The sequence below is a fragment of the Lemur catta genome, chromosome 12, assembly GCF_020740605.2.
Source record: "Lemur catta isolate mLemCat1 chromosome 12, mLemCat1.pri, whole genome shotgun sequence".
Taxonomy (NCBI): Eukaryota; Metazoa; Chordata; class Mammalia; order Primates; family Lemuridae; genus Lemur; species Lemur catta.
The window spans coordinates 83,227,480-83,459,260 of NC_059139.1; the positions used below are offsets into that span (position 1 = coordinate 83,227,480).

Genomic DNA, 231,781 nt, shown 5'->3' on the forward strand with positions numbered 1-231,781 from the left:
TATTCATGCTTTCTGTTACTTCTGCCAATATACAACCTTTAAACAGAGAATTAAACTTGGTTTTCATCAGTCTTATGAGTGAAATTTTGCAATCACAATTATCTTGACTCCATAGTTGTGAAGGAGTAAATGTGAAACAAAGTAGACTCACCACTGAGTAATAAAGCAATATTGTATTTCTTAAAGAAAGTGTTTATTTCACTATTAGATTCTTTAGTCATCTTAAAATCAAGTTTGGGGCCGGGCGAGGTGACTCACGCCTGTAATCCTAGCACTCTGGGAGGCCGAGGCGGGCAGATTGCTTGAGCTCAGGAGTTCAAGGCCAGCCTGAGCAAGAGCAAGACCCCATCTCTACTAGAAATAGAAAGAAATTATATGGACAACTAAAAATATATAGAAAAAATTAGCCAGGCATGGCGGCACATGCCTCTAGTCTCAGCTACCCAGGAGGCTGAGGCAGGAGGATCGCTTGAGCCCAGGAGTTTGAGGTTGCTGTGAGCTAGCTGACGCCACGGCACTCTAGCCCAGGCAACAGAGTGAAACTCTGTCTCAAAAAAAAAAAAAAATCAACTTTGTGTGTAGAATATTACAAAGCTATTATTTTCAACTATCCTGCATTCTTTTCCCCTGGAAACAGCATCCCCCTTTTCTTTTGGAGTACCCTAAGGGATAGAAAAAGACTGAAACACCCATCTGGTGATGGATATATGGTGGCAGAAAGAACTGGCACTTATGCCTTTTGGGGGATAAACCAAACCCAGAAACTGGTCTACTGGGCATATTAAGTCCAATATTTCTTTATTCATTTTCCGTATGATCAGTTCAATGCTGAAAGTGAAGTGTTGAGGTCTCCAATGATTCTTGTATGGAATCTATTTCTCTCTTTAGCTCTGATAGTATTTGCTTTATATATCTGGGTGCTCCAGTGTTGAGTACATATATATTTAGGGTTGTTATATCCTCTTGTTGAATTGACCCCTTTATCACTACATAATGACCTCTTTGTCTCTATTTACAGTTTGTGTCTTGAAATCTATTTTATCTGATAGAAGTATAGCTACTCCTGCTCTTTTTTGGTTTCCATTCACATGGATTATCTTTTTCCATCCCTTTATTTTCAGTCTATGAGTACCTTTATAGGTGAAGTGGGTTTCTTGCAGACAACATATATTTGGCTCTTGTTTTTTTTTTTTATCCATTCAGCCGCTCTGTGTCTTTTAATTGGAGAGGTTAGTCCATTTACAGTCAATGTAATTATTGATCTGTAAGGACATACTACTGACATGTTGTTATTTGATTTCTGGTTGTTTTTTGGTCCTCTCTTCCTTCCTTCCTTCCTTCCTGTCTTCCTTTGTTAAGAGTGATTTTCTCTGGTAATGTGTTTTCATTTCTTGCTTCCTATTTTTTGTATATCTATCGTAGGTTTTTCAATTTGAGGTTACCATGAAGATTGCAGAAAACATTTTATAACCAATTATTTTAAACACATGACAACTCTGCCTGCTTACAAACAAATAAATAAACAAGCAAAGAGAAATCTAACAGAAATTCTACCATTTAACTCCATCCCCACATGCACACTTTTTAACTTTTTGTTGTTTCCATCCATTTCTTTTTATACTATCTCTCAAAAAGTTGTAGTTATTTCTGACAGGTTTGTCTCTTAGTCTTCCTATTCAACATATAAATGGTTTACACACTGCAGTTATAGCAATAGAGTGTTCTGTATTTATGTACTTACTGTTACCAGTGAGTTGTATACTTTCAGATGATTTCCCATTGTTCTTTAATGTCCTTTTATTTCAGATTGAAGAATTCCTTTTAGCATTTCTTGTAAGACAGGTCTGGTGTTGATGAAATCCCTCAGCTTTTGTTTGTCTGGGAAAGTCTTTATTTCTCCTTCATGTCTGATTTATGCAGGATATCATATTCTAGGGTTAAGGTTTTTTTCCTTCAGCACTTTGAATATGTCATGTCACTCTCTCCTGTGACGTTTCCACTGAGAAGTCTGCCAGAAGATGTACTGGAGCTCCTTTATATGTTATTTTTTTCTTTTTTCTTGCTTCCCTTAGGACCTTTTCTTTATCTGTGACCTTTGGGAGCTTGAGTATTAAATGCCTTGAGGTAGTCTTGTTTGGGTTAAATCTGCTTGGTGTTCTGTGACCTTCTTGTACCTGAATGTTGATATCTTCTGTAGGTTTAGAAAGTTCTCTCTCATTATTTCTTTGAATAAATTTCTACCCCAATCTCTCCCTCTACCTCCTCTTTAGGGCCAATCTCTTAGATTTGCCCCTTTGAGGCTATTTTCTAGATCTTGTAGGCATGCTTCATTCTTATTTTTTCTTTTTTCTCTTCTGATTGTGTATTTTCAAATAGCCGGTCTTCAAGCTCACTAATTCTTTCTTCCACTTGGTCAAGTCTGCCGTTGAGAGACTCTGATGCATTTCTCAGTTTGTCAGCTGAATTCTTAAGCACCAGAATTTCTGCTTGATTTTTTTTTTAATTTCAATCTCTTTGTTACATTTCTCTGATAGGCTTCTGAATTCCTTCTCTGTGTTGTTTTGAAGTTCACTGAGCTTCTTCAGCACAGCTATTTTGAATTCTGTGTCTCAAAGGTCACATATCTCCATCACTCCAGGATTGGTCACTGGTACCTTATTTAGTTCGTTTGATGAGGTCATGTCTTCCTGGATGTTCTTGATGCTTGTGGATGTTCGTCGATGTCTGGGCATTGAAAAGTTAGATATTTATTTTATTGTAATCTTCACAGTCTGGGCTTGTTTGAACTTGTCCTTCTTGAGAAAGCTTTCCAGATATTCAAAGGGAATTGAGTGTTGTGGTCTAAGTCTTTGACCATATCAGCACTAGGAGTGCCTCAAGCCCAGTGATGCTGTGACTCTTGCAGACTCCTGGTGGTCTCACCTTGGTGGACTTGGGTAAGATATGGGAGAATTCCCTGGATTACCAGGCAAAGTCTCTCACTGTCTTCCCTCACTCTCTGTGCTGGGCTGCTGGAGTGGGGGGAGGAGTGATGTGGGCCCTCCGTCTCGGCCACCAGCACCAGTCTCACCCAGACCCTGTGAGAGCCAGAGTCTCACACCTGAAGCCAGTCCAGTCTCACCCAGAGTCCGTGTTGACTGTTGCCTACCCACCTCTCATGTTTGTTCAAAACCCCAAGGCTCTTTAGTCAACAGGTGGTGAATCCTGCCAGGACTGTGTCCTTCCCTTCAGGGCAGCATGTTTCCTTCTGGCCCAGAGTGGGTCCAGAAATGCCATCTAGGAACTAAGGTCTGGACTTAGGTGTTTCAGGAGTCTTCTTGGGACTTTATTTTACTGTAGCTGAACTGGTACCCAAGTTGCAAAACAGAGTCCTCTGTGCCCTTCCCTTTCCTTTCCCCAAGTGGAAGAAGACTCTCCCTGAGCCACACTGCCCGTAGTTGGGATGGAAGTGACACAGGCATTGGTTTGGCCTCCACTGCTGGGGTCTCACTGGGTTGGGTGTACCCCAAGTCCACCAGTTCTGAGCCAGCACAGCTGCAAGAGTTGCCCAAGAACTGCAGCCTTTGTGGCTCAAGTGCCTTATGAATTTTGTCCAGGCCCCAGGTTGCTTTTTGTCAGCGGGTGGTTAGGCTAGCCAGAACTCAGGTTTCAGGGCAGAGGATTTGCTGTGGCCTGGCTGATCTGCATGCTCCCTCAGTGGGCACCAGGAGAATTCTGCCCTGTGCTGTGTTCCCCTGTGCCAGGGTGGCCACCGAGTTTCCATGCAAAGTCCCACAATCACTTCACTCTCCCTTCCCCAGCCACACAATTCTCTCTCCATTCAGCATGCTGGTGAGGCACTGGAGGGGTAGGCAATGCAAGACTGTCTTTTCTGCCCTCTTAAGTGCCTCTTTTCCTTAATATAATGTTAAAACCAAGTAGTATGGTCACTCATCTGATTTTGGGTTCTTCTGAAGGTGCTAGGTTGTGTGGATGGTTGTTGGCTGTTGAATTTGGTGTTTGGCAGACCAATTGCTGGAGATTTCTGTTTGGCCATCTTACTCTACCCCCTCTCCATGAAATGTTCTCTTAAGTCATTCGAGGTACCTGGGGACTCCCAACTGTATGATGTGAGAGAGCAGATGAGTTGTGACAAGTGAGGAAAAACTTTTGATTTGAGGAATATGAGCAGTCTCAGTCTCACTCTCCCTTAAGCTAAAAATAATTACCTCTTGAAACCACATGCTATGTGGGCTCTAGACTAAATGACACCAAGTAGCCATAAAATGCCATACACCCTATACTTCAACTAAGTATAGCCAGTCACTAACCAATGTTATTTCTGTAAACCAATGAAAATTCCTGACAAACATCTTTTGTAATCACTCCGTCTTGATTCGTCATCCTTTTTCCTTTAAAAAGTTGAGCATGTCCTTTGTTCTCCAGAGTACTCACCAAGGCAATCTAGAGGTGTGTCCCAGGCTGCAGTGTTCAACCTTGGCCTAAATAAACTATATTAATTTTGCCTTAGCTTCTTCCTTTTAGGTCGACACAAGCCTAGCTATCTTTAGCTTTCCTTTTAACACCCCATATCAGATCAATGGCTTTACCCTTCAAAGTATTCAAAATCCAATCATTTATCTCTCTTATTACTCCCGCGCTTTTCAGGCCCCCCTCATCTCTTGCATAGAGTATTCCCAAAGCCACGTAAGTAGTATTCTGCCCCATCTTTGCTCCCCTGTGAAGAAAAGCCTCTGCCAGTCCATTCTCTGGTCAGAGGCTGACCAGAATCAAAGAAAACTCCCATCCAGGAGGGATACAGTCAGAGTTGGAGAAAGGAGCATCATTTTCCCTTATGAGAAGCAGGAAATTCACCCAGTATCCAGGTTTATAAACTCTGACCTTGAGAAGCCTGAGGAAACATATGTGTGAGGTTACCAGCTTGGGGTAGACCCAGGTATCAGAATAAAGACCATTGGTGACCCAACTTCCAGGAAATGCCAAGACACCAGAAAAGGGAGTGAAATATCCTTTAAGGGATACAACCAACTTACTAGAGGCAAGATAATTTATTGAGATATTAATTTATTTCCTATCTCCAAGTAGAAAACCAAGTAGAAATCTTTTTTTATGTGAATCAGTAGTGAGTCCAATATAAACAATTATATTTAATGCAAGTTCCTCAAGTAAATCTGTCATGATTATTTTCACATAAATTGTTCTTAAATGACTTGGTTGATGATAGAGAAGTGGTCTTCTCTCCCTCCAACCCCCAGGTCCCTGGGCACTTTGCTGTTCCCCCTAACTCGAGTGAAGGGGTTGAGATTCTTTTTCTCAGGGCAGGGCCTTCCTTCACAGATTCACGCCTTTCATGCAACTTGTCACTGAGCTCTCCTGCACTATTTATTCACTAGTTACACTGTTGGCATAATGTTTGTCTTTTTCTTTAAGTTTCCTGACACCAGCTCTATATGGAAAGTCTTTGTTTTTCTGCCTGATTTTCCTCAAGGATCTACTCTAATTTTTACATTTCCTGGCTATGCAGTTTTATGTTTATATTTTTTTAAACTCCTAGGTTAATGAATTTGGAACTTTATTATCCCTTATTCACACATATAACTTTGATCTTCTGCCCACAGGATTATTATCACTATAATTATATTTTTTTTAGAGACAGGCTGGACTTGATCTCCTCATATCCAGTGATCTGCCCGCCTCAGCCTCACTCACTAGTAGCTGGGACTACAGGTGGCGGCCACCCCACCCAACAAGGGATTATTTTTTTTTTAAGCACCTTGTTTTCTTGATTTGTTTCACCAATTAATTTTATAATAGGAGTCACTTGTTTTTACATTTTGAATTAAATATCCGCATTGGGAGATAAATAATTTTTTATTTTTATTTATTTATTTTTTGGAGGACAGAGTCTTCCTCTGTCGCCCTGGCTAGAGTGCCATGGCTAAGAGACTGAGTCTCGCTCTTGCTCAGGCTGGTCTCGAAATCCTGAACTCAAGTGATCCTCCTGCCTTGGCCTCCCAGAGTGCTAGGATTACAGGCCTGAGCCACCGTGCCTGGCCTGAATTTAAAACTCCAATTCAGATAAATCACAAATTTTTTAATTTAGCTCTTTGAATGAAACAAAAATTAATTCTACTACTAGAAACATCTCATTTTAGAGCAGGAGGGGAACTTAAAGATTGTCTAGCACAGTACTTCTCCAGCTTGGCTTACACTGGAATCACCTGAGGAACCATTCACCCAGCCAATTAAATCAGAACCTGGGGGGGCACCTGCAAGTATCAGTTCTTCTGGGAATTCTATCTTGCAGCTGAGTTGAAAGCCACTGATCTAATCTAAGATTTTACTTTTACAGATGAGAAAGCTCAGCCTCAGAGAAGAAACTAGCCAGGTAGAAAATTCAAGCCTCCTGACTTCAAACCTACTGAGTTTTCCACTCCACAGGTTGTTCTCAGTCTTTGGGGTGTTTGGAATCCTCTGTAGAGCATTCATAATTATTTGATAAAGTCCTAGGTTCTACCGCAGACCTAATGAAACAGACTGTGTCACTACTTAGGTAATCCAGACGAGCACCAAAGTTGAGAACCATTGCAGTTTACCTAAAGTAATGTTTTTTTCACACAAAAAGAATATAACTGAGATTTCTCTCCTCCATTTTTTAAATTGATTGCTCTTTGTTTTTGTTAGATTATATTGTTGTTTTTAATGTACCATAATCCAATTTAATAATTCATTAGTAGTTTAATTAGTCTTAAGAAGAAGCGCATTTATTGAAAACGCTCCATTACTCAGGTACTATACTAAGCTTGTTATATGTACTATCTCATATAATCTTAGCATTAATCCATAAGGAAATATTATGATTACAAAGAAAGAACTGAGTCAGATTAAGTAACATGGTCAAGGTCACACAGTAACTCTGAGAATTTATAAATTGGAATCATTGACAAAGATGTCCAGTGCCAAAGTACTTGTCTGTCTCCTTACACAAAGCACTGAGTAGATATAAATATATAAGTCAGCAATATCGGGTACAAAGAAGACCAGCATAGACAGCACTGAGCTGCTTTCAAATCCTGTATTTTACATTAACTCCATTTATCAAGAGTACTGGCTCTGCTGGTCATTTTTCTGGAAATTTTAATTTCAAAATTTGATACAGGAAACATAATAAAAGATCTGAATAGGCTAGTATCATGAAAAATTGGTCAAGGAATTGCCTCCAGTACATTCTAGGTTCAAATGATTCTGTGACTATATAATTTCAAGCATTCAAAGAATGGATTATTTCTATGATTAAAACTGTCATGGAAACATGGAATGCTGTTCAGTCATTTTATGAAGTTAGCAAAATCCTAAAGCCTAAAACTTGACAAAGATAGTACACAAAAGACCATTTATATTTATCATTATACTAAAAATATTAGCAAACTGCCTTTAGTAGCAATTAATTGAATCAACATGATAGAGTAGAATTTATCAGGAAAATGGGAGAATTGTCTTATATTAGGAAATCTATACATAAAATGCATTATACAATAGGTCTAATAAGAAAATAATTTTCATAGTTTTAAAAAATGCATTAGAGAAAATAAACAGCCATTACTATTTTAGATAGAACAGTTCTTTTTAAAATTAAAAAAAAAATCTTAGCTAGAAGTAGAAGGATTTGATTTGTATCTACCTATCTTGATCTTAAAAGATGATAAAGGAAACATTACCAACAGACAATCTCAAACCTAGAAGTGAAACACCCCCTTCCATTTAAATAAAGCTAAAGCCAGACTCCAACTGTCACCATTATTATTTAATACTATTTCCTAATTTTCTAGCAAATGCAATTAAGTATCAAAGAAACCAAGTGTAGCATTTCAAACAACAGAAACTACACTTTGTATATGATTTGGATTAATTCACAGGAGACTGGTAAATTTATTTACAGTTTGAGCAAATTCTGTTTCTGTTGACATTTTACAAATGAAAAAACACAGTTTTCTATAACATACATGTTTCACAAGCTTTGAAGTCACCGAATTTATTGCTATGATCCTGGGAGATTAACTTAAAAACTCTGTAGTTGAACAATTGATTATCACTGAGATACTCTTCCTCAATTTAAAGAAACATTAAAAACAAAAGAATTATGAAAACAAGAAAAAGAACATATATGTAAATGTAAATAAGAGAAAGTCCCTGATATAAAATGGCATAGTATTGACATATAACCTATGCACATCCTCCCATATACTTTAATCATTCCAAATTATTTTTAATATCAAATACAATGTAAATGTTATATAAATAGTTCTTATACTTTATTGTTTAGGGAACAATGATAAGGAAGAATGTCTGTACATGTTCCATAGGCACTGTACTCTTGTTAATAAAGTTGTTTCCTGAAAGAATATAGGTTAAGGCTGGGCACAGTGGCTCATGCCTGTATCCAAGCACTCCGGGAGGCTGAAGTAGGAGGATTCCTTGAGGCCAGGAGTTCAAGACCAGTCTAGGCAACATATGGAGACCTCATCTCTCCAAAAAAAATTTAAAAATTAGCCAAGCATGGTGGTACATGCCTATAGTCCCAGGTACTGGGGAGGCTAAGGTGGAAGGATCACTTGAGCCCAGGAGTTCAAAGTTGCAGTGAGCTATGATTGTACCCCTGTACTCCACCTAGGTGACACAGCAAGATTGTCTCTTTTAAAAAAAAGATAATTTAAAAAAATAAATAAAATTATTCTAAAAAATATGTTTTTAAAAAAGACAATTGCAAACAGTTAAAACATAAACTAAAAAGGGTTCCCTTTCATAATAGAAAGATGAAATACCTAAGGCTAACACTAATAGGAAATGAGCAAGTCCTATAAGATGAAAAGAAAGAAAACATCACTGGGTGATATGAAACATTTTAATAACTAAAGATGTATAGCATTTGTCTTTATAGAAAACTGAATATTGCTAACATGTTACTTCCCAAACTATATAATGTTAATGCAAACCTAAATGGGGCTTATTCACAGCTGCTGAAAATGTAAAATGGTAAAACTAATATGGCAGTTTCTTAAAAGTTAAATATACAGTTACTTTTGGACCTAGCCCTTTTACTCCTCCCCAAAAGAAATGAAAACATATATTCATACAAAGACTTGTATTTGAATGTTCATAGTAATTTTATTCACAATATTTCCTATCTTAGTATAGGCTACTATAACAAAAATATCATAGACTGGATGGCTCATAAGCAACAGAAGTGTATTTCTCACAGTTCTGGAGGCTGGGAAGTCCAAGATCAAGGCACAGGCAGATTTTCAGTTATTGGTGAAGGCCCACTTCCTGGCTGTCTTTTCTTTGTTACTTCCCATGGAAGAAGGGCAGAGGTACTCCCTGGGGCCTTTTTTATAAGGACACTACTCCTATTCATGAGGGTTCCACCCTCATGATCTAATCATCTTCCAAAGGCCTCACCTCCAAACACCATCATATTGGGGATTAGTTTTCAACATATGAATTTTGGGGAGACACAAACATTCTGTCCATAGCAATCTCAAAACTGGAGGAAAAAACACAAATTTCATCAGTAGATCAAAGGATAAACAAATGTGATATATTCATACTAATGAAATAATACACAACAAAAAAAGAGGAATGAACTGCTAATACATGCAACAATGTGGTTGAATCTCAAAGTCATTAATGCTGAGTGAAAGAAGCCAGACACCCCATATGATTCCACACATAAAATTCTAGAAAATGCAAACTAATATATACTGACAGAGAACAGATCAATGGTTGTGTGGGGCCAAGGGCAGAAGGGGGGTTATATGCAATGTGGTTCAAGGAAACATTTACAAGTGATAGAAATGTTTATATATTGATTGTAGTAAAAGTTTCATAGGGATTATACATCTGTCAAATGTCATCATTTTACCTTGCAAATGGATACAATAAATGTATGTAAATTTTACTCAATAAAGTTTTTAAAAAAAAATCAGGTTGGGGCCAGATATGACAAAATAATTTTTTCTTATATGAGAATAGCAAAGAAAAATTTGATAATAAATGGTAATGAGTAGGTCCTGTCAAATAAAAAACAAATCTAGACTTAGTAAGGAGTTTAAGTCCTTTGTTGGAAGAATTACTGCAAGGAGGGAAAGGGCCTCTTGCAACAGGGGAAGGGAAGTTACTGCAATAGTGAGAATTCTCTCACTATAATATCTGTAGGCTTCTCAAGGGTTAAGTAAAAAGAGTTTTCTTTTATACAGAGAAGTAAACAAGGCTAGAAAGAATTGGCTTTGGGGAAGTGGAATAAGAGAGTGGGACTGGAGAATGTATCACCCTGAGACCAGCCCATTTTCTGGAGCTGCTGTTCAAGAGGGGTTATATGTTGGCTCAGGCTGAGAATGGGCCAAGGTTCGGGGGCCTGCAGGATGGACAGAATCTTAACCAAAGTTTGATTAACAAGCATTTTGTTCCCATTGATCAGTGGTACAAACCAGTTCAGTTCATTAGATATGAGGCAAAGAATGGGAATTTGGGGTCTGTGTCCAGCCTTGTCATAGGTAAATAAGGGGGGCATATGCGAGTCTTATCTAAATTAGATGGGAAAGGGTGCTTTTTTGCAGCAAGCCCTTTCTGAAACACAAAAGGATGGGGGGGGGAGGCGGGATTCTTAACCTTTGCTCTTTTCCAGGAGTACAGGACTTAGGTAAAATTTAACACTGTCAATGTCTAGGCAAGGCTGCCATGCTGCACAATTCTGAGGACATTTTATTCTGTTTCTATTAATAGATAATAATGCATGTGAAGCTATGATAATTAAGACTAATCAATGGAACAGAACAGATAACTCTTGAAAAGAATTTATTACAATATATAGAACCTAAAACATGATAAAGAATATAATAGCAATCAATGAAAAAATCAGACATTATTCAAAATATAATGTTGGGAAAACTTAATCTTTGGATAAAAAGCAAGTTAGAGCTGGGCATGGTGGTGCACACCTGTAGCCCCAGCTACTCAGGAAGCTGAGGTGGGAGGATCACTTGAGCCCAGGAGTTTGAGGCTACAGTGAGCTATGACTGAACCACCACACTCCAGCCTGGACAACAGAGCCAGACTCCATCTCTATTATTTTTTTTTTTAAAGAAAAGAAAAGAAAAGAAAAGGAAAGAAAGAAAGAGAGAGAGAGAGAGAGAGAGAGAGAGAGAGAGAAAGAAAGAAAGAAAGAAAGAAAGAAAAGCATTAGAACTGCACATGTTATCAAAAACTAAAACAGGTAGCAAATAAAAAGTTGAATTTTAAAGTGATATCATCTTTAGTAAACTCAGAAAATATGCCTTAATATTTTGCAGATATTTATACAGGGAAGGTCTTTATCAGCATAAAGGCAATGCATCAAAGACATAAAGGAAAAACATTTATTTAATTACATAAAACTATAAAACATTTGTATGCCAAAACCAACATAAACAAAATTTTTAAACATCTAATAAAATTCACTACTACCTTCCCACCCATAAAGAAGACCAGAAACAGTCACTTGCCTTTGACTTGGAAGTGGTTACTGATACGGGGAAAGGAAAGATTTGGAGGGGTTATATCACGGGACCATTGAGCACACATCTAAAAATCAGCCAATGTCCACAGATATGATCATAACCATTATTAAAATGCTAATTTATAATATCTCCTGCCTGGAGCCCTCCTTTCCCTTGTCTTGATGCAGCAACCAAAAAGGTAAGCTTAGCGCAGCAGGAGGCCTCTAGAACCCTGATCCAGCCCTGTTATTTGCATCCATTCTGATTGGTTCAATCTAATGTGGTACTAACTGTTAAGTATTTGTAATATCACCCTTGATTGTATAGATATCACCCCAGAGAATTTTCAGTACCAATAGGAAGAACCATCTCTTCCTTCCCTTCTTTCCTCCCTGTCCTGCTGACGTAGAAATATGTTAAATAAGTTTACTTTTGCAATTACCTAGAGGGATGATGAAAGATTATTACCTGAAAGTGTTCAACATAAGGAGATTAGGATAGTACCCAATAAAATAACTATCTGTAATGCTAAATAAAACACTTGTCAATAAGGGTGGGAAGTGAGGAGAGGATGGGAGAAAAGCAAACTTCAAAGACAATGGATGGAGAGGCTCCAAAAAGAGATGATGAAGAATAGGCCCATCCCCACTACCCCTCAGCAGGGATTCCAAAGCTAACACCAATGGTCTAGGCTATAGATATTGTTCCATATGTCAAATAATCTAAGGGGACAAAAATCTCACCTTTGAAATTCCTTGAGGAACATCCTCTCCTGAAAGCTTTGAACCCCAAGAAGCAGTTGGGTCTAACATGTCATCTGTTGGCATCTCTTCATTTGAGCCAATAACTAAAAGTCATAAGCCCTGACCCTGTTTCTCCTTTTGAATTATTCTGTGTTTTGGATTGAAGTGTAGAGGTAAGTATAACTTCATTTAAAAGCATCCTGGAAGTTTACCTATTGCTCTTCAATCCTTAAATATCCTTGAGGGAAAATGTTGCAAAATAGTTATTAGTAATTATTCCAGTTCAAGTTATATATTTAGTATATGGAGTCAAGATCCTTGAGCAGAGAAAGCTTCACTTTTGTTCATCTGCTTCCTCCAAAGCAATAACCCTGTATGTGAGCACCGATAGTAGCCTGCAAAGACCTTGAGGTCAAGAACTGTGTTTCATCACCCCACCCTTTATGTACTGAACCCAGCTCTTAACAAGGAGCCTCAGAATGGTGCTAGAAATTCAGCCTAAGACTGAAATATGGGAGAACAAACTATCCTCATATAACTATGAAATTCTAGAACCACTGGGCTTGTCAGGGATAATCTTCTATATCCTTATAGCTAAGAAAACTAAGGACTAGACAAGTTACTAATGAAAGATTTGACAGCAGTGCAGTGCTAGATAGAGCCAAGTCCCCACTTCCTTTTATGTATTTTCATAAAGGTACCACATAAATAATTAGGAGAAGTGAGACTGTAGTAGTGCTACCTATGAACCAATCATTCCATGCTAGGTACAACATAGTACCTATGCTGGTTCTGTAGATTTAGCATAGCTAAAAGTGAATATCTTTTATTTAGACAATTGTAGAAATCTAACGTCTGTAGATTAAATATCAGTATTATATCAATGTTAATTTCCTTATTTTAAAATTGTGGTTGTATAAAAGAATGTCCTTGTATTTGGGAATTAAATAATGAAGTGTTTCAAGACAATGAAGCATTGTGTCTGCAACTTAAGTGGCTAAAAAAAGGTGTATGTCCTCATTAGTATAGTGGTGAGTATAAAAAAAAAAGCGTGTGTGTATGTGTGCGTGTGTGCACGCGTGCGTGTGTGTGTGTGTGCGTGTGTGTGTGTGTGTGTGTGTGTGTATGAAGAGAGAATGATACAGATACTGCTTTGTACTAAGGTGATAAGAGAGAGATGGAAAGAAATGCACAGATTAATCTGTGTAATATGTGTAATATGTGTTTTAGGCATAAAGTCAAAAGATTGGCTGGTGGTTTAAATATGTAGGCTAAATGAAAAAAAGAATCAGGGGAAACACAGATTTTTGGCTGGAGTACCTGAGTGATAATGGTATCATCAAATGAGAAAAAAAATACTGGGGTAGTCAAAGTAGGGGAGAAAGGTGGCAAAAATAGATTACCAAGATCTCTGTTTGTCCATGCTATGTTTGAAGTACCAATGTTGAAATTAAATGGAGATATTAAGTGTGCATTTGATAGAAGAGTCTGGAATATTAGGAAAAGGTCAAGGATGAAAAAACAGATTTTAGGCCCTTTTGTTACAACAGGGGGTCCATTCGTTGTCTGTGGTGCACGTATCATGCCCTTGCTGTATAAACCTGTGTTTTGCTCTTGCTCTGTAAACCTTTCTTGTCTTTCCTCAATAAACTTGATGTCAGGCTTGCCTTGCAAAAGAAAAAAGAAAAAGAAAAAACAGATTTTAAATCAATGCTTGGTATTATTGAACATGCTTTTAATTTAAAAATAAACAGGAATTCAACTGTACCCTAGATATACTTAGTGTTTGCCTGATTTCAGAAGGGGCAGCAAATAAAATGAGCCATCACTGTTCTATATACAGCTTTTACTATAGCTAGAATAGCTCCATGAAACCTTTTCAAATCCCTCTGATTGTACTGTAGACTTCTAAGAGATCTATAACTGGTTCTTCTATAAACATCTGTTTTTAGTTCACTGTTTGTGGAGGTGGGAATTGGTGGTGAAAGGAATGAGGAATGAAGAAAAATTTGATAATTCTCAAAATAAAGGTAAATCATTGAAATAGCATATGTACGATGTAACAGAAATAGAACTCTAAAATAAACATCCTTTGAATTTCATCATAATACAAACCTAGAAATTCCTACAAAGATGAACATGATATAGCCTTGCCACTGACATATCCCTTTGAACAGTCTGAAACAGAGCAGCATTATACTGAATTCCATGCTACAGCAGATGGTCCCATAGCAAAGCCCTAGTGTTATTTCTGAAAGTATAACTTACATTTATATAGCATTTTACAATCTATAAAGTCCTTTTACCAACCATATTTAATTTTATTCTTCCCTACAGCCTTACAAGGTAAATAAGATATATACTATCATTTATATTTGACAGATGAGGAAAAATGACAGCCTCTGAAAAATGAAGTGGCTTGTCTAAATTAACAGGGCTATTTTAAGTCATAAGACCGTGCTTAGTCTGGGAGGCCAAGGTGGGAGGGTCACTTGAGGTCAGGAGTTTGAGACCAGCCTGAACAAGAGCAAGACCCTATCTCTACCAAAAATAGAAAAACTTAGCCGGGTTTGGTGGCACATGCCTGTTGTCCTAGCTACTGGGGAAGCTGAGGCAGGAGGATCACTTGAGCCCAGGAGTTTGAGGTTGCAGTAGGCTCTGATGGTGCCACTGCACTCTACCCAGGGCAACAGAGTGAGACTCTGTCTCAAAAAAAAAAAAAAAGACTAAGCTTAGAAGCCGGCTCTTCTAACTAACTCCTGGCCTGTTTTTCTTTCTGTAATATCTTGAAGACTCTTTCTTCCCACACTGAGTGGTTATTTATTAAAAGTTTCCTCAATTTTATAAGGCATAAAATCAAGGTAACAGAGTGGCTTGACATCATGAAATTACATGAGGAGCTAAGATTAGAAATTTCCTGAGTCGCTGTTTCTTAACAAATCCATTAAACATTTACTGATGATTCAGCTAGAGATATTTACCATTGTTTCTTCTAGCAGTAACTATATAAATACGAAACTAAAACTTATGGGGGATGGGAATGCACCATGTTGTATAAATATTTAAAAAAAAAAATTAAAACCTATGATGGAAATATACCTGGCGTAAATTCTCTTAAGAATGCTTATAATTCAATTTCTCACTACTTATTACTATCTTTTTTTCAAGTTTCCAAAGAAATAATGGTTATATTATATAAGCAGCATACATGTTTTTAAAACCTTTTGCAGAAGGAAGTTCTAAAAAAATCACAAAATTGCTGAAGCAGATGTGGCAATTACCAAAAAAAAAAAAAAAGAGGAAGTTTAAATATAAACTAAATATACAAATAATGTTAGAATATCAGATGTTGGAACGCATGAGTAGACTTACTGTGGCAGTCACACATGGGAAATCTTAGATGTTGTATTTTGGAGACATGTTATCCACAAAGCCCCTATTCATTGAAAATGCTACTATATGAGCATATGATGGATTATTTGTTTTATTTATTTTAGAAGAGGTATGAGTGCAGTTTAAGAATAGCCCAGAGAATAGCAAGTTGAAATGTTTGTTCTCCAGTATCATGTTCCTCTTATAAAATCTTTTCTTTATAAAAAAAAAATTGTTGAGGGGATGGAGAAGAAAAACATTTAAAAAAATAAATAATTGTTCATTCTTGCATTCAAATAATAATTTTTGAAGGCAAGCTTCAGAATTAGAATTCAATATGGTAACATATCAGCTGACAGAAATGAGTTTTTGCCCAAGGCACCTAGTCATAGTCTCAATTGACTTATTACTTGCCCCTAGAAAGTCACTCCTATACTAATAACATATATGGTGGACTGCAACTCTCACATAAAACAGGCCTGTAGTTGAAGATTGAACTCTTCTATACATATATTCAACCAAATAGGAATTGCTCTAAGACAATATAATCCATGATGTAGAAGATCAATAGTATACATAATCCAAAATCGTCTATGACCCCCTAAAGAGGAAGTCAGGACATGCAATACAGTAAGATATGAATATTTGACATCTAGATAGTTTTATAACTCTAAAAAAATTAAACTATATTATGAATACTGAAGATCTAACTAGGAGTTAGCTTTTATATTCTGCTTCCTAACTACAATATTTTCAAACCAAAAATCATGATAGTAAGAAATAATCTCAAATACTCTGAAATCAGTTCTGCTCTAGATTATTCATGTAGCCTGGCCATCCCATTTCTAGCTCCTACCCCAGTGTCCTGCCCTCATACCCCGGAGTCCTCTTCCCTAGATAGAAGCTCTTGATTCCCTACCTGGCCCCAACCTTTGGAAACAGTCTTGCCTTCCCTCAGGTAGGACAGTCCAAAAGTTTCTTTTTTATTATGCTTTTCTTCATTTTCTAAATTTTCTATAATAAGCAATTCAAAAATCAGTTTTTAAGAAGTAATAAAAAATATCTTTAAGGGATTTAAGGATCACTAGTTCAACATGCAAGTGATGCAGTAAAAAGTGGTATCTGGTCTTGTCATTTGTTGCATCCTTGTTCTGGTTTCGCATAATGATTACCAGACTCATAACCCAGGCCCTTCCTGGTTGAAAATTCTGTCTTGTTCCCTCTGCTACCACAGAGGACTTGGAGCCCTTCACTGAGCCCTGCCTCCTGCCACTCTGATCCATGAAACTGGGACCCTGGTAACTGCTAGTTTACTTGTTCCATACTGCTTGCCATATCAACATTCACTCTCAGGTCCTCCTGTTACACCTGGTTGAACCTTCCTAATATTGACCACTTTTCTGGCTTACCACTATTACCTGTTGTTGTATTACCTAGAGACCAAATTCTGTCTCTGGGAAGTTAAAAACTGATGGCCCACAGGGAAAATTTAGCTACTAACATATTTAGTTAGACATACTCCATGTTTGAGATATATAAATTTGAATGTCTTTAGGCCAGACATATGTTTCTCAGTTTGCCACAATCTCCAGCACCCCCTACCATAACATATCTGCCTATTTATTAATTTGCTTACCTACCTGGAACTTGAAGTCCTTTGAGTTAGACTCTTAGAAAGAGAGCCCCTCTACTATCCCAGCAGAGCTCATCATCTCAGCTGGGTTCTACTTACCTGTACCTCAGGAGAATGTCTAATTCTGAGTCTCAATTTCACCTAGTCATTCTGGCTCCATTGATGTCAGCAAGTCCATTGTGTGAAATGGCAACACCATCTCAGATGCTAAGAAAGGGAGTTGGGAGGGTGGTAGATATTTGGATGCTACTCTAGAATTACTGACTTATTTACTACATCCCTCCAAATTATAGCTGCTCTCTGAAGAAATCTGAAAAGAAGAAACTCACCAGAAGAGTGAAGCAAAGAACAGCTCAGATTTGCATGAAGATGCAGCTCTGATGGCTACTGATGTGAGCATTAACTGCACTTGTAACGAGTTTGAAACAACTATCACAAGGATGGATGTCCGTTGCCCAACCTCTCCATGTATAGTAGGTCAAGGGCCCCTCCAGAAAGTGCACCTTGCCCCATGCCCACATCCACTGAGGATTCAATCCTTTATTCCCTGCTGCTTATTAGGAATTTGTGGAATTTGGAAAAACTAGAAAAGCATGTCATATTAGTTTGGGGAAGATCTGGAGGAGAAAAGAGTCCACATAGATGGAACAAGGAAGGAGAAGTCAGAATGGGATAAGAAGCAAGCAAGCAAGCATGAGTGGAAGGAAGGTGGAAGGAAGAAAGGAGGAAGGGAGGCAGGGGAGCAGGAAGGCACACTAACGATTTATTCGCCATGTACAAGTATATACTCAATCCTTTTATATACATCATCTCATTTAATACTCACATCTTACTAAAGGTCCCAGGTGCTCAAAACAACAAAGTTGGAATGTAAAGTCAAATCTGTGATGCAAACATCCATACCCTTTTCATGATACCCCAACTCTCTCAAAGGTGTTTTATTTTAATCTGTACAGCAAACACTTACATAAGAGCTAACCCAATAGTGCTTCACACATGAGTTGAATGAAAGGATAAATTTAACTTTCAAAACCATCCTGTGAGGTAAGTAAGTATACTTGGCCCTCCTTATTCATGGGTTCCACATTAGCAGATTCAAACAACCGTGATCAAAAATATTCAGGAAGAAATCCAATAAAAAATAATACAAATTTTAAAAAATACAGAATATAGGCCAGGCGCGGTGGCTCACGCCTGTAATCCTAGCACTCTGGGAGGCCAAGGCAGGTGGATCATTTGAGCTCAGGAGTTCGAGACCAGCCTGAGCAAGAGCAAGACCCCCGTCTCTACTAAAAATAGAAAGAAATTAACCAGACAACTAAAAATATGTAGAAAAAATTACCTGGGCATGGTGGCGCATGCCTGTAGTCCCAGCTACTCAGGAGGCTGAGGCACTAGGATTGCTTGAGCCCAGGAGTTTGAGGTTGCTGTGAGCTAGGAGGACGCCACGGCACTCTAGCCTGGGCAACAGAGTGAGACTCTGTCTCAAAAAACAAACAAAAAAAAAAAAAACAGAATAACAACTATTTGCACAGCATTAACATTGTATTAGGTATTATAAGTAATCTAGAGATGATTTAAGGTATACAGGAGAATGTACCTAGGATATATGCAAATACTACACCATTTTACATGAGGGACTTAAATGTCCATGGATTTTGGTATCTGTAGGAGTTCTGGAACCAATCCTTCCCCCCAGATGAGGGATGGCTGTATTGTGTTTTCCTTTTTCACAGATGCAGAAACTAAGGAACAAAAAAGTAAAATATCATACCACAAGCCAATGGCTCTTGCCAACATCTGCACTGTCACCTGGTGTATGTCACAGGCAGAAGGGTTCCCCATTCTCTGGGCATCTTGAAAAAAGGTGAGCTAGGTAAGGCCAGGGTGCAACTGGATGCATAATAGGGCTATGTTTCAAGAGAGGGATCCACCCTTGTCCCTCTTTCCTTTGCAGGGCAAGGTGAGAGTGGACTTACAAACAAGAGACATTAAGTCTGGTCTGGGGCACTAAAAGGTCTGAGTTTAGGTGTCAGTTGTCTGGCAACACCACTTGTTAGCTCTTGTGGGAAATTGGTTTTGGGCACAGCTCTTTCCATTGAGGAGAAAGGGGACAGCTGTTTCCATGAGAGGTTGTTTCAGACACAGCCCCTTTCACTGGCAAGGGGAGCGGAGTGCCCAGCCCCAGCTAGTTCATCCAGACAACCTAGAGAGAACTTCTAGGGTCATTTACTGGATAATCCATCTGGTCTTTAACCATTCACCAAAAATAGTGACAGAACCAAGACTTGAATCCAAGTCTTTTTATCTCAGAACCCAGGTAGGCATTGGAGCTATAGCAAATTCAGGGTTGTTTCACATCACTTATTTGGGAGTTCAGTTGTTCAAATGGCAGGTGATAGTCAAACGGGTAAATGGTTCCAGGTGAAGGATCCATTCATAACAACCCAGATACAGCTAGGGACTTGAGGAGGAAGATGTCTCTAAGTGGGAGGGAAAGAGTACTTCAGAGACTGACAAAGGAATCACTCAATTTTCAGCCTTTTTAATCAAACTCATCGTCTGATCACATAGCAAAAGGGACTTTAAAAGAATTTTTTAAAAACCTCATTGTTTGAATTAAAGGACAACTTCATAAATAACTGTGCTCAATATTCTTCTCCAAAATGGCTCTTTATGAAGAAAATTTCTGTATAAACAAATATAAGAGATCAAAGAGCATTACTACTCTAAGAGGCTTGGATCTCTCTCAATAATTTATGATGACATTTTTGTTTGTAAAATGAAGTTGACTAAATAGTCCTATTGTGAATACCTACCCCAAAATTATTTTAATTTTCCAATTAATTTTTAAACCCTAATTGATTTTTAAATACATATTTTGTATACTAGGTTTACGGATTTCACTATTACTTTTGCATTTCATCTCAGCAGTATATTTCGAGAGAAGACTTGCATTTTTCTTTATTCTTTAAAAGGCTGAGATGTTTTGTTATATTATGTGAAGAACTGTTCTTATTAAACTGGTACTCAATGGAGAATACTGCTGTTTTTATTTCTTTCTATCCTCAAATTGAACAAAAGATGACAGGCAAAAAATAAGAAGTTTATTTTTAAGCAATTTTTTTTTCACAAATAGCTCATTTGATGAAGTAATATTACCTCCTTTTTGCCTGAGATCAAAATTAGAGCTTCAGTGTTCATTTATTCCTACATTTGATCCCTAGAGACATGAATCTGTGGACCAAATGACACATTGCTAATGTTTGTGATTCACAAAGGCCATTTAAAGATAGAACATTCACCTCATATTTTTTCTCTCTTCCTATTTCCTTCCCTCTTCCTTCCTTGATTTCTTCCCTTTTTTCTTTCTTCCTTTAGCTGTATTCCCTATGATTTAAGTCATAAATATTAAATAAAATTATTATTAATAGTAAAGTTCTATTTTATGTTTATAAAACATAAAATGTTTATAAAATTCTTTTATTTTATAAAAGAATGGAGTGTTAAAATGTAAGTATGAGAAAGTAAAATTTTTATTACTGAATTTGTACTATATTTAACTTTCTACAAATAGAAAGTACATATAGTATATACATATAGCTTACTATATTATTATTGTAATATTATGCCTTAAACCTGTATATTGGTAGTTTTTATAAAACCATTTCTTGATTCTTGGGATCAGTGGGAATGTGACTTGCACTGAGTTTCCTCAGAAGCATATCCTGAGATAAGGATTTGAGTATAGGTAGTTTACTTGGGAAGTGAGTACCAGAAGCACCAGTAGAGAAATGGAGAAGTAATATAGGGAATGGAAAAAAGAAAAACAATAAAGTTACTGTTATCAAGCAGATTGCAGCTATGGGCAACTGAGACTCAAGTAGGATAACTAACTCTAGCAGATAGGTAAAATTTATAGTTAAGTAATCCCACTGAGAGGCAGGGCTCACCCTGAGGAAGAAGAGAAATACAAATATGGAATGAGGGAGGACAATAAAGACCCTGTGACATTTGGTTGCAATTATTGGTAGTTGTATGAGCTCAAACATTTTTAAGTGTGTGTGTGTATGTGTGTGCAATACAGCAATAAGCATATCTTGCAGGAGATTGAGGGGTTTTTCCTACATTTAGGTGTAAGTTTTTAAATGAAGGAGCTATCTCTGAAGGAGCTGAGATAGGTGGTAGTGGCCTGAAACTATGTGAGAAATCCCCAAAGGAGAAACCTAGAGGTAAAAGGTTTTCTCTTCCTTTGTGGACAATATCTTTCTTGAGCTCTTTTATACACTAAACTGGAAATATTTTGCATTTGGATTTAATAAGGAAGTCACCTCAGAAATTACTTTTTTCTTAATCATTTCAAGAAAGCAGAATAACATTTGCCACAAAATAAGCTTTTCTTCACTTTTATAACATAAACATAAGAGAATAACTCTGCAAACTCAATATTTGATAAATGAGAAGGTTGTAGGAGGAGGTATATCATTATGTAAGAGATTTTATCCTTAGTTTAAAAAATAGAGTGAGGATATCTGATTCTAATAGTGGCAGACAAGGTGCGATAGTTTAAATGTGCCCCCAAAGTTCATGTGTTGGAAACTTAATTCCCAATGCAACAGTGTTGGGAGGTGGGGCCTAAGGAGAGGTATTTAGGTCATGAGGGTGTCAACCTAAAAAAAAGACACTAGGGTTGGGTTTACTCAGAAATAGAAATAAGGATTATAATATGGAATACATTAAATAGCAAACCACCAGTGTATTTGGTGAGGGAAGGGTATGGGAGCTTTTATTAGCAAAAAAAGAGATTTATATAAGCTGCTTAGAAATGGAGTTCATTGATTCCAGAAGTTCAAAGCCAAAGTTGTCAGCATTGGCGGAGATGCTATTACTGGGCAAATGTTCTTCCAAGAACTTCTTACCTGAATTACTGCAGTCCTAAAGAATGTCTAGTGATAAACTTTATCAAAACAGAAGATGTGTGAAGCATATGAAAGTGTTTTTAGAAAGTCCTTGGAAAAAGTTCTTATTTCAGACAAGTAAGCATGAGCCTTACTTTGAGTCTGACAAGAGTGATTTCATCCTGGTATCTACAAGGGCTCCCCCTCATGAATTGATTAATGCCAATTATAAAAGGGTTTGAGACTACAAGTTCAATCTCTTCCTTTCTCTCCCAACCTCTCTTTCCCTTCTGCATTACATCAAGGGTGACACAGTAAGAAGGCACTCACCAAATTCCAATGCCATGCCCTTGGACTTTCCAGCCTCCAGAACTGCGAGCCAATACATTTCTGTTCTTTATAAATTACCCAGTCTCAGGTATTCTATTGTAGCAGCACAAACAGACTAAGACACAAGGTGATTTGTATGACATTCTCACTGAGGACAACTACAGCTCTGCAAGAAATATGAAACATCTGATTCTGGCCAGGTACAGTGGCTCATGCCTAAAATCCCAGTGCTTTGGGAAGCCAAGGTGGGAGGATCACTTGAGGCCAGGAGTTCAATACCAGCCTGGGCAACATAGCAAGACCTTGTCTGTACAAAAATTTTTAAAAATTAGCCAGATATGGTGGCATGTACCTAGCTACTTGTAGTCCTAACCATTTGGGAGACTGTGGCAGGAAAGCTGCTTGAGCCCAGGAGTTTGAGGCTGCAGTGAGCTAAGATTGATCATGCCACTGCACTGAAGCCTGAGCAACAGAGCAAACCCCTGTTTCTATTAATAATAATAAAAAAATCTGATCATGAGCATGAGCGAGCTAACAAGATACATACTAAAATGGGACTCTAGAAAATGAACCTGAAATTTGGAACCACTCCTACTCCAGTTATGTTTATCAGTTCCTGAAGAGGTAGGTGAGAATCTGAACAGCCCTTTTGATAACTTTGCAGTGCTAAGTATTCAAAAGGTAAAGGCCAAAGTGGCAGAAAGGGGTCTGAGAAACCATCACATTTTGGGGAACCTGAAGGGCTGCATTGTGGGATAATGGATGAACCAGAATTAGACTAAAAGTAAATTGATAGATTCATTTGAGATATAAGCTAAACTGCAGGCTGGCAAATTTTCCAGAGAGAGGGGAAAAGGTAGCTTGAAAGAGTCTTTGTGGGATCAGAAAAAAACTTAAATACTGACATCAGGTACTATCTCTTCAAAGGAGCATTACATTTGATTAAAATTGTTGGTGGAGCTATTTATGCACCCCAGGCATTGTTAGAGCAATAGAGGTATTAACTGGCAGTTAGTAGAGTTTAACAGCTGAAAGTGGTCAGGGAAAGAGACAGAAAGCCCTGCCAAAACCTGTATATTCACCAGGTGACTGTGGTTAAACCCAAGGCTGTGCCCCTAAGAGCAAAATCAGAGAACTAAACAAGCAAATAACTATAAACAAAGCCCAAGGGGATAGAGTTAGCGGAGAACACTAGTAACCAGAATTACTATATTACCTACAATGTCCAGTTTCCAATAAAAAAAAATACAAGACATGCAAAGAAACAGGGAATTACAATGTATAAACTGGGGGAAAACACAGGCAATAAAAACTGCCTATGAGAGCAACCAAATATCACATTTAACAGACAAAGACTTCAGAGTAGTCATTATAAACATAATCAAAGAACTAAAGGAAGCCGTTTTTAAAGAAGTAATATATAATGACAATGTCACATCAGAGAATCCAATAAAGTGATAGAAAATATTCAAAAGAACCAAATGTAAATTCTGGAGTGGAAAAGCACAATAACCAAAAAAATCACTGGGGGGCTCAACCATAGATTTCAACTGGCAGAAGAGTTAACAAACTTGAAGATCAGTAGATAGAGGTAATTCAGTCCAAAGACTAGAGAGAAAAAAAAGAATGAAGAAAAATGACAAAAGTCTCAGAGAAATGTAGGTCACCATTAGGCATATCAATATGCATAATTTGAATACCAGAGGAGAGGAGATTAAAGGGAAAATATTCAAAGAAATAATGACTGAACACTTTCCAAATTTATTGAAAAGTATTAACACATCCAGGAAAGTCAATAAACTCCAAGTGGGATATACAAAAAGATATCCACAAATAGTAACAACATAGTAAAATTACTGAGAGCTAAAGACAAGGAGAAAATCTTTAAACAAGCAAGAGAAAAACAACTTACTACTTTCAAGAGAACTCCACCAATAACATTAACAGCTAACTTCTATCGGAGGTTATAATGTAGTGGGACAACAAAAAGTGCTCAAAGAAAAATACTGTTAAACAAGAATTCTATATTGATTGGTTAATGGGTACAGGTCAAAGAATACAAAGTTTCAGTTACAAAATAAATAGGTTCTGGAGAGCTAATGTACAGGATGATGATTCCAGCTAATAATATTGTATTGCTTACTTGAAATTTGTTAAAAGAGTAGATCTTAAGTGTCCTCACCACATATATACACACAAGGGTATATGTGCGTGTGTTGATAAATGTGTTGATTAATTTGATGTGGTAGTCATTTCACAATGTGTGTATATATCAAATCATCACATTGTACACCTTGAATATATATAATTTTTATCAATTATATTGCAATAAAGCTGAAAAAAAGAACCCTATATCCAGCAAATATATCTTTCAAAATGGAGAGAACTTTTGCTGGCAGATCCACGTTACAAAAAATACTAATGGAAGTTCTTCAGGCTGAAAAACAAGTGACCCCATATACTAATTCAAATCCACACTGAAAACAAACAAAAAAGCTTGGGTAAATGGAATTATGTAATTATAAAAGACAATGTAAATGTATATTTATTCTCCTTTCTTCTCTTAACTGATTTAAAGAATATCAATTGTATGTAAAGAAATCATGATATGTGTGTGTATGTATATACACATATAAAACATAACATTATTCAGCCTTATAACAGAAGGAGATCCTACCATTTGCAGCACCATGGAGGACATTATGCTGAGTGATACAAGCCAGATATGGAAAGAAAAATACTGCATGATCTCACTTATATATGGAATCTAAAAAAGTCAAATTTATAGAAACAGGGAATAGAATAGTGGTTACATGGGGCAGGGAATGGATGGAAATGGGGAGAGGTAGGTCAAAGGGTACAAAGTTGCAGTTATGTAGGATGAATAAGTATAGAGATCTAACATACAGCATGCAGACTGTAGTTAATAATATTGTATTTCCTAGCACTCTCCAGAAGGCCAAGGCAGGAAGACAGCTTGAGCTCAGGAGTTTGAGACCAGCCTGAGCAAGAGTGAGACCCCGTCTGTACTAAAAATAGAAAAAATTAGCCGGGTGGGGTGGCGCATGCCTGTAGTCCCAGCTATTTGGGAGGCTGAGGCAGGAGGATTGCTTGAGCCCAGGAGTTTGAGGTTGCTGTGAACTAGACTGATGCCACGGCTCTCACCCAAACAACAGAATGAGACTCTGTCTCCAAAAAAATAAAAAATAATAATAACAATAGTATTGTATACTGGAAATTTGCTAGGAGAATAGATTTCAGGTGTTCTTACCACATATACACACAAAGCTAACAATGTGAGGAGACGCATATGTTAATTTGCTTGACTGTAGTAATCATTTCACTCTATATATGTATATTAAAATATTGTGTTATACACCTTAAATATATACAATAAAAAAATTAGGCCAGGACTGGTGGCTTACACTTGTAATCCCAGCACTTTATGAAGCTGAGGACAGTAGTTCAAGACCACTCTGAGCAACATAGCAAGGCCTTATTTCTGGAAATTTTTTTTTTAAAGTTAGCCAGGTATGGTGGGGTGTGCCTGTAGTCCTAACTACTTGAGAGGCTGAAACAAGAGGATCCCTTGAGCTCGGGAGTTTTAGATTACAGTGAGCTATGATGACGTCACTGAACTCTAACCTAGGAAGCAGAATAAGACCCCGACTCCCCCCAAAAAATTTTTTAATAAAATTAAATAGGCCAGGTGCAGTGGCTTACGCCTGCAATCCTAGCACTCTTGGAGGCTGAGGCAGGAGGATAGCCTGAGGTTAGGAGTTTGAGACCAGCCTGAGCAAGAGTGAGACCCCATCTCTACTAAAAATAGAAAAATTAGCCAGGTGTGGTGGCAGCATGCCTGTAGTCCCAGCTACTCTGGATGCTGAGGTAGGAGGATCACTTGAGCCCACGAGTTTGAGGTTGCTATGAGTTAGGCTGACACCACGGCACTCTAGCCGAGGCAACAGAGCAAGACTCTGTCTCAAAAAAAAATTAAAATTAATAAATAAATTAAATACACATATATAAAAAACAGCAATTATTTAAAACAATAAGTATATAAATATATTATTGAACCTATAACATATAGAAATGTAATGTATTTGCCAATAATAGCACAAAAGCTAAGCAAGTAACTCCAGGTGGTAACTCAAATGCACCACACAAATAAAGAAAATCAGAATTGATAATTAAGAAAAGTAATATAGCAAAAGCTATAAATATATACTTGCTTTCCTTTCTTCTATCAGCTTCCTTAAAAGACATAAAATTATATAAAGTAATAACTATAACAATGTATTTTTGGGTTCCTAACACTTACAGATGTTATAGATGCAATATATTTAATAATACCACAAAAAATGAATAGATGATAGATGGGAGTAATAGATCTATATAGTATTAATGTTTCTGTATCTCACCAAATTTAAGTAGTATAAATCTGAAGCTGATGCTGATAAGTTAAGATGTATATAAGCCCTAGAATAATCACTGAGGAAATAACCAAAAAAATGAAAAAAATTATTAATGAAATTAAAATCTATATTAGAAAGTCCTATCATTTGAATATATCCCCTCCAACATTCACCTTGAAACTTGATCTCCACTGTGGTGATCTTAAGAGATGAGGCTTTTGAGGAATGGATTAGTGCCTTATAAAAGGGCTGGAGGGAACTAGCTTAAGTCTTTTTTGCCCTTCAAATGAGGACACAGTGTGCCATGCTGAAGATGCATCAACAAAGCGCCATCTTGGAAGCAGAGACCAGACTTTCATCAGGCACTCAATCTGCTGGTGCCTTGCTCTTGGACTTCCCAAACTCCAGAACTGTGAAAAATAAGTTTCTATTGTTTATAAATGACCCAGTCTCAGATATTTTGTTACAGCAACACAAACAGACAAAGGGAAATTATTCACTTAATGCAAACAAAAGCAATAAGGAAAAGTAGAGGAAGAAAAAGTCATGAAAAATACAGAAAACAAAAATTAAAATGGCAGATGTAAATCTGACCATATCAGCAATTACATTAAATATGAATAAATGAAATGATCAAAGGCAGAGATTGTCAAACTGTATATTTTATTTTATTTTAGAGACAGGGTCTCACTCTGTTACCCAGGCTGGAGTGCAGTGGCACATCATTGCTCACTATAGGCTCAAACTCCTGGGCTCCAGGGATCCTCCTGTGTCAGCCTCCAGGGTATCTAGGACTGCAGGCATGCACCACCATGCCTGGCTAATTTTTTTTTTTTTTTTTTAATAGAGAGGAGGTCTCACTATGTTGCCCAGGCTGTCAAACTGGGTTTTTTTTTTTTTTTTTTGAGACAGAGTCTCACTTTGTCGCCCGGGCTAGAGTGAGTGCCATGGCGTCAGCCTAGCTCACAGCAACCTCAAACTCCTGGACTTAAGTGATCCTACTGCCTCAGCCTCCCGAGTAGCTGGGACTACAGGCATGCGCCACCATGCCCGGCTAATTTTTTCTGTATAGATTTTTAGTTGTCCAGATAATTTATTTCTATTTTTAGTAGAGACGGGGTCTCGCTCAGGCTGGTCTCGAACTCCTGACCTCCAGCGATCCACCCGCCTCGGCCTCCCAGAGGGCTAGGATTACAGGCGTGAGCCACCACGCCTGGCCTGGATTTTTTTTTTTTAAAAAGTCCAATTACATGATGTCTACAGGAGAAACACTTTAAATTCAAAAACATGAATACAATTGAAAGAAAAAGGACATAAAAAGATACATTGTACAAACAACAACTTTAAGAAACCTGGAATAGCTATACTAATGTCAGACAAAATAGACTTTAAAACAAAAAAAAAAATTATCAAACACAACTAGATCATTAAACATCTTTACCTATATTCAAAATGATTCTCAAAACTCATCTAAGTTCCCTAAAAAAACTTTGAACATTTTCCTTTGCCTATGGAAATCCTGGTCATTCTCCAGGTTTTAGTTTAAATTCAACCTCCTCTGTAAAGACTTCTCTAATTATTCCCACAGACTTCTCCGCTGCTTCTGAACACCTCTAGTCAACACAGTCTATACTATTTTTAGTAAAAGGAGTATTTCCAATCCGTAAATTAGGGCCTACAAACGAACAAATCAGCTTCGTTTTTTCTGCTGCTCTGCCCAGATCTCCTGAGACCACTCTTTACTGTTTCTGTGCACCACTCCCCTTCTCCCTTAAATAATGTTTTCAACTGGCCAGCACCTGCAGCACCTTTACCTCAATTTCTACCGGATAAACCTCCTGCAGGCAAATCTCTGTCTCTGAGTCTATTTCCCAATAGACCTACAAAAAGCATTGCATGGTTGGTGTATGTATCACCTTCCCAAGGCTGCCATAATGAAGTACCACAAACTGAGTGACTTAAAGAACAGAAATGTATTGCCTCACACTTCTGGAGCTAGATGTCTAAGATCAAGGTGTCAGCAGGTCCAAGCTTCCTCTGAAGGTGTTAGGGAAAGACCTGTTCCAGTCCTCCTTCCTAGCTTGATAGTTCCTTGGCTTATGGCAGCGTGACTCCAGTCTCCACATGGTATTCCCTCTGTGTCTCTGTCTCGTGTCCAAGTTTCCCCTTTTTATAAAAAGTCATATTGGATTAGGGCCCACCCTAATGACCTCACCTTGATCACCTGCAAAGACCCTATAAATAAAGTCACATTCACAGATACTAGGGGTTAGGACTTCAGCATCTTTTGGGGGGACACAATTCAACCCATAGCAGCATATTACAAGAATTAACTTATGTAAAACATTCTCTTTTTATCAATGGTCCTTTTAAAAACATAAAACAAGTCAGGCACTAGTGGTGCGCATCTGTAATCCCAACTACTCGGGAGGCTGAGGTGGGAAGATCACTTGAGCTCAGGAGTTTAAGATCAGCCTGGGCAACATAGCAAGTCCCCTTCTTTACAGAAAATTTCAAAATTAGTCATGTGTGGTGGTGCATGCCTGTCATCCCAGCCACTTGGGAGGCTGAGGCAAGAGGATCATTTGAGCCCAGGAGCTTGAGGTTATAGTGAGATACAATTGCATCACCGCACTCCTGGGTGACAGAGCAACAAGACCCTATCTCAAAAAAAAAATTGATATTGGACTAGGTAAAATATATGTATATAAAAATAATAAGTCCTATTTTGTGATAGGGCAAGAGCTTCCACTACTGCCACCTACTTCTCTCTCTTCCTCAAGAATGTTTTGGCTATTCTTAGACCTTTGCTCCTTTATATTATTCATATATACACATAAAATCACCTTTTAGTTACAAGAAAAAGGTTATATTGAAGTTCTGATGGAAATGTCATTGGATCTATTGAGTTTTTCAGATACTGAATCTTCTTGCTGTGTGGGAAATTACCCTTATGCAATGGCAACCTCCAAGTATACTTACCAGGCAAGCTATCTCAGAGGTCATAGAACAGCAAGATTTAAAGCTAAATTAAAATGCTCAAATTACATGGCTTATTAAATCACTTTAAAACACACAATGACAAGCAAGGGGAAAGAGAGGGATAAAAGTTAACACACTTAGGATAGGGTCCAAGCAGGGTAGAAGGACCACATTACCTGCCGCCTGTTCTCTCTCTCTACCACATGAGCCTTCCCTACTGTCTTAATCCATTTTGTGTTCCTATAACATAATACCACAGTCTAGGTAATTTATAAAGAAAAGAAATTTATTTCTTATAGTTTTGGAGGCTAGGAAGTCCAAGATCAAGAGGCCCACATCTGGCAAGGGCCTTTCATCACATGATAGAAGGCAGAAGGGCAAGAGAACACAAGAAAGCAAGAGCCAGTGAGCAAGAAAAGGCTGAACTTGCTTTTATAACAACCCCTTCCTGTAATAACAAACCCACTCCCACAATAATGGGCATTGTCCATTAATCCATCCATGAAGGCAAAGCCCTCATGGGCTAATCACCTCTAAACAGTCACATCACAATGGTACTTAATACCATCATAATGGTACTTAAATTTCAACATGAGTTTTGGAGGGGACATTCCAACCATAGCACTCACTGATAGGGTGGTCACAAGGAACACAGCTAAGGTTACAGTATGGAAGCCCACAGGCAGGAGATGCCCTGAACCAATGATACATACTTGATCTATTAGAGGGACTCAGTGGCAAGTATACCTGGCCACAGCTGTAGCTTTTCAATTACCCTATTGATCATCTTGAGTTTTATTTGTGGCTTATTGGTAGAGAACACATGGGACCAGAATGAGTGTCACCAATGGATGGTTGAATTAAGATTTCATGAATATTCAGTGCTTTCGCATACTAAGTATACTTAGTACATACTGAATATCAAGAGCCTCTTGTATATTTAGCACAGCATGAACATTTAAGTGTTTTTAGTGCTTCATGAATATTATGTATCTCTTGGTCCTTCCAAAACTTTCTGTTTGTTAACACACACATGCGACACATTAACTACTTATACATATTTAACACATCTAAAAAGAGTTTCAACCATCTCATTTTTTTTGAGATGGGTCATGCTATGTTGCCTAAGCTAGCCTCAAAATTCTGAGCTCAAGCAATCTCCCACCTCAACCTCCTGAACAGCTGGGACTACAGGCACACAGCACCACATCTGGCTAATCCCACTTGTTTTCTTTTCTTTTATAGCAGCGTTGAATATTCTCAAACAATACAACAAATGCACATTACACTATCAGGAACACTGTATATTTCTTCATTTATTTTATTAAAATCTCTTTCAATATCTTTCAACAGTTTTTCTGTCTCCTTAAATAATTTATACAACAGTTCCTAACAATTTATTCCTAAGTACCTTTTATGTTTTGTTGATATCGTAAAGGGATCTTTTAAATCTTTAATACTTTTACTAATATGCTCTCACTTTATTCAGGCAATGCATTATAGGTGAACAAGCATGATCTTTAAAGTTAGATAAAGATAAACCCAGGTAGTCTACTTACTAGCTATGTAATCTTGGGCTTCTCAACCTCTCTGAAAATCAGTTTTCTCATTTACAAAATGAAAGTAGTAATACGCAACCTACAGCATTACTATAAAATGTGAATGAGATAATTGTTGTGTGGAGCTGTCCTGTGCATTGTCAGATGTTCAGCAGCATCCCTGGCCTTATCCACTGATACCAGTAGCCAAAACTCCCACCTCCAATTTAAAAAAAATTGAATGAGAAGATGTATATAATGTACATAGAACTAATAAGTTCTCAAATATTGACACTTATTAGTGAGCTATTCTGGACTCTGGGCATAACTGGGTTTTTACATTTTTATGAACATGGAATCTCTTATTTTAATCAAACTTGACAAAAATCTTTCCAATATGTATTAAATAACTGCTTCCAAACAGAAAATAGGGAGTAACATTTAACATTTTATTGATGACTCAGAATTATCACTATGAATTATTATAACTTCAATAAAGGGGAAAAGAAATATACACTCATTGAATGCATACAGTATTATGGGCAATTTATATCCATCACAGGATTCAATCCTCATAATAGCTCTTAGAGGTAGGCACTGCTATCCCCATTTTATAAATGAGGAACTTGAATTGCAGAGAAGCTAATTTCTCTAAGATTTAGTCACTGCTAAGTGACCAGGCCTGTCTGATTCCAAAGCCCATGTCTTATTTGCCACATAATAAACCAGGTAGCCGCATAATAAATCTCTCAGAAGGAATAACATATGTGGGACTATTTGCCCCTACATGAAATGGCCCAGGCCACTGTGCTTTTTGAGTTTGTGTGTCCGGTAGCGCTCCACTATAGACTTGTGTGGCAGACATTACTGGTTGCCTAGCAACAGCCATTCTTCCATACAGCCCATTCACCAACTTTGTTCCTTACTAAGAGAACACCTGTTTGCTCAGGTCTCTGGTAGCCTTGTGATATAAGGGAGGCTGCACCTCTCCCAGGCCAGTGATCTTGACTAGTGCCACTTATAATCATTCCATTCCCCTTGCCAATAATCGGTTTAGGCATAAGCATGTGAAGCAATTTTGACCAATGAGTTATGACAGGAGGTCTGCTCAGGGCATCCAGCAGAAGTTTCTCCTAACTGATAAAAATAGATGCACAGAAAAAAAGACCTTTTCTTCAATTTGATGACATAGCATCTTATATCATCTTGTAGTCAGTCATAAGGGAAGAAGCCTCAGAGCAAGAACCAACATGCTGAAAATGACAGAGTGAAAAATAGAAAAAGCCTGAGCCATTAAAATGATACCAGTAAAATGAATACATTGTACATTCCTAGAAGGTACAGCCTGAGGCACACGGTTGGTATTTTTGTTCGTTTTGTTTTGGTCTCCTATACTCCATCTAAGGTGCTGAACATCATGTAATACTTTACATGCCATCTTTCTAACAGGTGAAAAACATTTGAAAAATAAAATCAAAGTTAAGCAGTTTACAAAATGATTTAGGGAACCCTGTGTACTTTTCTTTGTTTTTGCCCTGTAGAGTTATTTAGGAAATAGTCCTATCTCAAGACTATTCAACTCTTTAAAAAATAAATGTTAGGGCTGACTGCTTCATTACTATGGGAAAAGCATGAAGGAATGAGATAAAATGCCAGATGTTTGCTATTATGTCAGTTTTTCATAACACTGGAAAACCATTCTTACCATTCTTTTGTCTCAAAGGGCTATGTCCCACAGGATGCAGGTGGCCAAAATGTTTATCATGTCTCTGAATCTTCCCTTCAGGTCTGCCTGTGAGGCACCACCACATCAAGCCTGGTAGCCAACCTGTTTCATGCATTTTAGGTACAGTGTAACTGTTTAGCACCACTGGTAATATTATTTTTGCTTTTATTAATACTTCATATTATTTTCCCCTTCCCTTGGAGGCCTTTGCCTATACATTAATTAGGTAGGACAGTGTGAGAGTTTTTGTCCCAGCTGCAATGGTTTGGGATCTACTCATTTACGTGAAGTAGAAGGACCTGTCGATTCTTAAAGCCTACTCAGGCTGTGCCTCCTTTGTAAGTTGGAATACACTGGACACTCAAAAAAGTATCATATCAATGAATAAATTGATGCTATGTAAAATAAATGTAAATAAATTTTGACTAACATATTCATTCATTCATTCTCCTTGCTGATGAAAAGTTTATTATACAATCATGACAAAGGAAATCAATAATTACAATAAGGAATTATAGGTGTTATGCTAGAGACATACCCAGGGTGCTATGGGAGAACAGAAGAATGACTTCTTATTTTTTTTTATTTTTTTCTAGATAATGTACTTGATAAAGTTTTTCTTGTTTGTTTTGTTTTGTTTTGAGGCAGAGTCTCGCTCTGTTGCCCTGGCTAGAGTTCAGCGGCATCATCACAGCTCCCTGCAACCTCAAACTCCTGGGCTCAAGCAATCCTCCTGCCTCAGCCTCCCAAGTAGCTGAGACAACAGGCATGCCCCATCATGCTGGCTAATTTTTCTATTTTTAGCAGAGATGGGGTTTTGCTCTTGCTCAGGCTGATCTGGAACTCCTAAGCTCAAGCGGCAGTCCTCCCGCCTTGGCCTCTCAGGGTGCTAGGATTATAGGCACGAGCTACCACGCCCAGCCAAGAGTGACTTCTTAAAACTGTACATTTGAAACAGAGGAAACAGCATATTCAAAGGGACAGGGAATCATATATCACCTATCATGGCTGGAGTGAAGAGCTAATGTTGGCCTATTCATGCCTGCCCTCTCCTTCCAACGTTATTTCCAGAACCATTATCCTGGTTATGTTAATCTTTGTGCCTTTCAAGCCTACATTAGGCAATTTAGCTCTGGAAGCAAAACTGTAACGATCATGAGGTAGAAAGAGTACCGATGGACAATAATGAGCCATGAACAAGCTGAAATGTTGACTTAATCCTTGAAGTAAAAATACAGAGGTGTGAGACAAAGTAGCAAACATAAGAAGCCATGTTTGTTCATTCTGCTTCCCATCAGAATTTCACAAAATCCCTTGCCAGCAGAATTTCACAAAGCCCCTGACTGAGTGCAGCCCTCCAGAAGAATGCCCTGAACACAATAAACAAGAGAGAATACAGGTTCCCACATCTTTTCCCTGAATCATAACAATTCTTAGAAAAAATAAGTTCACTGATTCTAGTCCTGGCCTTTTCCTGTACATAAGATAATGTCTGACAGGAGTAGTGATTATACCTCTGTGGTCTACAACAAGATGTACCCTCACGCAAAAACTTTGATGATATTTTACTCGAATGTAACTTCTGGGCACATTTGATGTAACTTCTGAGCACATACAGAACCGCTACTACCTATATATAAACCATGGTTAAAACACTACTTTGGAGCAGTCTGACAAAAACTCTCTAAAAGACTCCTGATTATAATCTCCAGTAAGACTTCTGAATAAAACTAACTTTAATTCTTTAAAAGCCTGATTTTTTCTTTAGTTGACAGGGACATAAAAGAATAAAAAATATGGGACCCAATTGGTAATTGGAGGGAAAGCAAATAGACACTCTAAAATAGACTTTAAAAAAGTAGTAGAGGCATATTAACAGGGAGCCTAGACTTGGATTCCTATAGTATCATCCTTTTCCTTACTGATAATTTCCTTCTTAATACAGATGGCCTAAATGAGTTTCTGTTCATCACAACTCAAGCAGCCTAATGAAAACCAGCCCCTCCAATATGCACTCTCTGTTCCTGTTGAGCAGGATTCTTTCTTCATTTTCCCACAAATATACCATTTGTTGCTGTTGTTGTTGTTGTTGTTTTTAGTTGAAAAATATTAATAGTCATCCAGGACCATTTTTTCATTTCTACCTTTATTCCATCTTTTATGTCATTTATCTTAGATGGAGTTCCTTTTCCTCTCTCTAACTAGTCATTAAGCTGATATTTTGAGCCTGAACAAAGTGCCAGATACTTTGCCAGATGCTGAGGATACAGAGATGACTCACACTTGGTTCTTGCATTCAAAGTTGGAAACAAACTAAATGTCCAGCAGAGGAGACACAGTTAAAGTCATTATGATATGCCTGAAAAAGAGACCATTATACAGCCCTTAAAATCCTTTTACAAAGTACACCTAATGACATGAGGGAATTTACACAATCTAATGGAAAATGGCAAAAGCAAGTCAGGGTAATGGTAGGGAATACAGGCTTTATGCTTCATAGAGTGATCAGACTAGTTCTAGAGTTGGCTCAGACACTTCTTAAATGTATGACCATGAGCAAGTTATTAAATTTTTCTGAGCCTCAGTTTCCTTATCTATAAAATAAAGATAGTAATAGTACTTACTTTCATAGGGTACTGATGATGATTAAATGAGGTGATGTATGCAAAGCACTTGGCCTGGTGCCAGCTCATATTAAGTGATCAGCAAATGCTACCCATTATTAGTATGTTATAGTATACTAACAAAATTAAAATATGCACTAAATATATGCATAGAAACTGGAAGGAAATATTGTAAAACGTAAATGGTGATACCCCACTGTCTCTAAATGGAGAGGAAAAAACAAATAAATAATAAATAGTGATATATATGAGTTACATGACTACAGGTGATTTTTATTTTTCTTCCTTATACCTTTATGTATTTTCTATAGTTTCTACAATGGCAATGTTTTAACTTTATAATAATAAAAAAAGCTATTTGAAACAATCGATAAAGTTCTTTAAAACAGGTTAAATATTTTCCAGTTTGCTTTTTTAAAAAAAGTCAATTATTACACATTTTTAATTAGAAAAGTTAAAATTAGATTCTAATTCAATGCTATGTGTGAAAACTAATAAAACAAAATTGGTTCTATTTTAGCTTAAATTAGTATATTATTTAAAATACATGCTTAAATGTTTCAATCCTGTTTCACAATTTAACAAATACTAGAACATCAGAAAGAACACTGAGCTACCTTTAGAAAATAAAATATACCAATATGTGCTTAGATACAAAGTTCAGCTTTAAATGAACCGTTTTAAATTTAAATTTGCTAAGATTATGGGGCATATGCATGTGTGTGTGTGTGTGTGTGTGTGTGTGTGTGTGTGTGTGTCCAGTGGATAACTTATTACCATAGCAACAGAATTTGACTTAGTATAAAATAAAATCAGTATTGCAAACACTGTGGGTAAAGAGTTGGAAGAAAAGCATTGCTAGTTCCTTGAGCAGATGACAAAACTCACACCAATATTTGCATAGAAGGAACATATTCCACCTATTCAAAACTGAATCATGGACTCAAAGAGAAAAAGATACAGCCTCAGAAAATGTGGAAAACCCTTTAAGGTATGAATTTCTTACTCACTTAAATAAAAGAAACTCAATATGAATTTTTAGTTAACTGACTTTTGCTATTATTATGGTATGATACAGGAAGCTTCCTTAAAGATTTACACTTTTTAAAAAATAAATGACGACTATATGCTATTTTTCAGTAGGATGAATATTACAGGAAATGTGTATACAAAGTAAGAAACAGAAAGTAGGAATGGTTACCAATGGCTTTAATTTTGCCCCTTACTTCCCACGGACAAAAACACCTGCAGAGAGCTTCAAATACTAAGCATGTGCTGATGATTCCCAAATTTACATCTTCTGAAAAGTCTTTTGTCTGCCTCCCCCACCTCGTTCTATTTGTTCTTTAGATTTTAGCCTAAATGTCAAGCCCAGAGAAACTCTTTCTTGAGTCCAAGACTAGGTCAGTTTTAAGACAGGAGTGTTCAATCCTTTTGACTTTGACCCACAGTAAGAAATATATTTGTATCATGATCTGGTACACATACATGCAAATATGCATTCTTGAACAAATAACTATCCCTATGTGCCTATAACTATTATAAAGCACTAGGGATACAAAATGAATAAATCAGACAAAAACTCTTGCCTTCATGGAGCTTACATTCTGGTGATCATGTTTCTGCCTTTGTCTCCCTTAAAACTATTCTCAGAGTCAAAGCAAAGGCCGCACTACAAACTACAAGTCCTTACATGATCTGGCCCTGCAACTGGCCCTTACTTCATCACCTGGTATTCCTCCCCTTCACTCCAATTTAGTCACACTGGCCTTGCTTTTCTTCAAACAGGCCAGGCACACTCAGAGCCTTTGCACTGGCTACTCCTTCTGCCTGGAATGTTCCTCCTCCAAATATCCATATGTCTCATTCTCTCACTTCTTTGAGGTCTTTAACCAAAAGGCTCCTTCCCACAGAGGTCTTCCCTGACTACCCTTTGTAAAATTTTAACCCCTGCCCCTGACATTTTATATACTCCTCCTCCTTACCTTTGGTTTTTCAGTTTGTTGTCACCTAATATACTCTGTATTTTACTAAGTTATCATGTCTCTTATCTGTCTTTCCACTAGGAAACATACTCCTTAAGGACTTGGATTTTTATGTTTATTCACTGATAATACAAACTGAAATAAAAGTTTCACAAAAGAATACTTACCCTTAGTGTGATTTACTTTAATATTTTCTATTATTTCTTTTGTTAAAAATACTGATTGATTTCATGACCCACTTGTGGATCATGATCCACAGTTTAAATTATACTGCCTTGTCTGGGTGCGGTAGCTCTTGCTTGTAATCCTAGCACTCTGGGAGGCTGAGGCAGGAGGACTGCTTGAGGCTAGGAGTTTGAGAGCAGCCTGAACAAAAGGGAAACATCGTCTCTACTAAAAATAGAAAAATTAGCCAGGCATGGTGGTGCACACCTACAGTCCCATCTACTCATCTACTGGGAAGGCTGAGGCGGGAAGATCACTTGAGCACAGGAGTTTGAAGTTGCAGTGAACTGTGATGACACCACTGCACTCCAACAGAGTGAGACTCTGTCTCCAAAAAAAAAAAATTTACTGCCTTAATGTAAGCTTTCATTGTATCTTATACATTTGTTTCATAGCATATCATGGTTCCGTGTGTGTGTGTGTGTGTGTGTGTGTGTGTGTGTGTGTGTGTGTGTCTACTTGTTTATTCCTTGCCAGACTGTGAGTCCCACGAGGGAATGAGGAGTCAGGACTCTCTTACTCACAGCTATGTTTCCAGCACCTACCATAGCACTGCAACAAATCCAAGTCATGTGCCAGCAGAAGTTAAAAGGGAGCAGAAACTGTAAGCGGAAGTTAGCTACCAGCAGATAATGAACAGAAACACAGTGGGAAGTAGAAACTATGACCCATTAGAAAGAGACAAAGCTGTAGTTCTAATTCTAAGTCCTTAAGGTTCTTTTGTTACGGCAAGTGTTACAGCGAGTGGTCCCGAGGACAAACCGAGCGGCACACGGAGAGTCAGAGAATCAGCGTTTATTCGCCGGCGGGCTCAGAGGGGTCTCGCCACCAAATTCTGAGCACCGTCTACCCAATTTTTCCCATTTTTATTAAGTTGGGGTGATCCAAGGGGAGGGGTCTCAGGTGACTAATGCCCGCCAGGTAATAAGTTTAGTGTTTGCACTAGGCAATAGGATTAGTGTTAGGCTGATGTGCCGGATGTTAGGTTAGTGATATGTTAATGTCCTAGGTGTTAGGTTAGTGTCTTGCACCAGGTAATTAGGTTTAGTGTTATGCTAATGTGCTAGATGTTAGGTTAGTCATATGCTAATGTGGGTCTTCCGTGAGGGGTGGGGGTCTGAGGTGGCTGCTGTGCTAAGTAATAGATGGGGGTTTTCCTTATCACTTTATCTCCTTTCTTTTAGGGTGAGTTTTTGTTTTTTGAAATTAATGCTACAAAAATAGCAGATGAATTGAACATCTTGATCAATCAGAGCAAACAATTCAAAAACTTTAGTAAATAGATATTAGTCGTTTCCTAAATTTTCGGAAGGTGTCTTCCGGTGAATGGAGGGACTAACGTTACAGTCTGGAGATGGAGAAGGCAGCTTTGCTTTGTCAGCACCCATTTCCCTTTACCACCTAGCCGCCCTGCCTTGCTCTGCTGCTTCGCTCTGCCCCACAGGAAGACTCCTGCCTGGCCCCGTGCCCAATAGGAGGAAAGATGATCTGCAATGTCTTGGGAAGATGCTCTCAAAGGTAAATAGAACTCACAGGAGTACTCTCTCTCTCCCTGTCTCTGGGTGTCCTCTGTTCTAGGAGGCTTAGGTAAAACATGCCTGATCCCACCGCAGGGAAGTGTCTAGGTTAGTAATTCAGGCCAGCTCAAGTTTAGGTACTCTGTCTTGCTTTTTTCCATTCTAGCACATTTCATTGCTCCAGACTTCATTTTACATAAGAATTACAAAAATATGAGGTTCAAGTCTGACCATTTAGATAAGCCAGTCTAACTCACTAGATTCTACATTTCAGATGGCAGACAAAACCCCTGATAGAAATAAAGTGTTCCTATGGCTGTGCTGTTTTTGGTTTCATATATATATATATATATGTATATCTATGCATATATATATACACACACACATATATATATATGAGACCACACACACACACATCCCTCCCACACACAGATACTGTATTTATATATAAATTATTTTACATATATAAACTTCCTTAGCAGTGACAGACTTAACTATGAAGATAACAAACATTAAGCTTCAGTGCTTCTCATTTCCTTGAGTCCCTTCTAAGAAATGAACCTAAGTTTGTCCATTATTTTTAAGAGGGCCTCCAAAACTGTATGGTCTTTGTACCCTATAAAATCTTGATCTACCCATGCCTTCAGGAATGTTATTGATTGTATTGGCTGATTAAGACTAGAGTAGGGATTTCAGCAACTCAGCTGACCAGAGTTACAGCTGTGGCATTGAAAGAAAGAAAGAAAAAGAGATGAAGCAACTTTTATTTTCCTCTTCTTAGCCATTGAAAGTGATAAATCATGACTTACAGGAAAATATAAAAGGAGATGAAAAACCATGGCTTAGCAAGTGAGTATAGAAGTAAGTGCCAATAACCAAGAAAATTCTGAGTAAAAAATATAATATATGCTTTATACTTTTTCTTTTTCTTTTTTTTAGAGATAGGGTCTCGCTCTGTTGCCCAGGCTACAGTGGTACAGTCATAGCTCACTGTAACCTCAGACGCCTGGGCTCAAGGGATCCTCCTGCCTCAGCCTCCTGAGTAGCTGGGACTACAGACATGTGCCAACATACCTGGCTATTCCCTTTCCTTCTCTTCTTTTTCTTTCCCTTCCCTTCTCCCTTTCCCTTCTTCCCCTCCCTTTCCTTCATCCCTTCCCTTCCCATTTCTTCCCTTCCCTTCTTCCTTTCCTTTCTTCCATTCCCTTCCCTTCCCTTCTTCCCTTCTCTCCTCCTCCCCTCCCCTCCCCGCCCCTCCCCGCCCCTCCCGTCCTTCCTTTTTAGAGACAGGGTCTCACTATGTCCATCAGGCTGGTCTCAAACTCCTGGCCTCAAGCAGTGCTCCCACCTCAACCTCCCAAAGTGAGCCTCCATGCCTGGCCTGGCTTACTACATCTAAGTACCTATTAATCTATAAGCCTATGTCTCTCTTTTTGAAAGCAAAAATTGGGGTATAATATAGGGTTACTATTTGTCTCATGAATAGAAGACTTAGGGGGGAAAAAAAGAAAATCCTTGCCCTTCTCAGGACTAGAACTGTTGTGTTCATTAGTTCACTTCTAGTCACTGCAACTCTAAAATCTTTGCAGACCACCTGCAGAGAGCAGCCCAGAAGAAGGCTTGGTACCATATATGAGACTCCATCTATGATTGTAAACTGACTTGAATGGTAACTGCAGAGTCATTTTTTTCCAGCCAGTAAAGCATAAACAGTGAGGTCTTACACTGTTTTACCTCCATGAGACAGCAGCAGAACTGCTCTCAGGCTTAACCTGGGGTCACCTGGGAACCCAGCAGCCTCTTAGAATCATCCATATCTGAACATCAAACGGAACTTTCTCGTACACACTCAGCCTTCTAAAGTAGTATTAGATACCTCCAAGTAACACATCTAGGCCTAACATGTGCTGCAGGGCTTTGTATTTCTCTCTGGCCATGGTTCAAACAAATGTGTCAGGCACTATGCTACATACTTTTGCTTATATTGATACATTTAACATCATTCTTGCCATTTGTGAGAACCCTAATGTGATTTGGTTCTAAGTTATGACTGTGCCTTATACTCTAAGAAACTTTGAGATTTATTGACATTCTTATAAATAAAATTATTCAGCTTTCTCCAGTGAAATTCCAATTATTTGAATCTCAAATACCTTATGTAGATACTCTACCCGCAAGGAGGGGGAACTTAACTTCCAACTTCATAAGTGTGATCTGTGCATAGTGACTTCTTTCCAAAGCGTATGGAATAAGAAGGAGGGAAAAAGAATAATTTTTCAGTGAAGAAACCTCACAAACACTGGGTCAGCCAGTTAATCAAGATCAACAGGACCAGTGATAAAATAGTTGATAAATGTGGCCTGAATATGATGTGATGAATATGGCACTTTGCCTCTGTGGTCTGCTTCCAAAATCCTATAGCTTCAGTACAATCATGAGGAAAAAAAAAAATCAGACAAATCTCAACAGAGGGATATGCTACAAACTATTATACTTGACCAGTACTCCTCAAAACTGCCAAAGTCATCAAAAACAAAGAAATATCTGGGAAAGTGTCCTAGAGGAACACTATAAGGGAAATCTAAAGACACAATAACTGAAGGTAATGTGATATGTTTAATAAAATCCTGGGACAGAAGAAGGACTGAGAAAAACTAAAAAAACTAAGAAATATGAATAAACCATGGACTTTAGTAAATAGTAATGTATTATTATTGGTTCATTAATTTTAACAAATGTACCATATTAATGTAAGAAGTCAATAGAGGAAACTGGGTATCGGGTATACAGGAACTATGTACTATCTAATCAATTTTTCTATAAATCTAAAACTGTTCTTAAAAAGTCCATTATTTTTAAAAAGTTTCCAGTTATAATAAAAGCATATCATTTACACATTGAATCATACTTTTTGTTTAGCTGAAATCGTTTTAGGATGCTAACATTTGTTAATCTTAAAAAATTTATGCAGCACATAGGTTTAATTCTACTTAACCAAAGTGGAATAAGGAACTGATTTAATTACCTTAATTTATTTAGGCTCTGAATACTGTGTGAGTTTTTAAACTTAATTAGGACAAAATTTAAAATTAAATACAATACTGAATGTTTCTTTCAATTTATTTAACCCAATAACCAGAGGCATACAGAAGCTGTAAAACTTGTCAATGAAACATTTCACATGGAAGGGAGGTAGGGTTTTCATTCTCCACATAAAAAGGTTATTCCAGAATTCATCTATAATAAAATTAAAACATCTTTTGAAGTTTTATAACACTATATGTTCAAATAGATTCTTTAACCTTGTAATCTTCTAGCACCTTTTATCTGTGCATTCAAGTATGGTACATTTATAGTGACACTTCCTAAATGGGAGAAGCAAATGAGTCAAATGACTTATACCAGATTCTTCATGAGTCAGAGGTACAACTGTTCCATTGAGTCATTACCCATCAGTCCTAAAGCAATTGTCAGGAAAATTATTTAAACATAAACTTCTGAAATTATAGAAAGAAAATTTTTACAAATATCCATTTTCCTATGAATTTTCAATAACAGGTTGTTTGAGACCAGATTTGGAGGGCTTCAAATACCTGACAACACTGCTAAAATGCAGTGCAAAAATATAGTTCTTACCTTTAAAAAAATACACTGATGTCTGTTGCATTTATGCTAATCTTAGAGATAAATAGTAGCAGCCTAAGCCACTTAAAGCTTAAGTCCTATATCAAGATCCTTTCTTTCTGTTTTTGTGCCCATATGGGAATTATATTAGTTTTCTATGAATTCTGTCTTTACTATTTTGCTATCCTCGCTTATGAGATAATCACCTTATAGGTAAACAAATGTTAACAACATTGTGGCAGTAAATATAATTATGAAATTATTAAATGTCACAAACCAAGAACACCTGACCAAAGAATTTTTGCTGCTCTTTCCTTTAGTAGTTTCTTATGAGAAGATATACCAAAATTAAAGCATTAATATTTTGAATACAATTCTAAATTTTCATAAAAATTAATTCTCACGTATATTCAAAAATAGGTTGGGCCCACATTACCTTGTTTTCAACTTATAAAATACAAGATAGTGCTAGTAAGAGGCTACTTCAGGCAACTCATTTAAAGCAGTGTGATTTTTAAAAATGAGTAATAAGTAAAAAAGTACTTGATCTGAAGCACACTGTAGAAAAAATTCATTAATACATGCTATCCAATAATTCTAGAAATGCATGACATTGTCACAGGAATCTCTAACCTTGTTTGGTGGAGGCCTGGAGAGCAGTAAGAATTGTGTGTCAAGCAAACAACAGATTCTAATCAAAGTCCTGGTTGCCTGGTTACAGTACTTGATAATGAAAAATGAAAACACTGTTTTTATTAGTGTATACTCTGTTCACATAAATTTATAGTGACAGAACTAATAAAACCCTGGGACCTTGCCCTAAGAGTGTACATAGTTTAGCATCAGGTAAGACCTATTGAATCCAGCAAAGTGGGATTAACAGTAAGAAATACACAAAAGCCCTCATTAGAAAGGTGTCTTATTGTGTTCCTTCAGAGTAGAGGAGGGGGGAAAAAAAAGGAAAGAAAGGCATCTTATTGCAGACACATAGTATGTACCCTGAGGAGAATACCTTACTTATAGCTTCACTATAGCACCCCTCACAGGGCCCCAGTAGGGAACTCATTATGGGGCGGCCCATGTACATTCCTTCATGATTACCTCATAAATAGTTTCTTCCTATGAAGTCAAAGACAGACCTGCATCATCAAGGAAAGTCCAATATCACTAAATGTCTCTTAAGTTTCTGTTTAATGAACCAATTTCCATATGCAAGGAAATGACTCATTAATAGTATTCAAAGAAAAACCTTAGACAAATTAAAGCTAACAGAGTTTGAGCAAAGAACGATTTGAGAATCAGGCAGACCCCCAAACCAGAATAGGTTCAGAGAGATTCTGATACTGCTGTGTAAGTGAAGAGGATTTATGGACAGAAAAAGGAGAGTGACGTACAGAAAATGGAAGTGATTTACAGAAAAGGCTAAATTGATTACAGCTCAACATTTACCTTATTTGTTTTTTTGGTGTTTTTGAGACAGGGTCTCGCTGTGCTGCCCAGGCTAGAGTGTCATGGTGTCAGCCTAGCTCCCAGCAACCTCAGACTCCTGGGCTCAGTGGGCTCAATCAATCCTCTGGCCTCAGCCTCTCAAGTAGCTGTAACTACAGGCATGCTCCATCATGCACAGCTAATTTTTTCTATTTTTAGTTGTCTGGCTAATTTCTTTCTATTTTTAGTAGAGATAGGGTCTCACTCTTGCTCAGGCTGGTCTTGAACTCCCGCGCTCAAGCAATCATCCCGCCTTGGCCTCACCAGAGTGCTAGGATTACAGAAGTGCGCCACCGTGCCCGGCCTCATTTGCCTTATTTGAACAGAGTTTTAACAGTTGGCCACCTGGGATTGGCCAAAACTTGGTCATTGGCACAAGAGTAGGTTATACAGCCTGTTTACACATCCAGTTAGGTTATAGTTCACTATATGCAAAGAAACCTTTAGGCCAAACTTAAAATATGTAAGGAGGCAGCTTTAGGCTAAACTTAACAATAGTAAGACAGGTGATAGAGTTCAACAAATTGTACTGAATGAAAAGCACCATATACAAGTTTTGTTCCCAAACACCAGTATATCCAACATGACTATTCTAGAATTAATTCTTTATGCTGTAACCTAGCATGCTGTAACATGCTAGGACCTTGATGGACTAAAGAAAGAGAAGAACAGAGAAACGAGGCAAACATGGATAGACCCACTGCACAACTCTAAAAAAGTGTAAAACTCAAATGTTGGCAGGATAGAGGAACTAGGCTAAGGAAAAGTTTATTGCTAAAAAAGTGCAGGAAGATGTAGAGATAAAAGTAAGTGTACTGTGCAATTGGATTTGAAACCTAATTTGAAATGAATCATGTCCTACACGACAAGATTAAAACAACAACAATGAATAATTTTCCCTCCTCAAAAAACCAACTAATTCCTGAATATAAGTCATCCTCTTTACTGACAAAGCCAAGAAGATATTTGCTTTATTTTTTTAAGTTGCCATCTAGACTCCATAGTAATTGATTTTCTTTTAAACTTTATTTAAATTAAGCCAAACAATTTTAACAATCTACCAAGTTTGTTCAAATGAGAGTTCATTTATACTGAATTTTTCCATTTTGTAAATCAATTTATGGCAAATGGCTAGTGGGGAGAAATGACTCTTCTAGGGAATAACTGAATCTGATTTTTAGGGCCCAAGCCAAATGTCTGGTTAGATGTGTCAAAAATCAGTATGAAAATATGTCTACAAAAATATCCCAAACATAATGGTTACCTCCAAGAACTGGATGGCTAGAAGACAAGGGCAGGAGAGAGACATCTAATTATATACCCTTTTGTATCTTTTGAATGTTAAACCAAATGACTACACTATCTATTCAAAGACAGAAATATAATTTTTTGAAAGTTAAATTAGCCAGGTGTGGTGGCTCATGCCTGTAATCCCAGCACTTTGGGAGGCCAATGTAGGAGTATTACTTGAGCCCAGGAGTTCAAGACCACTCTCGGCAACATAGTAAGACCCCCTCTCTACAAAAAGTTAAAAAAACAAAATTAGGCAGGTATGTTGGTGCACACCTGTAGTCCTAGCTGCTCAGAAGGCTAACGCAGGAGGACTGCTTGAGACCAGAAGCTTGTGACTGCAGTGAGCTATGATTGTGTCACTGCACTCCAGCCTGAGCAACAGAGCTAGACCCTGTCTCAAAAACAAAAAAAAAAAAAAAAGAAAAGAAAAGAAAATTAACAGTTTCTCTTGAAATATTACAAAGACCAACAACAACATAATCTATTGGAAAAACCCTATTCTTAAAACATTAAAATACCTAGCAAATGCCATCCTACCCATCAGGTTAATGAACTGTACTATCTTGTAATGAGAAAAAATACACTCAAGCAGGTGTCTTTTGGACTCAAAGAACAGTACTCCAAAACGCCATATAACAATTGTATTTCATTGTGTGTCATCATACATTATTTAATATACTCCTTAGGGCAAAAAAACAGGTGTAGTTCCAAAACTAAAACTTTCAGCTCCTATGGAAAAAGGGGTAAGTTAACGTACAGAGGGAAAATAATGTTAAGTTTCTTTTCCTTAAGTCTCAGAAGCTTTTATTAATCCCAAGCCTGTCAGAGACACAAAAATCAAACTTTGAAAAAGGAAGATGGACAAGACCACATACAATAGACCTATGAATTATTCGGTGCAGTCTATTTTAAATCCTGCATTAAAAAATATTTCCAGCTGACTGTATTGTCACTACTAATGGGGATTAAAAATAACTGAATTCACTATGACAAAAAAAATTCTTGGAATTCTCTTTAAGGCTAATATCATAAAGAAATTAGACAGAGACACAAAACTGCAGGCAACTGGTAGATATGTAAGAGTTGGGAGAATATAATGGCAATAATGTTTTTCTAGGCCCACTTCTCTGACACTAACTCTAGCTCCGTACTAACACATCTTTCCTCCCTCTCTTTCTCCCTCCCTCCCTTCCTTCCTATACTTCATCCCAGGCAGCAAGAGTTCTAGGAGCTATCTTTTGGACAGGTACACAAAAAACCAAACAAATAGCACACAGTTAATAAATGATAAATACCATAAACAAAGAGCTATGGACACACACAGAGCTGTAGATGGTTATATTTTGACCCGGTCACTTTCTATGCCATGAGTCCCGGTGTTGCCACAGCAACATCCTTGATCCACTGCAAATGAAGACAAAGTTCAGATTAAGGGCTATAATAGAGGAAAGCAAATTTAATAAACAACTTATTGTAAGTACCATATATGAGTAGATAAACACAACTCTGCTTCCCATTGGAAACTAATGGCAATTTTTTTTGCTAAAATCTTTTGTTAATTTATTATTACAATTTTAAAAATTATTTTTCTCTTTAGATGATGGATGGCAGTGCTTTGAATATTTGAGAGCAATGCATAATGTAAAACTTCTATTTTGCTTTGGAATGCATTTGAGGAAGAGTAGAGCTAAAGGTTTACCTTCCTTATTACATTTTGCTTGAGTTAATATTAAAATTAATTTTAATCTATTAAGACAATAATGAGGTTTAAACAGAGTAAATTGGGTGAGGGAAAATGCTAACTACAATTTTGCCAGATTTAGCCCATAGAGAAGGTAATTCAAATTCCACCACATATGCAAGGCATTTAAAGCTAAGAAAATATAGCCTATTCTTTTCCTATTACTCTAAAAAAATGATTTCCCAAACCTTCCATACTTTCTCAATGTTCACTCTAAGGCCAACTGGCTATGGCTTCTTTCAGCTGCTTTTAACAGATTCAGATCAAGACTAGATTAGATATAACAGGACCTAGTGATGGCATAAACAACCACCCTCAGCTAAACTGACCTGAAACAATAAGGTAAAACAAACAAAAAATCTTGGATACTGAGCTGTGAGGTTCACAGAGGAAAGTTAAACATTCAGTATACCCACAGAGGCATTCATTTAACAATATTTAGATGAGTATCTACTATAGACCAGGCATAGGATTGTTCTAGGATTATTAATATATGTCTAAATCTACAATGAGAAGCCCTAATTCTGACCACATTTAAATTTGCAATAATGACAGTTAAAACTAGGAATCTCAGAAGCAGCTTATATGCCTTGTTATTTTATTTAAAATAAGTGACAACCATTAACATTTATTATTAACATAATATTAAGTATTTACTGTTTATCAGAAACAGCTAATCATTTTACTTGCATTATCTTATGTAAATCTCTCTCATCTAAACAATTCCATGAAGAAAGTACTCTTTTTAACCATTTTACAGATGGAGGAACCAAGGCAAAGACACATGGTAAATGTCATGGCTGACTTAAAAGCCCATGTACTTGTCCTCCGTTGCTATACAAACTTTGGGAATTTTAGTGTTGAGGAGGAAATAATTGGTGTTATTTATATGACTATGAAGTGATACTCATTGATATCTTAATGATAACTCTTCATAAATTATTTTAATTTAAGCCAACATTATCCATCAATTTCTACCTTTCGGGTGAACCACATTCCAGTTAGTTATACAGTTTTGGCTGTAGAACTCATAGCTAATATTAGCCTTTTGCCTCGCTGCACTCCTGAAAGCAGGACTGGTCACCAGCAGCTCTACTGGAGCCACCAATGAAAATTCCACCAGGGTTTTCACTCTTGTCGCATATGCTCAAACCAGCATGGTCTGATCCAGAAATATCACAAAGGACATCAGTTTCACTAAGTTGGACTAAGTGGTCTTGAACAGATTATCCAAGGTGGCCCACTCACTGAAAGAAACCATGATAGCTCTTTGTATATAAAATAAAATTTTAAAAAAACCTTAAAAAAAAATCTAATAGCTAATATTAATTGAGCCTTTTGTATGGTCCAGGTGCTGGTCTAATTCATGAGGTAGGTATTATTTTTGTTATCCCTACTAAAGCCCTGAGGGGTTAAAGTTACACTGTTAAGGAGCTCCAGAGTCAAGATTCAAACACAGGTACTGACTTATGAAGTAAGTTGGCTGGTCTGAAGGTAATGAGTTATCTCACTTGGTTATTCACAGTGAGTTACGGATTGAACTCCTTGTTCTACTCTTTATCCCCTTCTCACTACTGCACTTGACTAGTCTTAAAAAAAAAAAAAAAACAAGAAAAAGTAAGAGTCAAAGCGAAATGCATAAGAGGAGCCAGGAGTTCCACCACTTTTACAAAATAACATTTCTTCCTTTGCTGCTAACCTTGTGGGGGAGCTAAGTTTTATGGCAGTATTAGGCATTGAAAGGAAGAGGAATGGCCATAGTTATTCAAATAACCTAGAGACCTGCAATATCAACTCACACTGAAGATCGGGTCATTAGTACCTCTCACTTTCTAATGGAGCAGGTGATAAAGTTCACTGAGGACTTGCTATTTACTACTCAGGAATAAACATGAAATTCTTCACAGATGAATTTCTTCTCTAATTGTCCATCAATTACAGAATACTTGCTCCTCCTGTCACTGTCTTACTGATTCCATAACCCTGGGCAGAGTCAATGCTTTACGTTTGTTCACCTTTGAAATGTTTTATTAATGCCTGAGTGGTAGGAACACTGTAAGTACAAAATGTTAATTATACTTATCTTCAGGATTATAAACATAACTAGAGATTTTAATGAGGTTACATAAATTAACCATTGATTTCGTGCTTTAAGTTTTCACAATCTTATTTGCAAACAATTGCAATGTCATTTTCATTCTTCAGTTGCAGAAACAGAGTCACGGATTGGCAAAGTGATTGCCTAAAGTTACATAGCATAACAGTAGTAGGGACTCCAACCCTGGACTGCTCTTTGTCCAAGCTCAAAGTTCTAACACCACTGACAAGCTACTAACATTAGCAAGAGTGTACTGAGCACTTACCATGTGCCAGACACTGTGCTAATCATCTAGGTGCATACTCCAGTTCTCACAAGAACCCTATGAAGTAGTTATTCCCACTTTACACACGAGAAAATGGACTCTCAGAGAGGTTAAATCATTTGCCCAAGATCATATGTTTACTAAGTGGAACAGAATCAGAATCCAAACCCTGGTCTCTCTGACTCCACAGCATTTCTAGGGTTTCATTTCCATTTAGAGGGAATGGGCGTACACATGTAAAATATTTCTCTTACCTAAAACACAAAACAAATGATGGCTATGTGCCATGACCAACAAGTATGATTATTAGCTTAACCCTCTAAACCTGAGGTCCAAAAATAAAAGAAAATAAGGATGTCTTTGTTTCTGTCCTTAGGTTTTTCATTGCTTATGTTTTGAAAATAATATATCTATACTACTATATTAAATTGTATTTATATTAATATAATAACTACTCAGTAAAAATACTGAGTAAGAGCCTTGAATAGTGGTTCAACTGGTTTACTGTAATACTTCTCTCCATGTACAGTGCTTACCAACAACAATGCTACATAACAATAATTAGAAAACCATCAGATGATAGCATGGAATGTTGGTTTTAGGTCATAAAATGATACTATAAAAATAAAAATGATATATGTGTGTACACACCTAAGATGTACACACAGACACATACAAATGCATATTTGTTAGTCAGGTATGAGGATACAGGTCATGTCTGTAAATGTTCTGAATATCAGAACATGATTACTTTCTAATTGAATAATACCAGTTAAAAGCAAACATGTTTGCATGAATTTATGCTTATCCAAGCTGAGGGTTTAAAAATTTGCAGCGATTACGGTGGGAGAAAGTATATAAATAGAATTGATATACATGGCATAATTCTATTCTTAAAGCTAAGTTTTAGGGCAGTTAAAAGACTATCAGGATCAAGACAGTAATAGTAAAATCAAAAGCTTTTCAGGTAAAACATTCTATGTACTAATAAAGAATTATGCTTTTGCCAAATCCTTTCCTTTCCTCCAAATTTCTTTATTCGAGGCAGGGATCAAGGTTCTACATTAAATGTTTTACCTTTTATTTGTCACCCAACTGCTTCAGCCACACAAAATGTTTTCAGGCCCCTGTACTGGCCAAGCTACTTCATAACATTTGCTTGAGCTGCTTATGCTGACTGCTTGACCTGGAAAGTCCTCCCTTTCCAGAAGAGTTCAGAAGAAACTTCCAGATTCATTACTACTCCCTTTCTCTTAAGAACTGACCATTTCCACCATATGGTGTGGAGTACTTATGTTTTATTGCATTTACTTGCTTACATGCTTCTCCTACTTAGCTGGATTGTGATTGTTGGCACTCAGAAACTGATACCCCAAAAATATGATGCTTTGACATGCTGAACTCAAGAAGCCTCAGGGGCTTTCTGACACCTCCCCTGTCCAAAGCACAGGATGAACTTGAAATTCCTTTACCTGCCTAAGATCCAGATCCACCAAGGAGAACAATTTTTTCTTCTCCTTTCCTGTTTAGAAAAGAAGACCAAGAATATAACCAAGTCTGAACAGACCTTTTCACAAAATAATGTCTGTCTCTTAGGCTTATTCAAATTCCAAAGAGAACAATTTACAAATTAATCTCTATTCCCAGATCCATTCATTCTTTCTGGTAATCCTTTACTGTCCCTCAACAGAATTCCTCTTCCTCCCCCTCCCCTAACCTGTTTTGCCACTATAACCTGTTTTGCCAGGACCCAAGCCCCCATTCTTTCTGTAACCTCAAGATGGTATTTAAGCTTTTAAACTCTACTGGGGGTCAGTAATCACTCTGTGGGTCTCCAAGTGTACATGTTAATAAATTTTGCATGCCTTTTTTCCGACTAAAATGCCTTTTGTGAGTTGATTTTTCAGTGAACCTTCAGAGAGTGAAAGGGAGGTTTTCCCTTGGCCCCTACATGACCTCTGTTGAATGCTGGCATTCTATAGACTCTTTGAACCTCTCCAAATATGTAGTTTTTTGAGGTATCCTGAGGGCTAGGATCTTAGTTGAGTGCCAGAGCATTTGTGTATACACTCCTACTTTTATAATGGCTGTCTCCTTAGAAAATACTAGAATACTCAAAATTCTTTAATTAACTGACCATCCTTAATTGGGCTCCTCCTAAGGTCAAGAACCTTCTTTGTCTCCAGAGCACTTTAACTTCAGGAACTACCCCCAAAACATATCTACTTTCTCTGTAAATGTTAACACTCTAATGTAGCTAACTCTAATCTAATCTAGCTCTAGTGAAAACAGTAAGGTCTGCTGATTTGGGCAAATTTTTTCTCTGGCAAAGGGTTATATTCAAAGGGTGAAGTGAGGTTTTTTTGTTTGTTTTTCAGGGGGTTTTTAACAGTGTATTCTACCCGATATTTTTCTGTTTTAAAGTATGACCCATCAACAAAAAATGTTAAGTCTGGATTTGCTAAAAGGATTTCTAATAAATCTATCTGGGGCAAAGGTATTTCATAAACATATGTTACATAGTCATGAGTTTCCTCTTCAGGTAATGGAAGGAAAATAGTAGGATTTAAAGTATTATAGCAATGATTAGAAATATGTAACAGAGAAGACAATAGGATTTCATAAGTGGTAAGCTTATTTACTAAGAAATGTGGTATATATTCAGTGAGAACCAAAGATTGTCCAGCATGAAGGATCATCAGATACAAGTTGTGGAAGTCTCTACTTGTTTAGCTGCTGTGACCATTGTTAGACAAACCAGAGCAAGAGACTGCTGAAGGACTCATTTTTAACTCATGAAGGTCTATCCATGTTTAGGTTCCCAAAGAAGAGGTTTGTTACCACAGTCTTGGTTAAGTCATGTAGCTGCTTTGAGAAGACACTTTTTGGAGTTCAAAGTATGGGGCTTTGACATGCTAAACTAAAAAAGCAGCCTCAAGATCTCTCTTTGACCTTCCCCCACCTCTTTGTCTCTCTGACCGTTTTTCCCAAAGCACCAAGAAAGTCTCTCCTCTGGAATCTCCTTATCTGACTGAGAAAACTACTTTCCAAAAGAAATGCTATTGTCTTAAGACTCCCTCCCTCAGGAATTTCATCAAATAACCTGGAATGATTAACCATCTGGAGAAGAGAAGAGACTGGGAGTCATCGTACCCAGACAGACTCTTCATCTATTCTTTTGAGGGCAGCTCCCAGAGATTACCTGGGGGACTTTATTTGCATAATGAGACCACCTTTGTGTCTATGTAGTTCTGCCTTTCACCTTCCCATAACTTGTCCCAAGCAGCTTCCAAAGAGAATAATTTACAAAATGTCTGGCCCCATACATCTCTTCCCTATGAAAAGAGTATTATATAAGCCTCAACCATCTGGCTCCTCTTTTAGTCTCATCCTTTCATGTATGCTCCCATATCCATATTCATATTAATAAATTTTATATGCCTTTTTCTCCTATTAATCTGCTTATTTTAAGTTTATTTTCAGTGAACATTTTGAGGTCAGATGGGAAGCTTTCCCTTGGTTCCTACACATTGTTCAAACACATTATTTCGGAACCCATTACCTGAAAAAGCCAGTGCGACCGAGGAGTACTCTTAATTGTGTCTCAGTTACAGGCTTAGCAAAGTTTTGGACAGCCTAAATAGTCTGTCAGAAGGATTTATAATATCTCCTTGGGATACACTATAGTCTGAATGTTTGTGTCCCCACAAACAAATCCTATGTTGAAATCCTAAGCCACAAGGTGATGGTGTTAGAGAGTGGAGCCTTCGAGGTGATTAGGTCATGAGGGCGGAGCCCTCATGAATGGGATTACTGCCTTTATAAAACAGACTCAAGAGAGACCCCTTGCTCCTTCCACCACGTAAGGACACATGGAGAATGCATCATCTATGAATCGGAATGAGGGCCCTCACCAGACACCAAATCTGCCTTAAGCTTGGACTTTCCAGCTCTAGAACTATGAGAAGTACATTTTTGTGGTATATTAGCTATCTACTTTATGATATTTTGTTATAGCAACCAAAGTGACTAAGGCGGGATAAATCATGTCTAGCTAATGAACTTTGATCAAATTATAACTTATCTTTGGAAACATTATGGCCTTTCTGATTTAAAACAGTAAGTAGAGAGATGAAATTAGTTTTAGGATTTACCTTATCATTAGAATACAACAAAAGGTCATCTCCATTTTGGGTTTTGTTTTTGTTTTGTAGACAGTCTCGCTCTGTTGTCCGGGCTAGAATGCAATGGCATTATTGTAGCTCACTGCAACTTCAAACTCCTGGGTTCAAGTGATCCTCCTGCCTCAGTCTCCCAAGCAGCTGGGACTATAGGCGCTCACACCCAAATAATTTTTTTTATTTTTAGTAGAGATGGGGTTTCACTCTTGCTTAGGCTGGTCTCAAACTCCTGAGCTCAAGCGATCCTCCCACCTCGGCCTCTGGAGTGCTAGGATTACAGGCATGAGCCACCTTGCCTGGGCTGTTTTTGTTTTTTTAGAGAAAGGGATCTCACTATGTTACTCGAGCTAGTCTTGAACTCCTGGGCTCAAGCTGGGACTACAGGCACACACCCTGGCTTACGTTTTGAATACAGGTAGAATCACCTAGAAATTTACATTCTTTGAGGTCTTAGTTGAGGACTTGTAAAAAATAGGAGTATGCTTCAGTAAAATTCTGGGCATAATTGTCCAGGAATATTGTTGATTTTCCCTGAAAAAGGCAAACAAATATAAACTCTATTTTTTTTAAGAAAGAGAGTCTCGCTATGTTACCCAGGTTGGACCCTAACTCATGGGCTCAAGCAAGCCTTCTGTCTCAGCCTCTGAGTAGCTGGAACTATAGGTGCACAGCACTGGGCCCAGCTAAAGTCTTGATCTAAAATGTCAGACAATGGAATTTCCTGGGAGAATCATCAATTCTTTAATAGAAGTAATCAAACAAAAATTTATATCCCAAGTCTTATTGTCAAAACCTCAAGGGGGTTCCAGTCTAGGTTCAGTTTCTTGTTGCACAAAGATTCAATTATTGAGATACTGAGGATTGCCAAAGACGAAAAAAATATTTAATACATCAGACATCTTGTTAAAGAGAACAAGAGAAGCTGCCTCAAATCTGTCTTGACTAATGGAGATGATGAGCTTTTTAAAGAGGGGCCACGTCTTGGGGCAGGTTGAGGGGGATAGGGAGTCCTGGCTTCAGGAAATCTGCCCTGGGGCCTTCAGAATCTGCTTGTCTTGCAGAAAATCCATCATTTCTGGGAAACAACTCAAAAGGTCCAACAGTTGGTTAAGGGAGAGGATTATAAAAAACATACTGCGGGTCCTTGACATTTGTTCATGGAGCTGCTTATAGTCTCACCACAAAATCCCCACCTTGCTGTGTCTACCAGTTCTAACCTATAACATCCATTTAATCCATATAATGATATATATCCAATCCTAATTAACACTCCCCACACTGGAAAAGATCTGCCCTAAATAAAACCTTAAAATCTCAGTAAACACTGGTGTCTTTGCTGCCGTAGAAAATAAAAAAACTCAATAAATATCCCAACTTTAACCTTCCCTCTCTTAGACACTGTTAAGACTACTGAGATAGTGTTCTTACGTCAGTACACAATAAACACCTTTGTCTTATCAACAGGCTGCTTAGGTGATTTGGGGGAGCCAGCATTTTACAGTCCCTGGAGATCAGGGATTGTCTTATTTATTTTTGTGTTTTATAACATCTAGTAAAGCATAAGATACCTAGGAAACACTTTAAAATGTTGCAAATCCCAGCCTGGGCAACCATTAGCCAGGCATGGTGGTGTGAGTCTGTAGTCCTAGCTACTTGGGAGGCTGAGGCAGGAGGATCCCTTGAGCCCAAGAATTTGAGGCCATAGTGAGCTATGATCGTGCCATTGCACTCCAGCCTGGATGACAGAGTAGACCTGTCTCTAAAAAATAAAAATAATAAATAAAAGATTTTAAAAATACAATGTTGCAAATCAATATTTGCCGAACAAATGAATGATTGCCATATTTTGAACTCTAGAATGTTCAGCAAGTTGGCAAGGCTCTTTCTGAGAGGCAGTTCTCATGAGGGCTGGTACCACTGTAGGAAGCCTTGGGGTTAGGGTTGCCAGATTTGGCCTATAAAAATACAGGAAGCTGGAACAAAGTGGATTTTTAGTGCAGTGAAACTACTCTGTACGATACTATAGTGGTAGATACATATCATTATATATTTTTCCAAACTCATGGAATGTATAACACTAACAGTGAACCCTAATGTAAACTATGATCTTCAGGTGATAATGATGTATCAAATTTGGAGCAACAGTTGTAACAAATGTACCCCACTGGCTGGGGGCACTGTTAATGGTAGAGGCCATGCCTGTGTGGGAAAAAGAGATATACGGGAAATCTCTGTACTTTCCTCTCGATTCTCCAGTATACCTAAAACTGATCTAAAAAATAAAGTCTATTTTAAAAATACAGGAGCCCTAGTTAAATCTGAATTTCAGACAAAAAACAAATAATATTTTAGTGGAAATATGTCTCATGTAATATTTGGAATAGGCTTACACAAAAATTACCCTCAAATAATCTGAAATTCAAATTTAACTGGGTTTCCTGTAGTTTATCTGGCAATCCTATTTAGGATATGTGTGGGGTATTTTTCGTTGACACATTGTACGATAGGGGTTAGCAGGGTCATGGAATCTGTGTGCACTACGGGCAGCGGACAGGGACACTTAATGTCCTGAAATTATGGGACAGTCCCACACAATGAAGAACTGTTCCACCAAAAATGCCAAAAGCACTCACCACTTGTGAAAACTGACAGACTTGGAAAGGAAAAAATCTTTTCCTCCACCCTCTTTGGTACAGCAATGGGGGACTTTCAATTAAACTGACAAAAGATTAAGAGGAAGAAAAAAAAAGGTTTTCATATGCATAATAAAAGAGCTAAGAAAAGAAATAGCTAGCTCATTAACTGGTTAAAGTTAGAGACTTCTGGCCTCCCAGTGCTTACCACAGGCTGTGTTCTTACACTGCCTGTATAGAAAGAGGAGGCAGAGTAAAGCTACCCCACGTACACCCCAGCCCAGGCCCTGTGCCTGGTCTGTATCGTGAATGGGGGAACATGGAGAAAAAAGAAAAAAAAAAGTTAGAGACTTCTATACCTAGCTTAGTAAGGGAGAGGGAGGGAGGAGAAAAGGCTTCCGAGGCAGAACAAAGGTTTCCTTAGGAAAGATACTTAGAAAGTTTTAAGAAAACAAAGGCCAGATTAAAAGTTTGTGATAATGTTTGTCTATTCTGCTACGTGGTTATTCCCTCTCCTTAGGACATAAAACTCCCCAGAGAGAAAATTTATGGTAGGTTTACTCTTGGCCTCCTTTTTGGGTAAAAGCCACTGCTAAGAGGGGATTTACAGAAGCCACATGTCCCAAAAGCTCCTGCTTTCAGTAAAGGAAGTTTCAAGGAGGTTTCTTTCTGTATCTGTTAAATCACAAATGTCTTCAGCTTAAAATAATCTTCATACCAGCTCTGGCATTCTGAGTGGGTCTCCCACAGACTCTCAACTGTAAACCTACTTTCTCCTTTAATGTCCTTTGTGTACAATATTTAGAAAGTTTCCCCCCCACCCCCAAGACAGGGTCTTGCTCTGTCACCTAGGCTGGAGTACAGTGGCGTGATCATAGCTCACTATAGCCTCAAATTCCTGGCCTCAAGCAATCTTTCTGCCTCCACCTCCTAAAGTGCTACAATTACAGGCATGATGAGCCCACCACACCTCACAAAGGGTCTTTTTTTTTTTTTTTTTTGAGACAGAGTCTCCGGGTAGAGTGCTGTGGTGTCAGCCTAGCTCACAACCTCAAACTCCTGGGCTCAAGCCATCCTCCTGCCTTAGTCCCCCCAAACAGCTGAGGCTACAGGCACTCACCACCATGCCTGGCTAATTTTTTGTTTCTATGTTTAGTTGCCCAGCTAATTTTTTTTTTTTTTAGTAGAGACGGGGTCTCACTTTTGCTCAGGCTGGTCTCGAACTCCTGACCTCAAGCAATCCTCCCTCCTTGGCCTCCCAGATTGCTAGGATTACAGGCATGAGCCACTGTGCCTGGCCAAGAGTATTCTCAATATAAGTAGCATTTGGCAGTGAGTTTTCCTACTTATCTTTTGGGGGAATCAGCCATGATAAAGTAGAAAGAACACAGAAATTGGAGCCTAAAATTTGAATGTGTCTAAATAACTCATTTTTTTATACTGCAGATTCTTATAATAGTGAATATGGTGCTCTTTTAAATCAGTTCTATATTTCCTTTTTTAAAAATAAAAATCCAGCTGGCTGCAGTGGATCACACTAGCATTTTGGGAGGCTGAGGCAGGAAGATCCCTTGAGCCCAGGAGTTGAAGACCAGCCTGGGCAACAAAGTGAGACCTCCTCTCTACCAAAAAATTAAATTAGCAGGGCATGATGACACATGTCTGTAGTCCCACCTACTCAGGAGGCTGAGGCAGGAGGATCACTTGAGTCCAGGAGTTCAAGGCTGCAGTGAGCTATGATCATGCCATTGCACTCCAGCCTGGATGACAGAGTGAAATGCTATTGCTTAAAAAAATGGAAAAAAGAAAAAAATCCAACAGTCAATGTAGTGAAAGTTGTTAAAAAGTCAGAATATGTGAACAATATCTCCATTTATTAGTAAAGTTGAAAAACAAATCATTGTGGTTTCTTTTCTCATTTTGAATAATAAAATACGTACAGAAAACATTGTTTGAGTTTTCAAATTACTAATCAGGAATACACCTTCAAAACATATGATTTGGTCACAGTCTGAATGAAAAACAGTTGTTTGTTTTCCTAAATTCTTTGACTTTTGCAAGGATCCAAGGTGTGAGAATTAGATTATACTCTTCCAATGTTAGTACCTGGCTTCATCCTCTAATAACATAAGATATAATATGAAGGTCTTGACTTAAAATCTCTTTGAGAAGTTTAGAGATGCTATATTTGACCCAATCCAAAAGTAAGATAAAAAGAAACATAAATATCATTATTAGGAGTGGCTGATAGAAACACCAGCTAACTTGTTTGAGATGCAAACACCCTGGCTCTTGGCCCCCTAGGCATCTGAGAGAATTCCAGAAGAGTTAGCCACTGCTACAAGAAATCTGCAGTCCTCCCAAACTCAATGGAATTCAAAACACAAAGCTATCTTAATCAGACTTATTTTCATAACTATGCTCATGTTTTGGCTTTTGAAGTTTTGTTTGCTATTCAAGTTTGATGTTCACATCTCAAATCTTAGTCCTGGGTTTTTAAGCTTCACCTGAATTTAAATTATATCTGTTCCTATCTGAGGTTCCTCAAGCAAATATTTCGTTTTATTATCCTTTTTCCCAGTAAAGAATGTAGCAGACAGTTTGGTAGCCATTTCCAGCACCTTCTTTCCTGCATTTCTTTTTCGAAAGCTAAACAAGCCAGTTATTCATTTCTCCAGCCTCCCTTGAAACTAGGGGCTTGCAATGTGGCTCACTTCTGGCTACTACTGAGATATAATAAGAAGTTTGCTTGGTAGATTCCTAGAAAGATTTTCCTCCCTGATAAAAAAAAAGTAGCAAGTGAGGAGAATGCCTTTTTTATTACCCACCCTTCCTGCTTTCCTGTATGTTGTCTGGTGAGAACAAAACATTTGGTACCTCCATAGCCAGTATGTGCCCATCAGGGGAAAGCCTATACTTTGCTGCCGAACTATTCTGGAAATATCTTTGTTGCATGATATAATCATACGCCTTTATTTTTATTTTTTACCTTCTATTTTTATTTTTGTTTAGAGATGAGGTCTCACTATGTTGCCCAGGCTGGGCTCAAACTCCTGTCCTGGGCTCAAGGGATCCTCCCACCTCAGCCTCCTGCCTAGCTGAGATTATAGACCCAAAACACTGCACCTGGAATTATGTCTTTATTATTTCATATTGGTTGCTTAGTCTGTTATGTACAGTCTAACATATACTGTATAAATATTTGTACACTAGAATATTTAGCATATTTATCATGTTTGCATTTGTTGATTAGTAAACACGGTTATGCTCCATTTTTTTCTTCCCTGGAATGACTGCTAGAAAGTTGAACAGGTTCTGTGGAAATCTTTGGAACAATCTAATATTTCAATGAGAAAGGAAGAGAGGAACATATAGACCACTGCAATCACTCTATAGAAACATCATTAATGAGATCCATAACTAGGAACTGTAATGCTAGTATGAATGTGGCTTTTAAACTCAATATTTTTTTAATTCTATTTCATCTCTTATATTCACTGCTTTTTAAAAACAGCTTTGTTGAGCTATAATTCACATACTGTACAATTCACATTCCCTCTTTGAAAAGGATTTGTATCCTACTTTGTAGAAAGAATGAAGGATATCAAGTTTAACCTTTCTTATTCTACCTCCACTCTCTAGCCAAAATTCTATATCTCTACATTTGCCATTTCCAAATCCACCCCATCATCCCATTCTTTATCTCCTGAATGTTTACTCCACCAAGAATCCTTAATGTCTTCCCATTTGTGTAAGCAGCTAGTTCTTAGACTGGCCTTTCAAAAGAAGACACAGGCAGTAGGGTGTGACATAAATGGGGTTAGCTAAGCAGTGTGGTCAGACAACAAGATTGCTGACTAGACCCATGCAGCAGGGCTTGGCAAGTTTAGGAGACCCAGCAGGCTTTCAATCCTCCTTTAAAGGTAGCAATCAAGGTCAGCGAACCAAACTAATTAGACTCTTTAAAACAGTGGTCCAGAGCCACTGCTAGAAAGGACTTGTTTTCTGATGGAGGCCTGGGAAACCATTGCTTTTTTATCTATTGTACTCTAGATATTCTCCAGTCAGCACCTCTCCCAGTCAGAGCCTTCTAGATATTGGGGCAATTTAAAAACTTTTTTTTTTTTAATGTTTTTTTTTTTTGGAGATAGATTCTCGCTCTGTTGCCCAGGCTAGAGTGCCGTGGTGTCAGCCTAGCTCACAGCAACCTCAAACTCCTGGGCTTAAGCGATCCTACTGCCTCAGCCTCCAGAGTAGCTGGGACTACAAGCATGTGCCACCATGCCCAGCTAATTTTTTCTACATATTTTTAGTTGTCCGGTTAATTTCTTTCTATTTTTAGTAAAGGTGGGGTCTCACTCTTGCTCACGCAGGTCTCAAACTCCTGACCTTGAGCTATCCTCCCGCCTCAGCCACCCAAAGTGCTAGGATTACAGGCATGAGTCACCTACCGCGCCCAGCCTTAAAAACTTCTTAATCCATAAAAACCAACCAACCAAGCAAAAAGATTTCAAAAAGAAAGACAGAAGGATGGAAGGAAAGAAAAAGAAAGATATTGTCTTCATGTATCCAAGAGTTCTTGGTGGGCTGGGCATGGTGGCTCATACCTATAGTCCCAGCTACTCAGGAGGATGAGGCAGGAGGATCACTTGAGCCCAAGAGTTTGAGGTTGCAGTGAGCTATGATGACGCCACTGCACTTAAGTTTGGGCAACAGAGCGAGACTATGTCACAAAAAAAAAAAATTTTTTTTTAGATGTTCAGGTCAGATTCAAGGCTTGGTTAAAGGACTGAGTCCCTCATTATGGGCTAATTCTTCAGAGCCTTATAATTTTCTTCATCATTTTCCTCTTTCAAGACAAGACAATGAAAGTAAGTACAACGGCAAACACAATTTATAGTTACTACGGACAACCAATGTCTCCTTACATCTTCATCATCTAATCTAATATTGACACCCTCCACTTCACCAAAAGGGCATTACTGAAAGTCTCTAATGACTTTCTAAAATCCTAAATCCAGCGCTCTCTTCTTGGACTTTAATTCTTTTTACTCTTTTAGAGCAGCATCCTTTTTCTTTTCCCAAGCATCCAAGCAACACACTTCTTAAAGCTCCTCCAATGGTTCCTCAATGCCCCTCCCATCCACCTGACTACATTAAAGAAGTGGACCCCCTGACCACTACTATTGGTTAGTCACTAAGCTTTAGTTCTTGGTTCTCTACTTTTAGCTTTCTTCACCCTATACCTTGGAAATGACCTCCCTTCCTGAGGTTAAACTCTTGACACTTAACAGATATCACTCAGTTTTGCATTATCAGCTCTGATAGCATTCCAGAGCTCCAATCCCATTCGTCCAACTGTCTTCTACAAGGGATGTCCTATGATTATTTAATACTAAAATTAGTCTTAGCCTTACCTACCCCAAATGACTTAACTTGCTATTTTCTATTTTTACCACATTAGTAAACTACCATTTCCTTAGTCATCCAACCCTGCTAATCAGTGGCTTGTTTCGATTCCAACTCTTCTAAGTGAAACATCTAAAATTTTCTCCCTCTTCTTTTCCAAGATAAAAACTTTCCTTGGAAAAATATTAGTTAAACAAATGTACCATGTCAGACACCAGCCTGCATTATCTATAATAGAACATTAGAAACGTGTAAAAATACCATCGTCCAGTTTTAAAAAAATTCATATATGAAAAATGCAAGCTCAAGGACTAGATTTTTTTCCCATGACAAGAGTGACTTTTTCATTTATAGAAAAATGGTATTTCTTTTTATCTATCTCTAGTTTTTAAGATTTAGAAAGCAAAAGAACCTACTTACCGAAAATCCATTATTGTTTCAGATGGGCTTTAATTAAAGCAATCTGTACAGACTGGAGCTCTCTCTCTATGGATGCTTTTGATCCAGGAACTATAATCAAAAGCCTCTGCACTAAGAATATGCAGTGTTCTTCTAGAACACAGGGAAAAGTATTGTGGCCATTTGAATTTCTAGCAATTTCAGCTACAAAAATAAGGGTTTTTAGAAAGCTGTTTGCTGAATTTCCTTCTTAAAATGTTTCTCTTTTTCTTTGCTCTGCTATCCACAGAAATGAAACTCAGTAGGTTGAAAGATTAAGCAATTTATGCATTCCCCAACTCTGCTGTCTTCTATTTGTTCAAGCACTGTTAGATGTTTTTCTATGGAATTAATTTTCACCTTGTGTCTATGCTTTTATTTTTCTCCCAGCAACTGAATTTAGTTAGGTCAAATTACGCATGAAGCAATTTTCAGGAATGGTATTCTTTCTTTTCTCCAATCTTCAATGCTCTTCTGTCTGCTAATTCACATGCTAATATTTTGTAAAGATGTAGGAAAATTGAAACTGTCTTGTTGGTTTATGTTACCATGTAATAATATTGTGATCCAAAGTGACAGAAACAAAATTCAAGCCAGCTTAAGAAAAAAAAAAGTAGGTGGGGAAGATTTGGAGCTCACATAGTTGGATAGGAGAGACATTAATTAAACAGGACTCCACCAGGGCTCAAGTGAAGTTGTCATGGCTTCCTTTTACTCCCTATCAAAAATACAAGTTCAGCTCTGCTTTTCTCTCTCCACTCTTTTCTACAACACTCAGGCATCATTTATGTTCAGGGACAATGGTCCATTCTTTAAAAAACCCAAGAGTTCCCAGCTAGATGCAGCAGAAAATCTTGGAGAAAGTTTCTGACTGACCCAGCTGGGGTCTATCCCTGAGTTAATTAGAGTGGCCAGGGAACCTGAGATGAGGCAGTATGGCCCTAGTGGTTAAGGACATGTGCTCTATTTCAGTTTCCTTATCTGTAATTTATGGATTACATTATGAAGATTACATTCTACATTACATAGAATGTAATACACAGAACAATCCCTGGTAAGCAAAATAAATTCCATAAATCTCACCGTTTTTTCCCCCAAATACTAAGCCGCATTGGATTTTGAGACAGTCTTGTCCTGTTGCCCTGGCTAGAGTGAAGTGGCATCATCATAGCTCATTGCAACCTCAAACTCCTGGGCTCAAGCGATCCTCCTACCTCAGCCTCCCAAGTAGCTGGGGCTGCAGGAGTGCATCACCATACCTGGTTAATTTTTTCTATTTTTGGTAGAGATAAGTCTCACTCTTGTTCAGGCTGGTCTCGAACTCCTGACCTCAAGCAATCCTCCAGCCTCGGCCTGCCAGAGTGCTAGGATTACAGGTGTGAGCCACCACGCCTGGCCTCACATTGGATTTTAATGGCCTATTAAAAATATGTGATTGTAGAGATGAGGTCTTGCTATGTTGCTCAGGCTCATCTCAAATTCCTGGCCTCAAGCAATCAACCCATCTTGGCCTCCCAAACTGGGCTCTAAAAGTGCTGAGATCATAGGCATGAGCCACCATGCCTAGCCACTCTTCCATCTTTACACATACCTCAGTTTATATTTGCATAATTAAAGGAGCCATTCAACTGAATCTTACCTATACATAGATTGCCTCAGGGGCACTTGCAATATTGTCTTGTCCTAGACAGAGAAGAGGCTGACACTTTCTGGGTTTCTTTTGCTGGAAAGTTTTATGTTCTGCCTCATCAGGCACTCCATAATACATACATGAATGAGTACATCCATAGTTTCTGATAAGCTTTCTGTGTAATCTAATTGGGTATAAAATTATTTTTCCCTGTATACATCTTCTGTTTTCTTTGCTGTCACAGTACATCAGCCTTTTGTAATTACTCCTTCCCAGGCTTGAGAAACATCCCCTAAGTTTCTGCTCATTAACTTACCTCCCCTATCTCTTCTCACCTTTTTAGCTAGGGGAAAGTGATAGGCTCTGATGATTTCCCAAATCATACTTCATGTTCTACATTCCTGTTTGTTGCCCTCAAGTTATTCCTGGCTGAACAAAACTCCCTGCTGCTTTCCTCTCCACCTTCCCTCCTTTCCCTTTCAAAAGTACATCTGATGACTTCCGATTCCCCCTAATGAAAACTCCAATAGATATGAGAAGAGCCACAATCTGATTAAAGCCATGACAGATGTGTGTAACTTATTAGTAGTTCCAAAACTTTCCTAGAAGTACAGTATTTGCTTTTAATAAGTGAATATCTACCTAACTGGCTGAGTATCAGGGAGTTTTTTGGTTGGAGATATTTATTTCACTTTTCTTTCTTTCTTTTTATTTTTAATCCAAATATACTGGATTTTTACTTTATTTTTCCTTTAATTTCAAGTCAGCCTCTTTCTGCAGCAGTGGGCTTCGCTCCAACTTACTCATCAAATCTTTGGTCTCCAACTTTCCTTTCTGCTACTGGGGCCTTCTACTTGTGACTTCTTCCCACATTTCCTGTTTCCACTGAAGCCAGCAGAACCACTCACTCCTCAAGAGAAGGCTCATTAAACAAAACATCTGAAAGGCCCCTGGCAAGTCTCTACTTTCTAATGACAGTCATTATTAGTAGCAAATAATGGAAAACAAACACAGGACAGATGTCTCTCTTGAGTCTTGCTCTGTGCTGGAATACAGGGCAAACAAAAACTCTGCCTGTGTGAAATGCCTACCTTAGTTCAGCTCAATGAATTAATTCTGTACATAGGGTACAAAGGCATTCCCTCCTGTTTGCAATCTAACTACCTGAGGAGAATGCTACATCTTTGTCATAAACCGAAATAGAACACTAGACATTCAGGAGATTTCACAAATGGAGACAACTTTCAAGATAATCCAACAATCTTTCCAGATAAGAAAACTGACACAGCCCAAATGCCTCAGAAAGGGAAGGGAAATATTTTCCTTCCTTTGGCTGGGAAGTAGTACTCTGTATAGTTAGGCCCCCAAATAATCTAAATCTACATGACCACACTGTAAATAGTTCTGCTTTGCATGAAAAAAGACAATGGTACTTCCAAGCTTCTCCTTTGGGTAAAAACTCTTTTAGGTAAAGACTGTGCTAGGAACAATGAAATAGTCAGCACTATTTACTCTCAAAAAACTTTAAATCTAATTGGTACTTGCAATATCCTTAGAGATATTGAGGGGGAAAAAAATGATAAAATGATATGAGAGGAAAAAAAAAAGGGAGGCTTCAAGACTGAGGGAGGCCAGACACAGAGAGATAGCTATTCCCAAGAGACTGGGTAGTGAAGGAAGCCAAAATACTTCACCCCAAAATATGGCTCTGTAGTTTAGTATTTTGAATTAAAGGCCCTTAAAGATCAACAGATGCTGGAAGAGACTTTTCCCCTCTCTACATAAAGACCACACAGACCCTCCACAGAGAACAATTGTTTTTTACTGCCTTTTGCAGAAAAGAAGACTGAAGAAATGTAACCATTACAAAATAATGTCTCTCTCTCAGGCTTATTCAGTTTCCAAAGAGAAGCATTTACAAATTAATCCCTGTTCCCCAACCCATTCATTCTCCCTAGTAATCATATTGCCCCTCAATAGAATTATCTATATTCCTCATCTCCCTCTCTCCTCTGAAAAGAGGCTATGTAAGTATCTGGGTATTTAACCTTTCAACAAAAGCTCGCTTTTATATTAATAATATTACAGTTTAGGGTAGGGCAAGGAAAGGTGAGCTTTCCTTCCATCTTGAAGAAGGGAAGGAGAAAACTGCTTTAAGAAGGTGTTTTTTTTCCTACCAGAGAATCACTGAAGACCCAAATCAGGGAAGCCAACTTAATTTATGGCAGGGGGGTGGGAGGAGTGGTAGGCTCTGATTGTGTAATATTTCCTTAGGATTGAGGGTCTTTGAAGAACACTTAATAGGACTTTGCAGTCTAAGAGATCTGAGTTCAAATCCTTAGGTGGTAATATGACCCAGATCTAATATGACTTTGGGCAAGTTATTCAATCTTGTTGAGTTTAGGTTTCTTAATTTGTAAAACAAAAATATTACCCTTATAGGATTGCTGAGGCTTAAATGTGATACACAAAATACTTATTACAGTGTACAATGAATATTTAGTAAACAGTATCTTCTATAAATAATTGTCTTATAAATGCTTATGGATGGAGAACTCTCCAACTGAGCATATGCGTGTAAGCCACGAGCACTTAGTGGTAATCTTCAAATTTTACAGGTGTTGTAATTAATTTCTCTATAGCAATAATATTATAATATAAATGATGGCTGCAGTCCCAATTAATCGCTCCAGTATCTATTTAATCTATTTAATCTATACTATTCCTGATGAATTTTGTTATGGGCAAGGTTGCTGTTGACAGTAGAGGCAGGTTTCGGGAGCAATCAATGCCTTAGTTGCAGAGAGACCCTCATGTTATTTTTATGAGATAATGAATTCAGAATGCTTGTGTGAAATTCCAACAACACACTCTCCTTGATTCAGCCTTAGTCATGTGATTAAGAACTTCCTGTACTCTTAACTTCCCTCAACTGTTAAGTGTTGGCAATGGGGACTGAAGCCCCTATTGGTGACTCCTGTGGCAGAGACCCTGGGAGGATAGGGACTTAGAGACTGGAAAGTCTAGGGTAGGGGAGGAGGATAATTGCAAGGATTTCAGGAAATCACAGAATGAGGAAGAGGTATGATAACTTCTCAATCTGAGCTAGCTTCCTTTTTCTTTTCAAGGATCTCAGTTTGGCCTATTTGCTTTTCTTTGTACTATCACTACCAATTGACTTCCATAAAAGTCTCCCTCATTTTGAAGACTAGTATTATAGACAGCATAATTTATCTTTGGCCTGCTAGTTGCAGAAATCACTTAGCACTTTGGTCCTTGAAGAGATCTTGCTGCCAATAGTTATGCAAAATATATAGAATTGTATTTTTTTAAAAAGACTTCTTTTTTAGAGCCATGCTTTCTCTTTTATATCTTAGAAACTAAAAGAAAAAAAAACACAAAAACACCTAGCCATGGAGCATTCAAGGACAAAATGATACAATTCAATTACAGTTCAGGGAATAATTAGATTCAATGATTCTGGCCGGGCAGTAATCCTAGCACTTTGTGAGGCTGAGGCGGGAGGATTGCTTGACGCCAGGAGTTTGAGACCAGCCTGAGCAAGAACAACACTACGTCTCTACTAAAAATAGAAAAATTAGGTGGGGTGAGGTGGCTCACGCCTGTAATCCTAGCACTCTGGGAGGCCGAGGCGGGTGGATTGCTTGAGGTCAGGAGTTCGAGACCAGCCTGAGTGAGACCCCGTCTCTACTAAAAATAGAAAGAAATTATCTGGCCAACTAAAAATATATATAGCAAAAAATTAGCTGGGCATGGTGGCGCATGGCTGTAGTCCCAGCTACTTGGGAGGCTGAGGCAGTAGGATTGCTTAAGCCCAGGAGTTTGAGGTTGCTGTGAGCTAGGCTGACACCACGGCACTCACTCTAGCCCGGGCAACAAAGTGACACTCTGTCTCAAAAAAAGAAAAAGAAAAATTAGCCAGGAGTGGTGGTACATGCCCTGTAGTCCCAGCTACTTGGGAGGCTGAGGCAGGAGGATCGCTTGAGCCCAGAAGTTTGAGGTTGCAGTGAGCTATGATCATGCGACTGTACTCTAGCCTGAGCAACAGAGCAAGAACCTGTCTCAAAAAAAAAAAAACCCCAAAACTAAAAAATACTCACACACATAATGAAAACCAAAAAAAGAAGCCCAAAAAACAAACAAACAAAAACGATTCTGGACTTGTTGTGTTAGCAGATGGATTTTTGAGCTTTGGGCAGAAGGGAGATAGAGACTGTGAATAAGTGAGATGGAGGCAGGCAGCACTGCCTTCTAGACCTGTAGGAAGAGGACAGGAAGGAGAGGATGAAGAGAAAACATGTTCAATTTACCTTCACCTCCTCCACCTTCTTACCTTTCTCATCTTCCTCATCTTCTGATGAGGTCAGACTTATGCTAAGGTTGTATAAGAAGTCAGGAATGAATTTAAGATCGGATAGAATCTTATTAAGAGGAACTGTGTGACAATAGGAGATGCTCTATGAGGAACAGCAGCTTGGAGGTAAAGGGATTTTCTATGGTCACCTCTCAGAGACAGTTATTTCAGGGAAACTTTTACATGTATGAAAGTCAGGTCCCATCAATATTCATCCTTGCATTCAACTATTAGTGAGTATCTACCCTGCCATGATAAATGTTGGGGACTCAGGGATAAAACAAATGTACTCAAAGATGCTCATGTAATCATTAACATTAAATGCTTTGCTTATTAAGCTGAGTTGTTATATAGTACAATAATAGTTTTACATAACAAAAACTATTTCATAGATCATAAATCAGTAGAAGATCCTTCCTATAGGTCAGAGGTCAGCAAACCTTTTCTCTAATGACCCAGATAGTAAATATTCTTGGCTTTGCAAGCCATATAGTCTCTGTCAAAACTATTAATACCTAACTGCAGCTGTAGTGTGAAAGCAGCCATAGATAATACAAAAACAACTACACATGGCTGTGTTCTAATAAAATTTTATTTGTGGACATGTGCATTTCATAAATTTTCATGTACCATGAAATTATTCTTCTTCTATTAATCTTTTTCTTTTCTATCTTTTTTTTTTTTTTTTGAGACAGAATCTCACTCTGTTGCCTGGGCTAATTTTTTCTACTCTTAGTAGAGACAGGGTCTCACTCTTGCTGAGGCTGCTCTCAAATAAACTCAAGGGATCCTCCCGCCTTGGCCTCCCAGAGTGCTAGGATTACAAGCATGAGCCACCACACCCAGTCAATCTTTTTCAACTATTTAAAAACATAAAAACCATTCTAAACCAGGTTTGGAAAACCTTAGAAAGACTATGTCAAAAGGTTAGGTTTATTTAGGAATAATAATAGTAATAAAAGCTAACATTTATTGAATGCTTATTATGTGGCAAACATTGTTCTAATTTAATTCTCATAACCATATGAGGAAAGTCTTCTATTATTCCCACTTTATAGAGAAGGAAAGTAAAACACAAAGAAATTAAGTAACCTGTTCAAGTGAGTGGTTATACCAGGATTCAAACTCAGGCAGTCTATCTCAAGAGCTCATACGTATAGGTTGAAGTAATTTAAACAAAAACTAGAGATACACAGAGTTGTAGAAATGACAATGCAAAACAAAATGTTCTTGACAATCAAGTTAAACTTCTTAATTTTACATATGAGGAAAATAAGTCTTAAAAGTTAACAGACTTTTCCAAGGTCACACACAGCTAGTTAATTTGAGAATCAGGAATAGATCTCAGATTTCTGTACTACTAGGTTTCTTAGTTTCTTTTATTCTGCTACATGGCCTGCCCTTCAAAACCAACAACGGGGCAGAAGACACAGTCTGTCCCTCAGAGGCTTACAGTGTGTTAGGGGGAGACATAGAAACAGATGTTTGTCAATTATAATACAAAACCTGTGTCAAAATACACTGAGAGCTGAATCTCACTGCTGGTAGCTGTGACACTGGTCATTCTGGAATTCTTGGGTTGTCAAAACAGACGCTCAAGGTAGGCTTGGTGCGATGTCACTAGTACTATTTCAAAACATATGCTAAGATAAATTTAGTTTTAAGAACTACCACTTTGGTACCTGCCAAATGTTTAAGTCGTTCCAAAATCATCCTAGATATTGGTTTCTCCAGTCGGAAGCGCGCCCGAGTCTGGGAAACCCACCCCCTGCTAACACAGACGCGCCAAGGGTCACTTCTACTTAGCGACACCCGCGGGCGGCCTGGGGAAGCGGTGCACCTTGGGACTTGTAGTCCCGCCAGGACCGAGGGACCCGTGATGCCATTTAGAATGCACTTCTCCCCTTTAAACTTCCCGGCCCAACAGTTAGTAAGCCCTAACCTAAAGTATAACTTCATAAATCTCACCTCGTTCTGGGTTCATGATGCTTCTCCTAGGCCCATGATGTCCAACACTCAAACGGACAGCGTTTTCTTTCACAAGCCTCAAAGATACCGGTCCCTCCTCATTAGGGGGCGGAGCCCTAGGGCCGGAGCTTGGGATTGGCCAGTTTTTGACGCGAGCAGGCGTTTTCACAGCCACTGGCAGATATGTGTACTGTGGTAAAAGAGTGAGTCCTTCACCACGGCACGCCCCTTCGCCGAGGGAAATCTCGCGATATTTCGGCCGAAGCGCCCCAAAGACGCGTAGAGAGCGGCGGAGGACGGCGAGGGTGGCGGGCACCGGAGCCGGGAAGGGACAGGGCAGGCGGCGGGGGGAGACCGCGTGCTGCCTGCGCCACTTGGGCTCAGGCCGGGCCGGCTTCCCGAGGCCCCGAGGAAGTGTGTGGAGAGCGCGGCCCTGCTAGCCCGTGAGTCGGCCCCAGGTCGCGGCCGGTGAGTGGACCCCTGGCTTCACCGGGGCCGGCGCGCGCAGTGACAGGTGCGCGGAGGAGCGCCGCGCTCCGCCCGCCCGCCGGCCCGCCCCCTCCGGGCCTGGCCCGCCGGGCCCTGGACGAGGCGTGGGCCCCAGCCGAGCCACTGGGGCTCTTGGCGCCTGTCGCCGCTGCCGTCGCCGCCGGAGAGCGGCCGCCGCCCCTGAGGAGAGGAGGGAGGGAAGCGGCCGCTGACCCGAGGCATGAGCTGGACGCGGTGTCCGTTGCAGGATTAAGGAGCAGACATGAACCTGCACCAGGTGCTGACTGGGGCCGTGAACCCTGGCGACCACTGCTTCTCCGTGGGCAGCATCGGCGACCAGCGCTTCACGGTGAGTGCGGGAGGCTCCCGTGTCGCCCGTGGCCGTCCGCGCCCTGAGCCAGCCGGACGCGGCCCGGAGTGACGGGAGAGGCCCAAGCGCCTCGCCGCCCCGCGGGGTCCCTGCCGCTGCGGGCCGGCAGCCCCGGCCTTTGGGAACGAAGGAGGCAAAAACATTTCGGTCACAGAGGTGCTGTATGGAGCCTGAACTTAGAGTGTTTTGTGGGATTTTCAAAGTTTTTAGTGTTATTTCCTTGGGCCGGGTTGGTTTGCCAAAGCCATTTGTCTAAAAGCCTTTGTTGAGTAACGAGTTGGGGGCTTTTCATTTCCTCTCCATAGGTCCAAATTGTCAAATTTAGAAATAGTTGGGATTGGTTTCATTTTTTATCCTAAGTTAAGGTCAAGTATCTTTACGTACTTAAAAAGAGTGGGTTCGTAAACCAGTTACTAATTGCTGTCAACTAAAACTGAGTACATATATAATGAAAACAGTGCTTTTCATTTATTTTTTATTTTTTTCGAATTCTTTGAGGTATACCTTTGGAAAGAAAAAGTTTTTCATTAAAAAAATATTTATTGAGTATTTTTCAATAACCTGGTAATTCCAGGTTAAGGTTTACTGAAAGTGACTTTTCATTAGTCTTCCCCTGATACTGGAAGGAAGAGGGCCTCAGACTTCTAGCTACTTACCAGGATAGCAGCATTTTCTCCCTTAACTATAGTTTCTGTAATAATTTCAAACTGTAAGTCAGCATTGCTGCACACGATATCCTTTCTCCGAACACATTTGTAATGCTGATAATTTTTACCACAACTTATGTGGATATCTCTTTAGTTGTGATTAAAAGTAAAACTTAATTTTGTATGTGAAACAAACAGCTTAACAGATGCCTCAGGTTTAGGAGTCTTAAATTTCTAATCTTATTCTATGCGTTTTAACTTTTTTGTAGCCTTCGTCAGTCACGATAAATAATACTCAGCATTTAACATGGTGTAGACATTTAATGCCTGAACTATACTTTTAGAGTTGTGCCAGCAAGCACTTTGTTTTCAAATAGAGGCTGTACCTCCCCAGTAGAGTGACTCAGTGTACACCTTAGTTTGCACTTGACACTAGTACTTCTTGAAATTCTAATTCTAAATGATTGCCTAGCCTGAGTGCTCAGGAGAAGAGTGATCTCTGAGGGTCTCAGTGTCGCTCTTGGTATTTAAATGACGGAAATAAACATCTTCCTTAGGTTTTCCTAGTGAGAGATTACATGATAGTGAAGTTGCATTCTCTGCCATCTCCTAAAGTTATATGAGTGCCTTTTCCAATGTTAATTCTAAGAACTTTTTCTAAGAAGTTTTCAGAAACTGTGTAAGCAGTGGTATGAACTTCAAAACATGCACGATATGATGGCCTGTTTATACACCTGGATGCATCCCTCTATAAAACCTTGGCAAATGCCTCCATATTACTTTTAAGGAGAGGTCAGTTAACGTGCCAAGGATTATATGGTCATCCTATACCATCATGTAGCTTGTTCTCAGTTCTGTTCAATTTTAAAGTTCATTTCCATAGAGCAGGCTTTAATCATCTCCCAACAAACCTACTACACATTTCTACCAGAAGCATTCCAGTAAATAAACTAAAAATAATATTTTTTTGGTTTTGTATATAAGAGATCCCAGCTCTCTTTAACTTTGGTGGAATTTAAAGGTTAACAGTCATGATTTTCCTTTGCAGCCAATCATCCTGGCTCTTGAACATTAAACCCATAGTTTTGTTACAAATTAAGTTTCCTGGACACTTACATACACCTTAAATTTCTCTCTCTTAAAATTGCCCTGTTTTCTTCTCTCATGTTAAAAAGCAGAATCTATTGTTTACTTCGTGAGGTTTTTTTTAACCTCTTTTGATTTTGACTTCTCTTTTCTTTGATAGGAAGATTCTAAACATTAGTGGTAGATGGTATGTAAAGATTAAAAAATTCCTTTCAAATTTGTTTTTCTTGAGATAGGGACATGAGATCTTCCTCTCCCAGTCCCCTTTCAAAAATTCTTTTATACTTTCTGATACTTTATGCCTTCTCTTAGGACAGTCCTGTGTTTATAATTCCTCCCTTTGTATGTTTGCAGATAACTTAACCTGTTCTTGCTTTGAAAGATTATAAGATAGGAGATCCTGTTTTCTGAGTAAAGTCTGACAGGTTTTAAATTGAACTGAAATTAAATGCCAGTTCTCATGTTTTCTAGATTTTAAAATACACAATTACTAATACAGATTAATATATCTATGTGTTTAGATACTTTTTTATTACTTAAACTGGCATCAAACTATTTTGACTTTGTTCTTAGTAAGAAAGCTTTCAGTAGGCAGTGACCACGTGTCCCATACACATAATGCACTTTAATTTGTTTTTTGCTCATCTGTAAAATGGGACTAAAGTAGTACCTACTCATAGGGTTGTTACAAGAAAAAATGCCAACCTCTAAGTTCATAGCTTAGTACATGTAAAAATAAAAATGTCCACTATTATAAAATTAAGGTTATATTCATACTAATGCCTGGTACTAGAAAGTGCATGGTAAATACTGGTTGAATTGATGAATAATGGATATGGAAGCTTTACTGTAATATAATTAATAATAGCTGTGTTTTAAAGTAACTTTAATAATTTAAATTTGAGTTCAAATAAAATATTTCTATTAAAATTTCTTTTTCAAAATCAGTTGTTATGCATTTTATCATAACATAAAGTGAACAACTAAGGGAAACTTCAGGGATACTGACCAAAAATTCTTTATTTTTTCCTTATTTACTAGAATGCTTCTTCCTTTTTTCCTTGTTAATTTCCTACTGATTTTAAAGTTAAAGTATGTAAGAGATCTGTTCTTAATCTTTTGACGACTTTTGCTTTTAGAATAAAAAATATTATGTTTGGCCGGGCGCGGTGGCTCACACCTGTAATCCTAGCACTGTGGGAGGCCCAGGAGGGTGGATTGCTCGAGGTCAGGAGTTCAAGACCAACCTCAGCAAGAGCAAGACCCCGTCTCTAGAAATAGAAAGAAATTATCTGGCCAACTAAAATATATATATAGAAAAAAATTAACTGGGCATGGTGGCGCATGCCTGTAGTCCCAACTACTGGGGAGGCTGAGGCAGTAGGATCGCTTAAGCCCAGGAGTTTGAGGTTGCTGTGAGCTAGGCTGACACCACGGCACTCACTCTAGCCCGGGCCACACAGCGAGACTCTGTCTCAAAAAAATATATATATATTATGTTTATTAAAGACAATAAGTTAAAAAGAGGCATGGTTAATTAGAATCTAGATTTCTAGCTTCTGTGTGCATACTAATGACATACTATAGGGTAGGTTTTTTTCCTTTTCATTTTGTGATTTATTCTTAGTGTTCAAACTGTGTTTTGAATGAAATGGAAAGGGGGAAAATTTCCAAGAGATAGTAAGATTGTGCTGATATTTAGGACTTCCTGTCTCTGATTTGGAGTTTAAACACCTTAGCTATGGGAGGGAAAGCAAATATGTTGTAGCTCCAGGCTCCCTTTAGTATTAAACAATTCATTGTTTCCAGGTAAGGAGACCCAAATTAGAAGTCAAAAGACTGCAGCTATGTGGGTGTTGGTAGAGAAATGGGGGCAGCATGAGCATTCTCCTTCCTCAACTGTTTGTGATACTATGTGCATCCTTTAGTTCAGCTCTGTTTTGTTCACTTTAAGAATTCCTGTTTTTTTGTTGTTTTGTTTTTTTAAGAAACAGGGTCTCACTCTGTTGCCCAGACTGGAGTGCAATAGTGTGATTGTAGCTCACTGCAGCCTTGAACTCCTGGGGTCAAGCAATCCTCCTGCCTCAGCCTCCCAAGTAGCTGGGACTACAGGCACATGCCACCATGCCTGGCTAATTTTTATTCTTTTTTGTAGAGACAAGGTTTCACTGTCTTGCCCAGGTTGGTCTTGAACTCCTGACCTCAAGTGAGCCTACTGTGTCAGCCTCCCAAAGTGCTAGGATTATAGGTGTGAGCTGCCCCACCCAGCCAAGGATACCTTTATTGGTGACAGTGTATGATTGCTATATCGGGAGGATGGGAAGAATTTTTTTTTTTTTTTGGAAGGGATCATGTGAGTCTTTGTGGGTATGGAAAGTGCAGAAGGAGAAGTTGGCTACTATTCACATCTGGAGAAAGAGAAAGATGTTTGTGGTGCTTATAATGCTATTACAAGTACTGATTTGGACTTCTTTTAAAAATATTGACCTATTTTAAAATACAATGTTTTGTAGTATTCAAGTACCGTTAAGATACTAGTTCTCTATATTATGTTTTTTAAAAAAGAGAATAAGCATTACTTACAACATACCAAACCTAAGTCATTTAACTAGGACATATACCAGAAAGAAATTCTTTGGGTTATTTACCTGGTATAGTTGGTTAAACAAGAAAGTCAGTGAAAGGAAATCTAAATGTCTTTTTTTTTGGAGACTCTGTTGCCTGGGCTAGAGTGCAATGGCATTATCATAGCTCCCTGCAAGCTAAACTCCTGGGCTCAAGTGATGCCCCTACCTCAGTCCCCAAGTAGCTGGGACCACAGGTGTGTGCCACCATGCCCTGCTAATTTTATTTTTTGTAGAGACAGAGACTCTATATGTTGCTCAGGCTGGTCTCCAACTCTTGGTCTCAAGTGATCCTCTCACCTTAGCCTCCCAAAGTGCTAGGATTACAAGAGTAAGCCACAATGCCTGGCCTAGAAATCTAATTGTCTTATAGGAATCACAGGGTTGAGTTCTAGTACTAAGACATGACCTTTCTGGGTGTGAATGGGTCCACCTATAGCCCCAGTTACACTAGGTGCTTATGAATGCAGTTCAGTTAACTTCCCCGAACCACCCTATCTTGATCAGATTATTTGTCCAGATGAAGAGGGCATTGAAGGAGCCATTTTTTTGTGGAGTATCATCTCAAAAGTTAGGATTGAAGCCTGCATGTGGGGTATTGGTACAGCAATCAGAGAGCTGCCACTGTATTTTATGGCCAGAGCCGCTCGGTGCTGAATCAGATAATGAAGAGTATCAAGAATTTGAAGAGATGCTGGAATATGCAGAGACTGCACAAATTCCAAATCCTCTTTTTGATCTGGCTGGAATAACATGTGGACACTTTCTGCTATTTTTTTGGACCTTCTTTGGTGCCACCCTGATTGGAAAAGCAATAATTAAAATGCATATCCAGAAAATTGTTGTTATAATAACATTCAGCAAGCACATAGTGGAGCAGTTGGTGGCTTTTGTTGGTGCTGTCCCCGCCATAGGTCCATCTCTGCAGAAGCCATTCCAGGAATACCTGGAGGCTTAGGGGCAAAAGCCTCACCACAAAAGCGAAATGGGCACACCCCAGAGAAAAAACTGGTTATCTTGGATGTTTGAAAAGTTGGTCGTTGTGATGGTGTGTTACTTCATCCTTCTATCATTAACTCCATGGCACAAAGTTATGCCAAAGGAATCCAGCAGCATTTGAACTCAGAGGAGAAAACTAAATATGCAGAGAAAGTTTTTTTTTTGAGACAGAGTCTTGCTCAGTTACCCAGGCTGGAGTGCCATGGCGTCAGCCTAGCTCCAAGCAACCTCAAACTCCTAGGCTCACTTGATTCTACTGACTCAACCTCCTGAGTAGCTGGGATTACAGGTGAGTGCCACCATGCCCAGCTAATTTTTCTATTTTAGTAGCAACTGGGAGTCTCACTCTTGCTCAGGCTAGTCTTGAACTCCTGAGCTCAAGCAATCTTCCCACCTTGGCCTCCCAGAGTGCTAGGATTACAGGCGTGAGCCACTGCACCCACCAAGAGAAAGTTTTTAACTACGGAAATTAGAATGGATGCGTTCTGCCTTAAATTAGGAGAACTCCAAACCAGGAAGGAAAATTCTCTTTTCCAACCTGTATCAATTTTAAAAACTTTTTTCCTGAAAGCAGTTTAGTCCATATTTTGCACTGACATACTTTGTGTGGTAAGGTAAGGTATCCACCCTGAATTCAATCCCCATTGTATTGTATTAGGGTGGAATGTTATGTTCAGCAGCAAACTTAACAGAAACTGGCCTTTTATTTGTTAGTTCTCAAAAGGCCCACATGGTGCAATTAGAGAATTCCTACCACACACAAAAAAGTTCCGAAGTATGTTAAATATGTCAATCTTCTTAGGCTTGTCACAAATGATTGCTTTGTTTTTCTGAGTCATCAAAATGTATATAAATTATCTAGATTGGCTAACAGTCTTGAATGTCTATCATTGTACAATTTCATATGCTGTCCTACCCAACCCTTCCTTTCCCACCCTCAAAAAAGGCCATTTTATGATGCATTGCATACCCTCTGGGGAAACTGATCTTTAGATTTTGAGACAGTATAAGGAAAATCTAGTTGTTATCATAAATGGGCGGACATTGTTTTTTATTCTGTGTACTTAGAATGAAGTCATGAAAAAACTTTATAAAGACATCTTTAGGCCGGGCGTGGTGGCTCATGCCTGTAATCCTAGCACTCTGGGAGGCCCAGGAGGGTGGATCATTTGAGCTCAGGAATTCGAGACCAGCCTGAGCAAGAGCGAGACCCCATCTCTACTAAAAAATAGAAAGAAATTATATGGACAACTAAATATATATGTATATAATTAGCGAAGCATGGTGGTGCATGCCTGTAGTCCCAGCTACTCGGGAGGCTGAGGCAGTAGGATTGCTTGAGCCCAGGAGTTTGAGGTTGCTGTGAGCTAGGCTGATGCCATGGTACTCTAGCCCTGGCAACAGAATGAAACTATGTCTCAAAAAAAAAGGAAAAGAAATAAATCACAGTGTTTCCAAATTTGAATATCAACTGTTACAGCCTTGGATATTTTTTGAACCTTAGAATATTTGAGAAGATTCTCTGACAAAATTTAAAGTTAAAAATCATGTTTTGATTATATGCTTGGTAGCACACCTGCGTCTCCGTTCTTCCTGTGCATCCCGTGTAGTCTCAAAGTTAGTTAACCTTGTGTGTGCCTAATACAGAGTTTTTAATCTGTCAATTTAATTTTTATCTATTAGTAGTAGATTGTTCTGATTACAGATCTTTTGACAGAAACAGCTGCTGTACCAATTGTATTATGTGTGCATCACTTGACAGTTTATTTGATAAGCCAGTGCTGTTCTTATTTTGATAACCTTCTACATTATAGTCAGGATACTTTTTTTTTTTTTTTTTTGGAGACAGGTTCTCACTGTGTCACCCAGGCTGGAGTGCAGTGTGTATGATCATAGCTCACCGCAGCCTCAAACTCCTGGGTTCAAGAAATCCTCTTGCTTCAGCCTCTCAGGTAGCTGGGATTACAGGTGTGCTCCACCATGCCAGGCTAATTTTTCAAAAAATTTTTTTCGTAGAGATGGGGTCTCGCTCTGTTGCCTAGACTGGTCTTGAACTCCTGGACTCAAGTGATCCCTCTGCCTGGGCCTCCCAAAAGTGCTGGGATTACAGGGGTGAGCTACTGTGCCTGGCCAATCAGGGCACTTTGAGATAAATTTTGTGAGTAATTTATTTTAGAAAAATCTATAAAATTAGTTTTAAATTTTGATTTAGAAGTATTATATATTATATTACATCTTAGGGGTTTTTTTTTATTTTTATTTTTTTTTAATTTTTTTATTTTTTGAGACAGAGTCTCACTCTGTTGCCTGGACTAGAGTGCCGTGGCATCAGCCTAGCTCACTGCAACCTCAAACTCCTGGGCTCAAGCGATCCTTCTGTTTCAGCCTCCCGAGTAGTTGGGACTATAGGCATGTGCCACCATGCCCGGCTAATTTTTTCTCTGTATATTTTTAGTTGTCCTTCTAATTTTTTTCTATGTTTAGTAGAGACAGAGTCTTGCTCTTCCTCAGGCTGGTCTCAAACTCCTAACCTCGAGAGATCTTCCTGCCTCAGCCTCCCAGAGTTCTAGGATTACAGGTGTGAGCCACCACGCCCAGCCGACATCTTAGGTTTTTATTTAAAACATATAGATAGATTATTTTTATTTAGGAATTTAGTATTAGATGGATTATTTCAAAATTATCCACAGCCCATTTTATCTTATTTTATTTATTTATTAAGAGATTTTTTTTTTTAGAGACAAAGTTTTGCTGTGTTGCCCAGGCCGCCTTCAAACTCATGGGCTCAAGCAATCCTCTTGCATCGGCCTCCTTAGTATCTGAGATTACAGGCATGCACCACCATGCCCAGCTACACAGTCTGTTTTAAGTTAAAGGCTATTTTCCTTGTTTTATTGGTGCACTTCTATGCTTATCACCCCATCAAGTGGTGTAAGCTGTAGAGGTTGAATTAATTTTAATAATCTATTAGAAATATTTATAAGGGACCAAGTGACTTTTAGATGATACCCAGTTAGTATTTAACCATATGCATCTATCCCTTTATTAGCATAGACTTAATATAAATTTATAGACTCCAAAATACAAAAGGAAAGAAAAACCTGACACTATTCTCAGTTTTATTTTCACAAATTTTATAGAATTAGGGAAAACGTGAAAGTTGGAGATTTAATATGCCTTTTTTTTTTTTTTTAAGAAAGATACCCACTTATTTTGGGCCTAGAACTTGAATTACTTTTCCAGCAGTTGACTCCTCTGTTCTTCTTAACACAAATTTGTGTGAGATATTTATATCAAGGAGTTTGTATTATGTCTGTGTTGCGGAATGAAGATAGCTATATAGAAGTTAGACCTTGAATCTTGGCTTCATTAGCAGTTGTTTAGCATAGTTATTACACATTTTAATTTTATAATGTAGATAATTTGACATGAGTTCATTTAGGAATACTTTGTTGCCAATATCCTTTAACTCTCTTGACCCTTTCTCTTTACACTAGTCTGACCAAATCCCACACACTTGATCAGTTCCATGTTCTTTTTTGTTCCTGCATTACTGACTCTTGAGTACTACTAGACAATGTATTATAAATAAAATCATGTGGAAAATAAAGTCATGTTTGCCAACTTAAGATGGGACCTCAAAGCTCCCCAGGAATCCTTCCACCCATCTGCTCATTATTCCTTTCTCTCATCTTCTGAAACCTACCACCTCAAAATTCTCCAACTCATAAACTTGCCTCCTGGAATCCATCAGATGATAACTCCCTCATTTTCAACTACAAGCTGAAAAATCCGCTTATATCTGCATCCATTTTCTCCTTCTCTCCTCCTGGTGCAGTAAAAATAGGTGTACCCCTATTTCTCCAGGATTAATCCCTCTTCCTTTTTTCTGGATCTTATCTCTTCAGGCTGTTTCTGGAACCTCAGCCCTTCAGTTATTTTCACTTTTTTCCCCCCAGAAGTTCTAAGACATGCTTAGAAATCTCATCTCAAAACAACAAACCAGAAAACCCTTCTTTGACACAGCATCCCACTTTATCTCATACTTCACAGCTATCGTCCTTGAGTTGCCTGTATTTGTTGGTACTTTTGTGTCCTGCTCACTTCTTGACTCACTATGCTTTGACTGCTTTTGTCACCTTAGTTACCAAACAACCACATTGATGCTAACTTGAATCAGTAGGTTGACTCCCCTTCCCTGCCCCCCACCATTACTCATTTTCAATGTTCTTTGCAAGATATCTTTCATGTCTATCCCTTAAATATTGGCAACAATCAGGCCTATCAGGCCTTGGTCCTCTTCTTGTTTCATTCTTCGTGTATTTTCTGGGTGTATTGTCCCTGTCTTGAGCTTCAATCTCATAAATTTAAATATCTCTTGTATTGTTCTACTTGAAGGTGCCACAAATACTCAAATGTAACTTGTTCTACTCTCAGTCAGCTCCCCTACCTTGGTGTACCCTCCAGCCCCCATCCAGTTTGTTCTGTCTGTTCTCCTGTATGCATTATCTCTGTGAGTGATTCCATCATCCAGCTATTTTTCTAAGCCAGAGGCTTGGAGGTATCCTTAACTCCTCTTCCTCCCTGATTACTTTTGTATAATTAGTCAGCCCTGTGGATTCTACCTCCTAAATAATTTTTCAGATATTTTCACTTGTCTTTATCTCTACTGCAGTTACCCTGTTGAAATAGCCCTTTAGCTTGTGTCTCTGTAGTTAATCATGCTTATCTCCAATTTAAACACCTACTTACCCAAGAACTCTGATGGAGATGTACAAAGAGATTAATGTTGTTTATATATGTGTGAACATAACATCCATTCTGCCAGCCCATGAATCAAGGGATAATTTTGACTTTCAAATCTTATTATTTAAGAAATACATTTTGAAAGGCTATAGCTGCCATAGGTAGTGATTCTGCTGATGGATCTGGGCAAAGTAAATGAAAACCTTCTGGAAAGGATTCAGCATTCTAGATGCCATTAAAAGCATCTGTGATTCATGGGGAGGAGGTCAAAATATCAACATTAACAAGAGTTTGGAAAAAGTTGATTCCAGCCCTTATGGGTGACTTTGAGGGAGGGGTTCAAGACTTCAGTGGAGAAAGTAACTACATATGTGGTAGAAATAGCAAGAGAACTAGAATTAGAAGTGGTGCCTGAAGATGGAGCTGACTTGCTTCAAACTCATGGCAAAACTTGAATGGATGAGCAAAGAAAGTGGTTTCTTGAGATGGAATTTACTCCTGGTGAAGATGTTGTGAGCATTTTTTTTTTGGAGAGAGGGTCTCGTTCTGTCACCTAGGCTAGAGTGCAGTGGCATCATCATAGCTCACTGCAACCTCAAACTCCCGGGCTCAAGTGATCCTCCTGCCTCTGCCTCCCGAGTAGAGCATTGTTGACATGTCAAATGGTTTAGAATATTCCTTATACTTGATAAAGCAGTGGTAGGATTTGAGAAGACTGATTTAAATTTTGAAAGAAGTTATACTGTGGGTAAAATGATGCTGCAGAGAAATCTTTCATGAGAGGAAGAGCCCATAGATGTAAGAAACTTCACTGTTGTCTTATTTTAAGAAATTATCAAAGCCACCCTAGCCTTCAGCAGCCACTACCCTGATCAAATAGCAGCCATCAACATTGAGGCAAGACCCTCCACCAACAAAAAGATACAACTTGCTGAAGGCTCAAATGATTCTTATCATTTTTTAGCAGTAATTTGTTTTCTTTTTTTCATATTAGAGGCAGCATCTCACACCATTACCCATGCTGGAGTGCAGTGACATGATCATAGCTCACTGGGACTATAGCTCCTGAGTAGCTAGGACTACAGGTGCATGCTGCCATGCCTATGTAATTTTTTTTTTTATTTTTTGTAGAAACAGGGTCTTGCTATGTTGGCCAGGCTGGTCTCAAACTTAAGGCCTCAAGCAATCCTTCCAGGTCTTGGCTTCCCAAAGTGCTTGGATTACAGACAGGAGCCACTGTGCCTAGCCTAAAAATTCCTTTTTTGGATGTAAAGTAAAGCAACCAGAACTCCCATAATTGCTGATAGAAAGGCATTTTTAAATATGGGAAGCAATTAAAGAAAATTGTTAAATTCATACTAATGTATGTTTACATAAGGCTTTATATGGCAGCATAGCAGAGGGAGTAAAAGCATGATTTTTGGCATTAGATATAACTTGATTTCAGTCTCTGTTGTGCCTCATACTAACGCTGAGACATTGAGCCAATTGCTCTATATCTAAGCTAATACCTCATAGGATTTGTTGTGAGGATTAAACGGGATACCAGTGAAAAGCACTTAGCATTGCCCTACAGCATAATGCTACAGAAAAAAATAGGTTCAGAAGACTAATCAGTGAAAGGTAGAAGAAAGCACAAGAAAGTGACAACATTTTTAAAAAACTTTTTGGATATAATTATTTAGGTGCTAGATGTTTTTATTACATGGAAAATAAATAGTTAATATAGTTATAATTGAAATAGTTTCCTATTTATGAAAAGTTATAAAAATTGTACAAGGAACATCCATGTTCTCTTTATCAAGATTTGCCTTTTGTTAATAATTTATCCCTGTTTTCATTATCATTTGTGTATACTATATGTGTGTCTACATATTTTTTTTTCTCAACTGTTTGAAAATAAGTTACATATGCCATGTTTCCTTATCCTTTTTTTGAGACAGAATCTAGCTCTGTCACCCTGGCTAGAGTGCAGTGGTGCCATCATAGCTCACTACAACCTCAAACTCCTGGGCTCAAGTGATCCTCCTGCCTCAGCCCCCGGAGTAGCTGGGACTACAAGCACACGACTCCTGACTAATTTTTCTTTTTTTAGTAGAAACGGGGTCTTGCTCTTTCTCAGGCTGGTCTTGAACTCCTGAGCTCAAGCGATCCTCCTGCCTCAGCCTCCCAGGGTGCTAAGATTACAGGCATGAGCCACCGTGCACCTGGCCTCTGTTTCTTTTTGTAATGATACACATATATATGTATGTCTTCTTATTTTCCATGTTCCCTACACAAAATGCCAAATATGCCCAAAAGAATCTTTGCTTTTTTTTCACTTAATAATTTCACCTAGAAATCACTTCCATGTCATTTGATCGATATCCTTCTCGTTCTTTTTACAGCTGTATCCCTTGTGGTTATGTATCATAGTTTTTCAACCAATATTCTTAGCAGGATTTTTAAGGAAACATTGACAAATTCTTAAAAATGATTAAGAAATGAAACAAAATACAAATATGGTTTATCATTAGTATATCCTATATTTAATTATATAATCAAATAAACTGTAAAGTTTTAAAGTTTTTACTCAAGAAAATGAGAAGACCTTTATTATAAGCCTCCAGCATAGTATCAACTCATGATGTGTAGCGTTGGTTATATTCTTTTTATTTAATTTTAATTTTTGGGTGCCATCTAACAGTTTATTGCCATCCATTAGTTATTAATATAATAGAGAAGAAAGTGAAGTATGAATGAGGAAAGATATATATTCATCCTCAGTCTTTTATATTCCACATGAAGGTTAGTAATTTGATTTAAAATTTACCAAAACTAGAGCAACAGCTTTGCAACTTCTAGTACCGTCACTGAGAAAAAGTCAAATGACAGTAGTATGATGCAGCAGCAGCAAAAGAATAAGGGTAATTCAGAATTGGATAAGTATTTGAATGATGGAGTGTTAATTGTGTTACAAGGGTTTTTTTGTTGTTTTCTTTTGAGACAAAATCTCACTTTGTTGACGTGAGGCAGTGGCATGATCATAGCTCACTGCAACCTCAAACTCCTGGGGCTCAAGTGATCCTCTTGCCTCAGCCTCCCCCTAGTAGCTGGGACTACTACAGGCACATACCACCAGCCCAGCTAATTTTTAGTAGAGACAGGGGTCTCGCTGTTGCTAAGGCTGGTCTTAAACTCCTGAGCTCAGATGATCCCCTTGCTTCTTCCCCTCAGAGTGCTAGGATTACAGAGGTGAGCCATGGCATCTGGCCTGTGTTATAAGTTACTATCTTCTCTAGTAATGTGTGTTCAATTCTGGGATAACTTTGCATTTCTCAACTCTGCCAATGTAATTCTTGTATTAAACATTAATTTGTGAAGTACTTCAGGATTAATAAAGACTGGATGTGGGAAAAATTTAGAGTCATGTTTGATGAAAATATTTGCAACCTAGTATCTGAAATTAGGTAAATAATTTCAGGTATAATGAAAGAAAGGTGAAGCTATGAGTTTTTTATTCCTATTAATGGAAACTGGAAATTTTGTTTAAACAGTATATCTAAATTGTAAACATGTAAAATTTAACATCATATTTTTGGAAACAGTGACAGTATTTTATCAAAAATTAATATCAAGAAAAATCAGTTTCTAAGACATTTGTGTATTATTAAAGACAACTTCTCTTAAATTTGTCTGTGGAATTTATTCTTGCTAATGGACTTGTGACAAGTCTTATGATCCCATCATGGCTATTTATACAGGGGAGCAGACCATCATGCAATTTTTTTGTTTGTTTGAGTCAATTTTTTCCACTATGTGATACTAGTGGAACCATACTTGATGATTCCTAATTTCTTATAGGAATAATTCCAGGGAAGCCTGTTTAACTAGGGAAGACCCTGGTGGTACCAGGGAAATAGCACTAGAAGAAGAATCAAGAGACCAGGGTTTTAAAACCCACTGTGCTTTTTTTTTTTTTTTTTTTTTTTTTTCAGATGAGGTTTCATTATGTTGCCCAGGCTAGATTCAAACTCCTGTGCTCAAACAATACTCCTCTTACCCTCTGGAGTAGATGGGATTATAGGCACACACCACCATGGCCAGCAATCTTTTCTAATATTTTTGATAACTTTGGATTTGGTAGGAAATAAGGTGACAAAGTATATGAAGTATAATTTTTAAAATATGTGTGTACACACCTATGCAAAAGTGATGAGAAAGAATTGCTAAAACTTTTTGAACCTGTGATGGAAAACAATTTGTGGTGGATGTTTTATTGTTAACATGTAATACTGTGTGCTGGCCTATAATATGTGAATCTTAGGAGGCCAGCTGTGTACTCTGTAATGGAAGAGACCCCTGTGATCAGATGAAGAAAGGAGTAGGGAAAATGACACAAAAAGAGAATTCTAGTTGGAATTCTTCAAAAAGAGGTATAAAATGCTTGCCCTCAAGCCTTGGACCATGTGCTCTTATATTTGTTTGGTTATGGTAGCTGTTTTTGTGATATTAAATACTTCATTTATTCTATAGGTATTTATAAATTACTAGCTGTGAGCCATTCTGTTAGAATTGAGGACTAGAGCAGAGAACAAGATAAATTTGAACCCTACTTTTTTGGGATTTAACTTACAGTAATGGAAATGGACAACAAACAAGACATTTACAAATTATGATATGCTATGAAGAAAATGAACAGTAATGTGATGATGTGATGGAAAGTAATGGGAGACAAAATGGTTAGGAAATGAGACTTGAATGTTGAAAAGAAGCTAGCTAGACAAAGACCAAGCAAACAAAAGGCAGATAAAACACCTTGATATGAGAAAGGGAACAGAAAAAAGAGCAGTATAGGGACAGGAGCCAAATGAGAGAAGGAAAGCATAGCGTGGAATGTGTTTGTAAAAGGACAATCATTTAGGTTATTGACCATGGTAAGGAGTTGAGATTTTATTCCAAGTGCAGTGGGAAACCTTTGAAGAGATTTAAGCAGGGAAAATTACTTGGTGCAATAAACATTTTTAAAAGAAGATCACTTTTGTCTGTTTGTGGAAATGATTTGGAGGCAAGAATGGAAACAAACTATTAACAGTAGTGTAGAAGAGTGATGGAGGTGAGATAGACAAAGGCAATATCATTCAGTGGCGATGAAAGAAGTGGACAGAGTTAATAGATGTTTTTGCAGATAGGACTGACAATTTGCTGAAAGGAGGTAAGAAAACTATGAGAGGTAAGAGAAATAGTTCCAAATTTAGATTTCTTTAAAGAAAAGAACATTTAAAACTGGTGTATTTAAAACATTTAATGCTAGCGTTCAACATGATAAATATTTTCTTGACACTTTCATCATTTTTATTGTATTTAGGCTTATGCATCTGGATGTGACATTGTAATACTGGGAAGTGATTTCGAAAGATTACAGATAATCCCAGGAGCTAAACATGGAAATATTCAAGTCGGATGTGTAGACTGTTCAATGCAACAAGGCAAGGTTTGTAATCTTGTGGTAATATGTGAATTTGTTTTGAATATGGTTTTTGTCAGTATAATTTCTGAAATATGTATTTCCTATTGAAATAGAGACTTGTTTCAAGAACAATGTAGTTATAATTTTTTTTTTTGGCTCTCTAGGATACATTTTAGAAAGTGTCAGGAATTCTGTTCTCAATATATAGCCTAATCTTCTCTATGGGTTGAAAAAAATATAATAACTTACTGCTTATAGAAGGAGTCTAAAGCTTACTTATTTAAACGCTTATTTAAAAGGTGATTGGATTGAGGGAAAGGAATGCCAATAGATCTTCAGTCTTTTTAGAAATAAACTCCTGAAGAAAATCATTTGGTAGACAAGAAAATCATTTACAGACAAGAAAATCATTCCTTGTCTGTAAACAGGTAGTTATAATATCTCTTTGTAACTTCTGGATAAACTTGTAACTGAAATGAAGATAAACTCTTCTAAAGTCTATAATATTTTATTAATTTCTTCCAAGTCTATGAGAAAAATGAAAACTTTGTCTAGACTTCTAGTTGCATATGAAAAGCGAAAAGGTAACCTTGAAAGTACAATAGCAACAATGAAAACAAACAAGGCATACAATTCTTCTAGATCAGGTTAAATACAGTACTATGTAGTACTAGATGGGAATCATACTAGTATTAGTAGAAAGCATAATAAATAGCTTAAAATAGCTCCATATAGGCTTAGATGATCAGGCCTATGTATGATTGTAGCTTGACTGGACTGAACTTTGAAAATTTACTCTTTTTTTTCCTAGGTGTTTAAATATATTTGACTATATGATTCCGCTAAAACATTTTATGTGTGGAATCAAAATAGTCATGAAAGTCTATGGACTCAATTTTTTTTTTAATCTTATCCTTGTTTTTGATAAACCTGCCAGCATGAAAAGTTACTGCTTGGGACATAGTTTAAAGATACTCATTGTAAAAGGAGTTTCTGTTGTTGTAATCTCTACCTATTTGTTGGACTACTGTTCTTTTTGTTACTCAAGACCCTTCTCTTTAATATATTATAGTTACAAGTGTTTCTCTCCTCTCTCTCTCTCTCTCTCTCTCTCTCTCTCTCTCTTGTTTAGGCCTTTTATTATTTATCAGTATACTATAAAAATGATCTTTATTATGGGATGCTAAAAATCCTTGGGACTGGATTTTTTTCCTCATTGTCTTCATGTTTGTTTGCTCTCCTGTCCTGTAGTTCTGTAATCTTTATTGTGTAAAAACTTGCTTAATACCATCTAGGTTCACATGGAGCTCATTAATGTTGAAAACGTAATTTAATAATTTTCAGTGAGAGCTATTTTTTTTGTGATAGACTAGACTATATGAAAGTTCATGTTAGAACAAATAAGTTTGGTTCTGTAATCATTCTGTAAAGGGCAAATTTTCTTTTTTTACAAATACCGGTATTATCAAAGTGTTCCTTAAAATATCAGAAAGAAAATTTATAGGTCCAGTACCTGGGTGCTTTTCACTGCTTTTAAGAAGGAAATGCTACTTGACACCATAGGCACCAGTATTTTATCATTGCCATTTTTTCTTCATACTTACTTACTTCATACTTACCACTAATTAATTCTCCTGAGAAAATTCATCTGGGCTTAGTGCAGTGGCATCATCAAACTCCCAGGCTCAAGTGATCATCCTGCCCCAGTCTTCTAAGTAGCTGGGACTCTGGGACTGCAGGCACACACCACCATGCCCGACTAATTTTTCTATTTTTTGTAGAGACAGGGTCTCACTCTTGCTCAGGCTGGTCTCAAACTCCTGGCCTGAAGCAATCCTCCCTCCTGGGCCTCCCAAAGTGCTAAAATTGCAGGCATGAGCCACTGTTCCCAGGCTTTTTAAAATTTTTTTAAAGTAGGGACAGAGTCTCACTGTGTTGTCCAGGCTGGTCGTGAACTTCTGGCCTCAAGTGATCTCCCACCTGGGCCTCCCAAAGTGCTGGGATTAGAGAAATTACAGATGTGAATTACTGTGCCCAGCCATCTTGTTATTCATCAGCTTCAAAACATGCTTTGGCCAGGCGTGGTGGCTCACGCCTGTAATCCTAGCCCTCTGGGAGGCCGAGGCGGGTGGATCGCTCGAGGTCAGGAGTTCGAGACCAGCCTGAGCGATACCCCGTCTCTGCTAAAAATAGAAATAAAAATTATCTGAACAACTAAAAATATATATAGAAAAAATTAGCTGGGCATGGTGGCGCATGCCTGTAGTCCCAGCTACTCGGGAGGCTGAGGCAGGAGGATCGCTCGAGCCCAGGAGTTTGAGGTTGCTGTGAGCGAGGCTGACGCCACGGCACTCACTCTAGCCCGGGCAACAAAGTGAGACTCTGTCTCAAAAAAAAAAGAAAACATGCTTAGCTTCTGATTACCCTGGAAAAGTTCAAATTGTTCACCTTGGCACGAGGCCTTATACAACCTGGCTCACCCCTGTCTTTCTTAGTTTCGTGTCCATTATTCTGTCATAAGGAACACTCTCTTCTAGCTGAGCTGGTAGTCATTCACCTCTGAACATACATTGCCTATTTAAATCGTTATACCTGTCTTCATACTGTGCCCTATTTGTGAAATTGAATACTCACTGCCCTTTGAAATCCCACCCATACTTAAAGGCCCAGAGGAAATATTCTCTGCCACATCAGCTTAGTACACAGGTGATTTGTATATCCTAAGAACTCAGAACAACACTTAAAATTTCCATTGAGTTATTTTTTTCCTTAGGTATTTTATGTCCTCATTTCTTACTCTACTAGATCATATGTTCTTCTTTTCTATCCCCAATTCATTCATTTAATCTTGTCTATCTGTTTGATTTCTCATAATTTTGATGTTCTTTATATGGGACTCACTCAAGATACAGTGGTAGCTACCTTATGAAACAGGGCCAGGAAAGATTATGTTCTATTGATTTTTAAAAGATAAACAAAATAGAATATTTAAAAAAATGTACTCAGGGAGTTCACAAAAGAGTAGACCTAAGTTTTATTTTTAAAAAGTTAAGTATACACTGACAGAATTGTGAGTTTTGAGGATGTATAACCAGAATTAACATTTACTATTCATGTTGTATATCATTTATTATATGTTAGGTGTTTTTCAAATGTTATTTCAATCTTCAAATAATTCTGTTAGAAAGATGGCATTTTACATATTATAAACACATACAGGGAACGTAGGTTTAAAGAGATTAACTTGCTAGTTACATGGTAAGTTGTGCTAGGATTCTAACCCAGATATGATGGTCTTCAAAATTGGCATTCTCGGGGATCAAAAAATGTAATTGTATGTATGGGCATATTTAAAGTTATATTGTTCGTTTCTTACATTTTTGATCCCTAAGTAAGTTAACATATCCATAATAAATTTTCTTTCTTTTTTCTTTTCAAAAGATTGCAGCATCCTATGGAAATGTTATCTCTGTTTTTGAACCAGTTAACCTACCGAAAAAAAAGAAAAATTTGGTTAGTAATTTATCATTTTTCTTTCAGGAATTGAGATGTCTTAAGTATTAAAAGAGTATAAAATTAGAATGATCATCAAATAAATCAGTATAAATTATATGTTATAATTGAAGATGCATATTAAATCTCACTTCCATATTAAAAACACATTTAAATCTTTCATTGGAATAGAATTAAACTAAATTGTGCCTATGAATTGCCTTGAAATGCTTTACTTTTTTCCTTCTGACACTTTATTTTATAATAAATATTTGAACAGTCAATAACCTAAAGTTTGTCAGTTACTTTATTGCTAGTATAAAACACCATTGTCCAGCCATATGTGGCACTTTATTTTTTGTTTTTATGGTCTACCTTCATACAGTTTTTCTGGCTTTTCTTTTCATATGTATATTGTTCTTAAAGTTATTTAATACATATTTTACTTGCAGAATGTTAACATACTTTCAAGACTTTGTTGCATTTATTAGATCATGTAATACAACTATTAATAGGTTAATGAATGTTTTTCTTTGTAAGGAAGCTATAGTCAGAAATAGTTCTGAAAGCTAGTTAACCAAAAGCTCATAAATATTGGGACTATGTAGTAGATTTCATAGGTGCTTTAATGATCCTAAATATAACAAATGGATCACATTATTTTCCCCATTTCTGCTGTAGACTAAACTAGTGATTAAAACCTTATGAAAATGGATCAGCATAATATAGTTGAAAGACCATTGTATCGGGGATCATAGGCCTTGTTTCTATTTCTGTTGCCTTCTAGCTATTTGATTCTAAGTAAGTCAGCCTTGTGAGGTTCTTTGCTCAACTCTGATATTGATTAATATTCATACTTTTTTTTTAAGATAAGGTCTCACTCGGTCGATCTGACTGAAGTGCAGTGGCATCCCTATAGCTCACTGAAACCTCAAATTCCTGGCCTCAAGTGATCCTCCTGCCTTGGCCTCCCATATTGCTGGGATTACAGGTCTGAGCCACCATGCCCAGCCTCATATCTATTCATTCTTGATTTGGGTATAAGGATGACATGAAGTAAAAGACTGTGTACAAATGTATTAATTATAATAATTAAACTGTTTAATAGTAGACATACCTTTATATATCTTTTGATAGTTTTCATCTTATAGATTACTTCTGACCTATTTGGGCAGCTATTATTTCTTTTTTGTACAAATAAGACAATACACTAGGCTCAAAGGTGACTTGACTGATGAAACAGCTATTAAGCCACAGAACTAAGAATAAAACCAGCTTCATTGATTCCTAGGTGTGAGCACTTTTTCCCTACTTTGCGTTAATGAGAAATATTTTCTCATTGTTAATTAATGTCCATTTTTAAATTTCATGAAAGGAGTATCCACAAATCTCCGATTTCTGTTTGTGCTTATAGATTACCTCGTGAATCCAATATTAGAGGCTCTGAAAGCCTTATGAATTAATAATTGGCAGTCCTAAAGTAGATTGTAAAGGTGGTCCTCCCACCCAGAACAATATATTTCAATACTCAATAAATATTTGTTGAATGAAATAAGTGACTTAAAAAATCAGTATGTTATGTTAAAATACCTGTATTAGTAAGAGTACAATAAAGAATTTCAATTTTTGCTCATTTACTCTTTTACTAATTATAACTGATGAATATAATGTAAAAAACTCAACAAGAGGAGGCTGGTTTATTGGTAGGCAGTACTGACTTTGCAGAGAGGGTAAAAAAACTTGAAGAGTAGATCAAATGTAGAAATCATAGACTTGGAAGATGCACAAAATGTGTAATTCTGGAATATAGTCTCAAAGAATCTTCAGGTCCTCATAAAAAAATATTCCCCTTTCTTTGTACATTCTGGGATATTCTTTTAAGATTATGATTCTTCATGAGAGGTGTACTTCAGAACTATTGGATACATGTGTCCAATCTGGATAATGTGTCCAGATCTTACCTTTGGAATTTCTAAATATGTAGATATGGGGTTGTGCCTATGCACTTCTATGTCTTGTTCTAGAGGTTCTGATGTGCACTGTGATTGAGAGCCATTCCTACAAGACAGTGTTTCATAAAGCATGTTCTGCAGACTACTTATATCAAAATCACCTGGAATATTGGTTTAAAGTACAAGTTCCTGTGCCTCATCCTGGACCTTTTGGGAATGGGTCTTGGAAATTCGAGTTTTTAATAAACATCTCAGGCTGTTCTTTGTTGTACTAAAGTTTGAGAACCACTTCATTAAGATAGTGTTTATATAATGTCTTCAATTTTGGACTTGGAAAAAAAATAAGAGAGTGTTTCTGAATCTCAATCTGTTAGTGGGCAGTAAAATCTACTTAGTAGGTCCCAACCTGAAAATGAAATAGAATAAAAAATGTCAGAGTATATCACGTGTAGTAAAGGTAAATTTGGGTTGCATTTATGTATGTATGTATATGTGTTCTTGGTCACAGTGCAGCATGCATTTCCTAATGATTTGCAGACCAAAACATTTGAAAAATACTGCTTTAAGAAATGGAAAGGGCCAGGCACGGTGGCTCACACCTGTAATCCTAGCACTCTGGGAGGCCAAGAAGGGTCGATTGCTCAAGGTCAGGAGTTTGAGACCAGCCTGAGCAAGAGCGAGACCCCGTCTCTACTAAAAATAGAAAGAAATTATCTGGCCAACTAAAAAATATATATAGAAAAAATTAGCCGGGCATGGTGGCGCATGCCTGTAGTCCCAGCTACTGGGGAGGCTGAGGCAGTAGGATCGTCTAAGCCCAGGAGTTTGAGGTTGCTGTGAGCTAGGCTGATGCCACAGCACTCACTTTAGCCCAGGCAACAGAGCGAGACTCTGTCAAAAAAAAAAAAAAGAAATGGAAAGAACTTAAATTACATAATACTATGGAGGTATTACATCTTTTATTCTGAATTTTCCTACATAGCATGGTAATCTCAGGTAAGGATGAAACATTAAAAGATATGAAACCTTTCAGGGTGCAGTGGCTCATGCCTGTAATCTCAGCACTTTGGGTGGCCTAGGTGGGAGGATCACTTGAGGCCAGGAGTTTGAGATTTGCCTGGGCAACATAGTGAGATGCTGTCTCTACAAAAAATTAAAAAATTAGCCAGGTGTGGTGGTGCTTGCCTGTGGTCCTAGCTACTTGGGAAGCTGAGACAGGAGGGTTACTTCAGCCCAGGAGTTCAAGGTTCCAGTGAGCTATGATAGGGCCACTGCATTCTAGTCTGGGTGAGAAAGTGAGACTCTGTCTCTAAAAAAAAAAATAGAAGGAAATCTGGAAACTTAAAATAGCTGAGCCACAGACACACATTTAAAATTAAACTTTTCACTATAACTATAATCAAGTAATTAAATCAGAGTTTAATAAGACTGTTATCCAAGATGGCATATGGTTATTTATAGTAAAGATAGAGTTTTGAACCTCCAGTAATGGAGTCTTTCACTAATATCCTCCATCATACATTCCCTGTTTTTCTTGACTGAATTGAACATTTTGTTTTCCTTAAAAATGACTACATGTATTATTATAAGAATAATAATCATGAACATATACATTTGACAGAGAAAAGATGTCAATTATGATTGGCTAAATGACTTTTTTTTTATTTTAGGAATTATATACTCAGTGGCAGAAAAGTGGTCAATTTTTTCTGGAATCAATAGCACACAATATAACTTGGGATCCCACAGGTAAGAAAATAAAAGCAGTATTAACTGAAATGAAAATGACACTTGCCTAGGCTATTGCTTTTATTATTCTCATGTATTTCAGTTCTGCTCCTTGCGAGGCTGTGGAGAATATAAAAGTGAGAACACAGATTATGTCCTTTTAGAGTTTATACTGAAATGAAAACAAATATGCACTGTAATAAATGATAAAACCTGGTAAATGCCATTATGTAAATTTTTTTAAAATACAAATTGTTTTCGGAAAGAGACCTTAATTCTCTCTGGAGAATCAAGGTTTCGTTGAAGAGGAGCCTTTTGACTTGGGAGTAGTTTTTAACAATGAGGGTGGGGTTGATGGAGGAGGAAAAAGTGGATTATAAGAGATGATTAATCAGTTACCTATTTCTGTGTTAAAAAAAAAAAACATCCCATGTGCTCATTTTGCTGGCACAAATGTAATAATACTAAAAAGAAAAAACAATCCCAAAACTTAGTGGCTTAAGACATCGATCATTTTATTGCTTTTGATTCCATGGGTCAAGAATTATTACAGGGCTGGGCGCAATGGCTCACACCTATAATCCTAGCACTCTGGGAGGCCGAGGTGGGAGGATTACTTGAGCTCAGGAATTCAAGACCAGCCTGAGCAAGAGCAAAACCTCATCTCTACTAAAAATAGAAGGAAATTAGCCCAGCGTGGTGGCATGTGCCTGTGGTCCCAGCTCCTTGGGAGGCTGAGGGAGGAGGATTGCTTGAACCCAGGAGTTTGAGGTTGCTGTGAGCTAAGCTGAGGCCATGGCACTCTAGCTGGGGTGACAGAGCCAGACTCTGTCTTAAAAAAATTACAGGGCTTTGTGGGAATGGCTCGCCTCTTGTTCAATGTGGTATTGGCTAAAGCAGCTTGTCTGCAGTTAGATGATCCAAGCCAGAGTCCAAGCAAGGCTTTGTTCACATCTCTGGGCCTTGGTGCTTTCTGTCTGCTGGAATGCCTTTGTTCTCCTCCACATAACCTTTTATTGTGTGACCTCTCTAGCAGAGTAGCCTGGATTTTACATGGTGGCTAGATTCTGAGAGTAAAGCAGAAGCTACAAGGATTTTTAAAGCCTGGACTTGGATGTCCCAGAATGTTATTCCTGCCACATTATATGGTCAAAGCAAGTCACACGTCCAGCTGATATTCAAGGATGGGAGAAATAGACTCCACCTCTTAATGAAAAATATGATGAAGTCATATTGCAAGGGAGCATGGACACAGAGAAACATGATTTCTTGGGAGCCATTTTCACCATTCTACCACAGAGAGCAAAGGCACAGAGAAAGAAAGCACAAGATATATTCTAATAAAGATTATTTCTTCATTGGGCTGGAGTGAGTCCCAGTAAATGGTGGTAAGGAGAAAAGACGATAGTGTATTATGGAAGGCCTTTAAAGTCATGCTAAGGAATTTGAATTGAATTCTTTTTAATTGTCTAAAATTATTATAGGCTTTTGAAGGAGGCTAGTAATGTACTAAGATTTATGGTTTTGCAAGATTTGTCTGCTAGCAGTGAGTTAGAAGGGTCAGTGGCAGGAGGAATAGGAGGCAGAGTGACCTTTGGGGAAGACGCATTGACAGTAGTCAAGAAATAAGAATTTGTTTCAGTGCCTTTTCCAAAGTAGGTACTCAATATTAAATGAATTAATGAATAATGGAAGGAGTACATGATATGAAATGCATTTAGGCAATAGAATTGACATTACTTAACACCTGGATTTGAGATTACTTTGAGAAAATCTATGATCACAAGAAGAGTGTGACATGTATGAATGTATGAGATGTAGTGGAACATAGATATTGTTTGGATATATAGAGTTTGGAAAGCTTGCATACCATCAAGCAATAGATAGAAATTTGAATCTAGAACATAAGAAGTCCTTGGAATATAAGAAATCATCAGTTTTTTTGGTTTTTGTTAGTTTTTTTTGAGACAGAGTCTCACTCTCTTGCCCTGAGTAGAGTGCCATGGCATCAGCCTAGCTCACAGGAATCTCAAACTCCTGGGCTCAAGCAATCCTCCTGCCTCAGCCTTCCGAGTAGCTGGGACTACAGGCATGTGCCATGACACCCGGCTAATTTTTCTATTTTTAGTAGAAAAGGAGTCTCACTCCTGCTCAGGCTGGTATGGAACTCCTGAGCTCAAGCGATCCTCCTGCCTCGGCCTCATAGAGTGCTAGGATTACAGGCATGAGCCACCATGCCCGGCCGAAATCATCAGTTTAGATGGAGATTTAGTTTCCATAATATAGTAGATGAAATGGCTGAGGAAAATGTTGATTTAGGACATAAAATTTAGAACCTTTGGAAATTGTTTTAGAAGATAAAAGATACAAGTATACTTGTAGAATTTTTTTAATCATACAGTGTTTTAAAATGTTTCTTCTCATGAGATTGTAAGATTGATGAGTACCAGCTGGTAACCTAACTATATTTTGTATGCGTACAGTAAAAAGTCAGACCAGGGTTCAAATTTGGCATTTAGTACAGCACTTTGTTCATAACTGTACAACAGGTAGAGTGACTTATATCCTAGTTTATGCCTATTGTCCTCATATGATTATTAATAGTGTAGCCTTTTACTCTCACAAGTATTCCCTATTTGAGTGATTTTTTTTTTTTTTTTTTTTTTTTGAGACAGGGTCTCGCTCTGTTGCCCAGGTTAGAGTATAGTGGTGTCATCATAGCTCGCTGCAACCTCAAACTCCTTGGCTCAAGTGATCCTCCTAGCTCAGCATCCTGAGTAGCTAGAACTACAAGCCCATGTAACCATGCCTAGCTAATTTTTCCTTTGTTGGTTTGTTTGTTTTTTTAGAGACAGGATCTTACTATGTTGCCCAGGCTGGTCTCAAACTCCTGGCCTCAAACTATCCTCCCACCTCAGCCTCCCAAAGTGCTGAGATTACAGGCAAGCCATGATGCCTGTCCTTTTCTATTTTTTTGTAGAGACAGGGTGTCACCATGTTGCTCAGGCTAGTCTCAAACTCCTGGCCTCAAGGGATTCCCCCCCCAAAGTGCTAGGATTACAGGTATAAGCCACTGAGCCCAGCCTGAATGATAATTTTATAGCTATTCTATTATAGCACTACAGTCTGTTGTATTTATTTGTTTACATGCTGTTTGATTTTTTATTAGACATGGGCAGAGATTCTATTTTGTTCCACATTTTATTTATCTTTAGGTTCCCAGCAAATATTATGCTCTCAATAAATGTTCACATTATTTGACTACTAATTCTGTGATTATGAGCCAGGGTACTTAACAGATCAAGAATGGTTAACCAATTTGGAAACTAAGATAGTATCTATTTCACAAAATTGTTTTTTAATGCTGAGAAATGACAATATTTATGAAAGTACTTGTTAAATGATAGAGTCCTATAAAAATATTGTTAATCAGCAACTGGCTATCTACTTGAAGTATCATATTAATAACTGCAATGAAAACATTTAATATTTGAGTTGAGTGATATTTCTTATTTTATTTTGTTTATTTTAAGAGACAAGATCTTGCTCTGTCACCCAGACTGGAGTACAGTGGTGTGATCATAGTTCATTGTAACCTTGAATTCCTGGGCTTAAGCAATCCTCCTGCCTCAGCTTCCTGATTAGCTAGGACTACAGGCATCCACCACCGTACTTGGTTAATTTTTAAGTTTTTGGTAAAGATGAAGTCTCGCTGTGTTGCCCAGGCTGGTCTTGAACTCCTGGCATCAAGTGATCCTCCTTCCCTGGCCTCCCAAAGTGCTGGGATTGCAAGCATGAGCTACCATACCCAGCCTGTTTTACTATTATTATTATTTTTTTTTTTTTTTAACTATGACCAACAAAAAAATTTCTTTAAGCTTGGAATTTTTGTATCTGTGGTGTGTCAGTACTGTTGTTTCAGAGGCTAGTATTAATGTTAAATTTCTTTAAAATTATGTTTACAGAGTTGCATTACAAGATAATTACTTATTTTCTTAGCATATCTAGTAGTGGCTTGACAACAGCTTATGATTATTCATTATCTTGATTATCTTTTTCATCTTGATGGGCTTAAAATTCACATTTAATTATTTATTATTTTTCTATTTAGTGGTTTTTGAGAAATATGCTATTTACTATAATAAATATTTGGGAACTATGAGTATATTATTACTTTTACAAGTGAACTTTGTAATTATTAATGTTTATAAACAGATTTAAACATTTTAGGTGAAATAGTAATATTTTGGTTTTGCTTAATATTTACTTACTATAATATGCCAGATATTATGATATAAAAAGAATTTTTAGATGGTATTAGTAAACTGTAGTGCTTTTATGTTGTGTCCACATTCACTATTGTATGTTACCTACATCATGAGATATTCTGTTTTAGACTTTTTATGCTTTTTTCCTACTTTAATATTCATGCCTCTGTCCTTTGTGTTTTAAATCAATATATCATACCATGCCTTACATACGTTTATTCCATTCCATACCTGGGATTAATTATTTTGTTTTGTATATTAGTCTTAATCCTTCATGGGATACCTTAATTTTATCTTCAGTTCATGTTAAACAAAAGAAAACTTGTGCTTGTTGGTCAATTCAAAAGTGGAATAATAAGCATATTTAAATGGAATATATTTATACTTTTTGTGCTTTTATTTTTCTATGTAACTTTCTACCTGTTGCTCTACTGTTTATTGAGTTTCTGCTAACTGCCTGACCTGTGCTAGAGACTTCATGCATATGATAACTAATCTTTACAGCTCTATACAAACTTCCAATTTTTTAAATTATTTTTTAATTTTTGTTTTCTTCCACTCCCTCCTCCCCCTCCATACCTCGAATTTTATAGATCAGAAAATTGAGGCTTGGAGGTTGTCCAACTAGATAAAATCCACATGGCTAATTAAGTGGCTTACTTGGGATTTAGACACAGGGATTTCTGACCTAAAGTGTATGCTTTTGCCACAGGCTTACTTTCCTTTTGATATAAGAAAGTGATCATTCCAGAAGGACACAAATCCATAGTCCTTAATTGCCAAAGTGAAATAAATGTATTTATTGTCAGCTTTTTTGCCAAAATTGCCTGTACTCCTTTGCCTTCTTGGTATGGATGAGGGTATAATTCTCAAGTCATAAAGTTGGAATCTGATTTTGAAACCTCTTATTTTTCCCCTGCTTTTAGTTGTTGTCAAGTCATGACAATTCTGCTTTTTGAAATGGTGTAAAAATCTTTGGTTTAATATTTGGTTGACATCCTCATGATTTATTTGCCATCTGAATTATTATAGTTAATTAACCAGGTTTCCCTGGTTCTTATGTTTTCCTAATCTTGTGTCTTTAGAGTTATTTTCTAAAAAGGACTTTTAACCTTTGTGTATTAGAGTCTTTGAAAGTATGATGAAAGTATGGATTATCTACAGAAAAATACCCATCTTATATACAACTTTTGTGTATTATCTCAATAGAGGGAGGTTCACAGGCCTTTTCAAGTCCATCTGTTTTCTGTCCCCCTCCCCAGTTAAGACCCCTTGTTCTAAAATACAGATTCTATTAGGTAGCCCCCTCCCCACTTAAAAATTTTTGTACTCTCAACTACCTATAGCAAAGTCCAAATAAATACCTTATGAACTTGAGAAATGCTTCACAATCTCACCCTGGCATTTTTTTCCAACCTTATTTCTTTTTCCAGCCTTACTATGTACTTTATTATTTAACCGTACCAGGTTATGAGGCATTCTTGGGAAAATATATGAACTCACATATGAACTCACTTCCTGTCTTTGTTCATTAATGGTCTTCTTCCTGAAATACCTGCCTCTTTTACAGTTTATTCATCCACTAAGGGCCAGGTTGCATTTCATCACTTTCCCTGACACTTTCGCTAAAGCTACACATTAATTTCTCCTTCCTGTGGGTTTCCATACAACTTTGCACACATTTTTATCATGTATGATACTTTTACATTGTGTCATAATATTTCTGTCTCTCTACCAAAATGTGAACTCATCGTGAAAAAAGACAGTGTTTTATTTGCCATCATATCACCAGCACCTAGCACAGTGCCTGGTACAAAGAAGATGCTCATTAAATGTTTGTTGAATGAGAGTTTACAAGATCTGTTCCCTTCTTTCCGAAGCTATTTCAACAAAATTAAAACACATCCTTGTCCCCCTTCTCCAAATACCTTTTTGTTATTTGACTTTTTTAAGATATTATATTATCTTTATAGTATTATATGAAGCTCTTTAGTGTTTAACTGAACTGACTATTAAATACCTAAATAGTAAATGTTGAATGGTATTTTTTTAGGCAGTCGTCTTTTAACTGGTTCCAACTATTTGCAACTCTGGTCCAATACTAACTTGGAGAAGCCAGCTGAAGATGAAAATCCAGATAAAACAGATCTTAACTTTGGGGATTGGAGATGCATTTGGCATTGCAAGTAAGTAATTAGTAAGGGAATTAAACTGATAAACCTGTTTTATGTGGTTTTATTATATTATAAATGTATTTTAGGTTGTGTAAAACCACAGTAACATAAAAAGTGTTGATTTTTTTAGGCTGTGATTTGCCTTTTCTTGTACACAAGAAAGTGGAATTCACTACTTCCCTTGTTGTACAGATCCATTTTTTAAAAAGTCAAATAGAATAACTAGGAAGAAACATAAGAAATAGGTAAGGCTTATATGGAAATCATTAAATAATAAACTTGCTAAATTATACGAAAGGAAAAAGAGACACCTTTCATCCTTTTGAATGGAAAGCTTCCTATTGTGAAGACATGTATTTTTCCCACATTTATCTATATATTGAACATAATCCTTTTTTTTTTTTTTTTGAGGTAGAATCTCACTCTGTTGCCCAGACTAGGGTGCTGTGGCACCAGCCTAGCTCACAGCAACCTCAAACTCCTGGGCTTAAGCAATCCTGCTGCTTCAGCCTCCCAGGTGGCTGGGACTACAGAAGCATGCCACAATGCCCAGCTAATTTTTTCTATAATAGAGACGGGGTCGTGCTCTTGCTAAGGCTAGTCTCGAACTCCTGAGTTCAAACTATGCTCCTGCCTTGGCCTCCCAGAGTGCTAGGATTACAGGCGTGAGCCATTGCTCCTGGCCACCAGTCACATTTTAAAAAGTAAAAATAAATATGTAAAATTATACTATTTAACCCGATATATGGAATATATCATTTCAGCATGTAATCAATTTTTTAACTGTTACAGATATTTTATATTCTTTTTTTCATGTTAAGTTTTAAAAATCCAGTGTATATTTTACTGTACATCTCAATTTGGACAAGCCACATTTCAAGTTCAATAGTGACATATGGTTAGTGGCTATCATACTGGACAATGTAGCTCTAAAATATAAAACTTCACCTATATTTTCTTCTAATATTTTTGTTATATAGAAACTCAATTTTTTCTTCCATCTGACATTTGTTTTGGTATGAGTTATAAAACAGACCTTAACTTCATTTTCCCTCCACAGAGCTGGCTAGTTTGCTCCACTGTAAAATGTTATATACTAAATCTCCATGCATAACTGAGTCTAATCTTGGACCCTAATCTGTCTGCTCCCACATCAATAACAAAATGCTTTATCAGCTGTAGCTTTACAATTCATTTTACTATACTGTATATCTTTATTCCTCTTGTCTTTTAGAGTTTCCCTGATTTTCCCATATTTGTCCTTTCAAGTAAAGTTTAGAACTATGGTCAAAGGTAAAAATTCTAATGGGATTTTGACTAATAGGAAATTTAAAATTACATGTTTGGTTAACATTTGTCATTTTTGTTATATTGCTATTGGACAAGAAGTGCTGCCTTAGAGTGAGGGAAGGAGTTTCTAAGAGTGACACCAAAACTAGAAACTGAAAGGGAAAGTTAATAGTTTTGACTGTATCAATAAAACATTTCTATAAAGCAAAAGACCACAAGGAAAGAAACAAAAACACGAGGAGAAATATGTCCAATTTGGGTTAATGCCTTTTTAAAAGGCGATCTTAAAAATATAACTAGAAAAGAACAGGTATGACAATAGTAAACAACAGTGAGCAATGTAGAGAAAATTCTAAAAAGATGTAGAACAAGGCCGGACGCGGTGGCTCATGCCTGTAATCCTAGCACTCTGGGAGGCCGAGGCAGGCGGATTGTTTGAGCTCAGGAGTTCAAGACCAGCCTGAGCAAGAGCGAGACCCTGTCTCTGCTAGAAATAGAAAGAAATTATCTGGACAACTAAAAATATATATAGGAAAAATTAGCTGGGCATGGTGGCACATGCCTATAATCCCAGCTACTTGGGAGGCTGAGGCAGGAGGATCGCTTGAGCCCAGGAGTTTGAGGTTGTTGTGAGCTAGGTTGATCCCATGGCACTCTAGGCTGGGCAACAGAGTGAGACTCTGTCTCAAAAAAAAAAAAAAAAGAAGAAGTAGAACATAATAATGAGCATATTTAAGAGGTGATTGACCTCATTTGAAATCAAGAAATGTGAAATCTTCAGAAAGAAAAGGATGAGTGATATCTATTAATAATATTTAGAGAAACAGATACTCTTATAAACTGTAAATAAGGGAGTGCAATTGATATTATCTTACTATAGAGAATTTTGGAAGTACGAATCAACAGGTTTAATTTTTTTCATATCCTTTTAGATAGCAATTCCAGGTTTCATTCATTTATTCAACAAATATTTGTGGAGTGCTGATTGTGTTCCAGGCAGCTGTAAAAGTGCTTGGAATATTGCAGTGAACAGATAGGGAGAGAGAGAAAAGAAACCAGTAAACTAGCATAATGTGATATTAAACGAAATCCTTTCTAAGTCTTACGTGAAGCAGTAGTAGCGTAGATATCAGATGCCAAAGTGAGAGTAAAGAAGACCTATATAGAGAACTTGTAGGGGAGACTTCAAAGGAGCTGATTCTATGTATTTTCCACCCTCAGCTAGATCATGGATAGAAAAAAGGGTTAACATGTAGAGAAGGAATAGGATTTTGCATAAATAATTTCTTTAGAAAGAGTTGTAGCTTTGCTTTCAAATCTTTCATATAAGGGCTGGAAGGGAGGAGCAGCAAAGTGTTACATTGCCTTTATCACAGTTCTATTGAGAGACTTCCCTTGGATGAATTGAGCTCTTGAAATTTTATGTTTTATGCAGTTTTATGCCATTGTGAGAGAGGAGGAAAGAAAGTTAAATTAAGTTCAGAGTATACAGGCAGGCGCGGTGGCTCACGCCTGTAATCCTAGCACTCTGGGAGGCCGAGGTGGGAGGATCACTTGAGCCCAGGGATTTGAGGTTGCTGTGAGCCAAGCTGGTGCCCCGGCACTCTAATCTGGGCAACAGAGCGAGACTCTGTCTCAAAAAAAAAAAAAAAAAAGAGTTCAGAGTAAGCAGTAGTAACTTGGAATTAACATACTAATTATTTATTTGAAATGGTTTGTTATTTAAATAAGCAGAAAAGCTGTGAGACTAGAAACTATGCAAGTTTTGATTCAGGATCAGCTAAAGATTACACTCATTGAAATACATTTAAAAGTTGCGTTTTGATCACATTCCATTTGTGGTGCATTTAAGACACTGGTTCCACATGTTAGATGAAGATAAGCACGATAGAAGAAAAGTAGATAGGGTAAAGGAAAGAAAAGTAGGGGTGACATTGAAGCATTGACCTGAGAGAAATGAATAATTAGGCCATGAGTTCATGTCTCTGGGAGCAAACATTATAGACAGGGAATATCGTGTGCAAAGACCCTGAGGTAAGAATGTGCTTTAAGGCCAGATGTGGTGGCTCATGCCTATAATCCTACCACTTTGAGAGGTGGGGTGGGAGGATCACTTAAGGCCTGTCTCTACAAAACATACAAACAAAATTTTTTAATAACAGAGTGTGCTTAACTTGTGGCTGGAGTGAAGTGAGCAAGTGAGGTGGGACAGGAGGTATGATCAGAATCAGGAATCAGTTTATAGGTCATTGTGTGAGGCTTTTTTGCCTTTTAATGTGAATGAGTTGGGAAGCTCATAGGGGTTTTGAGCAGAGAGAGTACTGAGATCTGCCTTCCTTTTAGACTGACTGCTGTGGCTGCTGTTTTTAGGAGAGGTGATAGGTGGAAACAAGATCACAATCATGGATACCTGGCATTTTTATTATATGTTCTGCTGAAGTGAGCAAACAGACGAGGCATTTCTAATAATTTGTTTTAAGGATATTCTTAGGATTAACCAGAGGGTACAAAAATATGAATGCAGGAATGCTCATTGAACATTTTTTTTTTGGCACAGCAAAAATTAGAAAACAGTAATGAACTATTTATTTATACTCTGTTGCCCTGAGTAGAGTGCTATGGCATCAGCCTAGCTCACAGCAACCTCAAACTCCTGGGCTCAAGCAATCCTTCTGCCTCAGCCTCCTGAGTAGCTGGGACTACAGGCACGCGCCACCCAGATAATTTTTTCTATATGTACTTTTAGATGTCTAGCTAATTGCTTTCTATTTTTTTTTTTTTTTTTTTAGTAGAGACGGGGTCTCGCTCTTGCTCGGGCTGGTCTCGAACTCCTGAGCTCAAACGATCCACCTGCCTTGGCCTCCCTGAGTGGTAGGATTACAGGCATGAGACACCGCGCCCGCCCAGCAATGAACTATTAAATAATTTTAACTCATGGTGTGCATATATACACAATGGAATACCATAAGCCAATAAAATAATGATATAGGTCTATATACCTGTACCTATATACACATCTTTTGCTTTTATATCCAAATATGTTCATGACATATTTTTAAATGAGATTACAAAGCAAACTGTAAATGACATCAGTTTCTAACCCTTCCTCCTTCATACTCTGCTGCAGAAAGTAGAGGAAAGCAGAGAGAAGGGTCTGGAAGTCTGTGTATTAAAATGTTAACAGTGGTTTTGCTTGGAAAAGGATGTTGTGGTATTGGTTAAACTATAGATTATTTCCTTTTCTTCTTTTCATCCATCTGTATCAATTTTTTCCATTATGTATTTGTTACACTTAACATCAGAAAGAAAATTTATTTGTATTTGAAATGAAATATGACAGAATTCCTCTGGCCTACTTTGCAGATAAGTTTAGTGTTGATCTCTAAACGTGAATTTGGGCAAAGAAAATGAAGGCAGTGGTAATGGTGGGTGTCTTGATAAGTGTATGTGGGTAGCCAGAAGAAAAGGCAATGGAGGGAAATGAGCCAAAGTTCCTTTGAGAAGAAAAGGCAAGTAATATATTAATACCAAGTATATAGGTGAAGCTAGCAGGCTGAATCCATGATTGCTGCAGGTCCTCTATTAGCCCACACATAACCTTTAATTAGGTAAATGCTACCCTAAGGCAAAATTTATTATAAAATATTGGCTCATTGTCAACGAAAATGTATGTTGGAATATAGAAATCCATGGTTCTGGAAATTATATTTCCAGATTAAAAAATGAAACCATTCTCTTTCATTCTAAGGGAATGAGAGCTATGACTCTTTTATTTTAGGCTTTAAAGGTTTTGACAAGTCATTCATTGCATCATTCTTATTTGTGAATATTTTTATATTTAAGTTTATCTTACTAACTTTGTTGGATTGGCAATTTAGTTCTGGGTTTTTGGTGTTCTCTTGGCCCAAAGAGTAACCAGACACACCAAAACAAGATAAGCATGCAAACAAGGTTTGAGAAAGAGCAAGATACATTTGCTACAGATGACAGTGGGCCGCCTGTTGTAACAAGAGGCTCTGCTTATAGTCTGGGGTCCTGTTTTATACTGTCTGGATTGGGCCCTCCTGGTGGTTCAGATATCACCATGGAACCACTTTGATGGACAGTTAGTGGAAAGATAGTTAGCCTTTAGTTACTCTAGGTTACTTTCCAGATTCTATTATGCCTGGGCTGCTTGGCCCCCTGGCTCTGAGGTGGGGGATTCCCTGCATTCTTTTGCAGATTAGCAGGGTAAAATCCTCCTTTCCCCAGGTGTGGTAATTGCATGGGGCAGAATTAAGGTAGGGCAGCACCAAGACAGGGTGGCTGCCCTAGTCCTCCTTCCCCAGGTGGGGCAGTTGCTCAGGCAGCACCAAGGTGAGGTGTCAAGGCGAGGTGCCCACCTTTGTCCCTGGGATAGCCTAGGTCCCTTGCTATCTACCTAACAATTTGTTCATTTTTGAGGTGCACTTAAAAGTGAATGTGAAACTGTTATCACAGAATTTTCTATTTGAAGCAATTGCTGAAGTATAATTTTGAGAATATTGCATTTTTTACATGTTTAATTCTTCTTGCAATTATTTCCTTGCCTGTTTAATTTACAGAACTGCTTCCCAAGTTCATTTAATGAAATTTTCACCAGATGGAGAATTTTTTGCCACTGCTGGGAAGGTAAATTGTGAAAATGCTATTGCCAAATTGTATGTTTATAGTTTACTTTGAAACTTTAAAAACATTAACTGGCTTCATTCTTTTATTTATTTACTTTGGAAATACTATTTTCTATAAAAAAATATTAAATAGCAAAAATTGATTATTATGGCATTAAAAGGCAGTGTGATATAATCGAAATAACACAGAGACAGATGTGGGTATAAATCTGGCATTCACCAGCTTTATCATCTTGGGCAAGTTAGTTAATCTTGAGTCTTCCTTTTCTCATGTGTAATGTGAGGATAACAACATCTATGTCATAGGTCATTAATCGTGGGATTAATTTAGACAGTATATACAGTGTAAAGTGACTGGCACAGTACCTTAAGTGTAGTGCAATCAATAAACTATATAGCTTCTATGTGTATCATCTTTTAGCTGATATGTATATTAGGCTGTATTTAAAATAAAAGATTTTATAGGGTTTCTAGAAGGACATTTGTAATTCTTTAGTGTGCATGCTTTGTTATTACCTGTTTATTTCAGAACATTGTATTTCTTTGATAGTATTTTTAATCATTGGTTCATAGAGCATTCCATGAACCACTAATAATCTGAAATTATTGGCTCAAATCCTTCTGCAAACTAAGAGTGTGAGATACTCTAAAACCACAGTGAGGTTTTTTTTTTTTAGGAGAGAAGTGGAGCTGTTTATTGTGATTGACTTTACAGGTGGGAACTCAGTTATAGCTTAAAAGCAGCACCTGGTGCATTCTGGTCTCACTTGTTCTTCCCTATTTCCCAAATTAGGAGGTATAAATTTAATTGTGCATAGAATATTTTATAGTATTAGTGTTATTAACTAGTTATTATCATCTACATTTTATTTGAAAAGTCATATGATAATAAATGAAAAATATTCCTTTTTTTTTTTCCCCAGTAATTATCAGTCTTCGTTAGTCTGCTAGTGGTATTGATTTCTTATTTGATATTTGGCTTAAGGGAAAAGAAACCCTTAATTTCATCTTTCAGTCTTTCCTGAATGACTCCATTTCCCATAGTATATGGTAATTAGGAAGCATTTTCATTGAACACAGAATACACACATTCATACACTTCAATTCTCAAAGCACAATTAAGGAATGCTAATAGAAAAGTATCAGAATAAGAATTTTCTTCTCAATTTCTCTCTGCCCAGCCCCTCCTCCTATCCCCAAGTTCCTGCCATTGGGGAGGAAAAAATCTTACTTTTGCTATTTGATTAACCTTTAGTTCTGATCTGCATGTTTTTCTGTTTTTGCCTTAGGATGACTGTCTTTTAAAGGTATGGTATAATGTAGAAAACTGGCGGACAGCTGTTACCTCTCCAGATAGAAGTTCAGAAAAACAATCCCAAGGAGAAATTGACTTTTCTTTTGTTTATCTGGCCCATCCTCGAGCTGTAAATGGATTTTCCTGGCGTAAAACGAGCAAATATATGCCTAGGTCAGTGGATTGGTCATTTTTTCCCATGTATTAAGGGAACATTGTCTTTGTGACTTTGATTGCTTTTCTCACTTTGAGAGTTTGTAGCTATAGGACTTCAGAGCTTATGAAGATTAGAGAAATATTAGATAGTCCCTGGCCTGCATACCTCTGACTATGGGTCAACTATGATTGACATTTAGTATAAGAGCCATTTTAAAGGAGTTGAAGCTGAGGTAATTTACCAACATATAAGATGTCTTTAAGTCACAGAGTTGTGCATATTTTCTTTTTCTTCTCTGTTTTGTGTCCAGTTCTTTCATCTCTTATTCTCTAGATTTCAGTTTGCCATGGACATTTTTACATTTCATTCCCTCACTTTGTACCTTCTAGTATGTCTCCTCTGGTTTTCTTTTTTTTTTTTTTTTTTAAGTGATTTATTGAACCTGGGTCCACTGTCATGTGCCTATAGTTCCAGCTACTCTAGAGGCTAAGGTGGAAGGATCACTTGAAGCCAGGAATTCTATGATGTGCTGTGATTGTGCCTGTGAATAGCCACTGCACTCCAGCATGCGCAACATAGCAAGACCTCATCTCATTAAAAAAAAAAAGGTAGCTTTACTGAGAGGTTATACCATGAATTCTCAAGTATTTATTTGACTGTACCCAACATGTCTAAGGAAGAGACAGTGGGTCAGTGCCCTACATTATCCTGCCCTGAAATAAGTATTAATTTAACCCATACAAGCACACACACGTACATTCCCATTAGTACTTTTTTCCTGTAGTCCTGGAAAGATTTCATATCATGCTGAATTTCTGCCTATATTTATGTAAGTTACAGAGACCTATTACTTAAGCATAGGTAGAAACTCTTTTTGTACCACATGGCCATTTTCTTTGTTTTTTTTTTTGACACCACACACAGAGCCATTTTCAATTTGGCCCCACCATGTAAGCAATGCTGTTTTCCCTTACCCTTTCACTGTTTTATGCATTTGCCACTGGAGATGTCTTTTAAGGTGATCTGTGGTAGTGTACCTGAATCGTTTGTTGACTTTATTTTTGCTCTTCTTTGCCAGCAAAGTATATCTAGACTTTTTGAGCTATAGTGCAGTAGTTCCTATTCTTCCTACCCCAACCCTAAAGTCTAACAAAGTGTAGGTCTAGGAGGGACACTCTGGGAAAAGTAATGGTTTTGTAGAAGGTTGTGTCAGAGTCTTTGGGCTAAAGGAGAATGGTCTGGAAAAGCTTTAGGTAACAAAATCACCCTCACATTAGCTTCACTTTGATAACTATTATTTTAGTACCTCTGAGACCATTGCCTCCATATATAAAAATACATTAAGAATAGAATGAACTTGTGGCATATATTAACTCTCATTCTAAAAGTTGTGAATGACCCCAACTCTCATCACAAACCGTCAGCCTTTTAAGCCTATCTGAGGATTATGTAGTTTCAGAGGCTGATTTCTTCTGATACCTCCATGTGTTTTCATTTATAGATGCTGCTACCACTAGAAAGGAGGCTTATGAAGTATTGCATATTTTGAGAGAGAACAGTCACATCTGCTCCTGACCTAGTTCACTCAGCGTCAGCAGAATTGATCATGGTAGATGCAGAGGCAGATGCCTTAAACTGGCCCATTACAGGAGTCTGATAATATCAATAAAGCATAACAGTTGGTTTCTTTTCCAGACCATTTTCGTTTTATGTCTGTCAACTAAATTTTGTAGCATAGGGAACTGTCTTGTAGAGAACGAGAATTTTCTGTTATGGCATCTCTTTAGAGGTCTCCAGAATTGTGTTTTTGGATTCATGTCATTTAAGAACCAGCTAGTCTTTCTGAGCTCTTTTAGTTTTCATTTCTGTCTCACCAACTGCCTATGGGTATGTAGTAGAAATACTGACCTTTGCTGATGGGAACGAGATCTCATCAAGGACCATTGCTTTCTGATATGTCATTTTGACCGGGTAATATCAGTGCTTTTTGGTTTTCCACCTAAAATTAAGGTACTTTATCAAATGTCTAATACTGTATGCAAAGGAACTGCTATATTGAGACAGAAGAATGGAGGTTTTGTAATGATCATGTTCTTCTTTTTTTAAATTTCAGAATATTATGGAGATACAAACGTTTTGGTTACATTAATTAGTTTTGTACAGTTTGAGCCAAAGTTTAAAGTGTGTCCGTCACCCAGATAGTGTGCATTGTTCCCGTTAGGTGTAAATTTGCTCATCCCCTCCTCCTCCCACCCCCCACCTACTTGATTTCTGTTGAATTTTACTACCGTATGTACACATGAGTGTTGATCATTTAATTCTAATTTAATAGTGAATACATGTGGTATTTGTTTTTCCATTCTTGCGATACTTCACTTAGGAGGATAGTCTCAAGTTCCATCTAGGTTGTTACTAAAGTTATTAGTTCACCTTTTTTTTTATGGCTGAGTATTACTCCATGGTATATATGAACCACATTTTATTAATTCACTTATGTATCGATGGGCACTTGGATTGTTTCCACATCTTTGCGATTCTGAATTTGCTGCTATAAACATTCAAGTGCAAGCATCTTTTTTATAAAATGTCTTTTCTTCCTTTGGGTAAATACCCAGTAGTGGGATTACTGGATCAAATGGTAGATCTACTTTTAGTTTTTTGGCGTTATCTCCGTACTAGTTTCCATAGAGGTTGTACTAGTTTGCAGTCCCACAAACAGTGTATAAGTGTTCCTTTCTCTCCACCTCCACACCAGCATCTGTTGTTTTGGGACTTTTTGATAAAAGCCATTCTCACTGGAGTTAGGTGATATCTCATTGTAGTTTTGATTTGCATTTCCCTGATCATTAGAGACATTGAGCATTTTTTCATATGTTCTGGCCATTAGTCTATCTTCTTTTGAAAAGTTTCTGTTCATGTCTTTTGCCCATTTTTAATGGGGTTGTTTGATGTTTTCTTGCTGATTGCTTGAGTTCTTTGTAGATTATGGTCATCAGCCCTTTATCAGATATGTAGCATGCAAATATTTTCTCCCATTCTGTAGGTTTTCTGTTTGCTTTATTGATTATTTCCTTGACTGTACAGAAGCTTTTTAATTTGATCAGGTCCCATGTATTTATTTTTGTTTTTGCTGTGATTGCTTTTGGGGTCTTCTTTATAAATCCTTTGCCTATGTCATTATCTATAAGAGTTTTTTGAACATTTTCTTCTAGAATTCTTATAGTTTTGTGCCATAAGTTTAAGTCTGTTATCCTTCATGAATTAATTTTTATGAGTGGTGAGAGGTACAGATCCTGTTTCAGTCTTCTACGTGTGGCTATCCAATTTTCCCAGTACCATTTATTGCATAGGAATTCTTTTCCTCAGTGTATGTTTTTGTCTGCTTTGTCAAAGATCACATGGCAATATGAGGATTGTTTTATATTTGGGTTCTCAATTCTGATCTATTGGTCTATGTCTCTGTTCTTGTGCCAGTACCATGCTATTTTGGTTACTATAGTCTTGTGGTATAGCTTAAAGTCTGGTAAATTGATGCCTCCCAATTTGTTCTTCATGCTTGAGTTTGCTTTGGCTATATGGGTGTTTTCTGGTTCTATATGAAGCATAGAATGATTTTGTCTAGGTCTGCGAAAAATGACATTGGTGTTTTAATGGATATTGCATTGAATCTGTAAATCACTTTGGGTAGTATAGACATTTTAACAGTGTTGATTCTGCTGATCCATGAGCATGATATGTTTTTCTATTTGTGATTTCCTTCCTCAGTGTTTTGTAGTTCTCCCTGTAGAGGTCTTTCACCTCCTTGGTTAAATATATTCCTAGGTATTTTATATTCTCTGTTGCTGTTGTGAAGGGTATTGAGTCTTTAATTTGATTCTCAGCTTGACTGTTGTTGGCATACAGGAAAGCTACTGATTTGTGTACTTTGATTTTGCAGCCTGAGACTCTGCTGAATTTATTTACCAGTTCTAGGAGTCTCTTGGCAGAATCTTTGGGGTTTCTACATATAAGATCATATTACAAGCAAAGAGCGATAGTTTGACTTCTTCTTTCCCATTTGGATACCCTTGATTTCCTTCTCTTGCCTCAATGCTCTGGCTAGGACTTGCAGCGCTATGTTGAATAGAAGTGGTGACAGTGGACAACATTGTCTGGTTCCAGTTCTAAGTGGGATGCTCTCAGTTTTTCCCCCTTTCAGTGTGATGTTGGCTGTGGGTTTGTCGTATATGACTTTTATAATATTGAGATATGTTCCATCTATTCCTATTTTGTTAAGAATTCTTATCATAAAAGGGGGTTGAACTGTGTCAAATGCTTTTTTTGCATCTATTGAGAGGATCTTATGGTCTTTGTTTTCATTTCTATTTATGTGGTGAATCACATTTATAAATCTGCCTGTGTTGAACCATCTTTGCATCTCTGGGATGAAGCCCACATGGTCATGATGGATTATTTTTTTGATGAGCAGCTGAATTTGGTTTGTTAGAATTTTATTGAGAATTTTTGCATCTATATGCATGAGGGATGTTGGTCTGTAGTTTTCTTTTTTTTATTGTGTCCTTTCCTGGCTTTGGTATAAAGGTGATGTTGGCTTCATAGTATGAGTTGGGAAGAATTCCTTCCTTCTCGATTTTATGAAATAATTTCTACAGTATAGATACCAGTTCTTTGTAGGTTTGGTAGAATTCAGCTGTGAAACTAGCTGGTCTTTTGCTGGAAGACTTTTTTATTGCTGTTTCAGTTTTGTTACTTGTTACTGGTCTGTTCAGGAATTCTGTTTCTTCCTGATTAAGCCTAGGGAGGTTGTGTATTTCCAGGAATTTTTTCATTCCTCAATGTTTTCAAGTTTATGTGCATAGAGATTTTTGCAGTATTCAGAGATGATATTTTGTATTTCTGTGGTATCAGTTGTGATATCTCCTGTTTCATTTCTTTTCTTTTTTTTCCTCCCCCACCCTTCCACTACCCTTCTTTTTCATTTCTGATTGAGCTTATTAGGGTCCTTTCTTTTCTGTTTCTGGTTAATCTAGTGAGAGCCCTGTTAATTTAGTTTATCTTTTCAAAGAACCAACTTTTTGCTCTATTTCTCTTCTGTATAATTCTTTTGGAATCAATTTCATTTAGTTCACTCAGACCTTAGTTATTTCTTTTCTTCTGCTGGGTTTGGGATTGGTTTGCTTTTCCTTTTCTAGTTTCTTAAGATGATGCATTAGATTGTTTATTTGTGATTTTTTTGTCTTTTGGATATAAGCATTTAAGACTATGAGATTTCCTCTTAGGACTGCTTTTGCACAATCCCATAGATTTTGATACCTTCTGTCACCTTTGTCATTTAGTTCGAAGGATCTTTTAATGTCCATATTAATTTCCCCCTTGACCCAATAATCATTCAGCAATAGGTTGCTTAGTTTCTATGACTTTGTGTAGAGTTGAATGTTTCTGTTGAAATTGATTGTAATTTTATTCCACTGTGATCTGAGAAGATACATGGTGTATTTTGTTTTTTTAAATTTGTTGAGGCATGTTTTGTGGCCTAGGATGTGATCAGTTTTAGAGAATGCTCCATGAACTGATGAGAAGAATGTATATTCAGTAGTTTTGGGGTAGAATGTTCTGTAAATGTCTGTTAGGCCCATTTGTTCTATAGTTCCCTTTAAGCCCATTATTGTTTTGCTTATTTTCTGCTTGGAGGATCTACCCCATTCTGTCAGTGGAGTGTTAAAGTCCCGGGCTATTATGATGCTGCTGTTTATTAGTTTGTTTAAATCAAGTAGGGTTTGCTTTATGAATCTGGGTGCACCTGTGTTAGGTGCATAAATATTTAGGATTGTGATGTCTTCTAGTTTAATTGTTACCTTTACCATTATATAATGACCACTATCTTTGTCTTTCGTAACTTTTGTTGATTTGAAGTCTGTATTATCTGATAATGAGAATGGCTACACAAGCTTTCTTTTGGTTTCCATTTGCATGGAATATTGTTTTCCATCCCTTCACTTTGAGTCTGAATGGATCCTGTGGGTTAGTTGTGTTTCCTGGAGACAGCAGATTCTTGGCTTGTATTTTTTATCCATTCAGCCAGCCTGTGTCTCTTGAGTTGGGAGTTAAAGCCATTGACATTTATTGAAAGAATTGATAAGCAGGGTTGATTTCTATTCATCCTGTTGCATAGAACGTTATTGCTTTGTTTTACCTCTTGAGCCATTGTGTTGTCTGGACTTTGACCTTTAGCTTTTGTGTCATTTTACATTAGTGGGTGCCTATTGTGCTGATCCCTGTAGGTGCAGATATGAGTACTTCCTGCAGGGCAGGTCTAGTTATGACAGATTTCCTCAGCGTTACTTGTCTGGGAAAGACTTAATTTCTCCATCAAATCTGAAACTTGGTTTTGCAGGATACAGAATTTTAGGCTTGTAGTTGTTCTGTTTAAGGAGATTGAAGATGGGAGCCCACTCCCTTCTGGCTTGTAAGGTTTCCTCTGAAAAGTCTGATGTTATCCTAATAGGTTTTCCTTTGCAGGTCAGTTGTTGCTTATGTCTAATTGCTTGTAGAATTTCTCTTTCATTTTGACTTTGGCCAGGTTGATTACTCTGTGTCTTGGAGATGTCCTATTTGCTATGAATCTTCCTGGAGTTCGATGACCATCTTGTTTTTTTTTCTTTTCTTTTCTTTTCTTTTATGACAGAGGCTCACTCTGTTGCCCGGGCTAGAGTGCCGTGGCATCAGCCTAGCTCACAGCAACCTCAAACTCCTGGGCTCAAGTGATCCTCCTGCCTCAGCCTCCCGGGTAGCTGGGTCTACAGGCATGTGCCACCATGCCCGGCTAATTTTTCTATATATATTTTTAGTTGTCCAGCTAATTTCTTTCTATTTTTCAGTAGAGACAGGGTCTCGCTCTTGCTTAGGCTGGTCTCCAACTCTTGAGCTCAAATGATCCGCCTGCCTCAGCTCCCCAAGTGCTAGGATTATAGGCGTGAGCCACCACGCCCAGCCCGATGACCATCTTGTATCTGGATGTCTGGATCTATGGCAATACTAGTGAACTTTTCAATAATTCACTCAAATAGATTTTCCATGCTTTTAGCACTTTCTTCTTCCCTCCCAGGGATACCTATAATTCATATGTTTGTTCACTTTGTATAGTCCCGTATCTCTCTCTGTGAATGCTCTACCTTTGTTCTCTTCTCTGCCTGTTTAAATGGTTTGGTTAGCTGGAGAACCTTGTCTTCAAGCTCTGAGATTCTTTCTTCTCCTTGGTTTAATCTGTTGCTGAAAATTTCTCCTGCGTTTTGAAAATCCCTGAATGATTCTTTCTTTTTTTTTTAAGTTCTATTATATCTTTCCTAATTTTATCTAGTTCTGTAGTGACTTTTTCATTAATTTCCTTAAATTTTTTTTGGCCTCTTTTTGTTGATTTTCAACTTTCTCTTCAATATCATTCATCTTATTTGCCATATATATTCTGAATTCCATTTCTGTCATTTACAATTTCCTTGCTGTTGGAGTTCACTGCTGTAGCTCCATTGTGATCCCTTGAGGGTGTTGATCTGTTTTGATTTTTCCTGTTGTCAGGGTTCTTTTGCTGCTTTCTTATTTGAGAGCTCTTTTCTCGACAAAAGGACTAATAGGTTTGCAGGGCTCCTGTTCCTTGTTGGAAACTCTCCTGCTTGATTAGAGTAAGGGGAGATCGCTAGATGGCGCTCTTTTTTCCCCTTTACTCCGGAATGTTGACAGGCCAGAGGAGGGGTGTGCACACTAGAAGCCTGTAATGCAGCTGTTCTGATTTGTTCTGTTTGCCTGTGATTGCCTCTCCTCAAGCCTGTGCTGGATGCTGTTTGGGTTTGGTGTTAGGTTTCACCAGATAGTTGTAGAATGTTCGAGTTGGGAGCTGGGCGAGACCCTCTTCACTCAGGCTGGTGTTGTGGGGGTTGCTCTACCCAGGATTTCCCCGCAGAGCTAACAGCAGCAGTTGGATGTGGTTGTCCTGGGTTCCTGGGCTGTGTGCGTTTGCTCAAACAAGGTCGCAGTGTACTCGTGGCTTGAAGCTGGGGGTGGGGTCCCTGGCAGGGTGTTGGACTTTGGAGCCGTTCTTCCAGCCCTGCTGTGGTGGTGGAGGCTCTAGGCTGGGGTCTTGGGGTCTAGGTGCAGCACTGGAGACTTGGGTATGGTGCCTCAGCCCTGGCGGGGGTTCTGGAGGCACAGAGGCGGGGTTTCAGGCTCCAATGTGAGAACCTCAGAACCGGGACTGGAGAGGAGCCAGAAACAGATCTTCATAGCAGGGCTGAGAGCAATAAATAGGGCCCTGTGGACCGAGCTGATCCAACCTGGAGGGTGGAGTCAGGGCCAAGCAGGCAGGAGACATCTGGGGCCTGGATGGCAGAGTCAGGTTCGAGCAAGTGGAAGGCTGTTCCACGGGCTCAGGGACCCCACTGATGCCAAGTCAGGTGGACATATGTCAGTTCCTGCATACCCACCATATATTTGCTTTTTTAAGGCTGTACCTGCTCATTTTTGTTGTTATTTGGATGGGGGGAGTGGGTATATTTTAATATGATATGCCATTGGAGGGAAGATAAGATGCCCTGGTAAAGAAGTGATGGAAAGGAGGTATTGCCAGAGAAATGCCTCAGACAGATCAGGGTATTTCCTCCATGCTGTTCTTGTCTTACCTGCTAGTTGTTTACATTGACTATCTGTAAGTCATACTGAGGAGAGTCACCTAGGGCTATCTACCCTGCAGGCTCATAGCCCTCTCCATGCTTCTGAGTTGTGACTTTTCTCGCTTGTCTTGTTGCTCTTGCCTAAGTTCTGATGCCTTTTCTGATTGTTTATTTAGCCCTTTAGTCTCTACCTTCAGCTGATCCTTTATAAACCTTTCTACTACCAGTTACTTACTCCTTGGCATTATGAGCCTTGAACTTTCCATATTGCCTTTTGAAACATTATGTTTTTTTAGAGACAGGGTCTTGCTCTGTTGCCCAGGCTGAAGTTCAGCGGCATGGTCATAGCTAACCTCAGCTTCAAACTCCTGGGCTCAAGTCATCCTTGTACCTCAGCCTTGAGTAGCTAGGAGTACAGGTGCATGCCACCACACCTGGCTAATTTTTTTTCTATTTTTCGTAGAGATGGGATCTTGCTGTGTTGTCCAGGCTGGTCTCAAACTCCTGGCCTCAAGCAGTCCTCCCTCATCAGCCTCCCAAAATGCTGGGATTACAGGCCTGAGCCACCATGCCCTGCCTTGTTTCCTCACTTTTAATCTCATTGTCACAGTCTTTATATATGTAAATATGGTGGGGAGAAACCAAGCGAGGAGGGGTGGCTAGGAGAGGGTTAGAGAAAAGAGCAAAAAAAAAAAAAAGGAGAGGCAAATGTGCATGAGGATGCGGGAAGGAGGAGAAAAAAGCAGTTTGGGAAGGAAAGAGAGAAAGAGGTCCTAGGGAAGCAGAGGTAAGGGACAGAAGGAAAGAGGTGGGGAGGCTGAGAGCAGAGAATGGTAGGAGACGGCAGATGGAGGGAAGCCCTGAGAAAGAGTAGAAAGAGTGAGGAAGGCAGGAGAGGGGGCTGGAGGGGGTGATATGAGAGAATGGAGGAGAAACAGGAGAGAACAACCAAGACAAAACATGCTATTCTCCCTTTTTGTCTCTTCTGCTACTCTTTCTTTTTTAATTAGGTAGATATGTTTAATAAAGTGGCTCCTATAGAATATTTTTATTTCTTTTTCTTTTATTTAACTCACTGAGTTACCTCATAAAACCTTTTGCTGATTATTCATTTTTGATCATATAGATATATTGGAACAAGTGACTACTGCAAGATGTGACTTTCTTTTTTATAAACTTGTTGAGTTACCTAGTAGAAGGTAGTCTCTGTTGATAGGGTTTCAGCCTTTGAGCTCTTGATGCTTATGAGGTTTATTAATATATATGTAGTTAATTTTTGCTTTTATTTTGAGGAGGTGGCAAGAAGGAAGTTAACTGAAAGTCGAGGGAGGTTGATTAGGCCTTATTTTATCATGAATTTTCAATTCTTAGATTTTGCTGCTTTGGATATGTTAGGCAAGGAGAGAATAAGTATACTAAGTAGTTACTGTAGTTTCTTAGTGACCGGTGCGCACAGATGCCTTTATAGGAAGTGAAAATGAAGCACTATGAAATAATTAAAATAATAACCATCCACTGAATAAATTAGAACATTTTATTAGAAGATGTAGTTTTTTTCCTTGTCAGCTGAGAAATTATGGCTTGATCTTGGTTTTTGTTCTTTAGATATAAGAACAATCTTAGATTATTGAAATAAGAACTACTGAATTCTAAGCAGAAACAAAATAGGTTGGCAAGCATTTGCTGTGATGGAATCTTTACATATTGACATTTTCTTCTTTGGTACCTTAGTTGTGTGCATTTAAGTAATTATGAAAATATTTTAGAATTTCCTATGATACTGTGTGAAATTTGTATTTTTGCCTCTAAAATCTTTTTATTCCCTAGGGCTTCTGTATGTAATGTGCTATTGACTTGCTGCAAAGATAATGTGTGTCGTCTTTGGGTAGAGACGTTTTTACCAAATGATTGTTTGCTATATGGTGGTGAATGCAACCACTGGACTGAACCAATCAATTTAACAAATAACTTCAAGAGAAATGCTTCCAGTAAAGAACGAGTTCAGAATGCTTTAGAAGTGAGTGTTTTTGTTAGATGTTATTTTCTACAAGTTTTAATACCTTTGGTACATTCCCTTTTTGATAATACAATGTTATGAAAATCCATATCTTCGGAAAACAATTCTCAGAAAATTTTCAGTTTTATTAGGTTCAAAAAATATTCTTAAGGATTTTGTCACGGTCACAAAAGTACCTATAATTGTAAAGTTAATCTTAGGTTAACTGATAATAACAAAAAGATGATTATAGTTGACCTAGCTGAAGTAACATAAAGTAAATTAAAATCTGAAAATGCAAAGATTTCACTGTAAAAATAACTTTTGTTTTACTTAAAGCTTGGGTAGTTTATCATATTCCATTCTACCATTTGTTAACTTTAGAACTGCCAAGAACTTGGAGTCTTTATTTTACAAATTAGTGTTGAAAGTAAAAGTCAATTTTTTTAATTTTTTATAGTATGGACGGGGTCTCACTTGTGCTCAGGCTGGTCTCGAACTCCTGAGCTCAAGCAGTCCTCCCACCTAGGCCTCCCAGAGTGCTAGGATTATAGCCATTAGCCACCATGACCAGCCAAAAGTCAATTTTTGATGTTTGGACTAATTCAAGATAGAATAGTAATACAGATTCTTCTTATTATTTTCTTAATATTGAAAATAAGTGATTTAAAAATTATTTATCATTAAATGTTTTGTATGATTATGGGGCAACTATTTTTCAAATTTGGGTAGTATTTTAATAGTTGAGACTATAATTGAATATATATTGCATAGCTATCCAACAATGAATAGTATGGTTATGTATAGTAATAGTTGAATGAAATTCCTGACTAGGAATCTAAATAAAGACTTGTTCCACTTTTAGCTCTGCCTCTTGTCAGCTTAGATGACCTTGGGTTCTGTATAAACTATTTTACCTTATAAAAGATGAGAATAACAATATTTGCACTGCTTGCCTTATAGGGTTAACTGAGATGATACTTTATAAATTATAAACTATCCTGCTGTATGGTGGTGATATCATTCAGTGCTTTGGTCACAGGGAGTTAGCTTTGGACAAAGAGGATAGCATATGTAGAGACATCATTATTCACAGACACAGTATGGGCAAAAATTTTTTTTTAAGTTTAGGAAATTAATTTTTAAGAAAATAAACCTGATGATGAACTTGTCCCCCCCCAAAAAAAAGAAACGAAAAGAAAACCAAATAAAAATTGCAAAGTATTGTGTGAAGGTTAAGAGATCCAGGCAGTTGAAGTTCTAACCTTATTCTGCAGGATTCAAATTTACTATATGAAAATATTGAAAGGTATTTTTACATATAAAATTATCTGAAATAGAATATATGTAACTTCTAACAGTGATTATGTAAGCTACACATAAATGACTTGTAACAATAGAGGTATTAGTTTTACTTTGTTTTTGTTCATACAGGTAAATCTGAGACATTTTCGTAGAGGTCGGAGGAGATCACTTGCACTTGTCGCACATACCGGATATCTGCCTCATCAGCAGAACCCTCATCATGTCCACAGGAACACTCCACTGCATGCCAATGCACTTTGCCACTTTCACATTGCAGCCAGCATTAACCCAGCCACAGGTAATAAAGCATTGTTCCAAATATGTTTTTGAAGTTGAGTAGATTGATTTTATAACAAATATGTTATACTTTTAGTTTTTGAATAAGTAAAATATTGAAGGTGACTTTCTTAGCCAACTTTTCGTTGTAGCCAGCTCACTGATTTTTGTTTATTTGTTTGCTTTTTAAGGCCATGATTTGATTTGTGATTTAAGATTTTAATAAAGCATTGAGATTCATTATTAGTTTATTCACAAGTTGAGATTTAACTATTACTTAGTAAAAGTTAATGCCACAGAAGTAGTATTTTATAATTATTGTATAGTTGTTCAAACCATTGTGTTTGGTTCCAGCATGGTGGCTCATGCCTGTAATCCTAGCACTTTGGGAGGCTGGGAGGATCGCTTGAGGCCAGGAATTCAAGACCAGCCTAAGTAACATAATGAGACCCTGTCTCTACAAAAAATAAAAACAAGTTAGCTAGGCATGGTGATGCGCACCTGTACTTCCAGTTTCTTTGGAGGCTTGAGGTGGGCCGATTACTTGAACCCAGGAGTTTGAGGTTGCACTGAGCTCTGATGACACCACTGCACTCTGGTCTGAGTGGCAAAGCAAGACCTTGTCTCCAAAAAAAAAGACCCATTGTGTTTGGTACTTGATCTTTGGAGCCATTTCATAAAAAAGGCAGAAATATGTAAAAGTTATGACTGGAAGAATTAAGAAACATATATCTGTAGTCAAATTTGTCCTATTAGAATGAAAGATCTAGAATATGTGGGTCCACCTATGAATTTAAAGATTTAAGTGCTTATTTTTTTAGCAAATATTTTTGTAAGTATAATAACCAGTGGTCACAATTGGGGCATTTAAAATAGAACCTTGCAATATTACTTGAAAAAAAATTAAAGACAGTTTTTTGCATATGATAAATGCCATCTGTGCAGAAAGTATACATCTACCCCACCTTAGTTCCTCTCTCTATAATATAACCACTATTGATGAGTTTTTATTTATTGTGGAATATCCTTAAGCGCAAATTCAACATAACCTACCTATTTCCATATAGCACACTAGATTTACAGTATTGCATTCTTCAAAGAAACAGAAAACATTATGGTTCATTAGTTACTTGAATAGAATTTTATTCATCCAAGCAAGAAGTACTTTGATAAGTCGAAGCGTAGAGTTACCATGATAAGAGTGAAAAGTATGAACTGATCTTCTAGCTTTTATTTGGTAGACAACAGTCTTAGCTCTAAAAGAATTCATGAGCCAAGAAAATGTGAATGGGAGGATATTGAATTATCTTTATTAAAAAATTATATAGGCTTGGGGAAGACCATCACCATTATCAAAAACATATACGGACAGTGGTTATAATACCCAGAGTCAATTCTAAGGTCAGTGGAATAATTTTGAAGTTCTCTGTTGAGTAAAGGACAATATTATTAGAATAAAGAAAGCTTGAATTCTCACATTAATGGAAAAGGATGAAGGATTACGGAATAATGAACCCTAAGTTCCAATGTGGCATCTCCTTACCTTCCAATAAAGAGAACTCTGAAACCTTTCTTTAGAAGGTAGGTCCCTAAGGAAAATAGAGAGCAAAACAAAGTAATATTATCAGCAGCTAGATTGGACCCTATGGAGAATTCCTTTCCCTAAATTTGATCTGTTGGAATGACTTTTCTGGATGTTTTATTTTCTTATTCAAAGCACAATGCTCATATTTGGCTTCACTTATTTGCTCATCAGTAGAAAGAGCCATAGGAGAGGAGCTCTTAAGAACATATTCCTTTAGTTCTAATTCTTATACCCTTTCTATGAGGACTTTTCATTAAAATGACTTTAACCAAATTTTTTGAGTGGGGTCAGAATATAGAGGAGATGCGAGTTTCCTTTTAGTTGGAATGTTTCTGTAAAAGCCAGCATTATACCTTTCTTCTTGTGTAGTTTAACAGCTAGGCCTGTGGTCTACTAAAGGTATTGCTGATCTCTTTGGGGTTGATTTTTAAGTCACCTATCAGAAAATCTTAGGCCAGGGACAGTGGCTCACACCTGTAATCCTAGCACTCTGGGAGGCTAAGGTCGGAGGATTGCTTAAGCTCAGGAGTTCAAGACCAGCCTGAGCAAGAGCGAGACCCTGTCTCTACTAAAAATAGAAAAAATTAGCCCAGCTTGGTGGTGCATGCCTGTAGTCCCAGCTACCCTGGAGGCAGAGGCAGGAAGATTGCTTGAGCCCAGGAGTTTGAGGTTGCTGTGAACTACAGTGATGCCACTGCACTCTACCTGGGGCAACAAAGCTAGACTGTCTCAAAAAAAAAAAAAAAAAATATTTTCTATGGATTCTTTGTAACACTCTTTCAATCCCTGTCACTACTATGTATCTACCTAGGAAGAATAGGATTGGCAGTTCAGCCCCTCAAGGCTTTTAGTGAGTGCTTAGTCTGTGCTAGCGTAGGAACTAGAAATAGTGGTAGATATTGGAGATACAGCAGTGATCAAAACAGGTGTGGTTCTTCCTCCCAGGAAGCAGGAGATAGATAAATATTAACCAAATAATTATACTAAGGAATGTACAGTTTTAAACAGAAATTCTTGGATTAGATGTGTCTATCAACTCTTAGAGTCAGCCTCCAATAGAAGGGACAGGAGAAAGATTCTTTTATCCTTTCCTTTACCATTCATCTCCTATAATATTCTTTCTATTGGTATCTAATAATAGATACATTGTTTGAACAGATAATTCATACTATTTTTCCTTTAAAACAGATTTGTTTTGGAGAAAGTTGCATTCATTCTAGCCTTTATAAGTTCAGCAGACACCAGCATGATTCATATTTGATTTAATATGATACTTAAATGTTTCCTTATGTCTATTAATTAGGAGTTACTTGTCACAACTGACTGGATTTGTACTTCAGGGTGCTTAATTTAGTAATTATTTCAAAAGTAATATCAAGGAAAAATTGCTTTTTTAGCTGAGGTAATCTGTCTTGAATTCTTTCTTTGAGTATGAAAAGGGAACCTCAGTTTCATACTTTCTGACTACAATCTTGATGCTAATAAATAAGCAATAATCCATTTTAAAATTAAGTGGATAGGTCATTAAAGAAGTTAATATATGGCAGTCTTTTAAGTAAAAAAAAAAAATTTGTTGCTATTGAGATGCATGTATCACTAGTTCCTTTGACATCATGATAATAGCATTTTTCATTGTGGATAAGGTTAAAATTTGTTTGTTGGCCGGGTGCAGTGGCTCATGCCTATAATCCTAGCACTCTGGGAGGCTAAGGCTGGAGGATTGCTTGAGCTCAGGAGTTCGAGACTAGACTGAGCAAGAGTGAGATCCCATCTTTACCAAAAAGATAAGAAAAAAAAGCCCAGCTGGGCGTTCAAGTGCGTGCGTGCCTGTAGTCCCAGCTACCTGGGAGACGAGGCAGAAGGATTGCTTAGAGCCCAGGAGTTGGAGGCTGCAGTGACGCCAGTGGGGCCACTGCTCTCTACCCAGGGCAGAGTGAGACTCTGTCTCAACAAACAAGGCAACTGAGCACCCTTACTCACAAACCCCACCCATTCATAAAAAATTTTTCTAAAAAATTGTAAAAAAAAATTTGCATATTGGCCAGGCGCGGTGGCTCACGCTTATAATCCTAGCACTCTGGGAGGCCGAGGCGGGTGGATCACTCGAGGTCAGGAGTTCGAGACCAGCCTGAACAAGAGCGAGACCTCGTCTCTACTAAAAAATAGAAATTATCTGGCCAACTAAAAATATATATAGAAAAAATTAGCCGGGCATGGTGGCACATGCCTGTAGTCCCAGCTACTCGGGAGGCTGAGGCAGTAGGATCGCTTAAGCCCAGGAGTTTGAGGTTGCTGTGAGCTAGGCTGACGCCACGGCACTCACTCTAGCCTGGGCAACAAAGTGACACTCTGTCTCAAAAAAAAAAAAAAAAAAAAATTGCATATTAACAAAATTTGTGATAAATTAAGATATTCCTGTTAACATGTCTACAAATTATAGACCTTTTTCATCATGAGAATGTTTTTTAGGATTAAAGAAAAGATGTATGGTTAAATAAATTATGCTGTATGACCTAGAATATGTAATTTTAATTTTATCTACTGTATAACAGGTATGTTAAATTTACCATTTAAATTAATTATGCAGCATTAATAATAATGGTGGCAAACACTATGTTGGAAATCTTACTTATAGGTTAAATAAAATGTTTCCAAGGTTTAAAGATTAATGCAATGTCATTATAAATTGTACCCATAGAATGTACAAGACCAAGAATGCACCCTAAGGTAAACTATGGATTCTGGGTGATAGTGATATGTCAGTGAAGGTTCACCAGTTGTAATAAAAGTACCACTTTGGTGGCAGATGTTGATAATGCATGTGTAGAACAGGGTATATGCCTATCTGTGTACCTTTCTCTGTAGTTTTGCCATAAACCTAAAATTGCTCTAAGAAATAGTCTTTTTAAAAAAAAACAACCTCAAAATCAAGTTAAATTAAAAAGTGAAGGAGAAATTTAATTTTGTGATTTTTTTTTTCTTATAGACATTCCACTTCTTCCATCTATTACATCTCTGAGTCTAAGTGAAAATGAAGAGAAGAGTGGACCTTTTGTGGTACACTGGCTAAACAATAAAGAGCTGCATTTGACTTTGTCCATGGAAGTCTTTTTACAGCAACTTAGAAAAAGTTTTGAACAACCATCCTCTGAGGCCAGTGTAGAAGACTCTAATCAGGCAGATGTAAAATCTGATGAAGGTAAAGCTTGAAGAAGAAAGAAAAATTTAAAGTTTTGTTTAAAATAGCGGGAGTTTTTAAAATTAGGATTAAACTAGCTACTGTAAGAAATAAACTCCAAAATTACAGTGACATAATTCATGAACTTGCTCATTTAATAATTCAGTATAGCTGTTCCTCTTCAAGGTGGCTTTCTTCCACATGATTCAAAGACTCAGGGTTCTCATTCTTGTGGTTTTTTTCAGCCCCTAGGACTTTGCTACTTAAAGGACTATCTGTAGACTAACAACATCGACATTACCCAGAAGCTTGTTAGGAATGCATGTCTCAGGCTCCACACAGACCTACTAAACCAGATTTTACCACTTAATGAACTCTCCAGGTCATTTGTATGTACATTAAAGTGTGAGAAGCATTGTACTTAGGGCCTTAAACTCTTCTGCAGTCAGCCTTCAGTTGGTGTAGAGAGAGAGAAGAGGAGGAGAAAGTATAGCTATTTCTCAACTGCCTTGACTCAGAATTGACACATACCACTTCCACTCTCGTTCTGTTGGCAAGAACTAGTCACAGGGCCCTATGTAGTTCCTGACTGGATAGCCTTGATACACTAAGGACCGGGAAGTATGAAACTGGGTTTGGCAGTTAGCCGTCTCTGCTACAGTCTGTGGTTCATAAATGTGTTTGTTTTTAAAAAGTTTCATTTTAATTGCAAGGTCATACATGATCATTAGTGAGGAAAAAACCCAGTGCAGACAGGTATAAAGTTTTTCCACGTTGTTAAGTTTGATGCATATCCCTCCAGATTGATTTTTTTCTATGTGCATACAAACATAAATACAGTTTTTATTTTAAAGAAAAAGCTGTTATGGGTGTTCATTTTAAAACAAAAAGAATGTTCCACAATTTGTTGTAATTCAGTCAGTAATGGCAGTCTTTCATCTCATTATTTTTAACAGCTACTGAGTAGTCCATGTCTAAGAGAAAACTTTTAATAGTTCTTCTATTAACAGATGTTTAAATTGATTTAAATTGTTTTTCACTATGTATGCTAATAATGGTACAGACACATCTTTTCAATTTTGTGTGAATTTTTCTATAACATAGATTCCTAGATGTGGAATTACCAAACAGTATACAAAATTTAAATAACAATACTTCTGACAAATTGCCCTCCAGAAATGTTTCACTAGTTTATACTTCTAAGTATATCCAAAACGTTTTTCTACATCCTTGCCAACACTGAATCTTTTCATTAGATTACTTTGCCAGTTAATAAGGGAAAAATGACTTGTTGTTTTACTTTGCATTTTCTTAATGCAAATTAAACAGAATGATTATCTTTTCTATTTTTGCCCTTCTGTGCCTTATCTTTTTATTCCTTTTGCCTAATTTCCTGTTGGGCATTTTTTGTTTTCTTGTTGATTTGTATGTTTTGACTTACTTTTTAAACCTGGTAAATAGTCATAACTTTTTTTTTTAAGGTCTCTTTTAGGAAAGGCTCTATATTCCTAACCAGGAGTTGGGGGGAGGATGTGAGGACTGGGGTTTTTGAAAGAGGTGAGAATATACATATTTACTTGTGTTAATAAGTTATACAAATTTATTTTTAAAATCCAGTGTATTGAAGTGTAACCTGGAAATTGAGCACCATCAAGTCCATTGCCTTAAAATGGTTTCTTTAAGATATAATATCAGTTATAAGTGAATATACCTAGAGGATAACTAGAGTAGCATATGCAGGTTTGGATAAAACTGGTATTGTGAAGAAAGTACAAATTATATTCAAATAGTATATTTTAAAAATTCAATCCCAGAATTATAGCCCCAGTGCCAAATCCCTCAATCTTATCATGAGCAAAACTGAAGTATAGATAAGTAGTGTGTCTTACTGAAGATTAGCTGAGTGGTTAATTGTAGGATATCTGGGTTTAGAAATCAATTTACCTATTTTCCAGTTCAATATTAGTTCTTTTACCGGTAACCCATTGTCTCAGTCCTATAGGGCTTCTGATTACTAATTCCATTGACCTTATATTATTGGAGCAAAGTTACTTTTAAAGAGGAACTCATTTCTTGTTAATATAAAAACTGTTATGATTTTCATCTCTTTTTTTCTTTTTGTTGGGGGGGAGGATGAGGGAGAAGGAGGAGAGGAGAGAGCAAGCTATGTTTTTCATCTTCAATGCATTTATAAAGGTATTTCTTAATTCATGATAATAACCTTATTGTATTTACTTGGTTCATGAACTCTTTTGGTTATAGAAATGGATGATGGTGTTGATGATCTGAAAATAAATCATGAAAAGAAGGAATTGGGTGGTGATAAAATAGTACCAAACTCAAGTTGTACATCATTACCATCAGCTGCCATTGATCATCAGATTGAAGTACTTCTGTCTGAATGGAGTAAAAATGCAGACATGTTATTCAGTATTCATCCTGTGGATGGTTCTTTGCTGGTTTGGCATGTGGATTGGCTAGATGAATACCAGCCTGGTATGTTTCGTCAAGTACAGGTAATATTATTATGATCTCTGGACAGCTATTTCTTGTTTATGTGGGTACAATTTTGTAATACCTTTTTATATAATTTCATGTATTCTAATGCTTGCTCTCTTAATTCTAGGTGTCCTTTGTTTCCAGAATTCCTGTAGCTTTCCCCACAGGTGATGCGAACTCTCTCTGTAAAAGCATAGTGATGTATGCCTGTACCAAGAATGTTGATCTGGCCATTCAGCAAGGGAAACAGAAACCTTCTGGCGTCGCTCGTTCCACATCAATGCTTATCTCTTCTGGTCATAATAAATCATCTAATAGTTTAAAATTAAGTATTTTTACCCCTAATGTTATGATGATTTCAAAGCATGCTGATGGTTCTTTGAATCAGTGGCTGGTCAGTTTTGCTGAGGAATCTGCTTTTTCTACAGTTCTCAGTATTTCCCACAAATCCAGATATTGTGGTCATCGCTTTCATCTTAATGATTTAGCTTGCCACTCAGTATTACCATTATTGCTGACAACGTCACACCATAATGCATTAAGGACACCAGATGTTGATAACCAAAAGCAGCCTTTTGATGCGGTAAATGTTGAAGACTGTTCTTTGACACAACAAACTACAAGCACCATTGATACGGCGTTTCAGGATCCCAATGCAGTTTATAGTGAGCTTATTCTTTGGAGGGTTGATCCAGTCGGGCCATTATCTTTCTCTGGAGGAGTTTCTGAGCTTGCTCGGATTAATTCTCTGCATGTTTCTGCCTTTTCCAATGTAGCATGGCTGCCTACTCTTATACCCAGTTACTGTCTAGGTAAGCATGTTGATTTTTATTTCAATAATTTAGATTTTCTGACATTATCACTACAGGGTTAAATTTTAAATGTAAATACTTTTTAGGTGCCTACTGCAACTCTCCTAGTGCATGCTTTGTAGCAAGTGATGGACAATATCTGAGATTATATGAAGCGGTTATTGATGCCAAGAAACTTTTATTTGAGCTTTCTAACCCTGAAATTTCTGTAAGTAATGGCTTTTAAAATAGTTTAAATATATAATATGATGTTTTTAGTTACTTTATACTTATTGGGCATGTTCTAAAGTTGTGACATATAAATTTATAATAAACATTTGTAACTTTGTTGTTTTATTTTTTTCACATTTATTTTATACCTTTATAGTGATTCTAAGCTCCTTTAAAAAGAAACCATTTCCTTCACTCCTTCAAAAAGTAGAGCCTAGTCTCCTACAATGTATGTTTCTATAACACTTCTTTGCTCATAGATAAATGGGCAATACTGACAGTATAATGTGGAAGTAATGTTAGTTCATCTGCAATATTTTTCCAGACAAGGGGAGTTAGAATAACAGGAGTAGAATTTAAATCTTATGCATAAAAGGAAAAAGCCCTCAGCTTTGTTGCAATTCAGGCATTCAGGCAGGAGTCCTTTTAATACTATTGCAAAGCTTTTGCCTTATGACAGGCTATACTTCTTCCTGTGCTAGTCTAATAGCAACCTACCAACTGCATTGTCCCCAGAGGCAGCCTTCGGCTGTACTGAGTTTCAAGCCATCTCTCCAGCTACCAATTAATGTATTTGTTAATGGTTTGGTTATAAAGTTGCATAAATGTCCATGATCTGCTCCAATCCTGTTTTTTCTATAAGTTATATTTAATGTATGATTTTACAGAACATAGGTTTTTCAAAATACTTTATATATATGGTGTTATAGCAGAAGCACATATTTATTAAGGATCTTCTATTTATTACGCATTGTTTTAAGTACTGGAAATTTAGATGTGACCAAAACAGACAAAAATCCGTATCATAGAATTTATATTCCAGTGAAAGGAGATAGGGAGGAAACAGGTAAAAATATATTAACTAATACAGTGGAGAGAAACAATGTTGCAAAAGAAGTAGGGAATGCCGGACGGGTGCGGTCGCTCACACCTGTAATCCTAGCACTCTGGGAGGCCGACGCGGGTGGATTATTTGAGCTCAGGAGTTTGAGACCAGCCTGAGCAAGAGCGAGACCACGTCTCTACTAAAAATAGAAAGAAATTACATGGACGACTAAAAATATGTATAGAAAAAATTAGCCGGGCATGGTGGCGCATGCCTGTAGTCCCAGCTACTTGGGAGGCTGAGGCAGGAGGATCCCTTGAGCCCAGGAGTTTGAAGTTGCTGGGAGCTAGGCTGACGCCACGGCACTCTAGCCCGGGCAACAGAGTGAGACTCTGTCTCAAAAAAAAAAAAAGAAGTAGGGAATGCCAAGTAAGGTGTTTAATCGGGGAAAACATCACAGAAAAAATATCATTTGCACAAAGACCTGAAGGAGATGCAGGAGCTAGATATGTAAATATTTAAAGGAAGAATGATCCAGGAAGAGGGACAGCCAGTTCAAAGATACTTAGGTCAGAGAATGTTTGGTATGTAAAGGAACAGCTGGAGGCTATTGTGGCTGGGGCAGAATATGTGAATTGGAGAGTAGTCAGAGATGAAGTCAGAAAGTTATCCTGGCCATATCACACAAGGCCTCATAAGCCATTTTGGTAACTTTGTTTTTTACTCTGAATAACATGGAAGCTATAGGACAGAAGGATAGTGTTATATGGTGTGATTTAAGTGTTAAATGGATCACTTTGAGGGGCATATAGATTAGACATGGAAAAGTGAAGTGGAATCAGAGAGACCAATTTAGGAAGCGACCACAGTAGTCCAGGAGAGGCAAAGGGGCTTAGAATGATAGAAAGTGGTAATGATAGAGATAATAACAGTGGTCAAATTCTGAATGAGGTTTGGACACTGATTAATCCATATTGGACTGGCTATGGGATGTGAGTGAGTAAAAAGAAGATGTCTCTCAAGGTTTCTAGCTAAGCATTAGGAAAAGCAGAATTGCTGTGCATTGAGATAAAAATATAGAAGCAGGGTTTTTTTTGTTGTTTTTTGTTTTTTATTTTTTTGGGAGACAGGGCCTCCCTGTGCTGCCCAGACTGGAGTGCAGTGGTGGTATCGTAGCTCACTGAAGCTTCCAACTCCTGGGCTCAGCCTTCTGCCTCAGCCTCTTGAGTAGCCAGGATTACAGGCATGCACCGAGCTATTTTTTTTATTTTTTGTAGAGACAGGGTCTTGCTATGTTGCCCAAGCTGGTCTTGAACTCCTGCTCTAAAGCAGTCCTCCCACTTCAGCCTCCCAGTGTTCTGGGATTATAGGCATGAACTACCATGCCCAGACAAGATGTAGCAGATTTTGAGGGGCAGGGAGATTTAAGAGCCTGGCTTTGGACACGTAATTTTGAGATGCCTGTTTGACATCCAAGAGACCTAGTAGGCTAGTCTCTGAAGTTCAGAGGGAAGTTCGGCCTGAAGATATAAAATAGTTGTCAGCATTTATATTTAAAGTTGTGAAGATGGATGTAACTGTTGAGGGAAGAGAGTATAGTTAGAAAATAAGAGTGATAGATTGAATGCTGAAGCATTCCATTGTTAAAAGTAGGGTAAAAAAGAAGTAGGGTGAATGTGGTATATAAGGGAAGCCAAATGAAGAAAGTATTTCAAAAAGAAGAGAGTGATCACCAGTGTCAAATGCTGCTCATAGAGCAAGTATGATAAAGATGGAGAATTGATCACTGAATTTAGCAATGTGACCTTGACAGAGCAGTCAGGACATAAGTAGCTTAAAAGTCAGCATATGTAAATAGTGTATCAACTTGTTTCTTTAACTCCATCCTTTCCTTCTCATAATTAATGTTTAAAAAGTACTGCTGCTCTTTTTTTTGTTTTTTGTTTTGGAGATGGGAGTCTCACTCTTGCTCAGGCTGGTCTCGAACTCCTGACCTCAAGCAGTCTTTTCACCTCAGCCTCCCAGAGTGCTAGGATTACAGGCGTGAGCCACTGCACCCGGCCTGCTTTTATTTTTCTCTGTATCAACTGAGCTGTAGCTCTTATTCATTCGTATGTAATTACTAGTAAGAGAAAAGCCCAGAATGTTTATAGTTGAAAGGGACTATATTTAGCCCCAATTGAACTTTATTATTATTTGTTATTCCTGAAATGTGTTCTTAATCACTTTTGAATTTGTTTAGTAAAGGAGATATCAATTTTTTAAAAAACAGAAATATGTTGGTGAAGTGTTTAACATCGTCAGTCAACAATCGACAGCCAGGCCAGGATGCATTATCGCATTAGATCCCATTACCAAACTTGTAAGTATTTTTTTTGGAGGTATACAAAAAAACTCTATGAAGATATTTTATAGAAAATCTGTATGTTAATTGGTATAATTGGATATTTTGCTGTGGATAACACACATTGTACATTTTATTTTCTATACTTCAAACTAGAAAACAAATCAGATTATAGTCCCAGTTACTATATTCACAATGAAATAAATTTTCAAACTCTGACTCTTAAATACATTATTAATATTAATAGTGTCATATGACCTATAGATTTAATAAAGTGCTGTTAGGTTCTTCATCCATGGCTAAGAAAATCACTAAAAAGAAAACCAGTTTCCATTTTATGGCACTGATATAAAGCACATTGGTGGATATAAATTTTTAATTATAAAGATTCATTGTAATGAAAGCAAATCTTTTTTGAGACAGAGTCTTACTCTGTTGCCCCAGGTAGAGTGCAATGGTATGATTATAGCTCACTGCAACCTCAAACTCCTGGGCTCAAGCTGTCCTCCTGCCTCAGCCTGCTGAGTAGTTGGGACTGCACACATGTTCCATGACACCTAGCTAATTTTTTCTATTTTTGGTAGAGATGGGGTCTCACTCTTGTTCAGGCTGGTCTCTAACTCCTGAGCTCAAGCCATCCTCCCACGTCAGCTTCCCAGAGTGCTGAGATTATAGGCGTGAGCCACTGTGCCCAGCCAAGCAAGTCAGCTTGATATAAATTTTTTCTGTTTTCATCTGGTTATTCTGGTACCTTAGACTTACATACTGCTGAACTTTCGACTTTTTATTCTGCTTGAATATTCCATTATGATGTATTTATTTTTCCGGCTACTTAGCATTAGTAAATAACACATGGGTCAACTTATATTTGTATTTATTTACATTCAGCATGGCAGAAAAACCCAGCTTCTTCATGTTTTTCAAGAAGACTTCATTTTGAATGACTCTGAAAAGAAAAGTCTAGGAAAAGACAGCATTTTATCTAATGCAGGTAAAGAAGAATGTTTTATGTAATAAGAAATACTATGTACAATATGTTAGGCAGTTAATAAAGATGAATTGATACAGTGTTTCACATTATTTATTTGAAGTTAAAATTTTCTTTGTAGGTTTGTGATATTATTTATCAATAATACTGGTATCTTTATTCTTAACTAGGAAATAAACATGAAAAATTAAAGGGGTTTATCAGTTATACGTTATATAAACCACATAGTAGAAATGCTTTATCATTAATGTGTGAGTTCTCTTTTCATGGATGGGGTCCTATCAATTTGGATAATATGGACTCCTGGCCTTTTAGGAACTTAAAATTTAAAGAAATACCTTAAAACTTTGAATTATAAGGTCCTTAATTTAAGGACTAATTTTCTTAAATAATACTTTTGTAATAAAACAGTCTAAAAGTTTTATTAAACCTAACATTAACTTACTTTGTGTGAAGGAAAACTGAGGGAAATAGAGGTAAAATCTCTTGGTCATCAGTCTCAATTACAAAGCCAAACCAAACTAAAAAATGGCTTTCCTGAAGACCAAAATATTGTGAAGCAACTCTACGTCATATGCCTGTTGCTTAAAATCAGTTATCAGGCCTCAAAGGATACTAACTGCATTCTCTATTTGTTCCAGATATTTTTTCTTCCTTCCTTCCTTCCTCCCTCCGTCCCTCCTTCCATTTCTTCTGTTTCTTTCTTTCCTTCCTGTCCTCCTTTCTTTCGAGCCTTGCTCTGTTACCCAGGCTGAAGTGCAGTGGCATGATTATAGCTTCCCAAGTCACTAGCAGCTGGTACCACAGGCATGAACCACCACACTCAGCTAATTTTTAAATTTTTTGTAGAGATGGAGTCCCACTGTATTGCCCAGGCTAGAGCACAGTGCCAAAATAATAGCTTACTGCAACCCCGAACTCTTGGGCTCAAGCGATCCTCCCACCTCAGCCTCCTGAGTAGCTGGGATTACAGGCTTGCACTGTCACAACCGGCTCATTTTTTCTATTTTTAGTAGAGACGGGGTCTCACTCTTGCTCAGGCTGGTCTCAAACTCCTGACCTCAAGCAATCCTCCTGCCTCGGCCTCCCAGAGTGCTAGGATTACAGACGTGAGCCACCATGCCCAGCCGAGCCATATAATTTTGTACATAATGAAGAATAGCTTATGATGAAGAAAACCTGTTTTACAGAGTTTGAATTTTTTTCTTAAAAAGAAAAAAATGAAGAAAAGTTGGATTAAAATCTACCGCAAAGAAAGGGTTTTTTCAGGCAATAATAAACCACTGATTTTATGATATATTTTAGAAAGATGCATTTATTTGTTTACTTTGAGCAACTTGTATGCTGTTTAAAATGAAATTTGAACTAAGAGAAATTTGTTGAATTGTATGTTATGTAATGAATACTTATATTTTGGTCATTATTTAAACATCATGCAGTAGTCATTCCATTGTGGAGCTATGGAGCTTACTTATTTAAAAAAATGTAACACCATTTTCATCGTATGCTCACCTAAAATGTATATTCTGTCTGTTTAGAAAATTCCCACTTCATATGGCCTAATCTGTGTGAACAACTTGATGGTGATGAGTGTGGTATATGACTTTTTGAGCTTATCAGTTTAAAAATAAAATTTATATACAGCATTCTCATTATTGTAAATATTTTAAGTTAATACAAATTCATGTGGTAAAAAAGTTGAATATATTCTATAATGCCATTTTATATTTGGAAACTTAGGTACAATTTTTTAGTTTTTTTTAAATCTTGTTACTTTAACTTGGTATGTATAGTAAGTTGTCTCATTTTTCCTTGTTAATAAAGAAAAATATCATTAATACCAACAGGCAGCTCACCTAATGGATTTTCTGAAAAGTTCTATTTAATTGTAATAGAATGCACTCAAGACAACCGTTCACTGTTACACATGTGGAATTTACATTTAAAGTCAATTCCTGTCTCTTTGGGTGAGTCTTTTTTTCAAATTATACATGATTAAACAGTTCAGGGTATAATATTTCTTAAAGCGACTCTTATTTAGGGTTGATAATTACAGTTTATTCAGTTAATTAAAAAAGCAAAATGATTTTCTCATTTTCTTGTAAAGAATCATATTAATATGTTTACTGTTTTATCTTTTTATAAAGCAGTTGTAGATTGTAAATGTAGTAATTGTAATATTTATAGGGTTCCCCTACCCCAATTTTTGGTTCTTTTCTTATGTTTTATAGATGAAAAAGTAGATACAAAAATATCTGAAGCAGTTTGGCAGCTGGAAGAACATTCTTCTTCTCCAGAGAAGATCATATCTCCTTTTTCACAGAAGTATCAGGCTTGCAGAGCAAATCTCCAGAGTACCAGCAAGTTGACTCTGTTTTCAGAAATGGTTTATAGCCAAGAGTTGCATTTGCCAGAAGGAGTTGAGATAATAAGTATTAAGCCATCAGCAGGTTCGTAAATTTTATGAAAAGAGACTTAACTCTGTAACCCATGAGTATTTACCAGGTATTTAAAAATAGGTGCTGCAACTACTTCTTAAATCCTTACAGAACCAGAAATGGAAATAATATATTCAGGTACCCTAAATTGAAGACTTAAATTTTCTCATTATGTTTTCAGATTACTCTGACATTTGTCAGCCAGTTCTAGTCTTAAATAGTGATTTCTAAAACAAATTTTCATTGTCCTTTCAGGAAGAATAAGTGACAGTTTCTAGAGCAGAGGTTGTAACTGAATTATACCTTATTTGCAAACTTTGATAGTGTTGCTAGTGGCTGCCTGGAGTCACGCGCTAAGAAAGATTCTGAGTGTGTAGTTCCTGCCATATATTTAGCATCCTTATTTTAGGGCAGCAGAATGTCCCCAGTTCAACAGCATCAGCATCCTGGGGACTTGTTAGAAATGAAAATTCTTGGGCCGCCAAAGTTATTGAATCATAAACTGTGGGATGGGGCCCAGCGCCTGGTCTAACAAGCCTTCCAGATGATTCTCATGCACACAAAAGGTCAAGAACCACAGTTCTGAGGTATCAAGAATACCAAGACAAATCCATCTTTTTCATCATCTAATTCTTTCATTTTCATAGTTAAGGTGTGGGTCTTTGCTCTGTTGTACTTCTTTGTCATTTTTTTTGTCTGATTATTTTGAATGCTTTTCAGTTTATCATGTTTTCAAGTACTCAGTGTTTTCTGAATGGTGAAGTTTGCAGGAGTTGGGTATTAACTTTTATATTCTGCTTTTTTTGATATATTTTAATTTTAAAAAATCAATGCAAGGAAAATTAAAGTTTGAAAAAAATGGCTTTTGTATTGACAGAATTTGAAGAGCTGCTATCATTAGCCCTAATAGTATGTTCTTCACTACTGAACTCCAATTAAAATAATATGGCAAATATAGAGAAACTGAAGCTGTTTATTAACATAAATCTCCTATTAATCTTTGGCCAAAGTTAATCTGATAGAAGAAAAGTCTGTGGAAAAGAAGAGATTTGTTTTGTTTGTCAAAAAGAGTTAGCATATGGTGAAAGCTTTTTTCCTAGTCTTATGAATTTTTTTTATCAATACTATTAGAAAGGATAAGATCTTTTTTTTGGGGGGGGGGCTTTACAGAAATTTATTTCTCGTAGTTCTGGAGACTCAAAGTCCAAGACCAAGGGTGATTGCAGGTTTGGTTTTCCCTGAGGCCTCTCTCCTTAGCTGACAGCACATTCTTGTTATGTCGTCACATGGTCTTTTTGCTGCGTGAGCACATCCTTGGTGCCCCTCTGCATGTCCCTGTCTCCTTTTCTTACAAGAACAGCAGTCAGATCGGATTAGGGCCCACTCTAATAATCTCATTTTAACTTAATTACCTCTTTAAAGGCCCTATCTCCAAATACAGTCATATTCTGAGGCCCTGCGTTTTAGGGCTTCAACATAAGAATTTGGGGTTAACACAATTCAGTCCATGACAAAATATATATAAATGGATGGATAGATATATACATACACATATTTTAAATGTATTAGATCATTACGTAATTATAACATTATACAAATACACATGTGGTATATAGTATACATAATATATATTTTTTTATATATATATATATTTTTTTTTTATTTCAACTTATCATCATGGGGGTACAAAAGTTCAGGCCACATACGCTGCCCATGTCCCGCCCATCCCCCCCCGAGTCAGAACATTCAAGCATGGCCATTCCCCAGACGGTGCACAATGCACTCATCATGTAGGATAAGATCTTTATTCTGTGTTCAGCTCAGAGAAACTGATGGTTAATGTTAATTGTGTCCTTTTGTGGTATTTCTAGATTCCTTGAGGGATTTTTAAAAAACCTTAACTACAATTATGGTAAAATATGATAAACAATAAATGTCTTATATAACATCTCTATATTATAATTAGCAGTTTATGTTTAATAGTTTAGGATATGGGTCAGCAAACTATGGGTCACCTATTTGTTTACTGGTATGTATAGCTGTTTTTGCTCTGCAGTTAGAACAGATACTATGGCTAGCAAAGCCTAAAAGAGTCATTACTGTGTGGCTCTTTAAGAAAAAGTTTGCCAACTCCTGTTTTAGGAAATTAATATGATTACTTTAAGCCTAAGCAAATGTTAAATTATAGTTAGGAATCTCAGCGTCAGTTATGTCAAATATACCTCAATCATAAAGGGCCCTGAAAAGTGACCATGTAGTATGTAGGTAAGCAAAGCCATTCATATTTATGTTGAAAAATATGAAGGAAAAGAAGCCAGTGAAAGTTGACAAATGTTTTAAAATATATTGATAATTTTAAAATGAGATTTATAAGAATGCGTAAAACTAGTAGAATTGTGAAACTAGGCAGGCCACGGTGACTCATGCCTATAATCCCAGCACTTTGGGAGGCAGAAGTGGGAGGAGTGCTTGAGGCCAGGAGTTCAAGGCCAGCCTGGGCAACATGGCAAGACTCCTTCTCTACAAAAAATTAAAAAAAAAAAAGAATTCGCTAGGCTGGGTGCGGTGGCTCACGCCTGTAATCCTACCAGTCTGGGAGGCCGAGGCAGGAGGATTGCTTGAGATCAGGAGTTTGAGACCAGCCTGAGCAAGAGCAAGACCCCGTCTCTACTAAAAAATAGAAAGAAATTATCTGGACAACTAAAAATATATATAGAAAAAATTAGCTGGGCATGGTGGTGCATGCCTGTAGTCCCAGTTACTTGGGAGGCTAAGGCAGGAGGATTGCTTGAGCCCAGGAGTTTGAGGTTGCTGTGAGCTACGCTGATGCCATGACACTCTAGCTCGGGCAACAGAGCCAGACTCTGTCTCAAAAAAAAAAAAAAAAAGAATTGGCCAGGCATGGTGGTGCATACCTGTAGTCCTAGCTACTCTGAAGGCTGAGGCAGTAGGATTGCTTGAACCCAGGAATCTGAGGTTACAGTGAGCTGTACCACTGCACTCTAGCCTGGGTGACAGAGGGAGACCCTGTCTCTAAAATACAATGGAATAGTTGTGAATAGTTGTGAATCGAATACTGGATTGAGAATCGGGACTAGAATTTAGGTTGTTAGATTTGGCCTTTGTCTGGCTGTTTTATTTAGACTTAAGATACTAACATGTTTGGTCGAAGACCTTACTTGTAAAATATAAGAATTGAAGTGCCTTATTTCAGAGTTCCCTTTCAACTCTAGGTTTTGGTGATATTTTCTTTTTGTGTTCCTTTTTGTTGTGATTAAAAGCCTCTTACTATTCTTGTCAGCACTTTAAATATAGACTGTCATATTCTTAACAGTAGTTCATACAAAAGGACCAAAACCTTTAGTTCATAAAAGCAAAAGTATTTAGCCAAAATTGGCATTTTATTAATGGATTACTTTCATTTTAGGACATCTGAGTTCTTCTTCCATATATCCTGTGTGCAGTGCTCCTTATTTATTGGCAACATCATGTTCAGATGAGAAAGTAAGATTCTGGAGATGCAGAGTAACAAATAGAGAATCTGCCACATCAAAGAATGGAAAAATGGATCTTGCATACATTTGGGAAGAGTGGCCATTACTTATCGAAGATGGACTTCAGAGCAATAGTAGTATAACTGTACCTGGTAGGCCTATAGAAGTTAGCTGTGCACATACAAATCGTTTAGCAGTAGCTTACAAGCAGCCTGCATCTAATAGTAGATCTTCTCAGGACTTTGTGATGCATGTAAGTATTTTTGAATGTGAGTCTACAGGAGGCTCATATTGGGTCCTTGAACAGACAATTCATTTAGATGAGTTAAGCACAGTGTTGGATTCTGGCATTAGTATTGATAGCAATTTAGTGGCCTATAATAAACAAGAGATATATTTGTCCAGTAGAGAGAGTATCACATCAAACACAAAGCATTTAGTTCACTTAGATTGGATGTCTAGAGAAGATGGATCTCATATCTTGACTGTAGGAATTGGATCAAAGCTTTTTATGTATGGACCCCTGGCTGGCAAGATACAAGAACAGACTGGTAAGGAAAGCCTGGCATTTCCTCTTTGGGAGAGTACTAAAGTCGTGCCCCTTTCTAAATTTGTACTATTACGAAGCGTGGATTTGGTATCTTCTGTAGAAGGCTCCCCACCTTTTCCTGTTTCTTTATCCTGGGTCCGGGATGGCATCCTTGTGGTAGGAATGGATTGTGAAATGCATGTATATTCCCAATGGCAGCCTTCTACTAAACAAGAACCTGTTACAACAGATTCATACAATGGGAGCACTCCATCTATAATAAGTTTAATAAAACCGAGTAACTCATCAAGTGCTGGGTTACCTCCTCCAAAGAAAACCCTGACTCGGTCCATGACCAGTCTTGCACAGAAAATCTGTGGAAAGAAAACTGCATTCGATCCTTCAGTGGATATGGAAGATTCAGGTCTTTTTGAAGCAGCTCATGTACTTTCCCCAACTTTACCTCAGTACCATCCCTTGCAGCTTTTGGAACTTATGGATCTTGGCAAAGTTCGGAGAGCAAAGGCCATCTTGTCACATCTTGTCAAGTGCATTGCTGGGGAAGTTGTGGCTCTAAATGACGCTGAATCTAATCATGAACGCCGCCTTAGGTCTCTCACCATCAGTGCTAGTGGAAGCACTACCAGAGACCCCCAGGCATTCAACAAGGCTGAAAATATAGATTACACAGAAATAGATTCTGTCCCTCCACTTCCTTTATATGCCTTACTTGCAGCAGATGATGATAGCTATTACTCATCTTTGGAGAAATCCAGTAATGAAAGTACCTTAAATAAATCAAATCAATCATCAAAAGAAAGTTATGATGAGCTCTTTCAAGTCTCAGCTCTAATGACTGATACTCATGTGTTAGAGACAGATGAAGAAAATACAAAGCCCAGAGTTATTGACCTTTCACAATACAGTCCAACTTACTTTGGTCCTGAGCATGCTCAGGTTCTTTCTGGCCACTTACTTCATTCTAGTTTACCTGGACTCAGCCGGATGGAACAGATGTCTTTGATGGCCTTGGCAGATACAATTGCAACTACAAGCACTGACATTGGAGAAAGCAGAGACAGAAGCCAAGGTAAACTAAATTCTGTACTCATGATAACATTTTTACTTATTTTCACAGAAAATAATCTGAAATAAATGATGCCAAGGGTTTTTTTTTTAAACATCTTTGCTGCCTTCACAACAGTATATATGCTATTTATCCCACAAATCATAATATTATGAGGAAGTTCACAAAGACCATTATGCCTGTCATTTTTATGAATTGCTTAATGACATAAAAGATCCAACTCAAAAACATCTTTTTGAGTTTAGCAAAAGTTAAACAATTATTTTAGGCTGAGTGCAGTTGCTCACACCTATAATCCTAGCACTCTGGGAAGCCAAGGCGGGAGGATCCGTTGAGCTCAGGAGTTCCAGACCAGCCTGAGCAAGAGTGGAATCCATCAGTTAATCAAGTTCAGGAGGCAGAAAAGACAAACATTAAAAGGAAGACAGATTCTGATCTCAATAACATGAAGCCATAACTAATTTCTTCTTTCAATGAGGATTTCCTTAAACAGGTTTTTGAATTTATATCTACCAGGACTTAATCTACCTAAATTTAGAATTTCATCCTCTAACTAGTTACTATACTGTTGAAACATGTGTACCAAATTTAGTATTATCTCAGACAAGAACAAATCTTTCTAAAATCATAATTTATTTATAGTGTTTTCTTCTAAGAACTACTCCGATATAGGAGATTGGAGGAGTTAGATAAATTGCATGGAAATAAAAAAAATCCTAGTCCACAATATTTCATGTGCAACTATTAGGAGAATAGAAATGATTGGGATATTACTTCCATAGATTTTTAAAAATAAATTAAATCTAAGCTATAGAAATTTAGAGAATACAATGTATGACAGCATGTTGAAATTATAGAGATACAAAATAAATGCTTATTTAATGGCATGTTTAAATAATGAGCCTCAAAACTTATGCTCACCATGTAAACATAAAAAAGCAGTAATAGAAACAATGAACAAAACATAAATATCTATTAAGGCTAGGCACTATGGCTCACACCTGTAATCCTAGCACTTGGGAGGCCAAGGTGGGAGGATTGCTTGAGGCTAGGAGTTTGAGACCAGCCTGGACAACATAGTGAGACCCCATATCTACAAAAAAATTGTTTATAATTAACCGGGCATGGTGTCATGTTCCTGTAGTCCTACCTACTTGTGAAGCTGAGGCAGGAAGATTGCTTTAGCCTAAGAGTTTGAGGTTACAGTGAGCTATGATCAGGCCACTGCACTCTAGCCCAGGAAACAGAGTGAGACCCTGTCTCTAAAAAAACCTTTTTTTAGTTAAAAAAAAAAACAAACCTAGAAACTAATGTGAGGTAGTCAATGAAGGATCTTGAAAGGTAGAATAGTGACACATTTAAACTATTTTGAGTGATAACTTTTTTTCTCTAATTATAAAACTAATGTATACACATTGAATAGAAAGAGAAAAACAAAATTTAAAAGATGAAAAATACAGAAATCCTACCACTTAACAATGGAACTATATTTTTATGCTTTCTTACATGCTTTTTCCTACTAGTAGTTTTACTCCTGTGTTTATTGTTTTTTAAGTTAATTGTGAAATGTTTCAGAATGCAAACAGATTTCAAGAAAAATATGACTATTCTACAAGTGCCTACATGAAGCTGAAGAAATAAAATGTTACATAAATGATTGAAGCCCCTTTTGTTCCTTTTCTAAATTTTTCTTTCTTCTACATAGTTAAACACTAGACAGAATTTGATATTCATTGTTTCTATACATGTACTACCTAGTGTCACACAATTATGCTGAAAGTATTCCTCTATAATCTGTATGTATATTTTTTATTTTTTTTGAGACAGGGTTTTCCTGTATTCCTCAGGCTGGTCTTGAACTCCTGGCCTCAAGCAATCCTCCTGCCTCAGCCTCCCAAACTGCTAGGATTATAAGCATGAGCCGCAACACCTAGCCAGTAACCTATATTTTTATGCTTAACATTATGTTTGAGATTCATCCAAGTTGATACATGTTATTCTAGGTATTTATTTCAACAGTTGTATGGCATTCTATTATATGAATTTACTATAATTATCTATACAAATATTAATTTTTAGTCTATTACAATTTAAAATTAAAAATGTTATGACAAATTGTTTAGAAATAAAGCAGTCATGATTCTTTAACATTTAATAATATGCCTAACAATTCTTCTAATGTTAGATATTTGAGGTAATGTTTTTTCTCTCCAGTTTTCCTGAGAATTTAAATATTGTCTAGTTCATAACAGTTGCTAAATAAAATCATTTTAAAAAAGAAAAAAAAAATAGAAAACTTAGCCGGGCATGGTGGTACATGCCTATAGCCCCAGCTACTCGGGAGGCTGAGGCAGGAGGATTGCTTGAGCCCATGAGTTTGAGGTTGCAGTGAACTGTGATCATACCACTGTACTCTAGCCCGGGCAACAGAACGAGACTCTGTCTCAAAAATAAATAAAGAAAATAAATAAACAAAGAATTATTTTAGTTACCTGAACCTGAAAGTTTGCTTCTGTTCTTTTTCCATATGTTGTAATAATCTACCATTAACAATTATAATTTGTGTTTTAAAATAACTATTTAAAAAAATTATTAGTGCCTACTCCTACCTAGAATAACAAATGTGAGTACAATATAATTAGATCTTTTCCTCATCTAGAGAACATTTTTTTAAAATAAATCTGCTGAATTATGAACAAATTCCCAGCAAACCTCAAATAAGGTCTAAAATTAACAAGTTCAGTCTTGTGAAAAATATGGAATAAATTTAAGATAATAATAATAAAGTTATTTTAAATTTAAGAAAATATACTTGGTCATGAATCTTGACACTTTTGCTTTAAGAGGTATTACTAGTAGATAATGTTTTTTGATGTGAATATGTTATAGGTGTTTTATGTTTTTAATTTTTACTTCAAAGTAGAAATCAGGCCCTCCACCATATAACTATTTCTTCCAGTGTTAGCAGTTTATCAGAACAGATACATGATTTGAATCAATGTGGAAAATATCACTGTAACATAGGCCACAGAGAAGGTTAAACTATTTAAAATTCAGTCATGTTTTAATTTAAATAAGATTCAGGTCAGAAAAGGTCAGATTATAAAGAATGCCCTAGACCCTGAGTCATTTTGTTCTCTTCTTTATCATTTTTCCAATTGTTAAACTATACCGCTTTTTTCTGTAATGTAAAATTGTGTGGAAAAAAAGAAATGGTAGAAAATTTTTAGACTAATAACTTCTTTTGTCAATTTAAGAATATTTTGTACCTGTATTTGGTAATGTGACATATGCTGATTGTCAGAATTATTATTTGTGTTTTCTTTACAAAATGGTTTTTTACGAATAAAAATATGTAAATACTTCTTTCCCCCTGGTTGTAGGTGGAGAAACTCTTGATGAATGTGGATTAAAATTTCTTTTGGCTGTTCGACTCCATACCTTTCTTACAACTTCCCTTCCAGCCTATCGAGTGCAACTCCTTCACCAAGGTGATTTTGATAGTAATCTGTTAAGGGAAAATAAGGCGAATAGAAAAAGAGGCTTGTGCCCTTTCAAACTTGTTTTGCCCAGATACAATAATGATGACAAATTTGGTACATTCTGAATTTCCTTTATTTGTTAAAATGTTTATTTCATCTTAATCTTCCTTACTTAAAACATGGGAATTTTTAATGATAGATGGAAAGAATTAATGAAGAAATGGATATAGGGTAATTGGATATTCTGTGTTATGTTTTTAAATGCATGATATATTAAAGGCAAATTAGTATTGTTTCATTCTCTTTAATTTCTTCTTTAGATTGTCTTTTTTCTCTCTTTTTGGCATTTATCTATATTCAGTTTTCCCCTCAAAATTTGAGTAACATTTTTGACATAAAAAAAGTACATATTCAAATTTCAAATGTTTCGTAAAGAGTACTACAGAAATTAGTAGTATTAATAATCTGTAGTACTGATAAAAATTAATGTGTATTTCAGATGCTAGTTTAATAACATTAGTGTATTTCAGATATTCCTATATACTGTTAATCACAACTCTCACAGTTAAAAGTGACAGAAATCTCACTTAAATTAACATCAACAAAACAGAATATTTATTGGCTCAATGCCCAGGAGGTTCAGGAAATAGAGCTGGCTTCCAGCTTTATTAGATCTACAGGATTAAACAGTGTTACTGGGACTACGCAAGTTAACCTCTGTTCATTGGTCTCTGTCTCTTGCTCTCTCTTTTATTCTCTGTCCCTTTGTTTCTCTGTTTGTTTTCTTTCTCTCATTTTGCATTTAACTTTGAAAAAGTAAAGCTTACAACTGTAAGTCAAATTCTTTTTTAAAAAATGTTATTGTAATTTGACAACTTATAATTTTCTATCTTTATGAGGTACAAAGTAATGCTATATGTATACAAACTGGAATGGTTAAATCAAGTGAAATAACATATTCATCGCCTAAAATATGCATCCTTTTTTGTGGTGGGAACATTTGAAATTTATTCCCTCAGCAATTTAGAAATGTGCAATACACTGTTATTAAATATCACCACGCTGTGCAGTAGATCTCAAAAACTTATTTTTTCTAACTGAAGCTTTGTACCCTCAATCAGCATCTTCCTCCTATTCCCATCCCCTAACCTCTGCTAACCACCATTCTACTTTCTGCTTCTGTGATTTTTTTTTTATTTCAGCATATTATGGGGATATAAAAGTTTGGGTTATGTATATTGCCCCTGCCCCCCCACCCCCCGAGTCAGAGCTTCAAGCATGTCCATCCCCTAGACGGTGCACATCGCACTCATTATGTCGGTATATACCCATCTCCTCCCACCCCCATCTGCCCAACACTCGATTAGTGTTATTCCCAAATGTACTCTTAGGTGATGATCAGTGAAACCAATTTGATGGTGAGTACATGTGGTGCTTATTTTTCCATTCTTGGGATACTTCACTTAGTAGAATGGGTTCCATCTCTATCTAGGAGAACACAAGAGATTCTATATCACCATTATTTCTTATAGCTGAGTAAAACTCCATGGTATACATATACCACATTTTATTAATCCACTCGTGTATTGATGGGCAGGCACTCGGGTTGTTTCTACATCTTTGCGATTGTGAATTGTGCTGCTATAAGCATTTGGGTGCAGATGGCTTTTTTGTATAATGACCTTTGTTCTTTTGGGTAGATGCCCAATAATGGGATTGCTGTGATTTTGATTGTTTTAGATTCCACACAGAAGTGAGATCATGTAGTATGTCTTTCTGTGCCTGGCTTATTTCATTTAGCATAGTCTCCTTTAGGTTCATCCATCTTGTTGCAAATGACAGGAATTTCTTCCTTTTTAAGGCTGAGTAGTATTAATACCGCAGTATATATTCAGGCACACCTCCTTTTATTGTGCTTTGCTTTGTGCCATTTCACAGATAACCTCCAATTTATAAAAAATGCAATCTGTGGCAATGCTAGGTGGAGCAAGTCTTTTGGCACCATTTGTCAGCACTTACTCACTTCATATCTCTATGTCACATTTTGGTAATTCTCTCAATATTTCAAACTTTTAAATTATTTCTGTTATGGTGGTCTGTGATAAATAATCTTTGATGTTGCTATGATAATTGTTTTGGAGCACCACAAACTATGCCCATATAAGACAGTGAACTTAATAAATGTGAGTGTTTCTGACTGCAGTACAGACTGGCCATTTCCTCGTTTCTCTCCTTTTCCTCAGACCTCCCTGTTCACTGAGACACAACCATTAATAACCCTACAGGCTGGGTGTGGTAGCTCATACCTGTAATCCCAGTGCTTTGAGAGGCTGAGGCACAAAGATTGAGTGAGGCTGGGAGTTCAAGACCAGCATGGGCAACATAGCAAGACCCCGTCACTACAGAAAGATAAAAAAAAGTTGCTAGGATTGGTGGTGCACACCTGTAGTCCTAACTACTCAGGAGGCTGAGGCAGGATGATTATTTGAGCCCAGGAGTTCAAGGTTACAGCAAGCTATGATCATGTCACTGCACTCCAGCCTGGGTAACAGAGCGAGACCCTATCTCCAATACATACATACATACATACATACATGCATAAACAAATGATCCTATAGTGTCTTCTAAGTGTTCAAATGAAAGGCAAAGTCATGTATCTTTCACCTTAAATCAAAAGTTAGAAGTGATTAAGTTTAATAGAGAAGGCATGTTGAAAGCTGAGGTAGGCTGCAAGCTAGGTCTGTTGCACCAAACAATTAGCCAGGTTGTGAATATGAAGGAAAATCTTAAAGTTTTTCAGACTTGCTTTGTAGCCTAATATATGATCTATCTTGGAGAATGTTCCTTGTGTGTGTGAGAAGAGTATGTATTCTGTTGCTATTTGATGGACTATTCTGTATATGTCTTTAAGGTACATTTGGTGTGAAGGACAAGACATTGGTCAGGTCCAGTGTTTCCTCATAAATTTTATTTTTTCCACTCCTCTGCTCTGAAAGAAACCTTATAAATTTTCTATGTGGATCTGTCTGTTGTTGAAAGTAGAGTATTGGAGTCCAGTACTATTATTGTACTGAAATCTCTCTCTCCTTTTGGATCCTTTAATATTTGCTCTACAAGTTTAGGTGCTCTGATATTGAGTACATATATGTTTATAATAGTTATATCCTCTGGATTAATTGACCCCTTTATCATAATATAACATTCTTCTTTGTCTCCTTTTACAGTTTTTGACTTACAGTCTATCTGGTGTGAGTATAGCTACCCCTGTTCTCTTTTGGTTTCCATTTGTGTGGAGTATCTTTTTCTGTCCTTTCAGCATATGGGTGTTCCTAAAAGTGAACTAGTCTCTTGTAGGCAGTGTATAGTAGGATCTTATTTTTATATCCATTCAGCTACTCTTGTCTTTTTATTGGAGATTTTAATTCATTTACATTTAAATTAATGAGAACGGCCGGGTGCGGTGGCTCACGCCTGTAATCCTAGCACTATGGGAGGCCAAGAAGGGTGGATTGCTCAAGGTCAGGAGTTCGAGACCAGCCTGAGCAAGAGTGAGACCCCGTCTCTACTAAAAATAGAAATGAATGACCTGGCCAACTAAAAATATATATAGAAAAAATTAGCCGGGCATGGTGGTGCATGCCTGTAGTCCCAGCTACTTGGGAGGCTGAGGCAGTAGGATCGCTTGAGCCCAGGAGTTTGAGGTTGCTCTGAGCTAGGCTGATGCCATGGCACTCACTCCAACCCGGGAAACAGAGCGAGACTCTGTCTCAAAAAAAAAAAATTAATGAGAACATACTGCCATTTTGTAATTTGTTGCCTAGTTGTTTTGAAGATAGTTTCTTTCTTCTTCTTGCTTTCTTTGTCATTTGCTGGTTTTCTATTGTGGTATGTTTTGAATCACTTCTGTTTATGTTTTGTGCATCTAGTATACGTTTTTGCTTTTTTGTTACCACGAGGCTTACATAAAACATACTTATAATGGGCTATTTCAAGCTGATAACAACTTAACTTTGATCACATACAACTCCCCCCATCCCCACATTTTATGTTTTGATGTCAGAATTTACACCATTTTGTAATTTGTATCCCTTGACATATATTTTAGCTATAATTGTTTTTAACAATTTTGTCTTTTAACCCTCATACTAGAGATAAATTTGCTTTACACACCACCATTGCAGTCCTAGAGTATTCTGAGTATGACTGAGTTTTGTGCTTCCGAACATTTTATGTTACTAATTAGTGGTTTTTCATTTCAGCTTAAAAAACTCCTTTTAGCAACTCTGCAAGGCAGGCCTAGTGGTAATGAACTCTCTTACCTTTTATTAGTCTGGGAAATTTTTTGTTTCTCCCTCATTTTTGAAGGTGAGCTTTGCAGGGTTAAGTATTCTTGGTTGACAATTTGTTGTTGTTGTTGTTTGTTTTTTTTCTTTCAGCACTTTGAATATATCATTTCACTCTCCTGGCCTGCAGGGTTTCTGCTGAGAAACCCACTGATAGCCGTATTGGGACTCCCTCGTATGTGATGTGTTTCTTATCTCTTTTGCTTTCAGAATATTTTCTTTGATTTTTGATACTTTGGTGTGTCTTAGTGGACTCCTCTGTGGATTGACATTTATCAGAGACCTTTGTGTTTCCTATACCCGCATGTTAACATCTTTCCCCAGATTTGGGAAGTTTTCAGCCATTATTTCTTTAAGTATGCTTTCTGGCCCTTTTTGTCTCTCCTTTCCTTCTGAAACTTCTATTATATGAAAATTAGGGCTCTTCATGGTGTTTCATAATTCCTTTAGGCTGTTTTCATTCTTTTTTCTTTTGTTCCTCTGACATTTTCAAATGTGCTGTCTTCGAGCTTGCTGATTCTTCTGCTTGGTAACAAGCCTGTTATTGAAGCTTTGTATTTAATTTTTCAGTTCAGTTATTGTATTCTTCATCCCTAGGATTTCAATTTGGTTTTTGTTTCTATTTTTCTGTTGTCTTTGTGGTTTTTTTTCTGAAGTTCATTTAATTTCTATTCATATATTTGTGTAGTTCACTGAACTTTTTAAGTGGATTATTTTGAATTCTTTGTTAGTCCTTTTGTAGATCTCTCTTTCTTTAGGGTTCAAATCTCTATTTATTAGTAGTTTCTTTTGGAGGTGTCATAATTCCCTGATTCTTCACAATCCTCATGTCCTTACTTTGGTGTCCACACATCTGAGGAGACAGCCACCCTTTCTGGCCTTTACAGGTATTTTTTGACAGGGATAGACTTTCACTATTTAGTCTATCCTCTCATTATGCATAGGTCAGTTGGAAATGACCCCAGGCAGGTGGAGCTTGCTGTTAGGTTCTCTAGGTGGCTGGGCCCACTGCCTTTGTTTTGAGGTTAGGTGGTGCTGCTGGCTATATTCTGTTCTGTGAGACCACTGGTTGAACTCTGCAGTCAGTTAGAGATTGTTGTGCAATCAGTCAGAATTGCTGGCTGGGTCACAAGATTTGTTCACTGGCCAGAGAATATTGCTGTTTTTATTCTGAAGGTAGACAGGACTGCAGGGTGGCCCCAAGGTTAGGCAGAGTTGATACTCTGGATGGACAGGTCCCAGAGTCTATGTTCTATAGAAATGCATAGTTGAGGCTTGCCTCCCTGCCTGGGTGGAGCCTTGGTATGGACTCTGGGGCTGGGCCAAGCATCTGTTTGGCCTCCCAGGTCAGTCAAGTCTAGCCCCTGTGCACTGCAGAAATGTACTGTAACAAGTGTCTCCCTGACTGGGCAGGGCCTTGGAGTAAGCTCTGAGTCTGGGCCCACTGTTTAGACTCCTGAGTCAGGCAGGTTCAACCTCTCTTCTCCACAGAAATGCGCTGTGGCTGGCATGGCATCTCAGGGTGGCCTTGCAGTGGGCTGAGTCTGGGTCATGTACTGTTTGGAGTCTCAGGTTAGTCAGGTCTAACCCCTAAGCTCTACAGAAATGTACCAAAGCAACAGGTGTCTCCTTGCCTGGGAAGGGCCTTGAGGTGATATCTGAATCTGAGTCAAGCTGTTGTTTGGACTTCTAGGTTGGGCAGTCCTGGGCCTTGGAATGGGCTCTAAGGCCGGCCATCTAGGGATTCAAGCCAGGCTGAACTTTCTACCGTGTTTCTGAAAGTAACCAGCTCAACTTTGAGGGTGGGCTGTGGTGCTGTGGTGTTGGCTAATACCTCTCATTGGGCACTACCAATGGCAGGAACGCAGAGTTACCACTAGGATATGTGTGCTAGTTGCTGTGAGCTCCACCCTCTTTCTTTGTTTCTACCCGACCTCAAGCAGTTTAGCTCTGCCATTGTCCCCTGTGTTCCTCATGAGGTAAGACCAGCGTGGGCTTCCTGGAAAGTATCTGAGAATGTTAGAGAAGCTGGATATCTGCCGCCAGCTTTTTTCCCTACTATAGAAACTCTGGATCCAGGGGAACCCATTCTGTGTTGCACTGTTCTGACTTGGAGGAGGAGGTGTGATGCACTCAAAGTGAGACTGCTACTTTTACCCTTCTGATGCAGTTTTTATTCAGTTCTGTGGTCCACGGAGGTGTCTGAGGCTCATTCCCAGGTTTGGGGGTTGTTATTATATAAAGGTGCTCTTGTCTGTGTATAGTTGCTAGTTGAACTTTTCGGGGTGGGAGGAAGGTGTCTTAGTCTTTTCGGGCTTCTATAACAAAATACCTTAGACTAGGTAATTTATAAATAATAGAAATTTATTTTTCATATTTCTGGAGGCTGGGAAGTCCAAGATCAAGGTGCCAGCAGAATCGGTGTTTAGTAAGAGCTTGATCTCTGCACCATAGATGGTGCCCTGTTGCTGCATCCTCACATGCTGGGAAGGGCAAAAAGGCCCAGCTAGTTCTCTTGAACCATTTTATGAGAGCATTAATCCCATTCATGCAGGCATGGTATAATTATCTCCTTGAGGCCCCACCTGTTAAATACTGTTACATTGGGGATTAAGTTTCAACGTGAATTCTGGAGGGACACAAATATGCAAACCATGGCATGGAGTGAAGCCTGGGACTTCCTGTTCTGCCTTCTTGGCCGATGTCTAAATCAAATTCTTTAATTATTTATGAAAATGTATTGAAGTTGCTAGAGAGATAATAGGGATCTAAAATAATTTAGAATTATAGTCCATTCATAGCATAGTTTTGTTTTGTTTTTTTAATTTCTATTTTTCTATTTCCAAAGTCTTTGGTGTAGCAAGCATTTCAGATTACTTGGCATAGGTTACAAATTTGAGGTCATATCTCAAAGCCACATCTTACAATAATCATTTACTTCACCCAGTAATGCTAAACAAAATGTATTCTGAAGAGAGAAAATAGAAGCTGAGCAATAAATACCACATGTGCAGGCCATTAGATTGAGAGAATTGCTGACATAAATGATGTGGTATGAGTATAAAAATATTACCAATATGGTAATATGAAAAATAATCATGTGCCAGATTCTATTCTAGATTTTTAAGCTATATTATTTCATCGAATCCTCAAAACTGTGTAATAAGGTAGTTCCATAATTATTTACATTTTATATATGAAGAAACTGAGGCATTAAGAGACTAAGGAACTTGCTCATGGTTATTTAGGTAGTTAGGAGTAGAGCTGGAATTTAATGTATGTGTTCTGATTGTGGAGTCTTTGCAGTGCCATTCTTAGTTCACCAAGCTATTCTGTTTAATGTCATGGAATTATATCCACAAAACAAATGTTGACCAAAGAAGGGTGAGAAACAACAGCTTTGAAGAGAGAAACATACCAATATAGAATAATACTTTAAATTTTTATCATTTTTTTAAAGAAGGATTATGGGTAATGGCTAGAGAGCAAAAATACTACAGCACAGCGGTATTTGCCATAAGCATTTTGTCTTTTTTTAAAAAATGTTAATTATATAAAATATGTGCTCAATGTGATAAGAGTTGTTTGGAGAAGCAAGAATAAAAAATATCTCAGACTTCCACCAATCTTAAATAAGTGTAACTGTGACTCCCATAAAAGTTTATACATTTATATTGCAAATATGGGACACATATTTCTGATAATCATTATATTTGTATTTCTTATAAACATTATTTTTTACATTTCTTCAGGTCTGTCTACTAGTCATTTTGCTTGGGCATTTCACTCAGTAGCAGAAGAGGAATTGCTGAACATGTTGCCAGCAATGCAGAAAGATGATCCCACTTGGTCTGAATTAAGAGCTATGGGTGTGGGATGGTGGGTCCGAAATACCCGCATCTTACGCAAATGCATAGAAAAAGTAAGTGTTTTATTTTGGTGTAAAAATGATTTAATATGTTTTGAATGTTTTTTTAGGTTGCATTCCATATCTCCTCTGCTATTACTCTCTCTCTCTCTTTTTTTTTTTTTTTAATTTGAAAAGACAAGGTCTTGCTCGGTTGCTCAGGCTAGAGTGCAGTGGCACAATCATAGCTCGCTGCAGCCTCAAACTCCTAGCCTCAAGCTATCCTCCTGTCTCAGCCTCCCAAAGTGCTGGGATTACAGGCATGAGCTACTGTACCCAGCCCATAAATTACTTTTGTTATTATTTTATATGCATACATGCATTCATATACATATTTTTTAAATTTATTGAACTTTTAAATAGATACTTTGTACTAGTCTTGTATATAAGGGAAATTATTTGTTTACTTAAAAGCTATTTCTGTACAATTTTGACCAGTATTTTCTGATTATAGGTGGCCAAAGCAGCCTTTTACAGAAAGAACGATCCTTTAGATGCTGCCATTTTTTACCTTGCAATGAAAAAGAAAGCTGTGATTTGGGGATTATATAGGTATGTAAGAAAACTGTGTTTCAAAGTGAAAACCTGTTCATAAGGAGTAAATGTTCAAAGTAAGATTTGTTCTTGTTGATGTTCATTCATGTAGAGTCTTAGTTATTTCTGTATGTATAGAGAGATGTCATAGGGAAAAAGCCCAGTTTTTCAGAGTGGAAGAAACCTAATGAGGTCACTTCAGTTTGTTTTCAGAATTGTCAGTCCAGAAACACATTCTTTGTTTAAGAACTTCTCATGATGCTCTTGTGAAACAAAGATAACTAAAGCAGAAACTTGCATTTGGGGTGGAGAATAAGATGAATTGGTAGAGTCTGGAACAGGCATCTACCCTCTGTCCTATTGAAAGCACATGGACCAGGCTATTCCTCAAAACTACCTCCCTCCTGTGGGCCCTCACTTCATTCCTGAGCTGAATTCACTTAGAATTTTTTTTACTTGTCAGCAATACTGATGAACATGATGCCCATAAATAATTCACTATTTGTTTTTGGTTTAGTTCCAGGTGATCCACATGAGCAGCAACCTTTGGAGGAAAATTTTGGTGCCAGACCAATTTTTTAAGATACTGAATGTTTTAGGCTTGTTTTGAATCAGAGTGAATTTTTTAGATTTTGATCACTAAGGTCATTCTCATATAGGCAGCAAGGAAAGGTTACTTACTGATCAGTTTTAAATGGTGAAGTAGCACAGAAGTTAATATAAGTTATATATTTTTCATGGATTTAAAAGTAATTTTTTACTTCCTACTAATGTGATTTTCTTTGTAATTTCAAAGAAAATCTTTCAATAATCCCTGAGATTTATATGAAAAAATAAATGTTTACCTAATATTCTTTTTGCTGGGAAAAGAAGCAAACACATAGTAATTTATGAACTGTCAAATGTTTCTGTTGAGCCTTAGGAGATTGATTCTGCTGTAGAAAAATTATATTCCAGAATTTTTTACTTTTTTTTTCCTTTATAGATCTCAAAAAGACACCAGGATGACACAGTTTTTTGGACACAATTTTGAGGATGAAAGGTGGCGTAAAGCAGCTTTAAAGAATGCTTTTTCTTTGCTAGGCAAACAAAGATTTGAACATTCTGCAGCATTTTTTCTTTTAGCTGGCTGCCTCAGAGATGCAATTGAGGTAATGAATAGAACTTTAAAAAGAAATAGCATTGTCATCCTTTTAAGCTCTTTAGGACTTAAATTTTTATTTTTTAATTTCAACTGTAGTGGATATAACACAAGGCTAAATACATACCTAAAGTAACTGTTAATATTTTAAGTGATATTTTAAAATTTTTTCATTTAGTTGAATGGTATTTTTACAGAATTAAGATTAACTAGATTTTGTTGGTTGGTACAGATAAGTAATTGATCTGGCTCTTAAGGATATTCATTAACAGGTTAAAAAAAATTAAAAGGTTTGTCCTGTCAGCTTAAACATGTTTGAACCCATATCTGGCTGTCTCATTTGATGAACCTTAGAAAATTCTTAACTGTTTATTTCCTGGTAAACCTTAAAAAAAATTATGAACATTTAAGATGCCATAACATTTCTGTCACATTGTCTTTTTGCTCACTTTCATACAAGTAATTCAAAATAGCCTTTTAATTTGGAAACACTATAGTCTACTGGGATGAATGGAGAAGAGTAGAGTTTCAAGACTGAAATAAAATACATAGCTTGAATTGGCACTATTTAAAATTACATTTCCTTGTTAGGCTAATTCTTTTTGCAAATATTAAATATATATTTAATACTAACAGGTAGATTTACAAATATAAACATAAATGTTGTCAAGTAGATTTGCTAAAGCAAGCAGTATATGTTTTGTTTATAATCCTTGTTTGCTAATTTGTGATATTAATAAAGCCTTTTTTCTAGTTATTAGTTGAGTTTATATAAAAATGAAAGCTGCCCCTGCTTATTTATAAACAGTATTTCTCTTTTGATAAAGGTATGTCTGGAGAAACTGAATGACATTCAGTTGGCTCTCGTAATAGCAAGACTCTATGAGTCTGAATTTGATACATCTGCAACGTATAAATCTATTTTACGTAAAAAAGTTTTGGGAATTGATTCTCCTGTCAAAGAACTCAGTTCATTGAACATAAATATACATTATGATCCTTTTCTTCGGAGTATGGCATATTGGATTTTGGAAGATTATAGTGGTGCTCTGGAAACATTAATAAAGCAACCTATCAGAGAGGATGATGGTAAGCTGCATTTCTAAGATGTTAATGATTAAGAGTGTTATTGGTACTTGCTGGATGTGCAGACCATTCTGTTGGATGCTAAGGGTAATGCAGACAAATTAAATTCACAGTCTTAGGACTTTATGGTTTGCTTGAGGACACAGGGTTATATATATGCTATTTTGTTTTTTCTTTTCAGAAAGATAAATCCTTTGAAAACCAAGAACTTTAAACTTTCTGTTTTTATGAAATAGATTTATTGAGCATATATATTGTCAACACTTGAATATAAACATTTTGAAGAAATATGTACATAAAGCCAGTTTTTTTTCATCTTAGGTTGAATTTAGTGTGTTAATCAGCTTTGTAATTCTTATAGTAAAAATGTATTTATTGTAAAGGGCGTCGACTTAAGTGATATGATTAGAAAATCTTAAGCTAAATAAACTCTTTTCTGTCTTGTTTATGAGGTAAGTGAGATAGAGGTTTCTTTTGACCTACCACTTTGGGCTCTACTTCTGCCTTTACTTTTAGAAATTCTCTCTGCTAAAGTTTTCCTAGATGCTAGTGTAAAATGGAATTCTTTATATAAATTTATATAAATGTAATGGGATTTGCTTTTCACCTATTTTTCCATAGGTACAATTGAATTGTGTCTGCTAACTGTTATAGTAGGTGTCATATCATTTGGAATAATACTAATTGGAAAAGGTTCTAGTTCATAGTTTTTTGTGTGGCATCATTTAATCAGGAAGTATCATGTACCTTACCTTCTTTTTTTTTTTTTTTTTTTAATTTTTAATTTTTTATTTATTTATTTATTTATTTTTGAGACAGAGTCTTGCTCTTTTGCCCGGCCTAGAGTGTCATGGTGTCAGCCTAGCTCACAGAAACCTCAAACTCCTGGGCTTAAGTGATCCTACTGCCTCAGCCTCCCGAGTAGCTGGGACTACAGGCATGTGCCACCATGCCTGACTAATTTTTTCTATATATATTTTTAATTGGCCAGATAATTTCTTTCTATTTTTACTAAAGACGGGGTCTCACTCTTGCTGAGGCTGGTCTCAAACTCCTGACCTCGAGCGATCCACCCACCTCAGCCTCCCACTGTGCTAGGATTACAGGCGTGAGCCACCGTGCCTGGCCTAAACTTTTTTTTTTTTTTTTTTTTTTACCTTCTAACTTAGGAGAAAGCCATGTAACTCATTTGTTTGAGTCTCCCAGCCATCTGAGCTAAAGATTTTCAAACTGGCCTCTATGTAATGAAGGGAAAAACAAAACTCCCTTTCCAGCCACTTTCTTATACTTAACACATATTCTTACAAAAAATGTGTTTTGATTTGGGATTAACACATGTTTACATACTTTTAGAGCCAATTAAACCTATATTCTTCTAGAAGAAAATTACAAAAGGTAATAGTGACTTGGACTAGACTGATAGGAGTGGAGGCAGAGAAAAGTGGTTGGATTTGGGACATGATTTTAAGGTTGACTAAACAGGACTGGATTGGCTCTGGAGCATGAAGGAATCAGAAGTCCTGGATAACTCTTGGGTTTTTAGCTTGAACAATAGGTAAATTAAATGGGGAAGTGTAGTTTTATATCAAGAAGCCTTCTCTGATGAAGTGAACTTTTACCAAAGAACTGGTTAAAATGAATGAGTTAATCAAGTAGGTATCTGGGTAAAGAGTGGTTTGGATCAGTGACACACTAAATAAAAATACCCTGGGGCAAAAGTGTCTACATGCAAATGGAAATGAAATGTAGGTCTAAGGATATAGGAGTTTAGAGTTTTACTGAGAAAATGACTCATAAAATGAATTTACTTTCAGATCAAGTCATGATGTCATCCTGTAATCCCGCAGTTTTTAATTTCTACAATTACCTAAGAACACATCCTCTTTTGCTGAGACGTCATTTTGGATCAACTGATATGTTTTCCACACACATGGGTCTAGCAGGAAAAAGTGGACTGGCAGGAACAATTAATTTAAATGAAAGAAGATTATTTTTTACTACTGCCAGTGCTCATTTAAAAGCTGGCTGCCCCATGTTGGCTTTGGAAGTATTATCAAAGATGCCCAAAGTCATCAAGAAAACAAAACCTTTGTGTAGAGCATCTAGTTTTCTGGATACTAGTAAAGACTGTTCTCCTTCTTCACCATTAAAGTTGGATACAGGGGAAGATAAGTCTTCTGCTGTTGATTGGTCACAGTCACTGATGAATGGTTTTGGATCTTCTTCAGAGGGTTCCTCAGAGAAGCAGTCAAACTCCACTCTTTCTTTTGACTGGAGCCAACCGAGTATTGTATTTCAGGATGACTCTTTAGAGTTAAAATGGGACAGTGATAATGATGAGGAAAATGAGGATCTCCCTATTGCAATGAAAGAACTGAAACCTTTACAGAGAAAAATAGATAAAAGATTAGAAGAAATAAGTTCTAATTACACAGAGTCTTTCAGCACAGTAGATGAAAATGACATCTTAAATCCATCAGAAGATATAATTGCAGTTCAATTAAAATTTAGAGCATGTTTAAAGATTCTCACAGTCGAACTTCGTACATTGTCTACTGGTTATGAAATAGATGGTGGAAAATTGCGTTACCAACTATACCACTGGCTTGAAAAAGAGGTAATAGCTCTTCAGAGGACTTGTGACTTCTGCTCAGATGCTGAAGAACTACAGTCTGCAGTTGGCAAAAATGGAGATGGATTTGGATTAAATGAGGATGCTGAAGATTTGCTTCACCAAACAAAAATGAAACAACTGAGAGAAAATTTTCAGGAAAAAAGACAGTGGCTCTTGAAATATCAGTCACTCTTGAGGATGTTTCTTAGTTACTGCATACTTCATGGATCCCATGGTGGGGGTCTTGCATCTGTGAGAATGGAATTGATTTTGCTTTTACAAGAATCTCAGCAGGTATGTAACTTATATGATAGTAAAAAATAGCACATCTGAAACAGTTTTTGGTGTTTTCTTTTGGTTTTGAGTATTAAAACTTGATTTTCTTCATTACAGTTGCCTCAGGGAATGCTCTCCTTTGTGTGGGCCTTCGTATTAAAAATTTGTAGAGATGAGTATATATTTCAGTTTGAGGGCAATTCAGTATCAGGTCTTATGGCTTGCTTAATTCATACTCCACAGTCTTATATGAATGCTTTGTGAGGTGATGAGCTTCTCCTTACTAAAACAGGGTATTCTATTATTTTTAAATATGATTTTTAGAATGTTGACTTCCTCAGGTCACTTCTAATTCTCAAAGTTTCTATTATGCTTTCAGTTTTTAATTGTTTAGAAGTGTTTCAAAGATCCCCCTGAATTACTTAAGTAATTGACTGTGACTATAAATACTTCATTAAATTTTTTTTCCTCTCTTTCTAAGGAAACGTCAGAACCACTATTTCCTAGCCCTCTGTCAGAGCAAACCTCAGTGCCTCTCCTCTTCGCTTGTACAGCCAGTGCCAAAACAGTAGTTGCCAACCCATTACTACACCTTAGTAATCTAACACATGATATTCTACATGCCATCATAAACTTAGATTCACCACCCCATCCTGATGTCCAAAGCAATAAAGTAAGTATACTTGGTTACAAGCTTGTAATTTACCTATATATAATGATAAAACTACAAGTTGAGTGTTAAAGGCTTTTCTTAAAAACAATTTTAAACATCAGACTAGACATAGCTAGTGTTACATTGCCAAGTTTATATTGATTCTAATTAAAGACAGCTTCTGTTTTAGACCAGGCCTAACTTACTTGTGTTACTTATACCCAATAGGGTACTTTAATTTTTTTATCAAAATGCTAGTTATTTAGTCTTAGTTACATGCTTTCTTAAAATAAGAGTAACTTCTTTAGTAGTACATTTAGCCACAAAACTGATAGAACCTTATCTAATGCTTAACTGATCATATTGTTGTAGTTAATTATCTAATCAAGCATAGCATCCTATGCGTCATCACTCTACTTTATTGTTAAAATCACATTTCATATTTTATCTTTACTCTCCAGACATATTGAAATCCTTTGAAGTATGACCAAGTTTGACTATTTTTTAATATCCCCTTAGTTTTTTTCCTCATTGTCATTTGGTTTTAGCCCACCTTACAGGTTACAGTATCACACCAGTTTAATTAATTTTCTGCTTGACTCTCCTTCCATAGTTTTACCCTCTTGGTAACCTTAATCCTTGTAATTGAATTACACTGCTTTTCCTGTACTTCTTTGTAGTATAAACACCCATAGTGCTTATTAAAGAATTTGGAATTTAATTTACTTCAGATTCTGCTCATTTCAGCCAAACTATATTCCTTATTTAACTTTAAGTATAGCATAACTGTGGTGTGTCAGTTAGCTTTTGCCGCTTAAGAATTGCCCTAAAATATTAGTGGCTTAAAAAATGCCATCATTTATTTTGTTCATGATTCTGTGTATTGCTTTATCAGTTCTTCTGGTTTGGGCCAGCTGGACTGATGTCTGGACTCTCTCAATTGTGTTTGATCAGCTGGTGGGTTGACTGGATTCTAGATGATCTAGGATGACATCATTTACATTTCTGGTGGTTGGCAGACTGTTGACAGGGCACACAGGAGAATCTGGGCCATATGTGTCTCATCCTCCAGCAGACAAGCCTAATATATTAGTCTGGGTTCTCCAGAGAAAAAGACTCAATAGGATGTGTGTGTGTGGAGAGAGAGAGAGAGAGATTTATTATGAGGAATTGGCTCCTGTGACTATGGAGGCTCAGAAGTCCCAAGATCTGTAGTTGGCAAGCTGGAGACCCAGGAGAGCTGATGATGTAGTTCCAGGCTGTCTAAAGGCCTGAGAACCAGGGAAGCCTGAGGTGTAAGTTCTGGTCTGAAAGTCAACAGGTTTGAGACCCAAGAAGAGCTGATGTTTCAGTTCAAGTTGAAGACAGACCAATGCCCTAGCTCAATGCAGTTAGGCAGAAGGAGTTCCCTCTTATTCAGCCTTCTTGTTCTACTCAGGTCTTCCAATTGATTGGATGATGCACACCCACGTTACAGAGCACAATCTGCTTTAATTAGTTTACTGATTCAAATGTTTATCTCATCTGGAAGTACCTCACAGACACACCCAAAATAATGTTTGACACAATGTCTGTCCTCCCCATGGCCCAGTCACACCTAGTTTTTCTTTCACATGGTGGTTGCAGAGGTTTAAGAGCAGAAAGAATAGAATTTGAAAGGTCTTTTGAGGTGTAGGTTCAGAACTTACACATCACTTCTGTTGTGTCCTCTTGATCAAAGCAAGTTACAAGGCCAGCTCAGATTCAGTAAGTGGACAAATAGACTCCAACTCTATATTGCACAACCTGCAAAATATGGTGATCATTTTTGCAGGCTCCCATACCTGGCCATTGCCATCTTCAATTATATGATGATACCTTTTAATTTTTATTTTATTTATTTATTTATTTTTTAATCTTAGTTGTCCAGCTGATTTCTTTCTATTTTTAGTAGAGACGGGGTCTCGCTCTTGCTCAGGCTGATCTCGAACTCCTGAGCTCAAACGATCCACCCACCTCGGCCTCCCAAGTGCTAGGATTACAGGCGTGAGCCACCGCGCCCAGCCTATAATGATATCTTTGATTTGAATTCATACCACATGTTTTATTGACAATTGAAGGAGAAATTAGCAATTAAATTGTGATCTATCACTTCCCATTTTTATCTACATAAAAGACTTTATACTTCATAATCAGATCAAGAACCTGGTGTTTTAATATTCTAGTCTGGTCTACTTTATTGCCTAGCTTAAGCTTCTTCATCCTCTCAGTTCTGCTTCTGTTATAGGTCTTGCCATGCCATATTTAGAGTCATCTCTTCCTCAGAATAAGTATTTGACTCTACTGCCTTTCAGTTGCAGTTCCTCATACCTTATCCTTTCTCTTTTTTCTAAAGTGTTACTCTCTTAGAATTGTTTTCTGTGGTAACTAGAACATGTGGTAGCATATTCGTCAGTGACCTGACCGTACGTAGGTGAACTGTCAGTTATCAGTCTGTTCTTCATGTTTTGGTTGAGGAAAAAGCAGGCTGAGTGTTGGAGGGCTTGCCTTAGTACATGGTTCGTGCTCTGCTGGATAGTTGACATCTGATCCCCTTTACTCTTGAAAAAGAAATCAGGTATGCACAATGACAACCATGTGAATTAAAAAAAAAAAATCAGGTAGCAGGTATGTATGTTATAATTTCTGCCAAAGACCTCAGTGTTTTTTCTTTAAATTTTCTGTAGTGAGACTTTCTAGGTAGAAGTGAGTTTTATAGAAAAAAGAAGGAAATAGTTCATATAGTCAAAAGTTGTTTTTTTTTTTATCTTCCTTAAAATGCTAATCATATTGGGTCTTGAAAAAAGCTATACTTAAAAAAAAAAAGTTATACTTAATTTTGTTGTTTTTTTCCAGGTATATGTAATGCATACTTTAGCAGCCTCACTTTCTGCTTGTATTTATCAGTGCCTTTGTGGCAGTCATAACTACAGGTAAATATCTTTTTGTGAAATTTAAGAATGTTTGCAGTAACCAATGAGGTTTCATATTTTATATGTTATTGCTTTACAACTATATATAGCAGTCTACTTTTAAATAATTCAAAAACCCACATGGCTGAGGTGTTGAGTGCTTTTTTGTTCATCTTTGAAATTTTAGCTTATGCCTCTATGGCAAACGAATCTCAAGTAAACCTGTCAATATAACTTATTTAGCAGCCTATTATTCATCATTGCCTTACGTCAGATTTTGTGACTGGCACTGAGAATTTTAACATGAATGACACAAAGTCTTCTTCCTTAAGATCAGTCTAGTTAAAGACAAAACGTGAACTGATAAATACGTAAAATGGCATAGTACTTAAATGGTAAGTACCATAATATGGTAGATAGTAAAAGGCTCAGGGAGCACGAGGAGGGAGTAACTGATTTGGAATTGAGAAAAATTTTACAGAAGAATTGACATATAGGATTTTTCTCTTTATGCTCTAAAGTTTTGCCATAGTTTACATAGGGTTTAAAAAATATTGCTTGCTACACTCTGGGGTCTCTCTGTGTCTGTCTTTAGTTCTCTGAAATATTCTGACTTTATTGTCCTATCTGTCTTCTGTTTTCTTTCCTATTAGATATTGTAACTTGTGGGTCCATCTTATTTTTCTTTTAACTTTCCTATATGTTCCTTTTCTTTATCTCTTTTGTTTCCTTTCAGGAAAAATCCTAGTCTCATTTTCCAAACACTGATTCATTGTTCAGTAATATCCTGTCTTTTATTTAGTCAGAGTTTGTATTTTAGAAATTCTGTTTTTCATTTTGAAGATCTCTTGTTGAGCCCATTAGCCCTCTCCCCCTGTGGCCTCTCACCATTTAGTCCCTCCCTCTCAAAAAAATTTTTAAAAAAATAAGATTTCTTGTTGAATGTAATAGTTGCTTCTATTTTGATAGCATTTATTTCTCGATTTTTTAAAAGCTTGAGTATAAAGTACTTTCCGTAATGTTCTGATATGTCAGTCTCCTCAGGTGAAGCTCTTTTAATGAGTTCGCTATTTCTTGCATGATATCAGCCTCCCTTGGTGTTGGGTTTTGATTGTTTGTTCATCTTATGTATTCGGATTTTCCATGAGTAGCCTCACTTACCACTCTGGTTGTATATTCCCAAGGTAGCTTCAACTTAATTTCTTTGACACTGGTCCTCCAAGAGTTCACTTTCTGATTATTGAGTGTGGCTTTATTTTCATCAGCATATTTTTATCTTTCCTGTCATTTCCATAGGCGTGTACTATAGCATGCAGGAGATTTTTTTGTTGTTACTCTGCCATCTTGAAACTGCAAAGTAAAGCAAGGGAAACTATTTACATATGCATCAAAATGTTATTTCCAGAAATTTGCCAATCAGGATAGATTTAAACCAATAAATGTGCAATGTTTAGATATTGTATTCACTTACTTAAGGTATGATATAGGAATTTCTGACAGATTTAACATAATTCTTTATACTGTTTTCTATCAGACTTATTTTATAGTTTATGTCAAGCTGTAAGTTATTTTCTTCATTATTTACTTAGTTCTAGCTTCATGTGTCATTTACTTGGGGAAGCTCATCCAGAATTCCCAAATTGTGTGAAATACTCTTCTCTTTTGCCTTCTTAGCACCATATGAATAGGTTTCATCTTTAAGAACACCATGATAAAATTATTTGTGTTTTATCCTCCCACCAAAGTATAAATTTCATTGGGACAGAAATTATGGTTTTCATTATATGCCTAGTATCTGGTGTAGTGCCTGATGTAGGGCAGGTTAGTTATTAAATATAAAAGTGAACCTAAACTGACTTCATTTTCAATCAGATAACTGTTTTATTGTGGTCCATAATGACTTAGTTTTCTCATTTGGGCTTACTCTATGTCTTTTGCTAAATAAACTTAATACCTGCCAAATATATTTTAATTTAGAAAATGTGTATATTTACACTTAAAGGATACTTTGTTTTAATATGGTACCAGATTATAGAGTACACTACTGAGATGTAAAAGCAGTATAATTAATAAAAATCTGTACCCTAGCAATTAAATCTAAAACATGGAAATATATGTGAAATTCATCATAGCTTTAAATATTGTTTTCTTCTCTTAGTTCGTTTCAAACAAATCAGTTTACTGGAATGGTTTATCAAACAGTACTGCTTCCCCATCGACATTCTTTGAAAACAGGAAGCTTAGATGAAGCAATAACTCCCAATACATCACCAGCTCAGTGGCCAGGTATAAATAATTTTTATATATATGAGTTTTTTTTTAGCCTTACTGAAAATCTTAACTAAGTAAAAAACAGATTTGGTTTGGTTTTGCCACATGATAATAATCATTCTTAAATATTGCTAAAATCGATGCCAGTTCAATATTTACCACTCGTTACAAACTATCCACTTAACATTAGTATTTCCTTGATTGTTAGAGTAAAATAACAGAAGTGTTTTGTAATACCATTTTTTTTAATAATTTTGCTTTTGTTATAATAGAAAAACATTTATACCAATAAAATTTTATCTATGAGATTTGAGTCAGATTGCAGATTTTTAGTGTTTTCTCTAAATTGAACAAATTGCTCAACATTTGTGCATTAACTATGATAGTCTGTATTAGTCTATGAATCTAGGGAGGAAAATACAGTATCTAATGCTGATGCAATGCATTCTTTTTTAAATTAGAAAAATTTCAAAAATTTGAAAAAGTAGTTAATTTTTAAAGTTTATTTTAAGTGGCAGCTATGTTTGTTGTTTGTTCTAGGAATAACTTATCTTATTCGACTTTTGAACTCTTCTGGCGAGGAAGCCCAGTCAGGGCTTACAATCTTGCTCTGTGAGATTCTCACAGCAGTGTATCTTAGTCTCTTCATCCATGGTCTTGCTACACATTCTAGTAATGAACTATTTCGGATTGTGGCCCATCCTCTAAATGAAAAAATGTGGTCTGCTGTATTTGGTGGAGGTGCACATGTTCCCAGCATAGAACAGACACATTCAAAAGCTTTACCTGGTGAGTTTTTAATCTTTATTTGTTTAAGACTGAAGCTTGCTTTATTTAGTCATTTGACTTGTAACTTTCTGAAATATAACTACATTTTAATCTAGTTTCAGAAAGTTTTTGTTACAAACCATTTTCTAAAAGCATGAACAAATAGTTTTATGGTGAAAAATGTAGTAGTAAAGTTTCTGGTACTGTTTTCAATCTTTAAGATGCTCCTACACCAGTGATTAGAATTATCTTATGTAATTTTATTAAATTGTTTGCTATTGAAATTTTCATTTGTTTTGAAATACAATGTAATACTGGTTTTTGTTCTATCCCAAATACAGATTCTTTCTTCTTTCTTTGGCAGGAAGGCACTTTGCTATGCCTAGCCCCCACCAGGTAGTGGTATTCTCCATGGAATGTGTGGGCTTTTCCAAAGCTCTTTCAGCCTTCAGTTCTCATAGCCCTCCCAGTCTTGCAGGCAAGATATTAGCTTTAGAAATAGGCTTTTACCATTCAGCTTGCTTTGTGTTGTTTTGGAGGGGTTGGGGTAAAGTGGGCTAGTTTTATTTTGTTTGGGATTTATAGAAAATTGAGAAGTTTCCTTTAATCAAGCCATATTTTTGATTTAAAACAATGATTAGCATTTTAGACAGCCATCTCTGCTATTTTATGCTGCTTTAAATTCTTTTGTTTTTGATATTTTCTATCCCTTAGACTTTAACACTTTTAATTGTGTAAAAATAAAGCAGTGTCAGTGCTAATCATAGGAAATCCGACTATGGCTTGAAATGACTGGAAAAACATTTCAAATGAGGCTGCTTTATGATTTGCATATTATGATTCTGGCCATTAGGATTTTTGGATTTCTAAGTGTTCATAATACCACAAATAGTAAATATTTTAAACAATTATATCTTCTTTTCAAAACTTTCTAATATTAAAACTGTATATACTATATTTATGTAAAGCAAACTTGAATCTTCATGATGCCTTTTCCCTTTCTGTTTTTGTGATTTATTAGCCTACATGTGATAATCTTGGTTTTCTAGTTTTGGAGGTTATGAGATGTAGATTTAATTATTAATATATAGGCTGGGTGCGGTGGCTCATGCCTGTAATCCTAGCACTCTGGGTGGCTGGAGTGGGAGGATTCCTTGAGGTCAAGAGTTCAAGACCAGCCTGAGCAAGAGCAAGAGCAAGACCCTGTCTCTACTAAAAATAGAAAAACTTAGCCAGGCCTGGTGGCAATCACCTGTAGTCCCAGCTACTCAGGAGCCTAAGGCAGAAGGATCTCTTGAGCCCAGGAGTTTGAGGTTGCTGTGAGCTAGGCTGACTCCACGGCACTTTAGCCCGGGTGACAGAGCAAGACTCTGTCTCAAAAAAAAAAAAAAAAGAATTAAAAAAAATTAAAATAATAATGAATATATAGTACCTGAACACTTGTTTCATTCTATACTGATAACGAATTTTAAAAAAGTAAATATTTTCTAGAAAACAATCCCTATGCATACATTTAAGAGAGAAGCCCAGCAAGATTATCTTTATGAATTTTAATTCTCTTCCTCCCTACCATCTATACTCTATATTCAGCATATACGTGTACACATGTGTGTATGTGGGTCTGGATATACATGTGTTGGGAGGTCAGGCAATTGGTGGGGAATGTGGAAGGGTAAGAAATCTTGAATTTGGCTTCATTATTTAGGAGAAAATTGTTTCCAAAATCTGTACCATGATAAATGAATATTCTTTGAATGAGCCTATATTAAAAGAAAGATGGAAAAGTGGTTATCTTGTTAAAATATTTTAAAATCGTCAGTAGCAATATTGGCATGCATTATGCTTCCCAAAAGCACTTTCCACTAAGCTATGGCCCTGTATGTTTGTACAACAAAATATCATGATGGCCCAGCTTCTACTTTCTCTCCTTCATTGAAATTGTTTCCTAAATTGCCTAGAACTCTCTTGCTTCCTAATCCAGGGCCCTTCTCCTCTCTTACCAAAAAGAAACAGGCGAGGGTTCAGTGCTTTGTGTTTACTAATAATAATAAGGCAAATTCAGTTTATAATTTTGAGCAAAATTCAACCAAGTTTTTCTGTAAAGGGCCAAATATATAATTTAGATTTTGCAGACCCTTTGGTGTCTCACAACTGTTCAGTTCTGCCCTTGTAGCCCAAAAGCAGCCAAAGACAATTTGCAAACAAAAGAGTATAGTTGTGTTCCAATAAAACATTATTTATAAAAATAGGTCGTAATTTGCCAGCCCTTGCTTTAACGGTAGAGGCAGTTTGTCATTGATCTATTTGGAATAGAATATTTGCCCTCTCTGTTAAAGGAATTTCATGTTTTAAGAACAGCTATTAATAAAATTAGTGTTTTGAGGCCTGGAGTTCACATTGGGTCTCTTATAAGTGTTTGACTTAACCATAAAATAGCACTTGTGAAATAGGACAAGTGGCATTAGAAGGTTAATTTATAATCTTCCCTGCCATGGCCCCTAACTTGCTTGAACAAGGCCAGGGCCTAATGCACTTTTGGCTGCTGTAAACTACTGAAAATGTACAAGGCTAACATGGATTCTTCTGAAACTTCATACCATCCTGCCTGGTATTCATCTGCCTACCACACTTTGCTCACTAATCACTATTTTATCTTTCTGGCCCCTGCCTTTTGTCTTAAATTAACTTATTTCCTTCTACTTTTTGCCTTTATCAACTTCAGATATCAAATGCAAATTTACTATATTTGTCAAATTTACTTTTGTTTGTTAAAATATTAAATATTATAATTTTCATAGCATCCCTTTTCTGGTTTTTAGAGAGTTATTTCCTATGCTTTAGTATTTTTTTGTATGGATTAAAAAAATAAAAGGCTAACTTCATATGAAATTTGCCTTGGACTGTATACTTCAGATATCTGAATTCAATTAAAGAAAAATTTTCAAACTCTAAGGGAAGATTCATAGCTATATTTAGTTTAGTTATTAAATAGGTAAATTAATTTTGGCCCTTTTTAAATATGTTCTAAGAAAAAATTATCTTGTAAGACTCTGATCTTATTACTGCAACATGTTAAAAAGGGGTAAATTCTTGCCAAGGAAGGTCCATATGTCTGTTAAAAAAAAACAAAAAATGCATTCTTATTAACCAGCCATCGTGCCTCAGTTCCAACCATTTCTGCTTAAAAGAACCTTTCTCAAAGTCCAGCCTGATCCTTGTTAAATCACTCAGATTTAGTTTTTGTCTGTAAGCAAAAATTCCATTGTGTAAATTATTTTTAAGTACCATCATAAACTGTATCCCACCACTTATTTATTCACTCCCAAATAAAAAACAAAGTGACCAAAAATTATGTGCATCTGTATGTTTAACCTCTTGTATTGGGACATACTAGCCAAATAATATACAACACTTAAAATATGTTGTTCACTTAGTGGTAGGGCTGGATGTATTCACATCCAGGTTATATGGTGCTTATCTGTGTTTGAGAACCCAGAAACTGTTCCTAATACAATCACAGAAATAACTGAAGGAGTACTTACAGAAAACATGATGTGATTTGTCAGTTTGCTAACCAGGAAAAAGGAGTATATTCACTGAATAATGAAGCTAAAGCCCTGCTGGTTCCAAAGTTGATCTAGTTTGAAAAGGGACAGGTAGAAAAAGAGAGAGAGAAAAGGGAAAGAAGTGAAGAGAGTAGATAGTGAAGGCAGTAGTAGTAATTAGAAGCAGCAGTCTTATGAAGTGGATCCACTGAAAACTAGAGAGAGAAAATCTGAGAACAGAAAATCAGCCAAGAAAAGGGACTAGCAATGGTGGCTTTCAGTGTAAGTAAAGTTCTGAAATCTCAGGCATTATTATGTTGTTCTGAAAGCATACCAACTGAAGCAGCACAGCAGCCTGATAAATTTTAGGTTGTAGGTAAGCAGCCCTGTGTGCTTGGATTACAGTTAAACATAACCGTGATGTCCCAAGAGTCTAAATGTACTAAATAATATTCAGTATACATTGCTGACCAAGGGACTAGAATAATGTGCTTTAGAAAAGTTGATCTGAATTAGTCAAAATTAACACGTTTTAAAATTTTTAAATTTGGCCAATGAAAACCGACAAATCTAGACTATTTCATTTTCCTGACAATTAATGTCTAAATATTGTATATTGAAGATGAAATACAAGTTTAGAACCCCCAAACACCTATTTTCTAAAAAAGTGTTTTCATAAGCTTAGTACTGTGAGAGTAATTTGAAAATTGTCACTTGTTTTCCTTGTTCTGGTGTAAATTTTAATTTTCTTTGCAATAATGGTCTCATGAACCATTGTGAAATAAATTAAATTTCTCTCTACATGTCTGTTATATACTTAATGTACTAATTATTTTAGTGACATAATATTTAAATATAACTTAGGTTTATCATTTAAGAAAATGATAGATGATTTTTATTAGACTCTAGCTTGGCAGTTCAGAATTCTTAACAAAAATGTTAAAGTACATAAATTAGTAATTTAATGTTTAATTAAATTTAATTTTCTTTATGAATTCCACATCATATATTTATTAATAAAGAATCTGATTTTTCTAATTAACTAAAACTGTAGTGCAGGTATATGTTCATGGAGTTCTGAATTATTTTGTTATTATGGATAATTTTTAAAGTAGAGAATGAGCTAAGCAATAGCAATTTAAAAAAAATTACTTTTTCTGCTAACAGTTAGAAATCCATACTTTTGCTTTTCATTGCATATTGTAAAGGAAACCAATTTTTTTCTTAAGAATTTTTATTATATTTAGCAATAATATTTGTAATTATAAGAATTGTGAATTTTCTGTCTTAATAAATTTACAGTTAATGATTTTTTATGTCTCCAAATTGAGGAATGAAATATAAAATGAATGTTTTATTTGTGGTAAGCATGTCATGTGTTTTTTTTCTATGAGGCTGCTGTACTTAGTATTTGGTGATTATTACATGTCATTGTTGTCATTCCTTTAGCAAAATAGCACATTTTTTTTGACCAGAAAAGGTAAGACTTGAGCATTTAAGATATAAAACTATTAATGGAGAAAACTCTGTAAAATATTTTAAAGAGATTTATTCTGTGCCAAATATGAGTGACCTCAACCCAGGGAGACACAATCTCGAGTTCCTGAGAAAGTGCACTGGAGGTGGTTGGGTTACATTTTGGTTTTGTACATTTCAGGGAGACAGAAATTGCAGGTAAAATCATAACTCAGTACATGGAAGGTATACATTGGTTTAGCCTGAAAATGCAGAACATCTTGAAGTGGGGTCTTACAAGTCATAGGTGGGTTTAGGGATTCTTTAGGTGGCAGTTGATTGAGAGTGTTAAGCTTTATCCAAAAATTTGGACCCAGTAGGAAGGAATGCTTAAGTCAGGAGAGTTTGTTATCTGTCATGCCATACCATGTCAGCAAAAAAAAGCACTGTTTGACTACATTGTAAAGCAAGAAATAGATTTTAAGTCTCTTTGCTTTTAAACTGATAGCACTTTTATCTTCTCCACATCTGTTTCTTTCAACATAAAATATTTTAAACCATCAGTTAAATAATCTACCTTTTCCTGTCCCCCTAAATTTTGGGGTAAATTTGAAGGTCCAGGATAATATGCCTCCTGAAGCTTCATGTACTCTCTGGGACACTCAGGAGTAGCCCCATGCGTAGGGGTGCCTTAGATTAAGAAGTAGAGAATGAGATAGTTCTGCTGGTTACTTTAAATTCAGTTTTTAAAGAAATTGCATTTAAGTCTATGTTCAGAATGTTGATTTTATTGTGTCTGATTTAAAATAAGCTGAAAAAAATAAAATGTTAAAGACTTCCTCTTTGTACTGTTTAGTTTTAATCACTGGATGTATGTGGTAACAAATCCAGTAGTCCAGAAGAATTTTTTAAAAAGCAACATTGTCTTCCTCATTCTTCTTCCGTTCTCATTTTTTAGATGTAGCCTTTTAACCATTTCTCTGTTTGTGTTTTGAATTCTTTTGGGAGTTACTTTTACAACTCTAAGATCATCGCAGTGCAGCATGTGCTGAGGGTGAGGAAAGTATTCTTAAGGGAAGAAAGGCATATTTATATAGTCTACTATCTTTACATGGAAGCCTCCTTTTAGAAAGTACTTTCTATGAAACAAAGCAACTAAGAAACTTGTTTTTAAAATTTATATCAGGACATGATTCTTATCTGACTTTTTCCCCTGTGCATGCCTTAGTTTTTCCTTAGCCACTTTCTAGCCTCTCCACACCCCTTAAAATTCATAAGCTCTACATCCAAGTTCCTTTTCATTTCTCCTTAATACTGATATTTTTTCTTCTATTACTAGTAAAGTAGCTGTTTTTCTCCTTAATAATAGAACAGCAGAGTCCATTTTCACCGAAGTTTTGGCAGAAGTTCTTGATACTTGATTATTAGCATTTTCAGAAACAACCCAGCAACTGTATAGTCTGTATTGGTGCCCCTGAGCTTCATAACGAATCTAACCCAACAGGATTTAAGCATAACATTGCCTTAAATCTTCCTGCAGTTGGAGGGAAAAGAAAAGGCAGCAACTATAGACAAATCACAGGTCATTTGTTTGCTGAGAGGTATCGCTGAGGTCCTCTTAGGTTTAGTATCTGAAGTAACACACCACTTAGTACTGTAAACCTGATTGCCAATTGCTTTTCCTTTGGTCCTTCTTCATCAAGTGTTTTGATAAGTACTTTTATACTTGCTGGCATTGAGTCTAAATTTTAAACATTTCTTCCCAGTGTGGTCAGTTTCTTATTTTCATGTCATGTGTCTGGATTCACAGACTATACTTTCAAATGTTTTTTCTCTTTAAAAACTCTCCTATGTTTTAATTTTAAAATTATTTTTTATGACACAGCAATCTTGGCAAAATCAATTAGTTAAGCATTGTTTGTAAGTTTTATTTTTCCAGAGATTCTCTATACTTCTTTGTTTACGTGCCTTCTAATAACATAAAAACAAAAAAAGCAGCCAGGCACTGTGAAATGTGCCTGTAGTGCCAGCTACTGGGGAGGCTGAGTGGGAGAATCACTTGAGCCCAGAAATTTGAGGGCAGCCAGGGCAATATAGCGAGATCCCATCTCTTTAAAAAACAAAAAAAAGCAAAACAGTAATGTTAAAGTTAAATGATAAATTTATCTTAAAACTTTGAATTAATTTTTTGAAAGGCTATAAAAAACACTATTCTAAAATTTTCACTTAACAAGTTGATAAAACCACAGTTTAAGTTTTAGAGTTTGTGTTAGTGTATATAACAGATATGTTGGAAGCTTGATTGTTGATTATCAAATGTTAATAAGAACAAAGAAAAAAATTTACACATTTAATGAAAGATTAAATAATAATCATACCACTTTTTAGTACTCTCTTAGAATACTAATATTTTATTCATCTTTCCTTTTTTCTGAAATAACCAAATTACTACATTAAACTCAGCTTACTGTAGCCTGATAGAATGCATGTGCATGCTGTGTCTGGAAGCTGAGTAGCTTAAAACAGTAAAATAAAATTGTATTACAGCACAACTATTTGCATTCCTTTGAAAGGTAAGTAAAATCTCATTGTAATCATTGAAGGGGAGAATATTGATGTGCCTTAATGTGGAATTATTTGCCTATTAGATTATGCCTGTGTCTGCAAGATCCTTGATTCTCTGCTGGTGATTTGCATCTTGTGACTTAGTGTTGGTTAAAGATTTGTATAACTTTTTTAATGCTAATGTCTGTAATATCCTAAGGTAAAATACTAAGAGAATACTGACTATTTAACTGTAGAGTGTTTAGAAAGTAAAATAATAATGATTGCATTTTTTCTTTTTTTGTAATTCCATTGACTAGAATATTCCACCTCTGAGCCATTTCTAAAAGTTTGAAACAGTTTGAGTAGTTATGGTTCTTGAATTTTAAAAAATGTTTTCTAATGAAAAATGTGGTTTTATATGTAAATGTAAAGCCACTGATTACTGAAGGATCTGATCTCAGAAGTCAGCTGTTGCTTTTAATTAACATTGGCATCTCATTATATTCTTTAAAAAACAAAGTAGAAGGATGTAGAAAATTTTTCGTCATGTGCTTATCCAAACTGCAGACCAATTTACAGGCAGATATAACATCCTTTTGTCCTACATATACGGTAGATAAGTCACATTCAGAGAGTGATAGACAAGTTGAGGAAAAAATAGAGGTTACTATACAAAATGATTTTTGTCTCACGTCCCTTTTCTTGCCCTAATCTTATTTTTGTGTGTATACTTGTAGTTAACCTTAGATCTTATATAAAGACAGGTGAAATAAGTACAATGAAAATAGTACTTTAATAATACTTTATTTTCTTCTTGTTAGTTTCTTCACTAGTTGAAGAAGGAGAAAAACAGAACAAACGTTTTAGGCCATCAAAAATGTCTTGCAGAGAATCTGCCCCATTGACCTCTTCCTCACAATCAGTAAGCCAGGAGTCACTGGCAGTTAAAGAGAAGTTCGTTCCACCTGAGCTCAGTATCTGGGACTATTTCATAGCCAAGGTAATAAAAGTGCTATTCAGATCAGTATTTACATAGTCAAATGGAAATGAAGGTGTTTAAAATACATGTAATTATTGGTGCTTCCAAATGTTTTTCGACTCTGGTTTAGAAAATTTTCATTAGTATCAGGCTACATTCCAAAAATCTATACCCTGGAATATTTCAACCATATTTCTCATCAATCTTTAAGGCAGTTTTTTGATAAATTATGACTTTTGCATTTTAAACAAAACAGAGTTCTTAAATAAAAAGAGAACTTGGTTAACACCTTCATGTTAATATACTTGATAATGGTTAAGGAATCAAAGTGCCCTGGTCGTCTATCTCCATACACACTCTTTTCTTTTACTACAGACAGTCCTTCATTTTTCTGATAATGCATGAATTCCAAGTACTAGTGTTTAAGTAAATAATATTCCCTCCAAAACGTCGTTCAGATTTAAGTTACTATAGTATATTAAATGTGCGTAATTGCATAAAGAACAAACTTCCTTGCTAGTTCTTTATTACAGAAATCACTACATAGGTAAGATATACCTCATGAACAGTGACCAGTCATGTCGGTTCAAAGTTTGTCAGTGATTGATCATTTAGCACCTGTCATTCAATTCACACAGAGAAAAATATGCAATTGTTTTGCTTCCTTGATTCCCATGATAAACTCATGATATTTTACAAAATTGGATAATCAAAAAAGAGAATTGGCCAACTCAGATGAAAGTGCAACAAAAAAATGAAAAGTGATAATACTAAGAGTGAAATTCAAAGTGAACATACAGTTATAGAAAAAATTGCTAACTGTGGGAATGTTGACACTGCTACCATTTAAAAGACTCATGTAGCCAGAGGAATTTAGTAAAGGTGAATTTTTTGAACATAAATGTAGAAAGAAGTTATAAGGAAGGATGAAGATGTTCCAGAGATAGTGACCTTGGCCAAAAAAAAAAAATTACATTAAAAAGGACTCATAACATTGAAAGTGCAAAGAATAAAATACTGGAAGTTGATACAAACCGAAAAAGAAATATGACTATTTGTTAAGGCATAGAAAGGATGTTTGCTTCATATCCCAAGTTACAGAGTTAGAAGAAGGCAATCACTATTCAAACTACTCTTGATAAATTTTTTACAAAGAAATAAAACATTTTAATTCTCAATATTTCTAATATTTTAATTATAATATATGAAATATTAGTTTTACTATTTTTAAAAACTTCCCTATACATTTATATTGTAGCTGACAGTAAGAGAGGTTTTAGTGTTTTGACAAATTTTTTAAAGGTCACAGAATACTTGTAATTTTTACCATTGATTATTAATATTGCTTGTATAGTTTCTGTTTGGTCTTTTTTACAGTCATGCATTACAGTGCAAAGAAAGGACTGCCTGTATGTAGTCTGCTTTTCATGTCCTCAGCAAAATCCCTCACATTCTCAACTTCTGGATCTTCTCTTTACTTTCTTGCATTAATTAACATCTGACTATTTTCTGGTGACACCAAATCTCCCAGGCTTGTTAAGCTGTGGCTTTATTTCTTTCATATCTTACATCCTGCAGGGTATTGAAGGGAGTTTGTATCTCCTTGTTCCTCATTGCCTTTTGCAGAGTCATTTATTCATTCAACACATACTTATTAAGTACTTCATTTATCTGGGAATATTTTTATTTCACTCTAATTTTTTGAAAAATAGTTTGCTGCATATAGGGTTGTTGGTTAGCAAGGCTTTCTTTAGCTTCTTGTTCCTAGATATCCTTATTAAATTTCTGGGGTCTGCTCTTACCCCAGTCTGTATCACAACCCCAAGGAAGTTCAAATATTAGTCTTCCTGAGTTGTTTACTACTGATTTCTCTGCTGTTTTTGATAATATCCATGGGCATGGGATTTTAAATACAGTCCCTTCTGGCAGTACATTGGAACTATTAGTTCTTACAGCCTATCCTGCTGGCCCTTGTAGAACTTCCATACCACAAAGTTTGGGGTGGGCTGGGAACAGCCTCTGACTAAAGTTCTCACTGTTTTACCGAGATTCGGTAGATTTTCTTAAGTAAATGCTTCTCTACGTGTTGTATGCATTTGGTCAATTTCCACTGGTTGTTTTTGACAGCTTCTCTAGTTTTATTGTTGCTTTTTAAAGAGAGGATTTACCAAGCTCTTTATTCAGCTTTTCCAGAAGTTTCACCCTCCCTGCTGTGATTCTCTATTGGATTCCCCTATATCAGAGATTTTACAACTTTTTTTCAAACTTCCCACGTCTTCCATCCTATCCTCACTCTTACCTGATGACTTCACCTTATATATCACTGAGAAAAATAAAACCAGACAAAATTCTTTCATCATCTCATCATAAGTTACAACCCAACCTACATTTGCTCCCATCTTATTCTTCCATCCTGATAAAATGGAAGAAGAGTGCTTCTTAACAAAGACCATTTCCTCCCAGTTCTATTCTGACTCTCATCCTCACTTTTCTTCTCTACTCTCTCATGTGTCTTCAGTTCTCTTCCTCTGTAGTGGCTCCTTCTCATCAGGAAAGAAATGTGTCCCACCACTCAACTTTTCAAAACTGTATACACGTTTTCTTTCTATCACCTTATTTCCCTTTCATACTTACTTGTATAACTTCTGACCCAATTACCCCACTGAAACTGCTCTTGTTGAGATTCAAGTAAGTAATATCCATGTCAAATATAACTGACACGTTTTTTATCATCTTGTCTAACTTTTTTGCATTATTCAATACACTTAACCTCCTCCTTACTTGAAATGTTTTTCTCTCCTGTTCTCTTGATGCCAATCTCTTATAGTTTCTTTTTTGTTGTTGTTGAAACAGAGTCTTGCTCTGTCACCTGGGCTAAAGTGCTGTGACGTCAGCCTACCTCACCACAACCTCAAACTCCTAGGCTCAAACGAGCCTCCTGCCTCAGCCTTGCGAGTAGCTGGGACTGCAGGCATGAGCCACCACACCTGGTTAATTTTTCTATTTTTAGTAGAGACGGAGTCTCATTCTTGCTCAGGCTGGTCTCAAACTCCTGAGATCAAGTGATCCTCCCGCCTTGGCCTCCCAGAGTGGTAGGATTACAGGCATGAGCCAATGCTCTCAGCTGCAGTTTTCTTTTTTTCCTAAGCTTATTGTTTATTCCTTCATAGTCTTCTTTTTTCATCCTTCTTCTACTTGACCCATGAATCTTGGTTGTCTCCAAGATTTGGGGATTTGATACTTACTTTCTCCAACACCTCCCCTCTTAAACCCATAGTCCTTCTAATTTTAGTAAATGGCATCTTCATCTTTAGAGTTGCTCAAGCCAGAAACCCAGGAATTGTTCTTTTTTCCTCACTTGACTTTGCTCTCCAAATCTGTCAGCAAATCTGTCAGTGCTTTCTCTAAAATATATCTTAAGTCTGTTATTTCTCTCCAGTTTTGACACGTAACACCTATATCGGACCGCCAACTCTTGCTTTAGTTACTGATGTCCCCATTTCTGCTCTTGCTATTTGACTTTTCTCTCATAAGAGAGTGGTCATAGCAATATTCTTAGCATATAAATCTCAGTACTTGTCCTCTACCTAAACCTTGTTAGTGACATTCCATTACACTTCTTTATCGTAGCCTATAAAACCCCATCTGAGCTGTCATCTGCTATTCTCTTCAACCTTTCAACACTTAACCTCTTGCTTAGCAGACTTCTTTTTTTCCACACCCAACTCTTTCCCATTTTAGAGCCTTTCTGCATGCTATTTCCACTGCCTAAGATGCTTTTCTTCCTTCTTGTTATATAGCTTCTTCCTTCTGTCCTTTAGGTCTCACTTAAATACCACTTTTCAAAGAGGCCTTCTGTGATCTCAGTTCTCCTTATTCTCTATCTCAACTTTTTTTTTCTTTATAGCACATAATACAATTTGCATTTAATTTTCTGTTATTTGCCTTTCTTTTCTGCTAAAATGTACACTCTATAAGGGCAGTAACTGTATCCACCTTAATTCTTACATCAAACACACTTTTTTGGCACATAGTGGATACTTAAATTTTTTGTGGGCTGGATGAATAAATAAGAGAATTGTGTAAAGTGATGTCAAAGGCACAGAATGGCAATAGTTACTTATAAAGAAGTCCCTGCAAATGGTATGAATTGTTACTACCAGACTATATGAGTATATTAAATCAGGTATTTGGATGATAAATTGCATAATTATTTTATTTTAGCCTTTTCTACCCCCTTCCCAAACTCGAGCAGAATATGATTCAGAGGAGAGTATGGAAAGTGATGATGATGATGATGATGATGATGATGATGATGATGTTTTAGCATCAGATTTCCATCTCCAGGAGCATTCTAATTCAAATTCATATAGGTATGGAATATTTCACTTTAAGCTTTTTTTTTTTTTTTTTTTTAGCTCTCCTTAAGGGTCGTAGATTTAAGCTTCTTTTAAAAAATCATCATGGTTTCTATAAATAATGTTTTTGGAAATTTATAGCTTGGTGAATTATATTAATATTATAACTCCGATTACTTGGTTAAAATTGTTAAGCTTATTTCCTTAACAATAATTTCTCAGTTAACTTTTGATTATCCATGAGTAGACCATCTATGATTTGTATCATATCTCACAAATCCTGTTCCAGATTATGCCTTGCTTTTTGGACCTTAAGATAAACAAGTTCCACTGTTTTAGCCTAGAAAATCTATAGTACAGAAGAACACTAGTACTATAAGTTATCAATAAGTACTATCACAAATGTTCACAATGTTCACCTCCAGCTCCAATCCTGTGTTACTCTTACATTCATGAGTGATGGAATATTATCTTGTCTCTATTGATATGTTTATCTCTAAAAGGTGCATATTTTTATTAAAACATGGTATGTTCATGGTGTAACAAAAAATATGAATTTTCCCGAAGAAGTATATTGGGGACAGTGAAGTCATTCTTTATTGAAAATTATTATGAGATTTTTACTTACTGGTATATTGGTTTTATTACCCCTTTGAATGAATTTTACTTTTGGAATATATAAAACTTTCACATGGCTTAAAAGTCAAATTGTATAACTCAACAACAAAAAATAATTTAAAAATGAACAAAAGACTTAGACATTACAGCCCACAATGAAATACCATCTCATACCCATTATGATGGCTACTGTAAAAAAAAAAAAAAAAACAGAGTTGGCAAGGATGGGAAGAAATTGGAACCTTTGTGCCCTGCTGGTGGGAATGTAAAATAGTGCAGCTACTGTGGGGAAACAGTATAGTAGTGTCTTAAAAAATTTAAAATAAAATTACCAAATGATCCAGCAATTCCACTCCTGGGTATATACCCAAAAGAATTGAAAGCAGGGATTTGAACAGATATTTGTATACCTATGTTTATAGCAGCATTATTTGCAGTAACCAATGGGAGAAAACAATCCAAGTGTCTGTCAATAGATGAATGAATAAACAAAATGTCCTATGTACATACAATAGAATATTATTCAGCCTTAAATAGGAAGGGAATTCTGACACATGCTACAACATGAACCAACCTTGCAGACATTATGCTGAGTGAAGTCAGTCACAAAAAGGAAAATAGTGTGTGATTTCACTTATATGAAGTACCTAGAATACTCAAATCCATAGAGACTAAAAATAGAATAGTGGTTGCCAAGGGCGAGGGAAGGGGAAGAACGAGGAGTTACTGTTGAATGAGTGTAGAGTTACAGTTTTGCAAGATGAAAAGCATTCTGGGGATGGATGGTAGTGGTGGTTGCAGAACAGTGTGAATGTATTTAATGTTATTGATCTGTGTACTTAAAAATAGTTCAAATAAGCTGGGTGTGGTGGCTTATACCTGTAATCCTAACACTTTGGGAAGCTGAGGCAGGAGGATTGCTTGAACCCAGGAGTTGAGGTTGCCAGTGATCTGTGATGATGCCACTGCACTTTAGTCCTGGCAACAGAGCGAGACCCTGTCTCAAAAAAAAAAAAAAAAAGGTTAAAACAATGTGTTCCACTTGAAATGAATGAGAAGCTGAAATACCTTTGTTTAAAGTCAAACTGTATAAAAATGTGAAATTAACAGTCTCACTTATATTTCTATTTCCTCCACCCAATTCCTTCTCTACACCCTCTACCTTTTATTAGTTTCGCGTTTACCCTTCTGTTGCAAAAAGAAGCAAATGCATGTATATAATCTTATTTCCCCTCCTTTCTTGCACAGAGAGTCACATACCATATATAGTATTCTCCAACTTGCTTTTTATTTAAAACATACTGGAACTTCTTTACGGTTACCTTAATATTCCATAGTTCAAAACTAGTTATTCAAACAGTAATCTATCTCCTGGTGGACAATTTGGTTATTTCTACTCTTGTGCTATATAATGCTGACATGAGTAACTGCATGCATATATTCTTTTGTGGAGGAATATCTTCAGGGTAGATTCCTAATAGTGGAATTATTGGGTCAAAGTGTGGTGTACTCTTTTAAATCCATATATAAATCTTTAATAGATCCATTGTTACTTTATTTTTAGTTGGTCATTGATGCGATTGGCAATGGTGCAATTGGTGCTCAGCAATTTGAAGACTTTCTATCCCTTTGCAGGTCATGATCTTGCAGGTAATAAATATCTTAACAAACTGATGGATACCATTACTTTTGATTTACTATTCTGTATTTGTTTAAATAGTGGAGAAAAAAGTTTAATAACTTTCTATTGTAGAAGGTAGGCTTCTTATAACCAAACCAACTATCTGCAGAAGTGTCAGGAAGGCAACATCCGAGAAATCAGGAGCACTGAACCTGATGTGATTGACTACATTGAGACTCTATAGCTCTAGCCAAGTGTTGAGAGATTTAATAATGATAGACATATAGAAAACGAAGCCAATGCAAAAACTGGCAATTATTAACTCTAAAACGAGGAAAAGGTTGTACAAGAAAGAAAGGGGCATGATAGTATACCAAGTGGTTCAGCTATGAATTGTATTTTGATATATGTAATGAAAACATTAAAATACCAATTTAATCAAAAAATTTTGAGACTATATTAGAATGATGGAGGAAGTTGTTTATTCTCATATGCTATAGTAGTAAATCAGTAGATTATTACTAAAACCGCAAAATCAAGAACTCACTATGGAAACATGTTGTTTAGATATGGGGAGGTAAACAGCAGGAATAGCCAGAAGTTGAAAGTGGGATCACGACTCAAGAGTATGGAGGGGTAGAACTAGAAGTGCTGAGTTTCGTGCAAGTATTATTTAACTTTTTTTTTTTTTTTTTACTTTTTGTATTATTTTTAATTTCTAAATAAATCTTAGAGTTATGTGCCATGCAGAAATTGAGTTGATATAAAGGTTTAAAGCAGGCCGGGCTCAGTGGCTCACGCCTGTAATCCTAGCACTCTGGGAGGCCGAGGCAGGAGGATCGCTCGAGGTCAGGAGTTTGAGACCAGCCTGAGGAAGAGTGAGACCCCATCTCTACTAAAAATTGAAAGAAATTATATGGAGAACTAAAAATATATATAGAAAAGAAAAATTAGCTGGGCATGGTGGTGCATGCCTGTAGTCCCAGCTACTTGGGAGGCTGAGGCAGTAGGATTGCTTAAGCCCAGGAGTTTGAGGTTGCTGTGAGCTAGGGTGATGCCACGGCACTCACTCTAGCCCGGGCAACAAAGCGAGACTCCATCTCCAAAAAAAAAGGTTTAAAGCAATTAATTTTCCTCTCACACATATTTTCATGATCTTTAGTACATTTTTCATGTGAAATGAAGGTCAAAGCAGTAATGTTGAAATGCTTATACAGATTTATGACATCTCTTTTTTAATCCACTGAATTTCTGTGCCTACCTCTCCTTCCACATCTCCCCTGCCAATGTGTGTGTTAATAGCTTCACTCAGTCTTTCTTTTTGAATATAGCATTTTACTGCAGGATATAAATGTGGGTCAATTATATTTTCCCCTTTTAGAGCTTCCAGTTAGTTCACCTCTTTGTCATGCGGTTCTAAAAACTCTTCAGTGTTGGGAACAAGTTCTTCTCCGACGACTTGAAATCCTTGGTGGGCCACCTCAAAACTACATTGCAAGTCATACCTCTGAAGAGAGTTTGTCTGCAGGTCCTGCAATTCTCCGCCACAAAGCTTTACTGGAACCTACAAACACTCCTTTCAAGTAGGTTTTCCTATGGATACTGTTTTTAAGGTAGGAGTTTTAATAAATCAGAATGTTGTCAGGTAATATTCAGAGAAAAAATATTTAAAGCCTACGTTTAATTTGCTGTTCTAGACTCAAATCTGTGTCTTTGTGAAATGCCTATGGTAGTCTAGAGGTTAGCAAACTTTTCTTGCAAAAGTCCAGGTAGTAAATATTTTGGGCTTTTCAGACCATATGTCCTTGTCACAACTACTCAACCCTGCCATTATCTAGTAAAAGCAGCCACAGGCAATGTGTAAACAAATAGACATGGGTATGGTCCAATAAACTTAATTTTGAAAATGGAGGTAGACTGGATTTGGCCTATGAGCCATAGTTTATTGGTACCTGCTCTAGAGCAGAGCTATTCAAAGTTGCTGGTTAGTAATTGTTTTGCTGTCTAAGAGGAAAGAAAGTTTGAATCAAAAGGTAAATCAATGCAGTGCTTGCTTCATTTAGAAAGAAAGTCTTGCCATGAAAAATATTAACTGAACTAAACAGTGTCTTTAGTGGCTTAGTGTTATAAGTTTTTTTGTTGTTTTTTTCAGGGGGGTAAGGGGGAGTGAGCAAGGAGGAGGGAGAGATGGATCACCTAGTGTTATAGTTAATTTGCACTTTGGCAGAAGCTCTTACCTCACTGCTAAACAGTAACAGAGTTTGTGGACTGGTACGTGTCCACAGGCAATACTCTGAGTAGCTCCACATCTAGATCTCTTTTAGGAAGCATAACTGTTTTTGTTAGATCCTTTGGCCCTGGGTTAGGGATCAGCAAACTATGGTCAGCCCCTCGGGCTAAATCCAGCCCTCCTTGTGCTTTTGTAAATAATATCTTATTGGATCACAATAATATATATCATTTGCATATTACCTATGCCTGCTTTCCCACTATAGGTTGAATATCACTGATCCGAAAATCCAAAATCCAAAATTCTCCAAAATTTGAAACTTCTTGAGCGCCAACATGATGCCACAAGTTGAAAATTCCACACATAAGTACTTAGCACAAACTTTGTTTCATTCACAAAATTATTGAAAATATTTTATAAGATTACTTTCAGGTTATGTGTATAAATATTTTATAAGATTACTTTCAGGTTATGTGTATGTTTATAGATGAATTTTGTGTTTAGACTTGGGTCCCATCCCCAAGGTATCTGATTATGTATATTCAGATGTTCCAAAATCTGAAAAAACATGAAATTCAAAACACTTCTGGTCTCAAGCATTTTGGATGAGGGATACTTAACCTGTGCAATGGCAGAGTTGAGTAGTCATATGACAGAGACCATATGGTCCACAAAGCCTAAAATCTTTACTGTCTCATCCTTTAAGAAAAAACTTGCCTACTTTTGCCCTAGATCATATGGTCTGATTCTAGTTAATTTATTATAATAAATATGCATATAGTACCAAGGAATTGTGATCAAGTTAATAAGAAATCTCTAACATGTATAATTAAATTTACTGTGTCTCTGTAGATCCAAACACCATCTGGCACTGTCTGTGAAGAGGCTTTGGCAGTACTTGGTGAAGCAGGAAGAAATTCAGGAAACCTTTATTAGAAATATATTCACAAAGAAACGGTGTCTAAATGAGGTCTGTATAAGTAAAAATCTGTTTACTATTTTATTATTGAAGTCTTTTATCATGTAACCATTAAAAATAAGTTACGTTTTACAGATATTTTGAAAATATATTTTTATATCATAAACATACACAATTAATGCTTAGAAAAGTGATTCAAAAGGAGAGGAGCTGTATTTTCCTAAATTAATTTAATTTAAATTCAGAGTAATTAATTCACATGTGTTTGGTATTTTTTCCTCAAAAAGATGATTGTTTAATAGTCTGTATCTTCTTTCCTGTGTTTTGAGTTGTCATGATCACCAATTTAGGAGACAAGGTAGAAATTTCTTTTGATTTTCATGTGATAGTTTAAAAAAGATCTACCTTAGAAGTTTAATTGAAACTGGATTTGTGTACTGAAAACATTTTAAATACATATTTTTTTAATGAAATTTTGCAAACTCAATTTATAATTACACTGGAACTGGTTGGTTAGTTATACCTTGATAGTATCATAATGGGTTTTTTTTTTTCTTTTTCTTTTTCCTTTTCTTTTTTTTCTTTCTTTCTTTCTTTTTTTTTTTTGTCATTTAGTTAGTGCTACTAAAAGTACCAGTTTGATGATATGGGAAACTTGGATCTGAATGTAGATTAACATCTTGCTTCCTTCATGAGAAAATTTTGCTACTAAAAACTATCAGGTGAATTAAACAGTAGACATAGTGATGTAGTTGATTCTTTCTCTCTCTTGGACCAGTAACAAAGAAGGAATTCAAAACTGGCAGCTGGTCTGTGTACCACCTTTTGAGTAGCACTGAACTAGTCTGAAAGCAAGCTTTGCACAGTTTTTGAATTGGGAGGAAAAAACAGAAAATATTTCAGTTGGAATTAGAATGACTTCAAAATAGACAAGTAAGCAGAAAGCAAGATGATATCTAACCTTTCTGTCTTAAAGGAAAATTACATATATATTTCATTGTCTCTTAATTAAGCAGTAATTTATAAGTGAAACTGCATGTTATTATTTACTATTTACCTGATTTTGTAAATATATTCAAATTGACCAACCCAGGAAACAGAATGTATAATATTCTTGCTGATTTAGAAGAGTTTTGACGTGTGTACATTGGTATAACATCAAAATCTAGGCAAACATGAATATATTTCATTTGTTTATTTAACCTCATGTAAAATATGTCTTAAATATTTAGTATATGAGTTACCATTAAAACAGTTCAGGAAAGTGTTTGGATAAATAAAATTAACAATAGCTGTGCTAAGGAAGAGTCTAAGACTAATTAGGATATGTTGGTAAGGTAATGTTGCCTATTTTATTTTAAATATATCTTTGCCTGAAATAATTTATTACAAGTTAAAGCATTCTGATGTAGTATATAAAGCACTGTTGCTTTATTTTTACTTTGCTTATTCTTTGATTTCTTTGGTGTACCCAATATGAATATGCAAATTTGGAATAATAATTTCAAGTAAAGAATTACTTTTTAAAAATCATTGGCATATTTGGTTAATGTTATAAAAGTAAAAACTTATTTTTCTACTGCTGATATATACAGTGTATTTAGGAGATAGTTCTGAAAACAAAACAGAACAAAAACTATTGAACCATTAGTTTGTGTAGTTCATTCAGGAATAGAATTATTAAGGAAATAAAGTAGTATAAGTCAGAGTGCATAAGAATAGCAGATAATGAGTACAACTGTGCATTTTAAGATTTCTGTATTTTATTCTTAGTTTTGTTTGGAGTTTTATAAGAAAATTTTTTAATTTTTATTGTAATTATCTTAATCAAAAGCATGCATGTAAGTATTGGACTAACAGCTTTGTATCTATCAGTAAGCTAAATATTTTCTCTGAGTTTTAAGTTTCTTTACCTGCAAAATGACTATACTCCTACTTACTTTGCAATGTTTTCATCAATAGATTCAACGTATTTAAACCCTGGCACAATTAATGGTAGTTATTAGAAATTTGTTGTTGTTGCTTTGTTTTATTCTTGCTGGTGATACTCTTAAAAATAGTGACTTTTTGATAAAGGGAATATGAAAAGAAAAATTTTATATAATAAAATATAAATTGGATGGAATTAAATAGAATCTTAAGTTTATACAGTTGGTATAAAATTAATGTTTACTAGACAGTTGACTAGCCTGTTTTGGGTATTAACAAAATTACCTTCCATCTCTTATTTTTATAAAATGATTATACTAAAATATTTGAGTCCAAGTCACTGTGACTTTCCAAATGGTTAGGAGATAGATATATACAAGTGCTATATTTTGCATGGGATTGATGGGGAGAGTATTTTGAGATTGCTGTCGTTTCTTTATTCCTCTGTGTGTTTGAAAATGAAATTTTACAGTTTCTTCATCTGACCTTAACATTCTTGTGTATTCTCAGATCTTTTCTATTCCTATATAGCGTAGTTTATTGGTGCATTCATTTTAAAATAGAATGCCTTCTCTATCTGTAGTTATTTGGAAATTAAGTACAGATGATTGCAAATAGACTCTCTAAGTCATTCCCAGTGAAAAATTGGGATTTGATAGCTGCCATTTTTGTCCCCAATTCCTTTTTCTGTTTTATTTCCTAAGAATAACTACAGGTGTTGAAACAACTCTTTCTTTAGCAAGTACCACTGTTCCCTTTTAGGAAGGATGTGTGCCTCCAAGTAATTTATTAACTGTGTGACTAAGTCAGTAGAAAGAGGATTAGAAATGTAGAAATTGAAAGTTTCTAATCAGGAGATTTTCCTGAAGGATCAGATATCTTGAGATATAATACATAGTAGTATGTAAGAGAACATTTCTACTTTAATTTTCAGTTGATAGTACTCTGCACCAGTAGATCTGAATTTTTTAATATACAGTACTTCATGCTCAATCTTGCTTTTAATGTCAACATTTCAAAATAAGTTGAGTAGAAATTTCTTAGGAGAGAGAATAAAATTTATAGTGGTGACTAATGAGTTTTGAGGAATTAAGTTTTCCCTATTCCGTAACCATGTTCCCTCACACATGCTTCTTTTAAGGTATATGAAATTTAAGAATACTAGCTCAGTCCAGTGTTCTTTTCTAGTAAATCTGGTTAAAAGTATAATTTTAAAATATATCCCCAATATTTTGCATGTTATATCTCATCTTTATTCTTTGTCATGTGGTTATTCTTTCTTGATGAAGTCATTAGAGGACAACAATGAAACCATCAAAAATTCTATGATGGAGGAGCCAAACATCAATAAGGTACAAATATCATTCAACTGAAATTAGAAATTGCATTCTTTCACAAAAATAAAAAAGTATTTGCATTTTAGTTCTGGACCGGACTCTGATTCCAATGAAATTAAAGTATTGCTCCCTCTAATTATTCTCATTTTAACAACTTAAATATTGCAATTAGAAAAATGGTTTCTGTTTTGTTAAATAAGAGAATGCAATTTTAAAGGGAGTTGAATGTATCTTGTTTTGGCTACAGATTTTTCTGAGTAAATACAACTAAATTTCTTAATAAATGTAATTACAATGGCAATTATAGAAGCATGGTAGTGTTGTTCCATTTTGGCAAGTATCATTTTTGAAGTTAAAATTCTCTTCTATGATATTAACTCCTAAAAATATAGCAAATACTATTATATAGCATTTATTTTACTGGTAGGAATAGCATATAGAACCATGCCTTATACATAGTATTTAAAAACCAAAGCACAAAGGATGAGAATTTGTACAATCATGAACTAACTTCTAGATGTTCCATGGTCACACATTCAAATATGACTTTATTAGGTGGATATTTAACTCATATTTTTCGTATTCTATATTTAAGACAATTTCAGCAGGGATTTTTAGGGGAAAAATTTCTCAGTAGTTTAAGACCACTAATTTCTACCTCGTATTCTTTCCTACAGAAATCACTTGGTAAAATAAGAGAAATAATTCTCTGTGTAATTAATTAAAAAGACTGATTTCATAACAGGTGTATATTATAACTAAAATTTTGGCAAAATGAATACATATGGTCCTAATTTTGAAATTTTCTAATAGCCTTTGGGAGTTTTGAGGGAATATAATTCAAACTTTTAATCAGTTAACAATTTTCCTTGTCTGGGTAATGATTACTTACTCCCATCTACACATTATAAGGAATTCTCATCCAAAGATTTTTCTTTTCATTCTGTTTATAAAATGTTAACAGTCATAATGGTGTGTTTCTATAGTGATCTACATACTACATTAAAAAGCAATCTTTTGTTGTTGTTGATGTTACCATCATATGAATTTTGGCCAGCATTTTCTAAGTCCTCTGCTATACTTAAAAAAAAATCTTTATTAGTTATGCCTGGCCTAAAATAACTGCACATATTTGCAGTGTACAGCTTAATCAATTTTGGCATATGTATAAACTCATGAGGCCATCCCCACAATCATGATGATGGATGTATCCATCACCCCCCAGAATTTATTCCCTCCCTTGCTCCTTTCTTCCTGTGTCGTTGTCTTCCTTAAGCAACCACCCATGTGTTTCCTGACATTACAGATTAATTTCTGTTTTCTGGAATTTTATATAAATGGAATCATATGTTATTTTTGGTTTTGACCTGTGTCCTTTCATTTAGCATAATTATTTTGAGATCCCTCCATGTTGTATTAATATGTTTCAGTAGTTCATTCCTTTTTATTGCTGATGCCTGTTACATTGTATGAGTTATACCACAGTTTGTCTATCCATTTACTTGTTGATGAGCACTTGAGCTGATTTGATTTTGGAGCTATTTCAAATAAGGCTGCTTTGAACATTCACGTACAAATCTATATGGACGTATACATTCATTTCTCTTCTGTAAATGCTTAGGAGTGGAAAGACTGGGTCATATGGTAGGTGCGCATTTAACGTTTTAAGAACTGTTCAAATATTTTCCAAGGTGATTGTACCATTTATACATTCTCAGCAGGCAGTGTATGAAATTCCAGTCACGTCATATTCTCACCAACACTTGGTACAGTCAGCTTCTTCATTTTAGCCGTTTTAGTAGGTGTGTAATGGTGGTTCATTGTGGTTTTAATTTGCATTGATTCACATCTTATCATGTGCTTATTTGCCATTTGTATATCTTTTAGGGTGAAGTGTCTTTTCCAATCTTGTGTTTATTTTTTTATTGTGTTCATTTCCTTGATTGAGTTTTAACAGTTCTTTATATATTCTGGATAAAAGTCCTTTATCAGTTATGTTATTTCCAAATATTTTCTCTTAGGCTATGGCTTATCTTTTCATTCTCTTCATAATGTCTTTTGAAGTGCAAAAGTTCTTAGTTTTGATGAGGTCTAATGTATCAGTTCTATTTATGCATTTTCTTTTTGGTGTTATATTTAAGACGTCTTTGCCTAACCTAAGAGCACAAAGATTTTTTTCCTGTTTTATTCTAGATTCTTTATAGTTTTTGTGTTACACTTAGGTCTATAATCAATTTCAAGTTAATTTTTTTATATGGTGTGAACTATGGACCTCAGTTCCTTTTTTGTTTTTTTGCATCTTTATATCAGTTGTTTCAGTGCTATTTCTTGAAAAGATTATCGTTTCTTCCACTAAACTGCCTTTTCCCCCTTTTCAAAAATCAGTTGGCACAGATGTGTAGGTCTATTTCTGGAATCTGTATTTTGGTCCATAGATCCCTCTGTCTTTATGCTAATAACTCACTATTGATTACTATAACTTTATAATAAATCTTGGAGTCAAGTAGTGTAAGTCCTTCAAATTTATCCTTCTTTATCAAAGTTGATTTCTTTCCTTTTTTTTTCCCTATCACTCTGACTAGAATTTTCAGTCCTGCGTTTTTGTGTTTGTGTGTGTGTTTTAATTTCAAAATATTAATTAAGGGGGTACACATGTTTTTGTTACATGGATAGCTTTTATGATGCTTTAGTCAGGGCTGTGTGCCGATCATGTGAATAGTGTTCATTGTAACTGTCAGGTAGGTTTTTACCCCTACCCTCTTTCCCCTCCTTCCTTCCCAATGATATTTACTTGTTTCTATGCTCATATGTGCCCATCAATTAGTTACAAATTATTAGAGAGTACATGTGGTGTTTGTTTTTCCATTCTTGAGATACTTCACTTAGAATAATCGGCTCGAGTTCCATCCAAATTGCTGCAAACAACATTATTTCATTCCTTTTTATGGCTGAGTAGTACTGCATGGTATATATATTCACCACATATTCTTTATCCATTTATGAATCGATGGGCACTTAGGTTGATTCCACATCTTTGCAATTGTGAATTGTACTGAAATAAACTTTTGAGTGCGAGTGGCTTTTTTATAAAGACTTCTTTTCCTTTGGGTACACACTCAGTGGTGGGATTGCTGGGTCGAATGGTAGATCTACATTTCCCTGAGGAATTTCCATACTGTTTTCTATAGAGGTTGTACTAATTTGCAATCCCACCAATGGTGTATAAGCGTTCCTTTCTCTCTGCATCCATGCCAGCATCTATTGTTTTTGGACTTTTAAATAATGCCCATTCTGACAGGGGTAAGGTAGTATCTCATTGTAGTTTTAATTTTCACTTCCCTGATGATTAGTGATGTTGAGCATTTTTTCATATATTTTTAGGCCATTTGTCTATCTTCTTTTGAAGAACTTCTGTTCATGTGTTTTGGGCATTTTTAGATAGGGTTAGCTTTTTTTCTTCCTGATTTGTTTGAGTTATTTGTAGATTATCGGTATCAGTCTTCTGTGAGATGTATAGTTTGCAAATATTTTCTTCCTTTCCATAGGTTGTCTGTTTACTCTGTTGATTATTTCCCTTGCTCTACAGAAGCTTTTGATTTAATTCAGTTGCATTTATTTATTTTAGTTGTTGCTGTATTTGCCTTTGGGGTCTTAGTCATAAATTCTTTGCCTCTGCCGATGTCTGGAAGAGTTTTTTCTTCGCTTTCTTCTAGAATTTTTATGGTTTCATGCCTTACATTTAAATCTTTTATCCATCTTGAATTAGTATTTGTATATGACAAGAGATAGGGGTCCTGTTTCATTGTTCTGCATATGGCTAACCAGTTTTCCCAGCACCATTTATTGATTAAGGCTTCCTTTCCCTAGTGTATGTTGTTTTCTGCTTTGTTGAAAACCAGTTGGTTGTGGGTAGATAGTTTTATTTCTAGGTTCTCTATTCTCTGTTCCATTGGTATATATCTCTACTTTTATACCAGTATCATGCTGATTTGGTAATTATAGCCTTGTAGTATAATTTGGAGTCCAGCAATGTGATGCCTCCAGATTTGTTCTTTTTATTTAAGATTGCTTTGGCTATTTGGGCTCTTTTTTGGTTCCAAAGGAAGCTTAGGATTATGTTTTCTAGATCTGTGAAATATGATACTGGTATTGTAATGGAGATTGTGTTGAATGTGTAAATCACTTTGGGCAGTATGGACATTTTAACAATGTTGATTCTACCAATTCTTGAGCAGGGGATGTTTTTCCATTTGTTTGTGTTATCTGTAATTTCTTTCATTGGTGTTTTATAGTTCTCCTTTAGAGATCTTTCACCTCCTTGGTTAAATATGTTCGTAGGTATTTTGTTTTCTTTGTAGCTATTGTGAATGGTATCAAGTCCTTGCTTTGGCTCTCTGGTTAACTGTTATTAGTATCTAGAATTGCTACTGATTTGTGTACATTAATTTTGTAACCTGACACTTTGCTGAATTTATTTATCAATTCCAGGAGTCTTTTGGAGGATTCTTTAGGGTTTTCTAGATCCAAGATTATATTGTCATCAGACAGGGATAGTTTGACCTCCTCTTTCCTGATATGGATGCCTTTTATTTCTTTCTCTTGCCTGATTGCTCTGGCTAGGACTTCCAGTACTATGTTGAATAGAAGTAGTGACAATGGGGTACCCTTGTCTTTCAGTTCTTAAGGGGAATGCTTTCAGCTTTTCCCTGTTCAGTATGATATTGGCTGGTTCCTGGTTGAATAGGGGAAACATATCAGTTCACCTGGGAAGCTTTTTCAAACTTTACATGTATGGGAGGAAAGCTCCTATAGGTATCAACTACAAAAACCTTCCTCAATATGGGAATACATTCTTGTCCTCTAGCAGGAACTATCTGTCTCTGCCTCCAATTCAAAACCTAGTAATGGGTGCTTAGTGTACTTTAGATACCAGGCAGATTGGTGGGTAAGTTGGAATTTTGTCATAAAATTATGGAATTTGGTTTATACATTCTTACTGGATGATCCTTCTGTAGTAGCCAGAGCTAAGATTCTCCTTCGAAGACAAAGTTGACCCTCAAGTCAGCCAGAATGTTCAGCAAACACTGAAATTTGTTTATGTTTATAAGAAAATTACATTTTAGATCAGAACATATTTGACATCTTTATCCAATGACTAATAATTTTTGTTTGCATAGAAGTATTTTGGTTGTGTTATAAGTTTCTCAACTCTGCAATTGTCATCTTAGTTGCCATTTTTAAAAAGACTCCTAACACTGGTCAATTCTGTGGTCAACTGGCAGGCATTCATTATGTTTTTATCTAGATTTTGTAGGAGTAATTTATGCTAATTTAAATTAATAATTTCTACATTTCACAATGAGCTGTAAAACTAATTCATTTTAAAAGTTTGAAGGTTAGAGAGGATAAAATGAAATAATGTCCTACATTAAGCAACATTTCCAACTCTTAATAATTGCCTCCTCTTTTCAACTTCTGTTTATTTTAGTAAATGTTGGCTTTATATAGTAATCTCTTCTAAGTTCAAAGATGTTATATATACCTTCTCTGGAGTAAGCAGCAGGTTAAATATATGTCTCATGTAAAGTACATTGAATTATGTTTTATTCAGGTACCAAAATGATTACTGACTTTAGGGAGTTACTTGTGCCTTTTAGGGGTTCAGGTTTCTCTTATATAAATTGAAAGTTATTTTAGACTAGAACTCAATAAACTCCAGCCAGGTGGCCATATCCCACCCATTTTTGTATAGGCCATGAGCTAAGAATGGTCTTTACATTTTTAAAGGGTTTGCAAAAGAAAGAAGAATATGCAATGGTGATCCTTTGTGATCTACAAAACCGAAAATATTGACCATCTGACCTTTTAATATTTATAAGACATTATTAAAGAATTACAACACTAAGAAACTTGGTAAATAAGGCTTGCTTTAATAATTAGAATGTCTTGATCCTTTAAAGTTAATCCAGTTTAGCTTGGTAGGATAACCATTTAATGAAGATACGTGTATATTGTTATCAGCTGTCTTTTGATATGTGAAAAAGCAAGTTTGAAAAAATTTTAAGTTCTTGTCAAATACATTTTGTTTTAGAGATAATTAGCATATATAATAGTACCTTTGGAATTGAAATATCTAAAACGTTTCTTAATGTTATGCAAGTACTAAATGATTGGTATTTATTATTTGTTCTATTACTAAAATCAGTATATTCTCATATTTTATTTCCTTCCATTTAGATAGAAGCAGATTTGGGATATCCTGGAGGTAAAGCAAGAATTATTCATAAGGAATCTGATATCATTACTGCCTTTGCTGTTAATAAAGTAAGTACATAGACATTTTCCATTTGTTTGATTATTAACTATCATAGTTGAAGAAAATCTTCTATTTCATTAGTTTATTCAGGATTAGTATTTCTCTTTCCCAAAGCTACTTCCTATTCCTTAAATTATAATTTGAATAATTTTTTTTTATTTTACAAATGGATTATTTTATTGGACAATGTGATTTTCTTTTTTTTTTTTTTTTTTTTTTTTTTTGAGACAGAGTCTCACTTTGTTGCCCGGGCTAGAGTGAGTGCCGTGTCGTCAGCCTAGCTCACAGCAACCTCAAACTCCTGGGCTTAAGCGATCCTTCTGCCTCAGCCTCCCAAGTAGCTGGGACTACAGGCATGCGCCACCATGCCCAGCTAATTTTTTTTTGTATATATATTTTTTTTAGTTGTCCAGATAATTTTTATTTCTATTTTTAGTAGAGACGGGGTCTCGCTCAGGCTGGTCTCGAACTCCTGACCTTGAGCAATCCACCCGCCTCGGCCTCCCAGAGGGCTAGGATTACAGGCGTGAGCCACCGCGCCCAGCCCTGTGATTTTCTTATATGACTTTGGATATATAGCTGATAAATATATAATGCTTTGTTACTACACAGAAGTATCAAGTATTTATATATGCAATAGCTTTAGAATTTATACAATATATTATAGCAGGTAACTCACAGAAAAGGTTTTTTATGTTCCTTATGAATATGTTGAATGCGGTTCCTAATATTTGATAAAGTTTAGGCTTATATGTTACTCAGAAATTCTCCCTTTTTGACTTAAATTTCCAGTAACTGCCCAACTAGTGTATTTTCTTTGTATTTCTTTGATTTCTACTTAACATCCTCCTTATAGATTATAAGCTCCTCATAAAAGAGGTGGCCTTAGATACAGTATTCCAAGGTTAAAATTTATCTTATTTTCCCCTACTGTCTCCCCTGGTTGCCTTACCATATAGTTTCTAGTGACTTCTGATTACTCTTTTGTTTCCTTTTCTTTCCATTAACTTAAAGGATATAGGTATCTTTTTTTCATGTATTCCTAAAGTATACTTAAAGGAAATACATATATATATGATTTTCATGTATTTCTAATTTTAGAATAATTTTAAAATGTTATTCAGATATATATTCTGTGATATACCGGAAAATGTCTTATACAAAGAAATTACTCCTTCAGTGATCGTTTTACCAGTTGGCTTTCCATCTTCCTGTGCTATATCTATCTTCTCTTCGATTCCTCCTAGCTAGTTCCTTTTTTATTCTGTTCTCATATCTCCCTGTATCCTTTATTTCATTTCCCTCGTAGAGACCCTTGAATAACAACTAGTTTAGTTTGAGGCAGGCAAATCTGGAATCAGCCTCCTAGCCAGTTGTTATATCTATATAGCATGGTATATACACATCAACTACAAAATTATTGTCCATACTCTATACCTGCCTTCCCTCGAAGAAAATATGATTTTAAATATTCTGTGCTACCAAAAAACATTAGTTTTTTTTCTTTCGGGGGGATGTATATAAATAACTAGTAACAGTTATCCACATATATAAAGTCTTCAGTTCACTGTGTCTGAGTATGCCTGTTCAATATTTATTTCCCTAGATTTGGTATTTCATATATCCTTGCTAAATTTGTAGCTGAGAAATACCTTTTGCTTTAATTTTTTTTTTTTTTTTTAAGACAGAGTCTCACTCTGTTGCCTGGGTTAAAGGGCAGTGGCATCATCATAGCTCATTGCAACCTCAAACTCCGGGGCTCAAGCAATCCTCCTGCCTCAGCCTTCCCAGTAGGTGGGACTGTAGGCATGGGCCATTGACGCCCAGCTAATTTTACTATTTTTAGTAGAGATAAGGTATTGCTCTTGTTCAGACCTGAGCTCAAGCAATCTTCCTCTCTTAGCCTCCCAGAGTGCTAGGATTATACGTGTGAGCCACTGCGCCCATCCTAAGATTTTCTGGTAGCTGACTTAAAATCAACCCCAAAGAGATCTCACTATTGCCCAGGCTGTAAATTGCATTTGTTAAAAATGCCATTGAGATTGTACTTTTTAGCCAGGGATAGTGGCACATGCCTATAGTCCCAGCTACTCAGAAGGCTGAGGCAGAAGGATCGCTTGAGCCCAGGAGTTTGAGGTTGCTGTGAGCTATGCTGACGCCATGACACTCTAGCCCAGGCAACAGAGCTAGACTCTGTCTCAAAAAAAAAAAAAAAGAGAGAGAGAAGAGATTGTACTTTTTCACATTTGTTTAGTTGGGAACTGTCTCTGTCAACAACTATGAAGGGTCTGAGATTTTACCTTAAATTCAGTCTAACAAATTAGCTTTCACAGTTTAATGGATGCTATTAGAAGACACAAGACTCCTAGATCAGAGACAAAAGACAGTTTATATCTAATAGCAAGAGCAGTAACCAGAAAATCAGCATTTTACACTGGTTCTCTGAACTACAATTCCTGCAGAGTGACAGGAAGAAGGCCAGATGATACCTGCACACACAGTAGGTACATTACAGGAGAGGATCACTGAGTTTAAGGAACCTAATTCTTTTCTAATGGACAGTGAGCATACCTGCCATTTGCTCTGGAGGGAGATGCTATAGTTATACAAACATCCTGAAAATGATTATGCAGAACAAAGGGCAGTCAGTGACTCATAAGACATGCAAAATTGGAGAGACCCATGAAGAATTGTGTTAAAACAGTCTAGTTATATCCTTTCTCCTTTTATCTCTGGGTTTCAGCTTTTTTTTTATCAGTTTGTAATAGAATTTCACATACTGGTAATATTAATCCTATTTTTTCTTTGCTGTTATTTCTTCCTGTTTTTTGTTTTCAGAGATGTGCATTTTTAATTTATGAACATTTAAACATTTATGTCATCTAATCTGACCAACTTTTCATTTATGATTTCCTCTGACATACTTCTCCCACTATTTTTCTGCCCCTGCACCTTTTCTCTGTGAATCTTTTCCACTTCTGTTTTTCTTGCCTAAGATTGAAAGGCTTTAGGGGAAAGTGGTATTATTTTATTTGAATAATTAACAATTATGCCATTACTTTGCAGTTCCTTATCTCCCTCACCTTTCTCTACCTTCCAGGGCTCCTATCTTCTTTAGCACCTTCCTCCACATTTCTGAATTGTGCAAACCTTAGGGAAGATCATAGCATTCTAGCAGACTAGAGAGAGAGTGCTGGGAGAAGAGATAAAGTGGTACATGTGTTGCCGTTTATAGTTGGCTTTCTGTTGGTTATACTTTTCTTAGAACATAAACATATCTCCAAGCTCAAGCTTATGATTATTTCACTAAAAATTTATTTGATAAAATTAATTTAAAATATTTATTTGTAAGAATGCTATATATTCTGTATTTATCATTTCTAGAGGTTATTTTGTAATTATTCTTTTCTAAAGTAGCTCATATACCTGTTTTTGTTATTTATTTTAAAATTACTATATTATTTATTTTTCAGGCAAACAGAAACTGCATAGCAATCGCTTCCAGCCATGATGTTCAAGAATTAGATGTTTCTGGAATTCTTGCTACACAGATCTATACTTGGGTAGATGATGATATAGAAATGGAAACCAAAGGGTACCCTTATACTTTGTTTTTATTCAGTAGCATTGCAATACAAATGGTTATATCTGCTGAACTATAACTTTCAAAAGATTTTTTAAAGGAATACTCCTAAATTATAAGCAGAGTGGAAGCTGATGTGCTAAGAGTAAGCAAGGGGAGGCAGATGCTTTAAAGGGAATTGAGAGTCAGAAGAGAGTAAGCGAAGGGAATGAAAATTGTTCAGGTATGAAGTCATTGTGAGTTAGAAGTAAGAGCTGAAGAAAATTAACGGGAAATGTAAATTCAAATGTTACAGCTTTCAAGTGTAAAAAAGAAATAAGGAACTGATGGGTTGTTTTCATTCTGGTTGACATTCCTTTGTAGATCAGAAGATTTTTTGGTTATACATGCTCGTGATGATTTAACAGCTGTACAAGGTACAACCCCATATACACATAGCAATCCTGGGACTCCAATCAATATGCCGTGGCTTGGTAGTACACAGACTGGCAGAGGAGCATCTGTGGTATGTAAAAATATTTAAGTTTGTATCTAACTGTTCTATTTTTCCCTCTAGGTAAAAAGACTAGGATAAAGGATGATTTAAATCATTTTTTAATTACTAAATTTTTAGTAAGTCTTACTTGCTGGAAATTATAAATTTTGATCATGAAGAATAGTATGTTTTCATTTAAAAGAGTAACAAAGGTCAGGCACAGTGGCTCACGTCTGTAACCCTAGCACTCTGGAAGGTCAAGGTGGGAGGATTGCTTAAGCTCAGGAGTTCGAGACCAGCCTGACCAAGAGCGAGACCCCATCTCTACTAAAAATAGAAAAATTAGCCGGGTGTGGGCTGCACTTGTAGTCTCGGCTACTCAGGAGGCTGAGGTAGGAGGATCACTTGAGCCCAGGAGTTTGAGACCACAGTGAGCTAGGCTGACACCACAGCACTCTAGCCTGGACAACAAAGTGAAACTGTCTCAAAAAACAAACAAAAAATCATAGTATGTTTCGGCACATGCAAATTATATGAAATGCAATTTCAGTGTCTATAAATAAAGTTTTAGAAGAACACAGCCATATTCCCTGGTTTGTATTTTATCTGTGGCTGCATTTGTGCTACAGTGGCAGAATTGAGAATCTGTGGCAGACACCATATACCCATAACACCCAATACACGTACTGTCCAGTCCTATATTTATAAAAGCAGATTAGCTAACTCCTGGTCTAGATAATATCGTTTATTGGATATCAGTTAACAACTGTGTCTACATTAAGTATGACTTTTATTTTTTAATGCTGAGACAAATATATTATTCTTTTTTTTAGCAAAAACAATGTACATTTTTAAAAAGTTAAGCAAAATATAATATACAGATGAACTGAAACAGTTTTTCTATAGTAATGGAGGGGCTCTTTGAACCTTAATTACCTAAGATGTGATCCATATTTATATTTCCAAAAGTTTTCTTTTTTTTTTTTTTCCTCCTCCATTTCCTTCATACAAAAGTTTCCTTTATTGATACTTACGGTGTAGGAATTTATACATAGGATCAAAGAAACCCAGCACCATGAATTCTTTCAATGGCTTTCTAGGTGGTAGGGTTTGTAAAAATTTCAGAAGTCCTGTAGAGTGCTAACTTTGGCCAAAAATAAAGTATTTTTCATTAATGAGCATGAGTAATTATTCATGTAAAGGCTCAATCATCTTTAATAATACCTTATAATTTTTTTACTTAATGCGATTCCTTTATAGGTGATAAACCTTATAATTCTTTTGAAATATCTATTGTAGCTGTTGTTTACTTCTACTTAATCATTTTTCAGATGAATCTTGAGATCCAGAAAGGTCAAGTGATTCAGCTCAGGTCACTGTGTTGAATTTGTGGTTGATCTTGTTTTAAAGCCTTCTCTTGGCCGGGCACAGTGGCTCACGCCTGTAATCCTAGCACTCTGGGAGGCCCAGGCAGGTGGATCGCTTGAGGTCAGGAGTTCAAGACCAGCCTCAGCAAGAGCGAGACCCTGTCTCTACTAAAAATAGAAAGAAATTATCTGGACAACTAAAATATATATAGAAAAAATTAGCCGGGCATGGTGGCGCATGCCTGTAGTCCCAGCTACTCGGGAGGCTGAGGCAGTAGGATTGCTCAAGCCCAGGAGTTTGAGGTTGCTGTGAGCTAGGCTGATGCTACGGCACTCACTCTAGCCCGGGCAACAAAGCAAGACTCTGTCTCAAAAAAAAAAAAAAAAAAGGCCTTCTCTTCCTTCCCCTTAGTTTAATGATTTCAGGTAGCAGTATTTTAAGGATTAAATTGAATTTGAAAAGCAATCCAGGAATTAGGTGAAATGAAAATTCATTTGTGAAACTTACTGATATTGTAATTGTTTAAAAGGACCTTAAAGAGAATATACAAAAGATATGAGTATAAATAATAGGCCCTTTTTAAAAACTCCAGCTTCAGAGACTACAATACAATTCTTCCTGTAACAGCTTTCTTGCTGGTCTCTTGCTCCCTGTCTTCTACACAGCAGCCAGTTATTCTTTTCTAAAACATCATTCAGATCGTTCTTCCCCTCCTTAAAAATTTCAGATTTCCCAATATGACTGTAGGAAAACAGATCATTAATATGGTCTCTAAGGCCCTGCAAGATTTAACCCCTGCCTGCCTCTGGAGCCTCATCTCTCTTCATTCTCCATTTGATTCTTTTTCTGTGTCTTGAACATATCAAGCTCATTGCCATGTTAGAGCTTTTGCCTTGCCTTCTGCTTAAAATGCTCTTTCCCTCTGTTTTACCATTCTTATCTCAACTCAGATGCCCAGAGATTTCCCTGGCTTCCCTAATGAAGGCATTTGTCCCTACCCATTTCACCCCTACTCACCTTATATCTTATTATCTCATTTTATCATCCTTTTTTCTCTTCCTCTTTCTCCCTCATTGTAATCATCTTTATAGCATATACCAGTTATTGAAATTATGTATTCAGTATTTAGTTGGGTTTTTAATACCCCTTTGGAATGTAAGCTCTTAGATAGCTTGGATTCTGCCTGCCTTGTGGATTGATGATCCCTAACTAGGATGGTACTGGACATATAGTACGTGTTCAGAAAAATTTGTTTATGCTCCAAAGCATTATAATATAGAAATCTGCCTTCGATATTCCTTTCAGGACTGAATTTTCTTCCTATCCAAATCTTAGAAAGACAGCTTTTTAGTTGGGGTAATTGTAATTTAAGAACATAAGTATTGGGATTGCCTCACTCTACCCTGGAGAAAAAGATAACCAATAGAATAAGGTTATTCTTTTTTATATGGATCTTTTAAAGTAGTTAATGACTTCTTTGTCTTGTAATGTTCTACATATGCTTTCAGAAACTTTTTTTAACCTATGTTTGTATTTTTTTCTCATGGTTCTCCTTCGATACATTAATCAGAAAAAAAAGAAGCAAGAACAGAAAGCTTTACGCATTTTTTTTAGATGAACATGGGATTTAAACATGAAGTTTAATAAACAAAAGTAATATTCAGGTTTTTATATTTTCTTTTTTAATGCTATCATTCTTTCAAATGATAAATACTAATGACTAGAAGAATACTTGTTAAGACCAGCTTCTGCCATTTTGGAGAAGCTGCATCCGTATGTATTTTTCCGTTTTTCTATCCCTCACTAGTGCTCTGGCCTAGTCTCTTTCCTTCCTACCAGCTGCCCACTTTCTCTACAAGTTAGGCTAACTGAACAATTTAAAATCCAAAAGTATAGCAACAAAATTTACCTGAGACTGATATACAAACTTAGGATAAATGTAGTTATGATGCTGTATAAATAGGAAATATTCTATAAATTTAAATTTCCCCTTAATTTAGTGTATTTGTTTTACTCTTACTGGACAGGCTAGTTAAATTATTCAAAGTATGACTTAAAAACAAGCAAATAAATAGTTCCAAACTATCAATTAAAAATATATTCAATTTTTTGTTTGTTTTCTCCTTTATTTTCACATGCTTGTGTCCTTTTAACCTTATACTATTCAGGATTATTACAATAAATTTAATGAGATCAGAAAAGAATTGGCAAGAAAGGAAAGACTAAATTCTTGAGGGGAATTTGTTCTTATATCTGTCAATAATGCAGAAAACGTATGCACACTTAAATATAAAAGCTGCACTATTAAATTTCTGTTGTCATGTGTATTATATTTTTAGTACTCGTAATGGTAGTTATGAAATCACATAAAACTAAATAAATGAACGTCTGAATTTCCTGTCAATTCAAATTTTTAATCCTACTTTTTATTGTGATTATAAAACAAATTTTCTTTTTTTACCAGATGATTAAGAAAGCCATTAATAATGTTAGAAGAATGACTTCTCATCCAACTCTTCCTTACTGTAAGTTGATAATAATTAGTGATTATTCTTTCTTATTATATTCTATTTGTGGTAATTTTTATTATAAGAAACACGGGAACGTTTTCAATTGAAAGACAGTATTTACTTAACTTTTTTTGTAGAGAATATTTGCTAGTAAATAAAATCTTCATTTCAAAATTGGTTAAAAATAGAAAAAGAAATTCCCCTTAATAGAGAAGGCTACCTTAATGCAGTAAATTTTTTGGCCTTTTGACTGCATATTTCTCAGCACATTTTATCTTTAAACACTTCTAGATTTCTTAGACAATGCTAAATTGTAGTGGATAATTATTATTTTAATAATAGGATCACTACCAACTTTTATTACATAGACCAGGTCCTTACCTTTGTCATTTACTGCCTAATCATAATCAGTTTGTGTTTCATTAATTTTTTGCACTTTGCCTATTGTGAGATACACTTCGTTAGCATAGAAGCATAGGCAATAGTTATTAGTATGTCCTTTTTTTTTTTTTTTTTTTGCGGGGGGAGGGGACACAGTCTCACTCTGTTGCCCCGGGCTAGAGTGCCATGGCATTGGCCTAGCTCACAGCAAGCTCAAACTCCTTGGCTCAAGCAATCATCCTGCCTCAGCCTCCCGAGTAGCTGGAACTACAGGCATGTGCCACCATGCCCGGCTAATTTTTTTTATATATATATTTTTAGTTGTCCAGCTGATTTCTTTCTATATTTTTTTTTTTAGTGGAAACGGGGTCTTCTTGCTCTTGCTCAGGCTGGTCTTGAACTCCTGAGCTCAAACGATCCACCCCCCTCAGCCTCCCAGAGTGCTAGGATTACAGGTGTGAGCCACCGCGCCCAGCCTACTATGTTCCTATATTCTAGGGCAGAATATGTTTGTTTTCAGTTAATTTTCCTCAAAATCTCCAAAGTTCTTTTCTTTTATCTAAGAACTTAATTAATAGGACATTATTGGAGGTGTTGATTCTGGTGGTATGTGAATATTCCAGGTTTTTTTTAAATGATTTTTAAGTTGTGCCCTTTGTCAAGTTTTCCTACCACACAGTAACAATAATAGTACATGTTAATTAAGGGTATTCGTGTCCCCCCCCAATTTAATAACTTATAAAAAATTTACAACCTTTTCTCATGGCAGATATTCTGATAAAATACAATTGACAAAAGCATTGTTCCTTTCTGCTTAATTATGATAAGTGCTATAAGCATCTATTATCAAAATTGTATGCTTTGTCCAAAAAAAGGCTCAAGAGAACCATATATTTAAAATGAAGAGAATGACTTCTGTTAATTATTCTACAGGTATAAAATAATATAAAAGAGCAGTCTTTTTTCACTACATTGAATTTATTCAACACTGGAAGAATGTATTTTTTATCCACAAATTTAATGTGAGATGAGAACTAAAAAACAGTCATGAAGCCTATGGAGTAAGGAGTCAAAATGTATTTGATATACAAAGTTCAAATAATATCACTCCCACAGCAAGAAATATTTGGTATTGCTTAAAACTATCCTTACTATACAGTCTTGTTTGGAAGTTTCCTGAGTTATTGAAGGAACCTCATTTTCTCTAAGCACCATAGCATGTGTCCTGACACGTGACTAGTTTGTATGAATATCCTCTACCTCAAGCCCATAAATTTAAATAAAGACACTCCCACAGCTTCAAAGGCAATTAACAGACCTATTTTCAGAGGTATTAGGTGACATCAAATCAATGCTGTCTTGAGAAAAAAAACACTTCCTCTGTTCAGGGAACTGCTATAACTGGCAGCTAAAGAGAGCTGAACAATCGAAAGCTAATTAAATTAATCACTGTATTTTTTTCAGCATATCTTTTCATGCCAAGAGCAAGTCCCACAGATAGTAATTTAGTTCAACAATAGGCACTTTTTATGTAGTGAAAATATTGAGACAGGATTTTTTTAAAAAATCTTACTCTGAAGGGTCAGATACCTCAAAATAGCTGTTTTCTTCCCTTGGAATAGATCTTTTTAAAAATCTTAAGTCTTCTTAAAAAGGAGCGCAGGATGTAATCTAAGGAAAAAAAAAAATCTTAGTCATTCTAAGCCATTACTTTTTGACTTACACTCCAAAGAACTCTTTAGAAGTTAACGTAGTACATTTATAATTTTCTAGGTGGGAAAACACACTCTGTTTTTCTACACTGTCACAAACACTTTTGATACCAAATGTGTTGGTTTTTTCCACCCTATGCCATTCTCCAACTCTCCAAATACTTTCTGACCAACCAGCTATAAATTGGAGTTTCCACAACACCCTCCTTGAGTTTGATTAATTTCCTAGAATGATTCACAGAACTCAGAGAAAGACTACTTAGATTTACCAGTTTATTATAAAGGATATCATAAAGGATACAAACAGGCACACAGCATAAGGTCTGGAAGCCCACAAGCTTCTGTCCCCTGGAGTTGGGATGTTTTATGCTCCCCACACATGGATGTGTTCACATTAAATCTCCTTGCTTAAGAGTTTTTATAGAGTTTAATCTCTGGCTTCCTCCCCTGCCCTTTTCTGTAGTTTGGTGGTTGAGGCTGAAAGTTCCAATCCTCTAGACTAGTGATCCCCAACCTTTTTGGCAACAGGGACTGGTTTCATGAAAGACAATTTTTCTTTTCTTTTTTTTTTTGTTTATTTGTTTGTTTGAGACAGAGTCCCACTCTGTTGCCCAGGCTAGAGTGCTATGGCATAAGCCCAGCTCACAGCAACCTCAAATCCTGGGCTCAAGCGATCCTCCTGCCTCAGCCTCCAGGATAGCTGAGACTACAGGTGCATGCTACTACGCCTTGGTTATTTTTTTATTATTTGTAGAGATGGGGTGGGCTCTGCCCAGACTGGTCTCAAATTCCTGTCCTCAAGTGATCCTCCTGCCTCAGCCTCCCAGAGTGCTGGAACTACAAGCATGAGCTACCAAGGCTACCGCACCCAGTCCATATAGACTTTTTCAAAGTACTTTGATGGAACAAATTTCAGATTGGACCTTTTTTTTTTTTTTTTTTTGAGACAAGGTCTCACTTTGTCACCTGGGTAGAGTGCAGTGGCATCATCATAGCTCACTGCAACCTCAAACTCCTGGGCCAAAGTGATCCTCTTGCCTCAGCCTCCCAAGTAGCTGGTACTACAGGCATGTGCCACGACACCTGGCTAGATTTTCTATTCTTTGTAGAAACGGGATCTCTCTTCTGCTCAAACTCCTGAGCTCAAGAAAGCCTACGGCCTTGGCCTCCCAAAGTGCTAGGATTACAGGTGTGAGCCACCACTTCTGGCCTAAATTAGACTTTTAATGATGCGATTGACAAGGAAATTTGATTGTTTCCATGGCATAGAATATTTTAAAATAATTAAAGTATGACTAATAACATTCTAGGAGAACATATCAGATTTTTAGGAATTATATACAATTTCTTGAATACTTATATCAATTATGTACACCCATACAAATCTAATCTAAGAAGGTTAGATATCACCTTTATTTGACAGTGTTTCCCATGCAATGTAACATGTCAGGCAAGCCTAATTAGTTTATATCTCTTTTAAGAGAAGGAGAGAAAACAAATTATTTTGCAGTATTCCAAGGGTCCTCTGGAAACTTCCAAAGTTAGTTTGAGGTGAAAAAGACTTAATTTAGAATTTGATTTTGAGAAATTTGTCAAAAATATCAAATGGTTTAAAACACTTGATTAAAATAGTATCACAGGTCACTGGAACAACACTTATTCATTTGGCCAGAGTGATAATTAAAAGACTTCAAAGGCAAATACAGAAAGTTACATTGCTGTAGAAAAAACCTTAGCTTTTTTAATATTCAGAAGATGCAGTTTTCTTAAGTATTCAAAGAGCTAATTAAAGACAACGTGAAGCACAGGAAATTATTGTTTGATAAAACACAAAATCTTGGTTTCCTAGTGGGATTACTTAAAAGGTAAAGAAAAACCTTTCACAATCTCTTATTAAGAGAAAATCAGTACTCCAGGAAAAACTTTGTACCAATATACTTTTGATATTAAGATTCATCATTGTTTTAATAACATATAAATCCATTCAAATATTAGCCAGCTTGACCATACCTCAAATTCCTTTCTAAATTCCTTTTCCACAAACCTTCTCCAGCTTTCTTGTATCCATTTATATTTTATCCTATACTCTTCCTCTTTCCTAATGTGGAACCACTCTACTTTAGGACAAAAATTACTCTTTTTCCCATAACAGAAAACATATCCTTCATACCTCATAGCTTCACTTACCAAAAGCATGTCTTTCCTCACATACAGAATTGTTTCTCTTATTATTTTTAGTAGTTTTAAATATTGATTAGAATTACTGACTTTTAGTAACTTTGATTTCTAGTGAAAACTAGAAAATAAGCAATTATACATTGTCACACCAGCATTCTATAGACTGGTAATTCTATAAATATACTTGTTCATAATTTACAGAAGCATATTCTTTTTCATAGTATAGTTTTTCAACGTGGCATAGGACATATTTACTAACAGATCCAAATAGCTTTAGTTCTTTTGTCATAAGAGCCAAAAGTTAGATAAGCTTTTAACAATTAATGTTTCAGTATTTTACCTTATTTGGAAATGATCTAGATGTTCAATGAATATACATTGTTTAATTTAACTTAGTGAAACTTTAAGAGTATGGTTGCCAAAGAGATTTGGGAAACTACTTTTAAGTAGACATAACACCAAAAAAGACTAGCCATCATCAAAATAGTTTTTATTTTTTTATTTTTTGCTGACAAATTTTGTAACAGATAATGTGAGCTTATTTGACTAGTAAAACCAATAAAAGATATGTATCATATATATATAATGCTCACATTCTAAAGATGTATCTGCTTTAGTTAAACCAACAAATGTAAATTAGCTGTTATTTACCAAAGATTATCCCAGATCACATGAACTTGAAAAATATTTGGGTCAGTTTCTATCTTTCTATTATAAAAGTTTAAAGAGTACTTTATATATATATTTATATATGTGTGCCATTTATTGGTAATTAAGTTCTTAATTTATGTAAGTACCAATTAAGTGGTTTAGCTCTCTAAGTCAATTATTTAGAGCTCCTTTACAAATTAATGTAGGCAGTACCATCTGGAGATAAAAAATTACACATACATAACATATACAGACATACATAAACATAGACAGAAGCAGATCCTGTAGCTTTCATTCTAAAATTTTTGACATGTGCCAGGTACAATAATGTCCAACTCACTAGTTTATGAAAGACAATCTGGATCCAAATTGTGTTTTTGGCCAATAGAACAAGATTATCCACCAGATGGTGAAAACTTTTTACTAGTATTTGTGAAGTAAGATTTTTCATTTGCCTTTTCGTAAGGAGTCTTTAGAGAGGCAATTTCTGATTTATTTAATCTTTTAGTAGCCTCTGCATACCAGTCAAAAAATACACCCCAATATTTGCAAGGCATTAGGGGATTCCTTCCTTTCCAGTATGCCCTATAGTTGGGCAATTTTGTCTAAGTTAAAAACTTCCTCATTGTGGCTACCGTAATTCTAAATTGTCTTTGGTAAGGTTTACCCATTTGTCTAGAAAGGTTTGAGTTCTAGGTCCATAATGTTTATACATAAAATTAGGTAGAGTTTCTTCCAGATGGAGGAATTCTAGACTCATTAAATTCAGATGAACTCATGATTTCTTGTCTTCTCAAAACTTTATCTACATTAGGCTTCCTGTCTATGCTGTACTCAATCTGACTTCCAGACCTAATAGGGGTGAAAAATACCCAAAGTTGCAGAACTCAGATTCAGTGGTGACCTCTAAATGCACAGGGAAAAACAGTGAGCACAAGGGCTTAGCGAAGGGTGCTGTGCCTTGTTACGCATTGCTCCTGGGTGTCATTATCAGGGAGCCTTCTTTGGGTCCCTCTTCTGAAACTAGAACTGTTAAGAGAAGTCTAGGCACATTAAAATTTTAAAGAGTTTATTTGAACATTCACCTCAAATTCATGGATCAGGCAATACTAAACAACAAGCAGTCAGGGCTTCACCAAGGTGAGGGGAAAGCTTTCATAAAGTGTCTGAGGAAACAAAACAAAGATTTGATTGGTTAAAATGGAAAACCCTTAGTTAGAGGTTGGTTGGCAGTTTCTGATTGATAAGTCTCTAATTAGAAATTAGTTGGTGGTTTTTGATTGGTTAAGCTTAAATTTCCTTTTACTATTTACATTGAGTTGGGTTTCAACTCCAAGGCCCTGGAGGCATCTCAGCCTAAAGGCCTCCCAATTAATTTTTCTTTTTTTTCATTTCTTTTTTTTTTTTTTTCTTTTAGGGACGGGGTCTCACTATGTGACCTAGTCTGGGGCACAGTGATTATTCACAGATGCAATCATGGCACACTGCAGCCTTGAATTAATGGGCTCAAGCTATCCCCTGCCTCAGCCTCCTAAGTAGCTGGGACTACAGGCACATGCCACCATGCCTGGCTCTCAATTTCTTTTTAACACCATAAATAATAGAAAAATCTGAGTGGTTTTTAAAATGCAGTTAGCCCAGTTAATTCATCTGATTAAGCTAAGCAAGTGCATTGGGGGAAAGGGGGAAGAGTCAACCTCCCCAGCCTCAACAAATTATACTCACCCTCTTGCCCCCACCCAGTGGTGAAACATCTCAAAACAATTGAAGTTCATTTATTTTAAATACTTGGGAAGGAATGAGGGAAACTTGATGAATATGTGATTAGTAATGTGCTAGATGTTTTATATACATTAATATAATGTTTATCTACCCCTATACCACATTAATATTGATAATTATACTTAATACAAATTGAGTGTTATATATTAGGTTTATTTCTGAGTGCTTTATATATATGATTTCATTTACTTCTCACAACTGTCCAGTTACTTATATGTTATTAGTCTTGTTTACAGGAAGGAAATAGTCTCAGAGAGATTAGGTAAGTTTTCTAGTATAACACAAGTAGTAAATGATAAAGTTAAGAATTAGTAATCGTTTAGATTGTTCATATTCCACAATGAAATAGATTATTTAAATTTTAGAAATGATTTTTTTCTTTAGCATGGCATTCAGAACCTTCCATAATATGATTTTCTTCAGAGAAAAATGTATAAATTTAAACATTAGTGTGGCTGGTTAGCTCTGTTGGTTAGAGCATGGTGCTGATAAACAATAATATGACTGATAAGGATTGGTTCTTTTAACAATCCCCAAAATTTTTTGTAGTGAGTAGTTATCTTAAAAATTATTTATTAAAGGCAATTAAAACATCATTGAGGCCGAGCACAGTGGCTCACGCCTGTAATCCTAGCACTTCGGGAGGCAAGGCGAGGGGAGGATTGCTTGATGTCAGGAGTTTGAAACCAGCCTAAGCAAGAGTGAGACCCTATTTCAACAAAAAATATTAATAGAAAAATTAGCCACGTGTGGTGGTACACATGTGTAGTCCCAGCTATTCAAGAGGCTGAGACAGGAGGACTGCTTGAGCCCAGGACTTTGAGGATGCAATGAGCTGTGATGACACCACTGTACTCTAGCTCAGGAAACAGAACAAGACCTTGTCTCAAAAAAAATTTTTTTTGAGTTAATTTTAAAGGGACATACAATTTATAGAGATATGGTTTGAATATTTCTGTTGTTTTGTTGGAGGATATATTCAGTCAAATGAAAAGTACATTGTTTTTATGATATGCTTTTCATGATAAATGGTATTCAAATGAAATTTCATGCAGAGGTAAATTCATATAAATTGACTATGATTCATTTCTTGGGTGTTTCTTCCATAAAGATTTCCATATTGAATTAAGAAATAAGTTTTCCCAAAGATTCTTGAAATAAATTTGTATTTTTGCTTTCTTATAATGCAGATCTGACAGGAGCTCAAGATGGAAGTGTCAGAATGTTTGAATGGGGCCATTCTCAACAAATAACCTGTTTTCGATCTGGCGGCAATTCAAGAGTTACAAGAATGAGATTTAACTATCAGGGAAATAAGGTAGTATATAAAAATGTAAATGGTAAAAAGGGTTGATTGTGTTGGAGGTTCATAAATATCACTAGTTTGGGTTTCTGAAGGAACAACTAAGTGAGCTAGTAGTATAGTATTAATCTTTATGAATTTTTTTTAAATTCCTCTCAAAGATCACTTAAATTCATTTGGTTCTTCCTGGAAGTGTGTTTTTTATATATATATAAGTCTAATAAAATTCATTTAAATGATTCTCAAGAACCAAATGATTATATGTTTACCTTAATTACACATTTTTGATTAATAAATGTTCCTACTTTTCTTTATCCCTTGAAACCTATTCAAAGTATGATCCAGTACCAAGCAACAAGTAACATCTGGGAACTTGTTAGAAGTGCATGTACTATTGACCCCTCTCCTTATCGACTTGTTTAGCATCACCATTTTAACTGGATACTGTTGTGATTTGTACGCACATTAAAGTTTTGAGAGGCACTGCCTAAAACAAGGCATCAGCAAACTATGGCCTAGCCACCTGTTTTGTAAATAAAGTTTTATTGAACCACAGTTACCCTATTCATTATTTGTTTTCTTTGGCTATTTCTCACTACAATGGCCGAGTTCAGGAGAACAAAGATCTTACAGCTGGCAAACCTAAACATATTTATTATATGGCCATTTAAGAAAACATTTGCAAACCCTGCTCCATAGAATATCCCTTACTGTCTTCAGTTCCCATAATCCTACTTTTCTCACACTGCCTCTCTCTGCCCCCAGTATCTTACTGGCCCTTTATACAACAATTACAGGGTAAATCAGCCTGCTCTTTGTCTTCAGGGCCATGCTTCACCAAAAATTATTCCCACAGACCCTAGCTGATGGTACATCCTGCCTTTTCTTTCCTTTTAGCCTTCAACTCTCCTCACATGTTACTTGTGTCATTTTGTGCTACAACTTTTTTGTCTACCATGTTTGTTACATGGCTCTATTTTTATTTCACAAAAGTCAACGTTGTTTCCTGTAGTTACAAAACAAAATTTTGAGGGCGTATTTCCTAATGCCAATTAGCGACATTCTTTTCTCCTTAATGGGAAATCAAGGGGATATGATGCTGAAGTCTTTTTTTTTTTTTTAACTATTTATTTATTTATTTTGAGACAGAATCTTGCTCTGTTGCCTGGGCTAGAGTGCCGTGGCATCAGCCTAGCTCACAGCAACCTCAAACTCCTGGGCTCAAGCAATCCTTCTGCCTCAGCCTCCTGAATAGCTGGGACTACAGGCATGTGCTACCATGCCCAGCTAATTTTTTCTATATATTTTTTTAGTTGTCCAAATAATTTCTTTCTATTTTTAGTAGAGACAGTGTCTCACTCTTGCTCAGGCTGGTCTCGAACTCCTGAGCTCAAGCGATCCTCCCGCCTCGGCCTCCCAGAGTGCTAGGATTACAGGTGTGAGCCACCGCACCTGACCATGATGCTGAAGTCTTTACAATTCTACTGTACCCTCAGTTGTGTTCCCTATCATTGTCCTTTATGTGGTTATACTTCCACTTCCGTTATCAATATTATATTGCTCCTAATCACTCTCTACACCTCAACTTTTATCTCTCTAATGTATCTTGCCAACAAAGTTATATAACAAACAGCATAGTTACATGACTACAATATGAGTAAGATCATATTATTGCTTTTTTTAAAGAATTCTTCAAGGCTCCCAATGTCAAATTCTTTAGCATGGTATTTAAGAACTTCTATAATCCAATTTATTTTTCAGCTTTAATGCTCAGTACAGCCTTCCACATAGGCTATTTTAAGGCATGACAAACTATTCATTGCCTGCCCAAGAATCTTTGACAAGCAGCCTACTTACTATTCATTCACTTTAGCTATGATGGAGCCTAATAGCACAACACCTAAGCATGCTATCTCCTCTAGTAGGGAAGCCTACTGAGGTAAATGGAAAAAATGACCCACTCTGTATCACAATAATTCTGATGAATTTGTTAATTATAAATAGCAAGGGATTGCCAAAAGTCAGTGAACATTACAGAAAAACTAAGAGCCTGAAAAAGGGCATTGAACAAAATAAATGATCTGTGAGGAGCAATTCCTCAGAGACATTCAGGAATATATTTATAAAACAAAATCACCAGCCTGAGCAAGAACGAGACCCCGTCTCTACTAAAAATAGAAAGAAATTATATGGACAACTAAAAAGTTATATAGAAAAAATTAGCCGGCCATGGTGGCGCATGCCTATAGTCCCAGCTACTTGGGAGGCTGAGGCAGGAGGATTGCTTGAGCCCAGGATTTTGAGGTTGCTGTGAGCTAGGCTGATGCCACAGCACTCTAGCCTGGGCAACACAGTGAGACTCTGTCAAAAAAAAAAAAAAAAAAATCAGACTAGCGTGAAACAAGGACAGTTAGAATAGGAAACAGTTCTCGGAAATTAAAAACAGGATTCCTCAAAGTTGTGGTCAGTGGGAGAACTGCTCATTAGAAAAGCTGAATAGCACAATGGAAATTGTTGAAAATCAAGTTTGTGATTGAGAAGCACAAATTAAAAAATTGTCCCATTATGAAAATAACTCAGGAAATATTTCAGAAAAAGAAAAAAATTATACAGGAGAAGGAATATTCAGAGGAATAATAAATATTTCCCCAAAGCAAAGAATAGAATTTTATAAGAGGAAGAGCCTGCCAAGTAGTAGGCATAAGCCTTGAAAAAAAACATGCACCTGCACATATCCTGATTATTTATTTTTTATTTTCTTAATTCAAGGATAAAGAGAATCCTATAAGCTTCTGAAGAGGAGTGGGTGTAAAAATAGTTACTTACAATTTCATTCCCTCCCCAAATTAATGGCATTGGCCTACTGTCAAAAATAAAAATTACAAACAGACAATTGGAAAATATCCACAAAATTCTGATGGACAAGGAATGGGAACCGAGTCGATTTCCATCCAAAGTATCATTCAAATTTGATGACAAAATAAACATTTTTAGTTATGCAGAGACTTAACACATTCCATGTGTATACCCTTTCTGAAGAACATCCGTGGATCAACTCCAGAAAAATATAAGATAAACCAGAAAAAGGAATAGATTCTAGAAGAATATCTATAACAAATATAAAAATAATAGGTTAATATGCCTAATATTAACCATATTGATCAAATTCTTTAAAAGACAACTTAAGGGAGAAGTAGGCAAAGGTTATGAACAGTTTACCAAAAAACTATACATGGTCAAGGACCATCATTAATAATTCAAGAAATGCAAATTAAAATGAGATTTTTTTTCCTGTATAAAATTGACAAATATTTAAAATTTTAATGACATTCAATGTTGACTAAAGTGTAAGAAAGAAGTGCTTGTAAATTCATATTGCTACTTAGGATTTACTTTTAGTGTCATCTATCAGTTTTAGAGGATGCTCTTTGACAAAGCTTTCCCATTTCGAGCTATCTATCCTACATAATTATGCAAAAGTATAAGAATGCTCGAAGCAGTACTTTTTATAATAGGGAAATTGAAAACTGTTTAAAGGGGAGAGTTTTAAATTATAATACACCTATATAGTATAATACTACAAAGCTCAAGAATGAGCTAGATATATACATCTTTCCATGTATTGACATGGAAAGATGGTTATAATAAAGAAAAAATGTAATTGTAGAACAGTATATTATGATCCTACTTTTTTAAAAAAATGTTATATGTGTGAATTTTTGAATATTCATAGACACAAATCAGAGAGGAAAACACATCAAATTGTTAATAGTTGTGAGATCTGGAGCAGAGGGAAGGCAGGAGTCCAAAGCAGGCATTTGTTGTATGTTATATACTTTATATAAGCATGCATTATTTTTATAATCTCAAGAAAAAAATTTAGTGAGTTTACTCATCCTTCAAGATCTGTATCACATTTTCCCTTGTTGTATTATTAGGGTGTCTTCCCAGTCAAAAGTGCCCTGAGTTCCCATTGTGGAATTCTTTTACTATTTTGCTTTCTACTCTTATTTGTATGTTTTTCCTTAGTGTATTTGAAAGTCCTTATTTTGTCTTTTTCAAAATGAACAAAGTTTTCTATCTTATATATGATAAAGCTTTATCATATAGCTTAATGTGTTAATCCAGTATCCTATATTTGGAGTATTTATAGAAAATACATAGACTATGCTGTTGATTAGTATAATAAAATGGGTATCTGATATTTGATCCCTTTAGGTCCACCCTGGAATTTTTTTAAGTACTGCCTAAATGTTTATCTGAACTAGATCCATGCATAGGTGAAGTGAAAAGTCAGTATATCAATCAAATGTTTAAGAGTCCAAATATGGGTGTTACCATGAGGATAAGGATAATATGTGCTTTTACATTTATATTAAATGCTTTTAAATATTTTTTTCTCTAAGTTTGGAATAGTTGACGCTGATGGATATTTAAGTTTGTATCAAACAAACTGGAAATGTTGTCCAGTTACTGGAAGCATGCCTAAGCCATACCTGGTAAGCCAAGAATTCCTACCTTTATATAAAATTTGAATTTGTATTTTAAAAAAGCCAAGTATATATATTTGAGGCAAGAAGTATTAAAGCCAATAAATAAAATCTAGTACTGTGTACTCAATCACTTTACTATAAACTCCTGTTCTTGTATTATGTGAAAATTACACTGCGAAGCTTAAAAATCCCTTAGTATTAATATCTGGTAATTTGGAAGGCTAACGTGTAGAACCAACATGGTACCTCCAGAGACCTATACAACCTGTGGATTACTAGAGCCCTTTTCTAACTTCCCTAAGCAGGATATTACACCTAAATAGAATGATTAACAGACCAGTGCATCTGGTTATTTTTCTGTAGTTATCACTTATGAATGAGCTAAGTAGAAAGGACATCCTATAGCTGGTACTGTTATTTTCTCATTCATCCCTTTTTTTAGCAGAATATTGACACATCTCTATTCAGGACTACACAGGCTCAACCTTCTATGGCTTCATAGATACTGAATTTATATTTAATATATTCTTCCGTGAAGTCCTGTATAAGACTAAGCAATACCTATCAGGAATAAATTTAGAATATAGGTTAAGATTCTGGTAATTTGCCTGAGGTTAAATGCTAGACTACAGTACTGATCTAAGTGAAAGCAAGCAAGCAAGCATGGGAGGGTCTGTTAGGGTACTTTGAAAACATATTAACTTTTTCTGATATTTACATTAAGCCAACAGATTTAGATATGCAAGTTTATTTTCCCTAAAGGACTTTTTTTTGAGATAAATTACATAACTGGCTTTTAGAGATAAATGTAGATTTTGTTTGTTTTAAGGACACATCTTCCAGCCCAGCTCCACTGGTGTTCCAGGAGCATGGGAAGGGGGCTAAAAGGAAAAAACTTTGGTCATTTTGGCATACTTAAATTCATTTTTTACTAAAGAGAAGTATCTAAACAAGTATAACTTAGAAGCTTTTCTAATTGACTAAACTTTTCATAGTTTCTTAAGTTTATTGTTTGATGGAATATTGAGAAATACTGTAAAGTTTCTAATTTTGGTGGCTATTAGTAATTTTTCCATGTATTTGAATAATTATTTAAAAGTTTAAATATGTCTAAAAATACATGATGCCAATTGCTTAACAAAGATAATTAAGTCTATGATAATCTAAAATCCTGGTTTCTATTTTCTCCTAAGACAAAAATTTTCCCTGAATATCCTAAGGGAAAATTTTGAAGTTTATCCACTTTATTTTTCACATGGAACTTTTGGTTGAACAAAAGCAAAGGGCTTCGTAAAGGTTCATGACACATGCGGCCTGCTTAAATGATTCAGGAAAAGTGTGTGTGTGTGTGTACATCTATGAAAGAGAAGGAGAAACAAAACAAATGTGGTAAATTGTTTAAAACTGCTGAATCTAGATAAAGGTTATATGAAAGTTCTCTGTGTTACTTTTGTTACAAGTTTTCTAAAAGTTCAGAGGGAAAAAAGACACAATTTTAAACAGCCATGAACCATGTGATTACTTTTTGAATAACACATCTACCTGGTTATGAAATTTTTTGTGAGAATAATAACATTAATTGTTTATAACCATTCCAGACTTGGCAGTGTCATAACAAAACAGCAAATGATTTTGTCTTCGTTAGTTCCTCCTCTTTGATAGCCACTGCTGGTCTTTCAACTGACAATAGGTAAGAGATGATAGCTGAAATTGAAATATGTGTGTGTACAGCTGAACTTTTTTTATTGCTTTATGTACTTTTGTCTCAATGTTTTTATTAATTATGCCATTAGGTAAAATAAAGACTTTTTTTTTACTTGGAGCATTTTTACTGTCCTAATTGTAAAGCTAGGAAAGTTCTGATGCCATTAAAAAACAAAATCCATTTCTTTTGTATTTTTAATATTCTGATGTTAAGACAGTATAGAAGAAAAGGATTTGGTTGTTAGTGGAATAAACATATATCCATATTATTCCCTATGTGTTAAGATAGTTTGAGGCAAAAAAAAACTATTATTTATTGGCCATGTTATTTAGTTAATTCAGTTAATCCCCACTGTGGCCCTACTGACTAGACATTATTACTGTTTCACAACAAGTAAACAAGAAACTAAGAAAGACTTGTTAGTTGTACAAGAGCTGGTGACAGCCCCCTCCTACCCTGCTTCCAGAGAAAAGCTAAGTTTGCCAGAAGGTGTCTCCTCCTGCCCCCATCCCCTCACCCCTCTTTTGGCTTCCGTCATACAACTGAGTTCTGATGTCAAGTCCCACTAAGGTTGCTGAGCTTTTATATTTATTGGTAAGACCTCACTTTGAACTAGAAACAGGATTGTAAGACTATGGATTCTTCAGCCTATCTTCCATGGAAATTTCTTACACATATTGGTGCCATCATATAGCAGAAATGAGTTTTCTTTGTGCTAAAGAAAATTCAGTGTCTCCTGCTATCTGTATATGTCAGTCCAATGGTTAGATTAGAGAATCAGTGAATACATAAACTAGTTTGCATATTCAGGCTTCATATAGTATTATTTGTAAATGCATGTTAATCTGAAATTATTCATTTTGTAAGCTAGTAGTTTTTAAATTTTGTATAAAATTTATCATATGTAAATTTGTTGGTTACTTGTATCTGGTGCTTTTATAAATTTAGAAATCTGTGAGAGCAAGGTTCAATTCAAATGTTATGTAATTATATGAGACCTACTTAGTTTTTTGTTCTGTTGTTAATTGTGTCACTCAAGAAGTAATCTTTTTTTTTTCCAGAAACATATGTTTGTGGGATACTCTTGTAGCACCCACCAATAGTTTAGTCCATGGTAAGTTTTAAAAGCATTTTATACATTTTGCAAGTTAAGAAATTTACAAACAGAAGATGATTTTTAAGTGCATTTGTTTTTAATGACATATATTTATTAGCCTCTGAGGTTCATTTTGTCCATGTTGACAGAATTTGAAAGCAAAAGGATGTAATATACATAATTAGTGCTTCACTGTACCTTGGTGAGGGACAGTAGGACAGATAATATAAAAATCTTTTGTCTTTACTTTGAATCTGATAGCCACAGGTCATCATTGTGAATATTAGTTAACACTCAGTATTATGTCCCTACTCACCACTCCTATTCAGCATTATACTGGAAATCCTAGCTAATGCAATAACACAAGAAAAGGGAATAAAAGGTGTGTATATTGTAAGGGAAGAAATAAAACTATCTTTATTCACAGATGACATAATTGTCTATGTAGAATATCCCAAAGAATGCACAAAAGAAACTCTGGGAACTAATGTGCAAGTATATCAAAGTCACAGGATACAAGATCAATATACAGTTGATCCTTGAACAATGCAGGAGTTAGGAACACCGACTCCTATGAGTTAAAAGTCCACATATAACTTTTGATTCTCCAAATACTTAACTGCTGCAGCCTCTGCTGAGTAGAATTTTTACCAACAACATAAGCAGTCAATACATATTCTGTATTATTATATTCTTACAATAATAAGTAAGCTAGAGAAAAGTAAATGTTTTTAAGAAAACTGTAAGGAAGAAGAAATACATTTACAGTACTGTACTGTATTTATTGATGCTATAAGTTTATGCTGTCTGTTTACAAGATGAATTGTCTATCTGAAATTCAGACAGCCACAGCTTCAGACCTTAGTCTCTGGTACATATCAAGCTATTCAACTTTTTCTTGTATAATGTCATGACTTTTCTTTGCATCTTGGGTGCACTTTCACCATCACTAGTGGCACTTCATATGGGTCTCATGGTGTTATTCAAGGTTCATGGTATTTCACTAAACACAATGAAAAATACTTGAAAACCTTGAACAATCCTTTTTTACTGTGTTACACAATTTATTGGAGAGATAAACTGCTCACATGGAGATGATTAGTGTCACAGAACATTTTAAGCACATACTTGCAACACTTGAGCTCACCTGAATAGCAAAAGGAGGTGGCTACAGAATTATTACAGTAGTACAGTATGTACTGCAGTTAATTTTATGCAGTTAACTCTACCTAAAATGATTTCATACTGCATCTTGACATTTGTTTACATTTCTCTCAACCTTGAATAGCCCCATGTACATACGGTCTGTAAGTATTTGTGTGTGTGGGTTTTGACAAATTTTAACTTTTTATTTTATCATAGATTTGTGTATCTTTTATGATAGTAAATGGTAAAATAATATCTACATATATTTTATGCATTCATGTCACAGCTTTTTCTTAATTTTTTTTGATACTTCTAGGCTATGTGTTTCATCTGCAAGTTTTTTCAAATTGTTGCAAATCTCCAAAAAATTTTCCAACATATTTATTTAAAAAAAATCCATGTATAAGTGGACCCATGTATTTCAAACCAGAGATGTTCAAGGGTCAGCTATATACTAAATTTAGTTGCTTTCTGATGTACCAACAATGAACAATTGCAATTTGAAATTTTTTAAAAAATTACCATTTTGAATAGTGCCCAAAATAATGAAATACTAAGGCATAAATCTAACAAAATATGTATAGGGTCTCTATTTAGAAAACTATAAAAATGATGAAAGAAATTGAAGAAAATTTAAATAAATGGAAAGATACTCATGTTCAAAGATTAGAAGACTCAATATATTATTAAGATGTCAGTTTCTTCTAACTTTATAGATTCGGCATAATCCCAATCAAAATCCCAGTGTGCTATTCTGTAGATATCAGCAAACTGATCTAAAATTTATATGGAAAGACAAAGGACCTAGAATATTCAACGAAATACTGAAGAAAACAAACTTGGGGGTTTCACACTACCTGATTTCAGGACTTACTATAAAGCTACAGTAATCAAGACATTGTGGTACTGGCTTAAGAGTGGACACATAGATCATGGAACAGAATAGAGAGTAATAAACTGACACATATATAGTAGACTGATCTTTGATAAAGGCACAGATTGGAGAGAGGATAGTCTTTTCAACAAATAGTGCCAGAACAATTGAATATCAACATGTAAAAAAAAAGGCTGGTCATGGTGGCTCATGCCTGTAATCTTAGCACTTTGGAAGATTGAAGTGGGGGGATCTTTTCAGGCCAGGATTTCAAGACCAGCCTGAGCAACATAGCAAGACCCCATCTCTTCAAATAATAGAAAAATTAGCCTGGTGTGGTAGCATGTACCTTTAGTCTCAGCCACTCAAGAGGATCACTTGAACCCAGGAGTTTGAGGTTGTAGTCAGCTGATTGTGCCACCTTACTCCAGCCTGGGCAACAAAGCAAGACCCCATCTCTAAAAAAATAAAAAAACCTGTAAGGCCAGGTGTGATGGTTCACTCTTGTAACCTTAGCACTCTGGGAGGCGAAGGCGGGAGGATTGCTTGAGCTCAGGAGTTGGAGACCAGCCTGAGTAACAGCAAGACCCGTCTCTACTAAAAATAGAAAAATGAGCCACGCGTCGTGGCATGTGCCCATAGTCCCAGCTACTCCAGAGGCTGAGGCAAGAGGATCACTTGAGCCCAGGAGTTTCAGGTTGTGGTAAGCTACAGTGATTACAGTGATGCCACTGTACTCCTCCCAGGGCAACAGAGAAAGACTCTCTCAAGAAAAAAAGTAAAAAAATGAACCTAAATACAGACCTCACCTTTCACAAAAAATTAACTCGAAATGGATCTTAAATTTACATGTAAAATGCAAAATGATAAAACTTCTAGAAGGAAACACAAGAGAAAATCTAGATCTCTTGAGTTTGGTGATGAGTTTTTAGATAGAGCACCAAAAGCATGATCCATGAGAGAAATGAGGTATCCAAGAATGTTTTAAATAGTAGCCAAAAACTGGAAACAACACAGATATCCAACAGAAAACTGGTGTATTTATGTAATTTTCTTTGTTGGTGAGGAGGCTTGACTACGAAAAGACATGAAGGAACCTTCTGGGATGATAAAAATATTCTATATCTTGTTGTTAGTGATGATTACACAGATGTATTCATTTGTCACAGTTCATCAGGATGTACACTAAAAATTTATGCATTTTACTCTGAGACAGTTACATCTCAAAGTAATGGAAAAATTCAAAAATCCCTTCTCTATAATTAGTTTTATTTAGAGTCATGTGCTCATGTGAAGATGAATTTTATTGAATACTTAGTATTTGCCATGTACTGTATATGGTTTGCATATATTAACTCTCTTAATCCTAACAACCCTATTAGGTAGGTGCTATTGTCTCCTGTTTTACAAATGATGAAACTGAGACTTAGGTACATAATTCACCTAAGGTACACATTTAAACCCAGACAAGATTTAAACCTAGGCAGTCAAACTCCAGAATCTTCACTCTTCATTATTCCATATTCGCTTTGAGCTGTATACAGAGTTTTTTCCCCTGAAATTTGTTAGACTGGACTTTCTTAAGGAAAAATAATAATTCTATTTTTATATTACTGATATTTTATTGCTGTGTCTTCAAAATCACTAATCTTTTCAATGTTTAATCTGCTGTTACTCCCACCCAGTTTACTTTTCATCTTGAACATTGTAGTTTTTAATCTCTAAAATTTTGATTTGTATCTTTCATATCTCTACTTAATTGCTCAGTCTTTCACCCAGCTTCTTGAACGTATGAAGTACAGTTAGAATGACTTGATTTTCTTATGTACTAATTCTATCATCTGTATCGTTTCTGGGTTAGTTTCAATTGATAGATTTTTCTTTTCCTTATGGGTTATATTTTCCTGCTTCTTTGCATTCCTTGTAATTTATTATTAGAGGCCAGGCATTGTGAATTTTACCTTCTTAGGTGCTGATTATTTTTGTATTCTGTAAATATTCTTGAGGTTTGTTCTGGAACAAAGCTAAATTCCTTGAAAATATTTGGATTTGGGGGGGCCTTTGTTAAACAGGACAAAGCAACATTTGGTCTAGGAATGATTTTGTCCCACTGCTTAGGCAAACCCTCTGAATCCTCTAGCCAATGCCTTGTGAATCAGGAAGTTTTGCACTGTGACTGGTATGGAACCCAGGTCAACTTGGGTTCCCCTCCTTGTGGCATGGCCAGAAAACTCTCTCTAGGCAATAAGCTAGGGCACTTGTATGACTCACCCAGTTTGTTTCCCATCTATCAGAGATCATTCTTTTTCCTTGCCTGATGTCCATTGTTTCTCTTCTCTTTCTTTTTTTTTTTTGGAGACAGAGTGTTACTCTGTCACCCCAGCTAGAATGCAGTGACATCATCATCGCTCATTCAAACTCCTGGGCTTACGGGATCCTCTTGCCTCAGCCTCCTGAGTAGCTAACACTACAGGTGCACACCACCACACCCAGCTAATATTTTCTGTTTTCAGGAGAGACGGGTCTCGCCCTTGCTCAGCCTGGTCTTGAACTCCTGAGCTCAAGTGATCAATCCTCCCTCCTTGGCCTCCCAGGGTCCTAGGATTACAGGCTTGAGCCACCAAGTTCGGCCCTGTTTCTTATATTTCATTTGATGTTTTAATTGTTTCAGGCAGGAGAGCAAGTCTGGTCTATTATTTCATCTTGGCCAAAAGCCACAAGTCTTTTTGTTTTATTGTTAAATGATTGTTTTGTTTTTTAACTTTTAGCTTTTACCTGCCACGATAGTGGAGCCACAGTTTTAGCATATGCTCCAAAACATCAGCTGCTGATATCAGGTGGCAGAAAAGGTTTTACATGTGTATTTGACCTTCGTCAACGACAACAGAGGCAGCTTTTCCAGAGCCATGATTCTCCCGTTAAAGCCATTGCTATTGATCCAACTGAAGAGTACTTTGTTACAGGATCTGCTGAAGGCAATATAAAGGTAAACACAGTTGATGCCACAGTATCTACAGAATGAAAAGAAATCATCAGAAACCTTAAGTCTTTAATCATATTGATGACACTAGTCTATTTAAATTTAATAGTAACATTAACTTCTTTCTAGTTAACAGTGCTAAATGCTATTTAATCTTTTGATGGATGGAATAATATTTAAATTGAAAATTTTATGTTTTTCAGTTGTTTTTAAACATGCTTAATTCATGTTGAAAAACTAAATTTTCCATGGATATAAACATATTTCAGACATTAGAATTAGTCTTGACTCCATGTTCGGAGTTATATAATTTACCAAATTTAATTTTCAGATGCTGAGAAATGTACTGACATTTTCTTTTATCCCACATTATTTCACATTTTTTCATATGTAACATCAGTACCCAACCACTCAGTGCTTAATTTAAGAATTCTGAATGTACCCAGATGAGCCTTCCTATAACAATCTTTTTCAAACTCCCTTGTGTTTAAAACTTAGAGAGGTTGTTTAAAATGTAAATAAACAGCTTGTTAAAAAAACATTAAATAGCTTATTAAAAATTCAAACTGTTGGGTCCCACGCAAGAAATACTCAGTTAATAAATCCAAGACTCAGGAATCTGCATTGTTATAACACATACCTAGTGATTTTGTTGGAAGGTTCTTTGGCCCTATTTGGAAATGGGTAAGTCAGTTTAGACCAGTCCCTAAATTGTTTTAATGATCAACAACCCTATACTTGAGGGGTTTAGTTTCCTAGAATTCATTAATTTAAGCACTAGTAAGCATATTTAGTGCAATAAGATGGACTTTGTTATAACCAGCAAATTGTTTTCTTAATTCTAAGCCAAAAAAAAAAAAAACCCACTAAAATTGTAGGATTTTCAAAAAGGCTTTTCTTAAAATCAAATGTATATACCAATGGAATTATTTTCTTTTAGTTTGAAACTAGTTTCTGGTTTGGATTGCCTTCAGTTTAGAATAAGTCATAGTTTTAGATGAGTTCTTTAGTTTGTACTCTTGACTCTGAAGTTTATTGTTTAATCAAGTAAAAAAAGATTTGAAAATATATAATGTATTCAGAGGCCATAATTTAACAAATTTGTGTCCAGGGGAGTATGAATTAATGAATTTTCTTAGAGAAAGAAAGGTTTATTTTTGGGTTTTTTTAGTGATCTGAATAAAATCAGGAAATAAATTGGTTTCCTTAAACTTAAAATGGATGTCCTGAAGGCATTTGGGTCCTTCACATCAGTGAAGATGTTTATAGTTTGCTTTAGAAGCAGACACATTTATTTTGATAAGGGCTAAAAATACAAAATCTTAGTAAATTAAATATCCTGAAATTTCAATCGTTGTGTCTTGTAATTAAAACATAGTTTTGCCTGCTCTGAGGGGCTCTAGGTGTATTTTTAGCTGTTCTGATCCTCTGGTGAGCATTCAATATTATAGAGAAGAGATTACCCCACTGTATAACTACATAGCAGAACCTCTACTGAGAGATAGGAAACCGTGATTGTAATCCCTGTGATATCACAAGTTTCTGTAGCATTGTACACTTAACCTCCTTGTACCTAAGTTTTCTCTCTTACTGTCTCACTGGATGGATTTTTAAGTATTTAATAATATTAAAGCAATTGATAAATTGCAATGCCCTATACAGAATTTAGGTGTTACAATCCTAGGCCTACACAGATTTTTCTCCATCTTTGTTTTGAAAATTCCTTATCTGCACAGGAAGGCAGGCCTAAAATTTTCATTTATATTCTTAAGGTAATTATCAACCCTAATTTTCATTTTGTTCTTCGTATGTTTCAGATTTGGAGTCTCTCTACCTTTGGTCTTCTCCACACTTTTATCAATGAACATGCTCGTCAGTCCATTTTTAGGAATATTGGAACAGGAGTGATGCAAATTGAAACAGGGCCAGCAAATCACATTTTCTCTTGTGGAGCTGATGGAACAATGAAAATGAGAATACTGCCAGATCAGTTTAGCCCCTTAAATGAAGTGTTGAAAAATGATGTGAAATTTATGCTGTAACATTTTCACAAACAAGATGTATAATTTATTACCTACATGAAAGTGGCCAACAGATACATTGTACAGTGATCACCCTCTCTGCCACAAATAAGCTAATGCTTTCTTGTTTTTCTATTTATTTTATGGAGCTTTACCCTTGATGCACTGATGCCTTAAAAATGAACAAGGTCATTCAGAATTAGATTACATTGCCTAAAGTAGAATGTATAGGTAATACTGTTATAATACGTATTTATAGTATGTTATACTGAGTATGTCATAGTGTTAAAGGAGTTTTGTTTTCTTATTGTTGATAAACTCTTCTGCAGATATCTCTGCATGAATTTCTTTTACAGTAAAAACACCCTTTTTGTAAAGGCAGTTGCACATAACACTCATCACTTAATTCTCAGCTCTCTTACTTTCTTTAGCAGACTTATACCTCTCAAATTCTTCTCTTAATTAATGATAGATTGACATTTGGGTAAAAATCAAACAAATAATGAACATCTTCATTAAAGCTGTCATTGGGATTTCAGTGATTAATGAGCCAAATGGCTCATGTAGTTTTTATCAGTTTCCCCTCTGGAGCCCAAGTTGTGTGTGTGTGTGTGTGTATGTACATATCTTATGCATCTTATTTGAACTAGTTTGCATATGTATAAGTGAAAACTATAAGTCTTTTCATATGTTTTGTGCCATAACAACTAGTGCCACCAGAATAACAACTCGTTTTTGCAACTGTTTTTTTTTTTCATTTTTGAATTCCCATCCTAATTTTCAAATAAATTTCAAGACTTCCAAGATTATTATTTTTAAGATTATGTTGAGTCAAGTAAGTCTCAGTAGGCAATAAAGATTCTGTGTTGGCATATGTAAGACACTTAAAAGTGTGTGACTTTGTCAAAGGATTTTTGAGCATCAAACATTTTACTTAAATTTTATTTATCTTCTTAATTTTTAGGTGCTTTTAGTCTCAAAGTTCTGAAAACCTTATAGCAGTGTTTTTAGAAACAAATGTGAAAACAGTCAAATTAAATAGATAGTATTTACAAATGTAAAATACCCTCCAGAAGTACCATTAATAGTAAATAAAGTAAACCTTATATTTTATTATTTTTGCCAAAATATATTATTTTATTATAAAATACGACCAAAATATTAAGAATGCACAATGCTTTTAACTTAAATGTGCTAAATCCTATCTCTGTCTGTTTTGTGCTATACCTTTTCTGATTCAGAATTATAGAAAACTTGATAAATACTTGATTTTAACCAGTAAGACTGCAGGCAGATGGGACTAAGTGTTTGTGGGACAATTATATACTCTTTAACTTAAATATATTTTGTTTAATAGGAACTATAAAATAAGAGCATTTTTATGGAATAGAATATGGACAACTACTATCTTGGAAATAAAAGAGTCAAAGCATAGAAATGAAGGGCTGGTAAAATGAATTTTGTAATATCCTCAGGATACTTTTAAAAGTATATTGTTAAAGATTTTGTAAATTGTACTTCAGTAATTTTAAATGTGTTGAGCAAGTTGCAGTGAAAACACTGTCATTATGTAGAGAGTTTATATGCACATAACCTGTACCTATGAATTGTGCAATAACCATGTAACTATTTTGCCATGGAGAAATCTGACAGCATCGCAAACAATATTGTTTGATGTAGTTAAGTTATTTTTCAGTAATTTCTTCACAAATCAAGAGTCAGAAGGCTTTAAACAATTTCAATGAGATAGAAAATTTACCGTTATGCTTATTAGAACAAAAGGCATTACAGATGAACAATTAAGCATTTTAATTGAGGGTTTATATGGATAACCATAAATTATGTAAGCCCGTATGTATTTACATCCAGAGTCATAATATTTTAAATAAATAATCATGCAGAGACCTTTTTTTGGCATGCTATTGTTTTAAGTAATATTTGTGCCAATTTAGTTGACTTAAAATATATGACATTTTAAAATGGAGAATTTCTGTATTTGTATTTGGTTAAAATAGGGAGGACTGAATAACTTCCCAAATAATCTTGTTCTTCCTTTTCTTCAATCTTTTTAACTTAATAGTTAAGCATTATTCAAGAAAGGTGGGAATAAAAATAGTTGATATATGTATATAAGTATAAAATGATGTACATATGTGTAAAATTTCGTCATCCACATTAATGGGAGTGGATACATCAAAATACATTTTTTAAATTGTGCTTTTTCTGAGAATGTGGCTTTGTGTTATAAAAATTCACAGCACAGCAAGTTTTATTTTCTCAAGTGTAGAATTTTTCTTAACTAGAACCATGGAACAGTCATGTCCATCCTTCTTTCTTGCTCTGTCTTTGCTGTTGCCTTTCCTTTTTCATTTTTTTTTCCTTTTATTTATTTTAATAGAATTAGGGGGGCACAAGTTGAGTTCCAGTACCTGCATATATTGTTCAGTGGTGAAGTCTGAGCTTTTGTATCCATCATCTGAATAGTGTACATTATACCCCATATGTATTTTTCTGTTCCTGAATTATTTCACTTAGAATAATGGCCTGCAGTTCCATCCAAGTGGCTGCAAAATTCTTCCTTTTTAAAAAAAAGGTTCTTTTGAAGAAAGTTGCAGAAATTTCTCACATTGTTATCAACAACTGAAACACAATACAAGGATATATATGTAAAGAAAAGCCTTATATAATCTTAGGGTAGAAATGATCTTTAAAACAAGAAGATTTTTTTTTTTTTGAGACACAGTCTCGCTTTGTTGCCCGGGCTAGAGTGCCATGACATCAGCTTAGCTCACAGCAACCTCAAACTCCCAGGCTCAAGCAATTCTTTTGCCTCAGCCTCCCGAATAGCTGGGACCACAGGCATGCGCCACTATGCCCGGCTAATTTTTTTCTATATATTTTTAGTTGTCCAGATAATTTATTTCTATTTTTAGTAGAGACGGGATCTCGCTCTTGCTCAGGCTGGTCTCGAACTCCTGACCTTGAGCAATCCTTCCACCTTGGCCTCCCAGAGGGCTAGGACTACAGGTGTGAGCCACTGTGCCCAGCCAAGATCTTTTTAACAGACACATGTAACAAAAAATTTAAATTTCGTGTGGCTGGGGACTATAGTCAAAGCTAAAAGAACAAGTGGACTAGAAGAAATATTTGTGTAGTGATAAAAAACATGTCAATGTCCCTATATATAAAGAGAACTTTAAGTTATTGGAGAAATGGTCAAGCTGTGAATAAGCAATTCATAGAACGGGGCACTGAAAAACTCAACAAGCATAAAGTATGTTCATCCTCGTTAATGATTAATGGAATTTTTTTTATAAGCAACAATGTAATACCATTTTTCATCATATTGGTTTGAGGTCAAAATAGTGACAACATCCATTTTGGTGAAGAGGCAAGGAAATAGGCATACAAACATTGCTGACAGAACTAAAGTGCTACAAAGTTACCTGGGTGTGTATTAAAATTGAATACACCTATTTTTCAGTGAACAGCCTTTTGAGAAATTATCCTATAAAAATAAAAATACCCATGCATGGAAATATGAAAATGTAGGTGCACAGATGTTTGTTGATACATCTGGAGCTAAAAAAAAAAAAAAAAAAAAAAAAACTGGAAATCTAAATGTTAATCAGGTAAATAGTTGAAATAAATTATGGTACATCCATATAATAGAATATTCTCTCGCCGCTAAAAAGAATGTTAAGTTTGTATCTATTGACCTAAAAAGAAGTTGATGAGAAAAACAAACTAAAAAGTAAAAGGTGTAATGTTCCATATTGTTTGGGGTATTTTTAGTGTTGTATGTATGTATGAACAAAAATGTGTGGAAAAATACATAAAACTTTTAACATGGGGGAAGGGAAGAACAGGATAACATTTTTCTATACTCAGTATTTTAAACCCCACTTAGTAAAGTAATATCAAAGATAGTTTTGTTCAGTGTGTGTAAAAAGCTTTATATTTATACCAAATATGACTTAATGACTTTGAGAGCTGCTCTGTGGAGTGAAAGGTCTTGTGTCAGGAACACTTTCTTTTTTTTTAAAGACAGGATTTTGCTTTGTTGCCCATGCTAGAGTGCAATGGCATGGTCATAGCTCACTATAACCTTGGACTCATGGCCTCAAGCAATCCTCCAGGCTTAGCCTCCTTTCTAGCTGGGACTACATACATGCACCACCACCACCAGCTATTTTATTTTGTTTTATTTTATTTTATTTTATTTTTTAAAGGCAAGGTCTCACTATGTTTCACAGGCTGTTCTCAAACTCCTGGCTTCCAGCAGTCCTCCTACCTCAACTTCCCAAAGTGCTGGGATTACAAGCATGAGCCACTATGCTGGCCAAAATGTTACCCTCTGGAGTAGTTAGAAAAAGTTGAACATAGATTATTTAAATGTGCCTCTTAGTGCTTTAGAAATTTCTGTAGATTTTAGTACAGTTATTTTTAAAGCTCAGTCTGTTTCTGAGTTTTTGAAGAATCTTTTCCCTTCCACTGGTTGTCTCCTGCATGTATATGGTCTATAATTCAGGGAGCTAATGCTGAGTTAGAGGATCACATTGTTTCACAAGGCTCCCTGGAACAGGAACACTTTCTTAAGTTCTCTCTAAGGCAAATAGAGATGGGTGATGGAAACAATTAGTGTGACAACACATTTCCCTCCACAGTGGATTTACTCATGGACAATTGATAGTCTATTCAATGTATAGATGTGAGCTAGGTAACAACACAACCAGTACAGTGTATTGGCCTTGGACATGTGTTAAGTAAGTTTCTTTTAAAATCCTTTGGAATCTATTCATACTCAGCATTATTTCTGGAATTGCAGCCATATTCACTTCTGTACAACAAAGGAAAGTTACCACAAAAGCAAACAACCTACAGAATGGGAGAAAATATTTGCATACTATGCATCTGATAAAGGGCTGATAACTAGAATCTATATAGAACTCAGGAAATCAGCAAGAAAAAAATCAAACAACCCTATAAAAAGTGGGCAAAGGACATGAACAGAAACTTTTCAAAAGAAGATAGACTAATGGCCAAGAAACATACGAAAAAATGCTCAACGTCTCTAATCATCAGGGAAATGAAAATCAAAACCACAATGAGATATCACTTCTCTCCAGTGAAAATGGCCTTTATCAAAAAGTCCCAAAACAATAAATGTTGGCATGGATGCAGAGAGAGAGAGAGGAGCTCTCGTATTCTGCTGGTGGGACTGCAAACTAGTATAACCTCTGTGGAAAGTAATATGGAGATACCTCAAAGAGCTACAAGTAGAACTACCATTTGATCCAGCAATCCCATTATTGGGCATCTACCCAAGGAACAAAAGACATTCTGTAAAAAAGACATCTGCACTATAATGTTTATAGCATCACAATTCACAATTGCAAAGATGTGGTATCAACCCAAGTGCCCATCAATACATGAGTGGATTGATAAAATGTGTTATATGTATACCATGGAGTTCTACTCAGCCACAAAAACAGTGGTGATCTAGCACCTCTTGTATTATCCTGGATGGAGCTGGAGCCCATTCTACTAAGTGAAATATCACAAGAGTGGAAAAACAAGCACCACATGTACTCACCATCACATTGGTATTAACTGATCAACACTTACGTGCATGTATAGTAGTAACATTCATCAGATGTTGGGCAGATGGGAGGGGGGACGAGGAGATGGGTATATTCACACCTAATGGGTACAGTGGGCACTGTCTAGAGGGTAGACATGCTTGAAGCTCTGACTTGGGTGGGGCAAAGGCAACATATGTAACCTAAACATTTGTACCCCCATAATATGCTGAAATAAAAGATAAATATAGATCACATTTGATCTGGGAAAAATAAATAAACAATAAAATAAAAAGAAAGATAGACTCCAATATAATAATAGGTAGGGACTTCATCCTACTCTCAGTATTTGGACAGACTGTTTATACAGAAAATGAACAAAGAAACATTGGATTTTAACTACACTTTAGACCAAATGGAACTAATGGACATTTACAGAGCATTTCACCCAACAGCTGAAAAATACACATTTTTTTCATCAGCACATGCAACATTCTACAGATTAGGTCTCATGTTAGGCCACAAAACAAGTCTCAACAAATTTAAAAGAAAATAATATCAAGTTTCTTTTCTTATCACAATGGAATAAAACTAGAAAGCAATAACAAGATGAACTTTCAAAAGTGTACAAATACATGGAAATTAAACATGTTCCTGAATCATCAAAGAATCAATGAAGAAATTAAGGACATTTAAAAATGTCCTGAAAACAGAAACATACATATCAAAACTGATGGGACACAACAAAAGCAATATTAAGAGGGAAATTTATAGCAATAAACACCTAAATTTTTTTTAACAAGTAGAAATATTTGAAATAACCTAATGATATGTCTCAAGGAACTAGAAAAGCAGGAAGAAACCAAACCCAAAATAGTAGAAGAAATGAAATAATAAAGATCAGAAAAGAAATCAACAAAATTGAGACTAAAAAATGCAAAATATCAGTGAAACAAAAAGTTACCTTTTGAAAAGAAAAAGTTGACAAGCAACTAGGTACACTAACAAAAAAAAGGAAGAAGAAGAAAAGATTCAAATAAAATCAAAAGCAAAAAGGAATAGTTACAACTGATACTACAGAAATACAAAGGATCATTAGAGACCATTATAAACAACTATATGCCAACAAATTAGAAAACCAAGCAGAAATGGATAAAATCCTTGACACATGCAACCTACAAAAATTGAACCAAGAAAAAAGAGAAAATGTGAACAGACCAATTATAATTATTGAGATTGAATCTATAATAAAAAGCCTTTCATCAAAGACAAGCCCAGAACTTAATGGCTTCACTGTGGAATTCTACCAAACTTAAAGAAGAATTAATATCAATTCTTCTCAAATTCTTTTGGAAAATTAAATAGGAGGGAATTCTTCCAAATTCATTTTATGGGGCTAGCATTATCATGATATGAAAACCAGATAAGGACACAACAACAAAAGAGACAACCCACAGATTGGGAGAAAATGTTTACAAACTATTCATCCAGCAAGGGACTAATATCCAGAATATACAAGTACCTCAAACAACTCAATGGCAAAAACATAATCTGATTTTAAAATGGGTAAACTAACTGAATAGGCCTCTCTCAAAGGAAGACATACAAATGGCCAACAGATATATGAAAAAATGTTCAGCATCACTAGTCATCAGAGAAATGCAAATCAAAACCACAATGAGTTATCATCTCACCCAAGTTAGAATGTCTAGTATCAATAAGATGAAGAATAACAAATGCTGGCTGAATGTGGAGAAAATGGAACTCTTATCCACTGTTGGTAAGAATGTCAATTAGAATAGCCATTATGGAAAATACTTATGGAGGCTCCTCAAAAAATTAAAAACAGCACTACCAAATGATCTGGCAGTCCCACTACTGGGTATAAATCCAAGGGAAAGGAAATCAGTATGTCAAAGACATCTGCACTCCCATGTTTATTGTAGCACTATTCACATAGCTACATAGCTAAGATATGGAACCAACCTAAGTGTCTATCAAGAGACAAATGGATAAAGATAATGTGGTATATATATCCAATGGAATATTATTTCTCCTTTAAAAAAAAACCCAAAATTCTGTCATTCATGGCAACATGGATTAGCTTGGAGAAAATTATGGTAAGTGAAATAAGCCAAGCACAGAAAGATAAATACCACTTGTTCTTCCTCATGTGTGGAAGCTAGAAAAGTTTATCTCATAGAAGGTAAGAGTATAATAATAGGGGCAGGGAAAGGTAGAGGGGAGAAGGGATACCCTGAGCTTGGTTAATGGATACAAAAGTACAGCAAGATTAGAAAAATAAATTCTAGTGTCCTATAGCACTGAAAGGGTAACTATAATTAACCACTATTTATTGTATATTTTCAAATAGCTAGAAGAACAGATTTTAAATGTCCTCAATACAAAGAAATAATAAATGTTTGAAGTGATGGATATGCTAATTACCCTGATTTGATCATTACGCATTGTATACATGTATCAAAATATTACATTATATACCATAAATATGTACACTTATGTGTCAATTAAAAATAATAAAAAAGAAACAGAAATGATGGACTTGAGGGAATTAGGAAAAAAGGGCTATAAAACATGCTATTGTAAATATGCACAAGAAATAAAGGAAACCATTAACATTAAAAAGATGTTAACAGTACGTTGAATTTACAAAGCTGAAAAATACAATATCTGAAATAAAAATTCACTGGATGGGCTTAATAATACATTAAAACTTTGGAAGAACAGATCAGAGACTTTAACGACATGGTGATCAAAGCTATCCAAGTTAAACCAAAGAGAGCAAAAAAAAAAAAAAAACAAAACTAGGGCCGGGCACAGTGGCTCAGACCTGTAATCCTAGCACTCTGGGAGGCTGAGGTGGGAGGATCACTCGAGGTCAGGAGTTCGAGACCAGCCTGAGCAAGAGTGAGACCCCCATCTCTACTAAGTATAGAAAGAAACCATCTGGACAGCTAAAAATATATAGAAAAAAATTAGCCGGGCATGGTGGCACATGCCTGTAGTCCCAGCTACTCAGGAGGCTGAGGCAGTAGGATTGCTTAAGCCCAGGAGTTTGAGGTTGCTGTGAGCTAGGCTGATGCCATGGCACTCTAGCCAGGGCAACAGAGTGAGACTCCCTCTCAAAAAAAAAAAAAAAAAACTAGAAAAAAAAATACAACAATGAAAAAAAGAACATTGATCAGTTAATGGTGCTGTAATATCAAGTGGTATGACATACATACTTAGAATCCCAGGAGAGTAAAAACAAGGGGGAAAAAATATTTGAAGAAAAGTAGCCTAAAAATTTTCCAAATTTGATGAAAACTATAAACCTATAGATACAAGAAGTTCAAAAACTCATAGCATTAACACAAACACCACCAAGGCACATCATAATCAAATTGCTGAAAATCAATTGTAACAAGAAAATCCTAAGTATAGGCAGAGAAAAACAATACATAATGCAAAGAAAAACAAGAACTCACCAGACTTTTTCTCAGAAAGTATGGAAGTCTGGAGACAATGGAATAATACTGGGGTGGGGGGGAAACAACTGTTCAACAAAAAAATCTATTTGGAACAAAAATATCCTTCAAAAATGAACAAAGGAAAAACAAAGCCCTTTTTAGACAAAAGAAGCTGAGGGAATTTGTTGCCAGCAGATCCATGATGCCCCCTTTTGAAATACTAAAGGAATTTCTTCAGGCCGAAGAAAAATGAAGAGTCCCAAATATACTACTAAATAAAAGGGTAAATATTTTTAAAAAACCTTTT

The 231,781-nt window shown here is 36.3% G+C and overlaps 1 protein-coding gene, 1 non-coding gene and 1 pseudogene across 3 annotated transcripts; all 3 read left to right on the forward strand.

Moving 5' to 3' along the window:
* The first annotated feature begins 57,036 nt into the window (after positions 1 to 57,036).
* On the forward strand, positions 57,037 to 57,168 carry LOC123648741. The gene has a single exon (XR_006738757.1). It is a non-coding gene; the product is annotated as a small nucleolar RNA SNORA51 (small nucleolar RNA).
* A 14,077-nt stretch (positions 57,169 to 71,245) lies between these two features.
* DMXL1 (Dmx like 1) lies at positions 71,246 to 224,330 on the forward strand. Of its 2 annotated transcripts, XM_045566459.1 has the most exons (44): positions 71,246 to 71,503; positions 86,974 to 87,099; positions 90,517 to 90,588; positions 94,190 to 94,268; positions 100,569 to 100,701; positions 106,563 to 106,629; positions 107,918 to 108,096; positions 118,567 to 118,756; positions 120,170 to 120,338; positions 124,888 to 125,100; positions 127,342 to 127,595; positions 127,706 to 128,390; positions 128,477 to 128,598; positions 131,699 to 131,788; positions 132,659 to 132,761; positions 134,606 to 134,725; positions 134,990 to 135,208; positions 138,624 to 140,309; positions 143,690 to 143,797; positions 151,884 to 152,053; positions 152,493 to 152,590; positions 153,558 to 153,723; positions 154,541 to 154,802; positions 156,614 to 157,707; positions 158,171 to 158,362; positions 161,216 to 161,292; positions 163,430 to 163,557; positions 164,083 to 164,331; positions 172,679 to 172,857; positions 177,061 to 177,209; positions 179,377 to 179,462; positions 180,815 to 181,016; positions 182,516 to 182,633; positions 185,801 to 185,863; positions 192,086 to 192,172; positions 195,638 to 195,759; positions 196,111 to 196,252; positions 200,055 to 200,115; positions 207,995 to 208,122; positions 212,514 to 212,606; positions 214,199 to 214,290; positions 215,367 to 215,419; positions 220,190 to 220,407; positions 222,219 to 224,330. In XM_045566459.1, the coding sequence occupies exons 1-44, from the start codon at positions 71,417 to 71,419 to the stop codon at positions 222,441 to 222,443; spliced, it is 9,156 nt and encodes a 3,051-aa protein (XP_045422415.1). In that variant the 5' UTR covers positions 71,246 to 71,416; the 3' UTR covers positions 222,444 to 224,330. The 2 variants fall into 2 exon arrangements, with proteins under 2 accessions (XP_045422415.1, XP_045422416.1); XM_045566460.1 differs by lacking the exon at positions 185,801 to 185,863.
* Positions 76,279 to 78,490, forward strand: LOC123648529 (annotated as a pseudogene).
* Positions 224,331 to 231,781: the final 7,451 nt, after the last annotated feature.

Coding starts and splice junctions, on each gene's coding strand:
- DMXL1 (XM_045566459.1), top strand. CDS start 71,417: ATGAACCTGCACCAGGTGCTGACTGGGGCCGTGAACCCTGGCGACCAC. Junction 94,269..100,568: donor TATAACTTGGGATCCCACAG/GTAAGAAAATAA, acceptor GTATTTTTTTAG/GCAGTCGTCTTTTAACTGGT. Junction 132,762..134,605: donor CAGCATTTTATCTAATGCAG/GTAAAGAAGAAT, acceptor TAATACCAACAG/GCAGCTCACCTAATGGATTT.